Source organism: Lathyrus oleraceus, chromosome 7, assembly GCF_024323335.1.
Source record: "Lathyrus oleraceus cultivar Zhongwan6 chromosome 7, CAAS_Psat_ZW6_1.0, whole genome shotgun sequence".
NCBI lineage: Eukaryota > Viridiplantae > Streptophyta > Magnoliopsida > Fabales > Fabaceae > Lathyrus > Lathyrus oleraceus.
In genome coordinates this window covers 437217829-437506186 of record NC_066585.1, presented here as the reverse complement: position 1 = coordinate 437506186, position 288358 = coordinate 437217829, and the positions used below count along the sequence as shown (strand labels likewise).

At 36.1% G+C, this 288358-nt stretch overlaps 2 protein-coding genes across 2 annotated transcripts; both read right to left on the bottom strand.

Annotated features, from left to right (window-relative positions):
* Window positions 1-32350: 32350 nt before the first annotated feature.
* On the bottom strand, window positions 32351-33208 carry LOC127100789 (pterocarpan synthase 1). The gene has a single exon (XM_051038064.1). It carries the CDS (start codon window positions 33019-33021, stop codon window positions 32482-32484), a length of 540 nt encoding a protein of 179 aa, XP_050894021.1. The 5' UTR covers window positions 33022-33208; the 3' UTR covers window positions 32351-32481.
* An 83663-nt stretch (window positions 33209-116871) lies between these two features.
* On the bottom strand, window positions 116872-238764 carry LOC127100788 (pterocarpan synthase 1). Its single transcript, XM_051038063.1, has 3 exons — window positions 238486-238764; window positions 186501-186597; window positions 116872-117265 (listed from the first exon to the last, which is right to left on the bottom strand). Exons 1-3 carry the CDS (start codon window positions 238663-238665, stop codon window positions 117003-117005), a joined length of 540 nt encoding a protein of 179 aa, XP_050894020.1. The 5' UTR covers window positions 238666-238764; the 3' UTR covers window positions 116872-117002.
* Window positions 238765-288358: the final 49594 nt, after the last annotated feature.

Sequence of the window (288358 nt, the reverse complement as noted above, 5' to 3'; positions counted from 1 at the left end):
AGTACAAGGGGGATTGGATAGTGCGAGCATCCGCGCGTTTAAACCGATAATGATCAATTGTTGATCCATTATTTCCAAGACAGTTTGACCAGTTCCGCTATGAGCTGGTACATGGAATTGGATAGTGTGAGCATCCGCGCGTTCAATGATTTGGATGAAGCATTCATGAAGCAGTACAAATATAATGTTGATATGGCTCTAGATAGGGACTAGTTGAGCTCGTTATCTCAGAAGGAAAAGGAGACGTTTAAGGAGTATGCTCAAAGATGGAGGGAGCTTACTGCTCATATTACCCCTCCTTTGGAAGAGAAGGAGATGACCAAATTTTTTCTCAAGACCCTGAGCTCATTTTATTATGAGCGGATGATTTCCAGTGCCCCTAGTGATTTTAACGAAATGGTAAACATGGGGATGAGGCTAGAAGAAGGTGTCTGAGAGGGACGGATATCTAAGGAGGAAGCGTCATCCAACAAGAGATATGGTAATAATTTCAGTAAGAAGAAGGAAAGTGAAGCCAATGTAGTGACCGTCGGGAGGAAAATGAGGTCTCATGTAAGAAGAAATCAACCACCCCGTCAACATCATCATCAAGTATCATCTATAATCCCCGTATTTTCAACCAATCAGTCAACACCAATTCAACAACAACAACAACGTCAACAACAACCGCCACCGCAACGAGCAAACACCTACAACAATAACAATACCAATAATCATCTTCAACAACAATCAAATTTTGAGAGGAAGAAGGTCTCTTTTGACCCAATTCCTATGAGGTAAGTAGAACTATATCCATCTTTGGTTCTCAAGAACCTGTTGCAACTGAGAAACCCTCCGCAGATTCCTGAACCACTTTCATGGTGGTACAAACCAGAACTCCGTTGTGCATTTCATCAAGGATCTCCCGATCATGATATCGAGAACTGCTACCCATTAAAATATGAAGTCCAGAAGCTGGTCAAGAGTGGAATGGTGTCCTTTGAGGACCGTGTGCCAAACGTCAAAGCTAACCCACTACCTGCCCATGGAAATTCATCTTTTAATATGGTGGACGGCTGTCCTGGCGAGTTCAGGGCATTTGATGTATGCTTCATTAGAAGGTCCTTGGTGAGGATGCACAAGGATATTTGCTTGGTTAGCGATTGTGATCATGATCATGATGATTGTGCTATTTGCAGTGTCAACCCCAAAGGTCGTATGGTTATGAAGAGAGACATCCTGAGGTTGATAGATGAAGGTTTGATTCAGATTGTTTAGTCTCGTCATGTAGATGACGATGTCGACGTTATAGTCCCGGTTTTCAAAACTCCTGAGAGAGTGGTGATTCAGTACGACAACAGCAGCAGTAACATTGTCAGCAACAGATCGATATCGTCGTTGGTTATACGGTTAGAGGGCCCCGTCCCGTATGCATCTGATAAGCTATCCCATATCAGTATAATGCTAGCATGCTAGAGAATGGTCAAGAGGTTCCTTTTCCTACGACCAGTTCCGTTGTAAGTATAACTGATGTTACTAAGGTGACACATAGCGATCGTGTCTTTGGGTCAGTGTTCCCAAAGAATGTGGAAGATTTGTCTGTTAGCAAGAAGGTTGATGTACCAATAGTAGAGTCTGTTAGTGCACCAAGGTGTCCGTCTGGTGAATCCAGCGGCTTAAAGCCTAACGATGATGATGAGGTGCTTTGATTGATAAAGAAGAGTGAGTTTAATATGGTGGAGCAGTTGCTCCAAACTCCCTCCAAGATTTCAGTATTGTCTCTGTTAATGAATTCAGAATCGCACAGAGAAGCACAACATAAAGTTCTAGAGCAAGCTTACGTGGAACATGATGTTACGGTGGATCAGTTTGATCATATTATGGCAAACATCACTTCCTATAATGATCTCAGTTTCTATGATGAAGAACTCCCCGAGGAGGGTAGAAATCATAATTTGGCTTTGCACATCTCAATGAACTGCAAAGATGATGCTTTGTCCAATGTATTCGTAGACACCGGGTCTTCATTGAATGTACTTCCAAAGTCAACTTTGTCTAGGCTGTCATACCAAGGAGCTCCTATAAGATACAGCGTCGTGATCGTCAAGGCATTTGACGGTTCTTGCAAAACTGTGATCGGTGAAGTGGACCTTCCAGTAAAGATAGGTCCGAGTGATTTCCAAATTAATTTCCAAGTAATGGATATCCACCCGATGTATAGCTGCTTGTTGGGAAGGCCATGGATTCATGAGGCAGGAGTCGTTACTTCAACGTTGCATCAGAAGCTGAAATTTGTTAAAAGTGGAAAGCTTGTCATTGTTGGAGGGGAGAAGGCATTGTTGGTCAGCCACCTGTCATCTTTCTCTTATGTAGAAGCTGAGGATGCGGTTGGAACTCCGTTCCAAGCCTTATCTATTGCTGAAGAAAAGAGAGTTGGGGCACCCATGTCCTCATTCAAAGATGTAAAGAAAATTGTTGAAAAGGGTCAGTCTGATAAGTGGGGATAGATGGTAGAGGTCTCCAACAACAAGAGCAGAGCCAATATGGGTTTCCAACAAGGTTCATCTGTGGTTAGATCTGAAGACGCACAACCCAGTTTCCGTAGTGAAGGGTTCATTCATGGTAATGAACAACGCTTAGCTGTGGTGCTAGAGGGTGATGAAGATGAAGACTACACCAATTTTGTGACGCATGGAAAAGCTTGCAACAATTGGATTGCTGTTGATATTCCTGTTATTATGCATCGATCTAAGTAATTGCTTTTATTTGTTTTTAAAAAAATCCTTCTCCTATGCCTAAGGTAAAAGTGAGCATTGTTTGGGCATTTTCAAATTTGATCATCCATAAAATATGATTCTATTCATCCACATCTATGATGTTTTATTTTTACCTTTTTGCTTTATTCTGAAAATGGTAATCACAAAAAAAACATAAATAAACAATATAATTGTCCATCTGCATAATATTTGGTCACAATTCACTTCTCTAAAATCAAAATATCAAATCATTATGCAGGTTGGTTTCTAAACCCATTGAATGCAATGATCCTTCTCCTTCTCCAAATTTTCAATTCCCTGTGTTTGAGGCTGAGGAGGAAAGTGATGAAGAAGTAAGTGATGAATTGTCTTGTCTTCTTGAGCATGAGGAATAAGCCATTCAGCCATTCGAGGAGCAAATTGAGTTAGTCAACTTGGGTTCCGAGGATAATGTGAAGGAAGTCAAGATTAGGTCTCGACTGTATCCAGAAGTTAAGAAGGGGTTGATTGATCTTCTCCGAGAATATTCAGATGTGTTTGCTTGGTCCTATCAAGACATGCCTGGGTTGGATTCTAAGATTGTGGAGCATAGATCACCGTTTAAGCCAGAATGCCCGTCAGTCAAGCAGAAGTTGAGGAGAACTCATCTTGATATGGAAATAAAGATCAAAGAAGAAGTGCAGAAGGAGATTGACGCCGATTTCCTTGTGACCGCTGAGTATCCGCAGTGGGTGGCCAATATTGTGCCTGTTCCGAAGAAGGATGGAAAAGTCCGCATGTGCGTTGATTATAGAGATTTGAATAAATCCAGTCCGAAAGATGATTTACCTTTGCCACACATTAATATGTTGGTAGATAACATAGCTAAATTCAAAGTCTTTTCGTTCATGGACAGATTTTCCGGATATAATCAGATCAAGATGGCACCCGAAGATATGGAGAAGACCACATTCATTACACCCTGGGGAACATTCTGTTATAGAGTGATGCCTTTCGGTTTAAAGAATGCTGGTGCAACTTACTAGAGGGTAATGACTACTCTTTTTCATGATATGATGCATAAAGAGATCGAAGTCTATGTTGATGATATGATTGCCAAATCCATTGATGAAGAAGAACATGTTGAGCATTTGTTGAAGCTATTCCAGCGTTTGAGGAAGTATAAACTCCGCTTGAATCCCAATAAGTGTACTTTTGGTGTTCATTCTGGTAAGTTGTTGGGCTTTATTGTCAGCGAGAAGGGTATTGAAGTTGATCCTACCAAGGTCAAAGCAATACAAGAGATGCATGCGCCCAAAATTGAGAAGCAAGTTAGAGGTTTTCTCGGTCACTTGAATTATATCTCAAGATTCATTTCACACATGACTGCCACATGTGCGCCTATATTCAAGCTTCTTTGGAAAGATCATTCTTGTGATTGGACCGAAGACTGCCAGAAAGCTTTTGACAGTATCAAAGAGTATCTGCTTGAGCCTCCGATTCTGTCTCCGCATGTGGAAGGAAGACCCCTGATCATGTATTTGACCGTGCTTGAAGATAGTATGGGTTGTGTTCTAGGTCAGCAAGACGAGACTGGAAAGAAAGAATATGCTATTTACTACCTCAGTAAGAAGTTCACCGATTGTGAGACTCGGTATTCTATGCTAGAAAAGACTTGTTGCGCATTGGATTGGCTACTAAGCGTCTGCGTCAATATATGTTGAATCATACACTTGGTTGATATCCAAAATGGATCCAATCAAGTATATTTTTGAGAAGCCTACTTTAACTAGGAGGATTTCCCGTTGGCAGATGTTGTTATCAGAGTATGATATTAAATACAGATCTCAGAACGCGATCAAAGGTAGTGTCTTGGCTGACCATCTGGCTCACCAACCAATTGAAGATTACCAGTCAGTGCAGTATGATTTTCTTAATGAAGAGATCTTGTACTTGAAAATGAAAGATTGTGATGAACCATTGCTTTAAGAAGGGCCAGAGCCTGGTTCCCGTTGGGGCATTGTATTTGATGGAGTTCTTAATCAGTATGGTAATGGCATTGGGGCAATGATTATTACTCCCCAAGGCACGTATTTTCCATTTACAGCTAGATTAACTTTCAAGTGTACAAATAATATGGCAGAGTATGAAGCTTGCATTATGGGGATTGAAGAGGCCATTGATCTCAGAATCAAGTATTTGTACGTCTATGGAAATTCATCTTTGGTTGTGAATCAGATCAAAGGTGAATGGGAGACGAATCAACCTGGTTTGATACCATATAGATACTATGCGAGGAGGATTTCAACTTTCTTTACAAAGGTTGAGTTTCATCATATCCCTCGAGATGAAAACCAGATGGAAGATGCTCTTGCAACGTTGGATTCAATTATGGTAGTGAAATATTGGAATGAAGTTCCTAACTTGACTGTGATGCGTCTTAATAGGCCAACTCATGTGTTTGCTGTAGAAGAAGCCAAAGATGAGAAACCGTGGTATTTTTACATCAAGTGCTTCCTCCAAAGTTAGATTTACCCGCCCGTGGCATCTTTGAAAGATAAGAAGACTTTGAGAAGATTAGCCGGCAATTTCTACCTGAATGGTGATGTATTGTACAAGAGAAACTTCGATATGGTTCTGCTCAGATGCGTGGATAGACACAAAGCAGACTTATTGATGACTGAAGTCCAAGAAGGTTACTTTGGTACTCATTCCAATGGACATGCAATGGCGAAGAAGATGTTGCGAGCAGGTTACTATTGGCTGACAATGGAATCTGACTGTTGCAAGTTTGTGAAGAAATTCCACAAGTGTCAAATTTATGCAGATAAGATTCATGTTCCTCCGACACTGTTGAACTTCATTTCCTCTCCATGGCCCTTCTCCATGTGGGGAATTGACATGATTGGCATGATTGAGCCTAAAGCTTTAAACAGACATCGTTTCATTTTGGTGGCTATTGATTACTTCACAAAATGGGTTGAAGCGGCATCATATGCAAATGTAACCAAGCAAGTTATTGTGAGGTTTATCAAGAATCAGATTATACGCCGTTATGGTGTGCTAAGTAAGATCATTACTGATAATGGGTCGAACTTGAATAACAATATGGTGGAAGATCTTTGCAGAGACTTCAAGATTGCACATCATAAGTCTTCTCCCTATAGACCTAAGATGAATGGGGCTGTTGAAGCTGAAAACAAGAACATCAAGAAGATCATTCAGAAGATGGTTGTAACGTATAAGTATTGGCATGAGATGCTCCCATTTACTTTGCACGGGTATCGTACATCCATCCGCACTTCAACAGGGGCAACCCCTTTCTCACTTGTTTATGGTATGGAAGTTGTGCTCCCCGTAGAAGTTGAGATCCCATCATTGTGTGTGCTCATGGAAGTCAAGTTGACAGAGACTGAATGGTGTCAAACCAGGTATGATCAGCTGAATTTAATTAAAGAGAAGAGGTTGACCGCTATGTGTCATGGTCAGTTATATCAATAGAGAATGAAGAAAGCTTTTGATAAGAAGGTCAAACCTCGCGTGTTTAGAGAAGGTGACCTTGTGCTCAAGAATATCCTATCTTTCAAACGAGATTCTAGGGGCAAATGGACTCCTAACTATGAAGGCCCATATGTTGTTAAGAGAGCCTTTCAGGAGGTACTTTGATTCTTACAACTATGGATGGTGAAGAGTTCACTCGTCCTATGAACGCAGATGCAGTCAAGAAATACTTCTCCTAAAAAGAAAAGAACAACTCGCTAAATTGAAAACCTGAAAGGGCGGCTTAGGCAAAAATGAGCGTCTCGGTGGATTGAAACCCCGAAAGGACGGTCCAGGAAAAAGTTAGAGACATAAAATAGAAATAATTATCCCGATAAATTGAGTACGCCACCTTAGGGAAATTTATGCAAAAATTAGGGATTATGGAAAGTAACTGCATCCTGCTGATCTTTAGTTCTGAAGACTTTCTTGAGCACATCGTCAGATTCTGATCCCAGTGGCAGCCAAGAGCATAGTGGATATCAAGAGATGAAAGAAGGATTAGTGATTGTTGTATTCAATGTAGCCCCTTTCCATGTAAATTACCAGTTTTAATTTTTGTAAAGATCTATGGAGTCCTGTCATTTACAGACTACCATTCTATTTAAATAAAGTTGAGCTTTTATCCAATTATTTCTACTCTTATTTAATTCAGCCAAATAGTTTTAAATTTTACTATCATCATTTTGAAAATTAAATTTTAATCAAAAAAAGCATATTTTCTGAAACATATAAAAGTATTAATTCTAAGCAATCGATTCCATTTAAAAGGAATATCAACAGTGGTCTGAAAGCAGTAAGCACTAAGTGTGGAGCATTATTGGTTCTCCCCAAGCAGTAGTTTCCCCGACAGTACGTTTAGCACCCGGTGTCTGTTGATTTCCCCGGCTGTTAATTCGTCGTTGTCTCCAGCTAAATTATGGTTGTTCCCTAGCTAAGTGAGGGCATTTCGTTGCGGAAGTTTGCATCAGTTTCGGTAGAACTTCGGTTTCCCCGCAAGTCACCATCAAATTCGCTCCCAGTCATAGTTTTCTCCTGGTTTTTGAGCAACTATTTGTGTTTATCCCCTGCAGGGTTGTCTCCCATTTGATATGGTATTGACCTAAAATTCCCCGCCGAGTTCGTAGCAGTTTCCTCAGCAGATCTCCTATCTTCTTCCCCAACTAAGGTTGAGCCTTTGGGATGTTGATATCTCTTTTCTTCAGCAATTGTTTCCCTCTTTTGTGGATTGGCCGAGAATTGTATCGATGATTCAAATTTGTGACATTTTTGTATCCCTTGCAATTGTTTTGTCAGCATAATCATCATATATACATATACATATATATACACTCATATAACCTCATTATTGCATCATTACACCTGTTTATTCATTTTTGAGATTCTTATCCCCTGCTATGGTGACACTTTATCCCCATTCAGGGTCGGCGCGTTTGTCCTCCTTCAATTATAGAGTGTCAGCCCCCCTTAAGCAGAAAGAATTTAACATTTCTCCTTTCCCCCACTAAGTTATTTTCTCGTGGATGATTATTATTTCAGCTTCCTCTCCAGTTGATTATCTGGATGGAACCACTCCCCTTGAGTTACATCCTCATTGGGTTGAGTCTTGATTGACCGTTTCTTTCTAGATCTTACCTAGATAGATATTTTGGTCCCCTAAGAGTCTATTATCCAGTAACTGGTAGTATTCTTCTTAGTTTGCAGTTTATTACTTCTCGCCCAATACCCAGCAAAAGTAACCCCCACATTTCTCCCCAGCGGATTCGTTTTCACGTTTCCCCAGGAAGTATATCCTTGATATGATCATCCTAACCGGTGACAGATATTTTCTTCCCTCTGCTTTGAGTTTATCCTTGATATGTTCATCCTAATCGATGACGGATATCCTCTTTTTGGTATTCTACCCAGTAAAAAGATAGTTGTAATCCCTATTTGTTTCTCAGAGAGTTAATCCTTGATATGTTCATCCTAACCGATGACGGGTTTCCTTCTCTTTGCGGTCTTCTGCCCAGTAACCGATAGTTGTAAATCCTGCTTTTTCTCCCCTTGCAAAGTTTATCCTTGATATGTTCATCCTAACCGGTGACGGATATTCCTTTTTTTTTGTATTCTATCCAATAATTGATAGATGTGATCCCTATTCTTCCCCTCGAACTCTATCCTTGATATGTTCATCCTAACCGGTGACAGATATTATCTTTGATGGTATTCTATCCAACATTCGATAGATGTAATTCCTATTATTGGTGTTCAAGTGGTTTATCCTTGATATGTTCATCCTAATCGATGACGGGTATCCTCTTTGACATCCTCAAGCAAGTCTATCCTTGATATGTTCATCTTAACCGATGACGAATTTTCTTTCCTTTGAGTCTATCCTTGATATGTTCACTTTAACCAGACACGAATATTCTCTCCTTTTTGGTCTTCTTCCCAGTAACCGGTAGTTGTAAATCCTACTTTCAACTTTTCCCCAACAAGGTTATTCCTACTCAGTAACCGGTAATGAATACACTTCCTGGTGGTCCTCAGTGAGTCATCCTTGATATGTTTACTCTAACCGATAACAATGTCCTCCCTGTCAGATTTTTATTATCTCCGTACCCAGTAACTGGTAGTGGATAATACATTTTTGCTCCTCTTGTGTTGAAGATCTTTTCTTCCCCAGTTGAGTTGACTGTGCATTTCCTTAGTGGAATTGCTTTTCCTGCATGGTTCGAGTATTTCAGCTTTGTTCTGATCTATTTGTTTCCCTTGCAGATGTTCTTTCCCCCCGGCTGAGTCTTTCCATTTTCATGGAACCCCTCGTGTTTGCCCAACAGTTTTTAAGTCGTAGCCTGGCCTACGCATAACCTTTTATTCCCCCTAGAGTCTCTATTCTCCAGTGAGTTTTCCTTACGGAATGCATTACGCTCTCGCGGACTTTCAGGCTCTCTGAGTTCTTTTCCTTTGTGGCAATATTTCCCCATAGAGAGTTTAGTTTTAGCATTCATATCATATGCATCATGAGGTCTCTTAGGTACCAAAATTTGTTCCTATATGTTGTTATTTAAGCCCATTCTACTGAGTTGTTATGAAGATTTTAACCTTCATCTCCTCAGTTAAAACTTCCTTAAATAGGGGCAACTGTAAGACCCCAATTTTGACCCTAATATCCCTCATGCTATCTTATCATATGCATTGGCATTGGGATCACATCTTGGCATCCTCCTTACCCCTCATTCATTGGGTTTGTATTGGGAGAGATTACCAAGCATCATGTGATTGTATCATAATTTGTATTTTATCATTTTTACTAACTAAAATACCAAAAATATGTCTTTGCACTTGTCTAACTCTTTTGTAGGTAGGGCACTTGATCCCCTTTGATCTATCAAGTTCACATCTAGGGTTTAAGACCCTCATTGCTAAGAGCTCAACCAAGAAATGATCCACAATGGCTCTAGGCATCATATATGAGTCCCCGTGATCTTTTCATGTTATTTTGATCAAGAATTCTTCAAGATTTTGGATTTGGTTTGCCTTGGAAACCCTAGTTCATCTGGGTATCTTGAGTAACTTCTTTAACAAGCTTCTTCACCAATTGATCAAATATTTTAAGGGACGCTTCAAGTTTCATCATCTTATGCATATATGATCTCCCATGAGCCCCAAAAGTCAAGAGAATTGCAAGTTTGCAAGGTGGTTGATGGTAGTTGACCAGAGGAATTCATTTGATCAAAACCGGGGTCCCCTAGACCCTATCTCCTACAATTTGCATCATATGAAAATGATTCCAATAGAAAATCTACTCTAAATGACATTCCAAACAACTTTCATGTTTTGGTCTAGAGCTGATTTTGTTTGGAAAGTCATTTTTTATGTTGAAAGATTATAAGTCATTTTGTCTAAACCCTAGTTTGAAGGTCAACTTCCCAAGGCCATAACTTTCTCAATTTTTATATGGTGAGAGATTTCCGAGTTGCACAATCAAATTCAAGGTGTCTAATTCGACTTTTATGTTTGGAGGAAGAGCTAATTCAACTTTTATGAGCATGTGATATGAGGATACATTATAAGTCATTTTGGACCAATACCATTGAACAAGTGATTTTCCTCAACTTAAAAAATGCATAACTCATTCATCCCAAATCCAAATTAGGTCAAATTTGTAACCATTTTGAAGGCTTTCTAAAGATCTACAACTTTTATGAAGACACTTTTCTCATTTGAAGCTCACATAAAAAGTTAGCCAAGGTAGAATAAATGAACATATGGCTTAACACTTAGAATTTTTTTGACATGTTGAAATTTCCAAACTTCCACCTCAAAATTCATTATGATACAAGATTCAAATGAAAACGTGTTCAACATAAGATTTGTTCCTCTTGATCTCACCTTTCCAAAGAGTTCAAATTCATCCATTTTGGATAAGGTTTGAGTGGTCTGCGTATGGATTGAACATGGAATCATCATTTGGCAAGGATCAACTTCAAACAGCTGCACACTTTTGCCTTGCATTCCAATCCACTTTCAGACTCAATTACATGTGATTATGGACTTAATTGAGTAGCTTCATGGGCCTGTACACGCCCATGCAAGCATGCATCACTCAATTGCCAAATTTAGAAACAACTTTGAAGGTGCAAATATCACTTGCTTAAGCTATAAATAAGAGTCCATTGCATCAAAATTAGAGACCCCTTACGCGCCAGCTTTGATCCAAGACCACTAACCCTCACATTTGAAAGGGAAACCTGAGAATTTTCTTTTGAAAATTGAGTTTGAATCTCACTATTTGGAGATTCAAAATTCCAGGGATCCAAAGCTTTGTTTCAATCCTAAGCCACTTCTGCAAACTTCCTGAGTAAGATCAAACAAGAATCAAAGCAAGAGAGATCAAGTTCTGCACAGCATTGAAGGTATTTTCCAGATTTTTTCTTTTCTTCGATTCTCTCTCAATTCTCATCAATTCTCTTGGATCCTTGGTTGTCTGAAGTCCTACCAATGTAGGCAAGAAGATTGAGTTGCTTTGAGGCTAGATCAAAGCAACTCATTTCATGTACCTCAAATTTCAACTCCATGTATCTCTTAATATACTTGGAGTTAGGATGAATTGAGGCAAAATTCGTGATCAGTGCCATTTTTACTTTAAAATCATGTCCTTATTTTTCATTTTTGTGATGGTGATGAGAGAACCAGTCCGACCAAGGTCGCCTGAGAAGACGACCGATGCTTTGCTCTGGTGATGAGCTGGATAAGTTCTGAGCCATAGGATCAAGTCCTTTTGTTTTAATCATGAGCGTTCCTTTTGAATACCATTGGTATGGCGCGTTGACTCGAGTGTATGATGGAATACGTGTTTTGGTCCACTTGATCTGCCACCTCAACTAATGAGGGAGATCAAGTGGTCCACGTTTTTTTTGATTAATTGATTTTCATTTTATTTGTTTTATTTTCATTAATTCATATTAAATTTAATATTGATCCAAAAAATATGAGAGTTTCACCAAAAAAATTTAAATAAAATCATCTTTCATTTTCTGAATTAAAATTATTTTTTCGATCATTATTAATATTTTTCATGATTTAATTGATTTTATGAATATTTTTAATTGTTTAAAAATACTTTTAAGTTTCCAAAATTATGAAAAATTTTCTCCAAGGTCCTTTGACCTTGTTTGACCTGTGATAAATCTCATGGCCATTTCTTTGGTGTTTTGTTGAGGTTTTAGGAAATTGACCAACCATAATTTAACTTAATGTATATTTTATTATTTTTAATTGTTTAAATGCTAAATAAATTGTGTAGAGACATTATAATTGATTTTGTGAGTTTGACTTGTGTTGTTGGGCCTTGGTCAAGGTTGATTTGACTTTGCTAGGTTAAGATCATTGGATTTAGGGGATTGATGGAATGTACATTCCATCTCCCAAAATGAATGAATGATCTTAATTTGGTAAAAGTCCTTCTTTGACCAATTTGTGTTTAATCCATTCCCCCTTCCTCTTCATCTCATTTCCCTTCTTTATCCATTCATGTCATGGACCTATGATATCTCTATATCCTAAGGCTAGTTGATTGCAAAAATCAACATAAGTATGGATGAGATTAGATCCCCCATTTTGCATATTCTTTTTTGTGTGTGGCATGTTTCATGAGCATAGTTTATCATACTATGTCTCTAACATGTATTAGCACCAAAATTCTATTGCCTGACCTCAAATAGTTGTGACTTCTACATAAGTCCAATTACGATTGCTTAACATAGAGCTAAATTTGTGACACAAAAGGCATAGCATTCTAGTTAGTGGGATTGTAAGTCTCCCCTCTTTCATGGTATTGTGTGGAAACTTGGCCTTTTTTCCTTCCTTTGGAAGATGTCTTGGTTCAAGGATTCATGCTTGTGATAAGTGGGTTGAGTGTTCTCTAAAGAATGACTTAAACAAAAACAAAGCAAAAGCAATACTAACTTCTAATCAACTAACAACTAAGATTTAATTTCAAGTCATTTATTTTTAATGCACCTTATTGTTTAAGCTTTATTCATTTGCCATTATTCATATCATTCAAGTTGTTTACTTTAATGTCATTTTTCCCTTTGTCCACTTGGACCATATTTTGTGATATATTGTGTTTATATATACTTGTGTGTTTGTGTGGTCTTTTGACCTTAATGTACATAATAAGAACAAAAACCCTAAAAAATACTTTGCATGGACTGTTGGTTTGATCTGAGACTATTGGACTTAAAATTTAGGCAACACTCCCTATGCAAAGGACTTGGCCAATTCCAACTTTCATGAAGCCAAGTACTTGTGAAGTGAACTTTCATATGATACAAAATTGAAGATCCATTTGAGTTCATCTGCAATATGATCATTGTGAAGCTCTTATCTTGAAGTTATGTCTAATGCCATCTTTTGGAAGTTATCTGATGTATGGGAAATTTTTGAAGAATATCATGAAGTTGATAAGCTTGGATGTGGCTACCTTTATTTGATTCCTTGCTCTCCAACTTGATATTGGTATATTGTTTGTTGCTTGATTCTAAAGTCCAAGGGAAATTTGGGTTTCTATATGACGTTCTTATCTATTGGATTGCAGCCCATTTGTCAGATCTTTTCAACTCTTAACTTTTTAAATTTGTGCTTAGGATTAGTCTCCTCATCTCCTCCCCACTTCTTTAATTTCAAAATCTATTCCCCCTTTTAAAATCTTCTTTGCTTGTGCTTGTTTTCTAAACTTAGACTATATTACAAATGAGAAACTTTGGCCTTATGCCATTGCATTTTCAAACTTGTTTTCTTAAATAAACTTGTAAATAAACTTAACTATACTTGACCTAAAATTTTCAAAAAAAAACAACGCTCATTCAAACCATTTTAGGCTTCCTGTGCCTTTGTTAAACTTAAAACTTTGTTAAAATCAATGTACCCACTTTGAAATTGATACCACGAACTACGAGGTTTTGATCCCTCATTTTATGTTGGTACGTAGGCACAAGTCTGAAGGTCTTGTCAAACACAAAAATATAATTAATGAATTCTTTTCTCACCCCCACACTCCATTTTATTGCAAACATCATTTGTATAAAAACACATATGCACACAAAAAAGGGCTCCTTAGGAGTACCTAGGACACTTTGGGTGCTAACACCTTCCCTCTTTGTAACCAACCCCCTTACCTGTAATCTCTGGCATTTTATTAGTTTTGATTTGGAAACTTCTTATCTTTGGATTTTGTTCGTACTTTTCCCTTTTCCCTTGGAAACAATAAAAGCGCGGTGACGACTCTGGTTTTATTGACGTCTAGCTTATCCATAGCTTGATGGTCATGAATTTACCGCTACAAACGCCATGAAATAAGGGCTTGAAGCCATTGAACGAAACAAGACATAGGATTTGACTGTTCTACCTCAGAACAAGAAATCCATCATTGTGAAATGAGTTTTCAAGATAAAGTTGACATAATACCATAAGGTTAGTTATTGATATAGCTGCAAATAGGAATTGGCCTCTAATACATTTAGATGTAAAGTAAGATTTTTTGAATGGTCCATTGCAAGAAAAATTTATGTGTTACAACCTCATGGATTTGTGAAAGAGAATAAAGAAGGGATGGTGTACAAGCTGCATAAAGCCTGGTACGGGCTAAAACAAGCTCCAAGACCTTAGAATATAAAAATTTATTCATTTTTTAAGCATCTGGGGTTCAAGAAATGTGAAATGGAATATGGTGTGTATGTGCAGCATAATTTGAAGGGAATGTGATTCTAGCGTGTGTTTATGTAGATGACATACTTTTGACATAGAGTTATACTTCCGAGATAAACAAGTTTAAAAAAGGTGCTGATATGACTGGCCTTAGAAATATGGTACATTTTCTAGGGATGGAGATTTTTCATTATGAGAAGGGAATTATTGTGCACCAACTGAAGTATGAAATTGAGTTGTTGAAGAGATTTTAGCTGATAAATTGTAAGTCAACAATCACACCTGCTGAGACAAGTCATAAGCTGGACTATGATGATGATGGTGAGGATGTATATGCTACAACCTTCAAACAATTGGTTGGTTGTCTGAGATATCTGTGTAACACCAGGCCTAACATATGTTATGCAGTTGTAATGGTGGGTAGGTTTATGAGTAAACCAAAGTGGTCATGTTACCTAGCTGCAGTCAGGATTCTAAGGTATGTAAAAGGGGACTCTGAGGCATTGAATTGTGTTTCCATATGGAGTGTCATATGATGCTGATCTGATATTCTATTCAGACTCTGACTAGTATAGTGGTATAATGGAAAAAAGAAGTACTACAAGGTACCTCTTCATGTATCTAGGAGCTACCATTTCTTTGTGTTCTAGGAAGGAACTAGTGGTTGCATTGTCAACTTGTGAAGCTAAATACATAGATGGTGCTTTGTCAGCTTTTCAAGCTGTTTGACTGATGAATTTGCTGCAAGAACTGAAGTTCAAGGTGAGAAAATCAGTCAGAGTGATGATTGACAACAAATCTTTCATAAGTATTGCTAAGAATCTAGTGTTGCATGGAAGAAGAAAGCACATTGATACTAAGTACCATTTTATGCGCAATCAGGTTCAAAATGGAGTACTTGAGGTTGTTCATGTCAGCACTCAGAAGAAACTTGTAGATGCGTTGGCTAAGGTAATCAAAACTGAATACTTCATAAATTGAGGGATGTAATTGGTGTTGTTGATTATTAAACTTGAATGTGAATTAAGAGATGATGTTGAATGTAAGTTAACATTCAAGTTAGTTTAGTTTTGAGTTTCATTTGCATTTAAGTTTACATTTGCATTTGAATTTGAGTTTGAATTTAATGTGCATTTGAGTTTGGGTGAATCTATATAAGCTCAAAGTAAGTTGAATGTATAACAGAATTTAAAAAATAATTTCTGACTAGTGAAAGTTAGTTACAAAGTTTTTTATCTCTCTCTCATTCGTTCATCTTCATCTTCTCCAATTATTATGCATTGTCAATGGAAGCTCATTGTTGAACTCCAACACATGTCCCTAATACATTCATGGGGTTCACACCCGTACATTTATTGTGTTGCTTGTCTTATTGCTTTCATTTTTATATACTTTCGATTATTGAGTGTCCTTCAAGATTGCACCTATCTGAATCAAGTTTTGAAATAATTTGTTTTTAGCATGCATAAACCATTGGTTATGTTTGAACTTGAGTGAAACTTGAGACCTTGATCCCCATAATGAGATCAACTATATATATAAAACAATAGTAATCGTCGACAACAAATAGATCCTCATGATCAGGTATGTATCCCACTACGTGGGCTTCAATGTTTTAGCTTGCTTGCGCACGTCTTTAAAGATAAAACTGCTGAAAACTAATCATCATGCTAATAATTATGTTGATAATTTTTTGAACCTCTTAATTACTTATGTCGAGAGTCTTTAGTCGACTCATATAATGTTATTCAGACACCTTCACATCACCTATTATTTGGACTTAATAATATCTTAAGTCCCCAACTCTGGTGGACGTGTCAAACTTGACCCTTGTCTAAAAGGTGATTTATGTAACCTCTTTCAAGATCTTGGACATGTTTTGAAGAGATAGTGATCCTAATCTTGTGGATCTATTCTTGAGACTCCTAGATACCATTGTTTGTGGGAATTAGAATACCATATGTTTCAAATCATCTGATAGGTTAGTCGAACCATCTTAGTAGACATAATATGTCAATGCCCGTCATTGAGTCTTTTATACTTAGCATTTTCTAACATGATAATTATCATTCTTTGTTGACTTCTTTCTCTAAAATTTCCAAGCTAACACTTGCAAAGCCAAATCTTTTACCAAAATTGTTCCTCTTGGGAGGAATGACAACCTCTGATAAATCCCCATGTTTCTTGAAGGACTCAAAAATTTCTTTGGCCCCATAATAACCGGGAAACTCCGAAAATACACTGAAGAAATGCCTAACTCGTCAAGCTTGATTTTAGTAAGAATGCGACTGATTATAAGAGAAAAAGGAAATTAAACTAACCATTTTTAGATCTCCAAAACCGATTTTCAAATCTAATAATCTTCAAATTTTCTAGAAACTCCTTTAGATTTGAGTGATTGTGAAATTAGTGATGATGAATGAACCTTCGATTATAAAAGATTGTGAAACATTAGGGGAACGATTGTATCTTTATTTTTCCTGATGGGAGATTGAGAGTAATAATGAATGTGTGTGTGTATGAGAGAGAGAGAGAGAGAGAGAGAGAGAGAGAGAGAGAGAGAGAGAGAGAGAGAGAGAGAGAGAGAGAGAGATGAAAGAATTTAAAGGATTTTTTTAGGTAAGAGCTTTGAAACAATTTATGGAAATTGTACGTGTAATGTAGAAGAGCTTCTCCCTTTTTTGTTTTTTTTTGTTTTTAATTTATTTCATTTTTAATTTATATTTTTAGTTTTATTTTATTAATTTATAATTTTGGTTTTAATTTATATTTTTTATTTAATTTATTTGGTTTAATTTATTTGTTTTTATTTATTTGTTTTTAATTTATTTTTATTTTGGTTTTATTTTATTAATTCATAGTTTTGGTTTTATTTTACAATTTTTATTATGAATTTAATTTAAGTTTTAGATTTATTTAGTTTTATTTTATAAATTTATATTTTTATTTTATTCTAAAAAAAAGGAGTTTTATTTAATTACTTTGGTATTTATTTTATTTATTTAAAATAATGAATGTAAGGGAGGCAAAATAAAAAGGCAGGGCAAATGAATTTTTTCCACCAATAAAATTATTTTAGTGTCCACTATGTACATCAAAATTAATGCAATAAATAAATAAAATAAAAATTATTGGCTTGTACTTTAGCGTCGGTCAACACTGACGTTACCACTAATAAATATATGACTGAAAAATTAAAATAGGAGGCAAACAAAATTGTGGGTGGAATTGTTTTTTTTTACCAGTAGAATTACATTAGTATCGACTTTGATTGCTACTTGTATTGCAATAAATAAAAATTAAATAAATAGACATTTATGTGTAAAAAATAAGACAATAGATATATTAATAATTAAATAAATAAATTATGTGGCGTCAGCTACACAATTGTTAAAGACATTTGAAAACTAAAAAATGATTTAACCTATTAGCAGCTAAAATATTGTTTTCTTGTAAAGAACTTTATTTAGTAAAGAACTTGAACATATGACAACGAGTAACCACTAGCCATATGGTAACAAGGAATGATATTTAGACACTATGCATGGGAAATGCTTTACCAAATGTGTTTACATACTCTCTTCTTGGTTATCGAGCCAGAAGATATGATACCAGATATCTCTTGAGTCCAAATGATCAAATATAAAAATAATTTTTGCACATGGAATTTCTTGTCATCATCAAGCTTGATTTCATTAAGAATACGACTAAGCAAGAACAACGGTGGAATCAATCAATATTCACTAATTATATGAGTAAAAGAAAATTAAACTAATTGATTTTCAGATCTCCAAAACCGATTTTCACAGCTAATAATCTTCAACTTTTCTATAAACTCGTTTAGATTTGAGTGATTGTGAAATTAGCGATGATGAATGAACATTCGGTTACAAGATTGTGAAACATAAGAGAGGGGAACGACAATATCTTCATTTTCCTTGATGGAGAATTGAGAGAAATTATGAAGGAGAGAGAGAGGGGGGGGGGGGGGGGGAAATGAGAGAGAAAAAGATGAAAGAATTCGAAGAATATTTTAGACAAGAGCTTTGAAACGATTTTAGGGTAACTATATGTGTACTGTAGAAGAGCTTCTCCCTTTTTTATGTTTTTTTCATTTTCATTTTATTTTATTATTAATTTATATTTTTAGTTTTATTTTATTAATTTATAATTTGGTTTTAATTTATAGTTTTTATATTAATTTATAAGGTTTTAGTTTATAGTTTTGGTTTTAATTTAGTTTTAATTTAGGTTTTATTTCATTAATTTATAGTTTTGGTTTTATTTTACAATTTTTTTTTGAATTTAATTTAAATTTTAGATTTATTTTGTTTTACTTTACAAATTTCTAGTTTTATTTGATTCTAAAAGAAGGAGTTAGTTTTAATTACTTTTATTTTATTTAATTTTGTATTATTAAATTAAAATAAAATAAAACGGAGACAAACTAAAAAGGTGGGGGAAAGGAATTTTTTTCCAACAAAATATTTATTTTAGCATAGATATATCCGTCGCAATTATGCAATAAATAAATACATAATAAAATAAAAATATTGGCTTATGCCTTTGCATCAATCAGAGCTGATGCTACAAATAATAAAGAAATACAACAGAAAAAAAGGAGGCAAACGACATTTATGGGCGGAAATGAATTGTTTTTACCAATATAATTACATTAGCATCGACCGTGATTGTCGCTTGTATTGCAATAAATAAAAAATTAAAGATATAGACATTTATCTGTTACAAATAAAAAATAAATAAATTAATAATTAAATAAATACATTATGTGGCGTCAGCTATGGCCGACGCAATTGTTAAAGTCATTTAAAATTAAAAAATGATTTAACCTATTAGCATCCGCCTTTGGTGACATAAGGTCGACGCTATTAACGTCGCAGTTAGGGTTGACGCTAAAATATTACAGCTAAAACGTTGTGTTCTTGTAAAGAACTTTATTTAGTAAAGAACTTGAACATATGACAATGTGTAACCACTAGCCATATGATAACAGAGGATGGTCTTTAGACACTGTTACTAGGCAATGATTTACCAAACATGTTCACATATTCTCTTTTGAGTTATCGAGCCAGAAGATATGATACCAAATATCTTTTAAGTCCAAATGATCAGATACAAATATAATTTTTAGACATGGAATTTCATGTAATCATCAAGCTTGATTTCAGTAAGAATGTGACTAAGCAAGAACAACGATGGAATCAATCAATATTCACGGATTATATGAGTAGAAGGAAATTAAACTAATTGATTTTCATATCTCCAAAACCGATTTTTCAAAGCTAATAATGTTCAACTTTTCTAGAAAGTCCTTTAGATTTGAGCGATTATAAATTAACGATGATGAATGAACCTTCAGTTACAAAGATTGTGAAACGTTAGAGTGGGTAACGACTGTATCTTCATTTTTCCTGATGGAGGATTGAGAGCGATAATGGACGAGAGAGAAAGAAATATATATATATATATATATATATATATAATATATATATATATATATATATATATATTATAGAGAGAGAGAGAGAGAGAGAGAGATGAAAGAATTTGAACATTTTTTTAGGTAAGAGCTTTGAAATAGTTTTAAGGAAAATGTACTTTTAATGTAGAAGGGCTTCTCCCTTTTCTTTTCTTTTTTCAATTTTTTTAATTTTATTTATATTTTTAATTTAATTTTATTAATTTATAATTTTGATTTAAATTTATAATTTAAATTTTATTTATTTGTTTTTAATTATAGTTTTGGTTTTAATTTAGTTATAATTTTGGTTTTATTTTATTAATTTGTATGTTTGGTTTTATTTTACATTTTGTTTTATGAATTTAATTCAAGTTTTACATATATTTGGTTTTATTTTAGTTTAAAAAGGAGTTTTTTTAATTACTTTTGTTTTAATTTTATTTTATTTTATTAGTTTAAAATAATAAATAAAAGGAGGCAAACTAAAAAGGTGGGGCAATTGAATTTTTTCCATAAAAATATTATTTTAGCGTAGATTATGTCCGTCGAAATTAATGCAATAAAAAAATAAAAAAATATTGGATTTTGCCTTAGCGTCAGTCAGAGCTGACGCTACCACTAATAAATAAATAAGACAGAGAAAAGGAAGCAAATGACAATGTGGGCGAAAATTAATTGTTTTTACCAATATAATTATATTAGCGTCAACCTTGACTGACACTTGTATTGCGAAATAAAAAGTTAAATATATAGAAATTTATCTGTTATAATAAACATATATATAAATTAACAATTAATTAAATAAATTAAGTATCGTCGGCTATGACCGATGCATTGTTAAACACATTGAAAAATTAAAAGAAATGGTGTAACCTATTAGTGTCAGCCTTTGATGACATAAGGTTGACCCTATAAGCGTCGCAATTAGGGTTGACGCTAAAATGTTGCAGCTAATACATTGTTTTCTTGTACAAAACTTTATTTAGTAAAGAACTTGAACATCGGACAATGTGTAACCACTAGCCATATGGTAACAAGGGATGGTTTTTAGACATTGTGCATAGGAAATGATTTACCAAAGGTATTCACATATTCTCTTCTTGGTTATCGAGCCTGAAGATATGGTATACCAGATATCTCTTGAGTCCAAATGATCAGATACAAAAATAATTTATAAACATGGAATTTCATGTCATCATAAAGCTTGATTTCACTAAGAATGTGACTAAGCAAGAATAACGGTGGAATCAATCAATATTAACTGTTTATATGAGCAGAAGGAAATTAAACTAATTGATTTTTAGATCTCCAAAACCGATTTTCAAAGCTAATAATCTCCAACTTTTCTAGAATCTCCTTTAGATTTGAGCGATTGTGAAATTAACGATGATGAATGAACCCTCGGTTACAAAGATTGTGAAACAGGAGAGTGGGGAACGATTGTATCTTCATTTTTTCTAACGGAGGATTGAGAGCGATAATGAACAAGAGAGAGAGAGAGAGAGAGAGATGAAAGAATTCAAAGAATTGTTTAGGTAAGAGCTTTAAAATAGTTTTAGGGAAATATACGTTTAATGTAGAAGAGCTTCTCCCTTTTTTGTTTTTTTTTTTGTTTTCAATTTTTTAACATTTAACTTATATTTTAAATTTTATTATATTAATTTATAATTTTGGTTTTAATTTATAGTGTTTATTTTAATTCATTTGGTTTCAATTTATAGTTTTGGTTTTAATTTAGTTTTAATTTTGGTTTTATTTTATTAATTTATAGTTTTGGTTTTAATATAGTTTTAATTTTGGTTATATTTTATTAATTTATAGTTTTGCTTTTATTTTACAATTTTTTTTATGAATTTAATTAAAGTTTTAGATTTCTTTGGTTTTACTTTAGTTTTACTTGATTTAAAAAAAAAGGAGTTTGTTTTAATTACTTTTGTTTTTATTTATTTTAATTTTATTAATTTAAATAATAAATAAAAATTAGGCAAACTAAAAAGATGAGGCAAATGAATTTTTTCCCATAAAAAAATTATTTTAGCGTCGACTATGTCCTTCGAAATTAATGCAATAAGTAAATAAAAAATATATTGGATTTTGCCTTAGCGTCACTCCGAGTTGACGCTACCACTAATAAATAAATAAAACAAAAAAAGGAGGCAAATCACAATTGTGGGCGGAAATGAAATGTTTTTACCAATATATATACATTAGCGTCAGCCTTAATTGTTGCTTGTATTGCAATAAATTAAAAGTTAAATATATAAAAATTTATCTGTTTATAAATAAAAAATAGATAAATAAATAAATAATAATAAATTTATATATTGTCAGCTATGGCCGACGCAATTGTTAAAGACATTTAAAAATTAAAAGAAATGATTTAACTTATTAGTGTCCGACTTTGGTGACATAAGGTTGACGCTATTAGCGTCGCAATCAGGGATGGCGCTAAGATGTTACAGGTAATACGTTGTTTTCTTGTAAAGAACCTTATTTAGTAAAGAACTTGAACATCGGACAATGTGTAACCACTAGCCATATGGTAACAAGGGATGGTCTTTAGACATTGTGCATAGGAAATGATTTACCAAAGTCATTCACATATTCTCTTCTTGGTTATTGAGCCTGAAGATATGGTATACCAGATATCTCTTGAGTCCAAATGATCAGATACAAAAATAATTTATAAACATGGAATTTCATGTCATCATAAAGCTTGATTTCACTAAGAATGTGACTAAGCAAGAATAACGGTGGAATCAATCAATATTAACTGTTTATATGAGTAGAAGGAAATTAAACTAATTGACTTTTAGATCTCCAAAACCGATTTTCAAAGCTAATAATCTCCAACTTTTCTAGAAACTCCTTTAGATTTGAGCGTTTGTGAAATTAACGATGATGAATAAACCCTCGGTTATAAAGATTGTGAAACATTAGAGTGGGGAACGATTGTATCTTCATTTTTCCTAACGGAGGATTGAGAGCGATAATGAACAAGAGAGAGAGAGAGAGAGAGAGAGAGAGAGAGAGAGAGAGATGAAAGAATTCGAAGAATTGTTTAGGTAAGAGCTTTAAAATAGTTTTAGGGAAATGTACGTTTAATGTAGAAGAGCTTCTCCCTTTTTTGTTTTTTTTTTGTTTTCAATTTTTTTAACATTTAACTTATATTTTAAATTTTATTTTATTAATTTATAATTTTGGTTTTAATTTATAGTGTTTATTTTAATTCATTTGGTTTTAATTTATAGTTTTGGTTTTAATTTAGTTTTAATTTTTGTTTTATTTTATTAATTTATAGTTTTGGTTTTAATATAGTTTTAATTTTGGTTATATTTTATTAATTTATAGTTTTGCTTTTATTTTACAATTTTTTTTATGAATTTAATTAAAGTTTTAGATTTCTTTGGTTTTACTTTAGTTTTACTTGATTTAAAAAAAAAAAGGAGTTTGTTTTAATTACTTTTGTTTTTATTTATTTTAATTTTATTAATTTAAAATAATAAATAAAAATTAGGCAAACTAAAAAGATGAGGCAAATGAATTTTTTCCCATAAAAAAATTATTTTAGCGTCGACTATGTCCTTCGAAATTAATGCAATAAGTAAATAAAAAATATATTGGATTTTGCCTTAGCGTCACTCCGAGTTGACGCTACCACTAATAAATAAATAAAACAAAAAAAAGGAGGCAAATCACAATTGTGGGCGGAAATGAAATGTTTTTACCAATATAATTACATTAGTGTCAGCCTTAATTGTTGCTTGTATTGCAATAAATTAAAAGTTAAATATATAAAAATTTATCTGTTTATAAATAAAAAATAGATAAATTAAAAAATAAATAAATAAATTATATATCGTCAGCTATGGCCGACGCAATTGTTAAAGACATTTAAAAATTAAAAGAAATGATTTAACTTATTAGTGTCCGACTTTGGTGACATAAGGTTGACGCTATTAGCGTCGCAATCAGGGATGGCGCTAAGATGTTACAGGTAATACGTTGTTTTCTTGTAAAGAACCTTATTTAGTAAAGAACTTGAACATAGGACAATGTGTAACCACTATCCATATGATAACAAATGATGGTCTTTAGACATTGTGCATAGGCAATGATTTACCAAATACGGTCACATATTCTCTTCTTGGTTATCGAGCTTGAAGATGTGATACCAGATATCTCTTGAGTCCAAATGATCAGATACAAAAATAATTTTTAGACACGGAATTTCATGTCATCATCAAGCTTGATTTAGTAAGAATGCGACAAAGTAAGAACAACGGTGGAATCAATCAATATTCACTAATTATACGAGTAGAAGGAAATAAAACTAATTGATTTTCAGATCTCCAGAACCGATTTTCAAAGCTAATAATCTTCAACTTTTCTAGAAACTCCTTTAGATTTGAGCGTTTGTGAAATTAACGATGATGAATAAACCTTCAGTTATAAAGATTGTGAAACATTAGAGTGGGGAATGACTGAATCTTCATTTTCCCTAATGGAGCATTGAGAGCGATAATGAACGAGAGACAGAGAGAGAGAGACAGAGAGACAGAGAGAAAGAGAGAGAGAGAGAGAGAGAGAGAGAGAGAGAGAGAGTGAGTGAGAGTGTATGTGTGTGTGTGTGTGTGAGAGAGAGAGAGAGAGAGAAAAGAGAGAGAGAGAGTTGAAAGAATTTTTAAGGTAGGAGCTTTGAAACTGTTTTAGGGAAGTTGTACGTTTAATTTAGAGGAGCTTCTCCCTTTTTTGTTTCTTTTTTTTCATTTTTCAATTTTTATTTTTAAGTTAATTTTATTAATTTATATTTTGGTTTTAACGTATAGTTTTTATTTAATTAATTTGGTTTGAACATTTAGTTTTTGTTTTAATTTATATTTGGGTTTTTTTTACAAATTGCTTTTATGAATTTAATTCAAGTTTTAGATTTATTTGATTTTAGTTTAGTTTAATTTTATTTTTAAAAAAGGAGTTCATTTTAATTACTTTTTATTTTATTTTATTTTATTATATTAATTTAAAATAATAAACAAAAAGGAGGCAGACTAAAATGGTGGGGGAAATGGATTTTTTCCCATAAAAAATTATTTTAGCGTCGAGTATATCCGTCGTAATTAATGCACTAAATAAATAAATAAAATATTTGATATTGCCTTAGCGTCGATCAGAGCTGACACTACCACTAATAAATAAATGTTACAACTATTATGTTGTTTTCTTGTAAAGAACTTTATTTAGTAAAGAACTTGAACATCAGACAATGTGTAACCACTAGCCATATGGTAACAAGGGATGGTTTTTAGAAATTGTGCATAGGAAATGATTTACCAAATGTATTCACCTATTCTCTTCTTGGTTATCGAGCTTGAAGATATAATACCAGATATCTCTTAAGTCTAAATGATCAGATACAAAATTAATTTATAGACATGGAATTTCATGTCATCATAAAGCTTGATTTCAGTAAGAATGCGACTAAGCAAGAATAACGGTGGAATCAATCAATATTAACTGATTATATGTGTAGAAGGAAATTAAACTAATTGATTTTCAGATCTCCAAAACCGATTTTCAAAGCTAATAATCTTCAAAAATTTAGAAACTCCTTTAGATTTGAGTGATTGTGAAATTAATGATGATGAATGAACCTTCGGTTACAAAGATTGTGAAACATTAGAGTGGGGAACGATTGTATCTTCATTTTTCCCGTTGGAGGATTGAAAGCCAGAGTAAACGGAGAGAGAGAGAGAGAAAGATATATATATATATATATATATATATATATATATATATATATATATATATATATATATATATATATATATATATATATATATATATATATATATATAGAGAGAGAGAGAGAGAGAGAGAGAGAGAGAGAGAGATATGAAATAATTAGAAGGATTTTTCTAGGTAAGAGCTTTGAAACGATTTTAGGGAAACGGTACGTGTAATGTAGAAGAGCTTCTTCCTTTCTTTTCTTTTTTATTTTATATATTTTTAATTTATATTTTAGTTTTATTTTATTATTTATAATTTTGGTTTTAATTTATAATTTATACTTTTTATTTTAATTTATTTGGTTTTAATTTAGTTTTAATTTCGGTTTTGTTTTATTAATTTATAGTTTTGGTTTTATTTTACAATTATTTTTATGAATTTAACTTAAGTTTTAGATTTATTTGGTTTTATTTTACTTATTTATAGTGTTATTTTATTCTAAAAAAAGGAGTTAGTTTTAATTACTTTTGTTTTTATTTTATTAATTTAACTAGTAGAAGACTCGTGCGTCAACACGGGTATGAGAAAAGGTGTGAGATATAGGATTATGAATTTGTGATCATTGTCATTATACAAGCAAAAGCAACATTCTTTTAATTTAGAAATAAACATAATTTTTCCTTGATATAGTTTATAAAAAGATATTGAGGATTTTGTTTCCATTGAAACTAAAACTTCTCATAAATTTCTCATCATTTACTTGTCATTTTGTATTTACATGGTTGAAACGCATAAACAAATTTTAGTTATTCTATAATAATAATTTTGATCTTGCCCTAATTGATGCAGGAATTGTTATTTATTTGATGATCATGACTCTTGGGGTTGCCTTCTAGTATGTTTATGCCTTTATTTTTAGAAGCCATGATAGGATTGTTGACCTTATTTATCATACATATTGCCTTTAGTATATTTGTTAGTGATGTGTTTGTTTGTGTTGTTTATTTCGTAATTATCCTTGAGGTTCTCCTCCATATTGATGTGAGCTTTTTGTTGTCGATATGCTTAGTGTATGGATTTTCTCTAATATTGTTGTTATTAGTGAGAAGGTTGTGGTTGTTGTTGTTTCTAGTATTGTCTTCCCCTTTCGTCCTATCCAACGGATTATTATGGATGTTATGGTTCTATTTTTTTTTGTAAGCCTCCACCAATATAGAAATTCTTCAAAATACTGTTCAAAATTTGAGCATTTGATAGTCAATTTAAAAACAAAAGCACGTACAAACTTTAACATCACCATTATAAGAAACAACTTGTGAAAGGAGAAACTAAGACTCCATTGAAGAAGATGAAACAAGCTTCATGGCATTGATCATAAGAAACTATTACATAAATCTACTAAGAGAGTAGAGTGAACTACTATTTATATCAGTTACAATTACTTAGAGCAGCATAACTAACTACTAATTATCTAACTAAAAATAGTTAGGTTAGTTACAATAAGTTCCCTTGGATAGTTTCAACTAAAATGGTGTTAACTTGTCGGGCAAGTCATCTCATTATTCTTCACTATCTTTTTATGTTTAACATCCCCCCTCAGGCTGGAATACGCATTGATCATTCCAAGCTTGTTTTGTAAGTTGATAAATGGCCATATGTGTGAGACTTTGTCATAATGTCCTCTACTCGTTCCTTTGATGCGACTGATAACAAATGAATTCTTCCAGCTTGAACCTTATCTCTGACCACATGGCAGTCCATCTCTATATGTTTTGTTCTCTCATGGAAGACAAGATCTATAGCTATGTGTACTGTTTATTTGTTATCATAGTAGATCACTATTGGAGAATTATGCTCTATATGAAAATCCTTCAGCAGATAAAGAATCCAGTGTCCTTCACATGTTGCTTGAGCCAAAGCTCGATACTCTGCCTCTTATGATGATCTATACACCATTGATTGTTTCTAGATTTTCCATCTAATCAATGACCTTCTAAAGAAGAAACATATGCTTGTGGTTGATCTCCTTGTGTAAGGGCATACTCCCCAATCTGAGTCAGAAAAACAATTGAGTTTGAGAACAGTTGATGAACTAAATAGAAGACCATTACCTGGACTACCTTTGAGGTACCTTATAAAATGAAGTCCTGCTATCATTTGTTCGTCTGTTCGTGAGATGAGAAATTGACACAATTTTCTTACAACATAAGAAATTTTTGGTCTTGAATGATTCAAATATAGAAGTCTTCCAATTAATCTCCTATATGCAGTTGGATAAGACAAAGTTATCTCAGATTCTTTGTGTAGCTACAAGTGAGGTTGCATAGGAGTGTTACATAGCTTAACTCCACTGAACCATGTGTCTTGTAAAAGATCAAGAACATACTTTCTTTGGCACAAAGCAATTCCTTCTTTTGATCTTCCCACTTCGAAACCAAGAAAATATTTGAGTTCTCATAGATCCTTGATGCTGGATTTGTCATTCAAGAGGGTCTTAATGTGAGTAATCTCATCCATATCAGTCCCCCATAAGACCAAATCATCTACATATACAAGGATCACCGTGAAAGTTGCACCATTTGATTTTAGTATAGATTGAGTAGTCAGATTTAGATTGAATAAAACTTGACTGTGTCAAAGTTTTAGTGAGCTTAGTATTCCACTGCATGCTAGCATGTTTGAGGTCATATAAGAATCTCTAAAGTTTACACACCAAGTCAGATTGAGTGACAACAAGGCTAGGTGGTACCTACATATATATCTCTTCATTGAGGTCACCATGTAAGAAGGTTGTGTTCACATCTAATTGAAATAAGGTCCAATTATAGGCAGATGCAGTTGCCATGAAGATTCTAATTATTGTCATTTTGACAACTAGGTTGAAGGTGTCAAGATAGTCGAGACCTTCAGTTTGAGTGAAACCCTTAGCTACCAAATGTGCCTTGTATCTCTCCACAAAACCATTAGCAGGAAGTTTGAGTTTGTAAACCCATTTGCATCCAATGGCCTTGTTGTGCTTAGGCAATGGAACCAATTTCCATGTGTTTGATTTCATAATGGCGTGTAATTCAATTTGAATGGATTTACTCCATTTTGCATCATTAATAGGTTCCTCATAGGATTTTGGTTCAGATATGGAAGTTAAGTTAAGAATGTATTAGTCATATGGATGAGATAAGTTATGATATGATAAGAAAGAAGAAATGGGATACTTACTTGCATAAGATATTGGAAGATCATCTTAATTAAGAGGATGACCTACATTCTTAATCAAATTGCAATGATAATCCTATAGAAAAATAGGAGGGTGATTGGCTCGAGAAGATCTCCTAGGTTGGAAGGAGACATTAGGAATTGTTACAATTGGATTGTTGGTAGGTGTAGGATTTGAATAAGGGGAAGCAAGGTTGTTTAATGGTGATGATGTGATAGGTGAATAAAAGATAAGTATATCATGATCAAATGAAGTAGTAGAATGAGGAGTATGATCATAAATATTTATTGAAACATGGTTGGAAGAATCATAAATGAAAGGAAAATCAAATAAATCATGTGAAAGTGAAGGATTGATAGATGAAGAAGTAGATGATGTGGGTGTATGATCTATATAAGTAAATATGGATTCAAAAAAATGATATCTCTAGAAATTAAAGTTTCCTTAGATTTTAAGTCAAACAAGATATGACCCTTAACACTTACTTGCAAGCCAAGGTAGATACACTTCTTAGATCTAGAATTTAACTTCTTCCTATTGGCTTGTAAGGTAGTAGCAAAGCAAAGTGAGCCAAAAACTCTAAGGAGTTTAATTTCAGGTAGGTGTATATGTAAAGCATGAAAGGGTTACTTGTTATGTAAGGAAGTTCTAAGAAGTCTATTGATTAGGTGAATAGCGTGATTTAGAGCATAAGACCAGAAAATTTTGGATAATTTGGCTTGAAATAACAGTGCTCTAGTAATGGCCAGTATATGTTGTTGTTTCCTCTCAACAAGGCCATTTTGTTGTGGGGTTCCAAAACATGATGTGTGATGTATGATGCCTGATGATCTATATAAATCCTTGAGAAGGAACTCATTGCCATTATCATACCTGATACATTTTATGTTTTTGTTGAATTGAGTTTTAACTAGAGACATAAAGGCTTTAACAAGAGGAGTCGTTTCAGATTTGTATTTAATGAGAAAAATCTATGTATGTCTAGTCTTATCATCTATAACTCTAAGGAAATATGTATGGCCATAAAGTGATGGAATATACAATGGACCCCATATGTCCATATAGACTAAGTAAAAAATGTCAACTGACTTATGATTGCTGTGTGGAAATGGAAATCTTTTTTGCTTGGCATAAAAACACGCATCACAAGGTGAAATACTTTGTACAGTTTGGACAAAAGGAAAAACTTTATGCATTTCAAATAGTTTTTCATGTGAGGGATGGTCAAGCCTCAAATGCCAAATATTACAAGTAGTAGCATGTAGATTATCATGCCTATCAATAGAAGTATTACAGGTGTTATGCTGACATATGAGAGAATTAACTAGAACATTATTGGAATGATGTGGTGGTAGAGGAATTGCAACTTGGGGTTAATTGAGAATGTATATGCTACCTCTTAAATCAGTTGTACCCATCATCTTCCTGCAGTGAGATTTCTTTATGTCACAAGTAGAATGGTCAAAAGTGAGTTGAGATTGAAGGTTGTGAGTCAATTTTGGAACTAAAATGAGATTAAATGAAAATTTTGGCATGTATAGAACATGAGTCAGCATAAAATCTGAATAAAAATAATAGTTCCTGCAAATCCAGTGGTAACTAAAGAACCATTTGGTAGTTTGATTGTGATAGGAGAAATTCTTTTCAAACATGTAAAGAAATGTCGAGAATAGAAAACATGGTCAGTGGAACAAGTTTCAAGAAGGAAATATGTAGTTTTGACAGATGGAGGTAAAGTGAAGACAATACATGTAATGGGTTAGACTGAGTAATGGTTTGATTAACACATTGAGAATTTGTTAAAGATGCTTGCTGGAGTAAAGCTAAGAGAGCTTTATGTCGATTAGGAGTAAAACTGAATGAATTTGTTGATTGGTCCTGATTCGAATCTTCAGGTGGATCTGATTGATCATCAATTTCTTGATGATTATCATAGGGTGAATTGTTGACATTATTGATGTGACTTTGGTGTGGCTGTTAATGAGGAGGGTATCCATGTTTTTTGAAACAAGTATCAATGGGGTGATTTGTCATTCCAAAATGAGTGAAAACCCTTGACCCTCTACCTCTACCATTGAAGGATCTACCTTCTATATTGTTCTTGCCACAAAAAAGAGTATTTCATCTTCTTTGATATTGATTATTGGGAAAAGCTAGCAATTTGGATTCATTGATAGGTGCAATGAGATGTCTTTCTTGTTAAACAAGTAAGGAATAAACTTTAAAAATATTAGGGAATGGGTCCATTAACATTATTTGGGATCTAACAGGAGCAAATTGATAATTGAAACCTTTTAAGAATATGATATCTTGATCAGAATCCTTATAACTACGAATTTTATCAATCATTATGCAAGAAATGTTACAATCACATGTAGGAATAGGTCTGAAATTGTCTAACTCTTGCCATAGCCTTTTCAATTTGGTATAATATGAAGAAATTGAAGAATCACCTTGCTTGAGAGTGCATATTTCTTCTTGGATATCTGAGATTCTGAACACATCACCATGATAGAACTGATCCTTGAGCTCTTTCAAAATGTTGGATGTGATTTCCATCCACAAGATGCTCTGTGAAATCTCAGAATCAACAGAGTTATTTAACTATGACATAATCATGGTGTTGCAATGATCCATGTGATAGAGTCACGATCTTCGTCTGGTAGTCTTGGTAGTGAACCGTTGATGAAATGTAAATTGTTCTTGGATCGGAGCACCATAGTCATGGACCTTGACCAAGAATGATAATTTCTTGCATTCAGAAAAGGAGTAACTAACACCCGTCCAGGATTTTCATTTGGGTGCATGAAATAGGGATTGAGAGTATCATTTTGATATCCCTTGTTTAGATTTGAAATGGTAGTAGGTACTTTATCTGAGCTTGAAGGGTTTTCAACTGATATTGTTGAAGTAGAAAGGAAGAAGAAAGAAGATTAGATGAATTGATATGAAAAGAACGAGGAAGAAAAATGAATTCAACTGAAATTGATGAGATTTGTGTAAGCAGCAGAAATGATGGAGAAAGATTCAAATGTTGATGATACCATGTAAAAGGAGAAACTACGACTCAATTGAAGAAGATGAAACAAGGTTCATGGCATTGATCATAAGAAACTATTACACAAATCTACTAAGAGAGAATAATGAACTACTATTTATATTAGTTACAATTAGTTAGAGTAGCATAACTAACTCCTAATTATATAACTGAAAATAGTTAGGTTAGTTACAATAAGTTTCCTTGGATAGTTTCAACTATAATGTTGTTAAGTTGTCGGACAAATCATCTCATTATTCTTCACTGTCTCTTTATGTTCAACACAACTTGCCAAAAAAAACGTGAGATTTAGAATTTTAAAATCACATGGCATTAAACATATTGACGTGCAATTTAACCGATTAAATATTTTACAACTATTCTATATTATCACCATCCATGTTGGACCAGGAATAAAATATAAGACTAATAAAAGTATATAACTAATAAGATAAGATGTTCATATATTGCTATTTGATTTTAGTTTATTGGTACATATATGAAGCTTGCATGATCATACATCCATATGACTATTTTAACAAGCATTAACCATGTAATAATACATAAGTTTTTAAGGTATTGCCAAGGTTACAGTCAACCTAATAACAGACTCACTACTTGTAGGATCATAAGATATAGTTTCAAACACAGCAAACCCTCTTGCAAATCGAAATCTTCCCGTTCCAGAAACAACACCAAGCTCTCTTAAATTATCACGTTGACGACTTGTACCTTGAATTTCTAAAGTGCTACCAGCATATTGCACATCGTTAAACACAATTGACAAAACTATGTTCACATTTGCGCCATCTTGAGAAGTTACTGTGATTGTACCTTGAGCCTTTCCAATTAGAGTTGAAAATGGACTAGGACTTAATGTAACAGGATCATCAACAACAAATATTGTTCCAAATGTGTTGTATGACCAAACCTTGCCATTGATGCCTATAACCGGTGAAACGGTCGCTTTAGGTCCTTTTCCGACATCTTGTAGGTAGAACACCAAGGTTGATTGATTTGGTTGAGCTTGACCATTAACTATGTTAATGGTTATGAAAAGTAATATTGAGAAGGAGATGATTTTGATTGGAACTGAAAATTTTGCCGCCATTTTTTTGGTATTGCAAGAGACTATTATTGAAAATGTTTATGATATTTAGCTTCTGAAAATGGTTGAAATTTATAGAGGTGATCCGAGGCAGAAACTATGCTTAAAGGAAGACTCGACTATTTGTATAATGTTCTATTTGACAGCAAAATTTAATTTCAAATTAATATGCGAGTCATTTAAACGTGAGTATGTGAATAATAGTGTGAACAAATCAGTTACATAAATAAAGTAATGTGATTCTCTCTTTTATACCATGCATACCATGCCAGCCTCAATACACTTTGTGCTTGTTTTATTCACCGACTTAGACAAATCATGTTTTGGTAAAGATTGAAGCATCTGTAACACCGTGTGTTTCATGTTTCATTTACCTTAGAAACAATATTACAGTTACAGAATTATATTACATAACAATGTTTATCTGGCAATTCTTAGATAATTTTATGCGATAACTTCTCTACACATGTTTCAACCAATTATTTAATACTATTTAATTTTATCATATATGATTAATTAAAATATACCGTTAGTATAAAATCATTCGTCATTATATGAAATAAATAATTATTAAAATGATTTAATTTTTTATTTTTTTTTATTTTTTATTTTTAATTTTATATTTACATGTTAAAATAATTAGTTTTAATTGAATAACAGTTACACTAATAGTATATTTCAATAATCTCTTTAATTATTTATTAAATTTTTTGAATTTGAGAAATTTTCGAGACAATCTATTCTATAATAACTCTACCCAATTTTTTGTTATAAGTAGATAAGAATTTTCCTAAATTTTATTCAATAATTATTAATAATATTTGTCATTAAAAAAATAGTTTAGAATATATTAATTGTATTTATTCTTAAAAATTCATAGAAACTTGAATAGTGTTTATATATAAAAACTAATAATATTTTATTTTACATAATTAATAAAATGAGATAGAAAATTTGCGATCAGAAAATACTAAGAATAATGTCTTTTGTTATAAATCAGTCTATCTTTTAGGCTTTAAGTATAAAATTATATAATTATTAAACAATATAAGTTTATTTTTTATGAATTTAATTGGAATACATAACGGTGTAAAAATATTTTACACTGTCACTTGATTACAACATTGGTTTGTTAGAGAAGTTTGACTTTTATTATAATCACATGTAAAGTAACACAAACGGATGATTGTGATGTATTCACAGTGTAAATTTTTTTACACGGACAATGCATAACAATTAATCTTTTTTTTTATAGAAGTTGATCAAATGAAATTTTTCATTACAATTATGTATGTAAGTAACTCTCGTATGATTAAAAACTAGATATAGAATAAACTTACCAATCTTCAATATGTAGTTGCATGCTGATGAATGTAATTCAACATTTAAGTTAGTTTAGTTTTGAGATTCTTTTGCATTTAAGTTTACATTTGTATTTAAATTTGAATTTTCATTTAATGTGCATTCGAGTTTGGGTGAAAATATATAAGCCCAAAGTAAGTTGAATGTGTAACGGAATTTAAAAAAAAAATTGAATAGTGAAAGTTAGTTACAGAGTTCTCTCTCTCTCTCTCTCTCTCTCTCTCTCTCTCTCTCTCTCTCTCTTCATCTTCTCAAATTCTTGTGCATTGTTAATAGAAGTTCATTATTGAACTCCAACAATTGATATTTAGAGCTCCAATTTGATTCTTGTGAGGTGTGTGATGATTTTGTTCTTGATATTCGTGTTGAATTGAAGTTCAAATCAAGGAGAATCACAGATCTTGATTCTCGCGGTTTGGAAAACATGAGTGTTGGTAAGAACTGAGTGATTTGCAGAAGAACGAAGATGAACGACGAAAACGGTAGCTTGAACACAAAGCTTCCAGTATTCGACGGAAAGAACTGGAATCGGTGGTCAATTCAGATGCATGTGTTATTCGGAGCTCAAGATGTTCTTGGTCTCGTCAATGACGATTACACACCGGTTGTATAAAATGCAACAAAAGCGCAAAGAAATGTGCAACGTGAAACTGACAAGAAGGATCAGAAGGCGTTGTTATATATCCATCAGTGTGTAGATACGAAGGTGTTTGAGAAAATTATCGATTCGACGATGGCGAAGGCGACATTGGATTCACTGGTACGGTGCTATGGTGGTGACACATTAGTGAAGAAGATCAATTTCCAGTCCCTATGCAAGCAATATCAAAATCTCAGCATGAAGAACAATGAGAATGTGCCTAATTACATCACCATAGTGATTGTGGTTACGAATGGGATGAAGTATTGTGGAGAAATACTCTCTGAACAAGTAATCATTGAAAATGCACTGAGATCAATTACTCTTTTGTTTGATTACATAGTTGTAGAAATAGAACACTCTAAAGACACTAGAACCATGAGAACTGAAGAGCTTCAGAGTAGTTTAGAGGCACAAAAGTTGTGTTTGACTGAAAGAAACACTGAAAATGAGATAGAACAGACTCTAAAAGCTTCTCCTGGTAAGAATAACTAGAAGCAATCATGGCTAGAGAATAAAAAAAAGTATCGTGGTGGTGTTCATAAGTCAGAACTCTCCAATTATGATATGAAACATTAGAATGTTCAGAAGGGAAAGGAGAAGTTTGACAAGAGAAAGGTTCAGTGCTACAGTTCCAACAAGTTTGGTCAGTTTGCTACTGATTGTTAGTCAAACAAGATTAGCAAGGGTGAAGAAGCCAACATAGCAAGAGTAGATTCTGACGATAAATCTGTGTTATTGATGGAATATAAGAATGTTTGTGGATCAATGGTAGACTAGTGGTATATGGACATTGGTTGCTCAAATCACCTAACTAGAAACAAGCAATGGCTGGTTGATTTTGACTCTAGAAAAAGGATCAAGATCAGATGTGTTGATGATGAGTATTTGAATGCTAAAGGAATGTGAAATGTCAGAGTTAAGTTGAACGATGGCAAAACTTTAATAATCAAGGATGTATGATATGTTCCTGGCATGAATAACAATCTGATGAGTGTAGGTCAACTAATTGAAAAAGGTTTTTCAGTAACCGTGAAGGACAACCTCTTAAAGTTGTATGACCATAATCAGAAGTTAATTATGCAGTATGAACTAGGAAGAAACAAGACATTCAAGGTGAGTGTTGCAACATCATACACTCAATGCCTTACTGCAAGAAGTGCTGAAAGGGAAAGTGAGATGTGGCATAAGAGATTGGGGCATCTAAACTACAAAATATTAGGGAGTTTGAGTTTAAGGAATCTGGTACATGGAATTCCTAAGATTGTGGAACCGGGGAAATCATGTGATATATGCATGAGAAGTAAGCAACCAAGATTTCTATTCTCATAAAAAATTCCTCCAAGAGTAACTCATGCTTTAGGTATGGTGAATTATAATGTATGTGGTCCATTTGAGGTAGGTTCACTTGGTGGAAACAAGTAATTTGTGTCATTTGTGGATGCGTTCACAAGAATGACATAGGTAGTACTCATTAAGTTCAAACATGAAGTGTTTGTTGAGTTCAAGAAGTTCAAAGTGAAGGTTGAAAATCAAAGTGGACAAAGGTTGAAGATCCTCATAACCGATGGTGAAGGTGAGTTCAAGTTAATAGAGTTCAAAACGTTATGTGAGGAACATGGTATTAAGCATTAGGTGACTGCTCCATACACTCCATGTTATAATGGTCTTACTGAAAGGAGAAATAGAACTTAACTTGACATGACAAGGAGCATGCTAAGGGAGAAGAATCTGCCTAAGAAATTTCTACTTCAGTATATGTGCTTAGCAGATGTCCAACAAAGAAGTTAAAGGAAGTAGTTCCTATTGAGAAGTGGATTGGAAGAAATCAAATTGTCATTCATTTCAAGGTGTTTTCATTTTGTATGTTACAAGCATATACCAGATGTTACTAGAAGAAAATTGGATGACAAAAGAAAAGTCATGTTGCTTATAGGTTACCTCAGTACAGGTGCTTATAAGATCTATTGCCCATTCACTAATACAGTTGAAGTCGGCAAAGATGTCATTGAGAAAGAATCATAAACATGAGATTGGAGAAAGTCGCAATCCAACACTAGAGTCTAATTCTTCCTCTGAAGGAGATTTTGCTTCTGAAGATGATTCTGACTCTGAAGGAGAATCTGAATCTGAAGATGACTCTGAATCTGAAGGTGAGTCTGACTCTGATGATGGATCTGACTCTGAAGGTGGCCCAACCTTTGAAGACATAACTTTTGAAGGTGGAGCTTCTGGAGGTGGTCCATCCTCTAAAGGTGGAACTTCTGAAGGTGGTCCTACTTCTGAAGGTGACCTTACACAGTTCTAGAGTCCATCGAGAGTTAGACAAATACTAAGGAGACTTATAGAATTTTTGTCGTTGCATGATATTGAGATTGACTCTGAAGGGGATGTGATACAGAGTGTCATGATTGTAGAATCTGAACTTGTCAGCATCAATGAGGCTCTCAAGAAAAATATGTGGGTGAATGTTGTAAGACCCCAATTTTGACCCTAAGATCCCTCATGCTATTTTATCATATGCATTGGCATTAAGATCATATCTTGGTACCCTCCTTACCCCTCACTCATCAGGTTTGTATTGGGAGAGATCACCAAGCATCATATGATTGTATCATACTTTGTATTTTATCATTTTTACTAACTAAAATACCAAAAATATGTCTTTGCACTTGTCTAACTCTTTTGTAGGTAGGGAACTTGATCCCTTTTGATCTATCAAGTTCACATCTAGGGTTTAAGACCCTCATTGCTAAGAGCTCAACCAAGAAATGATCCACATTGGCTCTAGGCATCATATATGAGTCCCCATGATCTTTGCATGTTATTTTGATCAAGAATTCTTCAAGAGTTTGGATTTGGTTTTCCTTGGAAACCTTAGTTCATCTGGGTATCTTGAGTAACTTCTTCAACAAGCTTATTTACCAATTGATCAAATATTTCAAGGGACACTTCAAATTTTATCATAGTATGCATATATGATCTCCCATGAGCCCCAAAAGTCAAGAGAATTGCAAGTTTGTCTACATTGGTTGGATCCTTGGTTGTATGAAGTACTACCAATGTAGACAAGAAGATTGAGTTGCTTTGAGGCCAAATCGAAGTAACTCAGTTCATGTACCTCAAATTTCAACTCCATGTATCTCTCAATATACTTGGAGTTAGGATGAATTGAGGCCAGATTCGTGATCAGTGCCATTTTTACTTTAAAATCATGTCATTCTTTTTCATTTTTGTGATGGTGATGAGAGAACCAGTCCGGCCAAAGTCGCCTAAGAAGACGACCAGTGCTTTGCTCCGGTGATGAGCTGGATAGGTTCTGAGCCATAGGATCAAGTCATTTTGTTTTAATCATGAGCGTTCCTTTTGAATACCATTGGTGTGGCGCGCTGACTCGAATGTATGATGGAACGCGTGTTTTGGTCCACTTGATCTGCCACCTCAATTATTGAGGGAGATCAAGTGGTCCATGTTTTTTCTGATTAATTGATTTTCATTTTATTTGTTTTATTTTCATTAATTCATATTAAATTTAATATTGATCCAAAAAATATGAGAGTTTCACCAAAAAATTTTAAATAAAATCCTTTTTCATTTTCTGAATTAAAATATATTTTTGGATCATTATTAATATGTTTCATGATTTAATTGATTTTGTGAATATTTTTAATTATTTAAAAATACTTTTAAGTTTCCAAAAATTATGAAAAAATTTCTCCAAGGTCCTTTGACCTTGTTTGACCTATGATAAATCTCATGGCCAATTATTTGGTGTTTTGATGAGGTTTTAGGAAATTGACCAACCATAATTTAATTTAATGTATATTTTTATTATTTTTAACTGTTTAAATGCCAAATAAATTGTGTAGAGCCATTTTAATTGATTTTGTGAGTTTGACTTGTGTTGTTGGGCCTTGGTCAAGGTTGATTTAACTTTGCTAGGTTAAGATCATTAGATTTAGAGGATTGATGGAATGTACATTCCATCTCCCAAAATGAATGAATGATCTTAATTTGGAAAAAGTCCCCCTTTGACCAATTTGTGTTTAATCCCTTCCCCCTCCCTCTTCATCTCATTCCCCTTATTTTTCCGTTCATGTCATGGACCTATGATATCTCTATATCGTAAGGCTAGTTGATTGCAAAAATCAACATAAGTATGGATGGGATTAGATCCCCCATTTTGCATATTCTTTTTTGTGTGTGGCATGTTTCATGAGCATAGTTTATCATACTATGTCTCTAACATGTATTAGCACCAAAATTCTATTGCTCGACCTCAAATAGTTGTGACTTCTACATAAGTCCAATTACGATTGCTTAACATAGCGCTAAATTTGTGACACAAAAGGCATAACATTCTAGTTAGTGAGATTGTAAGTCTCCCATCTTTCATGGTATTGTATGGAAACTTGGCCTTTTTCCCTTCCTTTTGAAGATGTCTTGGTTCAAGGATCCATTCTTGTGATAAGTGGGTTGAGTGTTCTCCAAAGAATGACTTAAACAAAAACAAAGCAAAAGCAATACTAACTTCTAATCAACTAATAACTAACATTTAATTTTGAGTCATTTATTTTTAATGCACCTTATTTTTTAAGCTTTATTCATTTGCCATTATTCATACCATTCAAGTTGTTTACTTTAATGTCATTTTTCCCTTTGTCCACTTGGACCATATTTTGTGATATATTGTGTTTGTATATACTTGTGTGTTTGTGTGGTATTTTGACCTTAATGTACATAATAAGAGCAAAAACCCTAAAAAACACTTTGTGTGGACTGTTGGTTTGATCTGAGACTATTGGACTTAGAATTTAGGCAACACTCCCTATGCAAAGGACTTGGCCAATGCCAACTTTCATGAAACCAAGTACTTGTGAAGTGAACTTTCATCTGATACAAAATTGAAGATCCATTTGAGTTCATCTGCAACATGATCATTGTGAAGTTGTTATCTTGAACTTATGTCTAATGCCATCTTTTGGAAGTTATCTGATGTATGGGCAATTTTTGAAGATTATGGAGTTGATAAGCTTGGATGTTGCTATCTTTATTTGATACCTTTCTCTCCAACTTTCTATTGGTATATTGTTTATTGCTTGATTCTAAAGTCCAAGGGAAATTTGAGTTTCTATATGACGTTCTTGTCTATTGGATTGCAGCCTATTAGTCAGATCTTTTCAACGCTTAAAATTTTAAATTTATGCTTAGGACTAGTCTCATCATCTCCTCCCCGCTTCTTTAATTTCAAAATCTCTCCCCCCTTTTTAAAATCTTTTTTGCTTGTGCTTGTTTTCTAAACTTAGATTATATTGCAAATTAGAAACTTTGGCCTTATGCCATTGCATTTTCAGACTTCTTTTCTTAAATAAACTTGTAAATAGATTTAACTATATTTGCCCTAAAATTTTCAGAAGCTAAGACAAAAAAACTAACACTCATTCAAACCATTTTAGGCCTCTTGTGCCTTTGTTAAACTATTTTTTTTGTTAAAATCAATGTACCCACTTTGAAACTGATACCACGAACTACGAGGTTTTGATCCCTCATTTTATGTTGGTACGTAGGCACAAGTCCGAAGATCTTGTCAAACACAAAAATATAATTAATAAATTCTTTTCTCACCCCGACACTCCATTTTATTGCAAACATCATTTGTACAAAAACACATATGCACACAAAAAAGGGCTCCCTAGGAGTACCTAGGACACTTTGGGTGCTAACACATTCCCTCTGTGTAACCGACCCCTTACCTGTAATCTCTGGCATTTTATTATTTTTGATTTGAAAACTTCTTATCTTTGGGTTTTGTTCGTACTTTTCCCTTTTCCCTTAGAAATAATAAAAGCGCGGTGGCGACTCTGGTTTTATTGACGTCTAGCTTATCCATAGCTTGATGGTCGTGAATTTACCGTTACATAAATTAAGTGGCGACTCTGTTGGGGAGTAGTCTCTAGTGGGTTTAGCCTACTTTTTTTGTGTGTATATAATTGTATATTTGATGTATGTATATTTGCTTGTATGATATAATCTACTTGTTGTGCTTGGTGATCTCTGAGTGGTGAAATAAGTTCTAACCCGAACTTGAGTGCAATTAAGATAGGAGGATAGTATAGTCATGTTCGACTTGTGTGGAGTAGTCCTTAACAAGTTGGCTTGAGACCCATCTACTCAGTGGAGACTCTTTTGGAGTTAGGAATGTCACACAAGTTATTTGTGGTTAGGCATTACTATCTCTGATTTGGGGTCCGAGAAGTTGAGGATCGTAGAAGATTTAACCCCTCTTGGCCTATTTAGGGCGTAGTGTGGAGATTGTTCAAGTGTAGACTTGATCACAGTTGTTATGCGATGCTACACTCAGACGAGTTTCTCTTGAGAATATTATGGGTTGATGAGTCAGTCATCCTAACCTGTAATATCCGATAGATGGAATTAAGACTCTGGGAGCTTTTTAGAACATGATCTACAGGTTTTTATCCTTAGTTCACTCCCTTGGGATGGTTCTTACCCAGACTACATGCTCGTGACTCACAACAAACTCTTGATTCTTGGTTGATCCAATCAAGTCTTGTCAATATCAATGGAACTTGGGTGTTGATAAGGTGTAAACCATAATCCACCAAAATGGATGATTGATCTTGATAATGACTTGATTCATCCCTTGACCTTTGTTTGCCTTGTGTGTGATCCCTTATTTGTGATTGTTGCATTCGTGCATTCATGCTCATCATAACATTCATCACACGGAAATTTCAAGGAACTGAGGTATTATTTGCAAATATTTTCAGACCATCGATTATGGATGAAGTAACACTAAGAAGTACAACTTCAGATGTCCGGATTTGAAAGAGTTAAGGAAGCTATCATATTTTGTATTAGATCCCTTGGACTTCAAACAACGTCATGGGAAGCTTCTGTCTATTTTGTCTGCTGATGTGGTTGAAGGGCTCTTGAGTGTGTTGGTCCAGTTCTATGACCCTCTCTACCGTTGCTTCACTTTTCCTGATTATCATCTCGTGCCTACGTTGGAGGAGTATGCCCATCTCTTGGGAATACATGTTTCTAGCAAAGTTCCTTTTAGTGGATTGGAAGAGATTCCCATATCTCATCTTATTGCTGAAGCCCTTCACTTGAAGAAGTCTGAGATAGAGGCTCATTGGTTGTAGAAATGAGGATTGTTTGGGTTAACTTCTGAGTTCCTCATCAAGGAAGCTACTGCCTTTGCTCAAGCTGGTAGTGTGGATGCTTTTGAAGCCATCTTTGTGTTGCTCATCTATGGGTTGGCTTTGTTCCCCAACATTGATGGTTTTGTTGATGTTAACGCCATTAGAATTTTCTTCATTGGGAATCTTGTGCCTACTTTGTTAGGAGATATGTACTTCTCTTTACATCTAAGGAATTCTAAAGGTGGTGGAACTATTGTGTGTTGTGTTCCTCTTCTGTACAAGTGGTTTATTTCGCACTTGCCTCAGACACCTGCTTTTGTGGAGAACAAACAATGTCTATGGTGGTCTCAGAGACTTATGTCTCTCACTAATGATGATATAGTTTGGTATGATCCTTCATTGAGAAGTTTGGATATTATTGATTGTTGTGGTGAATTCTCTAATGTGCCTCTCATTGGTACACAAGGAGAAATTAACTATGACCCTGCTTTGGCTCGTCGTCAACTTGGGTTCCCCTTGAGAGACAAACCTAATAACACTTTGTTAGAAGGTCTTTTCTATCAAGAGGGTAAAGATCCCCAACATTTGAAGCAGAAAATTGTGCATGCTTGGCATAACGTGCATAGGAAAGGAAGATCTGAGTTTGGTCTGCACAATTGTGTAGCTTTGGAAGCTGACGCATCGCGCGAAAAACCGGCGGGAAAACAAGAACAACAGAGCCGCCACCGTGCGTTATTTATCCCAAAAGAGGGAAAGGAAACGCTCGAAGTAAACCTAGGAAAGAACATGGTCTCGCGACCAAAGAGGATGGGTTCGGGAGTCGGTTATGCGAAGGGAAGGTATTAGCACCCTTACGCATCCGTAGTACTCTACGGGATCCACGCACACTAGAAAGGAAAATTGGTTGCTAAACACTGCTCAAACACACACACACTGGCTGAAAGAAAGGAAAGAGACTGACTGAAACTGACTCGGCAGGATGTCGCATCCTGGGCCTACTTAGTCTATCAGGCATAGACATCAGAGTCGAAGTAGTTCGGACTGGGGAAACGACACATGCTCGCTAGGATATCGCATCCTATGCATACGTATCTTCTCGGACGAGAGAAGAATCAGAGCATTCGTAGCTCGGCTGACATGCACACAAACAAACACAGGCAAAGGCAAACGTGGAGCCTGAATGCCAATCACTGGACTTACATCAGCATCCGAACCAAAACACACGCACACTGGAACCTAACTGCCACTCGATGGACTTACATCAGCTTCCAAGCACACAACAACACAAAACAAGTTAATAGGGAGTCGGGGACTCGAGCCTATAACTGTCAAGCACACACTCAAACAGACAAACAACAAATTGCTAAGGAGTCAGGCACTCGAGCCTAGCAAATGTCAGACAACACACACAAAAAGGAAAAGGGCGCCCGGAGAGATCAGCTCAATCTCCTGCCTACATACTTCATCTGGTGTGAAGATCAGGGCGATGTAGTTCCCCTACGGAGGGATAAAGGACTAGCCTAACCAGATAACAGAGGGAGACACAACTCTAGGGAGACTACGACTCGAGCCTAGATGTTGTCATGCAAAATCAACCCTAAGTTATGGTTTCTAGCTAAATGGCACGAGGGCCAACCTATCCTAAGCATGGCTCACACAGGAAGCAAGCCACACACACTTAACTTGCACAGGAAGCAAGCCAAGCAAAACCTAACTTGTACAGGAAGCAAGTCTAAACTAATCCTAACTTGCACAGGAAGCAAGTCAAACAATCCTATCTTGCACAGGAAGCAAGTCAAACAATCCTACAAGCACAGATAGCACACGCTATACACAAACAAGTGGCTCAAACAAGGGTTAGGTTTTAGTCAAGGGGTCATATCAACCTCAACAAACAAACCTCTGGAACTGGGTGAATGTGCTCTTAACCTTGCCATTGAGAGACTAAGGTGAAGCAGATGAAAGGTGAGTGAAGATAAGACTTCACAGCTCTTATCCCTGGCCTGGGAGAGCTCAAGACAAGAATGTGTGGGTTCAGAAAGTGGGAACCCTTCTACACGTTTAAACTGACTCAACTGTACAATTGTACAAGATCTTGGGTTTTTATCTGTAATGCATCAACACAGTGGTGTGAGCAAAACAGATGACACACTGAATAGTGGGGGATAGATTGCATATCCCTACCTTCCACCAATTGCCTCTTCACTTAGGAGGACTTTGACTCTATGCAAGGACAAAAGTAAACAATCACAAACATTGCCTCTTAAGGAGGACTTCAGACAGTTGCCTGGCCAAGTAACAGGCCAGGTCTTCCAGACTACATGGAGTAAAAGAGGCATACCTCAATGCAAATTGCTTATACAAGCAAAGCAAAGCAAAAAGTTCACAAGGAACTAAGCAACTAAAGCACCTGAAACAGTCAAGCAGATGTTAGTATGCAACTTCAAACAAAACAAACAGAAACAGAAACCAACAGTCAATTGGAGGCACATGGATGTGCAAGGCACAAGGCTTATGGCATGTGAGCCAAGCCACCTACAGAACAAAGAGGTTAGGCAATGATACTTGGGTAAGCTCAATCAAAAGAATTGGTCTTAATGGCCATTTGATGGTCAACCTGAAATCACAAGCTCAAAGGTGAGTAACAGGACCACTAGGGCAAGCCTAGGGTCAAAAATGAATGAGAAAGTCCAAACAGCAAGGGGTAAGTATCCAAAATCATGTTCAAACAATTAGGAAACAAAACCAATTGGGTTCACACTCATATCAATCACTATCATCATTTCATGAACCATTTAGGTCAAAACATGGCAAACAGAAGCTCATAGAAGTCAACAGCAAGACTTGCACCAAAAGCAATCTAAACATTTTCCAAAAATCATCAAATAAATCATGATCAAACCTAACACATAGCATGGTAAGCATGTCAAATTTCATCCCATTTGGGCAAGTGGAAGGCAGTCAATGAAAATCAGAAAGTCAAAGCACATTTGAACATGCTCAAAGAAAGTCAACAAGCATGGGTCAACTTCAAAAAATCATATCAAATTGAAAACAGATGAGAAATGAATGAGATTAACACCAATGCCAAGCTTGAGATGTCTAGTTATCACATATCAAATTTCATGTTCATCTAATGAAGTATGAGAATTTCACAAATGAAATGGGAACATGTGTCACACAAAGTCAACTATTGACTAGGCAGGGGAGAAAATCTCAAACAATTAGGAAAATAGCTCAAATAAATCCAAGAAAATTCACATGTGAACTAGACATACAAGAGTAGGTTCATGCAAAATTTGGAGTCATTTGGATGTAAGGAAGCATGGTAATGAAAATCATGAAGTTGGACATCAATGGTGTGACACAAGTTGTCACACCCTAATTCAAAAAATCATATCTCACAAACCACAAATGATAAATCCACAAACTTTATACCAAAATCACCATGAATGTGTCTAGTTTAAGCACAAAAAATTTGTGAGCCATTGGATAAAGTATCATCATTTCACAAATGTTTTGGCAAGATGTACAAAATTTGGTCACATGTCACAAACCCTAAGGCCATTTAAAAACCACTCATCCAAAAATTCTGGAAAAATTATGATAAAAAAGTAGAGATCATGATGAACACAACACAAAAAATCCCATTCAAATTGGATCAAAAATGAGCAGGTTATGAATTTTGGAAGATTGGTAATCAAAGTGAAGAAATTAATTGAATTTATATTGAGAAAATGGCATTTTTGTAATTCTCTGATTCACTTAACCAAACACAGTCGTTTTGGGCACCAAATGAAATGTTTTCATTGGTTGGTGAGTGAAAAGCCAGGCCACACGAAAATGGGAAGAAATCTGGGAAAATTGGGATTAGGGTTTGTGTTCAAAAATCATAATTTCACAATCTTGCCCAAAAATTAAAATTGAGTACATGGAAATGATCAGCAAGCAATGGCAAACAAGAATCTATCACCCTTTTTCATTGAAAACTCGTGTGTATCATGAATCGAGCACAAACACATTTCCACATTAAACTTGTTTTCAAAATATCTTCATGAACACACAAACATTTCAAAAAATAAACACATCATGATAACCAGCATGGAAAGGCCTTTTGAAAACATATCACAATTTGACAAAAGGGGAAGGTCAAAATCCATACCTATTTTGAAGGGCAGTTTGTGTTCTTGATGTTGTTTTGTGATGCCTTGCCAAAACAGATGAGCTTTAAGCTTTCCAATGATGGGTAATGGTGATGGTATGGCTCAAGACATCTTGGAAGTGTTTAGATCATGGACTGTCATGGCTGAGAGTTTCTGACAGAAAGTTGAAAAATGCAAAGATGGATTTTTAGAAAATGAGATGAAGTTGGCTGTTGGTGTTGCTGCTGTAACTGTTGTTATTGTAATTTGGATGCTTTTTTTGACAGAAAACCAGAAGTGCAAAGCCAGGATCAGGTTTTTAGAGGGTGTGACCAATGGCCTTTGGCTGCTGTTTGGCAATGATGGTGAACAAAATGCTATGGTTGGCAAGGCAAGATTGGTTTGTTATGTTTGGACAGAAAAATGGGGAATCAAATGGTAAGGTGTGATTTGGGGAGGGTGTATGGTTTGAGCAATGGCCAAGGGTTGAATGCAGGGTTTTGGTGCTGCTGTAGTTGGTTTGTGTTTGACAGGTTCTTTGGAGTTTGGCCAAGTGAAGTTCAAATGCAAGTAGCCAAAGGTGATTTGGGGAGGGTGTATGGTTTGAGCAATGGCCAAGGGTAGTTTGTAGGGTTTTGGTGCTGCTGTAGTTGGTTGATGTTGGTAAGGTTTTTTGGAAGAAAGGCCAAGCCAGTTTAGTTTGTTGGTTTTGGACAGAAGGAATTGGAATGCAAATGGCAAGGTGGGACTTTTGAGTGAGTGTGACTCAATGAAGTGCTTGTTGTGTTGGTCTGCTACTGTAGGAAATGTTGGTAGCAGATTTTTTTGATCCTCCAAGGCCAAAAGCTAGGTCCAGTTTTAGAGAGTGTATGGAGTTGGCTAGGTTTTGTTGTTAGGTTGGTTGCTGTTGCTATTGCTGCAGTTGGACAGAAAATGTGTTTTTGATAGAGAACATCAAATGCCAACAACAGGGTTCCTCCTCTTTTGATCTCAGCAGAACCAACTTTAACATGCCAAAGTGAGTGAGTTTTTCTGAATGAACCTTTTCTTATCCATTTGCCTTGGCCAAGAATCTTGTGATGCTGCTACTGCTACTGGTTGTGATGACAGGAAAAGTGCAAAGTGGCCAAGTGATTTCCTTTGCCTGCTGCTGGGTTGTTGGGACAGGTTATTAGAGGAATGGCCAGGTGAGATCTTTTTGGGAAACGAGTGGAAAGTGTTTTTTGTCTGCTAATTGTTTTGGACAGAAGAAAATAATCAGATGCAAAATGTTAGTTCAGTTCTTTTGTTGCAAAGTCTTTTTTTTTGAATCAGCATGCCTTCCTCTCATTTGCCTTGGCCAAGTGGTTTTGTGGTTTGTGCTGCCAATGCTGTTACCAGTCACAGCAAATTAAGGCCTTGGTCTGCTATGAGCAGTACCAGGCATGGCAAGGCCCATGCTTTTGGATGCTTTTGACAGCTCTTTTCAAAATGGCCAAGGATCATGCTCCACAAAATGAAGTTTTCTCTTGTGTTATGCAGCCAAATCCTCAAGATGACAGGAATTTTTCCATAAAATCTGCTATGCCATATGGTACAAGTATGGTTCATGGACTTGGTTGTTGAAAACAATGTCCTTTTTGCCAATGTTCAAATAAGCTAGTATGGCCATATGTACTATTGGAGTATGGCTGCACAATGAGGCTCACCATGACAGAAAAAATGATCAAGAATGCTGCATAATGATGCTGGTACAAGGCATGGTTGTGGAAAGCAAGGACAAGCATGGTGCATTTGTACCTTTCTTATAATTCAAGCAACCAAGTATAGATTCACATGTGCTGCATAATTTGACTTTGCAAACACATTTAAAATGATATTTATGAGCTGTCCCAATTGGCCAAATGCTGAAAAAATGTTTAAATCAAAAAGTCAACTCTTGGTCAAACTTACATTTAAATGAAATAGGTCAAAATATGCCATTTTGATTGGTGAAGTTTTGGCACATGAAATTTATATTTTTGGAAAGAGGGGATCAAATGTGACTTGTAGGAAAAAACCCCACCAAAATTGGTCAAACGGTTTGAGAGATATGGCCTTCTGCAGTTCAAGATTTTCTGAAATCGATTCGATCATAACTTGCCAACCACACATGGGAATTGAGAGTTCTTGGACGTTTTGGAAATGGGAGAACAAGATCTTCAACTTTCATGTTGGGCAAAAATTCATTTGAGGCTTGTATCATGATGTAAGTTTGAGGATCAAAACTTTCCATTTATGGCAAGTTTCAGTTACAGGCCCAGTTTCCATTTTGGGAAATTCATGATCTGGCTTCAAATTCTTCCATGATGGTGTTTGGCATGATATATGATGACTATTTGGCCATGAATGAACTCTCACAAACCAAATCCAATCATCCAATCACTGATTAAATGGACAGTTGACCAACAGTTGACTTTTAGGGTTTCTGATTGATTATGCATTGACTGATGACTTCCAAACCCTAATTCCTTGAGAATTTGACTTCAAATTATGTCCCAAGTTGTTTGGACTCTTGATTATTGACCATGGTGCCCAAATTCCACAAGAATGACCACCATCCACTGCTTTGACTGACAGTTGACTTTTTTAGGGTTTTTGACTGTCTGTGTATGAACTGATGACCTCTGAGCCTTCAATCCTTGACCAAAATACTTCAAATGGATCCCCAAGTCACGTGAACTTGTTGGACAAACCCCAAGGCCTTGGTTCAATGAAAAATTCCTTTGCTTGCTTGGTTGACTGATCAGGAGATTAGTTTGACCTAATTTCTGATTACTTGCTCTTGAGGCAACTGAGGGACAATGCAAATGCTATGCAATGGATCATGATATGCTATGACCTAATATGAAAATGTATGCATAATGATAGGTGCAAATTTGAGGTGCTACAGCTGCCCCTATTCAATCAGCTGGGAACCCGAACGGATGATAGCAACGGCTGTCAGACTTTCAGGGTAAACAGGGATTGAATACCAAAGAACCGTAGAATTTGCACTAGCTGGATATAATACAAAAGAACCCCGTCATTTACCGATGACGAACTGCATGACAGCTTCAGAAAAGCAAAACCATTTACTGATGGTTAGAAACTGGGAACTTGATATTTACCGATATCAATTTCAGCATGACCATTTACCGATGGCGGCTGGGGAAAATAAACTTCTGAAAAAGCGAAACCATTTACCGATGGTTAAAATTGGAAACTTTGATATTTATCGATATCAACTTCAGCACAACCATTTACCGATGGCTGCTGGGAAAACAGATTTGATGTTGAAAGGAAGCAAGACCATTTACCGATGGTGGCTTCAAAGAAATTTGACATTTACCGATGTCAAACTTAGCAAGACCATTTACCGATGGCTGCTGCAACTGGGAATTCGACATTTACCGATATCGAAGAAAAATGGGGCCATTTACCGATGGCATCTCCACTTGGGGAGGAATAAACTCTTTGTGGTGATACCAGACAAGACGTTTACCGACGACTTCTGGGGATCTCGATTTTGTTGACAAGGAAACAAAGCATGACCAGACATTTACCGATGACTGGGATGAGACTCGATGTTTACCGACATCGGAAGATGATGTTTACCGACATCCAAAGAAATGACCAGACATTTACCGATGACTGGGAATGAGAAATTAATTGGGGAGATACAAATATTCGCAACTGGAAACCAGATGGGACATTTACAGATGACTCTACTGGGGATTTCTAGCTGGGGGTTATCAGACATTTACCGATGACTGAGGAAAAGACTCGATGTTTACCGACATCGAAAGATGATGTTTACCGACATCAAAAAAATGACCAGACATTTACAGATGAATGGGAATACTCGACGTTTACAGACATCGAAAGATGATGTTTACCGACATCAAAAATGACCAGACATTTACCGATGACTGGAGAGAATACCCGATGTTTACAGACACCGCAACAATGGTGTTTACCGACACCAAAAATGATGACCAGACATTTACTGATGACTGGGAATGAGAAATTCGATGTTTACAGACACCGAAACAATGGTGTTTACCGACACCAAACAAAGATGACCAGACATTTACTGATGACTGGAGAGAAAACTCGATGTTTACAGACACCGAAGTAATGGTGTTTACAGACACCAAAAATGATGACCAGACATTTACTGATGACTGGGGAGAAAACTCGATGTTTACAGACACCGAACAAAGAAAGTACGCGCGGGTGCTAGCATGACACTTACTGGTATCACAAGAACGACATCTGAGATATGTCAAGGCAAGGTTGACCACTTGCTGGGGGTCTCACTGAGGAGAAACAAACTTTCTGTCGCCATCGGGTGAGGAAATAAACCTCTGTCACCATCGGGTGAGGAAATAAACCTCTGTCACCATCAGGTGAGGAAATAAACCTCTGTGGGGAATAAACAATTCTGAATGCTGTCAAGAGCAACTGTAGCAGTCTTGCCGTGCTGATGTTGAATGAAATGATCCGCCTCTGTCGGGGATACGGTCTGGTGAAGTTAACACATGAATGCATATGTTTGAATTTTTTTTTTTATGGCGTAATGCTCCATATTGAATGGGAATGCTACGCAATTTTTGAGGATGCAATGATTACTACATGCAAAATGCAAATGAACCCTGGCTAGGGAGCCGAAATGATCAGATAATCTGACTCTGTGGGGAGACTTCTCTTGGGGAAATACTCTGCGGGGAACTCTGCTTGAGGAATGGTAAAGCGACTTCACACTCATGTTGAAGAATAGCACTGCTGCTGGGAAAGGGTAAACTCCGCTGGGGATATCCTTCAGTCCACAGGTAGGATAAATGCTGGAGATAAATTTCAGTGAACTGCCTCACTCGGGGAGGAAATCGGCAAATACAGGCCTACTGGGGATAGGCAATCCTTAGATCTGTTGGGGAATAGAAGGCACTATCCACAGACGTCTTCGCGGGGGAACATAGCTCTGATGGCTTCCAAACTTGCTTGGGGAAAATATCTGCTGAGGAAACGTCCTCACAGATGCCAATCTGAAAAACAGCACAACAAAATGCCTCCAGGGAGTACATGGACAAGATACGCTCAAGTGTCCTCAACATTCGAAATGATTTTCAAATGTTTCGTCATCCTGCGAGCTATTGTTTAGCCTTCATGTTCTTATATGTAATGCTTATCAAAAATTCGGACATTTTGCAAACAAAACAGTAAAAATAAAAACAAGAGCTATTTATCTGAATAACGATTTTTATTGATTGAAAATGTGCCTGAAGAGGCAAATACATTAGGAAGCAATTCCTAGAAAGAGGTAATTGCGTACAAAAAGGAAAAATCTATTCGAATGGCAACGTGAACACGGCATCCACTATTTCCAAATTCTGTTATAACTCACAGATCATCAGTTTTCCTCCCAACTCCTTGCTTTCTGAGAAGAATGACTGGACAGATCACATCTTTCGAGATGGCAGACGACAAAGCTTGATGAAGTACAGACAACTCAGACTGTAGTTTTCGCTTTAATCCCTAATTTTTGCCTGGATCGCCCTTTCGGGTTTTCAATCCACCGGGATACCCATTTTTGCCTAAGCCGCCCTTGCGGGTTTTCGACTTACCGGGTGTACAATTTTTTCTATTTTATCCCTAATTTTTGCCCGAACCTTTTCTTTCTGTTTTTGGTTCGCCGGGATGCCCTTTTTTTGCCTGGACTCTTTTTTTTTTTTGTCCAGCGGGTCAATTTATGCGAAGTATTTTTTGACTACATCTGAGTTGACAGGAGACGGAAAATCTTCACCATCCATAGTTGTAAGCATCAAGGCTCCACCGGAGAAGACCTTCTTCACAACATATGGACCTTCGTAATTAGGAGTCCACTTGCCCCTGTTATCTGTACTGGGAGGGAGGATCCTCTTCAAAACTAAATCACCGACCTGATAGCTTCGAGGACGCACTTTCTGATCAAAGGCTCGCTTCATCCTTCTCTGATATAACTGTCCATGGCATACAGCTGCTAACCGTCTCTCTTCGATAAGGCTCAACTCGTTAAACCTTGTTCGAATCCACTCAGCTTCGTCCAGCTTGACATCCAACAAAACTCTCAGAGAAGGAATCTCCACTTCAACAGGTAGAACAGCTTCCATACCATACACAAGGGAGTAAGGGGTTGCCCCGGTCGACGTACGTACTGAGGTACGGTACCCATGCAAAGCGAAAGGCAGCATCTCATGCCAATCCTTGTACGTAACGACCATCTTCTGCACAATCTTCTTGATATTCTTGTTTGCCGCTTCTACAGCACCATTCATCTTCGGTCTGTAAGGAGAAGAATTGTGATGTTCGATCTTGAAATCTTTACAAAGCTCTTTCATCATCTTGTTGTTGAGATTCGAACCATTGTCAGTGATGATTCTCTCAGGAACTCCATAACGACATATGATTTCTTTCTTGATGAACCGGGTAACCACTTGTTTGGTAACGTTAGCATAGGAAGCTGCTTCTACCCATTTGGTGAAGTAATCAATCGCAACCAAGATGAAGCGATGTCCATTGGAAGCAGTAGGCTCAATCTTCCCAATCATATCAATGCCCCACATGGCAAACGGCCAAGGCGAATTCATGATATTCAGAGGGCTTGGTGGTACATGCACCTTATCAGCATAGATTTGACACTTATGGCACTTCCGAGCATACTTGAAACAATCGGATTCCATAGTCATCCAGTAATAACCCGCTCTCAACAATTTCTTAGCCATTGCATGTCCGCCGGCATGAGTACCGAAGGAACCTTCATGAACTTCCTGCATTAACATGTCTGCCTCGGGTCTGTCCACGCATCTGAGCAAGACCATGTCAAAGTTTCTCTTATACAACACATCATCCTGATTCAAGTAGAAGCTTCCAGCTAGCCTCCTCAGGGTCTTCTTGTCATTCTTCGACGCACCTTCAGGATACTCTTGAGTCTTGAGGAAATTTTTGATGTCATAATACCACGGCTTCTCATCAATAGCATTAACAGATTCGGCTGCAAACACATACGCAGGCCTCTCAAGTCGATTCACCGCAACATGTGGCACATGATTCCACCAATGAACTTTGATCATAGACGACAAAGTAGCCAAGGCATCAGCCATTTGATTCTCATCCCGGGGGACATGATACAACTTCACCTTCTTGAAGAACGTCAGTATCCTTCTGGTGTAATCTCTATACGGAATCAAATGTGGCTGGTTCGTATTCCAATCTCCATTGACTTGATTGATCACTAGAGCTGAATCTCCAAATATATCAAGAGTTTTGATCCTCAGATCAATGGCTTCTTCTATCCCCATGATACAAGCCTCATACTCAGCTTCGTTGTTGGTGACGTCAAACGTCAATCTAGCAGAAAAAGGTATATGAGCACCTTTAGGATTGATCAATACTGCCCCAACACCGTTACCGTTCATATTCACAGCCCCATCAAACATCAGTGTCCACTTGTCATCAGGATCCGGTCCTTCCTCGACAAGAGGCTCTTCGCAATCTTTCATCTTAAGATACATGATGTCTTCATCCGGGAATTCAAACATCATAGGCTGATAATCTTCAATCGGTTGCTCGGCGAGGTAGTCTGACAGAATACTACCTTTGATGGCCTTCTGTGACGTGTACTGAATGTCATATTCGGTTAGAATCATCTGCCAACGGGTAACACGTCCGGTGAGAGCTGGTTTCTCAAAGATGTACTTTACTGGATCCATCTTAGAAATCAATAAGGTAGTATGGTTCAACATATACTGCCTTAGTCGGCGAGCAGCCCAGGCCAAAGCACAACAAGTTTTCTCGAGCAGTGAATATCTTGTTTCACAGTCAGTAAACTTTTTGCTAAGGTAGTATATGGCATGCTCTTTTCGACCAGACTCGTCATGCTGTCCCAATACACACCCCATCGAGTTCTCAGTCACTGACAGGTACATTATCAGAGGTCTCCCTGGAACTGGAGGTATAAGGATTGGAGGTTTCTGTAAATACTCCTTTATCTTATCAAAAGCTTTCTGACAATCATCATTCCACTTGATCGCTTGATTCTTTCTAAGCAGTTTGAAGATTGGTTCACATGTAGCAGTTAGATGAGATATGAACCTTGCAATGTAGTTCAACCTCCCTAAAAACCCACGGACTTGCTTCTCCGTTTTCGGTTCAGGCATCTCTTGAATAGCTTTGACTTTAGCTGGATCAACCTCAATCCCTTTCTCACTGACAATGAAGCCTAAGAGCTTCCCGGATCTCACCCCAAACGTACACTTGTTCGGATTCAACCTCAGCTTGAACTTCCTCAACCGATCAAACAGCTTCTGCAAATTAACCAAGTGCTCCTCTTCTGTCTGCGACTTCGCAATCATATCATCTACGTACACTTCAATTTCTTTGTGCATCATGTCATGAAAAAGAGTCGTCATTGCCCTCTGATAGGTAGCACCAGCATTCTTTAGCCCAAATGGCATCACCTTATAGCAGAACGTGCCCCAAGGTGTAATGAATGTCGTCTTTTCCATGTCCTCTGGCGCCATCTTGATCTGATTATACCCAGAGAAACCATCCATGAAAGAGAATACCGAGGATTGAGCCGTATTATCCACCAATACATCAATGTGAGGTAATGGGAAATCATCTTTCGGACTCGCTCTATTCAAATCCCGGTAATCGACACACATTCTGACTTTACCATCCTTCTTCGGCACAGGAACGATGTTGGCCACCCAGGGGGGATAACTTGTAACAGCCAAAAAACCTGCATCCCACTGCTTCTGAACCTCTTCCTTGATCTTAGTTGCCATATCAGGACTCGTTCTGCGAAGCTTCTGCTTGACCGACGGACACTCTTCTCTAAGAGGTAAACGATGCACCACAATGTTTGTATTCAGCCCAGGCATGTCTTGATATGTCCAGGCGAATATCTCCACATATTCTCTCAGCATCTCAATCAGCCTCCTCTTGACAGAGTCCTCTAAAGCAGCCCCAATCTTGATTTCCTTTTTGTCGTCCTCAGTACCCAAATTAATAGTTTCCAACTCCTCCTGATGAGGTTGGATGACCCTTTCCTCCTGCTTCAGTAATCTGGCCAATTCTGCAGGGAGTTCACAGTCTTCCTCACTCTCCTCTTCAGCTTGGTAGATGGGTTCATCGAAATCATACTGAGCCATAACAGAGTCGTTCATAGTGAATGCCATAAGATCGCTTCTGCATGTTTGATGCTTTGCTTTTAGAAAAAGAGTTCAAGAAGTCACAAAAATAATAAAAAAACATTGCCATTTTTACTGTTTTTTTTTTGAAAAAAAGTGAAAACAGAAAACAGAAAGACAGGGATCACAAAATTTGTTCAAAAAATGTCCTTCATTAATGATAATCATTAAAACATGATGAGGCCCTACAAAAATGAATCACTACGCCTTGGGCAGAACGTAGGATTTTCATGCAAAATGACAAAACAACAGAAAATTACTCTGTCAGAAGAGTAACTTGAACCACTTCTTCAGCCGTCCAGTTGTTGATAGACCCCCCTGGTGCACGCGGGCGAACCCAGTTGTCCAGATCACAGTCACTGTCACAGTCTTCACTACCGGTTGCAGAGACGTCGCCATGATTCATCAGCCCAGCGCTGGTGAAGGTACTCGGACCCGCTCGACCATTCTGCTCTGCTTGGAGAGGCTCATAACCAACGCCAAATTTGTCTTCTTTAACTGGCAAATCCACCATCTTGCCCCAGCCTTCAGCTTTGCCAGAATCAACAACCTCCTTAGCCTGCCTGTAAGAAGTAATTGAAGCACCTGGCTTCCTCTGCTCAGCGTACGCCACTTTCTCAAGAGCCACAGTCTCAAATGCCTGACATAATGTTTCGTGGATCTCGCCATCCACCTCAACATATTTGAACGAGGATAGATGACTCACCAGAATCTCCTATTCACCGCACACAGTCACAATTTGACCGTTCCAGACATACTTGAGCTTTTGATGGAGAGTCGACGAGACTGCCCCTGCTGCATGAATCCATGGACGCCCCAACAAACAACTGTAGGCGGGCTGGATGTCCATAACATAGAAGATGATATCGAATATCTCAGGACCTATCTTCACAGGCAAGGTAACTTCCCCACACACAGAACGTTTGGAACCGTCGAAAGCACGAACGATCAGGTCGCTGGGGTTAAGCACAAACCCTTCCGCGTCAATCTTCCTCAGAATCTGCTTAGGCAACACATTCAGCGACGACCCGGTATCTACCAATACGTGAGACAACACTGCCCCCTTGCACTCCATGGTGATGTGCAAGGCTTTGTTATGGTTTCGCCCTTCAGGCGGTAAGTCCAAGTTGGTGAAACCCACACCATGCCTGGTGCTCACATTGGCCATCACACCCTCCAGTTGATTGACAGAAATCTCTTGAGGTACGTAAGCCAGATTCAACATCTTCAGCAAGGCATTACGGTGTGCCTCAGAGCACATCAACAGTGAAAGTATAGAAATCTTGGACGGAGTTTGATTCAACTGGTCTACAATCTTGTAGTCACTCTTCTTGATTATCTTCATAAACTCCTCCACGTCTTTCTCAAATGACCCCTCGGGCGCTTCTTTCTGAACAGGCTCTTCCTCAACCACAGCTTGCTTACCCTTTGCTTTGGCGAGAGCTTCGGCATTATTGTCCCTCAAAGGCTGCGGTGCGAATAGACGACCGCTTCTGGTAAAACCTCCTGGACCCCCTACATTATCCACAGCCGGACCAATAGTTGCAGGAACTCTATTCGGTAAACCAATTGTCACTGGTGTTTGACTCACTGGTCTTGTCTGACTTTCAGCCCTTCTGTAACTGCGGTGAGCATTATCATACTTCCACGGCACGGCTCTACTATTCTCAACAGCCCTCCTTCCAGGCGCAACGATAGTAGTTGGAGCACTGATGGTTACAGGCACGGGAATGGTAACTGGGGTACCATTTGCTGCAGGTGCACTGACGACCCTTTGTCCACGTTCTTCAGACGGTTTAAAGTAAATGGTGATAGTTGACGCTGTTCCACGATCTTTTACAGCCCTACTGAATTGCAAACAACCTTCATCCATCATACCCTGGATACCGGTCCTCAACTGGTCGCAACCATTCTCAGATTCTGCACAGCCCAAACAATTCTCATCACAGCCCGGGTAGACACCCCCATTCAGCAGACGGCACTTCACAACTAGCAGAGAAGTCTGAACATCATCAACATTAACAACCAGATCTTCAGCTTCTTTCCCTTCAATATTGTTCACTCTATGCCCACCATGCTGAGGCATAGGGTTGTTTACGACGTTGGGCACTGGAGCGAAGTTGATCGCCTTGGCATCGATCAAATCTTGGACCTTGTGCTGGAGAGCTCGACACTTCTCGGTATGGTGGCCTGGTGCCCCAGAGTGAAAGTCACAACGGGCGTTGGCGTCGTATCCAGGAGGCAATACTGTAGGCGGAGCCATTGTACGCAACTCAATCATCCCCAACCTGAGTAGTTCGGGTAGTAGCTCTGCGTAAGACATAGGCAGAGGATCAAATTTTCTATCAGCCTGTAACTTCTGCCTAGGCTGGAAAGGACGCTGCTGTTGTTGTTGTTGTTGCGGTTGTTGAACTCTTTGTTGTTGTTGCTGGCGAGGTTGAGGTGTCGGAATGGTTACTGCAGCAGCTTGACGGTATTCAATTCTGTTCTGATCTCTGCGGTGTTGAACGGCATTAGTTTCACCCTCTCTTCGACGAGGTGCCCCAACAAACGGCTTCCTAGAAGAAGAGGAGCCAGCATCTTGAATCTTCCCAGTTTTGATCAAACTCTCAGTCCTCTCCCCACAAATGACGACATCAGAAAAACTACCGAACGGGCAGCTCCCCATCCGGTCCATAAACACACCTTGAAGAGTACCGATAAACATGTCTGTCAACTCCCTCTCCAGCATAGGGGGTTGAACTCTAGCAGCCAATTCACGCCACCTCTGGGCATACTCCTTGAAGCTTTCATTGGATTTCTGACATAGACTCTGCAGCTGAGTCCGGCTCGGTGCCATGTCCATGTTGTGTTTGTATTGCCTCAAAAAGGCCTCACCCAGATCCCTCCAACAGCGGATAGAATCTCTCTTCAATTCCATATACCAGTCCAAAGAAGCCCCAGATAGACTGTCTTGGAAAAAATACATCCACATCTTTTCATCATCAGTATACGCAGAGATCTTTCGATAATAAGCCTGCACATGGGTGCGAGGGCAAGAAGTACCGTTGTATTTGTCGAAGGACGGTGCTTTGAACTTGTGAGGGATTCTCAAGCCTTCAACCAACCCCATATTAGTAACATCAAAACCAAGAGAATTTTGACTTTCCATAGCACGGATCTTCTCAGCAAGAGCCTCAACTTTGCGGTCTCTCTCATTAACCCTTCCCAGAACGTCTTCGTCTTCACTGAGCAGAGAGAACATATCTTCTTGTCTGTCAACAATCGTAGCAGGATTACGGGCCGGAGCACGGACTACTCTGGCATTAGCGGCATCTGGAACAATAGGTTGACCATTGATTCGAATACCCCCCAACTCATCACCTACAGCATAGTTGTTGACGGGTACAGCAGCAGCAACATTGTTATCATTGACCGGGCCTCCCTCTGGTGGAGCATGAGTGATCGGTGGATTTGCAGCCTCTTGTCTCTGAACCATAGCTCGAAGCTCTTCTTGACCTTGCGCAACCCCTTGCATCATATTCATAAACTGGGCCATGCTAGCCTTCATCTCAGCCAACTCAGCTTGAAATTGATCCATACTTCTCTGTTGATTCAGTCTTGTTGAGTAGCGGTGCGGACGTTGATCAGCTATCCTGCCTGAACAGGAACCAAGAGTGAGAAGTCACGATCAAGAACACCTGTTATGCAAAATGATATGAGTATGATGCTAATGATGCGTATGATGCACATGATATGCTCATTTCTCAGGCATTCAAAGAGCCTGACCCATCCTGAAAAGATGGCAACCTGCAGCAACAAGAGAACAAATAGATACAAGGGAATGCTGACATCCTTATACATACATAAGGGTGAAAAGGCATACAACCAATGTCAACAGAATATCTGAATAAACAACGTACAAAGAAAAAGAATCCCATCCAACAAGCCTGGAGGTGATTCTTAACAAAAGATCCAAGAGATGGCTTACACGCAAATGAACCCCATCCAACAAGCCTGGAGGTGATTCTCAACAAAATACAATCAGAGATACAAACTAAGACAGACGGTCTTCCGGAATGAGGGTCTTCAGGTAATGGCACTGGTCTATCAACAGTGTGCATTCTGAACATTCTGGTAGAGGGGTGATCTTCTCCTTCAGCTGTCTTCTGAGCTCCAAGACTTCTCCTCCAAGGTAGTCCTCTGATTTTTGTCTCAACTCCATCTCCTTCTTCAACTGAGCGTCTTTGTCTCTGAGTTGCTTCTCCAAGTCTCTGATCTTCTTCTGATAACTGGCCTCAACCCTCTGCAGCCTCAAGCGCTCCCGATGTTCTGCGTCTAACATGCTCTCCATCTCCTCGTAGGATCTCTTCTTGTTCCTTGCTCTGCTAGCATCCTCTCCTTGCACTTCCCTGAGTTGATGGGCCAAGTGCAGCTTATCAGCTTTAGCTTTGTACAGCTCCATTTGGGTATCTTGCTCCTTCCCTCTCAAACGGCGATTCTCCATCAGGGCTTGCTTATAGTGCTCAGCAAGTACACTATCAGCAAGGATCAAGGGTGGTTGCTCTTGCAACGGCTCCATCCTATCGTAGGGTAGCAGCAAAGTTTCCACTCTCTCCTTGACCCACTCAGTGTAATCGGGCATAGCAACGGCAAACTTCTTCCCTAAGACAGATCCATCCTTCACACCAATAGACTTCCAAGCTCTCCCTATCTGCTCCAATCTAACAGGGTCACTCTGCTTCTCAAAATACACACTTTCAGCTACCTCAGCCTCAAGTGGTCTTCCCTTCATCACAAACCCCAACTGGCGAAGAGAAAGAACCGGGTTGTAATTGATGCAACCTCTGGTCCCTACGAGTGGCACATTACGGAATCCTCCACAGCTCATAATGACGTTACGCACATCCATCCGGTAAGATTGCCACCTGATATCATAGGAGGTAAGAGACATAACCCTCTGAGTCCACTTATGCGTGCTCTGAGCATCCACAAAAGGTCCACTGACTGGCAGAAGAGACAAGAACCATCTGAGCAAAAGGGGGAGACAACACCTGATAGCCCCACCCTTACCATGCCTACTGTGAATAGCATAGTAAGTGTCAGCTAATAGAGTAGGAACTGGATTTCTTCCAATGAAAATACTGACTGCAGCATAGTCAACAAAATTGGGCATACTCGGAAACAAGACGATCCCATATATCATGACGGCCAACTGAGCATGAAAGGCTTCCCAACTCCCCTTCTCTGCTTCTTCTCTAGCTACCCTCAACAGAAACTTCAAAGGCAATCCTACAACATCCCCACTGGACTTCCAACTATCACTGACTTCCTTGATACCCAAGTGGAGAGCTCTGGCAACAACTCTGAAATCAACCTCCTTGGGCACATCCAAGAAAGGAACCTGATGCTGGATAGGAACACCCAACAGAATAGAGTACTCCTCGAGAGTAGGCGCCAACTGATAATCCTGGAAAGTGAAACAATGAAGCTCTGGGTCGTAGAACTGTAGAAGAGTCTGCAACGGCACCGGATCGACTACCATCTTCAACAGTGTCAGAATATCTCCATACTGGTCAACAAACCCCTTCTGGTTACCACTGGTCATAAGGTTACTCAACTCAATCAGAGACGTCAAAGGCTCACGGTGAAAGCTGTAGGAACAAGTCTTCCGCTTCAACTCTGGGACTGTTGCCATCTCTATCAGTGAACAAGCTCCGGAATGTACCTGAGAAATGATATGCATGCAGGGATTAGTTTTTTTCTTTTCTTCTTTTTTTTCCCTTTTTTTTTTTTTTTTTTTTGTATCTTTTTTTTATTGCGTTTCTTTTGAAAAATAAATATGCTATGATGCAAATGATGCAGACTGGACTGGCTGGTTGTGCAAACTCTGATACTAGGTCGAAGCTTCAGTCAAAATTGGAACATAAATCCCACTTAAGGTTAACTGAACACTGTCTGAACACAAAGTCACCATCAGAATCAAGTCACCAACAGAACCGAGTCACCAACGGTACCTGTAATGAAATAACCCTTCCCCACTCACGGGTGTAGTCTAGGCCAGGGTAAAGCTGAGAGAAACGCAGCATAAATAACCTTTCGCAGAAATACTATCATATACACACCCGAAGTATGTAACGACAGTATCCCACCAGGGTCTGAACTGCTCGTGATATCAATGTTCCGCTAAGTGGCGCCATACCACCCGCTTCCCATGAATCACTCTATTCCTAATCATCCTAGATTTTCACTCATGGTCTGGGTATTGGACCTTTTACCTCAACTGACTCCCCCCCCACACAGAGAAAAACAGACAGCCAGCCAGGTGAACAGATGAATAAATGCAAACATTAATGCAAACATAAATGCAAACAATAAACAATGAATGCAAACAGTAAATAATGAATGCAATAAATAAACACAGCACAAAGCAACCAAAACCCTAACCTAGAGAGCGCTAGGAGGGACTCGCTCAGGGAAGATGGACCAGCATAGGTCAACTCCTCTATTTCCCCAGCAGAGTCGCCAGCTGACGCATCGCGCGAAAAACCGGCGGGAAAACAAGAACAACAGAGCCGCCACCGTGCGTTATTTATCCCAAAAGAGGGAAAGGAAACGCTCGAAGTAAACCTAGGAAAGAACATGGTCTCGCGACCAAAGAGGATGGGTTCGGGAGTCGGTTATGCGAAGGGAAGGTATTAGCACCCTTACGCATCCGTAGTACTCTACGGGATCCACGCACACTAGAAAGGAAAATTGGTTGCTAAACACTGCTCAAACACACACACACTGGCTGAAAGAAAGGAAAGAGACTGACTGAAACTGACTCGGCAGGATGTCGCATCCTGGGCCTACTTAGTCTATCAGGCATAGACATCAGAGTCGAAGTAGTTCGGACTGGGGAAACGACACATGCTCGCTAGGATATCGCATCCTATGCATACGTATCTTCTCGGACGAGAGAAGAATCAGAGCATTCGTAGCTCGGCTGACATGCACACAAACAAACACAGGCAAAGGCAAACGTGGAGCCTGAATGCCAATCACTGGACTTACATCAACATCCGAACCAAAACACACGCACACTGGAACCTAACTGCCACTCGATGGACTTACATCAGCTTCCAAGCACACAACAACACAAAACAAGTTAATAGGGAGTCGGGGACTCGAGCCTATAACTGTCAAGCACACACTCAAACAGACAAACAACAAATTGCTAAGGAGTCAGGCACTCGAGCCTAGCAAATGTCAGACAACACACACAAAAAGGAAAAGGGCGCCCGGAGAGATCAGCTCAATCTCCTGCCTACATACTTCATCTGGTGTGAAGATCAGGGCGATGTAGTTCCCCTACGGAGGGATAAAGGACTAGCCTAACCAGATAACAGAGGGAGACACAACTCTAGGGAGACTACGACTCGAGCCTAGATGTTGTCATGCAAAATCAACCCTAAGTTATGGTTTCTAGCTAAATGGCACGAGGGCCAACCTATCCTAAGCATGGCTCACACAGGAAGCAAGCCACACACACTTAACTTGCACAGGAAGCAAGCCAAGCAAAACCTAACTTGTACAGGAAGCAAGTCTAAACTAATCCTAACTTGCACAGGAAGCAAGTCAAACAATCCTATCTTGCACAGGAAGCAAGTCAAACAATCCTACAAGCACAGATAGCACACGCTATACACAAACAAGTGGCTCAAACAAGGGTTAGGTTTTAGTCAAGGGGTCATATCAACCTCAACAAACAAACCTCTGGAACTGGGTGAATGTGCTCTTAACCTTGCCATTGAGAGACTAAGGTGAAGCAGATGAAAGGTGAGTGAAGATAAGACTTCACAGCTCTTATCCCTGGCCTGGGAGAGCTCAAGACAAGAATGTGTGGGTTCAGAAAGTGGGAACCCTTCTACACGTTTAAACTGACTCAACTGTACAATTGTACAAGATCTTGGGTTTTTATCTGTAATGCATCAACACAGTGGTGTGAGCAAAACAGATGACACACTGAATAGTGGGGGATAGATTGCATATCCCTACCTTCCACCAATTGCCTCTTCACTTAGGAGGACTTTGACTCTATGCAAGGACAAAAGTAAACAATCACAAACATTGCCTCTTAAGGAGGACTTCAGACAGTTGCCTGGCCAAGTAACAGGCCAGGTCTTCCAGACTACATGGAGTAAAAGAGGCATACCTCAATGCAAATTGCTTATACAAGCAAAGCAAAGCAAAAAGTTCACAAGGAACTAAGCAACTAAAGCACCTGAAACAGTCAAGCAGATGTTAGTATGCAACTTCAAACAAAACAAACAGAAACAGAAACCAACAGTCAATTGGAGGCACATGGATGTGCAAGGCACAAGGCTTATGGCATGTGAGCCAAGCCACCTACAGAACAAAGAGGTTAGGCAATGATACTTGGGTAAGCTCAATCAAAAGAATTGGTCTTAATGGCCATTTGATGGTCAACCTGAAATCACAAGCTCAAAGGTGAGTAACAGGACCACTAGGGCAAGCCTAGGGTCAAAAATGAATGAGAAAGTCCAAACAGCAAGGGGTAAGTATCCAAAATCATGTTCAAACAATTAGGAAACAAAACCAATTGGGTTCACACTCATATCAATCACTATCATCATTTCATGAACCATTTAGGTCAAAACATGGCAAACAGAAGCTCATAGAAGTCAACAGCAAGACTTGCACCAAAAGCAATCTAAACATTTTCCAAAAATCATCAAATAAATCATGATCAAACCTAACACATAGCATGGTAAGCATGTCAAATTTCATCCCATTTGGGCAAGTGGAAGGCAGTCAATGAAAATCAGAAAGTCAAAGCACATTTGAACATGCTCAAAGAAAGTCAACAAGCATGGGTCAACTTCAAAAAATCATATCAAATTGAAAACAGATGAGAAATGAATGAGATTAACACCAATGCCAAGCTTGAGATGTCTAGTTATCACATATCAAATTTCATGTTCATCTAATGAAGTATGAGAATTTCACAAATGAAATGGGAACATGTGTCACACAAAGTCAACTATTGACTAGGCAGGGGAGAAAATCTCAAACAATTAGGAAAATAGCTCAAATAAATCCAAGAAAATTCACATGTGAACTAGACATACAAGAGTAGGTTCATGCAAAATTTGGAGTCATTTGGATGTAAGGAAGCATGGTAATGAAAATCATGAAGTTGGACATCAATGGTGTGACACAAGTTGTCACACCCTAATTCAAAAAATCATATCTCACAAACCACAAATGATAAATCCACAAACTTTATACCAAAATCACCATGAATGTGTCTAGTTTAAGCACAAAACATTTGTGAGCCATTGGATAAAGTATCATCATTTCACAAATGTTTTGGCAAGATGTACAAAATTTGGTCACATGTCACAAACCCTAAGGCCATTTAAAAACCACTCATCCAAAAATTCTGGAAAAATTATGATAAAAAAGTAGAGATCATGATGAACACAACACAAAAAATCCCATTCAAATTGGATCAAAAATGAGCAGGTTATGAATTTTGGAAGATTGGTAATCAAAGTGAAGAAATTAATTGAATTTATATTGAGAAAATGGCATTTTTGTAATTCTCTGATTCACTTAACCAAACACAGTCGTTTTGGGCACCAAATGAAATGTTTTCATTGGTTGGTGAGTGAAAAGCCAGGCCACACGAAAATGGGAAGAAATCTGGGAAAATTGGGATTAGGGTTTGTGTTCAAAAATCATAATTTCACAATCTTGCCCAAAAATTAAAATTGAGTACATGGAAATGATCAGCAAGCAATGGCAAACAAGAATCTATCACCCTTTTTCATTGAAAACTCGTGTGTATCATGAATCGAGCACAAACACATTTCCACATTAAACTTGTTTTCAAAATATCTTCATGAACACACAAACATTTCAAAAAATAAACACATCATGATAACCAACATGGAAAGGCCTTTTGAAAACATATCACAATTTGACAAAAGGGGAAGGTCAAAATCCATACCTATTTTGAAGGGCAGTTTGTGTTCTTGATGTTGTTTTGTGATGCCTTGCCAAAACAGATGAGCTTTAAGCTTTCCAATGATGGGTAATGGTGATGGTATGGCTCAAGACATCTTGGAAGTGTTTAGATCATGGACTGTCATGGCTGAGAGTTTCTGACAGAAAGTTGAAAAATGCAAAGATGGATTTTTAGAAAATGAGATGAAGTTGGCTGTTGGTGTTGCTGCTGTAACTGTTGTTATTGTAATTTGGATGCTTTTTTTGACAGAAAACCAGAAGTGCAAAGCCAGGATCAGGTTTTTAGAGGGTGTGACCAATGGCCTTTGGCTGCTGTTTGGCAATGATGGTGAACAAAATGCTATGGTTGGCAAGGCAAGATTGGTTTGTTATGTTTGGACAGAAAAATGGGGAATCAAATGGTAAGGTGTGATTTGGGGAGGGTGTATGGTTTGAGCAATGGCCAAGGGTTGAATGCAGGGTTTTGGTGCTGCTGTAGTTGGTTTGTGTTTGACAGGTTCTTTGGAGTTTGGCCAAGTGAAGTTCAAATGCAAGTAGCCAAAGGTGATTTGGGGAGGGTGTATGGTTTGAGCAATGGCCAAGGGTAGTTTGTAGGGTTTTGGTGCTGCTGTAGTTGGTTGATGTTGGTAAGGTTTTTTGGAAGAAAGGCCAAGCCAGTTTAGTTTGTTGGTTTTGGACAGAAGGAATTGGAATGCAAATGGCAAGGTGGGACTTTTGAGTGAGTGTGACTCAATGAAGTGCTTGTTGTGTTGGTCTGCTACTGTAGGAAATGTTGGTAGCAGATTTTTTTGATCCTCCAAGGCCAAAAGCTAGGTCCAGTTTTAGAGAGTGTATGGAGTTGGCTAGGTTTTGTTGTTAGGTTGGTTGCTGTTGCTATTGCTGCAGTTGGACAGAAAATGTGTTTTTGATAGAGAACATCAAATGCCAACAACAGGGTTCCTCCTCTTTTGATCTCAGCAGAACCAACTTTAACATGCCAAAGTGAGTGAGTTTTTCTGAATGAACCTTTTCTTATCCATTTGCCTTGGCCAAGAATCTTGTGATGCTGCTACTGCTACTGGTTGTGATGACAGGAAAAGTGCAAAGTGGCCAAGTGATTTCCTTTGCCTGCTGCTGGGTTGTTGGGACAGGTTATTAGAGGAATGGCCAGGTGAGATCTTTTTGGGAAACGAGTGGAAAGTGTTTTTTGTCTGCTAATTGTTTTGGACAGAAGAAAATAATCAGATGCAAAATGTTAGTTCAGTTCTTTTGTTGCAAAGTCTTTTTTTTTGAATCAGCATGCCTTCCTCTCATTTGCCTTGGCCAAGTGGTTTTGTGGTTTGTGCTGCCAATGCTGTTACCAGTCACAGCAAATTAAGGCCTTGGTCTGCTATGAGCAGTACCAGGCATGGCAAGGCCCATGCTTTTGGATGCTTTTGACAGCTCTTTTCAAAATGGCCAAGGATCATGCTCCACAAAATGAAGTTTTCTCTTGTGTTATGCAGCCAAATCCTCAAGATGACAGGAATTTTTCCATAAAATCTGCTATGCCATATGGTACAAGTATGGTTCATGGACTTGGTTGTTGAAAACAATGTCCTTTTTGCCAATGTTCAAATAAGCTAGTATGGCCATATGTACTATTGGAGTATGGCTGCACAATGAGGCTCACCATGACAGAAAAAATGATCAAGAATGCTGCATAATGATGCTGGTACAAGGCATGGTTGTGGAAAGCAAGGACAAGCATGGTGCATTTGTACCTTTCTTATAATTCAAGCAACCAAGTATAGATTCACATGTGCTGCATAATTTTACTTTGCAAACACATTTAAAATGATATTTATGAGCTGTCCCAATTGGCCAAATGCTGAAAAAATGTTTAAATCAAAAAGTCAACTCTTGGTCAAACTTACATTTAAATGAAATAAGTCAAAATATGCCATTTTGATTGGTGAAGTTTTGGCACATGAAATTTATATTTTTGGAAAGAGGGGATCAAATGTGACTTGTAGGAAAAAACCCCACCAAAATTGGTCAAACGGTTTGAGAGATATGGCCTTCTGCAGTTCAAGATTTTCTGAAATCGATTCGATCATAACTTGCCAACCACACATGGGAATTGAGAGTTCTTGGACGTTTTGGAAATGGGAGAACAAGATCTTCAACTTTCATGTTGGGCAAAAATTCATTTGAGGCTTGTATCATGATGTAAGTTTGAGGATCAAAACTTTCCATTTATGGCAAGTTTCAGTTACAGGCCCAGTTTCCATTTTGGGAAATTCATGATCTGGCTTCAAATTCTTCCATGATGGTGTTTGGCATGATATATGATGACTATTTGGCCATGAATGAACTCTCACAAACCAAATCCAATCATCCAATCACTGATTAAATGGACAGTTGACCAACAGTTGACTTTTAGGGTTTCTGATTGATTATGCATTGACTGATGACTTCCAAACCCTAATTCCTTGAGAATTTGACTTCAAATTATGTCCCAAGTTGTTTGGACTCTTGATTATTGACCATGGTGCCCAAATTCCACAAGAATGACCACCATCCACTGCTTTGACTGACAGTTGACTTTTTTAGGGTTTTTGACTGTCTGTGTATGAACTGATGACCTCTGAGCCTTCAATCCTTGACCAAAATACTTCAAATGGATCCCCAAGTCACGTGAACTTGTTGGACAAACCCCAAGGCCTTGGTTCAATGAAAAATTCCTTTGCTTGCTTGGTTGACTGATCAGGAGATTAGTTTGACCTAATTTCTGATTACTTGCTCTTGAGGCAACTGAGGGACAATGCAAATGCTATGCAATGGATCATGATATGCTATGACCTAATATGAAAATGTATGCATAATGATAGGTGCAAATTTGAGGTGCTACAGAAGCTTACACTCTTTGGGTAGAGAGCTTTGGAGTTGAAGATGCCTTATGCTTTCGAAAGACCTATGTTTATGGTTGTGGCTGAGCCATTAACTCTCCCTAACCAAGATGTAGAGGAGTTGGAAGATGCGCTCGCCAAGATGAAGCAAGAGAAGGATATGTGGGAAGAGTGTTTCCATGCTTTGAGCAGAAAGCATGAGGAGTTGCAACTTGAGTCTAAGGACAAAGATGCACTTATTGAGCTACTTGAAGACCGAGTAACGAAGAGACAGAGAGAGCCAGAGGTTTCATCTTCCTCTAGTATGCCTCAGCCTCCCGTTGCTTGGAAGAGGATTGTTGACCAGCTTGTCCTCGAGAAAACTCAGATGAAGGCTTCTTTTGAGACTGAGATCTGACGCATTCGAAGGAATACGCGCCTGCAGCCAAATCTTCTGATGTTGTTATTAGGGATCCTTAGGATGACTAGTCTCCTTTTCTATTGTATTTTGTATTTTTGGTTTCTGAAATTGTACTCAGTGTAATCCTTCCAATTATATAAATAAAAAATATTTTTATTGTCATATCAAATTATTGCAATTATTGTTAAATATATATATTTGCAAATAAAATAGTAAGTTCCTTGAAAATAAAAACAATCAAGCATTGCATTTCATGCATCATTTGCATAAGCAGGTTTCTCTTTCGCCAGATGTCTTATTGGTATTTCTTATGTGCTTCAGTCAAGATAACTCATCGATACAATACCCACGCCAATCACTCAAAGATTATGGAGCATCTAGAACAAGAAAAGAGATTCTTGAAGGATAAGATCGCCCGTCTGACTGCCATGATGGAGTCAGTGCTAGCCGCTCAGAGTCAATCTTCTCTAACACTTGCAACTCCTCCTCCTCAGAGGACTATTATTTCCGAGGTTGCTGCCTCTACCATTCTTGCAACAGCTGCTCACTTTGCACCCAACATGCCTGCCGGATTCCCATGGGGAATGCCGCCTAATTTTGTGCCTAAAGGTTTTGCGCCTACATTTGCTTCTATGTCGGCATCTAGCCCAGTCATGTCTGTACCATCACCAATTGTACATACTCTGCCCTGTGTGGAAGATACCATCTACCATTCTGAGTCGTCCGAGGTCCCTGATGTGTATGAGAAGATGGGCGAGATGAAGGACCAATTCCTTGAGTTGCATAAGGAGTTGCAAACTTTGAGGGGTAAGGAGCTGTTTGGAAAGAGTGTTGCGGAGCTTTGTTTGGTTCCAAATGTTAAGATCCCAGTGAAGTTCAAAGTGCCCGACTTTGAAAAGTACAAGGGGGATTGGATAGTGCGAGCATCCGCGCGTTTAAACCGATAATGATCAATTGTTGATCCATTATTTCCAAGACAGTTTGACCAGTTCCGCTATGAGCTGGTACATGGAATTGGATAGTGTGAGCATCCGCGCGTTCAATGATTTGGATGAAGCATTCATGAAGCAGTACAAATATAATGTTGATATGGCTCTAGATAGGGACTAGTTGAGCTCGTTATCTCAGAAGGAAAAGGAGACGTTTAAGGAGTATGCTCAAAGATGGAGGGAGCTTACTGCTCATATTACCCCTCCTTTGGAAGAGAAGGAGATGACCAAATTTTTTCTCAAGACCCTGAGCTCATTTTATTATGAGCGGATGATTTCCAGTGCCCCTAGTGATTTTAACGAAATGGTAAACATGGGGATGAGGCTAGAAGAAGGTGTCTGAGAGGGACGGATATCTAAGGAGGAAGCGTCATCCAACAAGAGATATGGTAATAATTTCAGTAAGAAGAAGGAAAGTGAAGCCAATGTAGTGACCGTCGGGAGGAAAATGAGGTCTCATGTAAGAAGAAATCAACCACCCCGTCAACATCATCATCAAGTATCATCTATAATCCCCGTATTTTCAACCAATCAGTCAACACCAATTCAACAACAACAACAACGTCAACAACAACCGCCACCGCAACGAGCAAACACCTACAACAATAACAATACCAATAATCATCTTCAACAACAATCAAATTTTGAGAGGAAGAAGGTCTCTTTTGACCCAATTCCTATGAGGTAAGTAGAACTATATCCATCTTTGGTTCTCAAGAACCTGTTGCAACTGAGAAACCCTCCGCAGATTCCTGAACCACTTTCATGGTGGTACAAACCAGAACTCCGTTGTGCATTTCATCAAGGATCTCCCGATCATGATATCGAGAACTGCTACCCATTAAAATATGAAGTCCAGAAGCTGGTCAAGAGTGGAATGGTGTCCTTTGAGGACCGTGCGCCAAACGTCAAAGCTAACCCACTACCTGCCCATGGAAATTCATCTTTTAATATGGTGGACGGCTGTCCTGGCGAGTTCAGGGCATTTGATGTATGCTTCATTAGAAGGTCCTTGGTGAGGATGCACAAGGATATTTGCTTGGTTAGCGATTGTGATCATGATCATGATGATTGTGCTATTTGCAGTGTCAACCCCAAAGGTCGTATGGTTATGAAGAGAGACATCCTGAGGTTGATAGATGAAGGTTTGATTCAGATTGTTTAGTCTCGTCATGTAGATGACGATGTCGACGTTATAGTCCCGGTTTTCAAAACTCCTGAGAGAGTGGTGATTCAGTACGACAACAGCAGCAGTAACATTGTCAGCAACAGATCGATATCGTCGTTGGTTATACGGTTAGAGGGCCCCGTCCCGTATGCATCTGATAAGCTATCCCATATCAGTATAATGCTAGCATGCTAGAGAATGGTCAAGAGGTTCCTTTTCCTACGACCAGTTCCGTTGTAAGTATAACTGATGTTACTAAGGTGACACATAGCGATCGTGTCTTTGGGTCAGTGTTCCCAAAGAATGTGGAAGATTTGTCTGTTAGCAAGAAGGTTGATGTACCAATAGTAGAGTCTGTTAGTGCACCAAGGTGTCCGTCTGGTGAATCCAGCGGCTTAAAGCCTAACGATGATGATGAGGTGCTTTGATTGATAAAGAAGAGTGAGTTTAATATGGTGGAGCAGTTGCTCCAAACTCCCTCCAAGATTTCAGTATTGTCTCTGTTAATGAATTCAGAATCGCACAGAGAAGCACAACATAAAGTTCTAGAGCAAGCTTACGTGGAACATGATGTTACGGTGGATCAGTTTGATCATATTATGGCAAACATCACTTCCTATAATGATCTCAGTTTCTATGATGAAGAACTCCCCGAGGAGGGTAGAAATCATAATTTGGCTTTGCACATCTCAATGAACTGCAAAGATGATGCTTTGTCCAATGTATTCGTAGACACCGGGTCTTCATTGAATGTACTTCCAAAGTCAACTTTGTCTAGGCTGTCATACCAAGGAGCTCCTATAAGATACAGCGTCGTGATCGTCAAGGCATTTGACGGTTCTTGCAAAACTGTGATCGGTGAAGTGGACCTTCCAGTAAAGATAGGTCCGAGTGATTTCCAAATTAATTTCCAAGTAATGGATATCCACCCGATGTATAGCTGCTTGTTGGGAAGGCCATGGATTCATGAGGCAGGAGTCGTTACTTCAACGTTGCATCAGAAGCTGAAATTTGTTAAAAGTGGAAAGCTTGTCATTGTTGGAGGGGAGAAGGCATTGTTGGTCAGCCACCTGTCATCTTTCTCTTATGTAGAAGCTGAGGATGCGGTTGGAACTCCGTTCCAAGCCTTATCTATTGCTGAAGAAAAGAGAGTTGGGGCACCCATGTCCTCATTCAAAGATGTAAAGAAAATTGTTGAAAAGGGTCAGTCTGATAAGTGGGGATAGATGGTAGAGGTCTCCAACAACAAGAGCAGAGCCAATATGGGTTTCCAACAAGGTTCATCTGTGGTTAGATCTGAAGACGCACAACCCAGTTTCCGTAGTGAAGGGTTCATTCATGGTAATGAACAACGCTTAGCTGTGGTGCTAGAGGGTGATGAAGATGAAGACTACACCAATTTTGTGACGCATGGAAAAGCTTGCAACAATTGGATTGCTGTTGATATTCCTGTTATTATGCATCGATCTAAGTAATTGCTTTTATTTGTTTTTAAAAAAATCCTTCTCCTATGCCTAAGGTAAAAGTGAGCATTGTTTGGGCATTTTCAAATTTGATCATCCATAAAATATGATTCTATTCATCCACATCTATGATGTTTTATTTTTACCTTTTTGCTTTATTCTGAAAATGGTAATCACAAAAAAAACATAAATAAACAATATAATTGTCCATCTGCATAATATTTGGTCACAATTCACTTCTCTAAAATCAAAATATCAAATCATTATGCAGGTTGGTTTCTAAACCCATTGAATGCAATGATCCTTCTCCTTCTCCAAATTTTCAATTCCCTGTGTTTGAGGCTGAGGAGGAAAGTGATGAAGAAGTAAGTGATGAATTGTCTTGTCTTCTTGAGCATGAGGAATAAGCCATTCAGCCATTCGAGGAGCAAATTGAGTTAGTCAACTTGGGTTCCGAGGATAATGTGAAGGAAGTCAAGATTAGGTCTCGACTGTATCCAGAAGTTAAGAAGGGGTTGATTGATCTTCTCCGAGAATATTCAGATGTGTTTGCTTGGTCCTATCAAGACATGCCTGGGTTGGATTCTAAGATTGTGGAGCATAGATCACCGTTTAAGCCAGAATGCCCGTCAGTCAAGCAGAAGTTGAGGAGAACTCATCTTGATATGGAAATAAAGATCAAAGAAGAAGTGCAGAAGGAGATTGACGCCGATTTCCTTGTGACCGCTGAGTATCCGCAGTGGGTGGCCAATATTGTGCCTGTTCCGAAGAAGGATGGAAAAGTCCGCATGTGCGTTGATTATAGAGATTTGAATAAATCCAGTCCGAAAGATGATTTACCTTTGCCACACATTAATATGTTGGTAGATAACATAGCTAAATTCAAAGTCTTTTCGTTCATGGACAGATTTTCCGGATATAATCAGATCAAGATGGCACCCGAAGATATGGAGAAGACCACATTCATTACACCCTGGGGAACATTCTGTTATAGAGTGATGCCTTTCGGTTTAAAGAATGCTGGTGCAACTTACTAGAGGGTAATGACTACTCTTTTTCATGATATGATGCATAAAGAGATCGAAGTCTATGTTGATGATATGATTGCCAAATCCATTGATGAAGAAGAACATGTTGAGCATTTGTTGAAGCTATTCCAGCGTTTGAGGAAGTATAAACTCCGCTTGAATCCCAATAAGTGTACTTTTGGTGTTCATTCTGGTAAGTTGTTGGGCTTTATTGTCAGCGAGAAGGGTATTGAAGTTGATCCTACCAAGGTCAAAGCAATACAAGAGATGCATGCGCCCAAAATTGAGAAGCAAGTTAGAGGTTTTCTCGGTCACTTGAATTATATCTCAAGATTCATTTCACACATGACTGCCACATGTGCGCCTATATTCAAGCTTCTTTGGAAAGATCATTCTTGTGATTGGACCGAAGACTGCCAGAAAGCTTTTGACAGTATCAAAGAGTATCTGCTTGAGCCTCCGATTCTGTCTCCGCATGTGGAAGGAAGACCCCTGATCATGTATTTGACCGTGCTTGAAGATAGTATGGGTTGTGTTCTAGGTCAGCAAGACGAGACTGGAAAGAAAGAATATGCTATTTACTACCTCAGTAAGAAGTTCACCGATTGTGAGACTCGGTATTCTATGCTAGAAAAGACTTGTTGCGCATTGGATTGGCTACTAAGCGTCTGCGTCAATATATGTTGAATCATACACTTGGTTGATATCCAAAATGGATCCAATCAAGTATATTTTTGAGAAGCCTACTTTAACTAGGAGGATTTCCCGTTGGCAGATGTTGTTATCAGAGTATGATATTAAATACAGATCTCAGAACGCGATCAAAGGTAGTGTCTTGGCTGACCATCTGGCTCACCAACCAATTGAAGATTACCAGTCAGTGCAGTATGATTTTCTTAATGAAGAGATCTTGTACTTGAAAATGAAAGATTGTGATGAACCATTGCTTTAAGAAGGGCCAGAGCCTGGTTCCCGTTGGGGCATTGTATTTGATGGAGTTCTTAATCAGTATGGTAATGGCATTTGGGCAATGATTATTACTCCCCAAGGCACGTATTTTCCATTTACAGCTAGATTAACTTTCAAGTGTACAAATAATATGGCAGAGTATGAAGCTTGCATTATGGGGATTGAAGAGGCCATTGATCTCAGAATCAAGTATTTGTACGTCTATGGAAATTCATCTTTGGTTGTGAATCAGATCAAAGGTGAATGGGAGACGAATCAACCTGGTTTGATACCATATAGATACTATGCGAGGAGGATTTCAACTTTCTTTACAAAGGTTGAGTTTCATCATATCCCTCGAGATGAAAACCAGATGGAAGATGCTCTTGCAACGTTGGATTCAATTATGGTAGTGAAATATTGGAATGAAGTTCCTAACTTGACTGTGATGCGTCTTAATAGGCCAACTCATGTGTTTGCTGTAGAAGAAGCCAAAGATGAGAAACCGTGGTATTTTTACATCAAGTGCTTCCTCCAAAGTTAGATTTACCCGCCCGTGGCATCTTTGAAAGATAAGAAGACTTTGAGAAGATTAGCCGGCAATTTCTACCTGAATGGTGATGTATTGTACAAGAGAAACTTCGATATGGTTCTGCTCAGATGCGTGGATAGACACAAAGCAGACTTATTGATGACTGAAGTCCAAGAAGGTTACTTTGGTACTCATTCCAATGGACATGCAATGGCGAAGAAGATGTTGCGAGCAGGTTACTATTGGCTGACAATGGAATCTGACTGTTGCAAGTTTGTGAAGAAATTCCACAAGTGTCAAATTTATGCAGATAAGATTCATGTTCCTCCGACACTGTTGAACTTCATTTCCTCTCCATGGCCCTTCTCCATGTGGGGAATTGACATGATTGGCATGATTGAGCCTAAAGCTTTAAACAGACATCGTTTCATTTTGGTGGCTATTGATTACTTCACAAAATGGGTTGAAGCGGCATCATATGCAAATGTAACCAAGCAAGTTATTGTGAGGTTTATCAAGAATCAGATTATACGCCGTTATGGTGTGCTAAGTAAGATCATTACTGATAATGGGTCGAACTTGAATAACAATATGGTGGAAGATCTTTGCAGAGACTTCAAGATTGCACATCATAAGTCTTCTCCCTATAGACCTAAGATGAATGGGGCTGTTGAAGCTGAAAACAAGAACATCAAGAAGATCATTCAGAAGATGGTTGTAACGTATAAGTATTGGCATGAGATGCTCCCATTTACTTTGCACGGGTATCGTACATCCATCCGCACTTCAACAGGGGCAACCCCTTTCTCACTTGTTTATGGTATGGAAGTTGTGCTCCCCGTAGAAGTTGAGATCCCATCATTGTGTGTGCTCATGGAAGTCAAGTTGACAGAGACTGAATGGTGTCAAACCAGGTATGATCAGCTGAATTTAATTAAAGAGAAGAGGTTGACCGCTATGTGTCATGGTCAGTTATATCAATAGAGAATGAAGAAAGCTTTTGATAAGAAGGTCAAACCTCGCGTGTTTAGAGAAGGTGACCTTGTGCTCAAGAATATCCTATCTTTCAAACGAGATTCTAGGGGCAAATGGACTCCTAACTATGAAGGCCCATATGTTGTTAAGAGAGCCTTTCAGGAGGTACTTTGATTCTTACAACTATGGATGGTGAAGAGTTCACTCGTCCTATGAACGCAGATGCAGTCAAGAAATACTTCTCCTAAAAAGAAAAGAACAACTCGCTAAATTGAAAACCTGAAAGGGCGGCTTAGGCAAAAATGAGCGTCTCGGTGGATTGAAACCCCGAAAGGACGGTCCAGGAAAAAGTTAGAGACATAAAATAGAAATAATTATCCCGATAAATTGAGTACGCCACCTTAGGGAAATTTATGCAAAAATTAGGGATTATGGAAAGTAACTGCATCCTGCTGATCTTTAGTTCTGAAGACTTTCTTGAGCACATCGTCAGATTCTGATCCCCAGTGGCAGCCAAGAGCATAGTGGATATCAAGAGATGAAAGAAGGATTAGTGATTGTTGTATTCAATGTAGCCCCTTTCCATGTAAATTACCAGTTTTAATTTTTGTAAAGATCTATGGAGTCCTGTCATTTACAGACTACCATTCTATTTAAATAAAGTTGAGCTTTTATCCAATTATTTCTACTCTTATTTAATTCAGCCAAATAGTTTTAAATTTTACTATCATCATTTTGAAAATTAAATTTTAATCAAAAAAAGCATATTTTCTGAAACATATAAAAGTATTAATTCTAAGCAATCGATTCCATTTAAAAGGAATATCAACAGTGGTCTGAAAGCAGTAAGCACTAAGTGTGGAGCATTATTGGTTCTCCCCAAGCAGTAGTTTCCCCGACAGTACGTTTAGCACCCGGTGTCTGTTGATTTCCCCGGCTGTTAATTCGTCGTTGTCTCCAGCTAAATTATGGTTGTTCCCTAGCTAAGTGAGGGCATTTCGTTGCGGAAGTTTGCATCAGTTTCGGTAGAACTTCGGTTTCCCCGCAAGTCACCATCAAATTCGCTCCCAGTCATAGTTTTCTCCTGGTTTTTGAGCAACTATTTGTGTTTATCCCCTGCAGGGTTGTCTCCCATTTGATATGGTATTGACCTAAAATTCCCCGCCGAGTTCGTAGCAGTTTCCTCAGCAGATCTCCTATCTTCTTCCCCAACTAAGGTTGAGCCTTTGGGATGTTGATATCTCTTTTCTTCAGCAATTGTTTCCCTCTTTTGTGGATTGGCCGAGAATTGTATCGATGATTCAAATTTGTGACATTTTTGTATCCCTTGCAATTGTTTTGTCAGCATAATCATCATATATACATATACATATATATACACTCATATAACCTCATTATTGCATCATTACACCTGTTTATTCATTTTTGAGATTCTTATCCCCTGCTATGGTGACACTTTATCCCCATTCAGGGTCGGCGCGTTTGTCCTCCTTCAATTATAGAGTGTCAGCCCCCCTTAAGCAGAAAGAATTTAACATTTCTCCTTTCCCCCACTAAGTTATTTTCTCGTGGATGATTATTATTTCAGCTTCCTCTCCAGTTGATTATCTGGATGGAACCACTCCCCTTGAGTTACATCCTCATTGGGTTGAGTCTTGATTGACCGTTTCTTTCTAGATCTTACCTAGATAGATATTTTGGTCCCCTAAGAGTCTATTATCCAGTAACTGGTAGTATTCTTCTTAGTTTGCAGTTTATTACTTCTCGCCCAATACCCAGCAAAAGTAACCCCCACATTTCTCCCCAGCGGATTCGTTTTCACGTTTCCCCAGGAAGTATATCCTTGATATGATCATCCTAACCGGTGACAGATATTTTCTTCCCTCTGCTTTGAGTTTATCCTTGATATGTTCATCCTAATCGATGACGGATATCCTCTTTTTGGTATTCTACCCAGTAAAAAGATAGTTGTAATCCCTATTTGTTTCTCAGAGAGTTAATCCTTGATATGTTCATCCTAACCGATGACGGGTTTCCTTCTCTTTGCGGTCTTCTGCCCAGTAACCGATAGTTGTAAATCCTGCTTTTTCTCCCCTTGCAAAGTTTATCCTTGATATGTTCATCCTAACCGGTGACGGATATTCCTTTTTTTTTGTATTCTATCCAATAATTGATAGATGTGATCCCTATTCTTCCCCTCGAACTCTATCCTTGATATGTTCATCCTAACCGGTGACAGATATTATCTTTGATGGTATTCTATCCAACATTCGATAGATGTAATTCCTATTATTGGTGTTCAAGTGGTTTATCCTTGATATGTTCATCCTAATCGATGACGGGTATCCTCTTTGACATCCTCAAGCAAGTCTATCCTTGATATGTTCATCTTAACCGATGACGAATTTTCTTTCCTTTGAGTCTATCCTTGATATGTTCACTTTAACCAGACACGAATATTCTCTCCTTTTTGGTCTTCTTCCCAGTAACCGGTAGTTGTAAATCCTACTTTCAACTTTTCCCCAACAAGGTTATTCCTACTCAGTAACCGGTAATGAATACACTTCCTGGTGGTCCTCAGTGAGTCATCCTTGATATGTTTACTCTAACCGATAACAAATGTCCTCCCTGTCAGATTTTTATTATCTCCGTACCCAGTAACTGGTAGTGGATAATACATTTTTGCTCCTCTTGTGTTGAAGATCTTTTCTTCCCCAGTTGAGTTGACTGTGCATTTCCTTAGTGGAATTGCTTTTCCTGCATGGTTCGAGTATTTCAGCTTTGTTCTGATCTATTTGTTTCCCTTGCAGATGTTCTTTCCCCCCGGCTGAGTCTTTCCATTTTCATGGAACCCCTCGTGTTTGCCCAACAGTTTTTAAGTCGTAGCCTGGCCTACGCATAACCTTTTATTCCCCCTAGAGTCTCTATTCTCCAGTGAGTTTTCCTTACGGAATGCATTACGCTCTCGCGGACTTTCAGGCTCTCTGAGTTCTTTTCCTTTGTGGCAATATTTCCCCATAGAGAGTTTAGTTTTAGCATTCATATCATATGCATCATGAGGTCTCTTAGGTACCAAAATTTGTTCCTATATGTTGTTATTTAAGCCCATTCTACTGAGTTGTTATGAAGATTTTAACCTTCATCTCCTCAGTTAAAACTTCCTTAAATAGGGGCAACTGTAAGACCCCAATTTTGACCCTAATATCCCTCATGCTATCTTATCATATGCATTGGCATTGGGATCACATCTTGGCATCCTCCTTACCCCTCATTCATTGGGTTTGTATTGGGAGAGATTACCAAGCATCATGTGATTGTATCATAATTTGTATTTTATCATTTTTACTAACTAAAATACCAAAAATATGTCTTTGCACTTGTCTAACTCTTTTGTAGGTAGGGCACTTGATCCCCTTTGATCTATCAAGTTCACATCTAGGGTTTAAGACCCTCATTGCTAAGAGCTCAACCAAGAAATGATCCACAATGGCTCTAGGCATCATATATGAGTCCCCGTGATCTTTTCATGTTATTTTGATCAAGAATTCTTCAAGATTTTGGATTTGGTTTGCCTTGGAAACCCTAGTTCATCTGGGTATCTTGAGTAACTTCTTTAACAAGCTTCTTCACCAATTGATCAAATATTTTAAGGGACGCTTCAAGTTTCATCATCTTATGCATATATGATCTCCCATGAGCCCCAAAAGTCAAGAGAATTGCAAGTTTGCAAGGTGGTTGATGGTAGTTGACCAGAGGAATTCATTTGATCAAAACCGGGGTCCCCTAGACCCTATCTCCTACAATTTGCATCATATGAAAATGATTCCAATAGAAAATCTACTCTAAATGACATTCCAAACAACTTTCATGTTTTGGTCTAGAGCTGATTTTGTTTGGAAAGTCATTTTTTATGTTGAAAGATTATAAGTCATTTTGTCTAAACCCTAGTTTGAAGGTCAACTTCCCAAGGCCATAACTTTCTCAATTTTTATATGGTGAGAGATTTCCAAGTTGCACAATCAAATTCAAGGTGTCTAATTCGACTTTTATGTTTGGAGGAAGAGCTAATTCAACTTTTATGAGCATGTGATATGAGGATACATTATAAGTCATTTTGGACCAATACCATTGAACAAGTGATTTTCCTCAACTTAAAAAATGCATAACTCATTCATCCCAAATCCAAATTAGGTCAAATTTGTAACCATTTTGAAGGCTTTCTAAAGATCTACAACTTTTATGAAGACACTTTTCTCATTTGAAGCTCACATAAAAAGTTAGCCAAGGTAGAATAAATGAACATATGGCTTAACACTTAGAATTTTTTTTGACATGTTGAAATTTCCAAACTTCCACCTCAAAATTCATTATGATACAAGATTCAAATGAAAACGTGTTCAACATAAGATTTGTTCCTCTTGATCTCACCTTTCCAAAGAGTTCAAATTCATCCATTTTGGATATGGTTTGAGTGGTCTGCGTATGGATTGAACATGGAATCATCATTTGGCAAGGATCAACTTCAAACAGCTGCACACTTTTGCCTTGCATTCCAATCCACTTTCAGACTCAATTACATGTGATTATGGACTTAATTGAGTAGCTTCATGGGCCTGTACACGCCCATGCAAGCATGCATCACTCAATTGCCAAATTTAGAAACAACTTTGAAGGTGCAAATATCACTTGCTTAAGCTATAAATAAGAGTCCATTGCATCAAAATTAGAGACCCCTTACGCGCCAGCTTTGATCCAAGACCACTAACCCTCACATTTGAAAGGGAAACCTGAGAATTTTCTTTTGAAAATTGAGTTTGAATCTCACTATTTGGAGATTCAAAATTCCAGGGATCCAAAGCTTTGTTTCAATCCTAAGCCACTTCTGCAAACTTCCTGAGTAAGATCAAACAAGAATCAAAGCAAGAGAGATCAAGTTCTGCACAGCATTGAAGGTATTTTCCAGATTTTTTCTTTTCTTCGATTCTCTCTCAATTCTCATCAATTCTCTTGGATCCTTGGTTGTCTGAAGTCCTACCAATGTAGGCAAGAAGATTGAGTTGCTTTGAGGCTAGATCAAAGCAACTCATTTCATGTACCTCAAATTTCAACTCCATGTATCTCTTAATATACTTGGAGTTAGGATGAATTGAGGCAAAATTCGTGATCAGTGCCATTTTTACTTTAAAATCATGTCCTTATTTTTCATTTTTGTGATGGTGATGAGAGAACCAGTCCGACCAAGGTCGCCTGAGAAGACGACCGATGCTTTGCTCTGGTGATGAGCTGGATAAGTTCTGAGCCATAGGATCAAGTCCTTTTGTTTTAATCATGAGCGTTCCTTTTGAATACCATTGGTATGGCGCGTTGACTCGAGTGTATGATGGAATACGTGTTTTGGTCCACTTGATCTGCCACCTCAACTAATGAGGGAGATCAAGTGGTCCACGTTTTTTCTGATTAATTGATTTTCATTTTATTTGTTTTATTTTCATTAATTCATATTAAATTTAATATTGATCCAAAAAATATGAGAGTTTCACCAAAAAAATTTAAATAAAATCATCTTTCATTTTCTGAATTAAAATTATTTTTTCGATCATTATTAATATTTTTCATGATTTAATTGATTTTATGAATATTTTTAATTGTTTAAAAATACTTTTAAGTTTCCAAAAATTATGAAAAATTTTCTCCAAGGTCCTTTGACCTTGTTTGACCTGTGATAAATCTCATGGCCATTTCTTTGGTGTTTTGTTGAGGTTTTAGGAAATTGACCAACCATAATTTAACTTAATGTATACTTTTATTATTTTTAATTGTTTAAATGCTAAATAAATTGTGTAGAGACATTATAATTGATTTTGTGAGTTTGACTTGTGTTGTTGGGCCTTGGTCAAGGTTGATTTGACTTTGCTAGGTTAAGATCATTGGATTTAGGGGATTGATGGAATGTACATTCCATCTCCCAAAATGAATGAATGATCTTAATTTGGTAAAAGTCCTTCTTTGACCAATTTGTGTTTAATCCATTCCCCCTTCCTCTTCATCTTATTTCCCTTCTTTATCCATTCATGTCATGGACCTATGATATCTCTATATCCTAAGGCTAGTTGATTGCAAAAATCAACATAAGTATGGATGAGATTAGATCCCCCATTTTGCATATTCTTTTTTGTGTGTGGCATGTTTCATGAGCATAGTTTATCATACTATGTCTCTAACATGTATTAGCACCAAAATTCTATTGCCTGACCTCAAATAGTTGTGACTTCTACATAAGTCCAATTACGATTGCTTAACATAGAGCTAAATTTGTGACACAAAAGGCATAGCATTCTAGTTAGTGGGATTGTAAGTCTCCCCTCTTTCATGGTATTGTGTGGAAACTTGGCCTTTTTTCCTTCCTTTGGAAGATGTCTTGGTTCAAGGATTCATGCTTGTGATAAGTGGGTTGAGTGTTCTCTAAAGAATGACTTAAACAAAAACAAAGCAAAAGCAATACTAACTTCTAATCAACTAACAACTAAGATTTAATTTCAAGTCATTTATTTTTAATGCACCTTATTGTTTAAGCTTTATTCATTTGCCATTATTCATATCATTCAAGTTGTTTACTTTAATGTCATTTTTCCCTTTGTCCACTTGGACCATATTTTGTGATATATTGTGTTTATATATACTTGTGTGTTTGTGTGGTCTTTTGACCTTAATGTACATAATAAGAACAAAAACCCTAAAAAATACTTTGCATGGACTGTTGGTTTGATCTGAGACTATTGGACTTAAAATTTAGGCAACACTCCCTATGCAAAGGACTTGGCCAATTCCAACTTTCATGAAGCCAAGTACTTGTGAAGTGAACTTTCATATGATACAAAATTGAAGATCCATTTGAGTTCATCTGCAATATGATCATAATGAAGCTCTTATCTTGAAGTTATGTCTAATGCCATCTTTTGGAAGTTATCTGATGTATGGGAAATTTTTGAAGAATATCATGAAGTTGATAAGCTTGGATGTGGCTATCTTTATTTGATTCCTTGCTCTCCAACTTGATATTGGTATATTGTTTGTTGCTTGATTCTAAAGTCCAAGGGAAATTTGGGTTTCTATATGACGTTCTTATCTATTGGATTGCAGCCCATTTGTCAGATCTTTTCAACTCTTAACTTTTTAAATTTGTGCTTAGGATTAGTCTCCTCATCTCCTCCCCACTTCTTTAATTTCAAAATCTATTCCCCCTTTTTAAAATCTTCTTTGCTTGTGCTTGTTTTCTAAACTTAGACTATATTACAAATGAGAAACTTTGGCCTTATGCCATTGCATTTTCAAACTTGTTTTCTTAAATAAACTTGTAAATAAACTTAACTATACTTGACCTAAAATTTTCAAAAAAAAACAACGCTCATTCAAACCATTTTAGGCTTCCTGTGCCTTTGTTAAACTTAAAACTTTGTTAAAATCAATGTACCCACTTTGAAATTGATACCACGAACTACGAGGTTTTGATCCCTCATTTTATGTTGGTACGTAGGCACAAGTCTGAAGGTCTTGTCAAACACAAAAATATAATTAATGAATTCTTTTCTCACCCCCACACTCCATTTTATTGCAAACATCATTTGTATAAAAACACATATGCACACAAAAAAGGGCTCCTTAGGAGTACCTAGGACACTTTGGGTGCTAACACCTTCCCTCTTTGTAACCAACCCCCTTACTTGTAATCTCTGGCATTTTATTAGTTTTGATTTGGAAACTTCTTATCTTTGGATTTTGTTCGTACTTTTCCCTTTTCCCTTGGAAACAATAAAAGCGCGGTGACGACTCTGGTTTTATTGACGTCTAGCTTATCCATAGCTTGATGGTCATGAATTTACCGCTACAAACGCCATGAAATAAGGGCTTGAAGCCATTGAACGAAACAAGACATAGGATTTGACTGTTCTACCTCAGAACAAGAAATCCATCATTTTGAAATGAGTTTTCAAGATAAAGTTGACATAATACCATAAGGTTAGTTATTGATATAGCTGCAAATAGGAATTGGCCTCTAATACATTTAGATGTAAAGTAAGATTTTTTGAATGGTCCATTGCAAGAAAAAATTTATGTGTTACAACCTCATGGATTTGTGAAAGAGAATAAAGAAGGGATGGTGTACAAGCTGCATAAAGCCTGGTACGGGCTAAAACAAGCTCCAAGACCTTAGAATATAAAAATTTATTCATTTTTTAAGCATCTGGGGTTCAAGAAATGTGAAATGGAATATGGTGTGTATGTGCAGCATAATTTGAAGGGAATGTGATTCTAGCGTGTGTTTATGTAGATGACATACTTTTGACATAGAGTTATACTTCCGAGATAAACAAGTTTAAAAAAGGTGCTGATATGACTGGCCTTAGAAATATGGTACATTTTCTAGGGATGGAGATTTTTCATTATGAGAAGGGAATTATTGTGCACCAACTGAAGTATGAAATTGAGTTGTTGAAGAGATTTTAGCTGATAAATTGTAAGTCAACAATCACACCTGCTGAGACAAGTCATAAGCTGGACTATGATGATGATGGTGAGGATGTATATGCTACAACCTTCAAACAATTGGTTGGTTGTCTGAGATATCTGTGTAACACCAGGCCTAACATATGTTATGCAGTTGTAATGGTGGGTAGGTTTATGAGTAAACCAAAGTGGTCATGTTACCTAGCTGCAGTCAGGATTCTAAGGTATGTAAAAGGGGACTCTGAGGCATTGAATTGTGTTTCCATATGGAGTGTCATATGATGCTGATCTGATATTCTATTCAGACTCTGACTAGTATAGTGGTATAATGGAAAAAAGAAGTACTACAAGGTACCTCTTCATGTATCTAGGAGCTACCATTTCTTTGTGTTCTAGGAAGGAACTAGTGGTTGCATTGTCAACTTGTGAAGCTAAATACATAGATGGTGCTTTGTCAGCTTTTCAAGCTGTTTGACTGATGAATTTGCTGCAAGAACTGAAGTTCAAGGTGAGAAAATCAGTCAGAGTGATGATTGACAACAAATCTTTCATAAGTATTGCTAAGAATCTAGTGTTGCATGGAAGAAGAAAGCACATTGATACTAAGTACCATTTTATGCGCAATCAGGTTCAAAATGGAGTACTTGAGGTTGTTCATGTCAGCACTCAGAAGAAACTTGTAGATGCGTTGGCTAAGGTAATCAAAACTGAATACTTCATAAATTTGAGGGATGTAATTGGTGTTGTTGATTATTAAACTTGAATGTGAATTAAGAGATGATGTTGAATGTAAGTTAACATTCAAGTTAGTTTAGTTTTGAGTTTCATTTGCATTTAAGTTTACATTTGCATTTGAATTTGAGTTTGAATTTAATGTGCATTTGAGTTTGGGTGAATCTATATAAGCTCAAAGTAAGTTGAATGTATAACAGAATTTAAAAAATAATTTCTGACTAGTGAAAGTTAGTTACAAAGTTTTTTATCTCTCTCTCATTCGTTCATCTTCATCTTCTCCAATTATTATGCATTGTCAATGGAAGCTCATTGTTGAACTCCAACACATGTCCCTAATACATTCATGGGGTTCACACCCGTACATTTATTGTGTTGCTTGTCTTATTGCTTTCATTTTTATATACTTTCGATTATTGAGTGTCCTTCAAGATTGCACCTATCTGAATCAAGTTTTGAAATAATTTGTTTTTAGCATGCATAAACCATTGGTTATGTTTGAACTTGAGTGAAACTTGAGACCTTGATCCCCATAATGAGATCAACTATATATAATAAAACAATAGTAATCGTCGACAACAAATAGATCCTCATGATCAGGTATGTATCCCACTACGTGGGCTTCAATGTTTTAGCTTGCTTGCGCACGTCTTTAAAGATAAAACTGCTGAAAACTAATCATCATGCTAATAATTATGTTGATAATTTTTTTGAACCTCTTAATTACTTATGTCGAGAGTCTTTAGTCGACTCATATAATGTTATTCAGACACCTTCACATCACCTATTATTTGGACTTAATAATATCTTAAGTCCCCAACTCTGGTGGACGTGTCAAACTTGACCCTTGTCTAAAAGGTGATTTATGTAACCTCTTTCAAGATCTTGGACATGTTTTGAAGAGATAGTGATCCTAATCTTGTGGATCTATTCTTGAGACTCCTAGATACCATTGTTTGTGGGAATTAGAATACCATATGTTTCAAATCATCTGATAGGTTAGTCGAACCATCTTAGTAGACATAATATGTCAATGCCCGTCATTGAGTCTTTTATACTTAGCATTTTCTAACATGATAATTATCATTCTTTGTTGACTTCTTTCTCTAAAATTTCCAAGCTAACACTTGCAAAGCCAAATCTTTTACCAAAATTGTTCCTCTTGGGAGGAATGACAACCTCTGATAAATCCCCATGTTTCTTGAAGGACTCAAAAATTTCTTTGGCCCCATAATAACCGGGAAACTCCGAAAATACACTGAAGAAATGCCTAACTCGTCAAGCTTGATTTTAGTAAGAATGCGACTGATTATAAGAGAAAAAGGAAATTAAACTAACCAATTTTTAGATCTCCAAAACCGATTTTCAAATCTAATAATCTTCAAATTTTCTAGAAACTCCTTTAGATTTGAGTGATTGTGAAATTAGTGATGATGAATGAACCTTCGATTATAAAAGATTGTGAAACATTAGGGGAACGATTGTATCTTTATTTTTCCTGATGGGAGATTGAGAGTAATAATGAATGTGTGTGTGTATGAGAGAGAGAGAGAGAGAGAGAGAGAGAGAGAGAGAGAGAGAGAGAGAGAGAGAGAGAGAGAGAGAGAGAGAGAGAGATGAAAGAATTTAAAGGATTTTTTTAGGTAAGAGCTTTGAAACAATTTATGGAAATTGTACGTGTAATGTAGAAGAGCTTCTCCCTTTTTTGTTTTTTTTTGTTTTTAATTTATTTCATTTTTAATTTATATTTTTAGTTTTATTTTATTAATTTATAATTTTGGTTTTAATTTATATTTTTTATTTAATTTATTTGGTTTTAATTTATTTGTTTTTAATTTATTTGTTTTTAATTTATTTTTAATTTTGGTTTTATTTTATTAATTCATAGTTTTGGTTTTATTTTACAATTTTTATTATGAATTTAATTTAAGTTTTAGATTTATTTAGTTTTATTTTATAAATTTTTATTTTTATTTTATTCTAAAAAAAGGAGTTTTATTTAATTACTTTGGTATTTATTTTATTTATTTAAAATAATGAATGTAAGGGAGGCAAAATAAAAAGGCAGGGCAAATGAATTTTTTCCACCAATAAAATTATTTTAGTGTCCACTATGTACATCAAAATTAATGCAATAAATAAATAAAATAAAAATTATTGGCTTGTACTTTAGCGTCGGTCAACACTGACGTTACCACTAATAAATAAATATGACTGAAAAATTAAAATAGGAGGCAAACAAAAATTGTGGGTGGAATTGTTTTTTTTTACCAGTAGAATTACATTAGTATCGACTTTGATTGCTACTTGTATTGCAATAAATAAAAATTAAATAAATAGACATTTATGTGTAAAAAATAAGACAATAGATATATTAATAATTAAATAAATAAATTATGTGGCGTCAGCTATGGCCGACACAATTGTTAAAGACATTTAAAAACTAAAAAATGATTTAACCTATTAGCAGCTAAAATATTGTTTTCTTGTAAAGAACTTTATTTAGTAAAGAACTTGAACATATGACAACGAGTAACCACTAGCCATATGGTAACAAGGAATGATATTTAGACACTATGCATGGGAAATGCTTTACCAAATGTGTTTACATACTCTCTTCTTGGTTATCGAGCCAGAAGATATGATACCAGATATCTCTTGAGTCCAAATGATCAAATATAAAAATAATTTTTGCACATGGAATTTCTTGTCATCATCAAGCTTGATTTCATTAAGAATACGACTAAGCAAGAACAACGGTGGAATCAATCAATATTCACTAATTATATGAGTAAAAGAAAATTAAACTAATTGATTTTCAGATCTCCAAAACCGATTTTCACAGCTAATAATCTTCAACTTTTCTATAAACTCGTTTAGATTTGAGTGATTGTGAAATTAGCGATGATGAATGAACATTCGGTTACAAGGATTGTGAAACATAAGAGAGGGGAACGACAATATCTTCATTTTCCTTGATGGAGAATTGAGAGAAATTATGAAGGAGAGAGAGAGGGGGGGGGGGGGGGGGAATGAGAGAGAAAAAGATGAAAGAATTCGAAGAATATTTTAGACAAGAGCTTTGAAACGATTTTAGGGTAACTATATGTGTACTGTAGAAGAGCTTCTCCCTTTTTTATGTTTTTTTCATTTTCATTTTATTTTATTATTAATTTATATTTTTAGTTTTATTTTATTAATTTATAATTTTGGTTTTAATTTATAGTTTTTATATTAATTTATAAGGTTTTAGTTTATAGTTTTGGTTTTAATTTAGTTTTAATTTAGGTTTTATTTCATTAATTTATAGTTTTGGTTTTATTTTACAATTTTTTTTTGGAATTTAATTTAAATTTTAGATTTATTTTGTTTTACTTTACAAATTTCTAGTTTTATTTGATTCTAAAAGAAGGAGTTAGTTTTAATTACTTTTATTTTTATTTAATTTTGTATTATTAAATTAAAATAAAAAATAAAACGGAGACAAACTAAAAAGGTGGGGGAAAGGAATTTTTTCCAACAAAATATTTATTTTAGCATAGATATATCCGTCGCAATTAATGCAATAAATAAATACATAAATAAAATAAAAAATATTGGCTTATGCCTTTGCATCAATCAGAGCTGATGCTACAAATAATAAAGAAATACAACAGAAAAAAAAGGAGGCAAACGACATTTATGGGCGGAAATGAATTGTTTTTACCAATATAATTACATTAGCATCGACCGTGATTGTCGCTTGTATTGCAATAAATAAAAAATTAAAGATATAGACATTTATCTGTTACAAATAAAAAATAAATAAATTAATAATTAAATAAATACATTATGTGGCGTCAGCTATGGCCGACGCAATTGTTAAAGTCATTTAAAATTAAAAAATGATTTAACCTATTAGCATCCGCCTTTGGTGACATAAGGTCGACGCTATTAACGTCGCAGTTAGGGTTGACGCTAAAATATTACAGCTAAAACGTTGTGTTCTTGTAAAGAACTTTATTTAGTAAAGAACTTGAACATATGACAATGTGTAACCACTAGCCATATGATAACAGAGGATGGTCTTTAGACACTGTTACTAGGCAATGATTTACCAAACATGTTCACATATTCTCTTTTGAGTTATCGAGCCAGAAGATATGATACCAAATATCTTTTAAGTCCAAATGATCAGATACAAATATAATTTTTAGACATGGAATTTCATGTAATCATCAAGCTTGATTTCAGTAAGAATGTGACTAAGCAAGAACAACGATGGAATCAATCAATATTCACGGATTATATGAGTAGAAGGAAATTAAACTAATTGATTTTCATATCTCCAAAACCGATTTTTCAAAGCTAATAATGTTCAACTTTTCTAGAAAGTCCTTTAGATTTGAGCGATTATAAATTAACGATGATGAATGAACCTTCAGTTACAAAGATTGTGAAACGTTAGAGTGGGTAACGACTGTATCTTCATTTTTCCTGATGGAGGATTGAGAGCGATAATGGACGAGAGAGATAAATAAATAAATATATATATATATATATATATATATATATATATATATATATATATATATATATATATATATATATATATATATATATATATATATATATATATATATATATATATAGAGAGAGAGAGAGAGAGAGAGAGAGAGAGAGAGATATGAAAGAATTTGAACATTTTTTTAGGTAAGAGCTTTGAAATAGTTTTAAGGAAAATGTACTTTTAATGTAGAAGGGCTTCTCCCTTTTCTTTTCTTTTTTCAATTTTTTTAATTTTATTTATATTTTTAATTTAATTTTATTAATTTATAATTTTGATTTAAATTTATAATTTAAATTTTATTTAATTTGTTTTTAATTTATAGTTTTGGTTTTAATTTAGTTATAATTTTGGTTTTATTTTATTAATTTGTAGTTTTGGTTTTATTTTACATTTTGTTTTATGAATTTAATTCAAGTTTTACATATATTTGGTTTTATTTTAGTTTAAAAAAGGAGTTTTTTTAATTACTTTTGTTTTAATTTAATTTTATTTTATTAGTTTAAAATAATAAATAAAAAGGAGGCAAACTAAAAAGGTGGGGCAATTGAATTTTTTTCCATAAAAATATTATTTTAGCGTAGATTATGTCCGTCGAAATTAATGCAATAAAAAAATAAAAAAATATTGGATTTTGCCTTAGCGTCAGTCAGAGCTGACGCTACCACTAATAAATAAATAAGACAGAGAAAAGGAAGCAAATGACAATTGTGGGCGAAAATTAATTGTTTTTACCAATATAATTATATTAGCGTCAACCTTGACTGACACTTGTATTGCGAAATAAAAAGTTAAATATATAGAAATTTATCTGTTATAAATAAACATATATATAAATTAACAATTAATTAAATAAATTAAGTATCGTCGGCTATGACCGATGCATTGTTAAACACATTGAAAAATTAAAAGAAATGGTGTAACCTATTAGTGTCAGCCTTTGATGACATAAGGTTGACCCTATAAGCGTCGCAATTAGGGTTGACGCTAAAATGTTGCAGCTAATACATTGTTTTCTTGTACAAAACTTTATTTAGTAAAGAACTTGAACATCGGACAATGTGTAACCACTAGCCATATGGTAACAAGGGATGGTTTTTAGACATTGTGCATAGGAAATGATTTACCAAAGGTATTCACATATTCTCTTCTTGGTTATCGAGCCTGAAGATATGGTATACCAGATATCTCTTGAGTCCAAATGATCAGATACAAAAATAATTTATAAACATGGAATTTCATGTCATCATAAAGCTTGATTTCACTAAGAATGTGACTAAGCAAGAATAACGGTGGAATCAATCAATATTAACTGTTTATATGAGCAGAAGGAAATTAAACTAATTGATTTTTAGATCTCCAAAACCGATTTTCAAAGCTAATAATCTCCAACTTTTCTAGAATCTCCTTTAGATTTGAGCGATTGTGAAATTAACGATGATGAATGAACCCTCGGTTACAAAGATTGTGAAACAGGAGAGTGGGGAACGATTGTATCTTCATTTTTTCTAACGGAGGATTGAGAGCGATAATGAACAAGAGAGAGAGAGAGAGAGAGAGAGAGAGAGAGAGAGAGAGAGAGAGAGATGAAAGAATTCAAAGAATTGTTTAGGTAAGAGCTTTAAAATAGTTTTAGGGAAATATACGTTTAATGTAGAAGAGCTTCTCCCTTTTTTGTTTTTTTTTTGTTTTCAATTTTTTTAACATTTAACTTATATTTTAAATTTTATTATATTAATTTATAATTTTGGTTTTAATTTATAGTGTTTATTTTAATTCATTTGGTTTCAATTTATAGTTTTGGTTTTAATTTAGTTTTAATTTTGGTTTTATTTTATTAATTTATAGTTTTGGTTTTAATATAGTTTTAATTTTGGTTATATTTTATTAATTTATAGTTTTGCTTTTATTTTACAATTTTTTTTTATGAATTTAATTAAAGTTTTAGATTTCTTTGGTTTTACTTTAGTTTTACTTGATTTAAAAAAAAAAGGAGTTTGTTTTAATTACTTTTGTTTTTATTTATTTTAATTTTATTAATTTAAAATAATAAATAAAAATTAGGCAAACTAAAAAGATGAGGCAAATGAATTTTTTCCCATAAAAAAATTATTTTAGCGTCGACTATGTCCTTCGAAATTAATGCAATAAGTAAATAAAAAATATATTGGATTTTGCCTTAGCGTCACTCCGAGTTGACGCTACCACTAATAAATAAATAAAACAAAAAAAAGGAGGCAAATCACAATTGTGGGCGGAAATGAAATGTTTTTACCAATATATATACATTAGCGTCAGCCTTAATTGTTGCTTGTATTGCAATAAATTAAAAGTTAAATATATAAAAATTTATCTGTTTATAAATAAAAAATAGATAAATAAATAAATAAATAAATAAATTATATATTGTCAGCTATGGCCGACGCAATTGTTAAAGACATTTAAAAATTAAAAGAAATGATTTAACTTATTAGTGTCCGACTTTGGTGACATAAGGTTGACGCTATTAGCGTCGCAATCAGGGATGGCGCTAAGATGTTACAGGTAATACGTTGTTTTCTTGTAAAGAACCTTATTTAGTAAAGAACTTGAACATCGGACAATGTGTAACCACTAGCCATATGGTAACAAGGGATGGTCTTTAGACATTGTGCATAGGAAATGATTTACCAAAGTCATTCACATATTCTCTTCTTGGTTATCGAGCCTGAAGATATGGTATACCAGATATCTCTTGAGTCCAAATGATCAGATACAAAAATAATTTATAAACATGGAATTTCATGTCATCATAAAGCTTGATTTCACTAAGAATGTGACTAAGCAAGAATAACGGTGGAATCAATCAATATTAACTGTTTATATGAGTAGAAGGAAATTAAACTAATTGACTTTTAGATCTCCAAAACCGATTTTCAAAGCTAATAATCTCCAACTTTTCTAGAAACTCCTTTAGATTTGAGCGTTTGTGAAATTAACGATGATGAATAAACCCTCGGTTATAAAGATTGTGAAACATTAGAGTGGGGAACGATTGTATCTTCATTTTTCCTAACGGAGGATTGAGAGCGATAATGAACAAGAGAGAGAGAGAGAGAGAGAGAGAGAGAGAGAGAGAGAGATGAAAGAATTCGAAGAATTGTTTAGGTAAGAGCTTTAAAATAGTTTTAGGGAAATGTACGTTTAATGTAGAAGAGCTTCTCCCTTTTTTGTTTTTTTTTGTTTTCAATTTTTTTAACATTTAACTTATATTTTAAATTTTATTTTATTAATTTATAATTTTGGTTTTAATTTATAGTGTTTATTTTAATTCATTTGGTTTTAATTTATAGTTTTGGTTTTAATTTAGTTTTAATTTTTGTTTTATTTTATTAATTTATAGTTTTGGTTTTAATATAGTTTTAATTTTGGTTATATTTTATTAATTTATAGTTTTGCTTTTATTTTACAATTTTTTTTATGAATTTAATTAAAGTTTTAGATTTCTTTGGTTTTACTTTAGTTTTACTTGATTTAAAAAAAAAGGAGTTTGTTTTAATTACTTTTGTTTTTATTTATTTTAATTTTATTAATTTAAAATAATAAATAAAAATTAGGCAAACTAAAAAGATGAGGCAAATGAATTTTTTCCCATAAAAAAATTATTTTAGCGTCGACTATGTCCTTCGAAATTAATGCAATAAGTAAATAAAAAATATATTGGATTTTGCCTTAGCGTCACTCCGAGTTGACGCTACCACTAATAAATAAATAAAACAAAAAAAAGGAGGCAAATCACAATTGTGGGCGGAAATGAAATGTTTTTACCAATATAATTACATTAGTGTCAGCCTTAATTGTTGCTTGTATTGCAATAAATTAAAAGTTAAATATATAAAAATTTATCTATTTATAAATAAAAAATAGATAAATTAAAAAATAAATAAATAAATTATATATCGTCAGCTATGGCTGACGCAATTGTTAAAGACATTTAAAAATTAAAAGAAATGATTTAACTTATTAGTGTCCGACTTTGGTGACATAAGGTTGACGCTATTAGCGTCGCAATCAGGGATGGCGCTAAGATGTTACAGGTAATACGTTGTTTTCTTGTAAAGAACCTTATTTAGTAAAGAACTTGAACATAGGACAATGTGTAACCACTATCCATATGATAACAAATGATGGTCTTTAGACATTGTGCATAGGCAATGATTTACCAAATACGGTCACATATTCTCTTCTTGGTTATCGAGCTTGAAGATGTGATACCAGATATCTCTTGAGTCCAAATGATCAGATACAAAAATAATTTTTAGACACGGAATTTCATGTCATCATCAAGCTTGATTTTAGTAAGAATGCGACAAAGTAAGAACAACGGTGGAATCAATCAATATTCACTAATTATACGAGTAGAAGGAAATAAAACTAATTGATTTTCAGATCTCCAGAACCGATTTTCAAAGCTAATAATCTTCAACTTTTCTAGAAACTCCTTTAGATTTGAGCGTTTGTGAAATTAACGATGATGAATAAACCTTCGGTTATAAAGATTGTGAAACATTAGAGTGGGGAATGACTGAATCTTCATTTTCCCTAATGGAGCATTGAGAGCGATAATGAACGAGAGACATAGAGAGAGAGACAGAGAGAGAGAGAGAGAGAGAGAGAGAGAGAGAGAGAGAGAGAGAGAGAGAGAGAGAGAGAGAGAGAGAGAGTGAGAGTGTATGTGTGTGTGTGTGTGTGTGAGAGAGAGAGAGAGAGAGAAAGAGAGAGAGAGAGTTGAAAGAATTTTTAAGGTAGGAGCTTTGAAACTGTTTTAGGGAAGTTGTACGTTTAATTTAGAGGAGCTTCTCCCTTTTTGGTTTTCTTTTTTTCATTTTTCAATTTTTTATTTTTAAGTTAATTTTATTAATTTATAATTTTGGTTTTAACGTATAGTTTTTATTTTAATTAATTTGGTTTGAACATTTAGTTTTTGTTTTAATTTATATTTTGGGTTTTTTTTACAAATTGCTTTTATGAATTTAATTCAAGTTTTAGATTTATTTGATTTTAGTTTAGTTTAATTTTATTTTTAAAAAAGGAGTTCATTTTAATTACTTTTTATTTTATTTTATTTTATTATATTAATTTAAAATAATAAACAAAAAGGAGGCAGACTAAAATGGTGGGGGAAATGGATTTTTTCCCATAAAAAATTATTTTAGCGTCGAGTATATCCGTCGTAATTAATGCACTAAATAAATAAATAAAATATTTGATATTGCCTTAGCGTCGATCAGAGCTGACACTACCACTAATAAATAAATGTTACAACTATTATGTTGTTTTCTTGTAAAGAACTTTATTTTGTAAAGAACTTGAACATCAGACAATGTGTAACCACTAGCCATATGGTAACAAGGGATGGTTTTTAGAAATTGTGCATAGGAAATGATTTACCAAATGTATTCACCTATTCTCTTCTTGGTTATCGAGCTTGAAGATATAATACCAGATATCTCTTAAGTCTAAATGATCAGATACAAAATTAATTTATAGACATGGAATTTCATGTCATCATAAAGCTTGATTTCAGTAAGAATGCGACTAAGCAAGAATAACGGTGGAATCAATCAATATTAACTGATTATATGTGTAGAAGGAAATTAAACTAATTGATTTTCAGATCTCCAAAACCGATTTTCAAAGCTAATAATCTTCAAAAAATTTAGAAACTCCTTTAGATTTGAGTGATTGTGAAATTAATGATGATGAATGAACCTTCGGTTACAAAGATTGTGAAACATTAGAGTGGGGAACGATTGTATCTTCATTTTTCCCGTTGGAGGATTGAAAGCCAGAGTAAACGGAGAGAGAGAGAGAGAAAGATATATATATATATATATATATATATATATATATATATATATATATATATATAATATATATATATATATATATATATATATATATATATATAGAGAGAGAGAGAGAGAGAGAGAGAGATATGAAATAATTAGAAGGATTTTTCTAGGTAAGAGCTTTGAAACGATTTTAGGGAAACGGTACGTGTAATGTAGAAGAGCTTCTTCCTTTCTTTTCTTTTTTATTTTATTATATTTTTAATTTATATTTTAGTTTTATTTTATTAATTTATAATTTTGGTTTTAATTTATAATTTATACTTTTTATTTTAATTTATTTGGTTTTAATTTAGTTTTAATTTCGGTTTTGTTTTATTAATTTATAGTTTTGGTTTTATTTTACAATTATTTTTATGAATTTAACTTAAGTTTTAGATTTATTTGGTTTTATTTTACTTATTTATAGTGTTATTTTATTCTAAAAAAAGGAGTTAGTTTTAATTACTTTTGTTTTTATTTTATTAATTTAACTAGTAGAAGACTCGTGCGTCAACACGGGTATGAGAAAAGGTGTGAGATATAGGATTATGAATTTGTGATCATTGTCATTATACAAGCAAAAAGCAACATTCTTTTAATTTAGAAATAAACATAATTTTTCCTTGATATAGTTTATAAAAAGATATTGAGGATTTTGTTTCCATTGAAACTAAAACTTCTCATAAATTTCTCATCATTTACTTGTCATTTTGTATTTACATGGTTGAAACGCATAAACAAATTTTAGTTATTCTATAATAATAATTTTGATCTTGCCCTAATTGATGCAGGAATTGTTATTTATTTGATGATCATGACTCTTGGGGTTGCCTTCTAGTATGTTTATGCCTTTATTTTTAGAAGCCATGATAGGATTGTTGACCTTATTTATCATACATATTGCCTTTAGTATATTTGTTAGTGATGTGTTTGTTTGTGTTGTTTATTTCGTAATTATCCTTGAGGTTCTCCTCCATATTGATGTGAGCTTTTTGTTGTCGATATGCTTAGTGTATGGATTTTCTCTAATATTGTTGTTATTAGTGAGAAGGTTGTGGTTGTTGTTGTTTCTAGTATTGTCTTCCCCTTTCGTCCTATCCAACGGATTATTATGGATGTTATGGTTCTATTTTTTTTTGTAAGCCTCCACCAATATAGAAATTCTTCAAAATACTGTTCAAAATTTGAGCATTTGATAGTCAATTTAAAAACAAAAGCACGTACAAACTTTAACATCACCATTATAAGAAACAACTTGTGAAAGGAGAAACTAAGACTCCATTGAAGAAGATGAAACAAGCTTCATGGCATTGATCATAAGAAACTATTACATAAATCTACTAAGAGAGTAGAGTGAACTACTATTTATATCAGTTACAATTACTTAGAGCAGCATAACTAACTACTAATTATCTAACTAAAAATAGTTAGGTTAGTTACAATAAGTTCCCTTGGATAGTTTCAACTAAAATGGTGTTAACTTGTCGGGCAAGTCATCTCATTATTCTTCACTATCTTTTTATGTTTAACATCCCCCCTCAGGCTGGAATACGCATTGATCATTCCAAGCTTGTTTTGTAAGTTGATAAATGGCCATATGTGTGAGACTTTGTCATAATGTCCTCTACTCGTTCCTTTGATGCGACTGATAACAAATGAATTCTTCCAGCTTGAACCTTATCTCTGACCACATGGCAGTCCATCTCTATATGTTTTGTTCTCTCATGGAAGACAAGATCTATAGCTATGTGTACTGTTTATTTGTTATCATAGTAGATCACTATTGGAGAATTATGCTCTATATGAAAATCCTTCAGCAGATAAAGAATCCAGTGTCCTTCACATGTTGCTTGAGCCAAAGCTCGATACTCTGCCTCTTATGATGATCTATACACCATTGATTGTTTCTAGATTTTCCATCTAATCAATGACCTTCTAAAGAAGAAACATATGCTTGTGGTTGATCTCCTTGTGTAAGGGCATACTCCCCAATCTGAGTCAGAAAAACAATTGAGTTTGAGAACAGTTGATGAACTAAATAGAAGACCATTACCTGGACTACCTTTGAGGTACCTTATAAAATGAAGTCCTGCTATCATTTGTTCGTCTGTTCGTGAGATGAGAAATTGACACAATTTTCTTACAACATAAGAAATTTTTGGTCTTGAATGATTCAAATATAGAAGTCTTCCAATTAATCTCCTATATGCAGTTGGATAAGACAAAGTTATCTCAGATTCTTTGTGTAGCTACAAGTGAGGTTGCATAGGAGTGTTACATAGCTTAACTCCACTGAACCATGTGTCTTGTAAAAGATCAAGAACATACTTTCTTTGGCACAAAGCAATTCCTTCTTTTGATCTTCCCACTTCGAAACCAAGAAAATATTTGAGTTCTCATAGATCCTTGATGCTGGATTTGTCATTCAAGAGGGTCTTAATGTGAGTAATCTCATCCATATCAGTCCCCCATAAGACCAAATCATCTACATATACAAGGATCACCGTGAAAGTTGCACCATTTGATTTTAGTATAGATTGAGTAGTCAGATTTAGATTGAATAAAACTTGACTGTGTCAAAGTTTTAGTGAGCTTAGTATTCCACTGCATGCTAGCATGTTTGAGGTCATATAAGAATCTCTAAAGTTTACACACCAAGTCAGATTGAGTGACAACAAGGCTAGGTGGTACCTACATATATATCTCTTCATTGAGGTCACCATGTAAGAAGGTTGTGTTCACATCTAATTGAAATAAGGTCCAATTATAGGCAGATGCAGTTGCCATGAAGATTCTAATTATTGTCATTTTGACAACTAGGTTGAAGGTGTCAAGATAGTCGAGACCTTCAGTTTGAGTGAAACCCTTAGCTACCAAATGTGCCTTGTATCTCTCCACAAAACCATTAGCAGGAAGTTTGAGTTTGTAAACCCATTTGCATCCAATGGCCTTGTTGTGCTTAGGCAATGGAACCAATTTCCATGTGTTTGATTTCATAATGGCGTGTAATTCAATTTGAATGGATTTACTCCATTTTGCATCATTAATAGGTTCCTCATAGGATTTTGGTTCAGATATGGAAGTTAAGTTAAGAATGTATTAGTCATATGGATGAGATAAGTTATGATATGATAAGAATACTCAAAGGACAGTTTAAACAAACCGAAGTAGTAGTCACTGAACCCTTCGCAGGAGTATCAATTACCATACTACCAAACATCTCAGATATCTCTAACTTAAGTTTCACAGCACAATCCAAGGATATAAAGGAATGAGTCGCACCTGTGTCAATAATAGCTACAAGAGGAAAGCCATTAATATAACACGTACCTCGGATCAAACGATCATCTGCAGAAGTCTCAGAACCCGATAAAGCAAAGACCTTGCCTCCTGACTGATTCCCTTTCTTCGACTTCTGACACTGACTTCCAATATGCCCTTCTTCTCCGCAATTAAAACAAATCACTTCCTTGTGCTTGCAATCAGCTATTGCATGGCCAATCTTACCACAGCGAAAACACCTCTTTACTTCAGCAGTGCATACATTACTCTTATGACCAGCCTGACCACACTTGAAGCAAACTATACCAGTAGGAGCACCTCCCCCACTAGCTCTCTGAGCCGGAGCAGCTCTTTGTCTCCCTTTTCCAGCTGGAACATCATACGGCTTGCCACGGTTTTGATGTTGCTTGCCTCTGCGGTCACTGACAATCTTGTAATGAGCATTATTGTCTTCTTCAAATATCCTGCAGCTATCAACCAAATCAGTAAAAATGCGTATCTTCTGATACCCAACAGCCTTCTTAATTTCAGAGCGCAATCCGTTCTCAAACTTGATGCACTTCGAAAATTCGGCACCACCACCAGTGTAATGAGGATAAAATTTGGACAACTCCACAAATTTCGCAGCATAATCAGTGACAGACATGTTTCCTTGCTTCAGCTCAAGGAATTCAATTTCCTTCTTACCACGGACATCTTCCGGATAATACTTCCTCAGAAATTCCCTACGGAATACATCCCAAGTAATGACTTCACCTGCCACGGTCAACCTCTCGTGAGTCTCTAGCCACCAGTCATCAGCTTCGACTGCTAGCATGTGAGTACCATACCGAACCTTCTGAGCTGGAGTGCAATCCATAACACGGAAGATTCTCTCAATCTCTTTCAACCATCCCAAGGCTGCATCTGGATCATGCTTCCCTTTAAACACCGGCGGATTCTCTCTCTGAAAAGTCGCCAAGCTACGTGACCCAGCATCACCACCAGCATTTGGCAAGTTCTGCACCGCTTGTGCCATTGCTTGCATTGCGGCAGCCATTGCAGCGTCATTCCTTCCAGCCATTTCAACTTAACAATCCAACACAACTTAACGTTAGATTAATAACAATTACACAATTGTTAGACAGTAACGACACGACAACTGGCCGGACAGACCGACCTGCTCTGATACCACTAATGTAACACCCTTCTAAATACCCCAAATATTTAATTAAAACAACAGCATATAAATCAATATCAGAGTAATCATGCACCAAGGGTGTCACATAATACTTCACATAATTCACCGTAAAAATCAATCATGCTCATTATTTAATTCAACATAAACACTTCTTTAAAAATTCGCAGCGGATAGAAACATTCAACATCTGTAATATCTTAAAATTAACATTTATTCAACAAATAAAACATCCCGTCCCGATGTTACATCTATCAGAGCATGACCCACTAAAACCACTCTAGACTTCAAGCACTAGCTTCTACTCAACTCACTGCTCGTTACCTGAAAAATATAACTGTAAGGGTGAGTTCCTCAATCGATATAACAAATATTATAAATCATCATGTTATGTTAAGTAACTTTACACGTTAATCACCCACATCATATCATGCATTCGGTAGCAGCATATTCAACTCAACATCATATTCAAACACAACGTAAATGCAACTCAAATGAGACTCGACTCTTCATGCATGTGGTACCATTTGGAGTAAAACTCCCAACTTAAAATCATTGCCAGTTTAGTGGGCATCAAGGCATAAGCCTTCAACTTTCAACTTAAAATCTTTGCCAATCCAGGCCAACGTGGTGTGAGCAAAAGCCCCAAAATTTTGCCAATCCAGGCCAACGTGGTGTGAGCAAAAGCCCCGACTTAATGCATATGAATGTATATGGCATGTACGACTTGAAGTTCCACAACATAATAACAACGACAACATAACAGCTTTTTCAGCAACAACAACTTAAAAATCAACTTTGGCTCATCAGCCTACAACTCAGCATTTTCAACAAAACAACTTATATTCAACTTTGGCTCATCAGCCTACAACTTAATATTTTCCACAAAAACAACTTATCAACATATTTGCATCAACATTTCGCAACATAGACTCCACGAATTTATTTATCACAATTGGATACAATAGGCCAATCACCAATTACACTTACATCATAAAAATCAACCATTTTTACATACTGCAACAGTGTTAACCGGTTAACGCTATAGGTTAACCGGTTAACGCAGGAAAATTACACTTCCAGGCAAAACGCAACAGTGTTAACCGGTTAACGCTATAGGTTAACCGGTTAACGCAGGCAAAACTCAACATTTTTCACAATTTATAACAGTGTTAACCGGTTAACACTCTGGGTTAACCGGTTAACGCAGGCGAAACAGCAGTTCCTGCGCTAACACAAGGCAGAATGCAGAGTTTCCGCATTTTCCGCCGTTGGAGGACTTCCGGACCTCCGATTCAACTTCCGTAAAAAGCTATACGCTCAGAAATTCACAATACACTCAAACACAAATTCAATTTCAGCTTTAATACAACTTATTCAACATAATTTCTCAGCATTCTAAATCCCAATTAGGGTCAATCGACGGCTTATCACTACCCATTACATGTTAATCGATAATACCCATTAAACGACGATAAACCCCCCTTACCTTAACAATCCGGCAACTCTTCGAGCTTCAAGCTTTTCCGTTCTCCAACCTTTGCTCTACAGCTCTTTGCCCTTTTCCTCTTCTCTGCAGCTTCTCAGTTTTCACGTAAAAGAACCTTTTCCAAAAAATGAAAACCTTTTCTCTTATTCCACTTATATATTTTCCAATAATAATTATTATTCCAAATAATAATAATAATCCAATAATTCAATTTATTTAATTAAATTATTAAATATATTATTAACTTAATTAAATAATTCTTTTACTTTATTTGGGGTGTTACAACTCTCCCCCACTAAAAGAGTTTTCGTCCTCGAAAACATACCTCAAACAAATAACTCTGGATAGGACTCCTTCATCTGACTCTCCAGTTCCCAAGTCACATTGCCACCTGCTGGTCCTCCCCAAGCTACCTTCACTAAGGCAATCTCTTTACCCCGCAACTGCTTCAACTCTCGATCCTCGATCCTCATAGGCGATGTTTCAATAGTCAGGTTATCTCTCACCTGTACATCATCCACTTGGACTACATGCGACGGATCATGAATGTACCTCCTCAACTGAGACACATGAAAAACCTCATGCAAATTCGCAAGTGACGGCGGTAAAGCGATACGATAGGCTACCTCTCCTATCCTCTCTAAAATCTGATAAGGACCAATAAATCGAGGTGTCAACTTCTTCGACTTCAAAGCCCGACCAACACCTGTTATCGGAGTAACACGAAGAAACACATGATCTCCCTCTTGAAACTCAAGTGACTTCCTCCTCTTGTCATGATAACTCTTCTGACGACTCTGAGCCATCCTCATCTTCTCCTGAATCATCTTAATCTTTTCTGTAGTCTGTTGAACAATTTCCGGTCCGACCACATCACTCTCACCGGACTCACACCAACATAACGGTGTCCGACATCTCCTACCATACAAAGCTTCAAACGGCGCCATACCAATGCTCGAATGAAAACTATTGTTGTAGGTAAACTCAATCAACGGTAAATAACAATCCCAACCACCTCCTTTTTCCAAAACACAAGCTCTCAAAAGATCTTCTAATGACTGAATCGTCCTCTCAGTCTGACCGTCAGTCTGCGGATGATATGCAGAACTCAATCTCAGCTTAGTTCCCAAAGCTCTCTGCAAACCTTCCCAGAACTTCGATGTAAATCTAGGATCTCTGTCCGAAACAATACTCGACGGAATACCATGCAAACTTACAATCTTCTCAATATACAACTCAGCCAATTTTTCTAACGGATAATCCATTCTAATCGGAATGAAATGAGCCGACTTTGTTAATCTGTCAACAATCACCCAAATAGCTTCAAAATTCTTACTTGTCCTCGGTAAACCAGAAACAAAATCCATACTGATACTATCCCACTTCCACTCTGGAATAGCCAACGGTTGCATTAGCCCAGACGGCTTCTGATGCTCAATCTTTGACTTCTGACAAGTCAAACAAGAATAGACAAAACTCGCAATTTCTCTTTTCATTCCCGGCCACCAAAATAACTTCTTCAAATCATGATACATCTTCGTAGCTCCAGGATGAATACTCAGACCACTACGATGTCCTTCCTCAAGAATACTCTTCTTAAGCTCGGTAACATCCGGAATACACACCCGACTACCAAACTTCAAAATACCATTCTCATCAACTCTGAATTCGCCACCTTGACCTTGATTCACTAGAGTCAACTTATCAACCAAAAGCATATCAGATTTCTGACCCTCTCTGATCTCATCCAGAATACCACTCGTCAACTTCAACATTCCCAATTTAACACTATTGTGAGTACTCTCACACACCAAACTCAAGTCTCTAAACTGTTCAATTAAATCCAATTCCTTAACCATTAACATAGACATATGTAATGATTTCCGACTCAATGCATCAGCCACTACGTTTGCTTTACCCGGATGGTAATTCAACCCAAAGTCATAATCCTTCAGAAACTCTAACCATCTTCTCTGCCTCATATTCAGCTCTTTCTGATCAAACAAATACTTTAAACTTTTGTGGTCACTGAAAACCTCAAATCTTGACCCGTACAAGTAATGTCTCCATAACTTCAGAACAAACACCACAGCTGCCAACTCTAAATCGTGCGTCGGATAGTTCCTCTCATGAACCCTCAGCTGTCTTGAAGCATAAGCTATAACCTGCTTATTCTGCATCAACACGCCACCCAAACCCAACAATGAAGCATCGCAATAAACTTCAAATGATTCCGACGAACTCGGTAATATCAGAATAGGAGCAGTAGTCAACCTTCTCTTTAGCTCTTGGAAACCTTCTTCACATTTTGAGTCCCAAACAAACGCTTGCCCCTTTCTAGTCAACATCGTCAACGGTAACGCCAACTTAGAAAATCCCTCAATGAACTTCCTATAATAACCAGCCAAACCAAGAAAACTTCGAATCTCAGCAACAGACTTCGGAGCTTCCCACTTAGATACCGCTTCTATCTTAGAAGGATCAACAGCCACACCACCTCTTGAAATCACATGACCAAGAAAACTTACCTCTCCTAACCAAAATTCGCACTTGGACAATTTAGCAAATAACTTCTTTTCTCGTAGGACTTCTAAAACCACTCTCAAATGTTCAGCATGCTCTTCTTCAGATTTCGAATACACCAAAATATCATCAATAAACACCACAACAAACTTGTCTAGGTACGGATGGAAAATCCTATTCATACACTCCATAAATACTCCAGGTGCATTAGTCACACCAAAAGGCATTACAGAATACTCATAATGTCCATACCTTGTTCTGAAAGCAGTCTTCTGAATATCCTCTGTTTTCACACGGATCTGATGATACCCAGATCTCAAATCTATTTTACTGAACACACTTGCACCAACCAACTGATCCATCAAATCATCAATCCTCGGCAAAGGATACCGATTCTTGATCGTCACTTTATTCAGTTGCCTGTAGTCCACACACAACCTCATAGTACCTTCCTTCTTCTTAACCAACAACACTGGTGCACCCCACGGTGACACACTCGGACGAATAAACTTCTTATCCAACAAATCTTCCAACTGACTTTTCAATTCAGCTAACTCAACAGCAGACATACGGTACGGAGCCATCGATATCGGTCTAGTACCAGGTACCAATTCAATCGAGAACTCAACTTCACGCTCTGGCGGTAACTCATTCACTTCTTCCGGAAACACATCAGGAAAATCACACACCACAGCTAGATCGCAAATCATCAGTTTATCTTTAGCCTCCAAAGTCGCTAACAGCATAAACAACTCTGCCCCATCAGCTACTTCCTCATCCACTTGTCTCGCTGATAGAAACAAACTCTTTCCTTCCTCACTCTCAGGAAATATCACAGTCTTATCAAAACAATTGATAGAAACTCGGTTAAACACCAACCAGTTCATACCCAGAATAACATCAATCTGCACTAGTGGAAGGCACACTAGGTCCATCCCAAAGTCTCTACCAAAAATACTCAAAGGACAGTTTAAACAAACCGAAGTAGTAGTCACTGAACCCTTCGCAGGAGTATCAATTACCATACTACCAAACATCTCAGATATCTCTAACTTAAGTTTCACAGCACAATCCAAGGATATAAAGGAATGAGTCGCACCTGTGTCAATAATAGCTACAAGAGGAAAGCCATTAATATAACACGTACCTCGGATCAAACGATCATCTGCAGAAGTCTCAGAACCCGATAAAGCAAAGACCTTGCCTCCTGACTGATTCCCTTTCTTCGGCTTCTGACACTGACTTCCAATATGCCCTTCTTCTCCGCAATTAAAACAAATCACTTCCTTGTGCTTGCAATCAGCTATTGCATGGCCAATCTTACCACAGCGAAAACACCTCTTTACTTCAGCAGTGCATACATTACTCTTATGACCAGCCTGACCACACTTGAAGCAAACTATACCAGTAGGAGCACCTCCCCCACTAGCTCTCTGAGCCGGAGCAGCTCTTTGTCTCCCTTTTCCAGCTGGAACATCATACGGCTTGCCACGGTTTTGATGTTGCTTGCCTCTGCGGTCACTGACAATCTTGTAATGAGCATTATTGTCTTCTTCAAATATCCTGCAGCTATCAACCAAATCAGTAAAAATGCGTATCTTCTGATACCCAACAGCCTTCTTAATTTCAGAGCGCAATCCGTTCTCAAACTTGATGCACTTCGAAAATTCGGCACCACCACCAGTGTAATGAGGATAAAATTTGGACAACTCCACAAATTTCGCAGCATAATCAGTGACAGACATGTTTCCTTGCTTCAGCTCAAGGAATTCAATTTCCTTCTTACCACGGACATCTTCCGGATAATACTTCCTCAGAAATTCCCTACGGAATACATCCCAAGTAATGACTTCACCTGCCACGGTCAACCTCTCGTGAGTCTCTAGCCACCAGTCATCAGCTTCGACTGCTAGCATGTGAGTACCATACCGAACCTTCTGAGCTGGAGTGCAATCCATAACACGGAAGATTCTCTCAATCTCTTTCAACCATCCCAAGGCTGCATCTGGATCATGCTTCCCTTTAAACACCGGCGGATTCTCTCTCTGAAAAGTCGCCAAGCTACGTGACCCAGCATCACCACCAGCATTTGGCAAGTTCTGCACCGCTTGTGCCATTGCTTGCATTGCGGCAGCCATTGCAGCGTCATTCCTTCCAGCCATTTCAACTTAACAATCCAACACAACTTAACGTTAGATTAATAACAATTACACAATTGTTAGACAGTAACGACACGACAACTGGCCGGACAGACCGACCTGCTCTGATACCACTAATGTAACACCCTTCTAAATACCCCAAATATTTAATTAAAACAACAGCATATAAATCAATATCAGAGTAATCATGCACCAAGGGTGTCACATAATACTTCACATAATTCACCGTAAAAATCAATCATGCTCATTATTTAATTCAACATAAACACTTCTTTAAAAATTCGCAGCGGATAGAAACATTCAACATCTGTAATATCTTAAAATTAACATTTATTCAACAAATAAAACATCCCGTCCCGATGTTACATCTATCAGAGCATGACCCACTAAAACCACTCTAGACTTCAAGCACTAGCTTCTACTCAACTCACTGCTCGTTACCTGAAAAATATAACTGTAAGGGTGAGTTCCTCAATCGATATAACAAATATTATAAATCATCATGTTATGTTAAGTAACTTTACACGTTAATCACCCACATCATATCATGCATTCGGTAGCAGCATATTCAACTCAACATCATATTCAAACACAACGTAAATGCAACTCAAATGAGACTCGACTCTTCATGCATGTGGTACCATTTGGAGTAAAACTCCCAACTTAAAATCATTGCCAGTTTAGTGGGCATCAAGGCATAAGCCTTCAACTTTCAACTTAAAATCTTTGCCAATCCAGGCCAACGTGGTGTGAGCAAAAGCCCCAAAATTTTGCCAATCCAGGCCAACGTGGTGTGAGCAAAAGCCCCGACTTAATGCATATGAATGTATATGGCATGTACGACTTGAAGTTCCACAACATAATAACAACGACAACATAACAGCTTTTTCAGCAACAACAACTTAAAAATCAACTTTGGCTCATCAGCCTACAACTCAGCATTTTCAACAAAACAACTTATATTCAACTTTGGCTCATCAGCCTACAACTTAATATTTTCCACAAAAACAACTTATCAACATATTTGCATCAACATTTCGCAACATAGACTCCACGAATTTATTTATCACAATTGGATACAATAGGCCAATCACCAATTACACTTACATCATAAAAATCAACCATTTTTACATACTGCAACAGTGTTAACCGGTTAACGCTATAGGTTAACCGGTTAACGCAGGAAAATTACACTTCCAGGCAAAACGCAACAGTGTTAACCGGTTAACGCTATAGGTTAACCGGTTAACGCAGGCAAAACTCAACATTTTTCACAATTTATAACAGTGTTAACCGGTTAACACTCTGGGTTAACCGGTTAACGCAGGCGAAACAGCAGTTCCTGCGCTAACACAAGGCAGAATGCAGAGTTTCCGCATTTTCCGCCGTTGGAGGACTTCCGGACCTCCGATTCAACTTCCGTAAAAAGCTATACGCTCAGAAATTCACAATACACTCAAACACAAATTCAATTTCAGCTTTAATACAACTTATTCAACATAATTTCTCAGCATTCTAAATCCCAATTAGGGTCAATCGACGGCTTATCACTACCCATTACATGTTAATCGATAATACCCATTAAACGACGATAAACCCCCTTACCTTAACAATCCGGCAACTCTTCGAGCTTCAAGCTTTTCCGTTCTCCAACCTTTGCTCTACAGCTCTTTGCCCTTTTCCTCTTCTCTGCAGCTTCTCAGTTTTCACGTAAAAGAACCTTTTCCAAAAAATGAAAACCTTTCTCTTATTCCACTTATATATTTTCCAATAATAATTATTATTCCAAAATAATAATAATAATCCAATAATTCAATTTATTTAATTAAATTATTAAATATATTATTAACTTAATTAAATAATTCTTTTACTTTATTTGGGGTGTTACAACTCTCCCCTACTAAAAGAGTTTTCGTCCTCGAAAACATACCTCAAACAAATAACTCTGGATAGGACTCCTTCATCTGACTCTCCAGTTCCCAAGTCACATTGCCACCTGCTGGTCCTCCCCAAGCTACCTTCACTAAGGCAATCTCTTTACCCCGCAACTGCTTCAACTCTCGATCCTCGATCCTCATAGGCGATGTTTCAATAGTCAGGTTATCTCTCACCTGTACATCATCCACTTGGACTACATGCGACGGATCATGAATGTACCTCCTCAACTGAGACACATGAAAAACCTCATGCAAATTCGCAAGTGACGGCGGTAAAGCGATACGATAGGCTACCTCTCCTATCCTCTCTAAAATCTGATAAGGACCAATAAATCGAGGTGTCAACTTCTTCGACTTCAAAGCCCGACCAACACCTGTTATCGGAGTAACACGAAGAAACACATGATCTCCCTCTTGAAACTCAAGTGACTTCCTCCTCTTGTCATGATAACTCTTCTGACGACTCTGAGCCATCCTCATCTTCTCCTGAATCATCTTAATCTTTTCTGTAGTCTGTTGAACAATTTCCGGTCCGACCACATCACTCTCACCGGACTCACACCAACATAACGGTGTCCGACATCTCCTACCATACAAAGCTTCAAACGGCGCCATACCAATGCTCGAATGAAAACTATTGTTGTAGGTAAACTCAATCAACGGTAAATAACAATCCCAACCACCTCCTTTTTCCAAAACACAAGCTCTCAAAAGATCTTCTAATGACTGAATCGTCCTCTCAGTCTGACCGTCAGTCTGCGGATGATATGCAGAACTCAATCTCAGCTTAGTTCCCAAAGCTCTCTGCAAACCTTCCCAGAACTTCGATGTAAATCTAGGATCTCTGTCCGAAACAATACTCGACGGAATACCATGCAAACTTACAATCTTCTCAATATACAACTCAGCCAATTTTTCTAACGGATAATCCATTCTAATCGGAATGAAATGAGCCGACTTTGTTAATCTGTCAACAATCACCCAAATAGCTTCAAAATTCTTACTTGTCCTCGGTAAACCAGAAACAAAATCCATACTGATACTATCCCACTTCCACTCTGGAATAGCCAACGGTTGCATTAGCCCAGACGGCTTCTGATGCTCAATCTTTGACTTCTGACAAGTCAAACAAGAATAGACAAAACTCGCAATTTCTCTTTTCATTCCCGGCCACCAAAATAACTTCTTCAAATCATGATACATCTTCGTAGCTCCAGGATGAATACTCAGACCACTACGATGTCCTTCCTCAAGAATACTCTTCTTAAGCTCGGTAACATCCGGAATACACACCCGACTACCAAACTTCAAAATACCATTCTCATCAACTCTGAATTCGCCACCTTGACCTTGATTCACTAGAGTCAACTTATCAACCAAAAGCATATCAGATTTCTGACCCTCTCTGATCTCATCCAGAATACCACTCGTCAACTTCAACATTCCCAATTTAACACTATTGTGAGTACTCTCACACACCAAACTCAAGTCTCTAAACTGTTCAATTAAATCCAATTCCTTAACCATTAACATAGACATATGTAATGATTTCCGACTCAATGCATCAGCCACTACGTTTGCTTTACCCGGATGGTAATTCAACCCAAAGTCATAATCCTTCAGAAACTCTAACCATCTTCTCTGCCTCATATTCAGCTCTTTCTGATCAAACAAATACTTTAAACTTTTGTGGTCACTGAAAACCTCAAATCTTGACCCGTACAAGTAATGTCTCCATAACTTCAGAACAAACACCACAGCTGCCAACTCTAAATCGTGCGTCGGATAGTTCCTCTCATGAACCCTCAGCTGTCTTGAAGCATAAGCTATAACCTGCTTATTCTGCATCAACACGCCACCCAAACCCAACAATGAAGCATCGCAATAAACTTCAAATGATTCCGACGAACTCGGTAATATCAGAATAGGAGCAGTAGTCAACCTTCTCTTTAGCTCTTGGAAACCTTCTTCACATTTTGAGTCCCAAACAAACGCTTGCCCCTTTCTAGTCAACATCGTCAACGGTAACGCCAACTTAGAAAATCCCTCAATGAACTTCCTATAATAACCAGCCAAACCAAGAAAACTTCGAATCTCAGCAACAGACTTCGGAGCTTCCCACTTAGATACCGCTTCTATCTTAGAAGGATCAACAGCCACACCACCTCTTGAAATCACATGACCAAGAAAACTTACCTCTCCTAACCAAAATTCGCACTTGGACAATTTAGCAAATAACTTCTTTTCTCGTAGGACTTCTAAAACCACTCTCAAATGTTCAGCATGCTCTTCTTCAGATTTCGAATACACCAAAATATCATCAATAAACACCACAACAAACTTGTCTAGGTACGGATGGAAAATCCTATTCATACACTCCATAAATACTCCAGGTGCATTAGTCACACCAAAAGGCATTACAGAATACTCATAATGTCCATACCTTGTTCTGAAAGCAGTCTTCTGAATATCCTCTGTTTTCACACGGATCTGATGATACCCAGATCTCAAATCTATTTTACTGAACACACTTGCACCAACCAACTGATCCATCAAATCATCAATCCTCGGCAAAGGATACCGATTCTTGATCGTCACTTTATTCAGTTGCCTGTAGTCCACACACAACCTCATAGTACCTTCCTTCTTCTTAACCAACAACACTGGTGCACCCCACGGTGACACACTTGGACGAATAAACTTCTTATCCAACAAATCTTCCAACTGACTTTTCAATTCAGCTAACTCAACAGCAGACATACGGTACGGAGCCATCGATATCGGTCTAGTACCAGGTACCAATTCAATCGAGAACTCAACTTCACGCTCTGGCGGTAACTCATTCACTTCTTCCGGAAACACATCAGGAAAATCACACACCACAGCTAGATCGCAAATCATCAGTTTATCTTTAGCCTCCAAAGTCGCTAACAGCATAAACAACTCTGCCCCATCAGCTACTTCCTCATCCACTTGTCTCGCTGATAGAAACAAACTCTTTCCTTCCTCACTCTCAGGAAATATCACAGTCTTATCAAAACAATTGATAGAAACTCGGTTAAACACCAACCAGTTCATACCCAGAATAACATCAATCTGCACTAGTGGAAGGCACACTAGGTCCATCCCAAAGTCTCTACCAAAAATACTCAAAGGACAGTTTAAACAAACCGAAGTAGTAGTCACTGAACCCTTCGCAGGAGTATCAATTACCATACTACCAAACATCTCAGATATCTCTAACTTAAGTTTCACAGCACAATCCAAGGATATAAAGGAATGAGTCGCACCTGTGTCAATAATAGCTACAAGAGGAAAGCCATTAATATAACACGTACCTCGGATCAAACGATCATCTGCAGAAGTCTCAGAACCCGATAAAGCAAAGACCTTGCCTCCTGACTGATTCCCTTTCTTCGACTTCTGACACTGACTTCCAATATGCCCTTCTTCTCCGCAATTAAAACAAATCACTTCCTTGTGCTTGCAATCAGCTATTGCATGGCCAATCTTACCACAGCGAAAACACCTCTTTACTTCAGCAGTGCATACATTACTCTTATGACCAGCCTGACCACACTTGAAGCAAACTATACCAGTAGGAGCACCTCCCCCACTAGCTCTCTGAGCCGGAGCAGCTCTTTGTCTCCCTTTTCCAGCTGGAACATCATACGGCTTGCCACGGTTTTGATGTTGCTTGCCTCTGCGGTCACTGACAATCTTGTAATGAGCATTATTGTCTTCTTCAAATATCCTGCAGCTATCAACCAAATCAGTAAAAATGCGTATCTTCTGATACCCAACAGCCTTCTTAATTTCAGAGCGCAATCCGTTCTCAAACTTGATGCACTTCGAAAATTCGGCACCACCACCAGTGTAATGAGGATAAAATTTGGACAACTCCACAAATTTCGCAGCATAATCAGTGACAGACATGTTTCCTTGCTTCAGCTCAAGGAATTCAATTTCCTTCTTACCACGGACATCTTCCGGATAATACTTCCTCAGAAATTCCCTACGGAATACATCCCAAGTAATGACTTCACCTGCCACGGTCAACCTCTCGTGAGTCTCTAGCCACCAGTCATCAGCTTCGACTGCTAGCATGTGAGTACCATACCGAACCTTCTGAGCTGGAGTGCAATCCATAACACGGAAGATTCTCTCAATCTCTTTCAACCATCCCAAGGCTGCATCTGGATCATGCTTCCCTTTAAACACCGGCGGATTCTCTCTCTGAAAAGTCGCCAAGCTACGTGACCCAGCATCACCACCAGCATTTGGCAAGTTCTGCACCGCTTGTGCCATTGCTTGCATTGCGGCAGCCATTGCAGCGTCATTCCTTCCAGCCATTTCAACTTAACAATCCAACACAACTTAACGTTAGATTAATAACAATTACACAATTGTTAGACAGTAACGACACGACAACTGGCCGGACAGACCGACCTGCTCTGATACCACTAATGTAACACCCTTCTAAATACCCCAAATATTTAATTAAAACAACAGCATATAAATCAATATCAGAGTAATCATGCACCAAGGGTGTCACATAATACTTCACATAATTCACCGTAAAAATCAATCATGCTCATTATTTAATTCAACATAAACACTTCTTTAAAAATTCGCAGCGGATAGAAACATTCAACATCTGTAATATCTTAAAATTAACATTTATTCAACAAATAAAACATCCCGTCCCGATGTTACATCTATCAGAGCATGACCCACTAAAACCACTCTAGACTTCAAGCACTAGCTTCTACTCAACTCACTGCTCGTTACCTGAAAAATATAACTGTAAGGGTGAGTTCCTCAATCGATATAACAAATATTATAAATCATCATGTTATGTTAAGTAACTTTACACGTTAATCACCCACATCATATCATGCATTCGGTAGCAGCATATTCAACTCAACATCATATTCAAACACAACGTAAATGCAACTCAAATGAGACTCGACTCTTCATGCATGTGGTACCATTTGGAGTAAAACTCCCAACTTAAAATCATTGCCAGTTTAGTGGGCATCAAGGCATAAGCCTTCAACTTTCAACTTAAAATCTTTGCCAATCCAGGCCAACGTGGTGTGAGCAAAAGCCCCAAAATTTTGCCAATCCAGGCCAACGTGGTGTGAGCAAAAGCCCCGACTTAATGCATATGAATGTATATGGCATGTACGACTTGAAGTTCCACAACATAATAACAACGACAACATAACAGCTTTTTCAGCAACAACAACTTAAAAATCAACTTTGGCTCATCAGCCTACAACTCAGCATTTTCAACAAAACAACTTATATTCAACTTTGGCTCATCAGCCTACAACTTAATATTTTCCACAAAAACAACTTATCAACATATTTGCATCAACATTTCGCAACATAGACTCCACGAATTTATTTATCACAATTGGATACAATAGGCCAATCACCAATTACACTTACATCATAAAAATCAACCATTTTTACATACTGCAACAGTGTTAACCGGTTAACGCTATAGGTTAACCGGTTAACGCAGGAAAATTACACTTCCAGGCAAAACGCAACAGTGTTAACCGGTTAACGCTATAGGTTAACCGGTTAACGCAGGCAAAACTCAACATTTTTCACAATTTATAACAGTGTTAACCGGTTAACACTCTGGGTTAACCGGTTAACGCAGGCGAAACAGCAGTTCCTGCGCTAACACAAGGCAGAATGCAGAGTTTCCGCATTTTCCGCCGTTGGAGGACTTCCGGACCTCCGATTCAACTTCCGTAAAAAGCTATACGCTCAGAAATTCACAATACACTCAAACACAAATTCAATTTCAGCTTTAATACAACTTATTCAACATAATTTCTCAGCATTCTAAATCCCAATTAGGGTCAATCGACGGCTTATCACTACCCATTACATGTTAATCGATAATACCCATTAAACGACGATAAACCCCCCTTACCTTAACAATCCGGCAACTCTTCGAGCTTCAAGCTTTTCCGTTCTCCAACCTTTGCTCTACAGCTCTTTGCCCTTTTCCTCTTCTCTGCAGCTTCTCAGTTTTCACGTAAAAGAACCTTTTCCAAAAAATGAAAACCTTTTCTCTTATTCCACTTATATATTTTCCAATAATAATTATTATTCCAAAATAATAATAATAATCCAATAATTCAATTTATTTAATTAAATTATTAAATATATTATTAACTTAATTAAATAATTCTTTTACTTTATTTGGGGTGTTACATATGGCCATAAAGTGATGGAATATACAATGGACCCCATATGTCCATATAGACTAAGTAAAAAATGTCAACTGACTTATGATTGCTGTGTGGAAATGGCAATCTTTTTTGCTTGGCATAAAAACACGCATCACAAGGTGAAATACTTTGTACAGTTTGGACAAAAGGAAAAACTTTATGCATTTCAAATAGTTTTTCATGTGAGGGATGGTCAAGCCTCAAATGCCAAATATTACAAGTAGTAGCATGTAGATTATCATGCCTATCAACAGAAGTATTACAGGTGTTATGCTGACATATGAGAGAATTAACTAGAACATTATTGGAATGATGTGGTGGTAGAGGAATTGCAACTTGGGGTTAATTGAGAATGTATATGCTACCTCTTAAATCAGTTGTACCCATCATCTTCCTGCAGTGAGATTTCTTTATGACACAAGTAGAATGGTCAAAAGTGAGTTGAGATTGAAGGTTGTGAGTCAATTTTGGAACTAAAATGAGATTAAATGAAAATTTTGGCATGTATAGAACATGAGTCAGCATAAAATCTGAATAAAAATAATAGTTCCTGCAAATTCAGTGGTAACTAAAGAACCATTTGGTAGTTTGATTGTGATAGGAGAAATTCTTTTCAAACATGTAAAGAAATGTCGAGAATAGAAAACATGGTCAGTGGAACAAGTTTCAAGAAGGAAATATGTAGTTTTGACAGATGGAGGTAAAGTGAAGACAATACATGTAATGGGTTAGACTGAGTAATGGTTTGATTAACACATTGAGAATTTGTTAAAGATGCTTGCTGGAGTAAAGCTAAGAGAGCTTTATGTCGATTAGGAGTAAAACTGAATGAATTTGTTGATTGGTCCTGATTCGAATCTTCAGGTGGATCTGATTGATCATCAATTTCTTGATGATTATCATAGGGTGAATTGTTGACATTATTGATGTGACTTTGGTGTGGCTGTTAATGAGGAGGGTATCCATGTTTTTTGAAACAAGTATCAATGGGGTGATTTGTCATTCCAAAATGAGTGAAAACCCTTGACCCTCTACCTCTACCATTGAAGGATCTACCTTCTATATTGTTCTTGCCACAAAAAAGAGTATTTCATCTTCTTTGATATTGATTATTGGGAAAAGCTAGCAATTTGGATTCATTGATAGGTGCAATGAGATGTCTTTCTTGTTAAACAAGTAAGGAATAAACTTTAAAAATATTAGGGAATGGGTCCATTAACATTATTTGGGATCTAACAGGAGCAAATTGATAATTGAAACCTTTTAAGAATATGATATCTTGATCAGAATCCTTATAACTACGAATTTTATCAATCATTATGCAAGAAATGTTACAATCACATGTAGGAATAGGTCTGAAATTGTCTAACTCTTGCCATAGCCTTTTCAATTTGGTATAATATGAAGAAATTGAAGAATCACCTTGCTTGAGAGTGCATATTTCTTCTTGGATATCTGAGATTCTGAACACATCACCATGATAGAACTGATCCTTGAGCTCTTTCAAAATGTTGGATGTGATTTCCATCCACAAGATGCTCTGTGAAATCTCAGAATCAACAGAGTTATTTAACTATGACATAATCATGGTGTTGCAATGATCCATGTGATAGAGTCACGATCTTCGTCTGGTAGTCTTGGTAGTGAACCGTTGATGAAATGTAAATTGTTCTTGGATCGGAGCACCATAGTCATGGACCTTGACCAAGAATGATAATTTCTTGCATTCAGAAAAGGAGTAACTAACACCCGTCCAGGATTTTCATTTGGGTGCATGAAATAGGGATTGAGAGTATCATTTTGATATCCCTTGTTTAGATTTGAAATGGTAGTAGGTACTTTATCTGAGCTTGAAGGGTTTTCAACTGATATTGTTGAAGTAGAAAGGAAGAAGAAAGAAGATTAGATGAATTGATATGAAAAGAACGAGGAAGAAAAATGAATTCAACTGAAATTGATGAGATTTGTGTAAGCAGCAGAAATGATGGAGAAAGATTCAAATGTTGATGATACCATGTAAAAGGAGAAACTACGACTCAATTGAAGAAGATGAAACAAGGTTCATGGCATTGATCATAAGAAACTATTACACAAATCTACTAAGAGAGAATAATGAACTACTATTTATATTAGTTACAATTAGTTAGAGTAGCATAACTAACTCCTAATTATATAACTGAAAATAGTTAGGTTAGTTACAATAAGTTTCCTTGGATAGTTTCAACTATAATGTTGTTAAGTTGTCGGACAAATCATCTCATTATTCTTCACTGTCTCTTTATGTTCAACACAACTTGCCAAAAAAAACGTGAGATTTAGAATTTTAAAATCACATGGCATTAAACATATTGACGTGCAATTTAACCGATTAAATATTTTACAACTATTCTATATTATCACCATCCATGTTGGACCAGGAATAAAATATAAGACTAATAAAAGTATATAACTAATAAGATAAGATGTTCATATATTGCTATTTGATTTTAGTTTATTGGTACATATATGAAGCTTGCATGATCATACATCCATATGACTATTTTAACAAGCATTAACCATGTAATAATACATAAGTTTTTAAGGTATTGCCAAGGTTACAGTCAACCTAATAACAGACTCACTACTTGTAGGATCATAAGATATAGTTTCAAACACAGCAAACCCTCTTGCAAATCGAAATCTTCCCGTTCCAGAAACAACACCAAGCTCTCTTAAATTATCACGTTGACGACTTGTACCTTGAATTTCTAAAGTGCTACCAGCATATTGCACATCGTTAAACACAATTGACAAAACTATGTTCACATTTGCGCCATCTTGAGAAGTTACTGTGATTGTACCTTGAGCCTTTCCAATTAGAGTTGAAAATGGACTAGGACTTAATGTAACAGGATCATCAACAACAAATATTGTTCCAAATGTGTTGTATGACCAAACCTTGCCATTGATGCCTATAACCGGTGAAACGGTCGCTTTAGGTCCTTTTCCGACATCTTGTAGGTAGAACACCAAGGTTGATTGATTTGGTTGAGCTTGACCATTAACTATGTTAATGGTTATGAAAAGTAATATTGAGAAGGAGATGATTTTGATTGGAACTGAAAATTTTGCCGCCATTTTTTTGGTATTGCAAGAGACTATTATTGAAAATGTTTATGATATTTAGCTTCTGAAAATGGTTGAAATTTATAGAGGTGATCCGAGGCAGAAACTATGCTTAAAGGAAGACTCGACTATTTGTATAATGTTCTATTTGACAGCAAAATTTAATTTCAAATTAATATGCGAGTCATTTAAACGTGAGTATGTGAATAATAGTGTGAACAAATCAGTTACATAAATAAAGTAATGTGATTCTCTCTTTTATACCATGCATACCATGCCAGCCTCAATACACTTTGTGCTTGTTTTATTCACCGACTTAGACAAATCATGTTTTGGTAAAGATTGAAGCATCTGTAACACCGTGTGTTTCATGTTTCATTTACCTTAGAAACAATATTACAGTTACAGAATTATATTACATAACAATGTTTATCTGGCAATTCTTAGATAAATTTTATGCGATAACTTCTCTACACATGTTTCAACCAATTATTTAATACTATTTAATTTTATCATATATGATTAATTAAAATATACCGTTAGTATAAAATCATTCGTCATTATATGAAATAAATAATTATTAAAATGATTTAATTTTTTATTTTTTTTTATTTTTTATTTTTAATTTTATATTTACATGTTAAAATAATTAGTTTTAATTGAATAACAGTTACACTAATAGTATATTTCAATAATCTCTTTAATTATTTATTAAATTTTTTGAATTTGAGAAATTTTCGAGACAATCTATTCTATAATAACTCTACCCAATTTTTTGTTATAAGTAGATAAGAATTTTCCTAAATTTTATTCAATAATTATTAATAATATTTGTCATTAAAAAAATAGTTTAGAATATATTAATTGTATTTATTCTTAAAAATTCATAGAAACTTGAATAGTGTTTATATATAAAAACTAATAATATTTTATTTTACATAATTAATAAAATGAGATAGAAAATTTGCGATCAGAAAATACTAAGAATAATGTCTTTTGTTATAAATCAGTCTATCTTTTAGGCTTTAAGTATAAAATTATATAATTATTAAACAATATAAGTTTATTTTTTTATGAATTTAATTGGAATACATAACGGTGTAAAAATATTTTACACTGTCACTTGATTACAACATTGGTTTGTTAGAGAAGTTTGACTTTTATTATAATCACATGTAAAGTAACACAAACGGATGATTGTGATGTATTCACAGTGTAAATTTTTTTACACGGACAATGCATAACAATTAATCTTTTTTTTTATAGAAGTTGATCAAATGAAATTTTTCATTACAATTATGTATGTAAGTAACTCTCGTATGATTAAAAACTAGATATAGAATAAACTTACCAATCTTCAATATGTAGTTGCATGCTGATGAATGTAATTCAACATTTAAGTTAGTTTAGTTTTGAGATTCTTTTGCATTTAAGTTTACATTTGTATTTAAATTTGAATTTTCATTTAATGTGCATTCGAGTTTGGGTGAAAATATATAAGCCCAAAGTAAGTTGAATGTGTAACGGAATTTAAAAAAAAAAATTGAATAGTGAAAGTTAGTTACAGAGTTCTCTCTCTCTCTCTCTCTCTCTCTCTCTCTCTCTCTCTCTCTCTTCATCTTCTCAAATTCTTGTGCATTGTTAATAGAAGTTCATTATTGAACTCCAACAATTGATATTTAGAGCTCCAATTTGATTCTTGTGAGGTGTGTGATGATTTTGTTCTTGATATTCGTGTTGAATTGAAGTTCAAATCAAGGAGAATCACAGATCTTGATTCTCGCGGTTTGGAAAACATGAGTGTTGGTAAGAACTGAGTGATTTGCAGAAGAACGAAGATGAACGACGAAAACGGTAGCTTGAACACAAAGCTTCCAGTATTCGACGGAAAGAACTGGAATCGGTGGTCAATTCAGATGCATGTGTTATTCAGAGCTCAAGATGTTCTTGGTCTCGTCAATGACGATTACACACCGGTTGTATAAAATGCAACAAAAGCGCAAAGAAATGTGCAACGTGAAACTGACAAGAAGGATCAGAAGGCGTTGTTATATATCCATCAGTGTGTAGATACGAAGGTGTTTGAGAAAATTATCGATTCGACGATGGCGACATTGGATTCACTGGTACGGTGCTATGGTGGTGACACATTAGTGAAGAAGATCAATTTCCAGTCCCTATGCAAGCAATATCAAAATCTCAGCATGAAGAACAATGAGAATGTGCCTAATTACATCACCATAGTGATTGTGGTTACGAATGGGATGAAGTATTGTGGAGAAATACTCTCTGAACAAGTAATCATTGAAAATGCACTGAGATCAATTACTCTTTTGTTTGATTACATAGTTGTAGAAATATAACACTCTAAAGACACTAGAACCATGAGAACTGAAGAGCTTCAGAGTAGTTTAGAGGCACAAAAGTTGTGTTTGACTGAAAGAAACTCTGAAAATGAGATAGAACAGACTCTAAAAGCTTCTCCTAGTAAGAATAACTAGAAGAAATCATGGATAGAGAACAAGAAAAAGTATGATGGTGGTGTTCATAATTCAAAACTCTCTAATTATGATATGAAACATTAGAATGTTCAGAAGGGAAAGGAGAAGTTTGACAAGAGAAAGGTTCAGTGCTACAGTTGCAATAAGTTTGGTCATTTTTCTACTGATTGTTAGTCAAACATGGTTAGCAAGGGTGAAGAAGCCAACATAGAATGAGTAGATTCTAATGATGAACATGTGTTATTGATGGAATATGAGAATATTTATCGATCAATGGTAGACTAGTGGTATATGGACACTAGCTGCTCAAATCACCTAACTAGAAACAAGCAATGGCTGGTTGATTTTGACTCTGGAAAAAGGACTAAGATCAGATGTGTTGATGATGAGTATCTGAATGCTAAAGGAATGTGAAATGTCAAGTTAGGTTGAACAATGGAAAAACTGTACTAATCAAGGATGTATGGTATGTTCCTGGCATGAATAACAATTTGATGAGTGTAAGTCAACTAATTGAAAAAGGTTTTTCAGTAACCATGAAGGACAACCTCTTGAAGTTGTATGACCGTAATCAGAAGTTAATTATGCAGTATGAACTAGGAAGAAACAATACATTCAAGGTGAATGTTGCAACATCAGACACTAAATTCCTTAGTGCAAGAAGTGTTTAAAGGGAAAGTGATATGTGGCATAAGAGATTGGGGCATATGAACTATAGAATCTTAGGGAATCTGAGTTTAAGGAATTTGGTACATGGAATTCCTAAGATTGTGGCACCGGAGAAATCATGTGATATATACATGAGAAGAAAGCAACCAAGATTTCCATTCTCATAAAAAATTCCTCCAAGAGCAACCCATGCTTTAGGTGTGGTGCATTATAATGTATGCGGTCCACTTGAGGTAAATTCACTTGGTAGAAACAAGTAATTTATGTCATTTGTGGATGAGTTCACAATAATGACATAGGTAGTACTCATTAAGTTCAAACATGAGGTGTTTGCTGAGTTTAAAAAGTTCAAAGTGAAGGTTGAAAATCAAAGTGGATAAAGGTTGAAGATCCTCATAACCGATGGTGAAGGTGAGTTTAAGTCAACAGAGTTCAAAACATTATGTGAGGAACATGGTATTGAGCATTAGGTGATTGCTCCATACACTCCATGTCATAATGGTCTTGCTGAAAGGAGAAATAGAACTCAACTTGACATGATAAGGAGCATGACGAGGGAGAAGAATTTGCCTAAGCAATTGTGGGGTGAAGCAATTTCTACTTCAGTATATGTGCTCATCAGATGTCCAATGAAGAAGTTAAAGGAAGTAGTTCCTATTGAAAAGTGGATCGGAAGAAATCAAAGTGTCATCCATTTCAAGGTGTTTCGTTCTGTATGTTACAAACATATACCAGATGCTACTAAAAGGAAATTGGATTAATTAAGCAAAGGCATGTTGCTTATAGGTTACCTCGGTACAGGTGCTTATAAACTCTATTGCCCAATCACCAACAAAGTTGAAGTCAGCAGAGATGTTATAGAGAAACAATCAGAAACATGGGATTGAAGCAAGTGGCAATCCAACACTAGTGCAGTGTCAGCACAAGAGTCTGATTCTTCCTATGAAGGAGATTTTGCATCTGAAGGTGATCCTGACTCTGAAGGGGAGTCTGAATCTGAATATGAGTTTGACTCTTTATGATGGATCTGACTCTAAAGGTGGCCTAGCCTTTGAAGAAGGAACTTATGAAGGTGGAGCTTCTAAAGGTGGTCCAGCCTCTAAAGGTAGTCCTACTTCTGAAGGTGACCTCACATAGTTCTAGAGGTCATATAGAGTTAGACAAATACCAATGAGACTTGTAGACTTTAATTTGATGCATGATATTGAGATTGAATCTGAAGGGGAAGTTAGACAGAGTGCCACGATGGTGGACTCTGAACCTGTCAGCATCAATGAGGCTCTCGAGAAGAATGTGTGGGTGAATGCCATGAAATAAGAGCTTGAAGCAATTGAAAGACACAAGACATGGGAATTGACTGTTCTACCTCAAAACAAGAAATCCATCAATGTGAGATGGGTTTTCAAGATAAAGTTTAATCCAGATGGTTAAAATGCCAAGCATAAATCAAGGTTAGTAGCTAGAGGATTCCTACAAAATTCTAGTTTATACTACTTTGAAGTGTTTGCACTTGTAGCTAGACATAAAACCATAAGGTTAGTTATTGATATAGCTGCAAATATGAATTGACCTCTAATACATTTAGATGTAAAGTCATATTTTTTGAATGGTCCATTGCAAGAATAAACTTATGTGTTACAACCTCATGGATTTTTGAAAGAGAACAAATAATGGATAGTGTATAAGTCGCATAAAGCCTTGTACGGGCTGAAACAAGCTCCAAGGGCTTAGAATATGAAAATTGATTCATTTTTCAAGCATTTTGGGTTCAACAAATGTGAAATGGAATATGGTATGTATGTGCGGCATAGTTCTGAAGGAAATATGATTCTAGTATATCTTTATGTAGATGACATACTTCTGACATGGAGTTGTACTTTTGAGATGAACAAGTTTAAGAAGGTACTGATGAATGCTTTTGATATGACTGACCTAGGAAATATGGTATATTTTCTAGGGATGGAGATTTTGCATTCTGAGCTGATGAATTATAATTCAACAATGACACCTACTGAGACAAATCATAAGCTGGACTCTGATGATGATGATGAGAAGGTAGATGCTACAACCTTCAAACAATTGGTTGGTTGTCTGAGATATTTGTGTAAAACCAGGCCTAACATATGTTATGCAGTTGTAATAGTGAGTAGGTTCATGAGTAAACCAAAAAAGTGATCACGTTACCTAGCTGCAGTCAGGATTCTGAGGTATGTAAAAGGGGACTCTGAGGCATGGAATTGTGTTTCCATCTGGAGTGTCAAATGATGCTGATCTGATATGCTATTCAGACTCTGATTGGTGTAGTGACATAATGGACAAAAGAAGTACTACAAGGTACCTCTTCATGTATCTAGGAGCTATCATTTCTTGGTGTTCCAAGAAGGAACTAGTGTTTGCAATGTCAACTTGTGAAGCTGAATACATAGGTGGTGCTTTGTCAGCTTTTCAAGATGTTTGATTGATGAATTTGTTGCAAGAACTGAAGTTCAAGGTAAGCAAACCAGACAGATTGATGATTGACAACAAATCTTCCATAAATAAATAATTATTAAAATGATTTAATTTTTTATTTTTTTTTATTTTTTATTTTTTATTTTTTATTTACATGTTAAAATAATTAATTTTAATTGAATAACAGTTACACTAATAGTATATTTCAATAATCTCTTTAATTATTTATTAAACTTTTTGAATTTGAGAAATTTTCGAGACAATCTATTCTATAATAACTCTACCCAATTTTTTGTTATAAGTAGATAAGAATTTTCCTAAATTTTATTCAATAATTATTAATAATATTTGTCATTAAAAAAATAGTTTAGAATATATTAATTGTATTTATTCTTAAAAATTCATAGAAACTTGAATAGTGTTTATATATAAAAACTAATAATATTTTATTTTACATAATTAATAAAATGAGATAGAAAATTTGCGATCAGAAAATACTAAGAATAATGTCTTTTGTTATAAATCAGTCTATCTTTTAGGCTTTAAGTATAAAATTATATAATTATTAAACAATATAAGCTTATTTTTTTATGAATTTAATTGGAATACATAACGGTGTAAAGATATTTTACACTGTCACTTGATTACAACCATTGATTTGTTAGAGAAGTTTGACTTTTATTATAATCACATGTAAAGTAACACAAACGGATGATTATGATGTATTCACAGTGTAAATTTTTTACACGGACAATGCATAACAATTAATCTCTTTTTTTATAGAAGTTGATCAAATAAAATTTTTCATTACAATTATATATGTAAGTAACTCTCATATGATTAAAAACTAGATATAGAATAAACTTACCAATCTTCAATATGTAGTTGCATGCTGATGAATGTAATTCAACATTGAAGTTAGTTTAGTTTTGAGATTCTTTTGCATTTAAGTTTACATTTTTATTTAAATTTTCATTTTCATTTAATGTGCATTCGAGTTTGGGTGAATCTATATAAACCCAAAGTAAGTTGAATGTGTTACGGAATTTTAAAAAAATCTGAATAGTGAAAGTTAGTTATAGAGTTCTTTCTCTCTCTCTCTCTCTCTCTCTCTCTCTCTCTCTATTTCTTCATCTTCATCTTCTCCGATTCTTGTGCATTATTAATGGGAGTTCATTGTTAAACTCCAACAATTGATATTTAGAGGCCCGGTTCGATTCTTGTGAGGTGTGTGATGATTTTGTTCTTGATATTCGTGTTGAATTGAAGTTCAAATCAAGGAGAATCACATATCTTGATTCTCGCGGTTTGGAAAACACGAGTGTTGGTAAGAACTGAGTGATTTGCAGAAGAACGAAGATAAACGACGAAAACGGTAGCTTGACAACAAAGCTTCTAGTATTCGACAGAAAGAACTGGAGTGGGTGGTCAATTCAGATGCATGTGTTATTCGGAGCTCAAGATGTTCTTGGTCTCGTTAATGACGGTTACACACCGGTTGTAGAAAATGCAACAAAAGTGCAAAGAAATATGCAACGTGAAACAGACAAGAAGGATCAGAAGGTGTTGTTATATATCCGTCAGTGTGTAGATACGAAGGTGTTTGAGAAAATTGTCGATTCAAAGATGGCGAAGGCGGCATTGGATTCACTGGTACGGTGCTATGGTGGTGACACATTAGTGAAGAAGATCAATTTTCAGTCCCTATGCAACCAATATCAAAATATCAGCATGAAGAACAATGAGAATGTGCCTGATTACATCACATAGTGATTGTGGTTACGAATGGGATGAAGTCTTGTGGAGCAATACGCTATGAACAAGTAATCATTGAAAATGTACTGAGATCAATTACTCCTCTATTTGATTACATAGTTATAGAAATAGAACACTCTAAAGACACTAGAACCATGAGAATTGAAGAGCTTCAGAGTAGTTTAGAGGCACAAAAGTTGTGTTTGACTGAAAGAAACTCTGAAAATGAGATAGAACAGACTCTAAAAGCTTCTCCTGATAAGAATAACTAGAAGCAATCATGGCTAGAGAACAAAAAAAAGTATCGTGGTGGTGTTCATAAGTCAGAACTCTCCAATTATGATATGAAACATTAGAATGTTCAGAAGGGAAAGGAGAAGTTTGACAAGAGAAAGGTTCAGTGCTACAGTTCCAACAAGTTTGGTCAGTTTGCTATTGATTGTTAGTCAAACAAGATTAGCAAGGGTGAAGAAGCCAACATAGCAAGAGTAGATTCTGACGATAAATCTGTGTTATTGATGGAATATAAGAATGTTTGTGGATCAATGGTAGACTAGTGGTATATGGACATTGGCTGCTCAAATCACCTAACTAGAAACAAGCAATGGCTGGTTGATTTTGACTCTAGAAAAAGGATCAAGATCAGATGTGTTGATGATGAGTATTTGAATGCTAAAGGAATGTGAAATGTCAGAGTTAAGTTGAACGATGGCAAAACTTTAATAATCAAGGATGTATGATATGTTCCTGGCATGAATAACAATCTGATGAGTGTAGGTCAACTAATTGAAAAAGGTTTTTCAGTAACCGTGAAGGACAACCTTTTAAAGTTGTATGACCATAATCAAAAGTTAATTATGCAGTATGAACTAGGAAGAAACAAGACATTCAAGGTGAATGTTGCAACATCATACACTCAATGCCTACTGCAAGAAGTGCTGAAAGGGAAAGTGAGATGTGGCATAAGAGATTGGGGCATCTAAACTACAAAATATTAGGGAGTTTGAGTTTAAGGAATCTGGTACATGGAATTCCTAAGATTGTGGCACCGGGGAAATCATGTGATATATGCATGAGAAGTAAGCAACCAAGATTTCCATTCTCATAAAAAATTCCTCCAAGAGTAACTCATGCTTTAGGTATGGTGAATTATAATGTATGTGGTCCATTTGAGGTAGGTTCACTTGGTGGAAACAAGTAATTTGTGTCATTTGTGGATGCGTTCACAAGAATGACATAGGTAGTACTCATTAAGTTCAAACATGAAGTGTTTGTTGAGTTCAAGAAGTTCAAAGTGAAGGTTGAAAATCAAAGTGGACAAAGGTTGAAGATCCTCATAACCGATGGTGAAGGTGAGTTCAAGTCAATAGAGTTCAAAACGTTATGTGAGGAACATGGTATTAAGCATTAGGTGACTGCTCCATACACTCCATGTTATATTGGTCTTACTGAAAGGAGAAATAGAACTTAACTTGACATGACAAGGAGCATGCTAAGGGAGAAGAATCTGCCTAAGAAATTTCTACTTCAGTATATGTGCTTAGCAGATGTCCAACAAAGAAGTTAAAGGAAGTAGTTCCTATTGAGAAGTGGATTGGAAGAAATCAAAGTGTCATCCATTTCAAGGTGTTTTCATTTTGTATGTTACAAGCATATACCAGATGTTACTAGAAGAAAATTGGATGACAAAAGAAAAGTCATGTTGCTTATAGGTTACCTCAGTACAGGTGCTTATAAGATCTATTGCCCATTCACTAATAAAGTTGAAGTCGGCAAAGATGTCATTGAGAAAGAATCATAAACATGAGATTGGAGAAAGTCGCAATCCAACACTAGAGTCTAATTCTTCCTCTGAAGGAGATTTTGCTTCTGAAGATGATTCTGACTCTGAAGGAGAGTCTGAATCTGAAGATGACTCTGAATCTGAAGGTGAGTCTGACTCTGATGATGGATCTGACTCTGAAGGTGGCCCAACCTTTGAAGACATAACTTTTGAAGGTGGAGCTTCTGAAGGTGGTCCATCCTCTAAAGGTGGAACTTCTGAAGGTGGTCCTACTTCTGAAGGTGACCTTACACAGTTCTAGAGTCCATCGAGAGTTAGACAAATACTAAGGAGACTTATAGAATTTTTGTCGTTGCATGATATTGAGATTGACTCTGAAGGGGATGGGATACAGAGTGTCATGATTGTAGAATCTGAACTTGTCAGCATCAATGAGGCTCTCAAGAAAAATATGTGGGTGAATGTTGTAAGACCCCAATTTTGACCCTAAGATCCCTCATGCTATCTTATCATATGCATTGACATTGGGATCATATCTTGGCATCCTCCTTACCCCTCACTCATCAGGTTTGTATTGGGAGAGATCATCAAGCATCATATGATTGTATCATACTTTGCATTTTATCATTTTTACTAACTAAAATACCAAAAATATGTCTTTGCACTTGTCTAACTCTTTTGTAGGTAGGGACCTTGATCCCTTTTGATCTATCAAGTTCACATCTAGGCTTTAAGACCCTCATTGCTAAGAGCTCAACCAAGAAATGATCCACATTGGCTCTAGGCATCATATATGAGTCCCCATGATCTTTGCATGTTATTTTGATCAAGAATTCTTCAAGAGTTTGGATTTGGTTTGCCTTGGAAACCCTAGTTCATCTGGGTATCTTGAGTAACTTCTTCAACAAGCTTATTTACCAATTGATCAAATATTTCAAGGGACACTTCAAATTTTATCATATTATGCATATATGATCTCCCATGAGCCCCAAAAGTCAAGAGAATTGCAAGTTTGTCTACATTGGTTGGATCCTTGGTTGTATGAAGTACTACCAATGTAGACAAGAAGATTGAGTTGCTTTGAGGCCAAATTGAAGTAACTCAGTTCATGTACCTCAAATTTCAACTCCATGTATCCCTCAATATACTTGGAGTTAGGATGAATTGAGGCCAGATTCGTGATCAGTGCCATTTTTACTTTAAAATCATGTCCTTCTTTTTCATTTTTGTGATGGTGATGAGAGAACCAGTCCGGCCAATGTCGTTTGAGAAGACGACCGGTGCTTTGCTCCGGTGATGAGCTGGATAGGTTCTGAGCCATAGGATCAAGTCATTTTGTTTTAATCATGAGCGTTCCTTTTGAATACCATTGGTGTGGCGCGCTGACTCGAATGTATGATGGAACGCGTGTTTTGATCCACTTGATCTGCCACCTCAATTAATGAGGGAGATCAAGTGGTCCATGTTTTTTCTGATTAATTGATTTTCATTTTATTTGTTTTATTTTCATTAATTCATATTAAATTTAATATTGATCCAAAAAATATGAGAGTTTCACCAAAAAAATTTAAATAAAATCCTCTTTCATTTTCTGAATTAAAATAATTTTTTGGATCATTATTAATATTTTTCATGATTTAATTGATTTTGTGAATATTTTTAATTATTTAAAAATACTTTTAAGTTTCCAAAAATTATGAAAAAATTTCTCCAAGGTCCTTTCACCTTGTTTGACCTATGATAAATATCATGGCCATTTTTTTGGTGTTTTGATGAGGTTTTAGGAAATTGACCAACCATAATTTAATTTAATGTATATTTTTATTATTTTTAATTGTTTAAATGCCAAATAAATTGTGTAGAGCCATTTTAATTGATTTTGTGAGTTTGACTTGTGTTGTTGGGCCTTGGTCAAGGTTGATTTAACTTTGCTAGGTTAAGATCATTAGATTTAGAGGATTGATGGAATGTACATTCCATCTCCCAAAATGAATGAATGATCTTAATTTGGAAAAAGTCCCCCTTTGACCAATTTGTGTTTAATCCCTTCCCCCTCCCTCTTCATCTCATTCCCCTTCTTTTTCCGTTCATGTCATGGACCTATGATATCTCTATATCGTAAGGCTAGTTGATTGCAAAAATCAACATAAGTATGGATGAGATTAGATCCCCCATTTTGCATATTCTTTTTTTGTGTGTGGCATGTTTCATGAGCATAGTTTATCATACTATGTCTCTAACATGTATTAGCACCAAAATTCTATTGCTCGGCCTCAAATAGTTGTGACTTCTACATAAGTCCAATTACGATTGCTTAACATAGCGCTAAATTTGTGACACAAAAGGCATAACATTCTAGTTAGTAAGATTGTAAGTCTCCCATCTTTCATGGTATTGTATGGAAACTTGGCCTTTTTCCCTTCCTTTTGAAGATGTCTTGGTTCAAGGATCCATTCTTGTGATAAGTGGGTTGAGTGTTCTCCAAAGAATGACTTAAACAAAAACAAAGCAAAAGCAATACTAACTTCTAATCAACTAATAACTAACATTTAATTTTGAGTCATTTATTTTTAATGCACCTTATTTTTTAAGCTTTATTCATTTGCCATTATTCATACCATTCAAGTTGTTTACTTTAATGTCATTTTTCCCTTTGTCCACTTGGACCATATTTTATGATATATTGTGTTTGTATATACTTGTGTGTTTGTGTGGTATTTTGACCTTAATGTACATAATAAGAGCAAAAACCCTAAAAAACACTTTGTGTGGACTGTTGGTTTGATCTGAGACTATTGGACTTAGAATTTAGGCAACACTCCCTATGCAAAGGACTTGGCCAATGCCAACTTTCATGAAACCAAGTACTTGTGAAGTGAACTTTCATCTGATACAAAATTGAAGATCCATTTGAGTTCATCTTCAACATGATCATTGTGAAGTTGTTATCTTGAATTTATGTCTAATGCCATCTTTTGGAAGTCATCTGATGTATGGGCAATTTTTGAAGATTATGGAGTTGATAAGCTTGGATGTTGCTATCTTTATTTGATACCTTTCTCTCCAACTTTCTATTGGTATATTGTTTATTGCTTGATTCTAAAGTCCAAGGGAAATTTGAGTTTCTATATGACGTTCTTGTCTATTGGATTGCAGCCTATTAGTCAGATCTTTTCAACGCTTAAATTTTTAAATTTATGCTTAGGATTAGTCTCATCATCTCCTCCCCACTTCTTTAATTTCAAAATCTCTCCCCCCTTTTTAAAATCTTTTTTGCTTGTGCTTGTTTTCTAAACTTAGATTATATTGCAAATTAGAAACTTTGGCCTTATGCCATTGCATTTTCAGACTTCTTTTCTTAAATAAACTTGTAAATAGATTTAACTATATTTGCCCTAAAATTTTCAGAAGCTAAGACAAAAAAACTAACACTCATTCAAACCATTTTAGGCCTCTTGTGCCTTTGTTAAACTATTTTTTTTGTTAAAATCAATGTACCCACTTTGAAATTGATACCACGAACTACGAGGTTTTGATCCCTCATTTTATGTTGGTACGTAGGCACAAGTCCGAAGATCTTGTCAAACACAAAAATATAATTAATAAATTCTTTTCTCACCCCGACACTCCATTTTATTGCAAACATCATTTGTACAAAAACACATATGCTCACAAAAAAGGGCTCCCTAGGAGTACCTAGGACACTTTGGGTGCTAACACATTCCTTCTGTGTAACCGACCCCCTTACCTGTAATCTCTGGCATTTTATTATTTTTGATTTGAAAACTTCTTATCTTTGGGTTTTGTTCGTACTTTTCCCTTTTCCCTTAGAAACAATAAAAGCGCGGTGGCGACTCTGGTTTTATTGACGTCTAGCTTATCCATAGCTTGATGGTCGTGAATTTACCGTTACATAAATTAAGTGGCGACTCTGCTGGGGAGTAGTCTCTAGTGGGTTTAGCCTACTTTTTTTGTGTGTATATAATTGTATATTTGATGTATGTATATTTGCTTGTATGATATAATCTACTTGTTGTGCTTGGTGATCTCTGAGTGGTGAAATAAGTTCTAACCCGAACTTGAGTGCAATTAAGATAGGAGGATAGTATATTCATGTTCGACTTGTGTGGAGTAGTCCTTAACAAGTTGGCTTGAGACCCATCTACTCAGTGGAGACTCTTTTGGAGTTAGGAATGTCACACAAGTTATTTGTGGTTAGGCATTACTATCTCTGATTTGGGGTCCGAGAAGTTGAGGATCGTAGAAGATTTAACCCCTCTTGGCCTATTTAGGGCGTAGTGTGGAGATTGTTCAAGTGTAGACTTGATCACAGTTGTTACGCGATGCTACACTCAGACGAGTTTCTCTTGAGAATATTATGGGTTGATGAGTCAGTCATCCTAACCTGTAATATCCGATAGATGGAATTAAGACTCTGGGAGCTTTTTAGAACATGATCTACAGGTTTTTATCCTTAGTTCACTCCCTTGGGATGGTTCTTACCCAGACTACATGCTCGTGACTCACAACAAACCCTTGATTCTTGGTTGATCCAATCAAGTCTTGTCAATATCAATGGAACTTGGGTGTTGATAAGGTGTAAACCATAATCCACCAAAATGGATGATTGATCTTGATAATGACTTGATTCATCCCTTGACCTTTGTTTGCCTTGTGTGTGATCCCTTATTTGTGATTGTTGCATTCGTGCATTCATGCTCATCATAACATTCATCACACGGAAATTTCAAGGAACTGAGGTATTATTTGCAAATATTTTCAGACCATCGATTATGGATGAAGGAACACTAAGAAGTACAACTTCAGATGTCCGGATTTGAAAGAGTTAAGGAAGCTATCATATTTTGTATTAGATCCCTTGGACTTCAAACAACGTCATGGGAAGCTTCTGTCTATTTTGTCTGCTGATGTGGTTGAAGGACTCTTGAGTGTGTTGGTCCAGTTCTATGACCCTCTCTACCGTTGCTTCACTTTTCCTGATTATCATCTCGTGCCTACGTTGGAGGAGTATGCCCATCTCTTGGGAATACATGTTTCTAGCAAAGTTCCTTTTAGTGGATTGGAAGAGATTCCCATATCTCATCTTATTGCTGAAGCCCTTCACTTGAAGAAGTCTGAGATAGAGGCTCATTGGTTGTAGAAATGAGGATTGTTTGGGTTAACTTCTGAGTTCCTCATCAAGGAAGCTACTGCCTTTGCTCAAGCTGGTAGTGTGGATGCTTTTGAAGCCATCTTTGTGTTGCTCATCTATGGGTTGGCTTTGTTCCCCAACATTGATGGTTTTGTTGATGTTAACGCCATTAGAATTTTCTTCATTGGGAATCTTGTGCCTACTTTGTTAGGAGATATGTACTTCTCTTTACATCTAAGGAATTCTAAAGGTGGTGGAACTATTGTGTGTTGTGTTCCTCTTCTGTACAAGTGGTTTATTTCGCACTTGCCTCAGACACCTGCTTTTGTGGAGAACAAACAATGTCTATGGTGGTCTCAGAGACTTATGTCTCTCACTAATGATGATATAGTTTGGTATGATCCTTCATTGAGAAGTTTGGATATTATTGATTGTTGTGGTGAATTCTCTAATGTGCCTCTCATTGGTACACAAGGAGAAATTAACTATGACCCTGCTTTGGCTCGTCGTCAACTTGGGTTCCCCTTGAGAGACAAACCTAATAACACTTTGTTAGAAGGTCTTTTCTATCAAGAGGGTAAAGATCCCCAACATTTGAAGCAGAAAATTGTGCATGCTTGGTATAACGTGCATAAGAAAGGAAGATCTGAGTTTGGTCCGCACAATTGTGTAACTTTGGAAGCTTACACTCTTTGGGTAGAGAGCTTTGGAGTTGAAGATGCCTTATGCTTGCGAAAGACCTATGTTTATGGTTGTGGATGAGCCATTAACTCTCCCTAACCAAGATGTAGAGGAGTTGGAAGACGCGCTCGCCAAGATGAAGCAAGAGAAGGATATGTGGGAAGAGTGTTTCCATGCTTTGAGCAGAAAGCATGAGGAGTTGCAACTTGAGTCTAAGGACAAAGATGCACTTATTGAGCTACTTGAAGACCGAGTAACGAAGAGACAGAGAGAGCCAGAGGTTTCATCTTCCTCTAGTATGCCTCAGCCTCCCGTTGCTTGGAAGAGGATTGTTGACCAGCTTGTCCTCGAGAAAACTCAGATGAAGGCTTCTTTTGAGACTGAGATCTGACGCATTCGAAGGAATACGCGCCTGCAGCCAAATCTCCTGATGTTGTTATTAGGGATCCTTAGGATGACTAGTCTCCTTTTCTATTGTATTTTGTATTTTTGGTTTCTGAAATTGTACTCAGTGTAATCCTTCCAATTATATAAATAAAAAATATTTTTATGGTCATATCAAATTATTGCAATTATTGTTAAATATATATATTTGCAAATAAAATAGTAAGTTCCTTGAAAATAAAAACAATCAAGCATTGCATTTCATGCATCATTTGCATAAGCAGGTTTCTCTTTCGCCAGATGTCTTATTGGTATTTCTTATGTGCTTCAGTCAAGATAACTCATCGATACAATACCCACGCCAATCACTCAAATATTATGGAGCATCTAGAACAAGAAAAGAGATTCTTGAAGGATAAGATCGCCCGTCTGACTGCCATGATGGAGTCAGTGCTAGCCACTCAGAGCCAATCTTCTCCAACACTTGCAACTCCTCCTCCTCAGAGGACTATTATTTCCGAGGTTGCTGCCTCTACCATTCTTGCAACAGCTGCTCACTTTGCACCCAACATGCCTGCCGGATTCCCATGGGGAATGCCGCCTAATTTTGTGCCTAAAGGTTTTGCGCCTACATTTGCTTCTATGTCGGCATCTAGCCCGGTCATGTCTATACCATCGCCAATTGTACATACTCTGCCCTGTGTGAAAGATACCATCTACCATTCTGAGTCGTCCGAGGTCCCTGATGTGTATGAGAAGATGGGCGAGATGAAGGACCAATTCCTTGAGCTGCATAAGGAGTTGCAAACTTTGAGGGGTAAGGATCTGTTTGGAAAGAGTGTTGCGGAGCTTTGTTTGGTTCCAAATGTTAAGATCCCGGTGAAGTTCAAAGTGCCCGACTTTGAAAAGTACAAGGGGGATTGGATAGTGCGAGCATCCGCGCGTTCAAACCGATAATGATTAATTGTTGATCCATTATTTCCAAGACAGTTTGACCAGTTCCGCTATGAGGCGGTACATGGAATTGGATAGTGCGAGCATCCGCGCGTTCAATGATTTGGATGAAGCATTCATGAAGCAGTACAAATATAATGTTTATATGGCTCTAGATAGGGACTAGTTGAGCTCGTTATCTCAGAAGGAAAAGGAGACGTTTAAGGAGTATGCTCAAAGATGGAGGGAGCTTGCTGCTCATATTACCCCTCCTTTGGAAGAGAAGGAGATGACCAAATTTTTTCTCAAGACCCTGAGCTCATTTTATTATGAGCGGATGATTTCCAGTGCCCCTAGTGATTTTAACGAAATAGTAAACATGGGGATGAGGCTAGAAGAAGGTGTCTGAGAGGGACGGATATCTAAGGAGGAAGCGTCATCCAACAAGAGATATGGTAATAATTTCAGTAAGAAGAAGGAAAGTGAAGCCAATGTAGTGACCGTTGGGAGGAAAATGAGGTCTCATGTAAGAAGAAATCAACCACCCCGTCAACATCATCATCAAGTATCATCTATAATCCCCGTATTTTCAACCAATCAGTCAACACCAATTCAACAACAACAACAACGTCAACAACAACCGCCACCGCAACGAGCAAACACCTACAACAATAACAATACCAATAATCATCTTCAACAACAATCAAATTTTGAGAGGAAGAAGGTCTCTTTTGACCCAATTCCTATGAGGTACGCAGAACTATATCCATCTTTGGTTCTCAAGAACCTGTTGCAACTGAGAAACCCTCCGCAGATTCCTGAACCACTTTCATGGTGGTACAAACCAGAACTCCGTTGTGCCTTTGATCAAGGATCTCCCGGTCATGATATCGAGAACTGCTACCCATTAAAATATGAAGTCCAGAAGCTGGTCAAGAGTGGAATGGTGTCCTTTGAGGACCGTGCGCCAAGCGTCAAAGCTAACCCACTACCTGCCCATGGAAATTCATCTTTTAATATGGTGGACGGCTGTCCTGGCGAGTTCAAGGCATTTGATGTATGCTTCATTAGTAGGTCCTTGGTGAGGATGCACAAGGATATTTGCTTGGTTAAAGATTGTGATCATGATCATGATGGTTGTGCTATTTGCAGTGTCAACCCCAAAGGTCGTATGGTTATGAAGAGAGACATCCTGAGGTTGATAGATGAAGGTTTGATTCAGATTGTTTAGTCTCGTCATGTAGATGACGATGTCGACGTTATAGTCTCGGTTTTCAAAACTCCTGAGAGAGTGGTGATTCAGTACGACAACAGCAGCAGTAACAGTGTCAGCAACAGATTGATATCATCATTGGTTATACGGTTAGAGGGCCCCGTCCCGTATGCATCTGATAAGGCTATCCCATATCAGTATAATGCTACCATGCTAGAGAATGGTCAAGAGGTTCCTTTTCCTACGACCAGTTCCGTTGTAAGTATAACTGATGTTACTAAGGTGACACATAGCGGTCGTGTCTTTGGGTCAGTGTTCCCAAAGAATGTGGAAGATTTGTCTGTTAGCAAGAAGGTTGATGTACCAATAGTAGAGTCTGTTAGTGCACCAAGGTGTCCGTCTGGTGAATCCAGCGGCTTAAAGCCTAACGATGATGATGAGGTGCTTCGATTGATAAAGAAGAGTGAGTTTAATATGGTGGAGCAGTTGCTCCAAACTCCCTCCAAGATTTCAGTACTGTCTCTGTTAATGAATTCAGAAGCGCACAGAGAAGCACAACATAAAGTTCTAGAGCAAGCTTACGTGGAACATGATGTTACGGTGGATCAGTTTGATCATATTATGGCAAACATCACTTCCTACAATAATCTCAGTTTCTATGATGAAGAACTCCCCGAGGAGGGTAGAAATCATAATTTGGCTTTGCACATCTCAATGAACTGCAAAGATGATGCTTTGTCCAATGTATTCGTAGACACTGGGTCTTCATTGAATGTACTTCCAAAGTCAACTTTGTCTAGGCTGTCATACCAAGGAGCTCCTATGAGATACAGCGTCGTGATCGTCAAGGCATTTGACGGTTCTTGCAAAACTGTGATCGGTGAAGTAGACCTTCCAGTAAAGATAGGTCCGAGTGATTTCCAAATTACTTTCCAAGTAATGGATATCCACCCGATGTATAGCTGCTTGTTAGGAAGGCCATGGATTCATGAGGCAGGAGTCGTTACTTCAACGTTGCATCAGAAGCTGAAATTTGTTAAAAGTGGAAAGCTTGTCATTGTTGGAGGGGAGAAGGCATTGTTGGTCAGCCACCTGTCATCTTTCTCTTATGTAGAAGCTGAGGATGCGGTTGGAACTCCGTTCCAAGCCTTATCTATTGCTGAAGAAAAGAGAGTTGGGGCACCCATGTCCTCATTCAAAGATGTAAAGAAAATTGTTGAAGAGGGTCAGTCTGATAAGTGGGGATAGATGGTAGAGGTCTCCAACAACAAGAGCAAAGCCAATTTGGGTTTCCAACAAGGTTCATCTGTGGTTAGATCTGAAGACGCGCAACCCAGTTTCCGTAGTGAAGGGTTCATTCATGGTAATGAACAACACTTAGCTGTGGTGCTAGAGGGTGATGAAGATGAAGACTACACCAATTTTGTGACGCATGGAAAAGCTTGCAACAATTGGATTGCTGTTGATATTCCTGTTATTATGCATCGATCTAAGTAATTGCTTTTATTTGTTTTTAAAAAAATCCTTCTCCTATGCCTAAGGTAGAAGTGAGCATTGTTTGGGCATTTTCAAATTTGATCATCCATAAAATATGATTCTATTCATCCACATCTATGATGTTTTATTTTTACCTTTTTGCTTTATTCTGAAAATGGTAATCACAAAAAAAACATAAATAAACAATATAATTGTCCATCTGCATAATATTTGGTCACAATTCACTTCTCTAAAATCAAAATATCAAATCATTATGCAGGTTGGTTTCTAACCCCATTGAATGCAATGATCCTTCTCCTTCTCCAAATTTTCAATTCCATGTGTTTCTGGCTGAGGAGGAAAGTGATGAAGAAGTAAGTGATGAATTGTCTTGTCTTCTTGAGCATGAGGAATAAGCCATTCAGCCATTCGAGGAGCAAATTGAGTTAGTCAACTTGGGTTCCGAGGATAATGTGAAGGAAGTCAAGATTAGGTCTCGACTGTATCCAGAAGTTAAGAAGGGGTTGATTGATCTTCTCCGAGAATATTCAGATGTGTTTGCTTGGTCCTATCAAGACATGCCTGGGTTGGATTCTAAGATTGTGGAGCATAGATTACCGTTTAAGCCAGAAATCCCGTCAGTCAAGCAGAAGTTGAGGAGAACTCATCCTGATATGGAAATAAAGATCAAAGAAGAAGTGCAGAAGGAGATTGATGCCGATTTCCTTGTGACCGCTGAGTATCCGCAGTGGGTGGCCAATATTGTGCCTATTCCGAAGAAGGATGGAAAAGTCCGCATGTGCGTTGATTATAGAGATTTGAATAAATCCAGTCCGAAAGATGATTTACCTTTGCCACACATTGATATGTTGGTAGATAACATAGCTAAATTCAAAGTCTTTTCGTTCATGGACAGATTTTCCGGATATAATCAGATCAAGATGGCACCCGAAGATATGGAGAAGACCACATTCATTACACCCTGGGGAACATTCTGTTATAGAGTGATGCCTTTCGGTTTAAAGAATGCTGGTGCAACTTACTAGAGGGTAATGACTACTCTTTTTCATGATATGATGCATAAAGAGATCGAAGTCTATGTTGATGATATGATTGCCAAATCCATTGATGAAGAAGAACATGTTGAGCATTTGTTGAAGCTATTCCAGCGTTTGAGGAAGTATAAACTCCGCTTGAATCCCAATAAGTGTACTTTTGGTGTTCATTCTGGTAAGTTGTTGGGCTTTATTGTCAGCGAGAAGGGTATTGAAGTTGATCCTACCAAGGCCAAAGCAATACAAGAGATGCATGCGCTCAAAATTGAGAAGCAAGTTAGAGGTTTTCTCGGTCGCTTGAATTATATCTCAAGATTCATTTCACACATGACTGCCACATGTGCGCCTATATTCAAGCTTCTTTGGAAAGATCAGTCTTGTGATTGGACCGAAGACTGCCAGAAAGCTTTTGACAGTATCAAAGAGTATCTGCTTGAGCCTCCGATTCTGTCTCCGCAGGTGGAAGGAAGACCCCTGATCATGTATTTAACCGTGCTTGAAGATAGTATAGGTTGTGTTCTAGGTCAGCAAGACGAGACTGGAAAGAAAGAATATGCTATTTACTACCTCAGTAAGAAGTTCACCGATTGTGAGACTCGGTATTCTATGATAGAAAAGACTTGTTGCGCATTGGATTGGCTGTTAAGCGTCTGCGTCAATATATGTTGAATCATACACTTGGTTGATATCCAAAATGGATCCAATCAAGTATATTTTTGAGAAGCCTACTTTAACTAGGAGGATTTCCCGTTGGCAGATGTTGTTATCAGAGTATGATATTAAATACCGATCTCAGAACGTGATCAAAGGTAGTGTCTTGGCTGACCATCTGGCTCACCAACCAATTGAAGATTACCAGTCAGTGCAGTATGATTTTCCTAATGAAGAGATCTTTTACTTGAAAATGAAAGATTGTGATGAACCATTGCTTGAAGAAGGGCCAGAACCTGGTTCCCGTTGGGGCATTGTATTTGATGGAGTTGTTAATCAGTATGGTAATGGCATTGGGGCAATGATTATTACTCCCCAAGGCACGTATTTTCCATTTACAGCTAGATTAACTTTCAAGTGTACAAATAATATGGCAGAGTATGAAGCTTGCATTATGGGGATTGAAGAGGCCATTGATCTCATAATCAAGTATTTGTACGTCTATGGAAATTCATCTTTGGTTATGAATCAGATCAAAGGTGAATGGGAGACGACTCAACCTGGTTTGATACCATATAGATACTATGCGAGGAGGATTTCAACTTTCTTTACAAAGGTTGAGTTTCATCATATCCCTCGAGATGAAAACCAGATGGAAGATGCTCTTGCAACGTTGGATTCAATTATGGTAGTGAAATATTGGAATGAAGTTCCTAACTTGACTGTGATGCATCTTAATAGGCCAGCTCATGTGTTTGCTGTAGAAGAAGCCAAAGATGAGAAACCGTGGTATTTTTACATCAAGTGCTTCCTCCAAAGTTAGATTTACCCGCCCGTGGCATCTTTGAAAGATAAGAAGACTTTGAGAAGATTAGCCGGCAATTTCTACCTGAATGGTGATGTATTGTACAAGAGAAACTTCGATATGGTTCTGCTCAGATGCGTGGATAGACACAAAGCAGACTTATTGATGACTGAAGTCCAAGAAGGTTACTTTGGTACTCATTCCAATGGACATGCAATGGCGAAGAAGATGTTGCGAGCAGGTTACTATTGGTTGACAATGGAATCTGACTGTTGCAAGCTTGTGAAGAAATTCCACAAGTGTCAAATTTATGCAGATAAGATTCATGTTCCTCCGACACTGTTGAACTTCATTTCCTCTCCATGGCCCTTCTCCATGTGGGGAATTGACATGATTGGCATGATTGAGCCTAAAACTTTAAACAAACATCGTTTCATTTTGGTGGCTATTGATTACTTCACAAAATGGGTTGAAGCGGCATCATATGCAAATGTAACCAAGCAAGTTATTGTGAGGTTTATCAAGAATAAGATTATACGCCGTTATGGTGTGCCAAGTAAGATCATTACTGATAATGGGTCGAACTTGAATAACAATATGGTGGAAGATCTTTGCAGAGACTTCAAGATTGCACATCATAAGTCTTCTCCCTATAGACCTAAGATGAATGGGGCTGTTGAAGCTGAAAACAAGAACATCAAGAAGATCATTCAGAAGATGGTTGTAACGTATAAGGATTGGCATGAGATGCTCCCATTTACTTTGCATGGGTATCGTACATCCATCCGCACTTCAACAGGGGCAACCCCTTTCTCACTTGTTTATGGTATGGAAGTTGTGCTCCCCGTAGAAGTTGAGATCCCATCATTGTGTGTGCTCATGGAAGTCAAGTTGACAGAGACTGAATGGTGTCAAACCAGGTATGATTAGCTGAATTTAATTAAAGAGAAGAGGTTGACCGCTATGTGTCATGGTCAGTTATATCAATAGAGAATGAAGAAAGCTTTTGATAAGAAGGTCAAACCTCGCGTGTTTAGAGAAGGTGACCTTGTGCTCAAGAATATCCTATCTTTCAAACCAGATTCTAGGGGCAAATGGACTCCTAACTATGAAGGCCCATATGTTGTTAAGAGAGCCTTTCAGGAGGTGCTTTGATTCTTACAACTATGGATGGTGAAGAGTTCACTCGTCCTATGAACGCAGATGCAGTCAAGAAATACTTCTCCTAAAAAGAAAAGAACAACTCGCTAAATTGAAAGCCTGAAAGGGCGGCTTAGGCAAAAATGAGCGTCTCGGTGGATTGAAAACCCGAAAGGGCGGTCCAGGCAAAAGTTAGAGACATAAAATAGAAATAATTATTCCGATAAATTGAGTACGCCACCTTATGGAAATTTATGCAAAAATTAGGGATTATGGAAAGTAACTGCATCCTGCTGATCTTTAGTTCTGAAGACTTTCTTGAGCACATCGTCAGATTCTGATCCCTAGTGGCAGCCAAGAGCATAGTGGATATCAAGAGATGAAAGAAGGATTAGTGATTGTTGTATTCAATGTAGCCCCTTTCCATGTAAATTACCATTTTTAATTTTTGTAAAGATCTATGGAGTCCTGTCATTTACAGACTACCATTCTATTTAAATAAAGTTGAGCTTTTATCCAATTGTTTCTATTCTTATTTAATTCAGCCAAATAGTTTTAAATTTTACTATGATCATTTTGAAAATTAAAGTTTAATCAAAAAAAGCATATTTTCTGAAACATATAAAAGTATTAATTCTAAGCAATCGATTCCATTTAAAAGGAATATCAACAGTGGTCTGAAAGCAGTAAGCACTAAGTGTGGAGCATTATTGGTTCTCCCCAAGCAGTAGTTTCCCCGACAGTACATTTAGCACCCGGTGTCTGTTGATTTTCCCGGCTGTTAATTCGCCGCTGTCTCCAGCTAAATTATGGTTGTTCCCCAGCTAAGTGAGGGCATTTCGTTGCGGCAGTTTGCATCAGTTTCGGTAGAACTTCGGTTTCCCCGCAAGTCACCATCAAATTCGCTCCCAGTCAAGTTTTCTCCTGGTTTTTGAGCAACTATTTGTGTTTATCCCCTGCAGGGTTGTCTCCCATTTGATATGGTATTGACCTAAAATTCCCCGCCGAGTTCGTAGCAGTTTCCTCAGCAGATCTCCTATCTTCTTCCCCAACTAAGGTTGAGCCTTTGGGATGTTGATCTCTCTTTTCTTCAGCAATTGTTTCCCTCTTTTGTGGATTGGCCGAGAATTGTATCGATGATTCAAATTTGTGACATTTTTGTATCCCTTGCAATTGTTTTGTCAGCATAATCATCATATATACATATACATATATATACACTCATATAACCTCATTATTGCATCATTACACCTGTTTATTCATTTTTGAGATTCTTATCCCCTGCTATGGTGACACTTTATCCCCATTCAGGGTCGGCGCTTTTGTCCTCCTTCAATTATAGAGTGTCAGCCCCCCTTAAGCAGAAAGAATTTAACATTTCTCCTTTCCCCCACTAAGTTATTTTCTCGTGGATGATTATTATTTCAGCTTCCTCTCCAGTTGATTATCTGGATGGAACCACTCCCCTTGAGTTACATCCTCATTGGGTTGAGTCTTGATTGACCGTTTCTTTCTAGATATTACCTAGATAGATATTTTGGTCCCCTAAGAGTCTATTACCCAGTAACTGGTAGTATTCTTCTTAGTTTGCAGTTTATTACTTCTCGCCCAATACCCAGCAAAAGTAACCCCCACTTTTCTCCCCAGCGGATTCGTTTTCACGTTTCCCTAGGAAGTATATCCTTGATATGATCATCCTAACCGGTGACAGATATTTTCTTCCCCCTGCTTTGAGTTTATCCTTGATATGTTCATCCTAATCGATGACGGATATCCTCTTTTTGGTATTCTACCCAGTAAAAAGATAGTTGTAATCCCTATTTGTTTCTCAGAGAGTTAATCCTTGATATGTTCATCCTAACCGATGACGGGTTTCCTTCTCTTTGCGGTCTTCTGCCCAGTAACCGATAGTTGTAAATCCTGCTTTTTCTCCCCTTACAAAGTTTATCCTTGATATGTTCATCCTAACCGGTGACGGATATTCCCTTTTTTTTGGTATTCTATCCAATAATTGATAGATGTGATCCCTATTCTTCCCCTCGGACTCTATCCTTGATATGTTCATCCTAACCGGTGACAGATATTATCTTTGATGGTATTCTATCCAACATTCGATAGATGTAATTCCTGTTATTGGGTTCAAGTGGTTTATCCTTGATATGTTCATCCTAATCGATGACGGGTATCCTCTTTGACATCCTCAAGCAAGTCTATCCTTGATATGTTCATCTTAACCGATGACGAATTTTCTTTCCTTTGAGTCTATCCTTGATATGTTCACTTTAACCAGACACGGATATTCTCTCCTTTTTGGTCTTCTTCCCAGTAACCGGTAGTTGTAAATCCTACTTTCAGCTTTTCCCCAACAAGGTTATTCCTACTCAGTAACCGGTAATGAATACACTTCCTGGTGGTCCTCAGTGAGTCATCCTTGATATGTTTACTCTAACCGGTAACAGATGTCCTCCCTGTCAGATTTTTATTATCTCCGTACCCAGTAACTGGTAGTGGATAATACATTTTCGCTCCTCTTGTGTTGATGATCTTTTCTTCCCCAGTTGAGTTGACTGTGCATTTCCTTAGTGGAATTGCTTTTCCTGCATGGTTCGAGTATTTCAGCTTTGTTCTGATCTATTTGTTTCCCTTGCAGATGTTCTTTCCCCCCGGCTGAGTCTTTCCATTTTCATGGGACCCCTCGTGTTTGCCCAACAGTTTTTAAGTCGTAGCCTGGCCTACGCATAACCTTTTATTCCCCCCAGAGTCTCTATTCTCCAGTGAGTTTTCCTTACGGAATGCATTACGCTCTCGCGGACTTTCAGGCTCTCTGAATTCTTTTCCTTTGTGGCAATATTTCCCCATAGAGAGTTTAGTTTTAGCATTCATATCATATGCATCATGAGGTCTCTTAGGTACCAAAATTTGTTCCTATATGTTGTTATTTAAGCCCATTCTACTGAGTCGTTATGAAGATTTTAACCTTCATCTCCTCAGTTAAAACATCCTTAAATAAGGGCAGCTGTAAGACCCCAATTTTGACCCTAATATCCCTCATGCTATCTTATCATATGCATTGGCATTGGGATCACATCTTGGCATCCTCCTTACCCCTCATTCATTGGGTTTGTATTGGGAGAGATTACCAAGCATCATGTGATTGTATCATAATTTGTATTTTATCATTTTTACTAACTAAAATACCAAAAATATGTCTTTGCACTTGTCTAACTCTTTTGTAGGTAGGGCACATGATCCCCTTTGATCTATCAAGTTCACATCTAGGGTTTAAGACCCTCATTGCTAAGAGCTCAACCAAGAAATGATCCACAATGGCTCTAGGCATCATATATGAGTCCCCATGATCTTTTCATGTTATTTTGATCAAGAATTCTTCAAGATTTTGGATTTGGTTTGCCTTGGAAACCCTAGTTCATCTGGGTTTCTTGAGTAACTTCTTCAACAAGCTTCTTCACCAATTGATCAAATATTTTAAGGGACGCTTCAAGTTTCATCATCTTATGCATATATAATCTCCCATGAGCCCCAAAAGTCAAGAGAATTGCAAGTTTACAAGGTGGTTGATGGTAGTTGACCAGAGGAATTCATTTGATCAAAACTGGGGTCCCCTAGACCCTATCTCCTACAATTTGCATCATATGAAAATGATTCCAATAGAAAAGCTACTCTAAATGACATTCCAAACAACTTTCATGTTTTGGTCTAGATCTGATTTTGTTTGGAAAGTCATTTTTTATGTTGAAAGATTATAGGTCATTTTGTCTAAACCCTAGTTTGAAGGTCAACTTCCCAAGGCCATAACTTTCTCAATTTTTATGTGGTGAGAGATTTCCAAGTTGCACAATCAAATTCAAGGTGTCTAATTCGAATTTTATGTTTGGAGGAAGAGCTAATTCAACTTTTATGAGCATGTGATATGAGGATACATTATAAGTCATTTTGGACCAATACCATTGAACAAGTGATTTTCCTCAACTTAAAAAATGCATAACTCATTCATCCCAAATCCAAATTAGGTCAAATTTGTAACCATTTTGAAGGCTTTCTAAAGATCTACAACTTTTATGAAGACATTTTTCTCATTTGAAGCTCATATAAAAAGTTAGCCAAGGTAGAATAAATGAACATATGGCTTAACACTTAGAATTTTTTTTGACATGTTGAAATTTCCAAACTTCCACCTCAAAATTCATTATGATACAAGATTCAAATGAAAACGTGTTCAATATAAGAGTTGTTCCTCTTGATCTCACCTTTCCAAAGAGTTCAAATTCATCCATTTTGGATAAGGTTTGAGTGGTCTGCGCATGGATTGAACATGGAATCATCATTTGGCAAGGATCAACTTCAAACAGCTGCACACTTTTGCCTTGCATTCCAATCCACTTTCAGACTCAATTACATGTGATTATGGACTTAATTGAGTAGCTTCATGGGCCTGTACACGTCCATGCAAGCATGCATCACTCAATTGCCAAATTTAGAAACAACTTTGAAGGTGCAAATATCACTTGCTTAAGCTATAAATAAGAGTCCATTGCATCAGAATTAGAGACCTCTTACGCGCTAGCTTTGATCCAAGACCACTAACCCTCACACTTGAAAGGGAAACCTGAGAATTTTCTTTTGAAAATTGAGTTTGAATCTCACTATTTGGAGATTCAAAATTCCAGGGATCCAAAGCTTTGTTTCAATTCTAAGCCACTTCTGCAAACTTCCTAAGTAAGATCAAACAAGAATCAAAGCAAGAGAGATCAAGTTCTGCACATCATTGAAGGTATTTTCCAGATTTTTTCTTTTCTTCGATTCTCTCTCAATTCTCATCAATTCTCTTGGATCCTTGGTTGTCTGAAGTCCTACCAATGTAGGCAAGAAGATTGAGTTGCTTTGAGGCTAGATCGAAGCAACTCATTTCATGTACCTCAAATTTCAACTCCATGTATCTCTTAATATACTTGGAGTTAGGATGAATTGAGGCAAAATTCGTGATCAGTGCCATTTTTACTTTAAAATCATGTCCTTATTTTTCATTTTTGTGATGGTGATGAGAGAACCAGTCCGGCCAAGGTCGCCTGAGAAGACGACCGATGCTTTGCTCTGGTGATGAGCTGGATAGGTTCTGAGCCATAGGATCAAGTCCTTTTGTCGCACCCCAAAATTTGACTTTGGCTTTGTTGACCACATCTTGATTAATCTCGTTGTCTCGTATTCATCTCAATTTCTTAAACTTCGCGTGACAACTGGTTTGATTAGGTTTTGTGTGTTTTCGTTGCTTACCGTGTTGTATTTCGTTGTTTTAGCAAAACCTGGCCGATATCATTGCCTCGTATTTATCTCGCTTATCTCTTTTGTGCGTGGCATCGCTTCGATTAGGTTTTGTGCGTTTTTATCTATTTAATTGTTTGTTTGTCGGTATTTTGACTGTATTTCGAATATATTAGAGTTTTCGTATTGTCCGATTATTTGTGATTGTGTTTGTCAGCGTTTTCGTGATGTCGTGTTGATTTTATTATTGCCTAGGGTTGTTTATTTAATTACGTGTTGTGCCGTGTGATTTAATCGAGTCTGTTTGAGTCGTGTTGTTGATTTTACTGGTTTACCGGTTTACTGGTTTATTGGTTGTTTCAGTTGTAAATCCTGATGAGTTCATTCCTCTTCAGTTGAAGTCTTGTTTGACGTTTCATTCTAGTTCTATCCTAGTTTGAACCTCGTGTCTCCAGATAAAGCTCAGAAATTGCCAGTAAAAGAAGGCAACAATATAGTCTTTGTGACTCTCATTCAGTAAAACAGACATGACAGATATTGTGTCCAAGTCCTTTATGCCTTCATCTTTGAGTTGGTACCCGTTACAAACTTGAGTTACCTACATCCATGAGTGGTAACCTTTGTTATCCCTCGGATAAATTAATTACTATCTCCATCTATGAGTTGATAACATCCTCACAGAAAGTTCCATGGTTCTACCTGCAACTTTGAGCTGGTAGCGTGCTTTTGTCTTTGAGTTTAGCACAGATTCCTTTTGATTCCACCTTCGTCTTTGAGTTGGTGAAGTACCTGCAACTTTGAGCTGGTAATATGCATTCATCTTTGAGTTCGCACATTTTCCTGTGATTCCATCTTCGTCTTTGAGTTGATGGAGTACCTTCATCTATGAGTAGGGTATGTTTGATCCTTGTTGAACTGATAGTGTGCTTTCATCTTTGAGTCTGCACAGATAACTTCTGATTCCATCTTCGTCTTTGAGTGGATGGAGTACCTTCATCTATGAGTTAGGTACATTTTGTCCTTCCACCGTCATATTTGAGTCGGTAATGATAAACATCTCCAGGAGAATATGTTCTAAATTATTTTAAACACCTTTGTCAATGAATCGGTGGTTGCCTTCAACTTTGAGTCGGCATTTCTCTGTCTACCTCATCAATGAGTTGGTAGTGTGCATTCAACTGTAAGTCTGCACAATGATCCTTAGATCTGATTCTTCATCTACACCATCATCAATGAGTTGGAATTTGATTTCCCTAGCAGTGTTATTATCAATCTTTTGAAGCTTGCCTTCAACTTTGAGTTGGCATGTCCTGTTTACCTCATCAATGAGTGGGTAGTGAGCTGTCAACCATGAGTCAACGCAGTTCGATTCTTATTATGCCCTTGTTATACCTTCATCCTTGAGTTGGTATTCATCTTTTCTGTTACCTTCATCTTTGAGTTGGTAATGTACTGTCACATCAGTACTCTTGTTATATTGATCTTTTCCCACTTTCATCTATGAGATAGTGATGTATCGTCAGCATTGAGTCGATATCTCTTTTCCTCCTATTTTCCATCTATGAATAGGTAGTGAATCTTCCCTAGCTGAGTGTTCTCAGTGTTTACCTTCATGCATTGAGTCGGTGTATGTCCTTTCCCAGTAGAGTTTGCACTCCTGTGTCTCTATGTCTGTCTGTCTTTTGCATCATGCATACATGCATTTGCGGTCAAATTTTGTGGCGTTTGTCATATTTAATTACCTTACGCCATTCGATAGCCTCCGGCTATCTGGCCTAAGTTAATTAAATAGGGGCATCTGTCGCACCCCAAAATTTGACTTTGGCTTTGTTGACCACATCTTGATTAATCTCGTTGTCTCGTATTCATCTCAATTTCTTAAACTTCGCGTGACAACTGGTTTGATTAGGTTTTGTGTGTTTTCGTTGCTTACCGTGTTGTATTTCGTTGTTTTAGCAAAACCTGGCCGATATCGTTGCCTCGTATTTATCTCGCTTATCTCTTTTGTGCGTGGCATCGCTTCGATTAGGTTTTGTGCGTTTTTATCTATTTAATTGTTTGTTTGTCGGTATTTTGACTGTATTTCGAATATATTAGAGTTTTCGTATTGTTCGATTATTTGTGATTGTGTTTGTCAGCGTTTTCGTGATGTCGTGTTGATTTTATTATTGCCTAGGGTTGTTTATTTAATTACGTGTTGTGCCGTGTGATTTAATCGAGTCTGTTTGAGTCGTGTTGTTGATTTTACTGGTTTACCGGTTTACTGGTTTATTGGTTTTATCAATTTGTCTGTTTTGCTGTGCAAATTGTCATCGTTTTTATCGCGTTCGTGTCGCTCGATTTTATCGTATTTTAATCGTGTGCCGTTTAATATTATTTGTGCTTAATATTAATTGTGTTTAGTTGTTAATTAGTTTATTTAATTAGGATTAATATTATATTAGTTTATTATTATTATTATTATATAATATATAAATTATATTATTAATTTATGTTAGATATTTTTTAGGTTTCTTATTGTTTAAGTAATCTAAATATATATTATTAATTTATGTTAGATATTTTTTAGGTTTCTTATTGTTTAAGTAATCTAAATATATATTATTAATTTATGTTAGATATTTTTTAGGTTTCTTATTGTTTAAGTAATCTAAATATATATTATTAATTTATGTTAGATATTTTTTAGGTTTCTTATTGTTTAAGTAATCTAAATATATATTATTAATTTATGTTAGATATTTTTTAGGTTTCTTATTGTTTAAGTAATCTAAATATATATATATATAGATGTGGTTAGTAAGAAAAGAAAGGAAGGAGGAGGTGGATCAGTAAGGAAAAAACGTGTGGTGAGAGAAACAGAGAATTGAAAAGAAATATTTTTCCAAAAGCATTACCGTATTTTCACTTGTTCTTCATTTTCGGTAACCCAAAATCGTCCCGATTATTCACCGAAACACAAAACCGATTTCATATCTTTGAAGTTCGTTGAGTCCAGGTCACAAATATCCAAGGTTCATTTCATTCCGGCGTCGTTTCACCGATCAAAAGCGACGTTGAAGTCAGGTACTCACGAAGGCAGCCAGCACTGCGTCGGTGACGGTTTCCAGCTTTCGGTCGATCATTTGGACGATCAGAAGTTCATCCTTTTCACAGAAGGTAATATTCTTCACTTATCTCTGAAATCGGAGCCAGCACTGCGTCGGTGACGGTTTCCAGCTTTCGGTCGATCATTTGGACGATCAGAAGTTCATCCTCTTCACACAAGGTAATATTCTTCACTTATCTCTGAAATCGGCAAAGTTTCGGCTTGCCGACATGTGTTTTAATATATTATTTATCTATATATATATATATATATATATATATATATATATATATATATATATATATATATATACATATATATATATATATTACTTTTGTTTACTAAATATTGTTTATCTTTTATTATTATTTTGCATATATGTTTTATTTAAATGTTAGTTAAATTAATTATTTGTTTAAATGTTTATTTTAATTAAATGTTTATTTATATCAAATGTTTATTTTGTCTAAAGTAAATGTTTATATTGTTTCTTATATTTGTTTATGTTGTTACTAACCGTTTCGTTTCAGTTTCAGCTCGATTAACTCCACTAACTATTCGTAATACTAACTATTCATAGCTAACTGTGTTGTAATAATTTACTTTCTCGCATTTTTTATTTTCTGTATTGTGTGTTTAATCGTATTGTTCACGTTTTATGTTAAAAAATCGAAAAATCCAAAAAAGAGAAACCCGATGCGATTCCAACGGTCGCCGTTTAAGAAACCCTTTTCACACACTCACAAGTTTACTCTTGGGCTTCCTTATAATGATCCCATTTATGTATTGTTTCAGGGTTTAGGCTCATTCAAAACTTTTGCCAGCTTTGGCTTTTCAGTTTAAAAACATTTTCAAAAAGACGTGTCAGTCTCGAAGCCTCCCGCCTAGGTCGAGCAAGAGATGGCAAGACACGCCAATCTAAAATCAACAAAACAGACTTTCCCCTTTTCTTTTGGGAGAACTACGTGGATTCTGATTTCTCCATTGCGCCTTGGAGATACGTAGGCATGAAGTCTACGACTTTATCGAGTCCAAAAAGCAATAAAATCAAGTTCTTTTCTCATCTCCCCAATCAAACGATCAAAGCGAAAAAAGCAAAGCATTCACATAAACATAAGCAAAAAGGTTCCTATGGAGTACCACAGATGTAGAGGGTGTTAATACCTTCCCTTTGCATAACCAACCTTCGAACCCGTAACTCTAAAGGGATTTATCGTTATTTTTCCCTTCCTCTTTTTGGATAAAATAAAAGACGGTGGCGACTCTTGCATTTAAAATATTTTTCAAACGGGTTAAGTTCAATCAATACTTAATCTCGTGAAAAATCCTGCCGCGACAGAATGGCGACTCTGCTGGGGACACAATATGATTAAACTTATTTGAGGGTTTAGCCTATCTTTGCTTGTTTATATGTTTGCTTTGTGGATATTTGCTAAATTGTATTGTTTGTAATGTTTGTTATTTTGGGTTTTGGGGGATACTTGTGATAAATCCTATACCCGGATTTGGGGCACATTTGAGATAGGATGGATGATAATTCAGGTTGACTTGATAGGAGACAATCCTTACCGAGTTGACTTGAGCCTCTGTCCGCTTGGTGGAGGCCTCTTTGAGGGTGATAGTGCTAAACAAGTCATTTGTGAGGCATTGTTGCTTTCGACGGGCCCGTGAAGCCAAGGACCTTAGTTTACCTTGACCCCATCTTGGCCTTACTTAGGATGTGATGCGGTGACCACTTCGGACCAAAAGTCTGGTTTGGTTGATACGCGATATCACACTCAACCGAGATTCTTTTGAGAATAATATTGGAAAGCGAGCAGTTGCTTAACCCGGTATTATCCGAAGAAGGATCCATAACCTTGGGAACTTTTAGAACCCGTTTGGCAGGTGAACCTTAGAACTTATCTTGGGGCGTTGTCCTAAACTCCATGCTGGTGATGAACTTTGAGCCTTGTATTGTTTAACCATGTTTGTGTTTGTTGCATTCATGCATGACATGCATTCATTCCCATCATTTCAACCTTTTTCCAAGGAACTTAAAGTGAGGATTGCAAATATTGCAGGAAACATGGATTTTGGACAGAGAAGTGTGAAAAAGTACAATCTCATCAATCCAAAAGATAGATGAACTAAAGAAACTGGTTTCTTCGATCGCAGATCCTATTGGTTTCAGAGACAGATATGGGGCACTTATATCTTTATTGACACTTAGGATGGAAGAAGGGTTATTGCAGACATTAGTACAGTTCTATGATCCAGTCTATCACTGTTTCACATTCCCAGACTATCAACTCATGCCTACATTGGAAGAGTATGCCCAGTTGCTTCACATCCCAGTTGTTGATACAGTACCTTTCTCTGGTTCAGAAAAGTTACCCAAGCACAGTTCTCTTGCAAAAGTGTTGTACATGGAGAAGTCAGAATTCAAGAATAACTTCACCACCAAAGGAGGACTTCCAGGTTTCACTGCCAAGTTCTTAATGGGGAAGGTTTCTTATTTTGCCAGTCAAGGTTGTGATATTATTGTGGAGCATTTGTTCGCCTTGTTGATCTACGGTTTGTTACTATTTCCTAATATTGAAGGTTTTGTGGATTCATATGCTATACGCATCTTCCTAAGTGGTAATCCTGTTCCAAATTTGCTCGGAGACACCTATCATTCCATCCATTACCGTACTTTGAAAGGAGGAGGAACCATAGTCTGCTATATACCGTTACTCTACAAATGGTTTGTCTATCATCTTCCTAAGTCAGCTACTTTTTGGGATCGCAAGTCAGGACTTCAGTGGTCACAGAGGATTATGTCTCTTACCCAGTCAGATATTGCATGGTATAGTAGAGTTTTAGACGATGTGAAGATCATTGATAATTGCGGGGAGTTCCCCAATGTGCCCCTCATGGGCACAAAGGGAATCATTTCTTATAATCCAGTACTTGCTAGGAGACAACTCGGTTACCCTATGAAGGACAAGCCTCCTAACATTCTTTTAGAAGGTATTTTCTTGAGGGATAACGAGGAGGACCCTACCATGAAAGAGAGAGTAATAAGAGCTTGGCATCGTGTTTGTCGCAAAGGGAGACTTGAATTGGGTAAGAAAGATTGTACCTCCTATGAGCCGTACCTCTAGTGGATCAGAGCCAGAGCTATACAGTTGAAAATGCCATACCCACATCATGATCCTATCAAACCCGCTCCGTTGAAGACCCCCTACCTTCCGCTAGATGACAAAGAAGAACTCCAAGCCACCTTGGAGAGGGTCAAGAAAGAGAGAGACGCTTGGAAGGATAAGGCCCAGGTGCTCGAAATGGAAAATGAAGAACTTCAGAGATAGTTAAAGGAGCAGAGTGGAGAAGATCGTGCAGGTAAACGTCCAAGGGTGCAAGAGGATTTATTTTCCTCAGGCACAACAGATTACTCCCAGATTCCACAGTCCTCAGGTGCATGGAAAGGTCTTGTAGACAGTTTGGTGAAGGAGAAAGCTTTTATGCAGAAGGCCTATGAAGAAAGAATTGAGAGACTTGAAGGACAACTCCTACTTGTTTATGCTCGTCCTGATGACACATGTCCTTAAATGGTTTTCTTGGTTGTATTTTGGGTTGATAACTTTGTTTTGTTATCAAAAATGTTTGCAATTCTATCTTTTCCTTCACTTAGAGTTCCTTGGAAAATCATTCATTTTTGCATATCCATGCATCACGTGCATACGGGTTGTCTGTCTCGGTCCAGTCTTCTAACAGTTGCTTCCCGCCAGCAGATCCATTTCAAGCTGACGCATAATTACAACACAAGAGCCAACTACAAAAGAAGAATGGAGATAACAGATAACGAGAACCGAGAATTGAAAGCTCAGGTTGACCGCCTTTCTGCTATGGTCGAGACATTGATAGCAAACCAAGCAGCCCAAGCTGCTCAACTTCAAACAGCACAAGCTCAGGTTGCCGAAGCACAAGATGCACAGATCTAGGCGCAAGCACAGGCAGCAGAGATGCGCAACCAAATGTTAACCGCCCGTCTACAAGTAGAGGAAGCCCAGGCTAGGGCTCAAGTTCATAATTCAGGACAGACTTCGGCACAGAATCTACCTCAAATTCAGAATCAGACAACAACAACACCCGTCACTACAGTCATCGCTTCAGAAATCAACGCTGTCCCAGTCACTTCTGTTACCATCACATCATCCCGTCCTTGGGAAATACCCAGGGATCTTAATCAAGATAGATATCAACAAGAGTTCGTTCCACCAAATGCTCCTGTCTTCACTAATGTGCCTCCCGTTGTTCACTATACTCCTCACCTAGGAGAACCTGTCTATCACGGCCCTACCCCAAGTGAGGATCCTGGTCTCAATGATAGAATGGATGAATTCCAGGATCAGTTTGCGGAATTACAAAAAGAGATAAAAGCTCTTCGAGGGAAAGACAGAATGGCGACTGGAGTAGTTGTGAAGAACTGGACTGCAGTTGACATCCCACATTGTGTCCACATATCAAAGTAATTAAGCTTTTCAGTTTTCAAAAACCTTCCGCTTTAGCCCAAAGCGCGAAGCATTAATTTTGTAAAATGGGCACTTTTGTCAAAAACGTACTATCCATGAAAAAGATCTTTTGTGTTCCTATACACTTGTGTCCTTTTATCTTTTCAGCTTTTTCGGAAAATGGTAACACAAAAAAAACCTTAAAAAGAACACATTTTTGCATGTCATGGTCAGTCCTCTAAAAACAATTATTTGTACAGGTTACTTAAACCCGTTGAACACAATGACATCATGCCCTCTCCCAACTTTGAACATTCTGTATTCGAAGCTGAAGAGGAAGAGTGGGATGAGATTCCAGAAGAGGTCGCCCGCCAGCTTGAAAATGAAGAAGACACTATTCAGCCATACAAGGAGCCTTTGGAAACAGTCAACTTGGGTTCGGAAGAAAATGTGAAAGAAGTCAAAATTGGAGCATTGTTATCCCCACAGGTCAAGGAGCAATTGATCAGCCTGTTGAAAGAGTATGTAGATGTGTTTGCTTGGTCTTATCAAGATATGCCTGGTCTCGACACTGACATCGTAGAGCACAAGCTACCTTTGAAGCCAGAATGTCCACCGGTCAAACAGAAATTAAGAAGAACACATCCAGATATGGCCGTCAAAATTAAAGAAGAAGTTCTGAAGCAAATAGATGCTGGTTTTCTTGCCACTTCAGTGTATCCAGAGTGGATAGCAAATATTGTGCCAGTTCCTAAGAAGGACGGGAAGGTACGAATGTGTGTCGACTATCGTGACTTAAATAGAGCAAGCCCAAAGGATGATTTCCCCCTGCCTCACATTGACATGTTGGTAGACAATACAACAAAGTTTGACATATTCTCCTTCATGGACGGATTCTCCAGGTATAACCAGATCAAAATGGCTCCCGAAGACATGGAAAAAACTACATTCATAACACCATGGGGAACATTCTGTTATCAAGTGATGCCGTTTGGGTTGAAGAACGCAGGTGCTACTTACCAGCGAGCCATGACAACGCTCTTTCACGACATGATGCACAAAGAGATTGAGGTTTATGTGGATGACATGATCGCGAAGTCTCGTTCAGAAGAAGGTCACTTAGTGGATCTATTGAAGCTATTTCAACGATTGAGGAAGTTCCGTCTTCGCCTCAATCCGAACAAATGCACATTTGGCGTCAGGTCAGGTAAACTCTTGGGCTTCATTGTCAGCCAAAAATGCATTGAAGTTGATCCAGATAAAGTAAAAGCTATCCAAGAGATGCCCGCACCAAAAACAGAAAGGCAAGTGAGAGGTTTTCTAGGACGATTGAATTACATATCCCGGTTTATTTCTCACATGACTGCCACTTGTGAACCTATCTTCAAATTGCTGAGAAAGAGTCAGAATTGTGTTTGGACAGAGGATTGTCAGAAAGCATTTGACAATATCAAAGAGTACCTCATGGAGCCTCCTATCTTGTTACCACCTGTTGCTGGAAGACCGTTCGTTATGTATTTGACAGTGCTTGAGAATTCTATGGGCTGTATTCTGGGTCAACAAGACGAAACTGGAAAGAAAGAGCATGCCATTTACTACTTAAGCAAGAAATTTACTGATTGTGAATCACGATACTCCTTACTCGAGAAGACATGTTGTGCATTGGCTTGGGCTGCTAAGAGATTGAGGCAGTATATGTTAAGTCACACCACTTGGTTGATATCCAAAATGGATCCAATCAAGTACATTTTTTAGAAGCCTGCACTCACTGGTAAGATTGCAAGATGGTGGATGCTGTTATCAGAATACGACATTGAGTATCATACCCAGAAAGCTATCAAGAGCAGTGTGTTGGCTGAGTACCTTGCTCACCAACCCGTTGAAGATCACGATGATAATGAGGATGAGTTTCCTGATGAAGATGTCATGTTCCTAAAATCCAGAGATTGTAAAGAGCCACTTCCTGAAGAAGGACCTGAACCAGATTCTCAATGGGGTTTAGTATTTGATGGAGCTTCCAACGTTTATGGACATGGAGTAGGTGCAGTCATTATCACTCCAGAAGGTTCTCATATTCCTTTCACGGCAAGAATTTGCTTTGAATGTACAAACAACATTGCTGAATATGAAGCCTGTATCATGGGTCTTGAAGAAGCCATTGACCTCCGCATCAAAAATCTTACTGTTTATGGTGACTCAGCGTTAGTTATCAATCAGATCAAAGGAGAATGGGAAACACGCCACCCTGGCTTGATCCCATACAAAGACTATGCAAGAAGATTGTTGACTTTCTTCACCAAGGTTGAATTGCATCACATTCCTCGGGATGAGAATCATATGGCGGATGCTCTAGCTACGTTGTCTTCAATGTATCAAGTGGGTTTTCCAAACGAAGTACCCAGAATTGTGATCAAGTGACTTGATAGACCAGCACATGTGTTTACAGCTGAGGCCAGTTTTGATGATAAACCATGGTACCACGATATCAAGCATTTCCTTCAGACTCAGGAGTATCCTCTTGAAGCAACAGAAAAGGATAAAAAGACTTTGAGAAGATTGTCAGGCAGTTTCTTCCTTAATCAGAATGTGCTCTATAAGAGGAATTATGACATGGTCTTACTCAGATGTGTTGACAAAAAGGAAGCAGAAATATTGATGAAAGAAGTTCACGAAGGGTCCTTTGGTACTCATGCAAATGGCCACTCTATGTCAAGAAAGATGTTGAGAGCTGGTTACTACTGGTTGACCATGGAATCAGATTGCTGCAAATTTGTAAAGAAGTGTCACAAATGTCAGATCTATGCTGATAAGGTTCATGTACCACCAACCTTTTTGAATGTGATTTCTGCTCCTTGGCCATTCTCAATGTGGGGCATTGACATGATCGGTATGATTGAACCCAAAGCTTCCAACGGACACCGTTTCATTCTCGTGGCAATTGATTACTTCACCAAATGGGTGGAAGCAGCTTCGTATGCAAAGGTGACAAAGCAAGTGGTGGTCAGATTCATCAAAAATAATCTCATTTGCCGATATGGCATTCCAAACAAGATCATCACTGACAATGGCTCCAATCTGAACAACAAAATGATGGATGAATTATGTGAAAGTTTTAAGATCGAGCATCACAACTCTTCTCCTTACCGTCCCAAGATGAATGGGGCAGTTGAAGCTGCAAATAAGAATATCAAGAAGATCATTCAAAAGATGGTTGTTACCTACAAAGATTGGCATGAAATGCTGCCTTTTGCACTACACGGATATAGAACATCAGTCCGTACTTCAACTGGGGCAACCCCATTTTCACTTGTATACGGTATGGAAGCTGTGTTACCGATAGAGGTTGAAATTCCATCAATGAGGATACTAATGGAAACTCAGTTGTCAGAGGCTGAATGGTGTCAAAGCAGATACGATCAGTTGAATTTGATTGAAGAAAAAAGAATGACTGCCTTGTGCCATGGACAGTTATATCAAAAGAGAATGAAGCAGGCATTTGATAGGAAGGTTAAGCCGAGAGAATTCAAAGAGGGTGACCTTGTGCTCAAGAAGATGATACTATTTCACAATGATTCTAGGGGCAAGTGGACTCCTAACTATGAAGGACCCTATGTTGTCAAGAAAGCCTTCTCAGGCGGTGCTTTAATTCTTAAAAACATGGATGGTGAAGAGCTTCCACGTCCCGTGAATACAGATGCAGTCAAGAAATACTTCGCCTAAAAAATGAAAAGAACAGCTCGCTAAGTTGAAAACCCGAAAGGGCGGCTTAGGCAAAAATGAGCGTCTCGGTGGACTGAAAACCTGAAAGGGCGGTCCAAGCAAAAATTAGAGACATAAAAAACAAAGAAAATATTATCCCGGTAGATTGAAAACCCGAAAGGGCAATCTAAGCAAAAGTTAGGGATTTCAGGCAAGTAACTGCATAACGGAGACAAGATCATTGAAGTATCAGAATATTTTCAACAGTTCTCCAACTTTCTTAAGGCTGCAATATAGGTTTCAAAAGTGGAAGAGAGAATGATGTCATTGTAGTTCAACGTACCCTTTTTCCACGAAATTACCATTTTCCAATTTGTAAAGATCTATGGAATCACGCTGTTGGCTGATTACCATCCTATCAAATCAATTTGAGCCTTTCTATATTTCTTGGCACTCTTAATTTTCATTTCAATTTACGAAAGTTCTTTTACTTTGACAGATATGTTTTGAAACAAAAGTTTTGAATTAAAAACAGTTTTTGAAAAATATTATTTATTTTGATTTGTGGACATCAATAAAAGGATTGAGACATGTCGTCCCAGTAATTCTGAAATCATGTGATTCCAACTAGACATGTTCATATTACTATCCTCATATGTATATGATGAAAAGATCTCCACAGGTGTCTTGGCAGTAATTTTTCTCCAGCAGAGGTTGTGATTCTGGATATCCCCAATTTTGCTTCCTAGTTTTCCTCAAGAGATCATGCAAGAAATATTTCAAGAAGATTGTTCCCTTCACTTGGGGCATGAAGACTCCCCGGTTAATTGATCATGAAGACTTTGATCCAGGTTTTAAGTTACAGATTTGGCCTATGGGATTACTACAGGTATTTCCCCAGTAATTTATTAAGGAGGGATCAGCAATGTCCCCATCAGAGGATGAGAAGGAAGCTTTGATTTCCCCGAGCAGGAGTAATACAGAGGTCTCCATCCCTCAGCGAGTGAAGAAAGTTGATATTCAGAAACTACAGGGAATCTCCTGTTGTTCTCTGTCCATTCAATAGAAGGATATGTCTCCGCCTCAGTAATGTTTTGTAGTAAAAGAAGAGTGTGTTATGCATTTTAAGCAAATTCAAGAATTGCAGGATTTCTCCTGAATTCTCATTTGTATTCAAAGGTCAGACATCACTGTTCCCCGGCAGAGTCTCCTAGAGGAAAGATCTCGTAACCAGATATCAGACACCATAATCCCCTGCAGAGTCTTCAGATACAGAAAGTCTCCATGATAATTAAAGCAAAAAAATCAAGGATAGATTTCCCATATATTCTTATTCCCTGGAAAGATACCACCTATCCCCAGCGGACTTTATCCCCAGCAGAGTCTTCCAGAAGAATAATCCCTTCTGCATTATCAGCAAATTCAAGAATTGCAGGACTTCTCTTACAATATCATCTTATTTCCAGAGGATAACACCTTGTATCCCCAGCGGAGTCCTCAGAAAGGTCCAATCCTCATATACCTCACAAATTCAAGAACCACAGGGAATCTCCTGCATTTTTGAAGTAGAAGGCATCTCCATTCTTCTACGGAATCCTCAGCAGAGACAGACTTTTAAAGAAACCTGGATATGATGCTCTTGTACCAATTCCCCAGCAAGTCTTTGTACTACTCCCTAGCGAGTCTTAGTGCAAATCTCCAGCAAGTCCTTATGCAGCTGTTAACATTTTTAGTTATTCCTAGTTTTGTCTGTCCATCATGCATTCATTACTAAATATTCATGCATATCTATGACATATCATGCTTGCATTCATATGCACCTTGTTTCCTTGTTTATATTGTGGGTTGAGTTAATCTCTCCATATAGAGTATCCTCATAAGCAGCAAAATACCTTTTATTGGTCATGTTCCCCACAGAGATCTATGCCTCGTGGAAGATGGTTGTTTCAGTTGTAAATCCTGATGAGTTCATTCCTCTTCAGTTGAAGTCTTGTTTGACCGTTTCATTCTAGTTCTATCCTAGTTTGAACCTCGTGTCTCCAGATAAAGCTCAGAAATTGCCAGTAAAAGAAGGCAACAATATAGTCTTTGTGACTCTCATTCAGTAAAACAGACATGACAGATATTGTGTCCAAGTCCTTTATGCCTTCATCTTTGAGTTGGTACCCGTTACAAACTTGAGTTACCTACATCCATGAGTGGTAACCTTTGTTATCCCTCGGATAAATTAATTACTATCTCCATCTATGAGTTGATAACATCCTCACAGAAAGTTCCATGGTCCTACCTGCAACTTTGAGCTGGTAGCGTGCTTTCGTCTTTGAGTTTAGCACAGATTCCTTTTGATTCCACCTTCGTCTTTGAGTTGGTGAAGTACCTGCAACTTTGAGCTGGTAATATGCATTCATCTTTGAGTTCGCACATTTTCCTGTGATTCCATCTTCGTCTTTGAGTTGATGGAGTACCTTCATCTATGAGTAGGGTATGTTTGATCCTTGTTGAACTGATAGTGTGCTTTCATCTTTGAGTCTGCACAGATAACTTCTGATTCCATCTTCGTCTTTGAGTGGATGGAGTACCTTCATCTATGAGTTAGGTACATTTTGTCCTTCCACCGTCATCTTTGAGTCGGTAATGATAAACATCTCCAGGAGAATATGTTCTAAATTCTTTTAAACACCTTTGTCAATGAATCGGTGGTTGCCTTCAACTTTGAGTCGACATTTCTCTGTCTACCTCATCAATGAGTTGGTAGTGTGCATTCAACTGTAAGTCTGCACAATGATCCTTAGATCTGATTCTTCATCTACACCATCATCAATGAGTTGGAATTTGATTTCCCTAGCAGTGTTATTATCAATCTTTTGAAGCTTGCCTTCAACTTTGAGTTGGCATGTCCTGTTTACCTCATCAATGAGTGGGTAGTGAGCTGTCAAGCATGAGTCAACGCAGTTCGATTCTTATTATGCCCTTGTTATACCTTCATCCTTGAGTTGGTATTCATCTTTTCTGTTACCTCCATCTTTGAGTTGGTAATGTACTGTCACATCAGTACTCTTGTTATATTGATCTTTTCCCACTTTCATCTATGAGATAGTGATGTATCGTCAGCATTGAGTCGATATCTCTTTTCCTCCTATTTTCCATCTATGAATAGGTAGTGAATCTTCCCCAGCTGAGTGTTCTCAGTGTTTACCTTCATGCATTGAGTCGGTGTATGTCCTTTCCCAGTAGAGTTTGCACTCCTGTGTCTCTGTGTCTGTCTGTCTTTTGCATCATGCATACATGCATTTGCGGTCAAATTTTGTGGCGTTTGTCATATTTAATCACCTTATGCCATTCGATAGCCTCCGGCTATCTGGCCTAAGTTAATTAAATATGGGCATCTGTCGCACCCCAAAATTTGACTTTGGCTTTGTTGACCACATCTTGATTAATCTCGTTGTCTCGTATTCATCTCAATTTCTTAAACTTCGCGTGACAACTGGTTTGATTAGGTTTTGTGTGTTTTCGTTGCTTACCGTGTTGTATTTCGTTGTTTTAGCAAAACCTGGCCGATATCGTTGCCTCGTATTTATCTCGCTTATCTCTTTTGTGCGTGGCATCGCTTCGATTAGGTTTTGTGCGTTTTTATCTATTTAATTGTTTGTTTGTCGGTATTTTGACTGTATTTCGAATATATTAGAGTTTTCGTATTGTCCGATTATTTGTGATTGTGTTTGTCAGCGTTTTCGTGATGTCGTGTTGATTTTATTATTGCCTAGGGTTGTTTATTTAATTACATGTTGTGCCGTGTGATTTAATCGAGTCTGTTTGAGTCGTGTTGTTGATTTTACTGGTTTACCGGTTTACTGGTTTATTGGTTTTATCAATTTGTCTGTTTTGCTGTGCAAATTGTCATCGTTTTTATCGCGTTCGTGTCGCTCGATTTTATCGTATTTTAATCGTGTGCCGTTTAATATTATTTGTGCTTAATATTAATTGTGTTTAGTTGTTAATTAGTTTATTTAATTAGGATTAATATTATATTAGTTTATTATTATTATTATTATTATTATTATATAATATATAAATTATATTATTAATTTATGTTAGATATTTTTTAGGTTTCTTATTATTTAAGTAATCTAAATATATATTATTAATTTATGTTAGATATTTTTTAGGTTTCTTATTGTTTAAGTAATCTAAATATATATTATTAATTTATGTTAGATATTTTTTAGGTTTCTTATTGTTTAAGTAATCTAAATATATATTATTAATTTATGTTAGATATTTTTTAGGTTTCTTATTGTTTAAGTAATCTAAATATATATATATAGATGTGGTTAGTAAGAAAAGAAAGGAAGGAGGAGGTGGATCAGTAAGGAAAAAACGTGTGGTGAGAGAAACAGAGAATTGAAAAGAAATATTTTTCCAAAAGCATTACCGTATTTTCACTTGTTCTTCATTTTCGGTAACCCAAAATCGTCCCGATTATTCACCGAAACACAAAACCGATTTCATATCTTTGAAGTTCGTTGAGTCCAGGTCACAAATATCCAAGGTTCATTTCATTCCGGCGTCGTTTCACCGATCAAAAGCGACGTTGAAGTCAGGTACTCACGAAGGCAGCCAGCACTGCGTCGGTGACGGTTTCCAGCTTTCGGTCAATCATTTGGACGATCAGAAGTTCATCCTCTTCACACAAGGTAATATTCTTCACTTATCTCTGAAATCGGAGCCAGCACTGCGTCGGTGACGGTTTCCAGCTTTCGGTCGATCATTTGGACGATCAGAAGTTCATCCTCTTCACACAAGGTAATATTCTTCACTTATCTCTGAAATCGGCAAAGTTCCGGCTTGCCGACATGTGTTTTAATATATTATTTATCTAAATAGATATATATATATATATATATATATATATATATATATATATATATATATATATATACATATATATATATTACTTTTGTTTACTAAATATTGTTTATCTTTTATTATTATTTTGCATATATGTTTTATTTAAATGTTAGTTAAATTAATTATTTGTTTAAATGTTTATTTTAATTAAATGTTTATTTATATCAAATGTTTATTTTGTCTAAAGTAAATGTTTATATTGTTTCTTATATTTGTTTATGTTGTTACTAACCGTTTCGTTTCAGTTTCAGCTCGATTAACTCCACTAACTATTCGTAATACTAACTATTCATAGCTAACTGTGTTGTAATAATTTACTTTCTCGCATTTTTTATTTTCTGTATTGTGTGTTTAATCGTATTGTTCACGTTTTATGTTAAAAAATCGAAAAATCCAAAAAAGAGAAACCCGATGCGATTCCAACGGTCGCCGTTTAAGAAACCCTTTTCACACACTCACAAGTTTACTCTTGGGCTTCCTTATAATGAGCCCATTTATGTATTGTTTCAGGGTTTAGGCTCATTCAAAACTTTTGCCAGCTTTGGCTTTTCAGTTTAAAAACATTTTCAAAAAGACGTGTCAGTCTCGAAGCCTCCCGCCTAGGTCGAGCAAGAGATGGCAAGACACGCCAATCTAAAATCAACAAAACAGACTTTCCCCTTTTCTTTTGGGAGAACTACGTGGATTCTGATTTCTCCATTGCGCCTTGGAGATACGTAGGCATGAAGTCTACGACTTTATCGAGTCCAAAAAGCAATAAAATCAAGTTCTTTTCTCATCTCCCCAATCAAACGATCAAAGCGAAAAAAGCAAAGCATTCACATAAACATAAGCAAAAAGGTTCCTGTGGAGTACCACAGATGTAGAGGGTGCTAATACCTTCCCTTTGCATAACCAACCCCCGAACCCGTAACTCTAAAGGGATTTATCGTTATTTTTCCCTTCCTCTTTTTGGATAAAATAAAAGACGGTGGCGACTCTTGCATTTAAAATATTTTTCAAACGGGTTAAGTTCAATCAATACTTAATCTCGTGAAAAATCCCGCCGCGACACCTTTTGTTTTAATCACGAGCGTTCCTTTTGAATACCATTGGTGTGGCGCGTTGACTCGAGTGTATGATGGAATACGTGTTTTGGTCCACTTGATCTGCCACCTCAATTAATGAGGGAGATCAAGTGGTCCACGTTTTTTCTGATTAATTGATTTTCATTTTATTTGTTTTATTTTCATTAATTCATATTAAATTTAATATTGATCCAAAAAATATGAGAGTTTCACCAAAAAAATTTAAATAAAATCATCTTTCATTTTCTGAGTTAAAATTATTTTTTCGATCATTATTAATATTTTTCATGATTTAATTGATTTTGTGAATATTTTTAATTGTTTAAAAATACTTTTAAGTTTCCAAAAATTATGAAAAATTTTCTCCAAGGTCCTTTGACCTTGTTTGACCTGTGATAAATCTCATGGCCATTTCTTTGGTGTTTTGTTGAGGTTTTAGGAAATTGACCAACCATAATTTAACTTAATGTATATTTTTATTATTTTTAATTGTTTAAATGCTAAATAAATTGTGTAGGGACATTATAATTGATTTTGTGAGTTTGACTTGTGTTGTTGGGCCTTGGTCAAGGTTGATTTGACTTTGCTAGGTTAAGATCATTGGATTTAGGGGATTGATGGAATGTACATTCCATCTCCCAAAATGAATGAATGATCTTAATTTGGTAAAAGTCTTTCTTTGACCAATTTGTGTTTAATCCATTCCCCCTTCCTCTTCATCTCATTTCCCTTCTTTATCCATTCATGTCATGGACCTATGATATCTCTATATCCTAAGGCTAGTTGATTGCAAAAATCAACATAAGTATGGATGAGATTAGATCCCCCATTTTGCATATTCTTTTTTGTGTGTGGCATGTTTCATGAGCATAGTTTATCATACTATGTCTCTAACATGTATTAGCACCAAAATTCTATTGCCCGACCTCAAATAGTTGTGACTTCTACATAAATCCAATTACGATTGCTTAAGATAGGGCTAAATTTGTGACACAAAAGGCATAACATTCTAGTTAGTGGGATTGTAAGTCTCCCCTCTTTCATGGTATTGTGTGGAAACTTGGCCTTTTTTCCTTCCTTTGGAAGATGTCTTGGTTCAAGGATCCATGCTTGTGATAAGTGGGTTGAGTGTTCTCTAAAGAATGACTTAAACAAAAACAAAGCAAAAGCAATACTAACTTCTAATCAACTAACAACTAAGATTTAATTTCAAGTCATTTATTTTTAATGCACCTTATTGTTTAAGCTTTATTCATTTGCCATTATTCATATCATTCAAGTTGTTTACTTTAATGTCATTTTTCCCTTTGTCCACTTGGACCATATTTTGTGATATATTGTGTTTGTATATACTTGTGTGTTTGTGTGGTCTTTTGACCTTAATGTACATAATAAGAACAAAAACCCTAAAAAACACTTTGCATGGACTGTTGGTTTGATCTGAGACTATTGGACTTAAAATTTAGGCAACACTCCCTATGCAAAGGACTTGGCCAATTCCAACTTTCATGAAGCCAAGTACTTGTGAAGTGAACTTTCATATGATACAAAATTGAAGATCCATTTGAGTTCATCTGTAATATGATCATTGTGAAGCTCTTATCTTGAAGTTATGTCTAATGCCATCTTTTGGAAGTTATCTGATGTATGGGAAATTTTTGAAGAAGATCATGAAGTTGATAAGCTTGGATGTGGCTATCTTTATTTGATTCCTTGCTCTCCAACTTGATATTGGTATATTGTTTGTTGCTTGATTCTAAAGTCCAAGGGAAATTTGGGTTTCTATATGACGTTCTTATCTATTGGATTGCAGCCCATTTGTCAGATCTTTTCAACTCTTAACTTTTTAAATTTGTGCTTAGGATTAGTCTCCTCATCTCCTCCCCACTTCTTTAATTTCAAAATCTATTCCCCCTTTTTAAAATCTTCTTTGCTTGTGCTTGTTTTCTAAACTTAGACTATATTACAAATGAGAAACTTTGGCTTTATGCCATTGCATTTTCAAACTTCTTTTCTTAAATAAACTTGTAAATAAACTTAACTATACTTGACCTAAAATTTTCAGAAAAAGACAAAAAAAACAATGCTCATTCAAACCATTTTAGGCTTCCTGTGCCTTTGTTAAACTTAAAACTTTGTTAAAATCAATGTACCCACTTTGAAATTGATACCACGAACTACGAGGTTTTGATCCCTCATTTTATGTTGGTACGTAGGCACAAGTCTGAAGGTCTTGTCAAACACAAAAATATAATTAATGAATTCTTTTCTCACCCCCACACTCCATTTTATTGCAAACATCATTTGTATAAAAATACATATGCACACAAAAAAAGGGCTCCTTAGGAGTACCTAGGACACTTTGGGTGCTAACACCTTCCCTCTTTGTAACCAACCCCCTTACCTGTAATCTCTGGCATTTTATTAGTTTTGATTTGAAAACTTCTTATCTTTGGATTTTGTTCGTACTTTTCCCTTTTCCCTTGGAAACAATAAAAGCGCGGTGACGACTCTGGTTTTATTGACGTCTAGCTTATCCATAGCTTGATGGTCATGAATTTACCGCTACAAACGCCATGAAATAAGGGCTTGAAGCCATTGAACGAAACAAGACATAGGATTTGACTATTCTACCTCAGAACAAGAAATCCATCATTGTGAAATGAGTTTTCAAGATAAAGTTGACATAATACCATAAGGTTAGTTATTGATATAGCTGCAAATAGGAATTGGCCTCTAATACATTTAGATGTAAAGTAAGATTTTTTGAATGGTCCATTGCAAGAAAAAATTTATGTGTTACAACCTCATGGATTTGTGAAAGAGAATAAAGAAGGGATGGTGTACAAGCTGCATAAAGCCTGGTACAGGCTAAAAAAAGCTCCAAGACCTTAGAATATGAAAATTTATTCATTTTTTAAGCATTTGGGGTTCAAGAAATGTGAAATGGAATATGGTGGCATAATGGAAAAAAGAAGTACTACAAGGTACCTCTTCATGTATCTAGGAGCTACCATTTCTTTGTGTTCTAGGAAGGAACTAGTGGTTGCATTGTCAACTTGTGAAGCTAAATACATAGATGGTGCTTTGTCAGCTTTTCAAGCTGTTTGACTGATGAATTTGCTGCAAGAACTGAAGTTCAAGGTGAGAAAATCAGTCAGAGTGATGATTGACAACAAATCTTTCATAAGTATTGCTAAGAATCTAGTGTTGCATGGAAGAAGAAAGCACATTGATACTAAGTACCATTTTATGCGCAATCAGGTTCAAAATGGAGTACTTGAGGTTGTTCATGTCAGCACTCAGAAGAAACTTGTAGATGCGTTGGCTAAGGTAATCAAAACTGAATACTTCATAAATTTGAGGGATGTAATTGGTGTTGTTGATTATTAAACTTGAATGTGAATTAAGAGATGATGTTGAATGTAAGTTAACATTCAAGTTAGTTTAGTTTTGAGTTTCATTTGCATTTAAGTTTACATTTGCATTTGAATTTGAGTTTGAATTTAATGTGCATTTGAGTTTGGGTGAATCTATATAAGCTCAAAGTAAGTTGAATGTATAACAGAATTTAAAAAATAATTTCTGAATAGTGAAAGTTAGTTACAAAGTTTTTTATCTCTCTCTCATTCGTTCATTTTCATCTTCTCCAATTATTATGCATTGTCAATGGAAGCTCATTGTTGAACTCCAACACATGTCCCTAATACATTCATGGGGTTCACACCCGTACATTTATTGTGTTGCTTGTCTTATTGCTTTCATTTTTATTTACTTTCGATTATTGAGTGTCCTTCAAGATTGCACCTATCTGAATCAAGTTTTGAAATGATTTGTTTTTAGCATGCATAAACCATTGGTTATGTTTGAACTTGAGTGAAACTTGAGACCTTGATCCCCATAATGAGATCAACTATATATAATAAAACAATAGTAATCGTCGACAACAAATAGATCCTCATGATCAGGTATGTATCCCACTACGTGGGCTTCAATGTTTTAGCTTGCTTGCGCACGTCTTTAAAGATAAAACTGCTGAAAACTAATCATCATGCTAATAATTATGTTGAAAATTGTTTTGAACCTCTTAATTACTTATGTCGAGAGTCTTTAGTCGACTCATATAATGTTATTCATACACCTTCACATCACCTATTATTTGGACTTAATAATATCTTAAGTCCCCAACTCTGGTGGACGTGTCAAACTTGACCCTTGTCTAAAAGGTGATTTATGTAACCTCTTTCAAGATCTTGGACATGTTTTGAAGAGATAGTGATCCTAATCTTGTGGATCTATTCTTGAGACTCCTAGATACCATTGTTTGTGGGAATTAGAATACCATATGTTTCAAATCATCTGATAGGTTAGTCGAACCATCTTAGTAGACATAATATGTCAATGCCCGTCATTGAGTCTTTTATACTTAGCATTTTCTAACATGATAATTATCATTCTTTGTTGACTTCTTTCTCTAAAATTTCCAAGCTAACACTTGCAAAGCCAAATCTTTTACCAAAATTGTTCCTCTTGGGAGGAATGACAACCTCTGATAAATCCCCATGTTTCTTGAAGGACTCAAAAATTTCTTTGGCCCCATAATAACCGGGAAACTCCGAAAATACACTGAAGAAATGCCTAACTCGTCAAGCTTGATTTTAGTAAGAATGCGACTGATTGTAAGAGAAAAAGGAAATTAAACTAACCAATTTTTAGATCTCCAAAACTGATTTTCAAATCTAATAATCTTCAAATTTTCTAGAAACTCCTTTAGATTTGAGTGATTGTGAAATTAGTGATGATGAATGAACCTTCGATTATAAAAGATTGTGAAACATTATAGTGGGGAACGATTGTATCTTTATTTTTCCTGATGGGAGATTGAGAGTAATAATGAATGTGTGTGTGTATGAGAGAGAGAGAGAGAGAGAGAGAGAGAGAGAGAGAGAGAAAGAAAGAGATGAAAGAATTTAAAGGATTTTTTTAGGTAAGAGCTTTGAAACAATTTATGGAAATTGTACGTGTAATGTAGAAGAGCTTCTCCCTTTTTTGTTTTTTTTTTTTTAATTTATTTCATTTTTAATTTATATTTTTAGTTTTATTTTATTAATTTATAATTTTGGTTTTAATTTATATTTTTTATTTAATTTATTTGGTTTTAATTTATTTGTTTTTAATTTATTTGTTTTTAATTTATTTTTAATTTTGGTTTTATTTTATTAATTCATAGTTTTGGTTTTATTTTACAATTTTTTTTATGAATTTAATTTAAGTTTTAGATTTATTTAGTTTTATTTTATAAATTTTTATTTTTATTTTATTCTAAAAAAAGGAGTTTTATTTAATTACTTTGGTATTTATTTTATTTATTTAAAATAATGAATGTAAGGGAGGCAAAATAAAAAGGCAGGGCAAATGAATTTTTTCCACCAATAAAATTATTTTAGTGTCCACTATGTACATCAAAATTAACGCAATAAATAAATAAAATAAAAATTATTGGCTTGTACTTTAGCGTCGGTCAACACTGACGTTACCATTAATAAATAAATATGACTGAAAAATTAAAATAGGAGGCAAACAAAAATTGTGGGTGGAATTGTTTTATTTACCAGTAGAATTACATTAGTATCGACTTTGATTGCTACTTGTATTGCAATAAATAAAAATTAAATAAATAGACATTTATGTGTCAAAAATAAGACAATAGATATATTAATAATTAAATAAATAAATTATGTGGTGTCAGCTATGGCCGACACAATTGTTAAAGACATTTAAAAACTAAAAAATGATTTAACCTATTAGCGTCCACCTTTGGTGACATAAGGTTGATGCTATTAGCGTCGCAGTCAGGGATGACGCTAAAACATTGCAGCTAAAATATTGTTTTCTTGTAAAGAACTTTATTTAGTAAAGAACTTGAACATATGACAACGAGTAACCACTAGCCATATGGTAACAAGGAATGATATTTAGACACTATGCATGGGAAATGCTTTACCAAATGTGTTTACATACTCTCTTCTTGGTTATCGAGCCAGAAGATATGATACCAGATATCTCTTGAGTCCAAATGATCAAATACAAAAATAATTTTTGCACATGGAATTTCTTGTCATCATCAAGCTTGATTTCAGTAAGAATACGACTAAGCAAGAACAACGGTGGAATCAATCAATATTCACTGATTATATGAGTAAAAGAAAATTAAACTAATTGATTTTCAGATCTCCAAAACCGATTTTCACAGCTAATAATCTTCAACTTTTCTATAAACTCGTTTAGATTTGAGTGATTGTGAAATTAGCGATGGTGAATGAACATTCGGTTACAAAGATTGTGAAACATAAGAGAGGGGAACGACAATATCTTCATTTTCCTTGATGGAGAATTGAGAGAAATTATGAAGGAGAGAGAGAGGGGGGGGGAATGAGAGAGAAAAAGATGAAAGAATTCGAAGAATATTTTAGACAAGAGCTTTGAAACGATTTTAGGGAAACTATATGTGTACTGTAGAAGAGCTTCTCCCTTTTTTATGTTTTTTTCATTTTCATTTTATTTTATTATTAATTTATATTTTTAGTTTTATTTTATTAATTTATAATTTTGGTTTTAATTTATAGTTTTTATATTAATTTATAAGGTTTTAGTTTATAGTTTTGGTTTTAATTTAGTTTTAATTTAGGTTTTATTTCATTAATTTATAGTTTTGGTTTTATTTTACAATTTTTTTTGGAATTTAATTTAAATTTTAGATTTATTTTGTTTTACTTTACAAATTTCTAGTTTTATTTGATGCTAAAAGAAGGAGTTAGTTTTAATTACTTTTATTTTTATTTAATTTTGTATTATTAAATTAAAATAAAAAATAAAACGGAGACAAACTAAAAAGGTGGGGGAAAGGAATTTTTTCCAACAAAATATTTATTTTAGCATAGATATATCCGTCACAATTAATGCAATAAATAAATACATAAATAAAATAAAAAATATTGGCTTATGCCTTTGCATCGATCAGAGCTGATGCTACAAATAATAAAGAAATACAACAGAAAAAAAGGAGGCAAACGACATTTATGGGCGGAAATGAATTGTTTTTACCAATATAATTACATTAGCATCGACTGTGATTGTCGCTTGTATTGCAATAAATAAAAAATTAAAGATATAAACATTTATCTGTTACAAATAAAAAATAAATAAATTAATAATTAAATAAATACATTATGTGGCGTCAGCTATGGCCGACGCAATTGTTAAAGTCATTTAAAATTAAAAAATGATTTAACCTATTAGCATCCGCCTTTGGTGACATAAGGTCGACGCTATTAACGTCGCAGTTAGGGTTGACGCTAAAATATTGCAGCTAAAACGTTGTGTTCTTGCAAAGAACTTTATTTAGTAAAGAACTTGAACATATGACAATGTGTAACCACTAGCCATATGATAACAGAGGATGGTCTTTAGACACTGTTACTAGGCAATGATTTACCAAACGTGTTCACATATTCTCTTTTGAGTTATCGAGCCAGAAGATATGATACCAAATATCTTTTAAGTCCAAATGATCAGATACAAATATAATTTTTAGACATGGAATTTCATGTAATCATCAAGCTTGATTTCAGTAAGAATGTGACTAAGCAAGAACAACGATGGAATCAATCAATATTCACGGATTATATGAGTAGAAGGAAATTAAACTAATTGATTTTCATATCTCCAAAACCGATTTTTCAAAGCTAATAATGTTAAACTTTTCTAGAAAGTCCTTTATATTTGAGCGATTATAAATTAACGATGATGAATGAACCTTCAGTTACAAAGATTGTGAAACGTTAGAGTGGGTAACGACTGTATCTTCATTTTTCCTGATGGAGGATTGAGAGCGATAATGGACGAGAGAGAGAGATAAATATATATATATATATATATATATATATATATATATATATATATATATATATATATATATATATATATATAGAGAGAGAGAGAGAGAGAGAGAGAGAGAGAGAGAGAGAGAGATGAAAGAATTTGAACATTTTTTTAGGTAAGAGCTTTGAAATAGTTTTAAGGAAAATGTACTTTTAATGTAGAAGGGCTTCTCCCTTTTCTTTTCTTTTTTCAATTTTTTTATTTTAATTTATATTTTTAATTTAATTTTATTAATATATAATTTTGATTTAAATTTATAATTTAAATTTTATTTAATTTGTTTTTAATTTATAGTTTTGGTTTTAATTTAGTTATAATTTTGGTTTTATTTTATTAATTTGTAGTTTTGGTTTTATTTTACATTTTGTTTTATGAATTTAATTCAAGTTTTACATATATTTGGTTTTATTTTAGTTTTATTTGATTTTAAAAAAGGAGTTTTTTTTAATTACTTTTGTTTTAATTTAATTTTATTTTATTAGTTTAAAATAATAAATAAAAAGGAGGCAAACTAAAAAGGTGGGGCAATTGAATTTTTTTCCATAAAAATATTATTTTAGCGTAGATTATGTCCGTCGAAATTAATGCAATCAAAAAATAAAAAAAATATTGGATTTTGCCTTAGCGTCAGTCAGAGCTGACGCTACCACTAATAAATAAATAAGACAGAGAAAAGGAAGCAAATGACAATTGTGGGCGAAAATTAATTGTTTTTACCAATATAATTATATTAGCGTCAACCTTGACTGACACGTGTATTGCGAAATAAAAAGTTAAATATATAGAAATTTATCTGTTATAAATAAACATATATATAAATTAACAATTAATTAAATAAATTAAGTATCGTCGGCTATGACCGATGCAATTGTTAAACACATTGAAAAATTAAAAGAAATGGTGTAACCTATTAGTGTCAGCCTTTGGTGACATAAGGTTGACCCTATAAGCGTCGCAATTAGGGTTGACGCTAAAATGTTGCAGCTAATACATTGTTTTCTTGTACAAAACTTTATTTAGTAAAGAACTTGAACATCGGACAATGTGTAACCACTAGCCATATGGTAACAAGGGATGGTCTTTAGACATTGTGCATAGGAAATGATTTACCAAAGGTATTCACATATTCTCTTCTTGGTTATCGAGCCTGAAGATATGGTATACCAGATATCTCTTGAGTCCAAATGATCAGATACAAAAATAATTTATAAACATGGAATTTCATGTCATCATAAAGCTTGATTTCACAAAGAATGTGACTAAGCAAGAATAACGGTGGAATCAATCAATATTAACTGTTTATATGAGTAGAAGGAAATTAAACTAATTGATTTTTAGATCTCCAAAACCGATTTTCAAAGCTAATAATCTCCAACTTTTCTAGAATCTCCTTTAGATTTGAGCGATTATGAAATTAACGATGATGAATGAACCCTCGGTTACAAAGATTGTGAAACAGGAGAGTGGGGAACGATTGTATCTTCATTTTTCCTAATGGAGGATTGAGAGCGATAATGAACAAGAGAGAGAGAGAGAGAGAGAGAGAGAGAGAGAGAGAGAGAGAGAGAGAGAGAGAGAGAGAGAGAGAGAGAGAGAGAGAGAGAGAGAGAGAGATGAAAGAATTTGAAGAATTGTTTAGGTAAGAGCTTTAAAATAGTTTTAGGGAAATGTACGTTTAATGTAGAAGAGCTTCTCCCTTTTTTTTTTTTTTTTTTTTCAATTTTTTTAACATTTAACTTATATTTTAAATTTTATTTTATTAATTTATAATTTTGGTTTTAATTTATAGTGTTTATTTTAATTCAATTGGTTTTAATTTATAGTTTTGGTTTTAATTTAGTTTTAATTTTGGTTTTATTTTATTAATTTATAGTTTTGGTTTTAATATAGTTTTAATTTTGGTTATATTTTATTAATTTATAGTTTTGCTTTTATTTTACAATTTTTTTTTATGAATTTAATTAAAGTTTTAGATTTCTTTGGTTTTACTTTAGTTTTACTTGATTTTTAAAAAAAAGGAGTTTGTTTTAATTACTTTTGTTTTTATTTATTTTAATTTTATTAATTTAAAATAATAAATAAAAATTAGGCAAACTAAAAAGATGAGGCAAATGAATTTTTTCCCATAAAAAAATTATTTTAGCGTCGACTATGTCCTTCGAAATTAATGCAATAAGTAAATAAAAAATATATTGGATTTTGCCTTAGCGTCACTCCGAGTTGACGCTACCACTAATAAATAAATAAAACAAAAAAAAGGAGGCAAATCACAATTGTGGGCGGAAATGAAATGTTTTTACCAATATAATTACATTAGCGTCAGCCTTAATTGTTGCTTGTATTGCAATAAATTAAAAGTTAAATATATAAAAATTTATCTGTTTATAAATAAAAAATAGATAAATTAATAAATAAATAAATAAATTACATATCGTCAGCTATGGCCGACGCAATTGTTAAAGACATTTAAAAATTAAAAGAAATGATTTAACTTATTAGTGTCCGACTTTGGTGACATAAGGTTGACGCTATTAGCGTCGCAATCAGGGATGGCGCTAAGATGTTACAGGTAATACGTTGTTTTCTTGTAAAGAACCTTATTTAGTAAAGAACTTGAACATAGGACAATGTGTAACCACTATCCATATGATAACAAATGATGGTCTTTAGACATTGTGCATAGGCAATGATTTACCAAATACGGTCACATATTCTCTTCTTGGTTATCGAGCTTGAAGATGTGATACCAGATATCTCTTGAGTCCAAATGATCAGATACAAAAATAATTTTTAGACACGGAATTTCATGTCATCATCAAGCTTGATTTCAGTAAGAATGCGACAAAGTAAGAACAACGGTGGAATTAATCAATATTCACTAATTATACGAGTAGAAGGAAATAAAACTAATTGATTTTCATATCTCCAGAACCAATTTTCAAAGCTAATAATCTTCAACTTTTCTAGAAACTCCTTTAGATTTGAGCGTTTGTGAAATTAACGATGATGAATAAACCTTCGGTTATAAAGATTGTGAAACATTAGAGTGGGGAATGACTGAATCTTCATTTTCCCTAACGGAGCATTGAGAGCGATAATGAACGAGAGACAGAGAGAGAGAGAGAGAGAGAGAGAGAGAGAGAGAGAGAGAGAGAGAGAGAGAGAGTGTATGTGTGTGTGTGTGAGAGAGAGAGAGAGAGAGAGTTGAAAGAATTTTTAAGGTAGGAGCTTTGAAACTGTTTTAGGGAAGTGATCAGTGCATTTTGATGCACATTCTTCTATATTTATACTTATGCATTTCCATGTTTTAGTTTGGTTATTTTTCCCTTTTAATGTGTTTTCATAATTTATTTTATTTTTGCACTTATTTAATTTTCGTATTTAATTTTCAGCATTAGCAGCTTTCGCGAGAAAAATCATATCTTGAGCTAGGAGTATCGGATTGAGACGTGCTAGCAGTCGATGGAAAGCTAAGAAAAAGATCTATAACTTTTGTTCAAAACTTGAGAGCTGAATCAAACTGTAGCAGGGCCAGAAAATTCGTTGAAGTTGCAGCATTAGTTTTATTTAAGTTTTGGGTCATTAGTTTTGGGTTTGGGTTATGTTTTCGATCCAGTTGGGTTGTAAACCAAATTCCTTGTTTTCCATATACCTAGCAGCCGCATAACATTAGGGAAATCACTATTCATGAAATACTTGAAAGCTTTGGCAATAATTCTCATGAAGAACTAATCGATCCAAACAATTTGCTGTATTCGGGTTCCGATACCTTGAGATTTTAGTAATTCTTATTCAGGTTTTTTATTCCTTTCAATATTAATATATGTATTTTGTTTGCTTAATCCGATTTAAATATGCTATATTGATTTAATCCGATTGATTGTGTGATCCTAACTATAGTCACGATTTCGTTTGCTTAATTCGTTATCGAGTCCGTTTAATTCATGTTTGCTTAATCCATGAAACTTAATCCCGTTTGCTTAATTCGGATAATAGGAACATACAACTTATACTATCAATTGCGCTTGTCAGTTGATATTATAATCGAATATGAATAGTTAATTTGCGGTTGGAATTACGATAGTCGATGATAGGCAAAGACCGAATCAGTAAATTGTTGCTACAACTTATTTCAATAATCACTTATTTTAATCTATTTTTTTTATTGAATCCTAAACCAACCAAAACCCCATTAATTGTTACTATCATTGGTTAATTCATTCAAGAATCCTTGTGAGAACGATAATCCGAGTCAATTTGTCGCTAACTACGTTTTGTCAAAAATATTCGTTTTTGTTCCGCGCGCGACAGCGGATCAAATTGGCGCCGTTGCCGGGGATTCTTGATTATATTAATCGTCTTTATAGTCATAGGTGTTGTTTTTTTTTTTAGCATTTTTTGCCTTAACTTCCTTGCGTTCGGGTCTTTTTGCGGTTTAGGAAAAAAATCTGTTTTTAAGAAAATCGTCTCAGATTATTCCGATATTTTGTCGATTTATTAGGAAAAAATCAAGGATCAAAAGCCTCTATTTAGGGACTAAATAGTGGACGACACCCTAAAAAATCGAAATTCCTTATTTTTCTATATTTTATGATTTATTTTCTGTTTTGGTAGTTTTAGAAAATTCCGAAAAAATTCTCAAAAATTTTAATTGACGTCATTAGATTAATTTCGGTGTTAGTTTATTTTTCTAAATTTATTTTAATCGTTTTCCTTCATTGTGTTTGTTTTTGACTATGGCTGACCAAAGAACTTTAAGGCAGTTAGTTGTTCCTGATGTTAATTATAATGACTTTTGTATTGAATATTATGATGTTTCAATTTCTTTTGAATTGAAATCTGATTTAATACACTTGTTTCCAAGGTTTAGTGGTCTTGCAGGTGAGGATCCGCATGAGCATTTGAAGGAATTTGAGGTTGTGTGCTCTGCATCTTCTGGACCTTCACTAGAAGATATTGTCAAACAAATGGCTGCAAATAATCTCCAATTTCAACAACAAGTAGATTCTACTTTAAAGACTTTGCAAATACAGATTGGGCAGCTTGCCACTTTGGTGAATGCCGTGCAGCAAGCTCAAGGATCAAACCAACAACCCTTGGAAGAATATTCTATTTTTCAAATAGATTTGATTTCTGAAATTGTTGATGATACTTGTAGTGATTTGTTTGCATCTGATTTTCCATCATTGTCTGGTTTTGGTGATGTTTATTCTTGTGATATTTGTACTGAAACTAAAATTTGCTCTGTTTGTGCTGAAATTGAGGCTGCCTTGCAAGTTGATATTCTTACTGCAGATGAGGTTGCAAATAAAGTTGTTCATGTAGATAAAGCTCTTGACATCCCGGCTGCCCCAAACACTCCTTCTATTGAGCAGCCACCTTCCCTCGAGCTGAAGCAACTTCCTGAAAATATGAAATATGCTTATTTAGAGATGAATGAAAAACTACCGGCTATAATTTCTTCTAACCTTGATTTCGATCAAGAAAATAAGCTTTTGCAGGTTTTAAGGAAGCATAAAAAGGCATTTGGTTGGACATCGACTGACATTCCAGATCAGATCACCTTCACGTGTCCATTTGACACTTGTACTTTTAGAAGATTCTTTGATCCTGGAATAAGAGGCGAAGATACTAATAAAAATTTCAAGTTCAATGGACATTACCCAAAGCTATTCCATGACAGCCCCACTTTGGAAGAAGAAAATGTAGAATACATCTCTTTAGGAAAGGCTGCTTATGTGATCACCTATCCTGCTTGACTACTCGGGTGTGTTCTTTCCTCTCTCTTCTCTCTCTTATTTTATGTTTGTTTCTTTCATTGAGGACAATGCATATTTTAAGTGTGGGGGAGGGAATACTTTATTCTCTTTGTTTTGTTTTGTTTTTGTTTTCTTTCTAAAAAAAAAAATTGCATTTTTGTTGAAAGTTTTAGGCTATAGAATAATTTGAGGTCGAGTTTGCGGAGACTTGGGAAAAATTCACAAGATCGGTATTGTTTAACACCGTAAGTCTCCTGCATATGGAAATTGAGTTGAATTTTTATTATGACATAGCCTTAAATTCTCATTCTCTGACAGCTCTTGAGTAGTTTATTTCAGCAGTCAGCACCATCTCACACACACTCTACGCAGGGAAGCCGATGAATATAAGTGAGTGTTCCGAAAAAGAAAAAAAGAGAAAAAAATAAAGGAATGCACCTTCTAAGTTTGGTGACCCTCACCCGGTCACTTAACTCAACGTTTGTAGAACCTTCAAAAAATTTTTTTTGACTCGTTGTTAGTTGGTTCAGCGGTTTCTGGTGCTGAACTTGGTAGGGCGGATTACGGTCCGATCCCCCGCAACTACAAGTGAGTAAGCAAAGGGTTATGCCACTTAAGTACCAGAACCCCGTGCAGAAAAGGATCGGAGTCACTAACCGGTCACCTTGCTATGAGTGTGTGGAGACAACGGGCTTAATGTGATTGCGCCTGAATGAAAAAGAGCCAAAGAAGGATGAGTAAGTTAGGCTTTAATATAATAACATGATTCAAGTTGATTTGTGTATTCAGGAGGTTTATGTCTGCATAACGGTGGATTAGTGTTCTTACAATGTCCTTAGTGTGCAAGATTAGTATCTATCGAAGCAAACTTAACCGAAGATAACTTGTAGCCTAGAATGAGTAATCGTTGATGTGTCGGTGTTTTGTTTTGTTTTTCATTTTGCTCGGAGTGCAAAAGTTCAAGTGTGGGGGAATTTGATCAGTTCATTTTGATGCACATTCTTCTATATTTATACTTATGCATTTCCATGTTTTAGTTTGGTTATCTTTCCCTTTTAATGTGTTTTCATAATTTATTTTATTTTTGCACTTATTTAATTTTCGTATTTAATTTTCAGTATTAGCAGCTTTCGCGAGAAAAATCATATCTTGAGCTAGGAGTATCGGATTGAGATGTGCTAGCAGTCGATGGAAAGCTAAGAAAAAGATCTATAACTTTTGTTCAGAAGTTGAGAGCTGAATCAAACTGTAGCAGGGCTAGAAAATTCGTTGAAGTTGCACCATTAGTTTTATTTAAGTTTTGGGTCATTAGTTTTGGGTTTGGGTTATGTTTTCGATCCAGTTGGGTTGTAAACCAAATTCCTTGTTTTCCATATACCTAGCAGCCGCATAACATTAGGGAAATCACTATTCATGAAATACTTGAAAGCTTTGGCAATAATTCTCATGAAGAACTAATCGATCCAAACAATTTGCTGTATTCGGGTTCCGATACCTTGATATTTTAGTAATTCTTATTCAGGTTTTTTATTCCTTTCAATATTAATATATGTATTTTGTTTGCTTAATCCGATTTACATATGCTATATTGATTTAATCCGATTGATTGTGTGATCCTAACTATAGTCACGATTTCGTTTGCTTAATTCGTTATCGAGTCCGTTTAATTCATGTTTGCTTAATTCATGAAACTTAATCCCGTTTGCTTAATTCGGATAATAGGAACATACAACTTATACTATCAATTGCGCTTGTCAGTTGATATTATAATCGAATAGGAATAGTTAATTTGCGGTTGGAATTACGATAGTCGATGATAGGCAAAGACCGAATCAGTAAATTGTTGCTACAACTTATTTCAATAATCACTTATTTTAATCTATTTTTTTTATTGAATCCTAAACCAACCAAAACCCAATTAATTGTTACTATCATTGGTTAATTCATTCAAGAATCCTTGTGAGAACGATAATCCGAGTCAATTTGTCGCTAACTACGTTTTGTCAAAAATATTCGTTTTTGATCCGCGCGCGACAGCGGATCAGGAAGTTGTACGTTTAATTTAGAGGAGCTTCTCCCTTTTTTGTTTTCTTTTTTTCATTTTTCAATTTTTTATTTTTAAGTTAATTTTATTAATTTATAATTTTGGTTTTAACGTATAGTTTTTATTTTAATTAATTTGGTTTGAACATTTAGTTTTTGTTTTAATTTATATTTTGGGTTTTTTTTACAAATTGTTTTTATGAATTTAATTCAAGTTTTAGATTTATTTGATTTTAGTTTAGTTTTATTTTATTTTTAAAAAAGGAGTTCATTTTAATTACTTTTTATTTTATTTTATTTTATTATATTAATTTAAAATAATAAATAAAAAGGAGGCAAACTAAAATGGTGGGGGAAATGGATTTTTTCCCATAAAAAATTATTTTAGCGTCGAGTATATCCGTCGTAATTAATGCACTAAATAAATAAATAAAATATTTGATATTGCGTTAGCGTCGATCAGAGCTGACACTACCACTAATAAAAAAATGTTACAACTATTATGTTGTTTTCTTGTAAAGAACTTTATTTAGTAAAGAACTTGAACATCAGACAATGTGTAACCACTAGCCATATGGTAACAAGGGATGGTTTTTAGAAATTGTGCATAGGAAATGATTTACCAAATGTATTCACCTATTCTCTTCTTGGTTATCGAGCTTGAAGATATAATACCAGATATCTCTTAAGTCTAAATGATCAGATACAAAATTAATTTATAGACATGGAATTTCATGTCATCATAAAGCTTGATTTCAGTAAGAATGCGACTAAGCAAGAATAACGGTGGAATCAATCAATATTAACTGATTATATGTGTAGAAGGAAATTAAACTAATTGATTTTTAGATCTCCAAAACCGATTTTCAAAGCTAATAATCTTCAAAAAATTTAGAAACTCCTTTAGATTTGAGTGATTGTGAAATTAATGATGATGAATGAACCTTCGGTTACAAAGATTGTGAAACATTAGAGTGGGGAACGATTGTATCTTCATTTTTCCTGTTGGAGGATTGAAAGCCAGAGTAAACGGAGAGAGAGAGAGAGAAAGATATATATATATATATATATATATATATATAGAGAGAGAGAGAGAGAGAGAAAGAGAGAGAGAGAGATATGAAATAATTAGAAGGATTTTTCTAGGTAAGAGCTTTGAAACGATTTTAGGGAAACGGTACGTGTAATGTAGAAGAGCTTCTTCCTTTTTTTTCGTTTTTATTTTATTATATTTTTAATTTATATTTTAGTTTTATTTTATTAATTTATAATTTCTGTTTTAATTTATAATTTATACTTTTTATTTTAATTTATTTGGTTTTAATTTAGTTTTAATTTCGGTTTTGTTTTATTAATTTATAGTTTTGGTTTTGTTTTACAATTATTTTTATGAATTTAACTTAAGTTTTAGATTTATTTGGTTTTATTTTACTTATTTATAGTGTTATTTTATTCTAAAAAAAGGAGTTAGTTTTAATTACTTTTGTTTTTATTTTATTTTATTTTATTAATTTAACTAGTAGAAGACTCGTACGTCAACACGGGTATGAGAAAAGGTGTGAGATATAGGATTATGAATTTGTGATCATTGTCATTATACAAGCAAAAAGCAACATTCTTTTAATTTAGAAATAAACATAATTTTTCCTTGATATAGTTTATAAAAAGATATTGAGGATTTTGTTTCCATTGAAACTAAAACTTCTCATAAATTTCTCATCATTTACTTGTCATTTTGTATTTACATGGTTGAAACGCATAAACAAATTTTAGTTATTCTATAATAATAATTTTGATCTTGCCCTAATTGATGCAGGAATTGTTATTTATTTGATGATCATGACTCTTGGGGTTGCCTTCTAGTATGTTTATGCCTTTATTTTTAGAAGCCATGATAGGATTGTTGACCTTATTTATCATACATATTGCCTTTAGTATATTTGTTAGTGATGTGTTTGTTTGTGTTGTTTATTTCGTAATTATCCTTGAGGTTCTCCTCCATATTGATGTGAGCTTTTTGTAAGGTCTTCTTGTCGATATGCTTAGTGTATGGATTTTCTCTAATATTGTTGTTATTAGTGAGAAGGTTGTGGTTGTTGTTGTTTCTAGTATTGTCTTCCCCTTTCGTCCTATCCAACGGATTATTATGGATGTTATGGTTCTATTTTTTTTGTAAGCCTCCACCAATATAGAAATTCTTCAAAATACTGTTCAAAATTTGAGCATTTGATAGTCAATTTAAAAACAAAAGCACGTACAAAACTTTAACACCACCATTATAAGAAACAACTTGTGAAAGGAGAAACTAAGACTCCATTGAAGAAGATGAAACAAGCTTCATGGCATTGATCATAAGAAACTATTACATAAATCTACTAAGAGAGTAGAGTGAACTACTATTTATATCAGTTACAATTACTTAGAGCAGCATAACTAACTACTAATTATCTAACTAAAAATAGTTAGGTTAGTTACAATAAGTTCCCTTGGATAGTTTCAACTAAAATGGTGTTAACTTGTCGGGCAAGTCATCTCATTATTCTTCACTATCTTTTTATGTTCAACATCCCCCCTCAGGCTGGAATACACATTGATCATTCCAAGCTTGTTTTGTAAGTTGATAAATGGCCATATGTGTGAGACTTTGTCATAATGTCCTCTACTCGTTCCTTTGATGCGACTGATAACAAATGAATTCTTCCAACTTGAACCTTATCTCTGACCACAAGGCAGTCCATCTCTATATGTTTTGTTCTCTCATGGAAGACAAGATCTATAGCTATGTGTACTGTTTATTTGTTATCATAGTAGATCACTATTGGAGAATTATGCTTTATATGAAAATCCTTCAGCAGATAAAGAATCCAGTGTCCTTCACATGTTGCTTGAGCCAAAGCTCGATACTCTGCCTCTTATGATGATCTATACACCATTGATTGTTTCTAGATTTTCCATCTAATCATGACCTTCTAAAGAAGAAACATATGCTTGTGGTTGATCTCCTTGTGTAAGGGCATACTCCCCAATCTGAGTCAGAAAAACAATTGAGTTTGAGAACAGTTGATGAACTAAATAGAAGACCATTACCTGGACTACCTTTGAGGTACCTTATAAAATGAAGTCCTGCTATCATTTGTTCGTCTGTTCGTGAGATGAGAAATTGACACAATTTTCTTACAACATAAGAAATTTTTGGTCTTGAATGATTCAAATATAGAAGTCTTCCAATTAATCTCCTATATGCAGTTGGATAAGACAAAGTTATCTCAGATTCTTTGTGTAGCTACAAGTGAGGTTGCATAGGAGTGTTACATAGCTTAACTCCACTGAACCATGTGTCTTGTAAAAGATCAAGAACATACTTTCTTTGGCACAAAGCAATTCCTTCTTTTGATCTTCCCACTTCGAAACCAAGAAAATATTTGAGTTCTCATAGATCCTTGATGCTGGATTTGTCATTCAAGAGGGTCTTAATGTGAGTAATCTCATCCATATCAGTCCCCCATAAGACCAAATCATCTACATATACAAGGATCACCGTGAAAGTTGCACCATTTGATTTTAGTATAGATTGAGTAGTCAGATTTAGATTGAATAAAACTTGACTGTGTCAAAGTTTTAGTGAGCTTAGTATTCCACTGCATGCTAGCATGTTTGAGGTCATATAAGAATCTCTAAAGTTTACACACCAAGTCAGATTGAGTGACAACAAGGCTAGGTGGTACCTACATATATATCTCTTCATTGAGGTCACCATGTAAGAAGGTTGTGTTCACATCTAATTGAAATAAGGTCCAATTATAGGCAGATGCAGTTGCCATGAAGATTCTAATTATTGTCATTTTGACAACTAGGCTGAAGGTGTCAAGATAGTCGAGACCTTCAGTTTGAGTGAAACCCTTAGCTACCAAATGTGCCTTGTATCTCTCCACAGAACCATTAGCATGAAGTTTGAGTTTGTAAACCCATTTGCATCCAATGGCCTTGTTGTGCTTAGGCAATGGAACCAATTTCCATGTGTTTGATTTCATAATGGCGTGTAATTCAATTTGAATGGATTTACTCCATTTTGCATCATTAATAGGTTCCTCATAGGATTTTGGTTCAGATATGGAAGTTAAGTTAAGAATGTATTAAGCATATGGATGAGATAAGTTATGATATGATAAGAAAGAAGAAATGGGATACTTACTTGCATAAGATATTGGAAGATCATCTTAATTAAGAGGATGACCTACATTCTTAATCAAATTGCAATGATAATCCTATAGAAAAATAGGAGGGTGATTGGCTCGAGAAGATCTCCTAGGTTGGAAGGAGACATTAGGAATTGTTACAATTGGATTGTTGGTAGGTGTAGGATTTGAATAAGGGGAAGCAAGGTTATTTAATGGTGATGATGTGATAGGTGAATAAAAGATAAGTATATCATGATCAAATGAAGTAGTAGAATGAGGAGTATGATCATAAGTATTTATTGAAACATGGTTGGAAGAATCATAAATGAAAGGAAAATCAAATAAATCATGTGAAAGTGAAGGATTGATAGATGAAGAAGTAGATGATGAGGGTGTATGATCTATATAAGGAAATATGGATTCAAAAAAATGATATCTCTAGAAATTAAAGTTTCCTTAGATTTTAAGTCAAACAAGATATGACCCTTAACACTTACTTGCAATCCAAGGTAGATACACTTCTTAGATCTAGAATTTAACTTCTTCCTATTGGCTTGTAAGGTAGTAGCAAAGCAAAGTGAGCCAAAAACTCTAAGGAGTTTAATTTCAGGTAGGTGTATATGTAAAGCATGAAAGGGTTACTTGTTATGTAAGGAAGTTCTAAGAAGTCTATTGATTAGGTGAATAGCGTGATTTAGAGCATAAGACCAGAAAATTTTGGATAATTTGGCTTGAAATAACAGTGCTCTAGTAATGGCCAGTATATGTTGTTGTTTCCTCTCAACAAGGCCATTTTGTTGTGGGGTTCCAAAACATGATGTGTGATGTATGATGCCTGATGATCTATATAAATCCTTGAGAAGGAACTCATTGCCATTATCATACCTGATACATTTTATGTTTTTGTTGAATTGAGTTTTAACTAGAGACATAAAGGCTTTAACAAGAGGAGTCGTTTCAGATTTGTATTTAATGAGAAAAATCTATGTACGTCTAGTCTTATCATCTATAACTCTAAGGAAATATGTTTGGCCATAAAGTGATGGAATATACAATGGACCCCATATGTCCATATAGACTAAGTAAAAAATGTCAACTGACTTATGATTGCTGTGTGGAAATGGCAATCTTTTTTGCTTGGCATAAAAACACACATCACAAGGTGAAATACTTTGTACAGTTTGGACAAAAGGAAAAACTTTATGCATTTCAAATAGTTTTTCATGTGAGGGATGGTCAAGCCTCAAATGCCAAATATTACAAGCAGTAGCATGTAGATTATCATGCCTATCAACAGAAGTATTATAGGTGTTATGCTGACATATGAGAGAATTAACTAGAACATTATTGGAATGATGTGGTGGTAGAGGAATTGCAACTTGGGGTTAATTGAGAATGTATATGCTACCTCTTAAATCAGTTGTACCCATCATCTTCCTGCAGTGAGATTTCTTTATGACACAAGTAGAATGGTCAAAAGTGAGTTGAGATTGAAGGTTGTGAGTCAATTTTGGAACTAAAATGAGATTAAATGAAAATTTTGGCATGTATAGAACATGAGTCAGCATAAAATCTGAATAAAAATAATAGTTCCTGCAAATTCAGTGGTAACTAAAGAACCATTTGGTAGTTTGACTATGATAGGAGAAATTCTTTTCAAACATGTAAAGAAATGCCGAGAATAGAAAACATGGTCAGTGGAACTAGTTTCAAGAAGGAAATATGTAGTTTTGACAGATGGAGGTAAAGTGAAGACAATACATGTAATGGGTTAGACTGAGTAATGGTTTGATTAACACTATAAGAATTTGTTAAAGATGCTTGTTGGAGTAAAGCTAAGAGAGATTTATGTCGATCAGGAGTAAAACTGAATGAATTTGTTGATTGGTCCTGATTCGAATCTTCAGGTGGATTTGATTGATCATCAATTTCTTGATGTTTATCATATGGTGAATTGTTGACATTATTGATGTGACTTTGGTGTGGCTGTCAATGAGGAGGGTATCCATGTTTTTTGAAACAAGTATCAATGGTGTGATTTGTCATTCCACAATGAGTGAAAACCCTTGAGCCTCTACCTCTACCATTGGAGGATCTACCTTCTATATTGTTCTTGCCACAAAAAAGAGTATTGCATCTCCTTTGATATTGATTATTGGGAAAAGCTAGCAATTTGGATTCATTGATAGGTGCAATGAGATGTCTTTCTTGTTAAACAAGTAAGGAATACACTTTGAAAACATTAGGGAATGGGTCCATTAACATTATTTGGGATCTAACAGGAGCAAATTGATAATTGAAACCTTTTAAGAATATGATATCTTGATCAAAATCCTTATAACTACGAATTCTATCAATCATTATGCAAGAAATGTTACAATCACATGTAGGAATAGGCCTGAAATTGTCTAACTCTTGCCATAGCCTTTTCAATTTGGTATAATATGAAGAAATTGAAGAATCACCTTGCTCGAGAGTGCATATTTCTTCTTGGATATTTGAGATTCTGAACACATCACCATGATAGAACTGATCCTTGAGCTCTTTCAAATTGTTGGATGTGATTTCCATCCACAAGATGCTCTGTGAAATCTCAGAATCAACAGAGTTATTTAACCATGACATAATCATGGTGTTGCAATGATCCATGCGATAGAGTCACGATCTTCGTCTGGTAATCTTGGTAGTGAATCGTTGATGAAATGTAACTTGTTCTTGGATCGGAGCACCATAGTCATGGACCTTGACCAAGAATGATAATTTCTTGCATTCAGAAGAGGAGTAACTAACACTCGTCCGGGATTTTTATTTGGGTGCATGAAATAGGGATTGAGAGTATCATTTTGATATCCCTTGTTTAGATTTGAAATAGTAGTATGTACGTTATCTGAGCTTGAAGGGCCTCTAACCGATATTGTTGAAGTAGAAAAGAAGAAGAAAGAAGATTAGATGAATTCACATGAAAAGAACGAGGAAGAAAAATGAATTCAACTGAAATTGATGAGATTTGTGTAAGCAGCGAAAATGATGGAGAAAGATTCAAATGTTGATGATACCATTTGAAAGGAGAAACCTAGACTCAATTGAAGAAGATGAAACAAGCTTCATGGCATTGATCATAAGAAACTATTACACAAATCTACTAAGAGAGAATAATGAACTACTATTTATATTAGTTACAATTAGTTAGAGTAGCATAACTAACTCCTAATTATCTAACTAAAAATAGTTAGGTTAGTTACAATAAGTTCCCTTGGATAATTTCAACTATAATATTGATAACTTATCGGACAAGTCATCTCATTATTCTTCACTATCTCTTTATGTTCAACACAACTTGCAAAAAAGAACGTTATATTTAGAATTTTAAAATCACATGGCATTAAACATATTGACGTGCAATTTAACCGATTAAATATGTTACAACTATTCTATATTATCACGACCCAAGTTGGACCAAGAATAAAATATAAGACTAATAAAAGTATATAACTAATAAGATAAAATGTTCATATATTTCTATTTGATTTTAGTTTATTGGTACATATATGAAGCTTGCATGATCATACATTCATATGACTATTTTAACAAGCATTAACCATGTAATAATACATAAGTTTTTAAGGTATTGCCAAGGTTACAGTCAACCTAATAACAGACTCACTACTTGTAGGATCATAAGATATAGTTTCAAACACAGCAAACCCTCTTGCAAATCGAAATCTTCCCGTTCCAGAAACAACACCAAGCTCTCTTAAATTATCACGTTGACGACTTGTACCTTGAATTTCTAAAGTGCTACCAGCATATTGCACATCGTTAAACACAATTGACAAAACTATGTACACATTTGCGCCATCTTGAGAAGTTACTGTGATTGTACCTTGAGCCTTTCCGATTAGAGTTGAAAATGGACTAGGACTTAATGTAACAGGATCATCAACAACAAATATTGTTCCAAATGTGTTGTATGACCAAACCTTGCCATTGATGCCTATAACCGGTTGTAGCGGTGTATTCGTCACTTTATGATTTATTGATTAAATCAAAAGCAAAGCATACAAAGATAGAGTCGCCACCGCACTTTTATTTATCCAAAGGATTCGCTAAAAAGCGAACAAAATCCTAAGAAGTTTTACACATAGAAAACTAATGAAAAGGTCAGAGATCTGGGTAAGGGGTTAATTACGCAATGGGAAGGTGTTAGGCACCCAAAATGTCCTAGGTACTCCTAGAGAACCTCTTTTCACACTTGTTGTACAAAAAGTTATTTTGTTTATGACATATATTGTGCAAACAATGATGGAAGGGATGAGAAAAGAATATACAATTTTTATTGTTTTTGTGTTTGAACGGATGAACCCGTTGCCTACGTACCTTTCCATGAAAGGTAAGGATCAAAACGCCGTAGTTCGGCTAAAAGATTTCCAAAATATGAGTGAGTTCATTTTAAACAAAAGCCCTAAGGTCTTACGTTATCTACGGGAGAAAACTCAACCTTATACAAACAACAAGTCCACCATGTGAGAAAAGCTTCGACGTACTAGAGGGGTTAACCCTATTTTTAGTACGGAAGTCTTACAGTTCGATCACTAAGGACAAAAGGTGAGATTAACATCAACCAACTAGGATAAATCAAACCTAGGGCTAATGCATGAAAACATGAGTGAAAAGTGGGCTTGGGCCACAAAAGCAATTGAGTGAGTGAGATTAATTGATTTGAGTATTCATGAAAGATGGTCAAAGCATGATTAGGATTTGATTCAAAGAAGTATTGAGAAAATGAAGTTTGAAAAGTCAAAGGCTTAAGGCCTGGGTTTCTAATTTGAAAGACATGTCAAAATGTTTGCACAATAGATGTCAAAGTTTTTGAATTAACATGTGAAAAGAGGGTTTTGGAAAACACACACAAATATGGAGAGGGAGGAAGTAAAACTTCTTAGGTGTTCACCTCTTGAAATCATATGGAAGATGATTCAAGTGATTCCTTTGGAATAGGCAACAATGCAAATAACAGATAAACAAAGCATCAGGCAAAGTTAACAAAAGCGGATACCGGATGCCAATTACTGGACTTATACCAATCTCCTAAAACAAAGAGGGATACCAGATGCCACTCAATGGACTTATACTAGTCTCCTAAAGCAAAACAAAACATGGATATCAGATGCCAATCAACTGGAATTACACTAATCTCCTGAAACAAACAAAGAAATGACACCGGATGCCAATCAACTGGACTTACACCAATCTCACAAAACAAACTGGATATCGGATACCAATAAATGGATTTACACCAATCTCCTAAGACAAACAAACATGGATATCAGATGCCAATCTATCTGGACTTACTCGAATCTCCACAGAAATGATCACGGGAAACAAATGCCAACAACATGGACTTACAATTGAATCCTCACATACAACAAACAAACAAAAGCACTAAGCAAAGAGGACATAAGTGGCCAATGAAATGGTCTTACACTCAATCCCTTCCAAATCATAGGAACAATGGCCAATGAATGGACTTACAGTTGATTCCTCAATGGACAAACAAAGATGTGTCACAAAGATATGAAATGATGATCATGCAATAATGAGTAATTAATGATGATAAATGCACAAGGCACATAAACAAACATGTACAGATGAACCAATAAGCAATCAATGATTCAGTTAGCACACACTATATACAAGCAATTAGGCTCAAGCAAGGGTTAGACTTTAAAGTCAACTGGAATGGGGTAAGTTGTGCTCTTAACCTTAACATTGAGAGTTAAGGTGAAGCAGATGAAAAGGAGATGAGGGGTGTGCCTCATAGCTTCTATCTCTGGTCAGAGAGAGCATTGAATAATAGAAGGTGTGGGAGTTCAGAAAGTAGGAACTCTTCTCCACAAGTTAGACTCTATAGATCTTGGGTTTTTACTCACTATGCATCAACACATGTGGTGTGAGCAAGGTGAGTGACACACTGAGTAGCAGGAGATGGATTACACATCTCTTTTGTCTGCCAATTGCCTTATCAAAGGACTTTTCCTGCTTAGCACAAAAATAAACACACAAAGACATTGCCTCTTAAGGAGGACTTCAGACAGGTGCCTGACCACATAACAGGCCAGGTCTTCCAGACTACATGAAGAAGAGGAATTATACCTAAGTGGTTAAGCAACCAAGCAAAAGCAAGTTCAAAGTGAACTTAAGCAACTTAATGTACCTGTGGAAACATCACACAAATCAGTACACAGTTTAGACAAACCAACAACAGTTAATATCAACAGTCAAACCCAATAAGCAAAGGCATAAGCCACAAATTAAGCTCAAATGAGTTAACAGCCCTACAAAACACACAAAGTTAGTAGACAATGGTAAACATCAAGTTCTCAAATGATGGAACATCAACAACTATTTAGCTTGGATGTTCAACCTGAAAACAAAGCTCAAAGATGAGAAGCAAACCCTTAGGCCAAAGCCTAGGGTCAAAGATGAGGAAAAAATTTAAAACAGAAGCTGAAATTTGACATAATGAAACTTCAAACAATTATTGACACATAGAAAAAAGTCTCACATTCATATCATTTACCAAATGCATTTTATGATCAATTGAAGTTCAAGACAATTTTAAAGTCCACATGTGATCAAACAGAAAGATAAATCTCAATTAAATCAGAAATGATTCACAAAAATCTAGAAAAATTCATACATGTTCAAGACATCTCATATGATCCGCATGCCAAAAACCAAGGCATTTGGACAAGTATAAGAATGTCAATCAAATTCCATAAGGCAATGTAAGCACAACCAAGCTCAAAGGAGGCACAAATTGATACATCAACTTAAGGCAATCCTAAAACAGAGATGACAAATGATAAATGACTCAAACCAAAGCCACAATAAACTTAAATGTGTCTAGAAAACATGTGTAAAATTTCAAATCCATATGATAAAGCATAAGCATTTCCCAAATCATTGAAGTTCATGACTATTCAAAAGTTCAAAAATGGTCAACCAGCAAAGAAAATCTCAAACAAATCAGAAATGGATCCAACAATTCCACAAAAATTCATGATCAAACCTAACATCTAGGAGAAACATCATGCAAAAAAATCACATTATTTGGCATTTATTTGGCATGGGAAAGAAAATCAACAAATTGAGCAAGCAAAGGTGTGACACACATTGTCACACCTATATTAAACAGATCATATCTCAACAACCATAAATTCTAAAATTGCAAACTCAACACCAAAATGACCCTAAAGATGTCTAGTTTAAGCATGCCAAATCTCACATTCATTGGATCAACCATCATTATTTCAAAAAGAAAATGGCAAGAAAGGTACAAGATAGCATATGCATACACAAACCCTAGGCAAATTTAAATTCCAACCGAGCACAAATTCTGGAAAAATACTCATAAAATAGTAGACATCATGAGGAACGAAGTGCAAAAAATCTCAGGTCATTTGGTTGATTATTCATGGAGTTATGGTTTTTGGAAGTGAAGAGAAAATAAAAAACATGAATGAAGCATATGAACATGGATGAATGAAATGAGATAATTCAGCAAAGCAAAATTGGCAAATGTCCATCAGTAGGATCGAACCGTGCGCCATTTCAAATTAGGCGCCAGTTAAGGGAAACGCACCGTTTCACTTAACTGAGGTGGCACGGCAAATAAAAAGCAACCAATCAAAAGGCCATATGGATGCCTCGCTGGACCAGTACATGGCCTCTAACACCAAATCACATGCAACATGCGGGGAAATGGATCAAATGCAGTCTGGGAGCTAAAACCCTAAGTGTTCATCCATGTTCATCGTGTTCATCATCATCAAGAACAAACATGCACAGAAATTCACCATGAGCATACCAATAGACTCGTCATTCATCATACATCACATATCCACAACTAATTTAACCTAATTCAGCACATGTTCAAAGAATCGAGCAAGAAAAGTTTCACCTATCAAACTTTAAACTTCAATAACTATGTCATTTCTCCACGAAAATCATGGATCTAAAGCTCAGCATACTCTATGTTCAAAGATCTACCAAAAGCATACAATAATTTCATGAATGGAAGTACTCGAGTTCTGACCTTCAAGGAGCAACAGAAGTGGAATTGTGCGATTCAGGTCCTGGAAAGCTGAAACAGATGTTCTCCAATGATGAGATAGATGAATGGATGAGGAAGAATAGCTCAATCGTGCTTGCTTTGTCCAGAAACTTCAACTGCCATTAATGGATGCAAGGTTCAACAGTCCTCAAATCAGCTCAATTCTTCTAGATCTTGCTTCCAAAACCTTCAATGATGCTTGTGGATGATGAACAAATCAAGAATAATGCAATGTTTATGCAGAATTTGGATGAAAAAGTTGAGAGAAAATTGGAGAGAAAATTCTAGATCTGAGATTTGTGAAGTGTGCTTAGTGTTTTCTGTTAGGATTATGCTTATATATGCTCTCCTAATCCAATCCCTAATCATGTTTAAGTAATGGTAATGAGAATTAGCTAAAATGAAGTGCAAATGCAAAATGGCCATTTTACCCTATGCATGGTGTGCATGATGAACAGTGCACCAGTTCTGGTGGAAATGCACTTAAAATGTGATTTTGAATCAAATGCCAATGGTGGGAAGTGAAGGCAATGCACAATTTTTGAATTTAAAAGTTCCCTCCAAAATTCAAATGAAAATGCCAATATTTTTGTGATGAGAATTGATGAAATGTAATGCATGATTATGAAATTATAGGTCAAAACAAGATTAATGCAAAAAGAACCACATGATTTGGAGCTATGGTTGAGAAGTTATGCCCTTTTGAATTTCAATCCACACTTGGCCATGTTTGATCCATATCTCCTCAACCACAAATGAGAAATTGATGTTCTTGGACATTTTGGAAATGGGAGAGAAAGATCTACAACTTTCATGTTCAACAAAATTTCATTTGAAGCATTTTTGGTCATGTAATTTGAAGTTGAAGTTGGATGAAAACCTTTCCATTTTTGGAAAGTTCAAATTATAGGTCACTTTCTATTTTTGGCAAATTTTGACTGGACCTCAAATCCTTCAAAGGAAGTGTTTGAAATGTCAAATGAGACTTGTTTGAACATGAATGAAGTATTTCCCATCACTTCCCATATTCAAACTCCACAGTTGACTTTGCAGTTGACTGGCTAAGGCTTCAATTGACTGAAGAATGCCTTGATGAGATTCAAGCCTCTACCACTTGTGATTTTGATTCAAAATGATATCACAACTCATATGAACTCTTGATTAGTGATCATGGGGCCCAAATTCTTCATAATGGCCACCATCTATTGCCCAATGAATGCATTGACTACCTTGACCTGTAATTGCTTCATCTGCAAGTAACAAGGTTAGATGACATATTTTTGTACTTTTGGGTTAGTAATCAAATGAAAAGCAATGATATACATATGAAAACCATGCTTGGTGATCAAGAATCACCCTCAAAAAAATAACCCACCCATAGGGAAGGGGCAAGGTGCACAAAGATCCTTGAGGCAATGAATGATATGATATGATGTCATGAGGGATCTTAGGGACAAAATTGGGGTCTTACAGATGCCCCTATTTAAGGTCATTCTAACCGGAGAAGTGAAGTTTAGAAATCTTCATCTCGACGCGGTAGAATGGGCTTAAATAACAGTAATGAGACAAATTTTGGTCCCTAAGAGACCTCATGATGCAGATGTATGCATGTAAAAGAAAACAAACTTTGTGGGGATATGGGTCCACAAAGAACAGACAATCCATCGGAGTAATACACTCACCAGGAACAGAGACTCTAATAAGACTCTCATGGGGAAAAGAAAAGAAATGCGTGTGATTAGGACACGACTCTGATTTTGGAAAAAAACTGACATTGCGTGAGCAGGACACGGCTTGAAACTAGAGATTAGACTGGGGAAAAGAGAATTCGAACTGGGAAAGAGAAAGAATTCCAAAGGAAGATACATCCATTGGAAGACTCAAACTGACTCAGAGAATGCGTGTATTGGGGAAACACCAACACAACAAGAAGAGAAATAACCACAACTCCGCTGGAGAAATCTAGTTGAAGATTATCCAGGGAAAGCCAAAGGAATGAGATGTTACCGGTTAGTGAGTAACATGCTCAGGAAGAATGAATATCTAAGACCTGTGTACGGGTGAGAGATATCAATCAACCAAAATCATCTGAAGAAAACCTGAAAAAGGTATACTTCACTCAGAGAAAATCTGACTCCAACAGGGGACCAAGGTCGCAAAAGGGAGCAGACAGGAAGGAACACCAAGGATACCGGGTTGTAGGTATGTTGCAGGTGACCGACCAAAGCGTGAATTGGTGTGTGTTCCAAAACACTCATCATCCTGAAGAAAGCTAGAACATCAGACTTGTTTATAGGATGGACATTTGATTCTGTAAAGAATGCAAATCTTACTCAGTTGGGGAAACAAACAAAGGATTCAACCAAAGAGTGCATGAGATATATTATCTATTGCCGTCAAAACGTAGATAATAAACTCGCATGGAAGATTATCCTGAACCGGGTTGTAGGTTGTTTATAGGATAAAAATCCGAAAACGTGAATTGGTTTGTGTTCCAAGACACTCATCATCCTGAAGAAAGCTAGAAAAGCAGACTTGTTTATAGGATGGACATTCGATTCCACAAGGAATACGAATCTTACTCGACTGGGGAAACACAAAAGGCTCCGACCGAAGAGTGCATGAGATATATTATCTATTGCCGTCAAAACGTAGATAATAAACTCGCATGGAAGATTATCCTGAACCGGGTTGTAGGTTGTTTATAGGATAAAAATCCGAAAACGTGAATTGGTTTGTGTTCCAAGACACTCATCACCCTGAAGAAAGCTAGAAAAGCAGTCTTGTTTATAGGATGGATATTCGATTCCGAACAAAGGAATATGAATCTTACTGGACTGGGGAAACACGAAAGGCTTCGACTGAAGAGTGCATGAGATATATTATCTATTGCCTTCAAAACGTAGATAATATACTCGCATGGAAGATTATCCTGAACCGGGTTGTAGGTTGTTTATAGGATAAAAATCCGAAAAGAAAGGCATCGGGATACCAAACTAGGTATATAAATGATGACCAATCAAAAGGAGCAACATACATTACCACGAAAGGGTGAATGAAAGAAGACTCGCTGGGAGTACATTGATGTAAATCAATGATCCGGGGAATACAATCACTGGCAAACGGTGAAAGGACCCGCTGGGGATAAAATTGCTAGCATACGGCAATTATCCACAAAAGAGTTGTTGAGGATATAAGTGTTTAACTCAAGCGACTTAACCAAACAAAGGCAAATCAACATCGAGAACTAGATGAAGATAACCACAAAAGAGGGGATTACACCTACCAAAGATTGGATATAAAACCACAGAAAGGTAATTGTCATCGGTTGGGATGAATAACAAAGTTAACTCCGTTAGGGGAGAAAACGGGTTTATAACTACCGGGTTGTAGGTAGAAAAAAACCGCCAAAGATAGGACTTACAACTGCTGGTTTGTAGGCAGAGGCCCAAAAGTTCCACTGAGGATAAGATGAATGAGCGCCGGTTAGTAAGCAACTATTCATTTATACCACAGGGAAGCATGAGAGACAGTTGAAAAAAGGCCAATTTGGGATCGAACCAAAAGGAAAACTGAATCAAGACTCGTCCTAATAAGGATAGAACTCAAAAGGGAAAACCCATCCCATTGTGTGTTGGGAGGGAACGGAAATAACCGTCATCCACGAGGATGTATCTCAGTGGGGAAATGGCAGGAAAGGATTGACACATTCTGCTTAAGGGCTGACTCTAAATTGAGAGATTTAACACCCGACATCTGCTTGGAGAGATCTATTGTGGAGATCTGTATCACCATTAGTAGGAGACAACAAACAAAATATATATGGCAAAAATGCAACATGAATATCTGCATGTTTATGATTATGCATGAATATGCGTGATGTATGTTTGATGAATGCTGATGAAACAGACATTTCTAACACAAACAGGCCCAGGGAACAAACGCCCGGTACTATACTTCCAGAGGAAAATCCAAGGGATCCAACTGGAAAGCCAATCTGCTGGAGACCCAAATGCTGAAAAGCAAAGATCTGCGGGGAGGCAAAAGATCAGAGATATCAAGGGAAACACCAAATCTCTGAGTGATGGATCAACGGTCGACCCAACTGGGGAACAGAAAGTTCACAGCAGGAAGAGATTGCTACTGAAGCAAATTTGTTGGGGATGCAGAGAAAATCATGAGATTTCTGCAAGAGAGCAAGTGTTCACTGCGCAAGCAATAACTACCATGAAGGCAACTCCACATAACTCCGTTGGGGAACAACCCACAAAGGGAGAATAGATCATCCAAGTAGAAATCCAACTGCACGAGCAACTCTACTGGGGATACCGTTAACGATTCTAACGGGGAATCAACCCACTGAGGGAGAAAAGATCGCACAAGTAGATTCTGCCATACAAGCCACTCTACTGGGGATCAAAAAATATCGGGCAATCAACCGAACTCTGCAGGGGAAGATCATCCGCCATGCAACCAAATTACTGGAGATTTTGCCGGAGAAAGAGAAGGATAGCTGGGGACTGACCGCCAAACACTGAACCTTCACAAAATACCACAACTGCTGAGGAGGACAGACCTCACTGCTCTGCTGAAGGGTGGGAGGTGAAAACCTCAACAAGCACTCTGAGGGGAGATATCAACAGTTCCACTAGCAATCTTGCCGGGGAAGAGGATAAAGCATTGGGATGTCAACCCACTCAACCATTGAACCTTCCAAGAGAAATCAACCCTGCTGGGGAGAGACTACTGCCGGAGAAAACGAAGTTAGTTTAGTTTTGAGATTCTTTTGCATTTAAGTTTACATTTTTATTTAAATTTTAATTTTCATTTAATGTGCATTCGAGTTTGGGTGAATCTATATAAACCCAAAGTAAGTTGAATGTGTTACGGAATTTTAAAAAAATCTGAATAGTGAAAGTTAGTTATAGAGTTCTCTCTCTCTCTCTCTCTCTCTCTCTCTCTCTCTCCCTCTCTCTCTCTCTCTCTCTATTTCTTCATCTTCATCTTCTCCGATTCTTGTGCATTATTAATGGGAGTTCATTGTTGAACTCCAACAATTGATATTTAGAGGTATGGTTCGATTCTTGTGAGGTGTGTGATGATTTTGTTCTTGATATTCGTGTTGAATTGAAGTTCAAATCAAGGAGAATCACATATCTTGATTCTCGCGGTTTGGAAAACACGAGTGTTGGTAAGAACTGAGTGATTTGCAGAAGAACGAAGATAAACGACGAAAACGGTAGCTTGACAACAAAGCTTCTAGTATTCTACAGAAAGAACTGGAGTGGGTGATCAATTCAGATGCATGTGTTATTCGGAGCTCAAGATGTTCTTGGTCTCGTCAATGACGGTTACACACCGGTTGTAGAAAATGCAACAAAAGCGCAAAGAAATATGCAACGTGAAACAGACAAGAAGGATCAGAAGGTGTTGTTATATATCCGTCAGTGTGTAGATACGAAGGTGTTTGAGAAAATTGTCGATTCAAAGATGGCGAAGGCGGCATTGGATTCACTGGTACGGTGCTATGGTGGTGACACATTAGTGAAGAAGATCAATTTTCAGTCCCTATGTAACCAATATCAAAATATCAGCATGAAGAACAATGAGAATGTGCCTAATTACATCACATAGTGATTGTGGTTACGAATGGGATGAAGTCTTGTGGAGCAATACGCTATGAACAAGTAATCATTGAAAATGTACTGAGATCAATTACTCCTCTATTTGATTACATAGTTATAGAAATAGAACACTCTAAAGACACTAGAACCATGAGAATTGAAGAGCTTCAGAGTAGTTTAGAGGCACAAAAGTTGTGTTTGACTGAAAGAAACTCTGAAAATGAGATAGAACAGACTCTAAAAGCTTCTCCTGGTAAGAATAACTAGAAGCAATCATGGCTAGAGAACAAAAAAAGTATCGTGGTGGTGTTCATAAGTCAGAACTCTCCAATTATGATATGAAACATTAGAATGTTCAGAAGGGAAAGGAGAAGTTTGACAAGAGAAAGGTTCAGTGCTACAGTTCCAACAAGTTTGGTCAGTTTGCTACTGATTGTTAGTCAAACAAGATTAGCAAGGGTGAAGAAGCCAACATAGCAAGAGTAGATTCTGACGATAAATCTGTGTTATTGATGGAATATAAGAATGTTTGTGGATCAATGGTAGACTAGTGGTATATGGACATTGGCTGCTCAAATCACCTAACTAGAAACAAGCAATGGCTGGTTGATTTTGACTCTAGAAAAAGGATCAAGATCAGATGTGTTGATGATGAGTATTTGAATGCTAAAGGAATGTGAAATGTCAGAGTTAAGTTGAACGATGGCAAAACTTTAATAATCAAGGATGTATGATATGTTCCTGGCATGAATAACAATCTGATGAGTGTAGGTCAACTAATTGAAAAAGGTTTTTCAGTAACCGTGAAGGACAACCTCTTAAAGTTGTATGACCATAATCAAAAGTTAATTATGCAGTATGAACTAGGAAGAAACAAGACATTCAAGGTGAATGTTGCAACATCATACACTCAATGCCTTACTGCAAGAAGTGCTGAAAGGGAAAGTGAGATGTGGCATAAGAGATTGGGGCATCTAAACTACAAAATATTAGGGAGTTTGAGTTTAAGGAATCTGGTACATGGAATTCCTAAGATTGTGGCACCGGGGAAATCATGTGATATATGCATGAGAAGTAAGCAACCAAGATTTCCATTCTCATAAAAAATTCCTCCAAGAGTAACTCATGCTTTAGGTATGGTGAATTATAATGTATGTGGTCCATTTGAGGTAGGTTCACTTGGTGGAAACAAGTAATTTGTGTCATTTGTGGATGCGTTCACAAGAATGACATAGGTAGTACTAATTAAGTTCAAACATGAAGTGTTTGTTGAGTTCAAGAAGTTCAAAGTGAAGGTTGAAAATCAAAGTGGACAAAGGTTGAAGATCCTCATAACCGATGGTGAAGGTGAGTTCAAGTCAATAGAGTTCAAAACGTTATGTGAGGAACATGGTATTAAGCATTAGGTGACTGCTCCATACACTCCATGTTATAATGGTCTTACTGAAAGGAGAAATAGAACTTAACTTGACATGACAAGGAGCATGCTAAGGGAGAAGAATCTGCCTAAGAAATTTCTACTTCAGTATATGTGCTTAGCAGATATCCAACAAAGAAGTTAAAGGAAGTAGTTCCTATTGAGAAGTGGATTGGAAGAAATCAAAGTGTCATCCATTTCAAGGTTTTTTCATTTTGTATGTTACAAGCATATACCAGATGTTACTAGAAGAAAATTGGATGACAAAAGAAAAGTCATGTTGCTTATAGGTTACCTCAGTACAGGTGCTTATAAGATCTATTGCCCATTCACTAATAAAGTTGAAGTCGGCAAAGATGTCATTGAGAAAGAATCATAAACATGAGATTGGAGAAAGTCTCAATCCAACACTAGAGTCTAATTCTTCCTCTGAAGGAGATTTTGCTTCTGAAGATGATTCTGACTCTGAAGGAGAGTCTGAATCTGAAGATGACTCTGAATCTGAAGGTGAGTCTGACTCTGATGATGGATCTGACTCTGAAGGTGGCCCAACCTTTGAAGACATAACTTTTGAAGGTGGAGCTTCTGAAGGTGGTCCATCCTCTAAAGGTGGAACTTCTGAAGGTGGTCCTACTTCTGAAGGTGACCTTACACAGTTCTAGAGTCCATCGAGAGTTAGACAAATACTAAGGAGACTTATAGAATTTTTGTCGTTGCATGATATTGAGATTGACTCTGAAGGGGATGTGATACAGAGTGTCATGATTGTAGAATCTGAACTTGTCAGCATCAATGAGGCTCTCAAGAAAAATATGTGGGTGAATGTTGTAAGACCTCAATTTTTACCCTAAGATCCCTCATGCTATCTTATCATATGCATTGACATTGGGATCATATCTTGGCATCCTCCTTACCCCTCACTCATCAGGTTTGTATTGGGAGAGATCATCAAGCATCATATGATTGTATCATACTTTGCATTTTATCATTTTTACTAACTAAAATACCAAAAATATGTCTTTGCACTTGTCTAACTCTTTTGTAGGTAGGGACCTTGATCCCTTTTGATCTATCAAGTTCACATCTAGGGTTTAAGACCCTCATTGCTAAGAGCTCAACCAAGAAATGATCCACATTGGCTCTAGGCATCATATATGAGTCCCCATGATCTTTGCATGTTATTTTGATCAAGAATTCTTCAAGAGTTTGGATTTGGTTTGCCTTGGAAACCCTAGTTCATCTAGGTATCTTGAGTAACTTCTTCAACAAGCTTATTTACCAATTGATCAAATATTTCAAGGGACACTTCAAATTTTATCATATTATGCATATATGATCTCCCATGAGCCCCAAAAGTCAAGAGAATTGCAAGTTTGTCTACATTGGTTGGATCCTTGGTTGTATGAAGTACTACCAATGTAGACAAGAAGATTGAGTTGCTTTGAGGCCAAATCGAAGTAACTCAGTTCATGTACCTCAAATTTCAACTCCATGTATCTCTCAATATACTTGGAGTTAGGATGAATTGAGGCCAGATTCGTGATCAGTGCCATTTTTACTTTAAAATCATGTCCTTCTTTTTCATTTTTGTGATGGTGATGAGAGAACCAGTCCAGCCAAAGTCGCCTGAGAAGACGACCGGTGCTTTGCTCCGGTGATGAGCTGGATAGGTTCTGAGCCATAGGATCAAGTCATTTTGTTTTAATCATGGAACGCGTGTTTTGATCCACTTGATCTGCCACCTCAATTAATGAGGGAGATCAAGTGGTCCATGTTTTTTCTAATTAATTGATTTTCATTTTATTTGTTTTATTTTCATTAATTCATATTAAATTTAATATTGATCCAAAAAATATGAGAGTTTCACCAAAAAAAAATTAATAAAATCCTCTTTCATTTTCTGAATTAAAATAATTTTTTGGATCATTATTAATATTTTTCATGATTTAATTGATTTTGTGAATATTTTTAATTATTTAAAAATACCATTAAGTTTCCAAAAATTATGAAAAAATTTCTCCAAGGTCCTTTCACCTTGTTTGACCTATGATAAATCTCATGGCCATTTTTTTGGTATTTTGATGAGGTTTTAGGAAATTGACCAACCATAATTTAATTTAATGTATATTTTTATTATTTTTAATTGTTTAAATGCCAAATAAATTGTCTAGAGCCATTTTAATTGATTTTGTGAGTTTGACTTGTGTTGTTGGGCCTTGGTCAAGGTTGATTTAACTTTGCTAGGTTAAGATCATTAGATTTAGAGGATTGATGGAATGTACATTCCATCTCCCAAGATGAATGAATGATCTTAATTTGGAAAAGGTCCCCCTTTGACCAATTTGTGTTTAATCCCTTCCCCCTCCCTCTTCATCTCATTCCCCTTCTTTTTCCGTTCATGTCATGGACCTATGATATCTCTATATCGTAAGGCTAGTTGATTGCAAAAATCAACATAAGTATGGATGGGATTAGATCCCCCATTTTGCATATTCTTTTTTGTGTGTGGCATGTTTCATGAGCATAGTTTATCATACTATGTCTCTAACATGTATTAGCACCAAAATTCTATTGCTCGGCCTCAAATAGTTGTGACTTCTACATAAGTCCAATTACGATTGCTTAACATAGCGCTAAATTTGTGACACAAAAGGCATAACATTCTAGTTAGTGAGATTGTAAGTCTCCCATCTTTCATGGTATTGTATGGAAACTTGGCCTTTTTCCCTTCCTTTTGAAGATGTCTTGGTTCAAGGATCCATTCTTGTGATAAGTGGGTTGAGTGTTCTCCAAAGAATGACTTAAACAAAAACAAAGCAAAAGCAATACTAACTTCTAATCAACTAATAACTAACATTTAATTTTGAGTCATTTATTTTTAATGCACCTTATTTTTTAAGCTTTATTCATTTGCCATTATTCATACCATTCAAGTTGTTTACTTTAATGTCATTTTTCCCTTTGTCCACTTGGACCATATTTTGTGATATATTGTGTTTGTATATACTTGTGTGTTTGTGTGGTATTTTGACCTTAATGTACATAATAAGAGCAAAACCCCTAAAAAACACTTTGTGTGGACTGTTGGTTTGATCTGAGACTATTGGACTTAGAATTTAGGCAACACTCCCTATGCAAAGGACTTGGCAAATGCCAACTTTCATGAAACCAAGTACTTGTGAAGTGAACTTTCATCTGATACAAAATTGAAGATCCATTTGAGTTCATCTTCAACATGATCATTGTGAAGTTGTTATCTTGAACTTATGTCTAATGCCATCTTTTGGAAGTCATCTGATGTATGGGCAATTTTTGAAGATTATGGAGTTGATAAGCTTGGATGTTGCTATCTTTATTTGATACCTTTCTCTCCAACTTTCTATTGGTATGTTGTTTATTGCTTGATTCTAAAGTCCAAGGGAAATTTGAGTTTCTATATGACGTTCTTGTCTATTGGATTGCAGCCTATTAGTCAGATCTTTTCAACGCTTAAATTTTTAAATTTATGCTTAGGATTAGTCTCATCATCTCCTCCCCACTTCTTTAATTTCAAAATCTCTCCCCCCTTTTTAAAATCTTTTTTGCTTGTGCTTGTTTTCTAAACTTAGATTATATTGCAAATTAGAAACTTTGGCCTTATGCCATTGCATTTTCAGACTTCTTTTCTTAAATAAACTTGTAAATAGATTTAACTATATTTGCCCTAAAATTTTCAGAAGCTAAGACAAAAAAACTAACACTCATTCAAACCATTTTAGGCCTCTTGTGCCTTTGTTAAACTATTTTTTTTGTTAAAATCAATGTACCCACTTTGAAATTGATACCACGAACTACGAGGTTTTGATCCCTCATTTTATGTTGGTACGTAGGCACAAGTCCGAAGATCTTGTCAAACACAAAAATATAATTAATAAATTCTTTTCTCACCCCGACACTCCATTTTATTGCAAACATCATTTGTACAAAAACACATATGCTCACAAAAAAGGGCTCCCTAGGAGTACCTAGGACACTTTGGGTGCTAACACATTCCCTCTGTGTAACCGACCCCCTTACCTGTAATCTCTGGCATTTTATTATTTTTGTTTTGAAAACTTCTTATCTTTGGGTTTTGTTCGTACTTTTCCCTTTTCCCTTAGAAACAATAAAAGCGCGGTGGCGACTCTGGTTTTATTAAGGTCTAGCTTATCCATAGCTTGATGGTCGTGAATTTACCGTTACATAAATTAAGTGGCGACTCTGCTGAGGAGTAGTCTCTAGTGGGTTTAGCCTACTTTTTTGTGTGTATATAATTGTATATTTGATGTATGTATATTTGCTTGTATGATATAATCTACTTGTTGTGCTTGGTGATCTCTGAGTGGTGAAATAAGTTGTAACCCGAACTTGAGTGCAATTAAGATAGGAGGATAGTATAGTGATGTTCGACTTGTGTGGAGTAGTCCTTAACAAGTTAGCTTGAGACCCATCTACTCAGTGGAGACTCTTTTGGAGTTAGGAATGTCACACAAGTTATTTGTGGTTAGGCATTACTATCTCTGATTTAGGGTCCGAGAAGTTGAGGATCGTAGAAGATTTAACCCCTCTTGGCCTATTTAGGGCGTAGTGTGGAGATTGTTCAAGTGTAGACTTGATCACAGTTGTTACGCGATGCTACACTCAGACGAGTTTCTCTTGAGAATATTATGGGTTGATGAGTTAGTCATCCTAACCTGTAATATCCGATAGATGGAATTAAGACTCTGGGAGCTTTTTAGAACATGATCTACAGGTTTTTATCCTTAGTTCACTCCCTTGGGATGGTTCTTACCCAGACTACATGCTCGTGACTCACAACAAACCCTTGATTCTTGGTTGATCCAATCAAGTCTTGTCAATATCAATGGAACTTGGGTGTTGATAAGGTGTAAACCATAATCCACCAAAATGGATGATTGATCTTGATAATGACTTGATTCATCCCTTGACCTTTGTTTTCCTTGTGTGTGATCCCTTATTTGTGATTGTTGCATTCATGCATTCATGCTCATCATAACATTCATCACACGGAAATTTCAAGGAGCTGAGGTATTATTTGCAAATATTTTCAGACCATCGATTATGGATGAAGGAACACTAAGAAGTACAACTTCAGATGTCCGGATTTGAAAGAGTTAAGGAAGCTATCATATTTTGTATTAGATCCCTTGGACTTCAAACAACGTCATGGGAAGCTTCTGTCTATTTTGTCTGCTGATGTGGTTGAAGGACTCTTGAGTGTGTTGGTCCAGTTCTATGACCCTCTCTACCGTTGCTTCACTTTTCCTGATTATCATCTCGTGCCTACGTTGGAGGAGTATGCCCATCTCTTGGGAATACATGTTTCTAGCAAAGTTCCTTTTAGTGGATTGGAAGAGATTCCCATATCTCATCTTATTGCTGAAGCCCTTCACTTGAAGAAGTATGAGATAGAGGCTCATTGGTTGTAGAAATGAGGATTGTTTGGGTTAACTTCTGAGTTCCTCATCAAGGAAGCTACTGCCTTTGCTCAAGCTGGTAGTATGGATGCTTTTGAAGCCATCTTTGTGTTGCTCATCTATGGGTTGGCTTTGTTCCCCAACATTGATGGTTTTGTTGATGTTAACGCCATTAGAATTTTCTTCATTGGGAATCTTGTGCCTACTTTGTTAGGAGATATGTACTTCTCTTTACATCTAAGGAATTCTAAAGGTGGTGGAACTATTGTGTGTTGTGTTCCTCTTCTGTACAAGTGGTTTATTTCGCACTTGCCTCAGACACCTGCTTTTGTGGAGAACAAACAATGTCTATGGTGGTCTCAGAGACTTATGTCTCTCACTAATGATGATATAGTTTGGTATGATCCTTCATTGAGCAGTTTGGATATTATTGATTGTTGTGGTGAATTCTCTAATGTGCCTCTCATTGGTACACAAGGAGAAATTAACTATGACCCTGCTTTGGCTCGTCGTCAACTTGGGTTCCCCTTGAGAGACAAACCTAATAACACTTTGTTAGAAGGTCTTTTCTATCAAGAGGGTAAAGATCCCCAACATTTGAAGCAGAAAATTGTGCATGCTTGGCATAACGTGCATAGGAAAGGAAGATCTGAGTTTGGTCCGCACAATTGTGTAGCTTTGGAAGCTTACACTCTTTGGGTAGAGAGCTTTGGAGTTGAAGATGCCTTATGCTTGCGAAAGACCTATGTTTATGGTTGTGGCTGAGCCATTAACTCTCCCTAACCAAGATGTAGAGGAGTTGGAAGACGCGCTCGCCAAGATGAAGCAAGAGAAGGATATGTGGGAAGAGTGTTTCCATGCTTTGAGCAGAAAGCATGAGGAGTTGCAACTTGAGTCTAAGGACAAAGATGCACTTATTGAGCTACTTGAAGACCGAGTAACAAGAGACAAAGAGATCCAGAGGTTTCATCTTCCTCTAGTATGCCTCAGCCTCCCGTTGCTTGGAAGAGGATTGTTGACCAACTTGTCCTCGAGAAAACTCAGATGAAGGCTTCTTTTGAGACTGAGATCTGACGCATTCGAAGGAATACGCGCCTGCAGCCAAAATCTTCTGATGTTGTTATTAGGGATCCTTAGGATGACTAGTCTCCTTTTCTATTGTATTTTGTATTTTTGGTTTCTGAAATTGTACTCAGTGTAATCCTTCCAATTATATAAATAAAAAATATTTTTATGGTCATATCAAATTATTTCAATTATTGTTAAATATATATATATTTGCAAATAAAATAGTAAGTTCCTTAAAAATAAAAACAATCAAGCATTGCATTTCATGCATCATTTGCATAAGCAGGTTTCTCTTTCGCCAGATGTCTTATTGGTATTTCTTATGTGCTCCAGTCAAGATAACTCATCGATACAATACCCACGCCAATCACTCAAAGATTATGGAGCATCTAGAACAAGAAAAGAGATTCTTGAAGGATAAGATCGCCCGTCTGACTGCCATGATGGAGTCAGTGCTAGCCACTCAGAGCCAATCTTCTCCAACACTTGCAACTCCTCCTCCTCAGAGGACTATTATTTCCGAGGTTGCTGCCTCTACCATTCTTGCAACAACTGCTCACTTTGCACCCAACATGCCTGCCGGATTCCCATGGGGAATGCCACCTAATTTTGTGCCTAAAGGTTTTGCGCCTACATTTGCTTCTATGTCGGCATCTAGCCCGGTCATGTCTGTACCATCGCCAATTGTACATACTCTGCCCTGTGTGGAAGATACCATCTACCATTCTGAGTCGTCCGAGGTCCCTGATGTGTATGAGAAGATGGGCGAGATGAAGGACCAATTCCTTGAGCTGCATAAGGAGTTGCAAACTTTGAGGGGTAAGGATCTGTTTGGAAAGAGTGTTGCGGAGCTTTGTTTGGTTCCAAATGTTAAGATCCCGGTGAAGTTCAAAGTGCCCGACTTTGAAAAGTACAAGGGGGATTGGATAGTGCGAGCATCCGCGCGTTCAAACCGATAATGATTAATTGTTGATCCATTATTTCCAAGACAATTTGACTAGTTCCGCTATGAGGTGGTACATGGAATTGGATAGTGCGAGCATCCGCGCGTTCAATGATTTGGATGAAGCATTCATGAAGCAGTACAAATATAATGTTGATATGGCTCTAGATAGGGACTAGTTGAGCTCGTTATCTCAGAAGGAAAAGGAGACGTTTAAGGAGTATGCTCAAAGATGGAGGGAGCTTGCTGCTCATATTACCCCTCCTTTGGAAGAGAAGGAGATGACCAAATTTTTTCTCAAGACCCTGAGCTCATTTTATTATGAGTGGATGATTTCCAGTGCCCCTAGTGATTTTAACGAAATGGTAAACATGGGGATGAGGCTAGAAGAAGGTGTCTGAGAGGGACGGATATCTAAGGAGGAAGCGTCATCCAACAAGAGATATGGTAATAATTTCAGTAAGAAGAAGGAAAGTGAAGCCAATGTAGTGACCGTTGGGAGGAAAATGAGGTCTCATGTAAGAAGAAATCAACCACCCCGTCAACATCATCATCAAGTATCATCTATAATCCCCGTATTTTCAACCAATCATTCAACAACAACAACAACGTCAACAACAACCGCCACCGCAACGAGCAAACACCTACAACAATAACAATACCAATAATCATCTTCAACAACAATCAAATTTTGAGAGGAAGAAGGTCTCTTTTGACCCAATTCCTATGAGGTACGCAGAACTATATCCATCTTTGGTTCTCAAGAACCTGTTGCAACTGAGAAACCCTCCGCAGATTCCTGAACCACTTTCATGGTGGTACAAACCAGAACTCCGTTGTGCCTTTCATCAAGGATCTCCCGGTCATGATATCGAGAACTGCTACCCATTAAAATATGAAGTCCAGAAGCTGGTCAAGAGTGGAATGGTGTCCTTTGAGGACCGTGCGCCAAGCGTCAAAGCTAACCCACTACCTGCCCATGGAAATTCATCTTTTAATATGGTGGACGGCTGTCCTGGCGAGTTCAAGGAATTTGATGTATGCTTCATTAGAAGGTCCTTGGTGAGGATGCACAAGGATATTTGCTTGGTTAGCGATTGTGATCATGATCATGATGGTTGTGCTATTTGCAGTGTCAACCCCAAAGGTCGTATGGTTATGAAGAGAGACATCCTGAGGTTGATAGATGAAGGTTTGATTCAGATTGTTTAGTCTCGTCATGTAGATGACGATGTCGACGTTATAGTCTCGGTTTTCAAAACTCCTGAGAGAGTGGTGATTCAGTACGACAACAGCAGCAGTAACAGTGTCAGCAACAAATCGATATCGTCATTGGTTATACGGTTAGAGGGGCCTGTCCCGTATGCATCTGATAAGGCTATCCCATATCAGTATAATGCTACCATGCTAGAGAATGGTCAAGAGGTTCCTTTTCCTACGACCAGTTGTTGTAAGTATAACTAATGTTACTAAGGTGACACATAGCGATCGTGTCTTTGGGTCAGTGTTCCCAAAGAATGTGGAAGATTTGTCTGTTAGCAAGAAGGTTGATGTACCAATAGTAGAGTTTGTTAGTGCACCAAGGTGTCCGTCTGGTGAATCCAGCGGCTTAAAGCCTAACAATGATGATGAGGTGCTTCGATTGATAAAGAAGAGTGAGTTTAATATGGTGGAGCAGTTGCTCCAAACTCCCTCCAAGATTTCAGTACTGTCTCTGTTAATGAATTCAGAAGCGCACAGAGAAGCACAACATAAAGTTCTAGAGCAAGCTTACGTGGAACATGATGTTATGGTGGATCAGTTTGATCATATTATGGCAAACATCACTTCCTACAATAATCTCAGTTTCTATGATGAAGAACTCCCCGAGGAGGGTAGAAATCATAATTTGGCTTTGCACATCTCAATGAACTGCAAAGATGATGCTTTGTCCAATGTATTTGTAGACACCGGGTCTTCATTGAATGTACTTCCAAAGTCAACTTTGTCTAGGCTGTCATACCAAGGAGCTCCTATGAGATACAGCGTTGTGATCGTCAAGGCATTTGACGGTTCTTGCAAAACTGTGATCGGTGAAGTAGACCTTCCAGTAAAGATAGGTCCGAGTGATTTCCAAATTACTTTCCAAGTAATGGATATCCACCCGATGTATAGCTGCTTGTTGGGAAGGCCATGGATTCATGAGGCAGGAGTCGTTACTTCAACGTTGCATCAGAAGCTGAAATTTGTTAAAAGTGGAAAGCTTGTCATTGTTGGAGGGGAGAAGGCATTGTTGGTCAGCCACCTATCATCTTTCTCTTATGTAGAAGCTGAGGATGCGGTTGGAACTCCGTTCCAAGCCTTATCTATTGCTGAAGAAAAGAGAGTTGGGGAACCCATGTCCTCATTCAAAGATGTAAAGAAAATTGTTGAAGAGGGTCAGTCTGATAAGTGGGGATAGATGGTAGAGGTCTCCAACAACAAGAGCAGAGCCAATTTGGGTTTCCAACAAGGTTCATCTGTGGTTAGATCTGAAGACGCGCAACCCAGTTTCCGTAGTGAAGGGTTCATTCATGGTAATGAACAACGCTTAGCTGTGGTGCTAGAGGGTGATGAAGATGAAGACTACACCAATTTTGTGACGCATGGAAAAGCTTGCAACAATTGGATTGCTGTTGATATTCCTGTTATTATGCATCGATCTAAGTAATTGCTTTTATTTGTTTTTAAAAAAATCCTTCTCCTATGCCTAAGGTAGAAGTGAGCATTGTTTGGGCATTTTCAAATTTGATCATCCATAAAATATGATTCTATTCATCCACATCTATGATGTTTTATTTTTACCTTTTTGCTTTATTCTGAAAATGGTAATCACAAAAAAAACATAAATAAACAATATAATTGTCCATCTGCATAATATTTGGTCATAATTCACTTCTCTAAAATCAAAATATCAAATCATTATGCAGGTTGGTTTCTAACCCCATTGAATGCAATGATCCTTCTCCTTCTCCAAATTTTCAATTCCCTGTGTTTGAGGCTGAGGAGGAAAGTGATGAAGAAGTAAATGATGAATTGTCTTGTCTTCTTGAGCATGAGGAATAAGCCATTCAGCCATTCGAGGAGCAAATTGAGTTAGTCAACTTGGGTTCCGAGGATAATGTGAAGGAAGTCAAGATTAGGTCTCGACTGTATCCAGAAGTTAAGAAGGGGTTGATTGATCTTCTTCGAGAATATTCAGATGTGTTTGCTTGGTCCTATCAAGACATGCCTGGGTTGGATTCTAAGATTGTGGAGCATAGATTACCGTTTAAGCCAGAATGCCCGTCAGTCAAGCAGAAGTTGAGGAGAACTCATCCTGATATGGAAATAAAGATCAAAGAAGAAGTGCAGAAGGAGATTGATGCCGATTTCCTTGTGACCGCTGAGTATCCGCAGTGGGTGGCCAATATTGTGCCTATTCCGAAGAAGGATGGAAAAGTCCGCATGTGCGTTGATTATAGAGATTTGAATAAATCCAGTCCGAAAGATGATTTACCTTTGCCACACATTGATATGTTGGTAGATAACATAGCTAAATTCAAAGTCTTTTCGTTCATGGACAGATTTTCCGGATATAATCAAATCAAGATGGCACCCGAAGATATGGAGAAGACCACATTCATTACACCCTGGGGAACATTCTGTTATAGAGTGATGCCTTTCGGTTTAAAGAATGCTGGTGCAACTTACTAGAGGGTAATGACTACTCTTTTTCATGATATGATGCATAAAGAGATCGAAGTCTATGTTGATGATATGATTACCAAATCCATTGATGAAGAAGAACATGTTGAGCATTTGTTGAAGCTATTCCAGCGTTTGAGGAAGTATAAACTCCGCTTGAATCCCAATAAGTGTACTTTTGGTGTTCATTCTGGTAAGTTGTTGGGCTTTATTGTCAGCGAGAAGGGTATTGAAGTTGATCCTGCCAAGGCCAAAGCAATACAAGAGATGCATGCGCCCAAAATTGAGAAGCAAGTTAGAGGTTTTCTCGGTCGCTTGAATTATATCTCAAGATTCATTTCACACATGACTGCCACATGTGCGCCTATATTCAAGCTTCTTTGGAAAGATCAGTCTTGTGATTGGACCGAAGACTGCCAGAAAGCTTTTGACAGTATCAAAGAGTATCTACTTGAGCCTCCGATTCTGTCTCCGCAAGTGGAAGGAAGACCCCTGATCATGTATTTAATTGTGCTTGAAGATAGTATGGGTTGTGTTCTAGGTAAGCAAGACGATACTGGAAAGAAAGAATATGCTATTTACTACCTCAGTAAGAAGTTCACCGATTGTGACACTCGGTATTCTATGCTAGAAAAGACTTGTTGCGCATTGGATTGGCTGTTAAGCGTCTGCGTCAATATATGTTGAATCATACACTTGGTTGATATCCAAAATGGATCCAATCAAGTATATTTTTGAGAAGCCTACTTTAACTAGGAGGATTTCCCGTTGGCAGATGTTGTTATCAGAGTATGATATTGAATACCGGTCTCAGAACGCGATCAAAGGTAGTGTCTTGGCTGACCATCTGGCTCACCAACCAATTGAAGATTACCAGTCAGTGCAGTATGATTTTCCTAATGAAGAGATCTTGTACTTGAAAATGAAAGATTGTGATGAACCATTGCTTGAAGAAGGGCCAGAGCCTGGTTCCCGTTGGGGCATTGTATTTGATGGAGTTGTTAATCAGTATGGTAATGGCATTGGGGAAATGATTATTACTCCCCAAGGCACATATTTTCCATTTACAGCTAGATTAACTTTCAAGTGTACAAATAATATGGCAGAGTATGAAGCTTGCATTATGGGGATTGAAGAGGCCATTGATCTCATAATCAAGTATTTGTACGTCTATGGAAATTCATCTTTGGTTGTGAATCAGATCAAAGGTGAATGGGAGACGAATCAACCTGGTTTGATACCATATATATACTATGCGAGGAGGATTTCAACTTTCTTTACAAAGGTTGAGTTTCATCATATCCCTCGAGATGAAAACCAGATGGAAGATGCTCTTGCAACGTTGGATTCAATTATGGTAGTGAAATATTGGAATGAAGTTCCTAACTTGACTGTGATGCGTCTTAATAGGCCAGCTCATGTGTTTGCTGTAGAAGAAGCCAACGATGAGAAACCGTGGTATTTTTACATCAAGTGCTTCCTCCAAAGTTAGATTTACCCGCCCGTGGCATCTTTGAAAGATAAGAAGACTTTGAGAAGATTAGCCGGCAATTTCTACCTGAATGGTGATGTATTGTACAAGAGAAACTTCGATATGGTTCTGCTCAGATGCGTGGATAGACACAAAGCAGACTTATTGATGACTGAAGTCCAAGAAGGTTACTTTGGTACTCATTCCAATGGACATGCAATGGCGAAGAAGATGTTGCGAGCAGGTTACTATTGGCTGACAATGGAATCTGACTGTTGCAAGTTTGTGAAGAAATTCCACAAGTGTCAAATTTATGCAGATAAGTTCATGTTCCTCCGACACTGTTGAACTTCATTTCCTCTCCATGGCCCTTCTCCATGTGGGGAATTGACATGATTGGCATGATTGAGCCTAAAGCTTTAAACAGACATCGTTTCATTTTGGTGGCTATTGATTACTTCACAAAATGGGTTGAAGCGGCATCATATGCAAATGTAACCAAGCAAGTTATTGTGAGGTTTATCAAGAATCAGATTATACGCCGTTATGGTGTGCCAAGTAAGATCATTACTGATAATGGGTCGAACTTGAATAACAATATGGTGGAAGATCTTTGCAGAGACTTCAAGATTGCACATCATAAGTCTTCTCCCTATAGACCTAAGATGAATGGGGCTGTTGAAGTTGAAAACAAGAACATCAAGAAGATCATTCAGAAGATGGTTGTAACGTATAAGGATTGGCATGAGATGCTCCCATTTACTTTGCATGGGTATCGTACATCCATCCGCACTTCAACAGGGGCAACCCCTTTCTCACTTGTTTATGGTATGGAAGTTGTGCTCCCCGTAGAAGTTGAGATCCCATCATTGTGTGTGCTCATGGAAGTCAAGTTGACAGAGACTGAATGGTGTCAAACCAGGTATGATTAGCTGAATTTAATTAAAGAGAAGAGGTTGACCGCTATGTGTCATGGTCAGTTATATCAATAGAGAATGAAGAAAGCTTTTGATAAGAAGGTCAAACCTCGCGTGTTTAGAGAAGGTGACCTTGTGCTCAAGAATATCCTATCTTTCAAACCAGATTCTAGGGGCAAATGGACTCCTAACTATGAAGGCCCATATGTTGTTAAGAGAGCCTTTCAGGAGGTGCTTTGATTCTTACAACTATGGATGGTGAAGATTTCACTCGTCCTATGAACGCAAATGCAGTCAAGAAATACTTCTCCTAAAAAGAAAAGAACAACTCGCTAAATTGAAAACCTGAAAGGGCGGCTTAGGCAAAAATGAGCGTCTCGGTGGATTGAAAACCCGAAAGGGCGGTCCAGGCAAAAGTTAGAGACATAAAATAGAAATAATTATCCCGATAAATTGAGTACGCCACCTTAGGGAAATTTATGCAAAAATTAGGGATTATGGAAAGTAATTGCATCTTGCTGATCTTTAGTTCTGAAGACTTTCTTGAGCACATCGTCAGATTCTGATCCCTAGTGGCAGCCAAGAGCATAGTGGATATCAAGAGATGAAAGAAGGATTAGTGATTGTTGTATTCAATGTAGCCCCTTTACATGTAAATTACCATTTTTAATTTTTGTAAAGATCTATGGAGTCCTATCATTTACAGACTACCATTCTATTTAAATAAAGTTGAGCTTTTATCCAATTGTTTCTACTCTTATTTAATTCAGCCAAATAGTTTTAAATTTTACTATGATCATTTTGAAAATTAAATTTTAATCAAAAAAAGCATATTTTCTGAAACATATAAAAGTATTAATTCTAAGCAATCGATTCCATTTAAAAGGAATATCAACAGTGGTCTGAAAGCAGTAAGCACTAAATGTGGAGCATTATTGGTTCTCCCCAAGCAGTAGTTTCCCCGACAGTACGTTTAGCACCCGGTGTCTGTTGATTTCCCCAGCTGTTAATTCGCCGCTGTCTCCAGCTAAATTATGGTTGTTCCCCAGCTAAGTGAGGGCATTTCGTTGCGGCAGTTTGCATCAGTTTCGGTAGAACTTCGGTTTCCCCGTAAGTCACCATCAAATTCGCTCCCAGTCAAGTTTTCTCCTGGTTTTTGAGCAACTATTTGTGTTTATCCCCTGCAGGGTTGTCTCCCATTTGATATGGTATTGACCTAAAATTCCCCGCCGAGTTCGTAGCAGTTTCCTCAGCAGATCTCCTATCTTCTTCCCCAACTAAGGTTGAGCCTTTGGGATGTTGATCTCTCTTTTCTTCAGCAATTGTTTCCCTCCTTTGTGGATTGGTCGAGAATTGTATCGATGATTCAAATTTGTGACATTTTTGTATCCCTTGCAATTGTTTTGTCAGCATAATCATCATATATACATATACATATATATACACTCATATAACCTCATTATTGCATCATTACACCTGTTTATTCATTTTTGAGATTCTTATCCCCTGCTATGGTGACACTTTATCCCCATTCAGGGTCGGCGCGTTTGTCCTCCTTCAATTATAGAGTGTCAGCCCCCCTTAAGCAGAAAGAATTTAACATTTCTCCTTTCCCCCACTAAGTTATTTTCTCGTGGATGATTATTATTTCAGCTTCCTCTCCAGTTGATTATCTGGATGGAACCACTCCCCTTGAGTTACATCCTCATTGGGTTGAGTCTTGATTGACCGTTTCTTTCTAGATATTACCTAGATAGATATTTTGGTCCCCTAAGAGTCTATTACCCAGTAACTGGTAGTATTCTTCTTAGTTTGCAGTTTATTACTTCTCGCCCAATACCCAGCAAAAGTAACCCCCACTTTTCTCCCCAGCGGATTCGTTTTCACGTTTCCCCAGGAAGTATATCCTTGATATGATCATCCTAACCGGTGACAGATATTTTCTTCCTCCTACTTTGAGTTTATCCTTGATATGTTCATCCTAATCGATGACGGATATCCTCTTTTTGGTATTCTACCCAGTAAAAAGATAGTTGTAATCCCTATTTGTTTCTCAGAGAGTTAATCCTTGATATGTTCATCCTAATCGATGACGGGTTTCCTTCTCTTTGCGGTCTTCTGCCCAGTAACCGATAGTTGTAAATCCTGCTTTTTCTCCCCTTACAAAGTTTATCCTTGATATGTTCATCCTAACCGGTGACATATATTCCCTTTTTTTTGTATTCTATCCAATAATTGATAGATGTGATCCCTATTCTTCCCCTCGGACTCTATCCTTGATATGTTCATCCTAGCCGGTGACAGATATTATCTTTGATGGTATTCTATCCAACATTCGATAGATGTAATTCCTATTATTGGTGTTCAAGTGGTTTATCCTTGATATGTTCATCCTAATCGATGACGGGTATCCTCTTTGACATCCTCAAGCAAGTCTATCCTTGATATGTTCATCTTAACCGATGACGAATTTTCTTTCCTTTGAGTCTATCCTTGATATGTTCACTTTAACCAGACACGAATATTCTCTCCTTTTTGGTCTTCTTCCCAGTAACCGGTAGTTGTAAATCCTACTTTCAGCTTTTCCCCAACAAGGTTATTCCTACTCAGTAACCGGTAATGAATACACTTCCTGGTGGTCCTCAGTGAGTCATCCTTTATATGTTTACTTTAACCGGTAACAGATGTCCTCCCTGTCAGATTTTTATTATCTCCGTACCCAGTAACTGGTAGTGGATAATACATTTTTGCTCCTCTTGTGTTGAAGATCTTTTCTTCCCCGGTTGAGTTGACTGTGCATTTCCTTAGTGGAATTGCTTTTCCTGCATGGTTCGAGTATTTCAGCTTTGTTCTGATCTATTTGTTTCCCTTGCAGATGTTCTTTCCCCCCGGCTGAGTCTTTCCATTTTCATGGAACCCCTCGTGTTTGCCCAACAGTTTTTAAGTCGTAGCCTGGCCTACGCATAACCTTTTATTCCCCCTAGAGTCTCTATTCTCCAGTGAGTTTTCCTTACGGAATGCATTACGCTCTCGCGGACTTTCAGGCTCTCTGAATTCTTTTCCTTTGTGGCAATATTTCCCCATAGAGAGTTTAGTTTTAGCATTCATATCATATGCATCATGAGGTCTCTTAGGTACCAAAATTTGTTCCTATATGTTGTTATTTAAGCCCATTCTACTGAGTTGTTATGAAGATTTTAACCTTCATCTCCTCAGTTAAAACATCCTTAAATAGGGGCAGCTGTAAGACCCCAATTTTGACCCTAATATCCCTCATGCTATCTTATCATATGCATTGGCATTGGGATCACATCTTGGCATCCTCCTTACCCCTCATTCATTGGGTTTGTATTGGGAGAGATTACCAAGCATCATGTGATTGTATCATAATTTGTATTTTATCATTTTTACTAACTAAAATACCAAAAATATGTCTTTGCACTTGTCTAACTCTTTTGTAGGTAGGGCACTTGATCCCCTTTGATCTATCAAGTTCACATCTAGGGTTTAAGACCCTCATTGCTAAGAGCTCAACCAAGAAATGATCCACAATGGCTCTAGGCATCATATATGAGTCCCCATGATCTTTTCATGTTATTTTGATCAAGAATTCTTCAAGATTTTGGATTTGGTTTGCCTTGGAAACCCTAGTTCATCTGGGTATCTTGAGTAACTTCTTCAACAAGCTTCTTCACCAATTGATCAAATATTTTAAGGGACGCTTCAAGTTTCATCATCTTATGCATATATGATCTCCCATGAGCCCCAAAAGTCAAGAGAATTGCAAGTTTGCAAGGTGGTTGATGGTAGTTGACCAGAGGAATTCATTTGATCAAAACTGGGGTCCCCTAGACCCTATCTCCTACAATTTGCATCATATGAAAATGATTCCAATAGAAAAGCTACTCTAAATGACATTCCAAACAACTTTCATGTTTTGGTCTAGAGTTGATTTTGTTTGGAAAGTCATTTTTTATGTTGAAAGATTATAGGTCATTTTGTCTAAACCCTAGTTTGAAGGTCAACTTCCCAAGGCCATAACTTTCTCAATTTTTATGTGGTGAGAGATTTCCAAGTTGCACAATCAAATTCAAGGTGTCTAATTCGACTTTTATGTTTGGAGGAAGAGCTAATTCAACTTTTATGAGCATGTGATATGAGGATACATTATAAGTCATTTTGGACCAATACCATTGAACAAGTGATTTTCCTCAACTTAAAAAATGCATAACTCATTCATCCCAAATCCAAATTAGGTCAAATTTGTAACCATTTTGAAGGCTTTCTAAAGATCTACAACTTTTATGAAGACACTTTTATCATTTGAAGCTCACATAAAAAGTTAGCCAAGGTAGAATAAATAAACATATGGCTTAACACTTAGAATTTTTTTTGACATGTTGAAATTTCCAAACTTCCACCTCAAAATTCATTATGATACAAGATTCAAATGAAAACGTGTTCAACATAAGAGTTGTTCCTCTTGATCTCACCTTTCCAAAGAGTTCAAATTCATCCATTTTGGATAAGGTTTGAGTGGTCTGCGCATGGATTGAACATGGAATCATCATTTGGCAAGGATCAACTTCAAACAGCTGCACACTTTTGCCTTGCATTCCAATCCACTTTCAGACTCAATTACATGTGATTATGGACTTAATTGAGTAGCTTCATGGGCCTGTACACGCCCATGCAAGCATGCATCACTCAATTGCCAAATTTAGAAACAACTTTGAAGGTGAAAATATCACTTGCTTAAGCTATAAATAAGAGTCCATTGCATCAGAATTAGAGACCCCTTACGCGCCAGCTTTGATCCAAGACCACTAACCCTCACATTTGAAAGGGAAACCTGAGAATTTTCTTTTGAAAATTGAGTTTGAATCTCACTATTTGGAGATTCAAAATTCCAGGGATCCAAAGCTTTGTTTCAATCCTAAGCCACTTCTGCAAACTTCCTGAGTAAGATCAAACAAGAATCAAAGCAAGAGAGATCAAGTTCTGCACAGCATTGAAGGTATTTTCCAGATTTTTTCTTTTCTTCGATTCTCTCTCAATTCTCATCAATTCTCTTGGATCCTTGGTTGTCTGAAGTCCTACCAATGTAGGCAAGAAGATTGAGTTGCTTTGAGGCTAGATCGAAGCAACTCATTTCATGTACCTCAAATTTCAACTCCATGTATCTCTTAATATACTTGGAGTTAGGATGAATTGAGGCAAAATTCGTTATCAGTGCCATTTTTACTTTAAAATCATGTCCTTATTTTTCATTTTTGTGATGGTGATGAGAGAACCAGTCCGGCCAAGGTCGCCTGAGAAGACGACCGATGCTTTGCTCTGGTGATGAGCTGGATAGGTTCTGAGCCATAGGATCAAGTCCTTTTGTTTTAATCACGAGCGTTCCTTTTGAATACCATTGGTGTGGCGCGTTGACTCGAGTGTATGATGGAATACGTGTTTTGGTCCACTTGATCTGCCACCTCAATTAATGAGGGAGATCAAGTGGTCCACGTTTTTTCTGATTAATTGATTTTCATTTTATTTGTTTTATTTTCATTAATTCATATTAAATTTAATATTGATCCAAAAAATATGAGAGTTTCACCAAAAAAATTTAAATAAAATCATCTTTCATTTTCTGAATTAAAATTATTTTTTCGATCATTATTAATATTTTTCATGATTTAATTGATTTTGTGAATATTTTTAATTGTTTAAAAATACTTTTAAGTTTCCAAAAATTATGAAAAAATTTCTCCAAGGTCCTTTGACCTTGTTTGACCTGTGATAAATCTCATGGCCATTTCTTTGGTGTTTTGTTGAGGTTTTAGGAAATTGACCAACCATAATTTAACTTAATGTATATTTTTATTATTTTTAATTGTTTAAATGCTAAATAAATTGTGTAGAGACATTATAATTGATTTTGTGAGTTTGACTTGTGTTGTTGGGCCTTGGTCAAGGTTGATTTGACTTTGCTAGGTTAAGATCATTGGATTTAGGGGATTGATGGAATGTACATTCCATCTCCCAAAATGAATGAATGATCTTAATTTGGTAAAAGTCCTTCTTTGACCAATTTGTGTTTAATCCATTCCCCCTTCCTCTTCATCTCATTTCCCTTCTTTATCCATTCATGTCATGGACCTATGATATCTCTATATCCTAAGGCTAGTTGATTGCAAAAATCAACATAAGTATGGATGAGATTAGATCCCCCATTTTGCATATTCTTTTTTGTGTGTGGCATGTTTCATGAGCATAGTTTATCATACTATGTCTCTAACATGTATTAGCACCAAAATTCTATTGCCCGACCTCAAATAGTTGTGACTTCTACATAAGTCCAATTACGATTGCTTAACATAGGGCTAAATTTGTGACACAAAAGGCATAGCATTCTAGTTAGTGGGATTGTAAGTCTCCCCTCTTTCATGGTATTGTGTGGAAACTTGGCCTTTTTTCCTTCCTTTGGAAGATGTCTTGGTTCAAGGATCCATGCTTGTGCTAAGTGGGTTGAGTGTTCTCTAAAGAATGACTTAAACAAAAAAAAAGCAAAAGCAATACTAACTTCTAATCAACTAACAACTAAGATTTAATTTCAAGTCATTTATTTTTAATGCACTTTATTGTTTAAGCTTTATTCATTTGCCATTATTCATATCATTCAAGTTGTTTACTTTAATGTCATTTTTCCCTTTGTGTGGTCTTTTGACCTTAATGTACATAATAAGAACAAAAACCCTAAAAAACACTTTGCATGGACTGTTGGTTTGATCTGAGACTATTGGACTTAAAATTTAGGCAACACTCCCTATGCAAAGGACTTGGCCAATTCCAACTTTCATGAAGCCAAGTACTTGTGAAGTGAACTTTCATATGATACAAAATTGAAGATCCATTTGAGTTCATCTGTAATATGATCATTGTGAAGCTCTTATCTTGAAGTTATGTCTAATGCCATCTTTTGGAAGTTATCTGATGTATGGGAAATTTTTGAAGAAGATCATGAAGTTGATAAGCTTGGATGTGGCTATCTTTATTTGATTCCTTGCTCTCCAACTTGATATTGGTATATTGTTTGTTGCTTGATTCTAAAGTCCAAGGGAAATTTGGGTTTCTATATGACGTACTTATCTATTGGATTGCAGCCCATTTGTCAGATCTTTTCAACTCTTAACTTTTTAAATTTGTGCTTAGGATTAGTCTCCTCATCTCCTCCCCAATTCTTTAATTTCAAAATCTATTCCCCCTTTTTAAAATCTTCTTTACTTGTGCTTGTTTTCTAAACTTAGACTATATTACAAATGAGAAACTTTGGCCTTATGCCATTGCATTTTCAAACTTCTTTTCTTAAATAAACTTGTAAATAAACTTAACTATACTTGACCTAAAATTTTCAGAAAAAGACAAAAAAAAACAACGCTTATTCAAACCATTTTAGGCTTCCTGTGTCTTTGTTAAACTTAAAACTTTGTTAAAATCAATGTACCCACTTTGAAATTGATACCACGAACTACGAGGTTTTGATCCCTCATTTTATGTTGGTACGTAGGCACAAGTCTGAAGGTCTTGTCAAACACAAAAATATAATTAATGAATTCTTTTCTCACCCCCACACTCCATTTTATTGCAAACATCATTTGTATAAAAACACATATGCACACAAAAAAGGGCTCCTTAGGAGTACCTAGGACACTTTGGATGCTAACACCTTCCCTCTTTGTAACCAACCCCCTTACCTGTAATCTCTGGCATTTTATTAGTTTTGATTTGAAAACTTCTTATCTTTGGATTTTGTTCGTACTTTTCCCTTTTCCCTTGGAAACAATAAAAGCGCGGTGACGACTCTGGTTTTATTGACGTCTAGCTTATCCATAGCTTGATGGTCATGAATTTACCGCTACAAACGCCATGAAATAAGGGCTTGAAGCCATTGAACGAAACAAGACATAGGATTTGACTGTTCTACCTCAGAACAAGAAATCCATCATTGTGAAATGAGTTTTCAAGATAAAGTTGACATAATACCATAAGGTTAGTTATTGATATAGCTGCAAATAGGAATTGGCCTCTAATACATTTAGATGTAAAGTAAGATTTTTTGAATGGTCCATTGCAAGAAAAAATTTATGTGTTACAACCTCATGGATTTGTGAAAGAGAATAAAGAAGGGATGGTGTACAAGCTGCATAAAGCCTGGTACGGGCTAAAACAAGCTCCAAGACCTTAGAATATAAAAATTTATTCATTTTTTAAGCATCTGGGGTTCAAGAAATGTGAAATTGAATATGGTGTGTATGTGCAGCATAATTTGAAGGGAATGTGATTCTAGCGTGTGTTTATGTAGATGACATACTTTTAACATAGAGTTATACTTCCAAGATAAACAAGTTTAAAAAAGGTGCTGATATGACTGGCCTTAGAAATATGGTACATTTTCTAGGGATGAAGATTTTTCATTATGAGAAGGGAATTATTGTGCACCAACTGAAGTATGAAATTGAGTTGTTGAAGAGATTTTAGCTGATAAATTGTAAGTCAACAATCACACCTGCTGAGACAAGTCATAAGCTGGACTATGATGATGATGGTGAGGATGTATATGCTACAACCTTCAAACAATTGGTTGGTTGTCTGAGATATCTGTGTAACACCAGGCCTAACATATGTTATGCAGTTGTAATGGTGGGTAGGTTTATGAGTAAACCAAAGTGGTCATGTTACCTAGCTGCAGTCAGGATTCTAAGGTATGTAAAAGGGGACTCTGAGGCATCGAATTATGTTTCCATATGGAGTGTCATATGATGCTGATCTGATATTCTATCCAGACTCTGACTAGTATAGTGGCATAATGGAAAAAAGAAGTACTACAAGGTACCTCTTCATGTATCTAGGAGCTACCATTTCTTTGTGTTCTAGGAAGGAACTAGTGGTTGCATTGTCAACTTGTGAAGCTAAATACATAGATGGTGCTTTGTCAGCTTTTCAAGCTGTTTGACTGATGAATTTGCTGCAAGAACTGAAGTTCAAGGTGAGAAAATCAGTCAGAGTGATGATTGACAACAAATCTTTCATAAGTATTGCTAAGAATCTAGTGTTGCATGGAAGAAGAAAGCACATTGATACTAAGTACCATTTTATGCGCAATCAGGTTCAAAATGGAGTACTTGAGGTTGTTCATGTCAGCACTCAGAAGAAACTTGTAGATGCGTTGGCTAAGGTAATCAAAACTGAATACTTCATAAATTTGAGGGATGTAATTGGTGTTGTTGATTATTAAACTTGAATGTGAATTAAGAGATGATGTTGAATGTAAGTTAACATTCAAGTTAGTTTAGTTTTGAGTTTCATTTGCATTTAAGTTTACATTTGCATTTGAATTTGAGTTTGAATTTAATGTGCATTTGAGTTTGGGTGAATCTATATAAGCTCAAAGTAAGTTGAATGTATAACAGAATTTAAAAAATAATTTCTGAACAGTGAAAGTTAGTTACAAAGTTTTTTATCTCTCTCTCATTCGTTCATCTTCATCTTCTCCAATTATTATGCATTGTCAATGGAAGCTCATTGTTGAACTCCAACACATGTCCCTAATACATTCATGGGGTTCACACCCGTACATTTATTGTGTTGCTTGTCTTATTGCTTTCATTTTTATTTACTTTCGATTATTGAGTGTCCTTCAAGATTGCACCTATCTGAATCAAGTTTTGAAATGATTTGTTTTTAGCATGCATAAACCATTGGTTATGTTTGAACTTGAGTGAAACTTGAGACCTTGATCCCCATAATGAGATCAACTATATATAATAAAACAATAGTAATCGTCGACAACAAATAGATCCTCATGATCAGGTATGTATCCCACTACGTGGGCTTCAATGTTTTAGCTTGCTTGCGCACGTCTTTAAAGATAAAATTGTTGAAAACTAATCATCATGCTAATAATTATGTTGATAATTGTTTTGAACCTCTTAATTACTTATGTCGAGAGTCTTTAGTCGACTCATATAATGTTATTCATACACCTTCACATCACCTATTATTTGGACTTAATAATATCTTAAGTCCCCAACTCTGGTGGACGTGTCAAACTTGACCCTTGTCTAAAAGGTGATTTATGTAACCTCTTTCAAGATCTTGGACATGTTTTGAAGAGATAGTGATCCTAATCTTGTGGATCTATTCTTGAGACTCCTAGATACCATTGTTTGTGGGAATTAGAATACCATATGTTTCAAATCATCTGATAGGTTAATCGAACCATCTTAGTAGACATAATATGTCAATGCCCGTCATTGAGTCTTTTATACTTAGCATTTTCTAACATGATAATTATCATTCTTTGTTGACTTCTTTCTCTAAAATTTCCAAGCTAACACTTGCAAAGCCAAATCTTTTACCAAAATTGTTCCTCTTGGGAGGAATGACAACCTCTGATAAATCCCCATGTTTCTTGAAGGACTCAAAAATTTCTTTGGCCCCATAATAACCGGGAAACTCCGAAAATACACTGAAGAAATGCCTAACTCGTCAAGCTTGATTTTAGTAAGAATGCGACTGATTATAAGAGAAAAAGGAAATTAAACTAACCAATTTTTAGATCTCCAAAACCGATTTTCAAATCTAATAATCTTCAAATTTTCTAGAAACTCCTTTAGATTTGAGTGATTGTGAAATTAGTGATGATGAATGAACCTTCGATTATAAAAGATTGTGAAACATTATAGTGGGGAACGATTGTATCTTTATTTTTCCTGATGGGAGATTGAGAGTAATAATGAATGTGTGTGTGTATGAGAGAGAGAGAGAGAGAAAGAGAGAGAGAGAGAGAGAGAGAGAGAGAGAGAGAGAGAGAGAGAGAGAGAGATGAAAGAATTTAAAGGATTTTTTTAGGTAAGAGCTTTGAAACAATTTATGGAAATTGTACGTGTAATGTAGAAGAGCTTCTCCCTTTTTTGTTTTTTTTTGTTTTTAATTTATTTCATTTTTAATTTATATTTTTAGTTTTATTTTATTAATTTATAATTTTGGTTTTAATTTATATTTTTTATTTAATTTATTTGGTTTTAATTTATTTGTTTTTAATTTATTTGTTTTTAATTTATTTTAATTTTGGTTTTATTTTATTAATTCATAGTTTTGGTTTTATTTTACAATTTTTTTATGAATTTAATTTAAGTTTTAGATTTATTTAGTTTTATTTTATAAATTTTTATTTTTATTTTTTTCTAAAAAAAGGAGTTTTATTTAATTACTTTGGTATTTATTTTATTTATTTAAAATAATGAATGTAAGGGAGGCAAAATAAAAAGGCAGGGCAAATGAATTTTTTCCACCAATAAAATTATTTTGGTGTCCACTATGTACATCAAAATTAACGCAATAAATAAATAAAATCAAAATTATTGGCTTGTACTTTAGCGTCGGTCAACACTGACGTTACCACTAATAAATAAATATGACTGAAAAATTAAAATAGGAGGCAAACAAAAATTGTGGGTGGAATTGTTTTTTTTACCAGTAGAATTACATTAGTATCGACTTTGATTGCTACTTGTATTGCAATAAATAAAAATTAAATAAATAGACATTTATGTGTCAAAATAAGACAATAGATATATTAATAATTAAATAAATAAATTATGTGGCGTCAGCTATGGCCGACACAATTGTTAAAGACATTTAAAAACTAAAAAATGATTTAACCTATTAGCATCCACCTTTGGTGACATAAGGTTGACGCTATTAGCGTCGCAGTCAGGGATGACGCTAAAACATTGCAGCTAAAATATTGTTTTCTTGTAAAGAACTTTATTTAGTAAAGAACTTGAACATATGACAACGAGTAACCACTAGCCATATGGTAACAAGGAATGATATTTAGACACTATGCATGGGAAATGCTTTACCAAATGTGTTTACATACTCTCTTCTTGGTTATCGAGCCAGAAGATATGATACCAGATATCTCTTGAGTCCAAATGATCAAATACAAAAATAATTTTTGCACATGGAATTTCTTGTCATCATCAAGCTTGATTTCAGTAAGAATACGACTAAGCAAGAACAACGGTGGAATCAATCAATATTCACTGATTATATGAGTAAAAGAAAATTAAACTAATTGATTTTCAGATCTCCAAAACCGATTTTCACAGCTAATAATCTTCAACTTTTCTATAAACTCGTTTAGATTTGAGTGATTGTGAAATTAGCGATGATGAATGAACATTCGGTTACAAAGATTGTGAAACATAAGAGAGGGGAACGACAATATCTTCATTTTCCTTGATGGAGAATTGAGAGAAATTATGAAGGAGAGAGAGAGGGGGGGGGGGGAATGAGAGAGAAAAAGATGAAAGAATTCGAAGAATATTTTAGACAAGAGCTTTGAAACGATTTTAGGGAAACTATATGTGTACTGTAGAAGAGTTTCTCCCTTTTTTATGTTTTTTTCATTTTCATTTTATTTTATTATTAATTTATATTTTTAGTTTTATTTTATTAATTTATAATTTTTGGTTTTAATTTATAGTTTTTATATTAATTTATAAGGTTTTAGTTTATAGTTTTGGTTTTAATTTAGTTTTAATTTAGGTTTTATTTCATTAATTTATAGTTTTGGTTTTATTTTACATTTTTTTTTGGAATTTAATTTAAATTTTAGATTTATTTTGTTTTACTTTACAAATTTCTAGTTTTATTTGATTCTAAAAGAAGGAGTTAGTTTTAATTACTTTTATTTTTATTTAATTTTGTATTATTAAATTAAAATAAAAAATAAAACGGAGACAAACTAAAAAGGTGGGGGAAAGGAATTTTTTCCAACAAAATATTTATTTTAGCATAGATATATCCGTCGCAATTAATGCAATAAATAAATACATAAATAAAATAAAAAATATTGGCTTATGCCTTTGCATCGATCAGAGCTGATGCTACAAATAATAAAGAAATACAACAGAAAAAAAGGAGGCAAACGACATTTATGGGCGGAAATGAATTGTTTTTACTAATATAATTACATTAGCATCGACCGTGATTGTCGCTTGTATTGCAATAAATAAAAAATTAAAGATATAGACATTTATCTGTTACAAATAAAAAATAAATAAATTAATAATTAAATAAATACATTATGTGGCGTCAGCTATGGCCAACGCAATTGTTAAAGTCATTTAAAATTAAAAAATGATTTAACCTATTAGCATCCGCCTTTGGTGACATAAGGTCGACACTATTAACGTCGCAGTTAGGGTTGACGCTAAAATATTACAGCTAAAACGTTGTGTTCTTGTAAAGAACTTTATTTAGTAAAGAACTTGAACATATGACAATGTGTAACCACTAGCCATATGATAACAGAGGATGGTCTTTAGACACTGTTACTAGGCAATGATTTACCAAACGTGTTCACATATTCTCTTTTGAGTTATCGAGCCAGAAGATATGATACCAAATATCTTTTAAGTCCAAATGATCAGATACAAATATAATTTTTAGACATGGAATTTCATGTAATCATCAAGCTTGATTTTAGTAAGAATGTGACTAAGCAAGAACAACGATGGAATCAATCAATATTCACGGATTATATGAGTAGAAGGAAATTAAACTAATTGATTTTCATATCTCCAAAACCGATTTTTCAAAGCTAATAATGTTCAACTTTTCTAGAAAGTCCTTTATATTTGAGCGATTATAAATTAACGATGATGAATGAACCTTCAGTTACAAAGATTGTGAAACGTTAGAGTGGGTAACGACTGTATCTTCATTTTTCCTCATGGAGGATTGAGAGCGATAATGGACGAGAGAGAAAGATATATATATATATATATATATATATATATATATATATATATATATATATATATATATATATAGAGAGAGAGAGAGAGAGAGAGAGAGAGAGAGAGAGAGAGAGATGAAAGAATTTGAACATTTTTTTAGGTAAGAGCTTTGAAATAGTTTTAAGGAAAATGTACTTTTAATGTAGAAGGGCTTCCCCCTTTTCTTTTCTTTTTTCAAATTTTTTTTTTAATTTATATTTTTAATTTAATTTTATTAATATATAATTTTGATTTAAATTTATAATTTAAATTTTATTTAATTTGTTTTTAATTTATAGTTTTGGTTTTAATTTAGTTATAATTTTGGTTTTATTTTATTAATTTGTAGTTTTGGTTTTATTTTACATTTTGTTTTATGAATTTAATTCAAGTTTTACATATATTTGGTTTTATTTTTTTTATTTGATTTTAAAAAGGAGTTTTTTTAATTACTTTTGTTTTAATTTTATTTTATTTTATTAGTTTAAAATAATAAATAAAAAGGAGGCAAACTAAAAAGGTGGGGCGATTGAATTTTTTTCCATAAAAATATTATTTTAGCGTAGATTATGTCCGTCGAAATTAATGCAATCAAAAAATAAAAAAATATTGGATTTTGCCTTAGCGTCAGTCAGAGCTGACGCTACCACTAATAAATAAATAAGACAGAGAAAAGGAAGCAAATGACAATTGTGGGCGAAAATTAATTGTTTTTACTAATATAATTATATTAGCGTCAACCTTGACTGACACTTGTATTGCGAAATAAAAAGTTAAATATATAGAAATTTATATGTTATAAATAAACATATATATAAATTAACAATTAATTAAATAAATTAAGTATCGTCGGCTATGACCGATGCAATTGTTAAACACATTAAAAAATTAAAAGAAATGGTGTAACCTATTAGTGTCAGCCTTTGGTGACATAAGGTTGACCCTATAAGCGTCGCAATTAGGGTTGACGCTAAAATGTTGCAGCTAATACATTGTTTTCTTGTACAAAACTTTATTTGGTAAAGAACTTGAACATCGGACAATGTGTAACCACTAGCCATATGGTAACAAGGGATGGTCTTTAGACATTGTGCATAGGAAATGATTTACCAAAGGTATTCACATATTCTCTTCTTGGTTATCGAGCCTGAAGATATGGTATACCAGATATCTCTTGAGTCCAAATGATCAGATACAAAAATAATTTATAAACATGGAATTTCATGTCATCATAAAGCTTGATTTCACTAAGAATGTGACTAAGCAAGAATAACGGTGGAATCAATCAATATTAACTGTTTATATGAGTAGAAGGAAATTAAACTAATTGATTTTTAGATCTCCAAAACCGATTTTCAAAGCTAATAATCTCCAACTTTTCTAGAATCTCCTTTAGATTTGAGCGATTATGAAATTAACGATGATGAATGAACCCTCGGTTACAAAGATTGTGAAACAGGAGAGTGGGGAACGATTGTATCTTCATTTTCCCTAACGGAGGATTGAGAGCGATAATGAACAAGAGAGAGAGAGAGAGAGAGAGAGAGAGAGAGAGAGAGAGAGAGATAGAGAGAGATGAAAGAATTCGAAGAATTGTTTAGGTAAGAGCTTTAAAATAGTTTTAGGGAAATGTACGTTTAATGTAGAAGAGCTTCTCCCTTTTTTGTTTTTTTTTGTTTTCAATTTTTTTAACATTTAACTTATATTTTAAATTTTATTTTATTAATTTATAATTTTGGTTTTAATTTATAGTGTTTATTTTAATTCATTTGGTTTTAATTTATAGTTTTGGTTTTAATTTAGTTTTAATTTTTGTTTTATTTTATTAATTTATAGTTTTGGTTTTAATATAGTTTTAATTTTGGTTATATTTTATTAATTTATAGTTTTGCTTTTATTTTACAATTTTTTTTTATGAATTTAATTAAAGTTTTAGATTTCTTTGGTTTTACTTTAGTTTTACTTGATTTAGAAAAAAAGGAGTTTGTTTTAATTACTTTTGTTTTTATTTATTTTAATTTTATTAATTTAAAATAATAAATAAAAATTAGGCAAACTAAAAAGATGAGGCAAATGAATTTTTTCCCATAAAAAAATTATTTTAGCGTCGACTATGTCCTTCGAAATTAATGCAATAAGTAAATAAAAAATATATTGGAGCCTTAGCGTCACTCCGAGTTGACGCTACCACTAATAAATAAATAAAACAAAAAAAAGGAGGCAAATCACAATTGTGGGCGGAAATGAAATGTTTTTACCAATATAATTACATTAGTGTCAGCCTTAATTGTTGCTTGTATTGCATTAAATTAAAAGTTAAATATATAAAAATTTATCTGTTTATAAATAAAAAATAGATAAATTAAAAAATAAATAAATAAATTATATATCGTCAGCTATGGCCGACGCAATTGTTAAAGACATTTAAAAATTAAAAGAAATGATTTAACTTATTAGTGTCCGACTTTGGTGACATAAGGTTGACGCTATTAGCGTCGCAATCAGGGATGGCGCTAAGATGTTACAGGTAATACGTTGTTTTCTTGTAAAGAACCTTATTTAGTAAAGAACTTGAACATAGGACAATGTGTAACCACTATCCATATGATAACAAATGATGGTCTTTAGACATTGTGCATAGACAATGATTTACCAAATACGGTCACATATTCTCTTCTTGGTTATCGAGCTTGAAGATGTGATACCAAATATCTCTTGAGTCCAAATGATCAGATACAAAAATAATTTTTAGACACGGAATTTCATGTCATCATCAAGCTTGATTTCAGTAAGAATGCGACAAAGTAAGAACAACGGTGGAATCAATCAATATTCACTAATTATACGAGTAGAAGGAAATAAAACTAATTGATTTTCAGATCTCCAGAACCGATTTTCAAAGCTAATAATCTTCAACTTTTCTAGAAACTCCTTTAGATTTGAGCGTTTGTGAAATTAACGATGATGAATAAACCTTCGATTATAAAGATTGTGAAACATTAGAGTGGGGAATGACTGAATCTTCATTTTCCCTAATGGAGCATTGAGAGCGATAATGAACGAGAGACAGAGAGAGAGACAGAGAGAGAGAAAGAGAGAGAGAGAGAGAGAGAGAGAGAGAGAGTGTATGTGTGTGTGTGTGTGAGAGAGAGAGAGAGAGAGTTGAAAGAATTTTTAAGGTAGGAGCTTTGAAATTGTTTTAGGGAAGTTGTACGTTTAATTTAGAGGAGCTTCTCCCTTTTTTGTTTTCTTTTTTTCATTTTTCAATTTTTTATTTTTAAGTTAATTTTATTAATTTATAATTTTGGTTTTAACGTATAGTTTTTATTTTAATTAATTTGGTTTGAACATTTAGTTTTTGTTTTAATTTATATTTTGGGATTTTTTTACAAATTGTTTTTATGAATTTAATTCAAGTTTTAGATTTATTTGATTTTAGTTTAGTTTAATTTTATTTTTAAAAAAGGAGTTCATTTTAATTACTTTTTATTTTATTTTATTTTATTATATTAATTTAAAATAATAAAAAAAAAGGAGGCAAACTAAAATGGTGGGGGAAATGGATTTTTTCCCATAAAAAATTATTTTAGCGTCGAGTATATCCATCGTAATTAATGCACTAAATAAATAAATAAAATATTTGATATTGCCTTAGCGTCGATCAGAGCTGACACTACCACTAATAAATAAATGTTACAACTATTATGTTGTTTTCTTGTAAAGAACTTTATTTAGTAAAGAACTTGAACATTAGACAATGTGTAACCACTAGCCATATGGTAACAAGGGATGGTTTTTAGAAATTGTGCATAGGAAATGATTTACCAAATGTATTCACCTATTCTCTTCTTGGTTATCGAGCTTGAAGATATAATACCAGATATCTCTTAAGTCTAAATGATCAGATACAAAATTAATTTATAGACATGGAATTTCATGTCATCATAAAGCTTGATTTCAGTAAGAATGCGACTAAGCAAGAATAACGGTGGAATCAATCAATACTAACTGATTATATGTGTAGAAGGAAATTAAACTAATTGATTTTCAGATCTCCAAAACCGATTTTCAAAGCTAATAATCTTCAAAAAATTTAGAAACTCCTTTAGATTTGAGTGATTGTGAAATTAATGATGATGAATGAACCTTCGGTTACAAAGATTGTGAAACATTAGAGTGGGGAACGATTGTATCTTCATTTTTCCTGTTGGAGGATTGAAAGCCAGAGTAAACGGAGAGAGAGAGAGAAAGATATATATATATATATATATATATATATATATATATATATATATATATATATATATATATATATATATATATATATATATATATATATATATATATATATATATAGAGAGAGAGAGAGAGAGAGAGAGAGAGAGAGAGAGAGAGAAAGAGAGAGAGAGATATGAAATAATTAGAAGGATTTTTCTAGGTAAGAGCTTTGAAACGATTTTAGGGAAACGGTACGTGTAATGTAGAAGAGCTTCTTCCTTTTTTTTCGTTTTTATTTTATTATATTTTTAATTTATATTTTAGTTTTATTTTATTAATTTATAATTTTGGTTTTAATTTATAATTTATACTTTTTATTTTAATTTATTTGGTTTTAATTTAGTTTTAATTTCGGTTTTGTTTTATTAATTTATAGTTTTGGTTTTATTTTACAATTATTTTTATGAATTTAACTTAAGTTTTAGATTTATTTGGTTTTATTTTACTTATTTATAGTGTTATTTTATTCTAAAAAAAGGAGTTAGTTTTAATTACTTTTGTTTTTATTTTATTAATTTAACTAGTAGAAGACTCGTGCGTCAACACGGGTATGAGAAAAGGTGTGAGATATAGGATTATGAATTTGTGATCATTGTCATTGTACAAGCAAAAAGCAACATTCTTTTAATTTAGAAATAAACATAATTTTTCCTTGATATAGTTTATAAAAAGATACTGAGGATTTTGTTTCGATTGAAACTAAAACTTCTCATAAATTTCTCATCATTTACTTGTCATTTTGTATTTACATGGTTGAAACGCATAAACAAATTTTAGTTATTCTATAATAATAATTTTGATCTTGCCCTAATTGATGCAGGAATTGTTATTTATTTGATGATCATGACTCTTGGGGTTGCCTTCTAGTATGTTTATGCCTTTATTTTTAGAAGCCATGATAGGATTGTTGACCTTATTTATCATACATATTGCCTTTAGTATATTTGTTAGTGATGTGTTTGTTTGTGTTGTTTATTTCGTAATTATCCTTGAGGTTCTCCTCCATATTGATGTGAGCTTTTTGTAAGGTCTTCTTGTCGATATGCTTAGTGTATGGATTTTCTCTAATATTGTTGTTATTAGTGAGAATGTTGTGGTTGTTGTTGTTTCTAGTATTGTCTTCCCCTTTCGTCCTATCCAACGGATTATTATGGATGTTATGGTTCTATTTTTTTTGTAAGCCTCCACCAATATAGAAATTCTTCAAAATACTATTCAAAATTTGAGCATTTGATAGTCAATTTAAAAACAAAAGCACGTACAAAACTTTAACATCACCATTATAAGAAACAGCTTGTGAAAGGAGAAACTAAGACTCCATTGAAGAAGATGAAACAAGCTTCATGGCATTGATCATAAGAAACTATTACATAAATCTACTAAGAGAGTAGAGTGAACTACTATTTATATCAGTTACAATTACTTAGAGCAGCATAACTAACTACTAATTATCTAACTAAAAATAGTTAGGTTAGTTACAATAAGTTCCCTTGGATAGTTTCAACTAAAATGGTGTTAACTTGTCGGGCAAGTCATCTCATTATTCTTCACTATCTTTTTATGTTCAACATCCCCCCTAAGGCTGGAATACACATTGATCATTCCAAGCTTGTTTTGTAAGTTGATAAATGGCCATATGTGTGAGACTTTGTCATAATGTCCTCTACTCGTTCCTTTGATGCGACTGATAACAAATGAATTCTTCCAGCTTGAACCTTATCTCTGACCACATGGCAGTCCATCTCTATATGTTTTGTTCTCTCATGGAAGACAAGATCTATAGCTATGTGTACTGTTTATTTGTTATCATAGTAGATCACTATTGGAGAATTATGCTCTATATGAAAATCCTTCAGCAGATAAAGAATCCAGTGTCCTTCACATGTTGCTTGAGCCAAAGCTCAATACTCTGCCTCTTATGATGATCTATACACCATTGATTGTTTCTAGATTTTCCATCTAATTAATGACCTTCTAAAGAAGAAACATATGCTTGTGGTTGATCTCCTTGTGTAAGGGCATACTCCCCAATCTGAGTCAGAAAAACAATTGAGTTTGAGAACAGTTGATGAACTAAATAGAAGACCATTACCTGGACTACCTTTGAGGTACCTTATAAAATGAAGTCCTGCTATCATTTGTTCGTCTGTTCGTGAGATGAGAAATTGACACAATTTTCTTACAACATAAGAAATTTTTGGTCTTGAATGATTCAAATATAGAAGTCTTCCAATTAATCTCCTATATGCAGTTGGATAAGACAAAGTTATCTCAGATTCTTTGTGTAGCTACAAGTGAGGTTGCATAGGAGTGTTACATAGCTTAACTCCACTGAACCATGTGTCTTGTAAAAGATCAAGAACATACTTTCTTTGGCACAAAGCAATTCCTTCTTTTGATCTTCCCACTTCGAAACCAAGAAAATATTTGAGTTCTCATAGATCCTTGATGCTGGATTTGTCATTCAAGAGGGTCTTAATGTGAGTAATCTCATCCATATCAGTCCCCCATAAGACCAAATCATCTACATATACAAGGATCACCGTGAAAGTTGCACCATTTGATTTTAGTATAGATTGAGTAGTCAGATTTAGATTGAATAAAACTTGATTGTGTCAAAGTTTTAGTGAGCTTAGTATTCCACTGCATGCTAGCATGTTTGAGGTCATATAAGAATCTCTAAAGTTTACACACCAAGTCAGATTGAGTGACAACAAGGCTAGGTGGTACCTACATATATATCTCTTCATTGAGGTCACCATGTAAGAAGGTTGTGTTCACATCTAATTGAAATAAGGTCCAATTATAGGCAGATGCAGTTGCCATGAAGATTCTAATTATTGTCATTTTGACAACTAGGCTGAAGGTGTCAAGATAGTCGAGACCTTCAGTTTGAGTGAAACCCTTAGCTACCAAATGTGCCTTGTATCTCTTCACAGAACCATTAGCATGAAGTTTGAGTTTGTAAACCCATTTGCATCCAATGGCCTTGTTGTGCTTAGGCCATGGAACCAATTTCCATGTGTTTGATTTCATAATGGCGTGTAATTCAATTTGAATGGATTTACTCCATTTTGCATCATTAATAGGTTCCTCATAGGATTTTGGTTCAGATATGGAAGTTAAGTTAAGAATGTATTAAGCATATGGATGAGATAAGTTATGATATGATAAGAAAGAAGAAATGGGATACTTACTTGCATAAGATATTGGAAGATCATCTTAATTAAGAGGATGACCTACATTCTTAATCAAATTGCAATGATAATCCTATAGAAAAATAGGAGGGTGATTGGCTCGAGAAGATCTCCTAGGTTGGAAGGAGACATTAGGAATTGTTACAATTGGATTGTTGGTAGGTGTAGGATTTGAATAAGGGGAAGCAAGGTTTTTTAATGGTGATGATGTGATAGGTGAATAAAAAATAAGTATATCATGATCAAATGAAGTAGTGGAATGAGGAGTATGATCATAAGTATTTATTGAAACATGGTTGGAAGAATCATAAATGAAAGGAAAATCAAATAAATCATGTGAAAGTGAAGGATTGATAGATGAAGAAGTAGATGATGTGGGTGTATGATCTATATAAGGAAATATGGATTCAAAAAAATGATATCTCTAGAAATTAAAGTTTCCTTAGATTTTAAGTCAAACAAGATATGACCCTTAACACTTACTTGCAAGCCAAGGTAGATACACTTCTTAGATCTAGAATTTAACTTCTTCCTATTGGCTTGTAAGGTAGTAGCAAAGCAAAGTGAGCCAAAAACTCTAAGGAGTTTAATTTCAGGTAGGTGTATATGTAAAGCATGAAAGTGTTACTTGTTATGTAAGGAAGTTCTAAGAAGTCTATTGATTAGGTGAATAGCGTGATTTAGAGCATAAGACCAGAAAATTTTGGATAATTTGGCCTGAAATAACAGTGCTCTAGTAATGGCCAGTATATGTTGTTGTTTCCTCTCAACAAGGCCATTTTGTTGTGGGGTTCCAAAACATGATGTGTGATGTATGATGCCTGATGATCTATATAAATCCTTGAGAAGGAACTCATTGCCATTATCATACCTGATACATTTTATGTTTTTGTTGAATTGAGTTTTAACTAGAGACATAAAGGCTTTAACAAGAGGAGTCGTTTCAGATTTGTATTTAATGAGAAAAATCTATGTACGTCTAGTCTTATCATCTATAACTCTAAGGAAATATGTATGGCCATAAAGTGATGGAATATACAATGGACCCCATATGTCCATATAGACTAAGTAAAAAATGTCAACTGACTTATGATTGCTGTGTGGAAATGGCAATCTTTTTTGCTTGGCATAAAAACACACATCACAAGGTGAAATACTTTGTACAGTTTGGACAAAAGGAAAAACTTTATGCATTTCAAATAGTTTTTCATGTGAGGGATGGTCAAGCCTCATATGCCAAATATTACAAGTAGTAGCATGTAGATTATCATGCCTATCAATAGAAGTATTACAGGTGTTATGCTGACATATGAGAGAATTAACTAGAACATTATTGGAATGATGTGGTGGTAGAGGAATTGCAACTTGGGGTTAATTGAGAATGTATATGCTACCTCTTAAATCAGTTGTACCCATCATCTTCCTGCAGTGAGATTTCTTTATGACACAAGTAGAATGGTCAAAAGTGAGTTGAGATTGAAGGTTGTGAGTCAATTTTGGAACTAAAATGAGATTAAATGAAAATTTTGGCATGTATAGAACATGAGTCAGCATAAAATCTGAATAAAAATAATAGTTCCTGCAAATTCAGTGGTAACTAAAGAACCATTTGGTAGTTTGACTGTGATAGGAGAAATTCTTTTCAAACATGTAAAGAAATGTCGAGAATAGAAAACATGGTCAGTGGAACTAGTTTCAAGAAGGAAATATGTAGTTTTGACAGATGGAGGTAAAGTGAAGACAATACATGTAATGGGTTAGACTGAGTAATGGTTTGATTAACACTATGAGAATTTGTTAAAGATGCTTGCTGGAGTAAAGCTAAGAGAGCTTTATGTCGATCAGGAGTAAAACTAAATGAATTTGTTGATTGGTCCTGATTCGAATCTTCAGGTGGATTTGATTGATCATCAATTTCTTGATGTTTATCATATGGTGAATTGTTGACATTATTGATGTGACTTTGGTGTGGCTGTCAATGAGGAGGGTATCCATGTTTTTTGAAACAAGTATCAATGGTGTGATTTGTCATTCCACAATGAGTGAAAACCCTTGAGCATCTACCTCTACCATTGGAGGATCTACCTTCTATATTGTTCTTGCCACAAAAAAGAGTATTGCATCTCCTTTGATATTGATTATTGGGAAAAGCTAGCAATTTGGATTCATTGATAGGTGCAATGAGATGTTTTTCTTGTTAAACAAGTAAGGAATACACTTTGAAAATATTAGGGAATGGGTCCATTAACATTATTTGGGATCTAACAGGAGCAAATTGATAATTGAAACCTTTTAAGAATATGATATCTTGATCAAAATCCTTATAACTACGAATTCTATCAATCATTATGCAAGAAATGTTACAATCACATGTAGGAATAGGCCTGAAATTGTCTAACTCTTGCCATAGCCTTTTCAATTTGGTATAATATGAAGAAATTGAAGAATCACCTTGCTCGAGAGTGCATATTTCTTCTTGGATATCTGAGATTCTGAACATATCACCATGATAGAACTGATCCTTGAGCTCTTTCAAATTGTTGGATGTGATTTCCATCCACAAGATGCTCTGTGAAATCTTAGAATCAACAGAGTTATTTAACCATGACATAATCATGGTGTTGCAATGATCCATGCGATAGAGTCACGATCTTCGTCTGGTAATCTTGGTAGTGAATCGTTGATGAAATGTAACTTGTTCTTGGATCGGAGCACCATAGTCATGGACCTTGACCAAGAATGATAATTTCTTGCATTCAGAAGAGGAGTAACTAACACCCGTCCGGGATTTTCATTTGGGTGCATGAAATAGGGATTGAGAGTATCATTTTGATATCCCTTGTTTAGATTTGAAATAGTAGTATGTACGTTATCTGAGCTTGAAGGGCCTCTAACCGATATTGTTGAAGTAGAAAAGAAGAAGAAAGAAGATTAGATGAATTCACATGAAAAGAACGAGGAAGAAAAATGAATTCAACTGAAATTGATGAGATTTGTGTAAGCAGCGAAAATGATGGAGAAAGATTCAAATGTTGATGATACCATTTGAAAGGAGAAACCTAGACTCAATTGAAGAAGATGAAACAAGCTTCATGGCATTGATGATAAGAAACTATTACACAAATCTACTAAGAGAGAATAATGAACTACTATTTATATTAGTTACAATTAGTTAGAGTAGCATAACTAACTCCTAATTATCTAACTAAAAATAGTTAGGTTAGTTACAATAAGTTCCCTTGGATAATTTCAACTATAATATTGATAACTTATCGGACAAGTCATCTCATTATTCTTCACTATCTCTTTATGTTCAACACAACTTGCAAAAAATAACGTTATATTTAGAATTTTAAAATCACATGGCATTAAACATATTGACGTGCAATTTAACCGATTAAATATGTTACAACTATTCATATTATCACGATCCAAGTTGGACCAAGAATAAAATATAAGACTAATAAAAGCATATAACTAATAAGATAAAATGTTCATATATTTCTATTTGATTTTAGTTTATTGGTATTGCATGATCATACATTCATATGACTATTTTAACAAGTTTCAAGAAGGAAATATGTAGTTTTGACAGATGGAGGTAAAGTGAAGACAATACATGTAATGGGTTAGACTGAGTAATGGTTTGATTAACACATTGAGAATTTGTTAAAGATGCTTGCTGGAGTAAAGCTAAGAGAGCTTTATGTCGATTAGGAGTAAAACTGAATGAATTTGTTGATTGGTCCTGATTCGAATCTTCAGGTGGATCTGATTGATCATCAATTTCTTGATGATTATCATAGGGTGAATTGTTGACATTATTGATGTGACTTTGGTGTGGCTGTTAATGAGGAGGGTATCCATGTTTTTTGAAACAAGTATCAATGGGGTGATTTGTCATTCCAAAATGAGTGAAAACCCTTGACCCTCTACCTCTACCATTGAAGGATCTACCTTCTATATTGTTCTTGCCACAAAAAAGAGTATTTCATCTTCTTTGATATTGATTATTGGGAAAAGCTAGCAATTTGGATTCATTGATAGGTGCAATGAGATGTCTTTCTTCTTAAACAAGTAAGGAATAAACTTTAAAAATATTAGGGAATGGGTCCATTAACATTATTTGGGATCTAACAGGAGCAAATTGATAATTGAAACCTTTTAAGAATATGATATCTTGATCAGAATCCTTATAACTACGAATTTTATCAATCATTATGCAAGAAATGTTACAATCACATGTAGGAATAGGTCTGAAATTGTCTAACTCTTGCCATAGCCTTTTCAATTTGGTATAATATGAAGAAATTGAAGAATCACCTTGCTTGAGAGTGCATATTTCTTCTTGGATATCTGAGATTCTGAACACATCACCATGATAGAACTGATCCTTGAGCTCTTTCAAAATGTTGGATGTGATTTCCATCCACAAGATGCTCTGTGAAATCTCAGAATCAACAGAGTTATTTAACTATGACATAATCATGGTGTTGCAATGATCCATGTGATAGAGTCACGATCTTCGTCTGGTAGTCTTGGTAGTGAACCGTTGATGAAATGTAAATTGTTCTTGGATCGGAGCACCATAGTCATGGACCTTGACCAAGAATGATAATTTCTTGCATTCAGAAAAGGAGTAACTAACACCCGTCCAGGATTTTCATTTGGGTGCATGAAATAGGGATTGAGAGTATCATTTTGATATCCCTTGTTTAGATTTGAAATGGTAGTAGGTACTTTATCTGAGCTTGAAGGGTTTTCAACTGATATTGTTGAAGTAGAAAGGAAGAAGAAAGAAGATTAGATGAATTGATATGAAAAGAACGAGGAAGAAAAATGAATTCAACTGAAATTGATGAGATTTGTGTAAGCAGCAGAAATGATGGAGAAAGATTCAAATGTTGATGATACCATGTAAAAGGAGAAACTACGACTCAATTGAAGAAGATGAAACAAGGTTCATGGCATTGATCATAAGAAACTATTACACAAATCTACTAAGAGAGAATAATGAACTACTATTTATATTAGTTACAATTAGTTAGAGTAGCATAACTAACTCCTAATTATATAACTGAAAATAGTTAGGTTAGTTACAATAAGTTTCCTTGGATAGTTTCAACTATAATGTTGTTAAGTTGTCGGACAAATCATCTCATTATTCTTCACTGTCTCTTTATGTTCAACACAACTTGCCAAAAAAAACGTGAGATTTAGAATTTTAAAATCACATGGCATTAAACATATTGACGTGCAATTTAACCGATTAAATATTTTACAACTATTCTATATTATCACCATCCATGTTGGACCAGGAATAAAATATAAGACTAATAAAAGTATATAACTAATAAGATAAGATGTTCATATATTGCTATTTGATTTTAGTTTATTGGTACATATATGAAGCTTGCATGATCATACATCCATATGACTATTTTAACAAGCATTAACCATGTAATAATACATAAGTTTTTAAGGTATTGCCAAGGTTACAGTCAACCTAATAACAGACTCACTACTTGTAGGATCATAAGATATAGTTTCAAACACAGCAAACCCTCTTGCAAATCGAAATCTTCCCGTTCCAGAAACAACACCAAGCTCTCTTAAATTATCACGTTGACGACTTGTACCTTGAATTTCTAAAGTGCTACCAGCATATTGCACATCGTTAAACACAATTGACAAAACTATGTTCACATTTGCGCCATCTTGAGAAGTTACTGTGATTGTACCTTGAGCCTTTCCAATTAGAGTTGAAAATGGACTAGGACTTAATGTAACAGGATCATCAACAACAAATATTGTTCCAAATGTGTTGTATGACCAAACCTTGCCATTGATGCCTATAACCGGTGAAACGGTCGCTTTAGGTCCTTTTCCGACATCTTGTAGGTAGAACACCAAGGTTGATTGATTTGGTTGAGCTTGACCATTAACTATGTTAATGGTTATGAAAAGTAATATTGAGAAGGAGATGATTTTGATTGGAACTGAAAATTTTGCCGCCATTTTTTTGGTATTGCAAGAGACTATTATTGAAAATGTTTATGATATTTAGCTTCTGAAAATGGTTGAAATTTATAGAGGTGATCCGAGGCAGAAACTATGCTTAAAGGAAGACTCGACTATTTGTATAATGTTCTATTTGACAGCAAAATTTAATTTCAAATTAATATGCGAGTCATTTAAACGTGAGTATGTGAATAATAGTGTGAACAAATCAGTTACATAAATAAAGTAATGTGATTCTCTCTTTTATACCATGCATACCATGCCAGCCTCAATACACTTTGTGCTTGTTTTATTCACCGACTTAGACAAATCATGTTTTGGTAAAGATTGAAGCATCTGTAACACCGTGTGTTTCATGTTTCATTTACCTTAGAAACAATATTACAGTTACAGAATTATATTACATAACAATGTTTATCTGGCAATTCTTAGATAAATTTTATGCGATAACTTCTCTACACATGTTTCAACCAATTATTTAATACTATTTAATTTTATCATATATGATTAATTAAAATATACCGTTAGTATAAAATCATTCGTCATTATATGAAATAAATAATTATTAAAATGATTTAATTTTTTATTTTTTTTTATTTTTTATTTTTATTTTATATTTACATGTTAAAATAATTAGTTTTAATTGAATAACAGTTACACTAATAGTATATTTCAATAATCTCTTTAATTATTTATTAAATTTTTTGAATTTGAGAAATTTTCGAGACAATCTATTCTATAATAACTCTACCCAATTTTTTGTTATAAGTAGATAAGAATTTTCCTAAATTTTATTCAATAATTATTAATAATATTTGTCATTAAAAAAATAGTTTAGAATATATTAATTGTATTTATTCTTAAAAATTCATAGAAACTTGAATAGTGTTTATATATAAAAACTAATAATATTTTATTTTACATAATTAATAAAATGAGATAGAAAATTTGCGATCAGAAAATACTAAGAATAATGTCTTTTGTTATAAATCAGTCTATCTTTTAGGCTTTAAGTATAAAATTATATAATTATTAAACAATATAAGTTTATTTTTTTATGAATTTAATTGGAATACATAACGGTGTAAAAATATTTTACACTGTCACTTGATTACAACATTGGTTTGTTAGAGAAGTTTGACTTTTATTATAATCACATGTAAAGTAACACAAACGGATGATTGTGATGTATTCACAGTGTAAATTTTTTTACACGGACAATGCATAACAATTAATCTTTTTTTTTATAGAAGTTGATCAAATGAAATTTTTCATTACAATTATGTATGTAAGTAACTCTCGTATGATTAAAAACTAGATATAGAATAAACTTACCAATCTTCAATATGTAGTTGCATGCTGATGAATGTAATTCAACATTTAAGTTAGTTTAGTTTTGAGATTCTTTTGCATTTAAGTTTACATTTGTATTTAAATTTGAATTTTCATTTAATGTGCATTCGAGTTTGGGTGAAAATATATAAGCCCAAAGTAAGTTGAATGTGTAACGGAATTTAAAAAAAAAAATTGAATAGTGAAAGTTAGTTACAGAGTTCTCTCTCTCTCTCTCTCTCTCTCTCTCTCTCTCTCTCTCTCTCTCTCTCTCTCTCTCTCTCTCTCTCTCTCTCTCTCTCTCTCTTCATCTTCTCAAATTCTTGTGCATTGTTAATAGAAGTTCATTATTGAACTCCAACAATTGATATTTAGAGCTCCAATTTGATTCTTGTGAGGTGTGTGATGATTTTGTTCTTGATATTCGTGTTGAATTGAAGTTCAAATCAAGGAGAATCACAGATCTTGATTCTCGCGGTTTGGAAAACATGAGTGTTGGTAAGAACTGAGTGATTTGCAGAAGAACGAAGATGAACGACGAAAACGGTAGCTTGAACACAAAGCTTCCAGTATTCGACGGAAAGAACTGGAATCGGTGGTCAATTCAGATGCATGTGTTATTCGGAGCTCAAGATGTTCTTGGTCTCGTCAATGACGATTACACACCGGTTGTATAAAATGCAACAAAAGCGCAAAGAAATGTGCAACGTGAAACTGACAAGAAGGATCAGAAGGCGTTGTTATATATCCATAAGTGTGTAGATACGAAGGTGTTTGAGAAAATTATCGATTCGACGATGGCGACATTGGATTCACTGGTACGGTGCTATGGTGGTGACACATTAGTGAAGAAGATCAATTTCCAGTCCCTATGCAAGCAATATCAAAATCTCAGCATGAAGAACAATGAGAATGTGCCTAATTACATCACCATAGTGATTGTGGTTACGAATGGGATGAAGTATTGTGGAGAAATACTCTCTGAACAAGTAATCATTGAAAATGCACTGAGATCAATTACTCTTTTGTTTGATTACATAGTTGTAGAAATAGAACACTCTAAAGACACTAGAACCATGAGAACTGAAGAGCTTCAGAGTAGTTTAGAGGCACAAAAGTTGTGTTTGACTGAAAGAAACTCTGAAAATGAGATAGAACAGACTCTAAAAGCTTCTCCTAGTAAGAATAACTAGAAGAAATCATGGATAGAGAACAAGAAAAAGTATGATGGTGGTGTTCATAAGTCAAAACTCTCCAATTATGATATGAAACATTAGAATGTTCAGAAGGGAAAGGAGAAGTTTGACAAGAGAAAGGTTCAGTGCTACAGTTGCAATAAGTTTGGTCATTTTTCTACTGATTGTTAGTCAAACATGGTTAGCAAGGGTGAAGAAGCCAACATAGAATGAGTAGATTCTAATGATGAACATGTGTTATTGATGGAATATGAGAATATTTATCGATCAATGGTAGACTAGTGGTATATGGACACTAGCTGCTCAAATCACCTAACTAGAAACAAGCAATGGCTGGTTGATTTTGACTCTGGAAAAAGGACTAAGATCAGATGTGTTGATGATGAGTATCTGAAAGCTAAAGGAATGTGAAATGTCAAGTTAGGTTGAACAATGGAAAAACTGTACTAATCAAGGATGTATGGTATGTTCCTGGCATGAATAACAATTTGATGAGTGTAAGTCAACTAATTGAAAAAGGTTTTTCAGTAACCATGAAGGACAACCTCTTGAAGTTGTATGACCGTAATCAGAAGTTAATTATGCAGTATGAACTAGGAAGAAACAATACATTCAAGGTGAATGTTGCAACATCAGACACTAAATTCCTTAGTGCAAGAAGTGTTTAAAGGGAAAGTGATATGTGGCATAAGAGATTGGGGCATATGAACTATAGAATCTTAGGGAATCTGAGTTTAAGGAATTTGGTACATGGAATTCCTAAGATTGTGGCACCGGAGAAATCATGTGATATATACATGAGAAGAAAGCAACCAAGATTTCCATTCTCATAAAAAATTCCTCCAAGAGCAACCCATGCTTTAGGTGTGGTGCATTATAATGTATGCGGTCCACTTGAGGTAAATTCACTTGGTAGAAACAAGTAATTTATGTCATTTGTGGATGAGTTCACAATAATGACATAGGTAGTACTCATTAAGTTCAAACATGAGGTGTTTGCTGAGTTTAAAAAGTTCAAAGTGAAGGTTGAAAATCAAAGTGGATAAAGGTTGAAGATCCTCATAACCGATGGTGAAGGTGAGTTTAAGTCAACAGAGTTCAAAACATTATGTGAGGAACATGGTATTGAGCATTAGGTGATTGCTCCATACACTCCATGTCATAATGGTCTTGCTGAAAGGAGAAATAGAACTCAACTTGACATGACAAGGAGCATGACGAGGGAGAAGAATTTGCCTAAGCAATTGTGGGGTGAAGCAATTTCTACTTCAGTATATGTGCTCATCAGATGTCCAATGAAGAAGTTAAAGGAAGTAGTTCCTATTGAAAAGTGGATCGGAAGAAATCAAAGTGTCATCCATTTCAAGGTGTTTCGTTCTGTATGTTACAAACATATACCAGATGCTACTAAAAGGAAATTGGATTAATTAAGCAAAGGCATGTTGCTTATAGGTTACCTCGGTACAGGTGCTTATAAACTCTATTGCCCAATCACCAACAAAGTTGAAGTCAGCAGAGATGTTATAGAGAAACAATCAGAAACATGGGATTGAAGCAAGTGGCAATCCAACACTAGTGCAGTGTCAGCACAAGAGTCTGATTCTTCCTATGAAGGAGATTTTGCATCTGAAGGTGATCCTGACTCTGAAGGGGAGTCTGAATCTGAATATGAGTTTGACTCTTTATGATGGATCTGACTCTAAAGGTGGCCTAGCCTTTGAAGAAGGAACTTATGAAGGTGGAGCTTCTAAAGGTGGTCCAGCCTCTAAAGGTAGTCCTACTTCTGAAGGTGACCTCACATAGTTCTAGAGGTCATATAGAGTTAGACAAATACCAATGAGACTTGTAGACTTTAATTTGATGCATGATATTGAGATTGAATCTGAAGGGGAAGTTAGACAGAGTGCCACGATGGTGGACTCTGAACCTGTCAGCATCAATGAGGCTCTCGAGAAGAATGTGTGGGTGAATGCCATGAAATAAGAGCTTGAAGCAATTGAAAGACACAAGACATGGGAATTGACTGTTCTACCTCAAAACAAGAAATCCATCAATGTGAGATGGGTTTTCAAGATAAAGTTTAATCCAGATGGTTAAAATGCCAAGCATAAATCAAGGTTAGTAGCTAGAGGATTCCTACAAAATTCTAGTTTATACTACTTTGAAGTGTTTGCACTTGTAGCTAGACATAAAACCATAAGGTTAGTTATTGATATAGCTGCAAATATGAATTGACCTCTAATACATTTAGATGTAAAGTCATATTTTTTGAATGGTCCATTGCAAGAATAAACTTATGTGTTACAACCTCATGGATTTTTGAAAGAGAACAAATAATGGATAGTGTATAAGTCGCATAAAGCCTTGTACGGGCTGAAACAAGCTCCAAGGGCTTAGAATATGAAAATTGATTCATTTTTCAAGCATTTTGGGTTCAACAAATGTGAAATGGAATATGGTATGTATGTGCGGCATAGTTCTGAAGGAAATATGATTCTAGTATATCTTTATGTAGATGACATACTTCTGACATGGAGTTGTACTTTTGAGATGAACAAGTTTAAGAAGGTACTGATGAATGCTTTTGATATGACTGACCTAGGAAATATGGTATATTTTCTAGGGATGGAGATTTTGCATTCTGAGCTGATGAATTATAATTCAACAATGACACCTACTGAGACAAATCATAAGCTGGACTCTGATGATGATGATGAGAAGGTAGATGCTACAACCTTCAAACAATTGGTTGGTTGTCTGAGATATTTGTGTAAAACCAGGCCTAACATATGTTATGCAGTTGTAATAGTGAGTAGGTTCATGAGTAAACCAAAAAAGTGATCACGTTACCTAGCTGCAGTCAGGATTCTGAGGTATGTAAAAGGGGACTCTGCGGCATGGAATTGTGTTTCCATCTGGAGTGTCAAATGATGCTGATCTGATATGCTATTCAGACTCTGATTGGTGTAGTGACATAATGGACAAAAGAAGTACTACAAGGTACCTCTTCATGTATCTAGGAGCTATCATTTCTTGGTGTTCCAAGAAGGAACTAGTGTTTGCAATGTCAACTTGTGAAGCTGAATACATAGGTGGTGCTTTGTCAGCTTTTCAAGATGTTTGATTGATGAATTTGTTGCAAGAACTGAAGTTCAAGGTAAGCAAACCAGACAGATTGATGATTGACAACAAATCTTCCATAAGTCTTGCTAAGAATCTAATGTTGCATGGAAGAATAAAGCACATTGAGACTAAATACCATTTTATGCACAATCAAGTTCAAAATTGAGTACTAGAGGTTGTACTTGAGGCGATCAAAACTGAACACTTCATCAATTTGAGGGATGTAATTGGTGGTGTTGATTTTTAAACTTGAATGTGAATTAAGAGATGGTTTTGAGTGTAATTTAACATTCAAGTTAGTTAATTTTTTAGTTTCAATTGCATTTAAGTTCACATTTGCATTTGAATTTGAGTTTGAATTTAATGTGCATTTGAGTTTGGGTGAATCTATCTAAGCTAAAAGTAAGTTGAATGTATAACAGAATTTAAAAAAGAATTTCTAAATAGTGAAAGTTAGTTACAAAGTTTTTATTTATCTCTCTATCATTCTTTCATCTTAATCTTCTCCAATTCTTGTGCATTGTCAATGGAAGTTCATTGTTGAACTCCAACAGATTTCCTTGATATATTCAGGGGGAGCACACTAATACAATTATTATGTTGTTTGTCATATCGCTTTGATTTTTATTTACTTTTGATTATTGAGTGTTCTTCATTATTTCACCTCTTTGAATCATGTTTTGAAATGATTCATTTTTAGCATGCTTAAACCATTGGTTATGTTTGAACTTGAGTGAAACTTGCGACCTTGATCCCCCCAATGAGATCAACTATATATACTAAAATAATAGTAATCGTCGACAACAAATAGATCCTCATGATCAAACATGTATCCCACTATGTAGGCTTTAATGTTTTAAATTGCTTCCACACATCTTTAAAGATAAAACTGATGAAAACTAATCATCATGCTAATAATTGTGTTCATAACTATTTTGAACCTCTTAATTACTTATGTAGAGAGTCTTTAGTCGACTTCTATAGTGTTGTTCAGACACCTTCACATCACCTAATCTTTGGAGTTAAGAATATCTTAAGTCCCCAACGTCTAGTGGGCGTGTCAAACTTGACCCTTATCTAAAAGGTGATTTATGTAACCCCTTTTGAGATCTTGGACATGTTTTGAAGAGATAGTGATCCTAATCTTATGGATCTATTCTTGAGAATCCTATATACCATTATTTGTGGGCATTAGAATACCATATGTTTCAAATTATCTGATAGGTTAGTCGAACCATCTTAGTAGACATAATATGTCAATGCCCTTCATTGAGTCTTTTATACTTAGCATTTTCTAACATGATGATAATCATTCTTTATTGACTTTTTCTCTAAAATTTCCAGGCTAACACTTGCAAATCCAAATATTTTACCAAAATTGTTCCTCTTGGGAGGAATGACGACCTCTGATAAATCCCCATGTTTCTTGAAGGACTCAAAAATTTCTTTGGCCCCATAATGATCAGGAAACTCCAAAAATGCACTGAAGAAATGCCTAACTCGTCAAGCTTGATTTTAGTAAGAATGCGACCGATTATAGAAGAAAAAGGAAATTAAACTAACCGATTTTCAAATCTCCAAAACCGATTTTCAAAGCTAATAATCTTCAATTTTTCTAGAAACTCCTTTAGATTTGAGTGATTGTGAAATTAGTGATGATGAGTGAACCTTCAGTTACAAAAGATTGTGAAACATTATAGTGGGGAATGAGAGAGAGAGAGAGGGAGAGATGAAAGAATTCAAAGGATTTTTTTAGGTAAGAGCTTTGAAACAATTTAGGGAAATTATACGTGTAATGTAGAAGAGCTTCTCCCTTTTTCCCCCCCTCAATTTTACAAAAATAACCCAATTTTTCAAGGAAATTCCCCAAATACCCCTAGTTTAAAAAAAAATCCCAAACTACCCCACTTTTAGGAGGAGGCGCTAATTCAATTGGCGACTCCTCTTAAAAATTTAATGGAGGCGCCAATTGGATTAGCTAGGGCACATGCCCTAGCCAATTCAATTGGCTCCCGTGTGTATTTTTACAAAGTAGGCGCCAATTGTATTGACACCTCAGTGTAAAGTGCAATTTTTTTGATATAAATAGATGTGTTGTGTGAGGCATTGTTCCACATATCATTTTATCATTTGGCAATCATGTTTGGTGTTCGTCGTCGATACGGAAAGGTGATTTATGCGAGAGACAAGCCTCAGATGTTGATGCTCTTCTGGAACATCATTATGTTCGAGCAACTGAAGAGGGAGTTGGTTCGCTGGTTAGATGGAAAAATACCATAAGGGGAAAAGTTAGAAGTATTAAGATACTCAACAGTATCTTTGGTTGGGTGCGAATGAAGACTGATAAGGATGTTAGGGAAATGATGTTCGGTCGAGATGACATCAATTTGATTGTTGTAATCAGTTAGAAATATTTCTGTTTTCATTTAGCTTATTTTGTACTGAAGTTTGTTGTGAACCTCGTTGTAACAAAAACTTTATGATATATAATGATTGAAGGTTACATAAATACAATGTTACAAAAAGCTTATGACCCAGATGATGCTTCTCGATTGGGACAGTTGTTTTTGTTGTGTCCTGGTTGACGACAGATACTACATAATCTTATCATTTTATCTGTCGAATCCATTTTTGTCCTGATACGTGTGTTGTTTGGCCTTCCTTTTTTCTTTCTACGCATCTCGTCGTTGTGCCAAACTATATCACCTTCATATGGAGGCTAGTATTCCTCCATTGGTAGTACCGAGAAGCTTTTATTATATACATTCATGACGGTGACGGCCTTGTACACATCAGATAAATGGTTGTAAGCGTCTTGATGAGTATATGTGCATGCTGCAATGACATGGGAGCAAGGAATGCGGAAGGCCTGGAATTTTCCACAGTCGCACCAACTTCTGTTTAGTTTAACAGCATATGCTAAATTTGATCTCCCCCCGTTGTTGTCCATTGTTTCCTGGAAGCTGAAATGTTACCTATGACGGTCAAAGACTGTTACAGCGTGTGTGCTAGCTTTGATGCTCTCCTCTTTCATGACTTTCATGCAACACTCACTGAATACTTGCCCAGACATTAACACCGCACTCCATCTTTCACCTCTGGTTGCGAACATAGAAGCCAACCTATAATAGGTCGATCTTACCAAGGCGATTATTGGCAGATTTCTAATTCCTTTGAATACCCCGTTCATGCATTCCACAAGGTTTGTTGTCATGTGGCCCCATCGACAACCTCTGTCAAATGCCCTTGTCCACTGCTCTACTGGTATGTTATTTAGCTATCTCCCTGCGTCTTCATTAGACAGACTAATTTCATCACGATAATATTGAAATGACGGCTGAGTTAGAACATACCCAACATTCACCACCTTCTTGTGAATATTCTTATCTTTTATTGCATGCATGAAGTTTTGTGCAATATGTCTAATGCAATAGACATGGGTAGAAGGAGGATCATGCCATCCGTTGTCATGGTTGTTGTAGGCACTCTTAATGGCAGCATGTCTATCAGAAATCAAACAGAGATTGGCTTGTGGAGCCACATGCGTTCTGAGATGTCGAAGGAAGAAACCCCATCCACCAGCCGTTTTACCTTTAACCAGAGCAAAGGAAATGGGAAAGACATTGTTGTTGTCGTCTTGGGCAACCTCCATAAGCAAAGTACCCTTGTATTTTCCGTATAACCAAGTTCCATCAATTTGAATAATAGGTTTGCAGAATGCGAAACTTTTGATGCATGGGTCAAACGCCCAAAAGAGACAGTGAAAGATTCTATTACCTATAACACAGGTTCCGTCTGGCATCATTGCTGGCAATATTTCCATAATTGCCACAGTTCCTGGGACATATGTTTTTAGTGCCCATAAAAACCGTGGCAGTTCTTTGTATGAATCCTCCCAGTTGTCGAATACCTATTTAACAACCTTTGTCCTTGCAATCCAGGCTTTCTTGTAAGATGGAGTATAATTATATGTTGTTCTAATATGGGATATAATTATACTCACCTTCACTGATGGGTCTTTATTAACCAATGACAGAATGACTTGACATATCAATGCAACGCTTAGTTTACGGTGATCTTATTCAACGTTAGTTGCAATGCAACTGTGAGGTGGGTATATTGACGCAGCCAACTGAAACTTACAAAGGATGTTACGACATTCAATGGCATACCTTCTCGAATCAGTGTGTTTCGTTGTAAAATCAGCAGAGTTGTGCATGTGGAATTTTTTGATAGCTCGCACACATTCTTCTTTGTTACGAAACATGTCTCCCACCTTTAATTCTCCTTATGATCGTGGATACGGGTTATAGAAAACATTGTTGGATGTTTCATCGTCATGCAGATCAATCTTTGTCATATGTTGAGGCAGATTGTACACATGACTAGGAGGTATTGCCGGTGGTTGATCATCATCTTCAATGTCATTGTTCAACATGTGATCAACCTGTATCTCGGTCTCCTCTTCTTCTTCATCAACGACGTCCACTTCTGCTTCTGCTTCTGGGTTGATGTCATCTGACCATTGTGGATCAAATTCACCAGATTCATCCTGACTGGTTATTTGAGACTGTTGAGATGGTATACATGGTTGAAGAGTAATATACAACTCAATATAGTTGTTGCCTGAATGTTCATGACTAACAAACATGTATTCAACATCTTCATTGTCCCGTACCTTAAACGGGAAAAACTTGCATTGACTGTTCTAAAAAAATATTGGATTTTGATACGTGATCTTTGACACAATACCTTATCCTATACATGATTGTATTCTTTTTTTCAAATGCAAGAAGGTTGCATTTCTCTTGATCGTAAGTCTAATGTTATCGGTGTTTCGAAAACAAAAACCGTATAACTCAGACTCGTATGTTTCACCGTTGCAGTGAATGTTGACACTGTATTTTGGTGAAGATGACATTGTGCAGATGAAAATTATTTTCTTGCTGCAGATGAATGTGGGTTGAGTCTTGGATGTTGATAGTAAGACACTTAAATAGGTGAGTGATGTGTCTCACATGAAAGCTAGTTCGAAGTGATGTGTCGCATATGCAAGCTAGTCCGAAATGATGTGTCAATCATGCAAGCTACTCAAAAGTGACATGTTCAGTATGCAAGAGAGAGGACAGCCACGTGTCACACATGCAGATACACACTCCAATTGAATTGGCTCCCCCATTCATTCCTTGCACATGGCCGCTAATACATTTGGCGACACCTTGTCTTGCATGCATGCAGACCTCGAAACCAAGCAATCAGACCTAGATGTGTCATGCATGTCCCTATGGAGGCGCCAATTTGAATGGCTACACCATGTACAAAATGCACATGGGTGCCAATTCAATTGGAGACCACATGCAAACACATTTTTTCATGATCCAATTCATTTTCCTATAAATACATCCACACCATCAACACTTCTTCCACACCATCACTCATTACTTATTCTACAATACTTCTTCTACAATTTCATCTGCAACAACTTCTTGTAGTTTCATCTGCACCAACTGCTTTCATCCCCGACAAAATGTCTATCCTCACAATGGGCGAATCACATAGAGGAACGGTTGCAAACATAGCAACTTATGTAAGTGTTTTATTCTTTTGTTATTTGTTTTAATAGAGTCCCTTTTAATAACATACCAACTTAGTAAAGTTTTTTGTTTTTTCTTTTATAGGATGTTTCAAGGTTTCAGACTCGGGTCCACCAATATGTTCATATGGACCCAATGATTCAACCTTATGTTGAACTCGCCGGTTTTGGTCATATAAGCAAGATTTTGTCTTGGTCGGTAGATAACAAATTCATTCTTGCTTTATGCGAAAGATGGCATCCTGAGACACACACATTCTGGTTCCCAACCGGTGAGTGTACTGTGACGTTAGAAGACGTTTACATGCTTTTGGGACTTCCCATTGAAGGTAAGGCTGTAAATGGTAAAACCAACTATGCAAATTCAATTTGCATGGACCTCTTGGAGACTGATTTGTTAGATGATAACCCAAGAGGTCAAGGTATACTCCTTTCACGCCTTAAGTCATACTATAACAGTTTATACTTAGATGAGCATTATACCGAAGATGCTCGAATAATAAAAAATAGGTGTTACATTATGCTTTTAATTGGTTCTTTTTTATTTCCCGAAGGTAGTGGTTCTAGCGTGCATATTATGTATTTACCTTTACTTAGACATGTAGATAGAATAGGAAGTTATAGTTGGGGATCTGCTTGTCTAGCCTATCTCTATAGCTCCTTGTGCAAAAACTCACACAAAGATACATCTACATTTTCTGGATGTGTTGTTTTGCTCCAAGCATGGGGTTGGTATATACTACCGGCCCTAGCACCCGTCAACAACAACCCTTTCACATTCCCGTATGCATAAAAGTAAGTTGTTTAAATTGCTATATATTTACTTACTTCTTTAAAGATTATTATCTCTAACTAATATTTTTACCTTTTTGGTGTAGATGGTTTGCACGTGGTATGAGTTATAATAGATGTCCTAGACACTGTATTACTCAGTATCACAATCTGTTGGATCACCTTCGACCGAAAGACGTAAGGATAATAACCTCATTATTTTGTTATAATTTGTTAACTTCTTCTACCTAGATTATAATCCTATTTTCTTTCACATTTCAGTTCATTTGGCGTCCATACCTTAATTTGGATCATGACCATGAGGTCAACGCTGAAGACGCAGACGTATGGATTGCATGCACACCGATAATATGATTCACAATTGTGGAGATGCACAACAGTGATCGTGTGAAGTTGCAGTTCGGTATGCCCCAAAACATCCCAGATCCCCCCAGCAAGCCTAGGAGAATGGCATCTGTGCAAAGTTAACGACCAATGGAACTTCAATCCATGGCAAAGCTTCGCAAGATCGGAGTGTCGCAATTGGAAGCACCGCCATGACCATGTCTTAACTGACTCAGTCATGCCAAATGAAGAAAAACCAAGTCATACTTATATGGCTTGGTACAGATCGGTTGGGTTTTAGTTTATCGCCGAGGATATGTACCTGTACGACCTACGCCAACAAACTTACACACATGACACCTCAACATCAAACCCCTAACAACATTGTCAGACCGGATACACACAACCCCCTGTCCGTCAAAAGTTTCGTTCAACCAACACACAAACATACAACCAAAACATGCCATACACCCAACCCCAATACCAAGAGCGTACCCCATACCACCACCAACAAATTGACCATCAACCTGAGACCCAACATCGCTTCGCACCCACCACATCACCCTACCAAAGCCGCCTTAGCCAGAACACCTAACGATCATTCAACACCAACCGCCCCTCTTCCTACCATAGCCAAGAAGCCCAAACCTCACAAAACCAAAACCTCCAACAACCATATCTCTACCAAACACCCCAACAACCTTTCCAACCTTTCCTCGACGCATCATTCACACCCATGTCTCCCTTCAACCGTCCCGGTCGCCCACCAATGAGTCAAACATAACCCAATTACTCTGGCATGGGTCATGAACTCAGCTACGGCAGTACACCCTCGATGCATACTGAAGATTATGCCGACTTGTCTGACTACCTCAACTGGCCATCTCCTGTAGTTGGTAGTGACGCTCCTGGCCCCTCAGATGCTCAAACACCAGTAGTGAATCATCAACGTGGGTTAGGGTAGCTAGGGGATGTGGGACAGGAGGTCGGTTAGGTGATCCCGGTCATCACCATTAGGATTTTTTGTGTAAACGGAAAATTTTATTAATATCAATTTGTCTTATTTCAAAATTATGTATCACGTAGACCAATTAGCCCAAAAAATTGCATTTTACACTGAGGAGCCAATCCAATTGGTGTCTCCTTTGTAAAAATACACATGGACGCCAATTGGATTGGCTAGGGCATGTGCCCTAGCCAATCCAATTGGCGCCTCCATTCAATTTTTAAGAGGAGTCGCCAATTGAATTGGCGCCTCCTCCTAAAAGTGGGGTAGTTTGGGAGTTTTTTTGAAACCATGGGGTATTTTGGGAATTTCTTTGAAAAATTGGGTTAGTTTTGTAAAAAAATCTTTTTTTTTCCGTTTTTCATTTATTTCATTTTTAATTTATATTTTTAGTTTTATTTTATTAATTTATAATTTTGGTTTTAATTTATAGTTTTTATTTAATTTATTTTAAATTTTGAATTTATTTTATTAATTTACAGACTTGGTTTTTATTTTACAATTTTTTTTATGAACTTAACTTAAGTTTTAGATTTATTTATTTTATTTTACTAATTTTTATTTTTATTTTATTCTAAAAAAAGGAGTTTTATTTAATTACTTTTGTTTTTATTTTATTTTATTAATTTAAAATAATAAATGTAAGGGAGGCAAACTAAAAAGGCAGGGGGAAATGATTTTTTTTCACCAATAAAATTATTTTAGCATCGATTGTGTCCATCATAATTAATACAAGAAATAAATAAAATAAAAAATAGTGGATTATGCTTTAGCGTCAGTCAACACCGACGCTACCATTAATAAATAAATTCGACAAAAAAATAAAAATAGGAGCCAAACGAAAATTATGGGCGGTTTTTTTTTTACCAATAGAATTACATTAGTATCGACTTTGATTGCCATTTGTATTGCAATAAATACAAATTAAGTAAATAGACATTTATGTGTTAAAAAAAAATAGATATATTAATAATTAAGTAAATAAATTATGTGGCGTCAGTTATGGCCGACGCAACTGTTAAAGACATTTAAAAACTAAAAAATGATTTAACTTATTAGCATCCACCTTTGGTGACATAAGGTTGACACTATTAGCGTCATAGTCAGGGATGATGCTAAAATGCTAAAACGTTGTTTTCTTGTAAAGAACTTGAACATAGGACAATGTGTAACCACTAACCATATGGTAACAAGGGATGGTCTTTAGACACTATGTCTGGAAAATGATTTACCAAATGTGTTCACATATTCTCTTCTTGGTTACCGAGCCAGAAGATATGATACCGGATATCTCTTGAGTCCAAACGATCAGATACAAAAATAATTTTTGCACATGGAATGTCATGTCATCATCAAGCTTGATTTCAATAAGAATGTGACTAAGTAAGAACAATAATGGAGTCAATTAGTATTTAGTGATTATAGGAGAAGAAATAAATTAAACTAACCGATTTTCAAAACTCCAAAACCAATTTTCACAGCTAATAAGCTTCAACTTCCCTAAAATCCTTTAGATTTGAGCGATAGTGAAATTAGTGATGATGAATGAACCTTCGGTTATGAAAGATTGTGAAACATTAGAATGGGGAACGACTGTATCTTCATTTTTCCCGATGGAGGATTGAGAGCGATAATGAAGAGAGAGAGAGAGAGAGAGAGAGAGAGAGAGAGAGAGAGAGAGAGAGAGAGAGAGAGAGAGATGAAAGAATTCAAATGATTTTTTAGGTAAGAGCTTTGAAACGATTTTAGGGAAACTATACGTGTATTGTAGAAGAGCTTCTTCCTTTTTATGTTTTTTTCATTTCCATTTATTTTATTTTTAATTTATATTTTTAGTTTTATTTTATTAATTTATAATTTTGGTTTTAATTTATAGTTTTTATATTAATTTATAAGGTTTTAGTTTATAGTTTGGGTTTTAATTTTGGTTTTATTTCATTAATTTATAGTTTTCGTTTTATTTTAGAATAAAAATTAGAAATTTATTTAAAATTTTACATTTATTTTGTTTTGTTTTAAAAATTTATAGTTTTATTTGATTCTAAAAAAATGAGTTAGTTTTAATTACTTTTGTTTTTATTTTATTAAATTAAAATAAAAAATAAAACAGAGGCAAACTAAAAATGTGGGGGAAATGAATTTTTTCGAACAAAAAATTTATTTTAGCATCGACTATATTTGTCGCAATTAATGCAATAAATAAATACATAAATAAAATAAAAAATATTGGCTTGTGCCTTTGTGTTGATTAGAGCTGATGCTAGTAATAATAAATAATTATGACATAAAAAAAGGAGGCAAATGACATTTGTGGGCGGAAATGAATTGTTTTTACCAATATAATTACATTAGCGCTGGCCTTGACTGTCGCTTGTATTGCAATAAATAAAAAATTAAATATATAGACATTTATCTGTTACAAATAAAAAAAATAGATAAATTAATATTTAAATATATACATTATGTGGCGTCAGTTGTGGCTGACACAATTGTTAAAGACATTTAAAATTAAAAAATGATTTAACCTATTAGCGTCCACCTTTGGAGACATAAGGTTGACACTATTAGCTTCGCAGTTAAGGATGACGCTAAAATGTTACAGCTAAAACATTGTTTTCATGTAAAGAACTTGAACATATGACAATGTGTAACCATTAGCCATATGGTAACAAAGGATGGTCTTTAGACAGTGTGCCTAGGCAATGATTTACAAAACGTGTTCACATATTCTCTTCTTGGTTATCGAGGAATAAGATATGATACTGGATATCTCTTGGTCCAAATGATCATATACAAAAATAATTTTTTCACATTGAATATCATGTCATCATCAAGCCTGATTTTAGTAAGGATGCGACTAAGCAAGAACAATGGTAGAATCAATCATTATTAACTGATTATAAGAGAAGAGGTAAATTAAAACTAATCGATTTTCAGATCTCCAAAACCGATTTTCAAAGCTAATAATCTTCAACTTTTCTATAAACTCCTTTAGATTTGAGAGATTGGGAAATTAGGGATGATGAATGAACCTTCGGTTACAAAGATTGTGAAACATTAGAGTGGGAATAGAGTTTATCTTCATTTTTGATGATGGATGATTGAGAGAGAGAGAGAGAGAGAGAGAGAGAGAGAGAGAGAGAGAGAGAGAGAGAGAGATCAGAAAGAATTTGAAGAATTTTTTAGGTAGGAGCTTTAAAACAATTTTAGGGAAACTGTACGTTTAAAGTAGAAGAGCTTCTCCCTTTTTTATTTGTTTTTTCATTTTCCATTTTCCATTTTCTTATTTTTTGTTTATATTTTTTATTTTATTTTATTAATTTTTAGTTTTTGTTTTAGTTTATAGTTTTTATTTTAATTAATTTTGTTTTAATTTATAGTTTTGGTTTTAATTTAGTTTTAATTTCGGTTTTATTTTATTAATTTTTAGTTTTGGTTTTATTTTACAATTTATTTTATGAATTGAATTCAAGTTTTATATTTTTTGGTTTTATTTTAGGTTTATTTTATTTTAAAAGAATGAGTTAGTTTTAATTACTTTTGTTTTTATTTTATTTTATTAATTTAAAATAATAAATAAAAAGGAGGCAAACTAAAAATGTGGGGGAAATGAATTTTTTCCCATAAAAAATTTATATTAGCATCGACTATGTCGATCGCAATTTATGCAATAAACAAATACAAAATATTGGATTTTCCCATAGCGTCGGTCAGACAAAAAAAAGGAGGCAAACAAATATTATGGGCGGAAATGATTGGTTTTTACCAATATAATTACATTAGCGTCAGCCTTGACTGTCGCTTGTATTGCAATACATAAAAAGTTTAATATATAGACATTTATCTGTTATAAATAAAAAATAGATAAATTAATAATTAAATAAATAATTTATGTATTGTCATCTATGGCCAACGGAATTGTTAAAGACATTTAAAAATTAAAAGAAATGATTTAACTTATTAGTGTCCGCTTTTGATGACATAATGTTAACGCTATTACTGTCGTAGTTAGGGCTGACACTAAAATGTTGCAGCTAATACGTTGTTTTCTGGTAAAGAACTTTATTGAGTAAAGAACTTGAACATCGGACAATGTGTAACCACTAGCCATATGGTAACAAGGGATGGTCTTAAGACACTGTGCATAGGCAATGATTTACCAAATGTGTTCACATATTCTCTTCTTGGTTATCGAGCTAGAAGATATGATACCAGATATCTCTTGTGTCCAAATGATCAGATACAAAAATAATTTTTAGACATGGAATTTCTGTTGGTGTAAGCCCTAGAGGTCAATACTTTTGGTACTTGTATCAAATTATTTATTAATAATAAAAGGCTTTTTTTTATTATGTTTGTTTAATAAAGTCCCTAGAATAGCTAGTTCGTTTAATGTATCAAGTGTGACTTAATCATGAGATCACATTAAACATAAGGACACTGTTCTTAAAGTATCTGTAGTTGAGCTTTATTGTGAAGTGGGATAACATTAAAGCATAAAGACTATTATGTATATAGACTGATGATCACATCTCATGGATCATGGATAAGGAGTTATCAAGTCTTAAACATAGGTATGAATATTAAGAGTAATATTTATACTGGATTGACCCACTATGAGAATACTATATAAAATGTTATGCAAAGTGTCATAAGTTATTCTCATGGTGATAATGGGGTATACCACCCTTCGACCTGAAACAACCATGGACCCTAGATGTAGAGTCGAGTGCCTTGTTGCTGATCAAACGTTGTCCGTAACTGGATGACCATAAAGACAGTTGATGGGTACTCCACGAAGCATGCTAAGGGACATGAGTGACCTAGATGGAATTTGCCCATCCTACGTAACATGATAAATGTCTATGGGCCCAATATTGAACTGGACAAGGATGACACGGTATATGCCTTGTGTTCAATATAGACATAAGGGCAAAAGGGTAATTATACATATAAGTATTATCATAGAAGGATTTGTCAGATCACATGACATTTTCTTGTCTTGGATAGCATGATGTGTTGCTAGATACCACTCACTATTTATTATGTTAAATGCGTGATTTAATATAATTGCCAATACCGCGAAAACCTACAAGGTCACACACAAAAGGACGGATTAATGAGAGATAGAGTAACTAAGGAACACCGTAAGGTACGGTGCACTTAAGTGAATTGTAGAACATCGTAAGGTGCAGTGTACTTAAGTAGAATACGAGATATGGTAAGGTACCACGCGCTTAAGTGATTTTGGCATATTATAAAATATGGGCCACATACACTTAAGTGGGCTTTTTAGGTTGCAGCCCACACAAGTGGTTCTATAAATAGAACCCTTGTGCAGAAGCATTTAGTGCAGTTGCAATTTCGTTTCTCTCTCTCTCACTCAAAGCCTTCATTCGTAGCAGATAGCACTGAGATTGAAGGAATCCGTTCGTGTGGACTGAGTAGAGGCGTTGTCGTCGTTCAACGTTCGTGATCGCTCCGTAGATCTGCATCAAAGGTTTCAATCGTCACAAGAGGTAACGATTCTATCACTGATCATGCCCATTCATAAGGATCACTAGTTCCATTGCGTTTTGGATCGTCATTCTCCTTCAGTGGTATCACAGCCACTTACGAAACCATGCATCTGATAGCTGTTTATTTTCTGTATTAATATGATTAAAAGACAGAATGAATCAAAGAATAAACGAGTAATTAAATTTGGCATCATGTGTGTACGATTTGGATGATTGATGTTTACTATGCTTCGGAATCCGACATTAGTATGGTGAAGCAGCGATACATCGATCGTCCATAGGTTACGCAATTGAGATCGATCAAGTTATATATATGATATAAGTAATCCTAATGCAAAATACGGTATATATGATATACTGTTTCTGTTTCGTTCATTCAAACACTTAATGGTTGTTTTCCTTTGAGCGATCAATGGTCATTTGCTTCGGAATCCGACATTAGTATGGTGAAGCAATGACCTGTTGATCAATCATACTGAATCAACAATCGAGGTGTGTTTGACGGTCTGAAATTGGTGCATTAGGGTTAGTGACGGCACAAGGGTTGTGTTGTCAAGGAGTTGTGAATTGAAGGCTTGTTGGATCACGTCTGTTGACTGTTTCAAAGCGCTGATTTTGGCCACGTTACGTTCTTCATGGGCCTGTGACGGTCGTAATAAGCTGGACGTGACAGTCGTAACATGCTTTGTGACGGTCGTCACATTCACAAAGTCAGAATTCTCAGCGTTTATGTTTTGTGACCGGGCAGTGGACCCCGGCTAACTCTGCATAGTGTGATCGGTCGCCGAAATTTAATTTGGTTTTAATTAATTAAAGGAATTCAAATTAATAATAATAATGTGTTTATTATTATTGTCTTGTGGTGATCGGTTATGGCCTTAGTTTTCCTTTATTTTATTTTGGGTTTTTTTAAAATACGACCTGCGTGTCGTGCCTCTCTTTTAATCTCTTAATGTAACTTCTTCTCTCATCTCACTCCCTCATATGTAAAACGAGTTTCTTTTATGTAATGTAATGTTATGAAGAAAGAGAAGAATTCAATATCAAAGGAGGACAACCTTAAATATCTTGCTTGGAGAAGCATAGATCGTTATTAGGTTAGCTTAGATTCTCTCATTGGCTTGGGAGAACAATTGCGCTAGGGGCCATAACTGTTTCATTATGAATGTATGTTGATGCATGTGAATGTATGTTGATGCATGTGAGAGACGGTTTATATGATAAATAAGCCGGTGAGATCATAATAATTGCAATTCCCTAAAATTAAATATTAAGTTTATGCTTTCCAAGTTTTAGCACTCATCAAGACTAGTATCGGATAATGTAGGTTTCGCCTACGCGAGGTGCATGTTCTATATTAGTAAGGTGCGATGGGATAATTGTAATATCCAATTGCTAAAACAATGGGTCAAACTTAACTAAACAAATTATAATAAGATTATATGTGTTTAGAAGCAAGAGGGGGAAATGATCCATGTGATGGATTGGAATAAGGAGTTATTCACCCAACTAAAATATTCGAGAGTTGTATCAGATACAATTGGAAGGAGTTCCTACCTAAATAACCTAGTTTTGTGTAATCCGCCTACGCGGATTTAAAACAAAGTGAAATGTGGATCTCGACCCACTAGAAAATCTTCCAACGCGATTTTCGGAATCAAATGATGAGGGTCATTTGTTTTGAGTAAAATAGTGGGAGCATATTGAATTAAAGGCCTAATTAAATATGTTATTCATACTTATATTTTCATTAATTTCATGTAGATTGAAATTCTAGTAACAGACTATCGAAGTCACACTGGATGTTATGACATCCAATTCTGCGCAGACAGGAATGATGCAGAAAGTAAATGTAAAGGGCAGTAAATAACACAGAGAATTGTTTACCCAATTCGGTGACAAACACACCTACGACTGGGGGCTACCAAGCCAGGGAGGAAATCCACTATAAGAGGTATTAATTCAGGACTTAAACCAACTGTTTAATCCTATCACTTAAGACCTACCCAATGCAATTTCAATCTAAACTAAGACTTGAGTTCCTACTCACTCCCCCTCAATCACAGCAGTGATTTCAAACGTTAATAAGTTTAATGTCAGTGGTGAAGTTATACTTCAAACAACTCTTGATTGTGCTTAAAAGCTTTAATCAAGAAACACAGCACTCACGCTTAAAAGCTTAGAGTGACACAATAATTACAACTCAATGAACACCCTAGTCCAATGCAATCATCTAGGTGATAATTGCTTGGCTCACAAGTAAAATCTAATACAAGACACACTAATAGTACAACAGTGAAATATGATGATATAATAAATTCTTCACACTTCAAACCCCTGAGCAGCTGACAGTAGGATTGCCATCCTTTTATAATGCAGCACTTGGGCCTTGTACTTGAATTTCCTAAAATTAAGGTTAAGCAAGTTAACCTAATTTCCACATATTAGGGTGCTAACAAATAGGCTATATGTTAGGCCTCTTAATTTTAGCACAGTTGTTAGTTTCCTGGATTTTAGCCCAGCTGTTAGATTCCTGAAAAATAGCCTGAGATAAATACTGAATCATAACAGAAAAACTAACTAGCCTACACTTTAGTATATGTTGTCAGGAATGAATGTCATAACATTCAGTTTGACGTCCAGACACTAGGCTATATGCTAGGTCTCTTGCTCAGGTGTTAATTTCCTGAAAAACAGCCTAAAATAAATATTGAACTATAACAGAAAAACTAACTAGCCTATAATTCAGTATCTACTGTCAGGGATGAATGTCATAACATTCAATTTGACATTCAGTAAATCCTGTATTAGCTAATCCTGCAGCATACTAAAACTGCCTAAAATAAATACTGAACTATACCAGAAAAACTAACTGGCCCATAATTCAGTATCTGCTGTCAGGGATGAATGTCATAACATTCAGTTTGACATTCAGTAAATCCTGTATTAGCTAATCCTGCAGCATACTAAAACAGCCTAAAATAAATACTGAACTATACCAGAAAAACTAACTGGCCCATAATTCAGTATCTGCTGTCAGGGATGAATGTCATAACATTCAGTTTGACATTCAGTAAATCCTGTATTAGCTAATCCTATAACATACTACTTAAGCATGTCATGACATCAGTCAAGACATCTAAGTACAGTAAGTGTTTTAACACAAAATGCAGCCAATCAAAAACATCTACAAACTCCCCCTTTGGCAAATTTTTGGCTAAAATAACTTGGCATCACAGCAGAGTTCACAGCAGCAGAAATCACACATCCAAGCAGAGAATCAAATTAGCTAATACACTCGGCACTCATAGAAGTTAAACTTCAAACAGCAACAACACAAACAGCAACACACTCAGCACACATAGAAGTTAAACTTCAAATAGCAGCAGCACAAGTAGATAGCAAACAGTAACATAACCTCTTGTTTAGAGGACCTTCAACTTCCATGAAATCTGTTGTCCTGGGGTACATGTGTTACTCCCCCTTTTTGTCAAAAATGTTGCCAAAGCAACACTTAATATTACAGACCAACAAAAATAAAATTACAAGAAAATTTCAGACACACACACTTGGTTTTACTTCACAGTTTCAATCAAGAATACACACTCTTGATCTTGCTTTACAGCTTTGATCAAGACGACACCCACTTGATCTTGCTTCACAGCTTTGATCAAGTAGACACACACTCTTACTTCACAGCTTTAGAGTGATGAATTACAGCCACAAAACAGATCTTCAATTCTACACAGATTGCCATTAAGTGGGCAATCACAAAACACCAGACATTCATACTGAATGTTCTGTGTACAGGGTGTCATGACATCGGGTCTAACATCCTGGAAAAATCCTGCATAATTCCATAATTCCTTTTATAACTTCCAGCAGGTACAATCATATCAGATGCCATGACTTTGTGTATGACTTCTTGAAACACTCCTGCATGAACATGTTCTTGAACTCCAGCAGGTACATACCATATCAGACGCCATGACCTTGTGTATGACATTCTGAAACAAATACTGCATCATATTTTTGAACTCCAGCAGGTACATAGGATATCTTATGTTAAGACCTCACACATAACATCTTGTGAACACTCTTTGTTTTACCAAAATTGCTGCCAAAACTAAGAATCAACAAACTCCCCCTTTGGCTAATTTTGGCTAAAACATATATCTGTCCTTTTTGTTCACAAGGTAAACTATCAGCAGTTAAACAACATAACAGTAGTTTAAACAGCAACAGAAGCAACATAATTACTAGCTTTATAGTTACTAGTAATACACACATGCACAAGGGTACTTCTCCTCCCCCTAAATCTGTGCAACAAAACAGAATTACTAGTTATGGATGCAACTAGTAAGACACACAAATGCATAAGGGTACTCCTTCTCCCCCTAAATCTGTGCATACATCAAATAACAGCTACTATAACTCCAGCACCTGTACCAGCCAGAATGTCATTCTGACATCTGCTTCAACATCAAATAACAGCTAAATCTGTGCATACAACAAATAACAGCTATTGTAACTCCAGCACCTGTACCAGCAGAATGTCATTCTAACATCTGCTTCAACATCAACACCTGTGCACCATATCAGACATCCTCTTTGACATCTGTAAACAGAACAACATTCTTGTTTTAACACCTGTGCACTTCCTTCAATAATAACTGTCCTTCAGTTCAGCTACATACACAACTACTTCCACATTCCACATCAACACTTATCAACACTTCTCCCCCTTTTTAGTCAAAATTGACCAAAGGTGACAAATTAGACAAAATAAATGTCAATTAGTCTATCAGAGAATGTTAGGACAGATGTTATAACATTAAACATGTTAAAACATAATAGTTAAGCAGTACAGACCATCATCATACACAGCTGTGATAGCTGAGATAATGAACAAATCCAAGGAACTCATTAAGAGCCCAAAAAATTACAAACAGGCATCAATGAGGACTGCCAGCATCCAACAATCAGCACCACATCTTTTGCCACAACACATTTCCTTTTCTTCCTTGTCTGAGAAGCACATTGAGGAGTAGTTTGAGACTTTAGGTTCCCATAGATAGCAATTATCTTTGGATCTGGATCCTCTCATAACTTCCTTTTTTTCTCCATTTTTCACAACACATTCTTCCTTAGTGAACTGTACATTGAAGCCTTGATCACATAACTGGCTTATGCTGATGAGATTGGCAGTTAGTCCTTCTACTAACAACACATTATTTAGTTCTGGAACTCCAGGACTGTCCAGCTTACCAACAGCTTTGATTTTTCCTTTAGCTCCATCACCAAAGGTCACATAACTAGTAGTATGAGGTTGTATATCTACCAATAAGTTACTCATCCCAGTCATATGTCTTGAGCATCCACTATCAAAATACCAGTCTTCTCTGGTAGATGCCCTTAGAGATGTGTGAGCTAATCTAGCAACCCATTGTTGTTTCTTGATGGGGGCATTATGCTTAGACGCCTTCTGCTTAGGTCTGACTTGAGGGGTCTGGTTAGGATAACCATGCAACCTGTAACAAAAGGGTTTTATGTGACCAAATCTACCACAGTAGTGGCATCTCCATCTTTGAAATTTCTTCTTTTGATGGTTAATCCTCCCGTTTCTCTGATGTTGTGACATTGGTTGTGACTTCTGCTTGATTTTTTGAACTTTATCCTTTGAGCTTTTGAGATCAGTTAAGGATTCCTTAACAAAGCCTAAACCAGACATGGTTCCTGATTTCTGTCCCACCTTTAGAATCTCTTCCAAAGTGTCAGTTCCTTTATTCAGCATTCTGATGGATTTTGTCACTTGATCTAGCTTAGAGGTCAGCAAGGTTATCTCACCATTTATACCATCTATGACTGTCAGATGCTTCTTCTTCTCAGCTTCCAGCTCCTTGATGAGTTTCTTCTGCTTTTCTCCTTGTATACATACTTCTGCACTTTTGACACATAGCTCTTTATATGAAGCAGCAAGTTCATCAAATGTAAGTTCATCTCCACTTGAGTCATCATCAGAGGCACAAACACTAGTTAGTGTAGTGACATGTTTAGTAGATTCTCCTTCAGATTCACTCTCAGAGTCTCCCTCAGACTAGGTGACAGAAAGTCCCTTCTTGTGCATCTTGAGGAAGGTAGGGCATTCAGCTCTAATGTGTCCAAAACCTTCACATCCATGACACTGGATTCCCTTGCCTTGGTTGACCTTTTCTTCAGATGTTGATCTTCTACTGATGTCAGACGAAATGTTCTTGACATTTGGTCTACCTTTTTGATCAATCTTCTTTATGAACTTGTTGAATTGTCTTCCAAGCATGGCTATAGGTTCTGATATGCTTTCATCACCTCCAATATTTCCTTCTTCTGAATCCTCTTCAGTATTTGATACAAAAGCTATGCTTTTGTTTTTCTTTTCAACATTCTCACACAAGCCCATTTCAAAAGTTTGGAGAGAACCAATAAGCTCATCAACCTTCATATTGCAGATATCTTGAGCCTCTTCTATAGTAGTAACCTTCATGGCAAATCTCTTGGGCAATGATCTGAGAATCTTCCTTACAAGTTTTTCTTCAGACATTTTCTCTCCTAAGCCTCCAGAAGTGTTGGCAATTTCAAGAATATTCATGTGGAAGTCATGAATAGTCTCATCCTCTTTCATCCTCAGATTTTCAAACTTAGTAGTCAACATCTGGAGTTTAGACATCCTTACCTTGGAGGTACCTTCATGAGTTGTTTTGAGAGTATCCCAAACTTCTTTAGCCAGCTCACAGTGATGCACCAGTCTGAAGATGTTCTTATTTATCCCATTGAACAGTGCATTCAAGGCCTTAGAGTTTCCAAGGGCTAATGCCTCTTGCTCTTTGTCCCACTCTTCTTCAGGAATTTGCATAATGATTCCATCTTTACCTGTCTTCGTTGGATGTTCCCATCCTTTGTTGACAGCTCTCCAGACCTTGCTATCCAGAGACCTCAAGAAGGCTATCATACGAGGTTTCCAATCATCATAGTTAGAACCATCCAGCATGGGTGGTCTATTTGAGAATCCTACATCCTTGTCCATGGTACTAGAAAGTAACGTCCCTAGATCTCACCCAAAAATTAACAGGCAGGGTGCCTGCTCTGATGCCAATTGAAATTCTAGTAACAGACTATCGATGTCACACTGGATGTTATGACATCCAATTCTGCGCAGACAGGAATGATGCAGAAAGTAAATGTAAAGGGCAGTAAATAACACAGAGAATTGTTTACCCAGTTCGGTGACAAACACACCTACGTCTGGGGGCTACCAAGCCAGGGAGGAAATCCACTATAAGAGGTATTAATTCAGGACTTAAACCAACTGTTTAATCCTATCACTTAAGACCTACCCAATGCAATTTCAATCTAAACTAAGACTTGAGTTCCTACTCACTCCCCCTCAATCACAGCAGTGATTTCAACCTTTAATAAGTTTAAAGTCAGTGGTGAAGTTATACTTCAAACAACTATTGATTGTGCTTAAAAGCTTTAATCAAGAAACACAACACTCACGCTTAAAAGCTTAGAGTGACACAACAATTACAACTCAATGAACACCCTAGTCCAATGCAATCATCTAGGTGATAATTGCTTGGCTCAGAAGTAAAATCTAATACAAGACACACTAACAGTACAACAGTGAAATATGATGATATAATAAATTCTTCACGCTTCAAACCCCTGAGCAGCTGACAGTAGGATTGCCATCCTTTTATAATGCAGCACTTGGGCCTTGTACTTGAATTTCCTAAAATTAAGGTTAAGCAAGTTAACCTAATTTCCACATATTAGGGTGCTAACAAATAGGCTATATGTTAGGCCTCTTAATTTTAGCATAGTTGTTAGTTTCCTGGATTTTAGCCCAGCTGTTAGATTCCTGAAAAATAGCCTGAGATAAATACTGAATCATAACAGAAAAACTAACTAGCCTACACTTTAGTATATGCTGTAAGGAATGAATGTCATAAGATTCAGTTTGACGTCCAGACACGAGGCTATATGCTAGGTCTCTTGCTCAGCTATTAATTTCCTGAAAAACAGCCTGAAATAAATATTGAACTATAACAGAAACACTAACTAGCCTATAATTCAGTATCTGCTGTCAGGGATGAATGTCATAACATGCAGTTTGACATTCAGTAAATCCTGTATTAGCTAATCCTACAGCATACTAAAACTACCTGAAATAAATACTGAACTATACTAGAAAAACTAACTAGCCCATAATTCAGTATCTGCTGTCAGGGATGAATGTCATAACATTCAGTTTGACATTCAGTAAATCCTATATTAGTTAATCCTGCAGCATACTAAAACAGCCTAAAATAAATACTGAACTATACCAGAAAAACTAACTGGCCCATAATTCAGTATCTGCTGTCAGGGATGAATGTCATAACATTCAGTTTGACATTCAGTAAATCTTGTATTAGCTAATCCTGCAACATACTACTTATGCATGTCATGACATCAGTCAAGACATCTAAGTACAGTAAGTGTTTTAACACAAAATGCAGCCAATCAAAAACATCTACAAACTCCCCCTTTGGCAAATTTTTGGCTAAAACAACTTGGCATCACAACAGAGTTCACAGCAGCAGAAAGCACATATCCAAGCAGAGAATTAAATTAGCTAATACACTCAGCACTCATAGAAGTTAAACTTCAAATAGCAGCAGCACAAACAACAACACACTCAGCATACATAGAAGTTAAACTTCAAACAGCAGCAACACAAGTAGATAGCAAACAGCAACATAACCTCTTGTTTAGAGGACCTTCAACTTCCATGAAATCTGTTGTCCTGGGGTACATGTGTTACTCCCCCTTTTTGTCGAAAATGTTGCCAAAGCAACACTTAATATTACAGACCAACAAAAATAAAATTACAAGCAAATTTCAGACACACACACTTGGTTTTACTTCACAGTTTCAATCAAGAATACACACTCTTGATCTTGCTTTACAGCTTTGATCAAGACGACACCCACTTGATCTTGCTTCACAGCTTTGATCAAGTAGACACACACTCTTGCTTCACAACTTTAGAGTGACGAATTACAGCCACAAAACAGATCTTCAATCCTACACAGATTTCCATTAAGTGGGCAATCACAAAACACTAGACATTCACACTGAATGTTCTGTTTACAGGGTGTCATGACATCGGGTCTGACATCCTGGAAAAATCCTGCATAATTCCATAATTCCTTTTATAACTTCCAGCAAGTACAATCATATCAGATGCCATGACTTTGTGTATGACTTCTTGAAACACTCTTGCATGAACATGTTCTTGAACTCCAACAGGTACATACCATATCAGATGCCATGACCTTGTGTATGACATTCTGAAACAAATACTGCATGAACATATTTTTGAACTCCAGCAGGTACATAGGATATCTTTTGTTAAGACCTTACACATAACATCTTGTGAACACTCTTTGTTTTACCAAAATTGTTGCCAAAACTAAGAATCAACAAACTCCCCCTTTGGCTAATTTTGGCTAAAACATATATCTGTCCTTTTTGTTCACAAGGTAAACTATCAACAGTTAAACAACATAACAGTAGTTTAAACAGCAACAGAAGCAACACAATTACTAGCTTTATAGTTACTAGTAATACACACATGCACAAGGGTACTTCTCCTCCCCCTAAATCTGTGCAACAAAACATAATTACTAGTTATGGATGCAACTAGTAAGACACACATATGCATAAGGGTACTCCTTCTCCCCCTAAATCTGTGCATACATCAAATAACAGTTACTGTAACTCCAGCACCTGTACCAGCCAGAATGTCATTCTAACATCTGCTTCAACATCAAATAACAGCTAAATCTGTGCATACAACAAATAACAGCTACTGTAACTCCAGCACCTGTACCAGCAGAATGTCATTCTGACATCTGCTTCAACATTAACACCTGTGCACCATATCAGACATCCTCTTTGACATCTGTAAACAGAACAACATTCTTGTTTTAACACCTGTGCACTTCCTTCAATAATAACTGTCCTTCAGCTCAGCTACATACACAACTGCTTCCACATTCCACATCAACACTTATCAACACTTCTCCCCCTTTTTAGTCAAAATTGACCAAAGGTGACAAATTAGACAAAATAAATGTCAATTAGTCTATCAGAGAATGTTAGGACAGATGTTATAACATTAAACATGTTAAAACATAATAGTTAAGCAGTACAGACCATCATCATACACAACTGTGATAGCTGAGATAATGAACAAATCCAAGGAACTCATTAAGAGCCCAAAAAATCACAAACAGGCATCAATGAGGACTGCCAGCATCCAACCATCAGCACCACATCTTTTGCCACAACACACTTCCTTTTCTTCCTTGGCTGAGAAGCACATTGAGGAGTAGTTTGAGACTTTAGGTTCCCATAGATAGCAATTATCTTTGGATCTGGATCCTCTCATAACTTCCTTTTTTTCTCCATTTTTCACAACATATTCTTCCTTAGTGAACTGTACATTGAAGCCTTGATCACATAGCTGGCTTATGCTGATGAGATTAGCAGTTAGTGTTGATTCTAAGTGTTGGCAGCAATTTTGGTAAAACAAAGAGTGCTCACAAGATGTCATGTGTGATGTCTTAACATAAGATATCCTATGTACCTGCTGGAGTTAAAGAACATATGCAAGCAGGATTGTTTCAGAATGCCACATAAAATGACAAGGCTTCTGATATTGGATGTACCTGCTGGAGCTTATATGAAAGACATGTTCATGCAGGATTGTTTCAGATGACATGCACAATGTCATGACATCTGATATGGTTGTACCTGCTATAAAAAGAAATTGGATTATGCAGGATTTTTTCCAGGATGTCAGACCCGATGTCATGACATCCTGTACACAGAACATTCAGTATGAATGTCTGGTGTTTTGTGATTGCACAATTAATGGCAATCATTGGTTGATTGAAGATATGGCTAGCTGGCGCATTCAATCAGGGATTACAACCAGATTTGATTATTTTCCAAGGAGATCTACACAGCTGTTATAAAAAGATTTGATTGGAAAATAGATTTAGGGTTTTTAAGATGTCCAAGCCCAGCAGATTGCTTCTATAAAAAGGGGCTTAGAAAACCTGTTTGAACACCCAACCAAGACTGAGCGAAATAGAGAGAGAGAGCTAGGGTTTGTGTCTGTTTAGTCGTAAGACTTGTAGGTCATTCAAGTCATCCATTGATGATTGAATTGGACTGATTTGTGGTTGTAATTTGTCACTCTAAAGTTGTTAAGCAAGAGTGTGTGTCTTCTTGATCAAAGTTGTGAAGCAAGATCAAGAGTGTATCTTCTTGATTGAATCTGTGAAGTAAAATCAAGAGTGTGTAATTGAAAAGTATTTTTCTTTTCACAAGGGATTGTTGTTTAAAATCACTGGTGTGTGATTGTAAGGGAAGTGAGTGGGTTCTCATATCTAAGAGTGCTTAGGTAGAAATTGCACGGGTAGAGATTAGGTGAGAAAGACTGTAACTTGTTGAAGTGTACGGAGAGTCTTTGAACTGATTCTATTTTAGTGAATTTCCTTCCTGGCTTGGTAGCCCCCAAATGTTGGTGAGTTGGACCGAATTGGGTTAACAATTGCTTGTGTGATTTGCTTTACCATTCTGTTTATTTATCCATTGTGTGTTAGCAGATATCAGTGTCGTAACATTACCTTCGACATCTTATATCTGATACCAGAATTTCAATTGGTATCAGAGCAGGCATCCTGCTCTGGTTTTGGGTGAGATCTAGGGACTATACTTTCTGGTTCAATGGAGAGGGATGGAGGATCTGTTCATAGGCCACCAATTTTGGATGGTTCTAACTATGACTATTGGAAACCTAGAATGGTAGCCTTTTTAAAATCCCTTGATAACAAGGCTTGGAAAGTTGTCTTGACAGGCTGGGTGCACCCTGTAGTTACTAAAGAAGGAGAAGCCACTGCTGAGAAAAAGCCTGAAGAAAAATGGTCCAAGGAGGAGGATGACCTAGCCCTTGGAAATTCTAAAGCCTTGAATGCCATCTTCAATGGAGTGGACAAGAACATCTTCAGATTGGTAAACAATTGTGAAGTAGCAAAAGATGCTTGGGACATTCTCAAAACCACTCATGAAGGCACCTCTAGAGTGAAGATGTCTAGACTGCAGCTGCTCACTACCAAGTTTGAAAATTTAAGGATGAAAGAAGATGAAAATATTCATGAATTTCATATGAATATCTTTGAAATTGCTAATGCCTCAGGAGCCCTGGGTGAGAAGATGTCAGATGAAAAATTAGTGAGGAAAATACTCAGGTCACTCCCTAAGAGATTTGCCATGAAAGTGATAGCCATAGAAGAGTCTCAAGACATTTCCAATATGAGAGTTGATGAGCTAATTGGATCCCTTCAAACATTTGAGATGGGAATGTGTGATGGATCTGAAAAGAAAGCCAAAAGCATAGCATTCAAGTCAAACACTGAGGAGGAAGAGGAGGAAGGTGATCCAAATATTGATGAAGATCTGGCAGATGATGTAGCAATGCTGGGAAGACAGTTCAACAAGCTAGTGAAAAAGATGGATGAAAGATCTAAGGCTAATGTCAAGTACATCGCATCTGACATTAGTAAATCCAACAATCTTGGAAGAAGAACAAGGTCAGCTGAAAATCCCAAAGAAGAAAAAGGAGTTCAGTGCCATGAATGTGATGGGTATGTGTCGCATACGCGAAAAACAACCGGCAGGAAAAAAGACACAGAGTCGCCACCGTGCGTTATTTATCCCAAAGGAGGGAAAGGAAACGCTCGAAGTAAACCTGGAAAGGAAATGGTCTTACGACCAGAGATTGCTAGGATCGGGAGTCGGTTACGCAAGGGGAAGGTATTAGCACCCCCTCACGTCCGTCGTACTCGACGGGATCCACGCTCAGAAAGAATAGAATAAGGTTGCTGAAACTGCTCAAAAACTACACAAAACTGGAATAGAACACAGATGAAAGACGGAAGAAAGCGGACTCGGCAGGATGTCGCATCCTGGGCCTACGTAGTTTGTCAGAAACAAACATCAAAGTCGACGTAGTTCGGGGGAAAGGGAAATGTGCTCGCTAGGACATCGCATCCTATGCATACGTATCTTCTCTAACCAGAGGAAGAATCAGAGCACTCGTAGCTCGGCTAACGCACGCCGAAACAAAACACTGAAACAGGGACGCTGAGACATCAAACGAAACACACAACTGAAAACCGAATGCCAATCGCTGGTCTTACATCCAACTCCAAACAAACAACACAAATAGGATACGGAATGCCAATCGCTGGCCTTACATCCATCTCCTAACACACACAAACAAACGCAAATAGGATACGGAATGCCAATCGCTGGTCTTATATCCATCTCCTAACAAACAACAAACAAACGGAAAACCAAATGCCAATAGATGGACTTACATCAGACTCCGAACAAACACACGCAAATAGGATACGGAATGCCAATCGCTGGTCTTACATCCATCTCCTAACACACACAACACAAAAGGGTTGAAAAAGAAAAAGGGCGCCTGGAGAGATCAGCTCAATCTCCTGCCTACGTACCTCATCTGGTATGAGGATCAGGGCGACTTAGTTCCCCTTAACAGGGAAAAACTATCCTAACCAGAGACTAGGGAGATAACAACTAAAAGGGAGACTACGACTCGAGCCTAGAAGTTGTCATGCAAACGATCCCTATGTTGAGGTATCTAATCAAGAGTTTGACTCACACAAGAAGTGAGTCAACTCAAGTCCTAATTCTACATACGTTCAACTTCCTCGAAAGTTAAACATACGATTCCTACAGAAAAGGAGGTGAGAAGCAAAAGCAGATAAACATCAAAAGCAATCACCACACGCTATATGCAAACAAGCGGCTCATACAAGGTTGGGCTTTAGTCAAGGGGTCATATCGACCTTGACAAACAAGCCAAATACTGGAAGGGGTGTCAGAGGCTCTTAACCAATTACATTGACCGTCATGGTGAGCAGATGAAAGGTAATGAGGGTTAGACCTCATAGCTCTTAACCCTGGCCAGGGTGAGCTCAAGACAAAGAAGGTGTGGGGGTCCAGAATGTGGGACCATATTCCACATGACTGACACAACAAGATTTTGGGTGTTTATTCAAATTGCATCAGCACGTAGTGCGAGCAAAATGAAAGACTCAACTGAATAGCAGGGGATGGATTGCACATCCCTTTTATCTGCCAATCGCCTCTTCCCTTAGGAGGTCTTACATGTAACCATGCCTCATTGAGGTCTTTAGCACAAAATTAAACAATAAAAAACATGGCCTCTTAAGGAGGGCTTCAGACAGGTGCCTGCCAAATGGCAGGACTTCCAGACTACATGGAGAAAAGAAATTACCTAAGTGGTATGCCAACCACAAGCAAAGCAAAGCAACTCAAGTAATGAGTTAAAGCTACTAAAGTACTTGTAAGAAAATCAAACAAGTCAATATTCACATTCAGACAAACCAAACAAGACAGTCAACAGTGAGACAACCAATATACACAATGCAAGTCCACAACTCAAGTGAGTTCAACACCAAGGAACCTACAACACAAAAAAGGTTAGTGGACAAAGAATTTTGCATCTCAATTCATAAGATCAACATCAACCCTCAAGACTAGAAGCTTGAACCTGAAATGCAAAACTCAAAAGATGAGTACAAACCACTAGCACCAAGGCTAGGGTCAAAGGCAAAGTAAAAAGTCAAAACAACAACCAATATTCAACATGAAGCATATTTATTCAAGTGGGAACATGTCCTAAAAAGGACCAAGTCTAAATCAAATGGCAAAGTCATCTCATGAGCAAGATATGGCAAAAGGTACACAAGGTGATCACAATTGGACATGAAGAATCAAAATTCCATATTAAAACAGAAATGAATCAAACAATCATGAAAATTCTTATGTGCACACAACATGTCAAACATAATCATCATGCCAAAAATTAGAATCAACAGAGCTTAATTTACCTAGAAATGAAAATGCATAAGTATGACATCAAATTGTGTGACACACATTGTCACACCTCACATTCATGTGTCTAAAATAGAGATGAAGAATGCTAAAAATGCACAACCAAGCCTCAAAAATCATGCAACATGTTGGGAATCAGCATACCAAATTTCAAATCAATTGGCCAATGTATGAGCATTTCACAAGTCAAATGGCATAACATATCACATTTTGTACCATGTTCAAATAACAGTTCACCATTCAAAATCCATAAATGATAAAATCAGGAAATGGACATTATTAAAAACTAGACATCTCAATGAACATGTAGCAAAAAATTGCATTCAATTTAGAGTTGTTTTCAATTTTTTTATGATTTTTACAAATTGCATGAAAATAATGAAATAAATGGAAAACATGTTAAAAATGTCAAAACATGAAAAATCATCAAAGTGTCTTCAGCCAGGATCGAACCATGTATGGAGTTGGAAATATAAGGCGCTGAAAAAATAAATGGAATTGTGTTGGAGCCAGGGATCGAAGGGATGTGCGCACCAGCCTTAAACACGGTCGTTTTGGCCAGGCGGAATTAAAATGAGAAATGAAAGAAATGCTCAGGGCGGAATCGAACACAGGATACAAACGTGAATAACGTCCAAACAGTACATGTGAGGAACTGAACCAGAGAAACCCTAGGAATAGTGTGCACGGCCAGGCTATGGTGGTTTCCACCGTCTTCTTCGTGAAGACGGCGGAGCTACAATGTTCATCATCAATTTTTTTTGCAGAATTGCACAAACTTCATACCAAACGAAAGGTTATCACACGTAGATCACGAATCCAACAACATTTTGGTCTAATTCCTCATGAATCATGCAAATCGAACAAAAAACTTATTTGACCCACAAACTTTAACTTCACATAACTCAGCCAATTCTCAACCATTTTTCATGAAATTTACATCAGTGCAACCAGCATTCAAAGATCTACAACTCTATGCACATAAAATCATGAATTAAGAGCATCGATTTCTAACCTTCTTGGAGAGCAGAACAATGAAACGATGGATTTGAGGCCTTGCACGTGTCCGAATTCACTCCTGAGATGATGATTTGAAGTTTGATGCATGAATTGAAGCTTGGAGATGCTTGGATCTAGCTCAGATTTCAATTTCCATTGTCATGTTCTTGAGCTTGCACACCTTGATTCTGGTCCAAATTCTTCAATCAAGGGTTTGAATCCTACCAAATGCTGATCTAGGAGCAAGAATCTGCAATCAAAATCATATGCTATGTGGAGAAATTTTGAATTATGATTGAGAGCAATATTGGAGGGAAAACTCAAATCTAGATCTAGAATGTGAAAACTGAAAAATTCTGTTAGGATTAGCCTTTTATATGTTGTGCTAATTATGTTGCTAATCACACTTAAGCTTGGCTAATGAAATGTTAGTGAGAAATAAGGTGTTATGCGCAATTGGAATTTTCACCCTATGCATGGCCATCATGAACGTGAACAGTAGCATGCATGGTGTTTTTCCACTTAAAATGATCCCATGCACATGATAGAATGGTTAAAAAACTCATATGATGTACCAATTTTAAATTCATGATTTTCCCTCCAAAAATCACATGCATGGCCAAATGATCATGTGAATAAATTTCATGCCATGTAATGAATGATTTGGAAAATATATGTCATGAGGAGCATAATTCAAAAAGAGGGACTCATTTTGAAGCTTTGGTTCAAAAGTTATGGCTTGTTGAAGTTCCATGCATCCTTGGCAATCATTTGATCATAATTCCTTAACCATTCATCAGATGCTCATGATCTTGGACTTTTTAGAAATGGGAGAGAGAGATATTCAACTTTCATGTTGTACAAAATTTCATTTGAAGCTTCTTTGATGTTGGAAAGTCAAGTTGAAGTTGGTCCAAAAACTTGCTATTTTTGGAAACTTGAAAATACAGGTCACTTTCCATTTTGGGAAACTTTTGATCTGGCTTCAAATCCTTCAAGATAGATGTTTGACATGATGAATAAACCTCTTTTGGACATGAATGAAGTGTCTCAAACCATTTCTCCATCTCATAACCCTCAGTTGACTTTCAGTTGACTTTTATGGGCCCCAGATGACCTGGCAATGCACTGATGACTTTGAGCCTCTACCACTTGGCAAAGTTGCTTCAAAATGAACCTTAGCTCATGTAAGCTTCTTAGAATCATCAAATGGCCTCTATCTCAAGGAAAACCCTGCTCTCTTGCACTGAAGAATTCTCTTGATGCCAGTTCTTATTGATATGATGCAATGCAATATGCAATGTAAATGACCTAAAAAAATGAAATGAATGCATGAATGGGGGGGGTGCAAATTTGAGGTGTTACAGTAATGGACACATTAGAACTGAATGTGGGACCTACCTCAAGAAACAGAAGAGGAGTCTTGCTGCCACTTGGTCAGATGGAAGTGAAACAGAAGAATCTGCAAATCTTATGATTGCCTTGACTGGAAGATGGGATTCTGATGAAGACTCAAGTGATGGTGAAGTAACCTTTGAAGAGTTGGCCACTACCTACAGAAAGTTGTGTCTCAAAAGTGTAGAGTGGTGTAAACAGGTTGAAAGCCAGAAGAAGGAAATAACTCAACTTGAGAATGAGAAGGTAGAACACTTGGAAACCATCTCCAAATTAAAAACAGAAGCAGTGGTTCTAAAGGCCAAGATAGATGAAAGTCAACAAGTTGAAAGCCAGAAGATAGTACAGCTGGAGAATGAGAAGGCAGACCATGTGGAAATCATCTCCAAGTTAAAAACTGAAGCTATGTTCTTGAATTCTAAACTAGAAGAGATGACCAAGTATGTAAGAATGTTAAACAATGGATCTGACTCCCTAGACAAGATTCTCCAAACTGGAAAAATAACAGGAGACAAATCTGGCATTGGGTATAATGAATCTAAGCCTGAGTGCAGTTACACTGGTTGCAAACCTCAAGCCAAACCTAAATGCAGCCATAGTAAAAGCAAACCTATGATGTCACATCATATGTCACAACATCAGAGGAGAAGACAACAGAAAGGGAAACACCAAAGATGGAGATGCCATTACTGTGGGAAATTTGGTCACCTGAAGCCCTTCTGCTATAAGTTGTATGGTTATCCTAGCCCTTTTCATCATCAGACTCACTATCAACCCATATCCAAACAGCAAAGGCCTGTCAACAAGAAGCAATGGGTTCCTAAGACTAATGTTACAAGTCTAATAGCTCACATTCCCCTCAGAGTCTCAGCCAAAGAAGAGTGGTATTTTGATAGTGGATGTTCCAGACACATGACTGGAAACAAAGACCTGATAACTGGACTTCATCCTCATGCCATAAGCTATGTAACCTTTGGTGATGGAGCAAAGGGTGAAATCAAGGGGACAGGCAAGCTTGATTGTCCTGGAGTGCCTAAACTTGACAAGGTCCTACTGGTTAAGGGCTTAACTGCAAATCTAATAAGCATCAGTCAACTATGTGACCAAGGTCTAAATGTTAACTTCACTAAAACTAAATGTCTGATTACCAACAAAGAAAGTGAAGTAATCATGGAAGGAGTCAGAACCAAAGACAAATGTTACATGTGGAACTCTCAAATTAGTTACTCCTCAAAATGTACCTCAATCAAGGAGAAAGGGATGAATATGATTATATCTGCTAGAGAAACTCCCAAATTGAAAGTCTGTGGGAAATGTCAGACAAGGATGTCACACCAGAAACTCACACTTAACATAACTTCCAAAGGGTTGAAACTCCTCCATATGAAGTTGATGGGACCCATGCAAGTGGCAAGCCTTGGTGGAAAGAAGTTTGCAGTGGTGGATGATTTCTCCAGATACATCTGGACCAAAAACAAATCTGATGTGGTTGAAATCTTCAAAGATTGTTGTCTGAAACCTCAAGGAGAAAATCTCATGGTGGCTCAAACAGATGTGGATAATATTGGGTTTTGTAGGAGGTCAGATCAGATGGTAGAACATGTTACTCGTCAAATGCAGTCTAAAGTTAGGAAGAGCTTTGTTGGACTTGGGCTACAAATCAAGCAGATAGAAGAGTCTATTTTTCTATCCCAAAGCAAATGCACCAAGAACAATGTTAAGAAGATTGGCATGAAGAGTGCAAGGACTCCTGCTCCTACACATTCGAAATTATTCAAAGATGAAAATGGTGTTTGTACTATATATCAAGCTGAATACATAGCAGCTGGAAGTAGTTGTTCTCAACAGGGTTGGTTGAAACTAATGGTGACTGAACATAATGTCACACAAGATGTCAGGACAGTGTATTGTGACAACCTGAGTGCTACAACTATTTCCAAAAATCCTTTTCAGCACAGTAGGACAAAGCACATTGATATTAGTCATCACTTTATTAGAGAACTTATGGAAGAGAAAATCATAGCACTGGAGCATGTTACTACTGAAATGCAATTAGCTGACATATTTAGAAAAGCTTTGGATGCTAATCAGTTTGAATGTTTAAGAGGGAAATTGGGGATTTGTATTCATGAGAATTTATAGCAATTAAAGTGGAAATTTGTTATACAGAGGAGAGTTGTTGTAGAAAGGGAGCTAGGGAAGGAGACTGTAGAAGTGAAGGAGGTTATGGAATTAACCAAGTTTGCTGGTTTGATGAAAACAGTTAGTGCATTACCCCAATGTTTTGAAGGTTTAGTGGAAGAGTTTGTGGTGAATATCCCAGAGGATATTTCTGACAAGAATAACAAAGAATTCTGCAAGGTCTTTGTGAGAAGAAGGTGTGCAAGGTTCTCCTCAACTATAATGAATAAGTCCCTAGGGAGAGGAACAAAAGGAGTTGTTGAGTTAGAAGCCACAGACAATGAAGTCTGTAGGACAATCACTGCTGGTCAATGTAGCGGTGTATTCGTCACTTTATGATTTATTGATTAAATCAAAAGCAAAGCATACAAAGAAATCGAGTCGCCACCGCACTTTTATTTATCCAAAGGATTGGCTAAAAAGCGAACAAAAGCCTAAGAAGTTTTACACATAGAAAACTAATGAAAAGATCAGAGAATCTGTGTAAGGGGTAAATTACGCAATGGGAAGGTGTTAGGCACCCAAAACGTCCTAGGTACTCCTAGGGAACCTTTTTCACACTTGTTGTATAAAAGTTTATTTGTTTATGACATATATTGTGCAAACAATGATGGAAGGGATGAGAAAAGAATATACAATTTTTATTGTTTTTGTGTTTGAACGGATGAACCCGTTGCCTACGTACCTTCCATGAAAGGTAAGGATCAAAACGCCGTAGTTCGGCTAAAAGATTTCCAAAATATGAGTGAGTTCATTTTAAAACAAGAGCACTAAGGCTTTCGTTATCCACGGGAGAAAACTCAACCTTATACAAACAACAAGTCCACCATGTGAGAAAAGCTTCAACTTGCTAGTGAGGGACCATGCCCTATAATAAGCAAGGAAGTCTTACAATTCAATCACTAAGGACAAAAGGTGAGATTAACATCAACCAACTAGGATAAATCAAACCTATGGCTAATGCATGAAAACTTATCAAGAATGGACAAAGCTACAAAACAATTGAATGAGTGAAGTTAACCAATTAGGATTATTCACAAAAGATGGTCAAAGTATGATTAAAATTCAATTCAAAAGAAGTGTTATGGAAATGAAGTTTGAAAAGTCAAAGGCCTAAAGCCTAAGTTTCTAATTTGGAAGACATGTCAAAATGTTTGCACAATAGATGTCAAAGTTTTTGAATTAACATGTGAAAAGAGGGTTTTGAAAACACACACAAAGATGGAGGGGTGAGGAAGTAAAACTTCTTAGGTGTTCACCTCTTGAAATCATATGGAAGATGATTCAAGTGTGTCCTTTGGAATAGGCAACAATGCAAATAACAGGTAAATAAAGTATCAGGCAAAGTCAACAAAAGCGGATACCGGATGCCAATTACTGGACTTATACCAATCTCCTAAAACAAAGATGGATACCAGATGCCACTCAATGGACTTACACTAGTCTCCTAAAGCAAAACAAAACATGGATATCAGATGCCAATCAACTGGACTTACACTAATCTCCTGAAGCAAACAAAGAAATGATACCGGATGCCAATCAACTGGACTTACACCAATCTCACAAAAACAAACTGGATATCGGATACCAATAAATGGATTTACACCAATCTCCTAAAGCAAACAAACATGGATATCAGATGCCAATCTATTTGGGCTTACTCTAATCTCCAACAGATGATCATGGGAAAACAAATGCCAACAACATGGACTTACAATTGCATCCTCACATACAACAAACAAGCAAAAACACTAAGCAAAGAGGACATAAGTGGCCAATGAAATGGTCTTACACTCAATCCCTTCCAAATCATAGGAACAATGGCCAATGAATGGGCTTATAGTTGATTCCTCCTTGGACAAACAAAGATGTGCCACAAAGATATGAAATGATGATCATGCAATAATGAACAATTAATGATGATAAATGCACAAAGGCAAACAAGCAAACATGTACAGATGAACCAATAAGCAATCAATGATTCAGTTAGCACACACTATATACAAGCAATTAGGCTCAAGCAAGGGTTAGACTGTAAAGTCAACTGGAAAGGGGTAAGTGGTGCTCTTAACCTTAACATTGAGAGTTAAGGTGAAGCAGATGAAAAGGAGATGAGGGGTGTGCCTCATAGCTTCTATCTCTGGTCAGAGAGAGCATTGAATAATGGAAGATGTGGGAGTTCAGAAAGTTGGAACTCTCTCCACAAGTTAATGACTCTATAGATCTTGGGTTAAGATCCACAATGCGTCAACATGTAATGTGAGCAAAGGGATGACACACAGAATAGTAGGAGATGGACTACACACCTCTTTTATCTACCAATTGCCTTATCAAAAGGACTTTTCCTGCTTGGGGACAAAGATAAACAATCACAAACATTGCCTCTTAAGGAGGACTTCAGACAGGTGCCTGGCCAAATAACAAGCCAGGTCTTCCAAACTACATGAAGAAGAGAGGTTATACCTATTTGGTTAAGCAACCAAGCAAAAGCAAGTTCAAAATGAACTTAAGCAACTAAATGTACCTGTGGAAACATCACACAAATCAGTACACAGTTTAGACAAACCAACAACAGTTAATATCAACAGTCAAACCCAATAAGCAAAGGCATAAGCCACAAATCAAGCTCAAATGAGTTAACAGCCCTACAAAACACACAAAGTTAGTAGACAATGGTAAACATCAAGTGCTCAAATGATGGAGCATCAACAACTATTTAGCTTGGATGTTCAACCTGAAAACAAAGCTCAAAGATGAGAAGCAAACCCTTAGGCCAAAGCCTAGGGTCAAAGATGAGGAAAAATTTTAAAACAGAAAATGAGAATTGACATAAATCAACTTCAATCAAATGAGAACACAATCCAAAAGGTCTCATGTCAATAGCATCAACCAAATTCATTTCATAAAGCACATAAGGCAAAGCATGCAAGTTCAAAGCTCATTGATGCAACAGAATGAACAAATGCATATTAATTCCAAAATGGTTCCATAAATCTCAAGAAAAATCATGGCTAAACAGAACACATCAAATGATCAGAATACCAAAAATCATGGCATTTGGACAAGTATAAGCATGGCAATTAAATTCATCAAGTCAAGGTAAGCACAAACAAGCTCAAAGGAAGCACAAATTGATACATCAACTTAAGGCGATCCTAAAACAGAGATGACAAATGATAAATGACTCAATCCAAAGCCACAATACACTTCAATGTGTCTAGAAAACATGTACAAAATTTCAAGTCCATATGATAAACATCAAGCATTTCCCAAATCAATGAAGTTCAACACTCATCAAGAGTCCACAAATGGCAATCCAGAAAGAAAAATATCAAACAAATCAGAAATGAACCCTAAAATTCTACAAAAATTCAGGATCAAACTTAACATTCAGAAGGAGCATCATGCAAACAATCACATCATTTGGCATTTAATTGGCATGGTAAATAAAATAAGCAAATCAAGCAAACCAAGGTGTGACACACATTGTCACACCTATATTAAACAGATCATATCTCAACAACCAGAAGTGAGAAAAATACAAACTCAAATCTAAGTTGTCAATTAGGATGTCTAGTTTCAGCATGTCAATTTTCACATTCATTGGATCAACCATCATCATTTCACAACCAAAATGGTAAGCAAGGTGCAAGATAGCATATGCATCAACAAACCCTAGGCAAATTAAAAATCCAACCGAGCACAAATTCTGAAAAAATAACCATAAAATAGAAGACATCATGAAGATCATTGTGCAAAAAATCTCATGTGAATTGGATAAGTATTCATGGAGTTATGAATTTTTGAATGAAGAGAAAAAATTAAAAATCATGAATGAAGTAGCATGAACATGTAAAGCATAAGTGGAAAAAATGCCAAAAAGCCAAAATGGAAATGTCATAGGCCGGAATCGAACCGTGCATGCATTTGAATTGCCAAGCGCGCGCTCAGGTTAAACGCCGCGTTTCATTTAATTGAAACGCTGGCCAATCAGAAGCCAACAATTGGACCAGTACATGAGCACAAACACGAAATCGCATGCAAATAAAGCTTATGAAGATCAAACAGCAATCTGGGAATAAAACCCTAACATGTTCATGCACCTTCATCACGTTCATCAGCCTCAAGAACAAACCAACACAGAAATTCACAAAACATATATCAATCGATTTGTCCTTCAACATACATCATCAATCCAGCATTAATTTGACCTAATTCTAACTATATCAAACAAATCGAGCACAACAAGTTTCACATGCCAAAATTCAAATCAACATAACTACTTCAATACTTAATGAAATCAAGAGATCTAAAGCTCAGTATACTCTATGTTCAAAGATCTACCAGAAGCACATGATTATTTCAAGAATGGGAGCATTCGAAATCTAACCTCAATGATGCAACAGAAGTGAAATCGCGCTTCTCAGGTCCTGGCAAGTTGAAACAGAAGTTCTACAATGTTTAGAGAGATGAAAGGATGATGAACAACAGCTCAATCGTGCTTGATCTTGATGGAATCTTCAAATGCCATGGATGTGCATAAGCTCCAACAGTCCACAATTCTTCAAGAATTCTACAGGATCTTGCTTCAATAATCTTCAACAATGCTTGTAGATGATGAACAACTCAAGGAACAAGCAAAAGATATGAAGGAATTCGATGAAAAGTTGAGAGAAAGTTGAGATGAAAATTTTCAGATCTGAGTTTGTGAAGTTGTTCTTGTGATTTTCTGTTAGGATTAAGGTTATATACCATCTGTTAATCAAGCTTGTTAATCATGTTTAGCCATAATGCAAGTGATTAGTGAAATTGGCATGTTTATGCAAAATGGCAAAACCACCCTTATGCAATGCAAGGCAATGGAACAGTACTCGAGCTAGCTTGGAAATGCATTTCAAAATCTGTTTTGAAGCAAATGAAATTGGTTGGAATTGAAAATAATGCATATTTTTCAAATTGATACTTTCCCTCCAAAAATTCAAATGAAATCAAGTGAAAAATCCAATATTTTTGTGATGAGAATTGATGAAATGTTATGCATGATTTGGATAGTAGAGATCAAGAGAGAAATGTTCCAAAAAGAACCACTTCCATTGGCCTTTTGGTTCAAAAGTTATGCCTTCTTGAAGTTCAAATTTGCTTGACAATGATTTGATCATAATTTCTCAACCACACATGCGAAATGGATGTTCTTGGACTTTTTGGAAAGGTGAGAGCAAGATCTTCAAATTTCATGTTGGGCAAAATTTCATTTGAAGCATTCTTGATGATGTAAACTTGAGGAGAAGACCTTTCCATTTTTGGCAGTTTGAAATTACAGGTCACTTACTATTTTTGGCAACTTTTCATCTGACCTCAAATTCTCCAATGTTGATATTTGAAATGTCAAATGAGACTTGTATGGACATGAATGAGGCCTCTCTAACCATCTCCCACCTTTAAATCCATGATTGAATGCACAGTTGACTTGAGTTGACTTTTCTAGGGTTTCAGCTGATCTGGACATGCTCAGATGAAATTCAAGCCTCTACTGATCGCTCGACTTCGTGAGTCGAATTGGGGTACAAACTGCAAGTGCACAGTTCTATCGCGTAGTTTTAAAAGATATCGATCCCACAGGGACTTATGAATCGATATACCGTTTTCTAAGGTTACTTCGTAAAGCTAAGGTGGATAATGTTTGATTGTTTGGGGGAAAAGCTAAAAACTAAACTAAGATCTAGGTTAAATATTAATAAAGCGGATATCGGTATGTAGTTCGTCGTAATTAGGGAATCAATTTTTTGTCGGTTTCCTGGTTTTAAAATAAATCTTTTCAGTTGACTTTATTGACTAAAAGTTTTATCTCAAACTCTCGCTCTGTTGAATAAACCATGATTTTATGTTAATGTAGCTGTCACTTATAATTAAGTCAAAAACCATTTCTTGAAAACAATAGAATCCGTAGAAACTCTTTTTAAGAAAACACTGACCGTTTAAACACCCTTATCTCAAACTCTCGCTCTGTTGACTTAGGTTATATAATTAAATTCGAATGCTTAACTCTCGTCCTCACATTCAATCTTTAAAAATAATTTTTGGAAAAGATCAGAATTTAATTAACTCTAAAACTTGCTCTCGCCCTGATCTAGAATTAATGTCTAATTTACACTGTCCAGTTAAAACCTCAAACTCTCGCTCTATTGATTTTAACTTCTTTATGTCTTTTACTTTCGTAAAAACCTTTGTTATTAGCCCTGTAAATTGAGACCGTAAAAAGAGTGATTTTAATTTTAAATTTAATTAAACCGACTTAGTTTTGATTCCTTATTCCGCTTACTTTACATACCGATATCTAAGCGAATTAGCCAGACATGCTAAACAAACTTAAATACTTATCATGCATAAACAGACTCATCCCAGGCAAATAATATAAATAAATAATAAAACAAAGCATTAAATAATAATTAAAGAACCTGAATGAGTTAAACAATAGTCTTGAACACTCCACCACAAGCCGGTAGGATTTGTTCTTGGATTCTTCAATTAAACAACAAATTAAAACGAAGGAAATAAAAACTAGATTCTAACGTAAGGTTAGATCCGGTAAAAAGGTACACAATAGTTTCCGGTGTAGAAACTATTGTGCGAAAAGAATTAACTAAATGCTAAAAAGGAAAATAGAAATTGCAAGGGAAATAGTGTAGAACTCGTAAAAATAATAAAGAAACAATGCCTAAGCTGCTGGAAAAGAAAATATGCAAAAGCGAAAACGGCAAAGAAAAATGTGGAAAAGCGTGGAACCCTTTTAGGTTTGGAAAGTGGCTATTTATATTGGTGCCTTGAGTAACTGCCTCCGCTTCAAAGGTCTTCAACGTGCATAAAAGTTGGGCGTGGATATAGGGCTCAACTCTCCCTCAACGTCTCTGAAGCGTTCCTTGCGCCAAAAATGTAGGGGAATGGTGTGACGTTCGTCACACCATGTGTGACGTCCGTCACAGGAGTGTGCAAGGCGTGACGCTCGTCACTGCCTCTGTGACGTCCGTCACAGGCACAACACCTGTGTTTTGTGCTTTGGGCTGGGCTTTGATATTTGGTTCATTTTCTCTTTTTTTTGCACCCCCTTTTCTTCCATTTTTACTTGTGCTTCAAATAAACCACCTGAGACAAATAGGAAGAAAATACCGCGTAATATCTAATAAAATGAAGTGAACTGAAATAAATAATAATATAATTTAATTGAATTAAGTCCTAAAATATGATATAATTTCATGTTATCAAACTCCCCCATACTTAGATCTTTGCTTGTCCTCAAGCAAAATACGAACTTGTTAAGATTTTTAGCCAGATGAAATTTCAAAACACACGTCAATTCGTATTAGGCTGCATGTAAACTTTGTTTAGAGGTAACTTGAGTTAAATCTTGACATCAACAACCACCGTCACAACCTAGATAACCCCACCTTATGCAAATCAGTTCAAGTACACTATGATAGCTATCCTAGTTCCTTCACTCTTATTTCACCCGTTTTCATTCTAGCGAAATCACATTAAGCCCTTTAGCTTTTCGCGCACATAGTGGAGTAACCGGTTAGCGATTCTGATTCCCTTTTTAGCTTGAAGTTCTGGTACATAAGTCGGATAACTTCGTTATTCAGTCCATTGCAAATTGCGGGGGATCGGACCGTAGTCCGCCCTACCAAGTTCAGTACCAGAAACCTGCTGAACCAACTCATAATGGATCTTTCATCTTATGCTTTTGTATGATTGCAACCTTTAGATTAAATGATCTGGTAAGGATCACCCAACTTAATTAGTGCATTTTCTGATATATATATTTTTTATGTTACTTTTGGGAATCATTCACTTATATTCATCGGCCCTCCACGTAGTTTGCTATTAAGATGGTGCTGACTTCTTATATAAACTACTTGGGGTTACTATAAAAGTTCAAGGGATTGGTATAATAGGTACTTATCCTGATCTAACGTGTTGAGGCTTGTTTAGAGTGTTTGGCGGCAGTAGTCTTTGTCTTAATTCGTCTCAAGTTCGATAAAATGAGCAACCTTTATACTTATTGGGTGTTGAATTTTTGTTGTGGCTCATGAAAATTTGAGGGAATAGATAATAGAAATTTGTTCACACTCGGGACTTAACTTAAAATAATAGATTTTTTTTTTTTTTTTTTAAAAACAAAGAAATAACAATGAAAGGAAAGGTACATACTTGAAAAAAATGGAAATAGAAAGAACATGGTTTTCCCCCCCATACTTAAATTAAACATAGTCCTCAATGTTTGAAGGGAAGGAAATACAACAGGGAAAGGAAAAAGAAACTACAACTAATTATGCCTTCCGCCTCGTGTTCTTGGGCCAGGTGATCATTGACGTATGTCTAAGTTGTCAAATCTGCTGAACAACTCAGTAAACCGCAATTTGCACGCAACTGTGCTCCAGTTTATTTCGGGAGGGATTCTGGGGTAGACCTGACCTTCTGTGGGAAATTGTAGCATGGTACTCAATTGGTTTTGGGTTAAGGAGTACTCGGTGTTGAACATTCGGAAGGTTGCGGTGCCGGTTAAAAATTCGTCTACACCGGCGGAAGTGGTGTATGCGTATGAACTTAAGAATTCTAAGGTTAGGGAGGGGTATGTGGGTTGGTTATGGGTACATAGAAAGGTTAAGTCGGTTTGAAGGAGCATCCATTCGATACCTTGGAGTAATCCTAATTGGTGTAAACAAGTAAAATCAGGGTACCTGGTGGAGACGACGCCTCGCTGTTGGAAATGCTCAAATTGCTCCCTTTGATAATTTTCATCATTGGATCGGAAGATGATATTTCCAAAATTCTGATTTCCCGCCATAGTGATGAATGAATTTGGAGGAGTAATTTGGAAAGAAAAGAAATGTATTTGATAGGAGAGAATGGTTTGTGGTGAATGAAGGGAGGTTTTGATGGGTATTTATAGGAAAAGAATTTGGAAGTTGGAAAAAAAAGAGTGGTTGAAAAGTAAATAGATGTGGGTAAATGTGAATAAATGGGGAAGATAAAAAATTGAAGGGTGTAACGTTCGTCTCCAACGGCTATGTAACGTTCACCTAGTCAGAAAGGTGTTACGCTCGTCACAGGGGTGTGACGATCGTAACAGGCACTTGGCGTGCCGTCCGTCATAGATTGTGTGACGCTCGTCACACTTTCTGTTTGGCAAGGCTTCAACAGCGTTCTACAGAATTACCTTGGTAATGTAGTTATTTTTATTATTTTGTTTTGCTTTTAGATTATTTTATTTTGCTAATTAATTTATCTTGCATGCTATTCTACTTTGCATAATAGTGCATGAATAATTCAATAAGTTATAGGTAGCAACAGTAGAGAATATAATAGCTATTGCATAATAAAATTAAATAAATAGCTTCAATAAAAGGATCATAATGTAATATTGGAAAGAAAAACCAAAAATGCGAAAGGGAAACAAATGCGAACATGAATTCAAATAACATTAATGAATAATCTAACTTAAAACTAAATAACTAAGAAAATAATTTCTATCCATCTGCACGATCTCTGGCCGGAGGAGCAAAAGAGGTAACACGGTATAGCAACTCGTGAAACTGATTTGTCATACTGCTCATGTATCCTAGAACTTCGTGTCTCATTTCAGTAAACTCTTCTCTGAGGGCATCTTGTTCTGACATCAAAGCTTCAATGGCGGTGTTATAATCAGTTCCGGGCATATGATGTCGGAGGCCGGGTATTGCTGATTCTTCGGTCTGAACAGGCTGAGGAGGAGGGTCAATATCATAATAGCCGGATGGTGTCCGAGGGTCGGATTCGGCATAAGGGATCTGGTCATCACAAATCTCATAGTCCTGGATGGATTCAGTGGATCTAGTAGGAGTGGGGGTTTCGTTCAGATTGTAGAGCCAGTTGTTGCGGTTATGAACACTAGTCCTAGGATCGGGTAAGGTAAATAGGCAAAGAACCTGGTTATTAATAATAAGCTCAAACTCATCAGATCCTACGTTTGCTATAAACAAGGTGTTGAAGAGGAAGGGTATACTCATAGTAGTAATGCCACAAAAAGGGCTTAGGTCGAGAATCGACTGACGTAACCCGATAGCGTTACCAATCATGGTTATCAGACCGCCTATTCTAATAGGTGCTCGCTCATCTTGGATAAGGTGGTCTAAATTTGCTAGCATAAAGGTGGCACCGTTTACTGGACGGTTCTGGGAAGCACAGAATATGATGAAGAGTTCATCACGTGAAACTGAAGTGCTATTTGGCTTCTCTCCAAATAAGGTATGGGTCAGGATCCCATGGAAGTAACGGAAAGCTGGGTTATGAATGTTTCCAGAGAGAAACTCATGGTCCTCGGGCTCACCATTCCCAGTCAAACTACCCCAAAAGTGTTCAAGTTCTCTATACTCAAAAAGTTCTTCCTGGCTTACTGTGAATGTGTCAAAGGAGGTAGGAAAACCCAATAGGTTGGTAAAGTCTCTAATATTAAATTGGTACTCCATGTTGAACATTCTGAACTGGATAAAACCTCTGCTAATTCCTTTTCCATGGCTGGGTAAATAGATTAATGAGCTGAGGAATTCTAGTGTTAGTCTCCGGTAGGTGGCGAAATGTCTTAGGATAGGGGATGTCTCCCATCCTATCTGATTCAGCAAATACAGGACACTTTCTCTTAGTCCAAGGGCAGTCATAGCCCAATCATCAGCATATAAACTAGGTAGCATCTCTCTAGTGGCTAGTTCGTCGAACTTTTGTTTCTGAGCCATCCCTCTGAATTTGATACCCATACGATCAATATGTCCCATCTGGTTAGTATTAGCTAAAGAAAAGAAAAACATGAGTTTTAGTTAGGATTTGGCCAAATGCCGAAAGAAGAGAAAAGTTTTTAATAAATTAAAATAAATTAAGAATGAATACTAAACAGAAATTAAAAGAATAATTAAGGAAAAAGTAGAAAAATAATAATAATAATGTAAGGAAATAATAGAATAATTGTGGGTTGTCTCCCACTAAGCGCTTTGTTTAAATGTCGCAAGCTCGACAAAGAAACTGTTAAATATAATCTATTAATCCTGGAGGCATTTCGTCTAAGTGTAGGATTTGCGAATCTTCGTTGGTTTCTGCATAGTGATAGTGTTTTAGACGTTGCCCGTTTACGGTGAACGGTTCTGTGGATTTGCCTTTA

Bases quoted from the DNA above. Each gene is read 5' to 3' on its own strand.
- LOC127100789 (XM_051038064.1), bottom strand. From the start codon at position 33,021: ATGGCGGCAAAATTTTCAGTTCCAATCAAAATCATCTCCTTCTCAATA.
- LOC127100788 (XM_051038063.1), bottom strand. From the start codon at position 238,665: ATGGCGGCAAAATTTTCAGTTCCAATCAAAATCATCTCCTTCTCAATA. The intron at 186,598-238,485 runs GTTTGGTCATAC...ATCAATGGCAAG, and splicing joins TTATAGGCATCAATGGCAAG to GTTTGGTCATACAACACATT. The intron at 117,266-186,500 runs GTACAATCACAG...GAAAGGCTCAAG, and splicing joins TCTAATCGGAAAGGCTCAAG to GTACAATCACAGTAACTTCT.